The following is a 288358-nucleotide window of genomic DNA, read 5'->3' as shown; positions in this document are numbered from 1 at the left end:
GTGGACTGGATTAGTGGGCGGGCCTTGTAGGCATAGCTTGGGACCCACTGAGCGTAGTGGGAAAAGAACCCAGGCAGCGTTTGAGGGCCTTGGGGCAGTGGGGGAGGGGAAGTTCCCTGAGGGGGCGCATGCGGTCGAGTCGGCCCCGAGAAGTCCGTTTTGGACTATACAGCCGAGAATGGCTAACCGGGTCGTGCTGAACACACACTTCTCTTTGTTATAGGTCAGGTTGAGAAGAGTGGCAGTGCGGAGGAATTTATCGAGGTTGGCATCGTAGTCCTGCTGGTCATGGCCGCAGATGGTGACATTATCTAAGTACGGAAAGGTGGCCCGCAAACCGTACTGGTCGACCATTCGGTCCATCTCTCTTTGGAAGACTGAGACCCCATTTGTGACACCGAAAGGTACCCTAAGGAAGTGGTAGAGGCGACCGTCCGCCTCGAAGGCAGTGTATGGCCGGTCCGACTTCCGGATAGGGAGCTGGTGGTAGGCGGATTTCAGGTCAATTGTTGAGAAGACCCGGTACTGCGCAATCTGATTGACCATATCAGATATGCGTGGGAGGGGGTACGCGTCGAGCTGTGTGTACCGATTGGTGGTCTGGCTGTAGTCCACGACCATCCTGTGTTTCTCCCCAGTTTTAACCACTGCCACTTGGGCTCTCCAGGGGCTGTTGTTGGCCTCGATAATACCCTCCTTAAGCAGCCGCGGGACTTCGGACCTGATGAAGGTCTTGTCCTGGGTGCTGTACTGTCTGCTCCTAGTGGCAACGGGCTTGCAATCCGCAGTTAGATTGGCAAAAAGGGAGGGGGGATCAACCTTGAGGGTCGCGAGGCCGCAAACGGTAAGGGGGGGTAAGGGCCTGCCGAATTTGAGGGTGAGGCTCTGGAGGTTGCACTGGAAGTCCAGGCCCAACAGGAGTGCAGCGCAGAGATTAGGAAGGACATAGAGGCGGAAGTTACTAAATTCTACGCCCTGGACCGTGAGGGTGACTGTACAGAAGCCTCGGATCGGGACGGAGTGAGATCCGGATGCGAGGGAGATCCTTTGATTGGCAGGGTGGACCACGAGGGAGCAGCGCGTTACCGTATCTCGGTGAATGAAGCTTTCGGTGCTCCCGGAGTCCAGCAGGCACAAGGTCGCGTGGCCGTTGATTTTAACCGTCGTCGACGCGGTAGCCAGGTTGTGCGGGCGAGATTGGTCCAGCGTCATCGAAGCGAGCTGCGGGTAACCATCAGATGCTTCGGATGGCGAGCATGTGCGGTTCCGATGTCGGGATGTCCGGGGATCCTGTGGAGAACGAGATGGCGGCGCCCATGGTGCCCACATTGTGGGGTCGGGACAAGATGGCGGTGCCCATGGTGCGCACATTGCGGGGTCGGGACAAGATGGCGGCGCCCACGGGGCGCACGTGACCGAAGGGGGACAAGATGGTGGCGCCCATTGGTCGCACATGGACCTGGGAGGAGAAGATGACGGCTCCCATTGTGCGCCTGGTGTGGGGGAGGAGGCATTAGCGGGCGAGATCGTAGCGACTGTGTGGGCCTGGCACACAGCCGCGAAGTGGCCCTTTTTACTGCAGGCTTTACAAACTGCACTGCGGGCCGGGCAGTGTTGGCGGGGGTGCTTCTGCTGACCGCAGAAGTAGCAGCAGGGATCCCCGGGGTGCGCGGATTGGAGTGCGGCGCAGGCATATTGCGAAGGCAGGGCCCAGGCTGAGGAGGTCATTGGCGGGGTCCAGGAGGGGTAGGAAGGGGTAGAAGGGTGGGCAGCGCGGCGGGAGAGGTATGATTGTATGTTACGGGATGCGACCGTCATGGAGAGCGCCAAGGTTTTCGTCTCCGCTAGTTCGAGCGTGGCCCCTTCCAGAAATCGTTCTTGGATGCGGTCCGACGCAATCCCCGTCACGAAGGCATCACGCATGAGGAGATTCGCGTGTTCGGCGGCCGTGACGGCCTGACAGTCACAGTCCTGGACGAGTGGAATTAGGGCCCGCCAGACGTCTTCGATGGACTCACCAGGCAGTTGCGAGCGGGTGGCGAGTACATGCCTGGCGAAGAGCGTGTTTGCCTTCTGCGCGTAGCGTTCTTTGAGGAGTTCCATTGGTTTTGTGTAAGTCGTGGCGTCTTGGATCAACGGGAACACTCTGGAGCTCAGTCTGGAGTACAGGACGTTTATCTTCTGAGCCTCCGTTGGCGCGGGATCCGCAGCGTTGATGTAAGCCTCGAAACATGCTAGCCAGTGGCGTCGGGCGAGTGCGGATCCAACTGCAGGCGATCGGGCTTAATTCGGATATGCATTCTGTGGAAAATCTGACCATAATAAATTGATGCACGATCAATTGCACAAAGACTAAAGTTGGGTACAACTGTGCCTTTATTACAGTCAGATGTGTGGCCTCCTGCTGCAGCTGGCGAAATGGCAGGGCACTGGAGGTCATGCATATTTATACAGTTCTCCGTGGGTGGAGCCAGCCGGCAGGAGCTACCGGCGAACCTGTAGTGCAGGTCCTACCTTACACCTCCTATTACAGTGGTTCACCACACCTTCATTCCCGGAGAGATCAAAAGCCTGTCTATCCCAGCCTTATGAATATATTCAATGAAGGATCATCCGCAACCCTCTGGGGTAGCGAATTCCAAATATTCACAAATCTTAAGAACTGCTCCACATCTCAGTCCTAAATGATCGGCTTCTCATCCTGAGACTGTGGCTACATCACTCCATCACCCGACAGCCCCCCCCCCCCCCCCCCCCCCCCAGATAGATTCCCCAACCCCACCTCAGGCCCCAATCATTCTTAAAAGGAAAAATTAATAGAAAGAAATATCTTTTGTTTTTCAGGTGTATGGGACAGGAGAAGAAAAAAATCGATTATTCTGCTCTACCAGGTATTAGTTTGAAAAAAGAAACCCAGTTTTGGAATAAATACCATCTCCAATGGCCTGTTAGCCTGTGGCCATGCGGATGCAGCTGGAGTCTTTTGATGTGCTGCCTCGCTAATGGGGCCCGCATGTCATCTAATTGTTTCAGTGAGTCCACAGCTATGGCTTTTATTAGCCCAGCAGCTGGCGTGTGGTGAAGCCAAGAACTGGTGTGTGAAACCTCCCTGAGAGCGGCCTCGCTGTCCTGGTATGCTTCCAGCCTGGCCTCGCTCCGGGACTGGATCTGTCCCCTCCAAATGTTAACAGTCCCGCACGTACCGCCATGTCCAGCAGTCACCGGCACGATGGGCCGAATGCCCTCCTTCAGCACTGTAACCATTCTGTGATTCCGTGGTCTTCACTGGAGTTCAAACTTTTCACAATTTTTACAACAGTGCCAATCATTGACAACTAAGGTACAGGCTCCTCTGTCCCCAACACTTGGCAGAGTATCCTGACTGAACAGATGACAATATTCCATTTAAATTCTACTCAAGCGTGTAAAATAGGCCATGAGAATGTGTCACAGCAACGGTCGCTCTACAATATTGTGCCATGTTGTGCTGAGTTTTCCCTCACCCATTACAATGTAACCCACCATTAAAAATCCCAGGTTAAAACTGCAATTAATGGTGGTCAGGAAGTACCTCCACTCACATTGGTTAGCAGAAATCTGATATGCTTTTACCCCAAAAAGCTGCTCATGTCAATTAAAATTTTCAAAGTTGAAATTGATCGCTAGGTCAGGCTATTAAGGTACATTCAGCCATGATCTCGTTGAGTGGTGGAAGAGAGTCTGGGGGCTGAGTGACCTTTTCCTGTTCCAGCTTCACATGCAATAAATCTGTCAGCCAAAGTGTTCCTGTCAAGTGTGGGCCAATAAACCCAGAGCGCTGGCTGATGAAACATCACCACAGGATTCCTGTTTTGCCCTTTTGATTTTAAGCAGTAACTTTAACCATGAGATAGAGGCCTGAACACAGTCAGCATCTGGAATCTTTTAGCAACCACAATAACTTGCATTGGGAGAAGGCAGGTGTTGTCTGTATATGTGTATACATGAAGGGTTGGGGCAGCAGGATGGTGCAGTGAGTTAGCCCTGTTGCCTTATGGCGCCGAGGTCCCAGGTTCAATCCCGGCTCTGGGTCACTGTCCGTGTGGAGTTTGCACATTCTCCCCGTGTTTGCGTGGGTTTCACCCCCACAACCCAAAGATGAGCAGGCCAGGTGGATTGGCCACGCTAAATTGATTGGGTACTCTAAATTTATTTTTTAAAAATACATGAAGGGTTAAGATGTAGTCAGTACAGTCAGAAGATCACTAGAGGGCAATACTAACAGGAAGTATAAATACAAGCTCAATCTGTTTTCCCGCTCTCTTCGGGTGTTTTGTGGCGAAAGAACAGAAGTATAGTTAGCTCAGAGAGCAAAGTATAATACTCATAGTTCATTTAATTCTATCTTGTTTAATTTGACTACTAGTAAAAGTATTGAACAATCGAACTCACAAGTTAATTGATTAGTTACTCAATAAATTACTTGTTATCACTGGACGACTTTGAGTATTCAGCATCATCAAAGTTAAGTACAACTCGGCATAAACAAATAAGTAACATATATTACTCCAAGTAATATAAAAGCAGGCGAATGGGAATGAGAAACATATCAGCCATGATCGAATGGTGGAGCAGATCGATGGACCAAATGGCCTAATTCTGCTCCTATGTTTTATGGTCTTATTTATCTAGCATCTTGAAGATAGTAAAATATCCCAGGGTTCTTGACAAGAGCAAAAGCAGACAGAAAAAGCTGTCTCTGAGCCAGAGGAAAAGAACATTGGGATAAGTTAGGTTTCAAGGACTGTCTCAGTGGAGGAGAGAGAGGCGGAGAGATGAAAAGATTAGGGAGGGAATTCTGGAGCTTAGGGTCCAGACAGCTGAGGCATGTATGAAACAACCAAAGTCTAATTAATGCCACACCTCAAATCTAAATTTGCGACAGCAGAGAACATGCTGGGGAGAAATAAGGTCAATTATAATGCAGTGACACAGCTTTGCATGCACATAGCCTATATGCTGTATGTCTTCCAAGTTGAAAATGTTCTTTCAAAAACCCTCGCCCCCCAACACTGGGCCATCTGTCTCTTGTTCTTAATTTTGCTACATCTTGTTGCAATCTCTCACAGCCACAGTTTAATATCCAACACATTTTCCCTCTTTAGCTGTGATGAAGAGTCAAACGGACTCAAAACGTTAATTCTGTTTCTTTCTCCCTACAGATGCTGGCAGACCTGCTGAGATTTTCAAGCATCTTCTGCTTTTGAGTTGAAAGCGTTCGTGTTCACTTTGAGTATATGACCTGCCGAGGGTTGCCTATTCTGATTAAATGTAGTCCTGGAGGTTTCATCACTTGACTTGCCCGCCAGCCATTAGTTTTCCAACATATCCAACCTTGTGTTGCATGGTCTTCCTGCACTAATTAGAAAGCAAAAAGATTAATCGCCCAATTGGATGATGCCTTACTGACAGCCAAACTGCCTTTCTTTCCCCCAGTTACAATATTTTTAGGTCTGGTAAAGAGCTATGTTCATTGAAAATGGCAAAGAAAAAATGGGCGGGATTTTCTGTGCAACCCACCATGTGTTTCGTGGCAGTGGTTGGCCGCCATTGGCTGGAGGCGAGTCTTCTGGTCCCGCCTTTGTCAACGGGGTTTTCTGTTGAAGGTACCCCTTGCCACTGGGAAATCCCTAGCAGTAGTACGCCATCGGTACGACCAGGACATCCCGCCGGCGTGACCGGACGGAAGATTCTAGCCAATATTTTTTATGTTGTGCTGATTTTTCTCCAGGGTTACATACAGCAGTGTCCAGGAGTTGACCCTCAATTCCTGGAGATTCCAGGCCAGTTCTGGAGGATTGGCAATTACGAAGCTGACCCTCGCCTCTGTGTACTCAGATTGCAGAAGGCTGTAAAGAGGTTGGCTGAGTGGGCATGGCAGATGGAATACAATGTGGAAAAGTGTGAAGTTGGTAAAATTTAAATAAACAGGATTGTTTGAACAGCAAGGCGGCAAAAGGTTTGTGTTCAGAGGGACCCGGGTGTCCTTGCATACGAATCACAGAAAATTAACTTGCAAGTGCAGTAAGAATTGAAAAGGCAAATGGTATGTTAGCTTTAGTTTCGTTTTTTTATTCATAGAAACATAGAAATTAGGAGCAGGAGTAGGTCATTCGGCCCTTCGAGCTTGCGCCGCTGTTGAGTATGATCATGATTGTCTCATGAACCGTCTCAATGCCATATTCCCGCATTCTCCCCATATCCTTTGGAATAGGCCTTACTTGCAAAGCCAGCACTTATCACCCATTCCTAATTACCCTTGAACTGAGTGGCTTGCCAGGCTATATCAGAGGGCAGTTAAGAGTCAACCACCCTGCTGTGGGTCTGGAGTCACGTGTAGGCCAGACCAGGTAAGGACGGCAGAATTTCTTCCCAAAGGACATTTGTGAACCGGAAGGGTTTTTACAATAATCGATAATAGTCATAATTAGCCTTTTAATTTCAGATTTTTTTATTGAATTCAAATTTCACTGTAATGGGATTCGAGCCCAGGTCCCCAGAGCTTGTGTCTCTGGATTACTAGTCAGTAACAATACTCGGACACCAGCTCCTGTGTCGCAAAGGGGTTGGAGTATAACAGTAAAGTCTTACTAAGAGAGAGGCAAAAATAGACATTGGACCACTGGAAAATGTGGCTGGAGAAGTAATGATAAGAAACAAAGAAATGGCAGACGAACTGAATAGTTACTTTGCATCAGCCTTCACGGTGGAAGACACCAGTGGGATGCCAGAGCTAGAGGATGCCAGGGGGCAGAGGTGAGTGCAGTGACCATTACTAAGGAGAAGGTTCTGGGGAAACTGAAAGGTCTGAAGGTGGATAAGTCACCTGGACCAGATGGACTACACCCCAGGGTCCTAAAAGAGATAGCTGAGGAGATTGTGGAGGCATTGGTGATGATCTTTCAGGAATCACTGGAGACAGGAAGGGTCCCAGAGGACTGAAAAGTGGCTAATGTAATACCACTGTTTAAGAAGGGAGGGAGGCAGAAGACGCAAAATTAGAGGCCGGTTAGCCTGACTTCGATCATTGATAAGATTTTAGAGTCTGTTATTAAAGATGAGATCGCAAAGTACTTGGAAGCACATGGTAAAATAGGACTGAGTCAGCACGGCTTTGTCAAAGTGAGGTCGTGTCTGACGAATCTGTTAGAGTTCTTTGAGGAGGTAACAAGGAAGTTAGGCAAAGGAGAACCAGTGGACGTGATTTATTTAGATTTCCAGAAGGCCTTTGACAAGGTGCTGCATTGGAGACTGTTAAATAAGTTAAAAGCCCATGGTGTTAAGGGTAAGATCCTGGCACGGATAGAGGATTGGCTGACTGGCAGAAGGCAGAGAGTGGGGATAAAGTGATCTTTTTCAGGATGGCAGCCGGTGACTAGTGGTGTGCCTCAGGGGTCTGTGCTGGGACCACAACTTTTCACAATATACATTAATGATCTGGAAGTAGGTACTGAAGGCACTGTTGCTAAGTTTGCAGATGATACAAAGATCTGTAGAGGAACAGGTAGTATTGAGGAAGCAAGAGGGCTGCAGAAGGATTTGGACAAGCTAGGAGAGTGGGCAATGAAGTGGCAAATGAAATATAATGTGGAAAAATGTGAGGTTATGCACTTTGGAAGGAGGAGTTTAGGCATAGACTATTTTCTAAATGGGGAAATGCTTAAGAAATCAGAAGCACAAAAGGACTTTGGAGTCCTTGTTCACGATTCTCTTAAGGTTAATGTGCAGATTCAGTCAGCAGTTAAGAAGGCAGAAGCAATGTTAGCATTCATTTCAAGAGGGCTAGAATACAAGACCATGGATGTACTTGTGAGGCTGTATAAGGCTTTAGTCAGACCCCATTTGGAGTATTGTGAGCAGTTATGGGCCCCGTATCTAAGGAAGGATATGCTGGCCTTGGAAAGGGTCCAGAGGAGGTTCACAAGAATGATCCCTGGAATGGAGAACTTGTCGTATGAGGAACGGTTGAGGACTCTGGGTCTGTACTCGTTGATGTTTAGAAAGATGAGGGGGGATCTTATTGAAACTTACAGGATACTGCGAGGCCTGGATAGAGTGGACGTGGAGAGGATGTTTCCACTTGTAGGAAAAACTGGAACCAGAGGACACCATCTCAGACTAAAGGGACGATCCTTTAAAACTGAGATGAGGAGGAATTTCTTCAGCCTGAGGGTGGTGAATCTGTGGAACTCTTTACCGTAGAAGGCTGTGGAGGCCAAATCACTGAGTGTCTTTAAGACAGAGATAGATAGGTTCTTGATTAATAAGGGGGTCAGGGGTTGCAGGGAGAAAGCAGGAGAATGGGGATGAGAAAATATCAGCCATGATTGAATGGCGGAGCAGACTCGATGGGCCGAGTGGCCTAATTCTGCTCCTACGTCTTATGGTCTTATGTTCTTACCACAATTGTAAAGAGTACCTAATTGATTTTTTCCAATTAAGGGGGAATTTATCGTGGCCAATCCACCTACCCTGCACATCTTTTTGGGTTGTGGGGCCGAAACCCATGCAAACACGGGGAGAATGTGCAAACTTCATACTGACAGTCACCCAGAGCCGAGATCGAACCTGGGACCGCGGCCCGGTGAGGCAGCAGTGCTAACCACTGCGCCACTGCGCTGCCCGTAATATATGGCATTATTAAGGGGAAAGTCACAATCAATGCTGAGAAAATATTTGCCTGCCTATGGAGTCTAGAACACAAGGTCACAGTCCCAGGATAAGGTGTCAGCCATTTAGAACTCAGGTGAGAAACCATTTAATCATTGAGAGGGTTGGGTTTCTTTGGAATTTTCTACTCCCAGGAGTATGATCCAGAACTCTCCAGCCGCTGGGATTCTCTTTGCCTCTGGCAGCACACCACTGCCCATGGGTTTCCCAACAGTGTGAGGCGGATTCAATGGGAAATTGCATTGACAAGTGGTGGAACAAAGAATCCCGCCACCAGCGAATGGCGTGCCTCCAAGAAACACACGGTCGGGGGAACAGAGCATCCTGCCATGATGCCTAGTCATCTTTCCGGTGACAGGGATGTGCTGAGCAGTCGCACATCAGGTGTCTCTCCTCCGAGAGACAAGAAAATAGGCAAAATTAGCCCACAAAAACCAGACTAAAATATTCCCTCACTCTCAACAATCAAAAGAACAGCAAAGACGCCAGGAAGCAGCAATTCCAGAGGCCGCAGAGACACCAGAAGGCGGCAAGGGACAGGAGCAGCGAGCGAGCAGGTCAGCGGACCCACAAGAGAAGGGGTCACCAGCCATTCCCGAGAGAGGGAGACCAGCAACTCAAAAAACGAGCTCCACCCCCACCAGAGGATGGATGGAAGGCATTCTCACTTGGGGACTGAAAGATATTGGCTACAGGAATAGTGCCAGAGGATTGGAGGATAGCAAATGTGGTCCCTTTGTTCAAAAAGGGGAGCAGAGACAACCCCGGCAACTATAGACCGGTGAGCCTCACGTCTGTAGTGGGTAAAGTCTTGGAGGGGATTATAAGAGACAAGATTGACTTCCGGGTGCGGCGATGACCAGCTAAGCCGCACATTTCGGCAGCTCCCGGTGGAACGGACTTTTGGGCTCTTAATAAGAGCCCCAACGGCAATTTTAACGGCTAAAAGCACTGTGCGGTAAACCAGAAGGGAATCCCCCCTGGATACGGATGGAAAAAGGAGAGGAAAGTGGCCGGATTGCGGTGGATCCTTTAGAGCAGCGGCAAGGAAGGCAAGCAAAAACCAAGATGGCGTCGGAAGGTGGCAGTTTAACATGGGGCCCTGAACAACACGAGTTTTTGAAACGCTGCGTGGAAGAGCTTAAAAAGGAGATGAAGAAGGAGCTGTTAGCCCCGATATTACAGGCGATCGAAGGGCTAAAGGATGAGCAAAAGACCCAGGAGCGGGAGCTTCGGGTCGTGAAGGCAAAGGCTGCCGAGAATGAAGACGATATACAGGGCCTAGTGGTGAAGACGGAGATGCACGAGGCACACCATAAACGATGTGTGGAAAGATTGGAGGTGCTGGAGAATAACGCGAGGAGGAATAATTTAAGAATTCTTGGTCTTCCTGAAGGTGCGGAGGGAGCGGACGTCGGGGCATATGTGAGCACGATGCTGCACTCGTTAATGGGAGCGGAGGCCCCGGCGGGTCCGCTGGAGGTGGAGGGAGCATACCGAGTGATGGCGCGAGGACCGAGAGCAGGAGAAATTCCTAGAGCCATAGTGGTGAGATTTCTCCGTTTTAAGGACAAAGAGATGGTCCTTAGATGGGCAAAGAAAACTCGGAGCAGTAGGTGGGAGAACGCGGTGATCCGCGTATATCAAGACTGGAGTGCGGAGGTGGCGAGAAGGAGGGCGAGCTTTAATCGGGCCAAGGCGGTGCTTCACAAAAAGAAGATAAAATTTGGAATGCTGCAACCGGCAAGACTGTGGGTCACATACCAAGGGAGGCACCACTACTTTGAGACGGCGGATGAGGCGTGGACTTTTATTGTGGAAGAAAAACTGGAATAAGCGGGTTACTAAAAAAGAACGGTTGAAACAAAGTGGTGGGGCGAGTATGGGGGCGAAGAGGGGGGAAAAAGGGGGGGAAAGATGAGTTTTATGTTATTAATCCTGCGATGCGGTAGCTTTTCTCTCTTCCACAGGTGGTGGGGGAGGGAGGAAGGGAGGTGGAGGAGATGGGGCGTTGGCCATGGGGGGCGGGGCCAAAGGGGAAGCGCGGGCTTTGCTCCCACGCTATGATAATCATGGCGGGAATAGGGAAGCAGGAAGGAGGGGGCGTCGCACGGTGCGAGCCGAGGTCACGGGGGGAAGCCGAGGTCGGCCAGAGTTTGCTGACTTCTGGGAGCAACATGGGGGGTGTAACTACGCTAGTGGGGGATCTAGCGGGGGGGTGGGAGGGGGAGTTACTGGGTTGCTGCTGCTGGGGAGAGGGGGGAGCCGGAATGGGGTGGGGTGGGCGGGGGGGGCGCCACCTGGGGGGGACACAGCTGCGTGGGAACCGGATGAGGAGCTGGAAAAAGGGGATGGCTAATCGACAAGGGGGGGGGGGGTAAAAAGCCCCCCAACCCGGCTGATCACGTGGAACGTGAGAGGGCTGAACGGGCCGATAAAGAGGGCACGAGTACTCGCACACCTTAAGAAACTTAAGGCAGACGTGGTTATGTTACAAGAGACGCACTTGAAACTTATAGACCAGGTTAGACTACGCAAGGGATGGGTGGGGCAGGTGTTTCATTCGGGGCTGGATGCGAAAAACAGGGGGGTGGCTATACTAGTGGGGAAGCGGGTTATGTTTGAGGCAAAGACCGTAGTGGCGGATAGCGGGGGTAGATACGTGATGGTGAGTGGCAAATTACAGGGGGAGGCGGTGGTCTTGGTAAACGTATATGCCCCAAACTGGGATGATGCCAATTTTATGAGGCGCATGCTAGGACGCATCCCGGGCCTAGAGGTGGGAAAGTTGGTAATGGGGGGAGATTTTAATATGGTGCTGGAGCCAGGGCTGGACAGGTCGAGATCCAGGACTGGAAAGAGGCCGGCTGCAGCCAAGGTGCTTAAAGATTTTATGGAGCAGATGGGAGGAGTAGACCCGTGGAGATTTAGCAGACCTAGGAGTAAGGAGTTTTCACAGGGTGTACAGTATGAGTATGGGGAGAAGGCGAGCAGGTTGCTGGCCCATCAATTGAGGAAAAGGGGAGCAGCAAGGGAAATAGGGGGAGTGAGGGATGAGGAAGGAGAGATAGAGCGGGGAGCGGAGAGAGTGAATGGAGTGTTCAAGGCATTCTATAAAAGATTATACGAAGCTCGGCCCCCGGATGGGAAGGAGAGAATGATGTGCTTCCTGGACCGGCTGGAATTTCCTAAGGTGGAGGAGCAGGAGAGGGTGGGACTGGGAGCACAGATCGAGATAGAGGAAGTAGTGAAAGGAATTAGGAGTATGCAGGCGGGGAAGGCACCGGGACCGGATGGATTTCCAGTCGAATTTTATAGGAAATATGTGGACTTGCTTGCCCCGATACTGATGAGAACCTTTAATGAGGCGAAGGAAAGGGGACAGCTGCCCCCGACTATGTCGGAGGCAACGATATCGCTTCTCCTAAAGAAGGAAAAAGACCCGCTGCAATGCGGGTCCTATAGACCTATTTCCCTCCTAAATGTAGACGCTAAGATTCTGGCCAAGGTAATGGCAATGAGGATAGAGGATTGTGTCCCGGGGGTAGTCCATGAGGACCAAACTGGGTTTGTGAAGGGGAGACAGCTGAATACGAATATACGGAGGCTGCTAGGGGTAATGATGATGCCCCCACCAGAGGGGGAAGCGGAGATAGTGGTGGCGATGGATGCCGAGAAAGCATTTGATAGAGTGGAGTGGGATTATTTGTGGGAGGTGTTGAGGAGATTTGGCTTTGGAGATGAGAATATTAGATGGGTACAGCTGCTGTATAGGGCCCCGATGGCGAGCGTGGTCACGAATGGACGGAGGTCTGCGTATTTTCGGCTCCATAGAGGGACGAGGCAGGGATGTCCTCTGTCCCCGTTACTGTTTGCAATGGCGATTGAGCCCCTGGCAATAGCATTGAGGGGTTCCAGGAAGTGGAGGGGAGTACTCAGGGGAGGAGAGGAACACCGGGTATCTCTTTACGCGGACGATTTATTGGTGTATGTGGCGGACCCGGTGGAGGGGATGCCAGAGATAATGCGGATACTTGGGGAGTTTGGAGAATTTTCAGGATATAAGCTGAACATGGGAAACGTGAGCTGTTTGTGGTGCATCCAGGGGAGCAGAGCAGAGAAATAGAGGACTTACCGCTGAGGAAGGTAACAAGGGACTTTCGCTACTTGGGGATCCAGATAGCCAAGAATTGGGGTACATTGCATAGGTTAAACTTAACGCAGTTGGTGGAACAGATAGAGGAGGACTTCAAGAGATGGGACATGGTATCCCTGTCACTGGCAGGGAGGGTACAAGCGGTTAAAATGGTGGTCCTCCCGAGATTCCTCTTTGTGTTTCAGTGCCTCCCGGTGGTGATCACGAAGTCTTTTTTCAAAAGGATTGAGAAGAGTATCATGAGCAGGAGTAACACAATTGAGAGATCTGTTTGTAGATGGGACGTTTGCAAGTCTGGGAGCGCTGACCGAAAAATATGGGTTGCCCCAAGGGAATGCATTCCGGTATATGCAACTGAGGGCTTTTGCGAGGCAACAGGTGAGGGAATTCCCGCAGCTCCCGACGCAGGAGGTGCAGGACAGAGTGATCTCAAAGACATGGATGGGGGACGGTTAGGTATCAGACATATATAGGGAAATGAGGGACGAGGGGGAGATTATGGTAGATGAGCTGAAAGGGAAATGGGAAGAAGAGCTGGGGGAGGAGATTGAGGAGGGGCTGTGGACTGATGCCCTAAGTAGGGTAAACTCATCGTCCTCGTGTGCCAGGCTAAGCCTGATACAATTTAAGGTGTTACACAGGGCGCATATGACTGGAGCACGGCTCAGTAAATTTTTTGGAGTAGAGGATAGGTGTGCGAGATGCTCGAGAAGCCCAGCGAATCACACCCACATGTTCTGGTCATGTCCGGCACTACAGGGGTTTTGGGTGGGGGTGACAAAGGTGCTTTCGAAGGTGGTGGGGGTCCAGGTCGAACCAAGCTGGGGGTTGGCTATATTCGGGGTTGCAGAAGAGCCGGGAGTGCAGGAGGCGAAAGAGGCTGATGTTTTGGCCTTTGCGTCCCTAGTACCCCGGCGCAGGATACTGTTGATGTGGAAGGAAGCCAAGCCCCCGGGTGTGGAGACCTGGATAAATGACATGGCAGGGTTTATAAAGCTGGAACGGATTAAGTTCGTCCTAAGGGGATCGGCTCAAGGGTTCACCAGGCGGTGGCAACCGTTCGTTGAATACCTCACAGAAGGATAGAGGGAATGGAAAAGAAGAAGACAGTAGCAGCAACCCGGGGGGGGGGGGGGGGGGGGGGGAGGGGGGGGGAGGAACCAGAGGGATTCTCAGGGATGTTAATATATAAGTACATAACTATAATATGTATAGGTTGTTGTTATAGATAACTGTATATTGGACTGTTAAAACATATTTTTGGAGAATATTTATCTGGGACAAGGCAGTTGCCATTTAGTTTTTTTTTGTTTTTGTTTATATATTATTTATTTCTTGTTTATAAAACTGGCCATTGTTATTTATATTGTGATATTACTGTGTAAAGGATACACAATGTACTGTGATGGTTGGCCAAAAATTTTCAATAAAATATTTTTTTTTTAAAATAAGAGACAAGATTTATAATCATCTAGATAGGAATAATATGATCAGGGATAGTCAGCATGGCTTTGTAAAGGGTAGGTCATGCCTCACAAACCTTATCGAGTTCTTTGAGAAGGTGACTGAACAGGTAGACGAGGGTAGAGCAGTTGATGTGGTGTATATGGATTTCAGTAAAGCGTTTGATAAGGTTCCCCACGGTAGGCTATTGCAGAAAATACGGAGGCTGGGGATTGAGGATGATTTAGAGATGTGGATCAGAAATTGGCTAGCTGGCTTCCGGGTGCGGCGATGACCAGCTGAGTCGTAGTTTCGGCAGCTCCCGGTGAAACGGACTTTTGGGCTCTTGATAGGAGTGTTCAAGACATTTTATAAAAAATTATATGAAGCTCAACCCCCGGATGGGAGGGAGAGAATGATGGGCTTTTTGGATCGGCTGGAATTTCCCAAGGTGGAAGAGCAGGAAAGGGTGGGACTGGGAGCACAGATCGAGGTAGAAGAAGTGGTGAAAGGAATTAGGAGCATGCAGGCGGGAAAGGCCCCGGGACCGGATGGATTCCCAGTCGAATTCTATAGAAAATATGTGGACTTGCTCGCCCCGGTATTGACGAGGACCTTTAATGAGGCAAAGGAAAAGGGACAACTGCCCCCGACTATGTCTGAAGCAACGATATCGCTTCTCTTAAAGAAGGAAAAGGACCCGCTACAATGCGGGTCCTATAGACCTATTTCCCTCTAAATGTAGATGCCAAGATCCTGGCCAAGGTAATGGCAATGAGAATAGAGGGGGATCTAGCGGGAGGGGGGGGGGGGGGGGTGGGAGGGGGGAATTACTGGGTTGCTGCTGCTGGGGAGAGGGGGGAGCTGGCATGGGAGGGATGGGCGGGGGGGCACCGCCTGGGGGAGATACAGCTGCGTGGGAACCGGGTGAGGAGCTGGAAAAAGGGGATGGCTAATCGACAAGGGGGGGGGGGTAGGAAGCCCCCCAACCCGGCTGATCACGTGGAACGTGAGAGGGCTCAACGGGCCGATAAAGAGGGCACGGGTACTCGCACACCTTAAGAAACTTAAGGCAGATGTGGTTATGTTACAGGAAACGCACCTGAAACTGATAGACCAGGTTAGGCTACGCAAAGGATGGGTGGGGCAGGTGTTCCATTCGGGGCTAGATGCGAAAAACAGGGGGGTGGCTATATTAGTGGGGAAGCGGGCAATGTTCGAGGCAAAGACTATAGTGGCGGATAACGGGGGCAGATACGTGATGGTGAGTGGCAAACTACAGGGGGAGACGGTGGTTTTGGTAAACGTCTCTGCCCCGAACTGGGATGATGCCAATTTTATGAGGCGGATGCTAGGACGCATTCCGGACCTAGAGATGGGAAAGCTGATAATGGGGGGAGATTTTAATACGGTGTTGAATAGAGGAATGTGTCCCGGGGGTGTGTTAGATGGGTGCAGCTGTTGTATAGGGCCCCTATGGCGAGCGTGGTCACGAATGGACGGGGACTGGAGCCTTGGGGGGGTCCCCGATAAGAAACAACCATAGGTTTGCCCCGGGGGGGAATGGATGGGGGATATGGAATGTGGCAAAGAGCAGGAATAACGCAACTGAAAGATCTGTTTGTGGATGGGAAGTTCGCGAGTCTGGGAGCGCTGACCGAGAAATATGGGTTGCCCCAAGGGAATGCATTCAGGTATATGCAACTGAGGGCTTTTGCGAGGCAACAGGTGAGGGAATTCCCGCAGCTCCCGACACAAGAGGTGCAGGACAGAGTGATCTCAAAGACATGGGTGGGGGATGGTAAGGTGTCAGATATATATAGGGAAATGAGGGACGAAGGGGAGACTATGGTAGATGAACTAAAAGGGAAATGGGAAGAAGAGCTGGGGGAGGAGATCGAGGAGGGGCTGTGGGCAGATGCCCTAAGCAGGGTAAACTCGTCGTCCTCGTGTGCCAGGCTAAGCCTGATTCAGTTTAAGGTATTACACAGGGCGCATATGACTGGAGCACGGCTCAGTAAATTTTTTGGGGTGGAGGATAGGTGTGCGAGGTGCTCGAGAAGCCCAGCGAATCATACCCATATGTTTTGGTCATGCCCGGCACTACAGGGGTTTTGGATGGGGGTGACAAAGGTGCTTTCAAAAGTAGTGGGGGTCCGGGTCGAACCAAGCTGGGGGTTGGCTATATTTGGGGTTGCACAAGAGCCGGGAGTGCAGGAGGCGAGAGAGGCCGATGTTTTGGCCTTTGCGTCCCTAGTAGCCCGGCGCAGGATATTGCTAATGTGGAAAGAAGCCAAGCCCCCGGGGGTGGAGACCTGGATAAATGACATGGCAGGGTTTATAAAGCTAGAGCGGATTAAGTTCGTTCTAAGGGGGTCGGCTCAAGGGTTCACCAGGCGGTGGCAACCGTTCGCCGAATACCTCGCAGAGAGATAGACGGAATGGAAAAAAGAAGGCAGCAGCAGCCCAGGATGGGGGGGGGGGGGGGGGGTTCGGGGGGAGGGGGGGGAGGAGGAACCAGAAGGACTCTCAGGGTTGTTAATATATACTGTATAATATGTATAGGTCGTTGCTACAAATAATTATATATTGGACTGTTAAATTATATTTTTGGAGAGTGTTACTTGTGATAAGGCAGTTGCCAATTAGGGTTAGGTTTCATTTTTGTTATTTATTGTTTATTCATTTTCTGTTTATAAAATAGGTCATTGTTATTTGTGTTGTTATAATATTGTGTAAAGGATGCATAATGTACTGTGTTGGTTGACCAAAAATTTTCAATAAAATATTTTATTTTAAAAAAAGAAATTGGCTAGCTGAAAGAAGACAGAGGGTGGTGGTTGATGGGAAATGTTCAGAATGGAGTTCAGTTACAAGTGGCGTACCACAAGGATCTGTTCTGGGGCCGTTGCTGTTTTTATTTTTGTCATTTTTATCAATGTCCTAGAGGAACGCGCAGAAGGGTGGGTGAGTAAATTTGCAGACGACACTAAAGTCGGTGGTGTTGTCGACAGGTGGAAGGATGTAGCAGGTTACAGAGGGACATAGATAAGCTGCAGAGCTGGGCTGAGAGGTGACAAATGGAGTTTAATGTAGAGAAGTGTGAGGTGATTCACTTTGGAAGGAATAACAGGAATGCGGAATATTTGGCTAATGGTAAAGTTCTTGGAAGTGTGGATGAGCAGAGGGATCTAGGTGTCCATGTACATAGATCCCTGAAAGTTGCCACCCAGGTTGATAGGGTTGTGAAGAAGGCCTATGGAGTGTTGGCCTTTATTGTAGAGGGATTGAGCTCCGGAGTCAGGAGGTCATGTTGCAGCTGTACAGAATGTACCAGGGTGTTGCCTGGTATGGAGGGAAAATTTTATGAGGAAAGGCTGATGGACTTGAGGTTGTTTTCATTGGAGAGAAGAAGGTTAAGAGGAGACTTAATAGAGGCATACAAAATGATCAGGGGGTTAGATAGGGTGGACAGTGAGAGCCTTCTCCCGCGGATGGATATGGCTGGCACAAGGGGACATAACTTTAAACTGAGGGGTAATAGATATAGGACAGAGGTCATAGGTAGGTTCTTTACGCAAAGAGTGGTGAGGTCGTGGAATGCCCTACCTGCAACAGTAGTGAACTCGCCAACATTGAGGGCATTAAAAAGTTTATTGGATAAGCATATGGATGATAATGGCATAGTGTAGGTTAGATGGCTTTTGTTTCGGTGCAACATCATGGGTCGAAGGGCCTGTACTGCGCTGTATCGTTCTATGTTCTATGTTCTATATGAAGGAGGACATTGTGGCAGATATCAAGGCAGTGGTCAAATTGATCGTGACAGAGGTGCTGCCCACCATGCAGGTGGCCCTTGACAGTATGGGAAAGATTGAAGACCCAGGGGAATAAAGGAGCTGGAGAAAGCCGCGACGGAGCAGAGCAGCTGAATTGAGGCCCAAATAAAGAGGTTGATGGTGACTCAGGGGAACCTGAAAGGGAAGGTGGAGGACCAGGAAAACCAGTTGAGATCCCATAATATTAGGATAGTTGGCCAGCCAGAAGGAATCGAGGGCTGGGACCCAACCGACTACGTGACCCAGATGCTGGGTAACCTAGTGGGGAGAGTCAGCTTCCCCAAGCCGCCGGAGATCGACAGGGCCCATAAGTCGCTCAGGCTGAAACCCAAGGCTGGCGAGCAGCTGAGAGCAATCATTGCCAAGTTGCACAGATACCAGGACCGGGAAAGGATCCTTCACAGGGCCAGACAAACGAAGGCCTGCAGCTGGGAGGGACACAGGATCAGAGGTTATCGGGATATTGGGATAGACCTGGCAAAGCGCCGGGCGGAATTTAACAGAGCGAAGTCGCCTTGTACAAGAACAATGTCAAGTTCAGGATGCTGTACCCAGCCAGGCTCTGGGTAACATACCAGAATAGAGAACATTATCTCACTGCCCTGCAGATGCGGACGCGATCATCCAAAAGAACGGACTAGATAAGCAACAAGGGAGACAGCGATGGGGCGGACAAAGACGAGGCAGAAAAAAAACAATGAACAATTTGCGTGGGACTGTATCGCCTCATTATTAACCGGGGAAGGAGTTCACAGAAAGGAGGGGGCGAGTGCTGCAGAGTGCGTGAAGGGGCGAGGAGAAGACAGAGGGGATACCAACGTAGTGGGTGCAGGAGGGTGGTCAGAACGACCCCAGGAAAGGGGCAACCACACTAGCGGGAAAGCTTGTGCCAGGAGGTAAGAGTGAGTGGTGGCCATGGCACATCTCCCACCAGGGAGAGAGCACCTGGCGAGGGGGGGGTACACCACCAAGGTGAGGGGGGGGGGGGGAACCAGAGGTTCAGACAGGGCGAGAGGGGGAATAGAGAGGGGGGCAACAGTGGGCCGGGGTAACAGAGGGAGGGGGAAACAAATCCGCAGGGGGAATAAAATGGTGGTAGGCGGAGAAGGGTCTTGACCGGCTTCAACAGGCCTCTCATGGGAATGTGGAACAAGATACATAGAAGATAGGAGGAGGACGACTTTTGGCCCTTTGAGCCTGCCCCGCCATTTATCACGATCATGGCTGATCATCCAACTCAATAGCCTAATCCTGCTTTCTCCCCATAGCCTTTGATTCCATTCTCCCCAAGTGCTATACCTAGCCGCCTCTTGAATATATTCAAAGTTTTAGCATCAACTACTTCCTGTGGCAATGAATTCCACAGGCTCACCACTCTGGGTGAAGAAATGTCTCCTCATCTCCGTCTGAAATGGTTTATCCTGAATACAGTTTGTGACCCCTGGTTCTGGACACACCCACCATTGGTAACATCTTCCCTGAAACTACCCTGTCTAGTCCTGTTAGAATTTTATAAGTCTGTATGAAATCCTCCCTCATTCTTCTGAACTCCAGTGAGAACAATCCTAAACTAGTCAATCTCTCCTCATATGACAGTCCTGCCATCCTGGAATCAGTCTGGTAAACCTTTGCTTGAGAGCAAGAACATCCTTCCTCAGAAAAGGAGACCAAAACTGCACACGATATTCTAGGCGTGGCCTCACCAAGGCCCTGTATAATTGCAGCAACACAAGATGGCACCGCAAGCAGCCAGTTTGGAGGGCCGCTGAACAAAGGAAAACCCCCGAGTTGGCAGCCATGTTGGATGATCCCTGGACAAAGGGAAACCCCGTAGCACAGGGGCCTGGCCTCATGGTGAGTATAGTGGCCGTGGCCATTTTGGATGGCCCCCTAACAAAGGGAAACCCCGGATTGCAGGGGCACATCCACAAGGTAAGTATGGTTGCTCCCACGGAAGTGGGAGGGGAACACAAAAATCCCACCAGGATGGTCACCTGGAACGTCAGAGGACATAACAGCCCAGTGAAAAGATCCAGAGTCTTCGCCCACCTGAAAAGTATGTAAGCCAATATAGACTTCCTCCAAGAGACGCACCTGAGGGAGAAGGACTGACTGCGGGTAAGGAGGGGATGGGTGGGAGACACACCATTCATTTTACAGGGCGAGAGCTAGGGGGTAGCCATACTACTGAGCAAGAAGATGGCATTTAACGCGATGAAGACAGTTACGGACCCAGGGGGTCGGTACGTCACGGCCAGCCCTGTCCTAGACAGGGCACCAATGGTCCTGGTGAACGTTTATGAGCCCAACTGGGTCTACACGGAATTTGTAAAGAAGACCATGGCAGAAATCCCCGACATAGATACGCACTGACAGACCATGGGTGGGACTTTAAATGTGTACAGGACTCACTGATGGACAGATCGAACCATAAAACCAGGAAAATGGCAAACATGTCTCGAGAACTAGGGACATTTATGGAGCAGATGGGAGCTGTGTACCCATGGAGGTTCATGCACCCTGGTGACAAGCAGTTCTCATTTTTTTCACAAGAACACAAGTTCTATTCCTATATCGACTTCTTTGTAGTGGGGAAATACTCCGCGATCGTACTGTCCGACCACGCTCCACACTACATGGATGTGGGGTTGGAGATGGGCCATGCCCAATGCCCCCCATGGAGGCTGGACACCTCCCTCCTGGCCGACAAGGTCTTCTGCCACAAAATATCACAGGCCATAGACAAGTATATTATTAACAACTGGAATGGGGAAGTCTTGCCCTCCACGTTCTAGGAGGTACTGAAGGCTGTGATCAGAGGAGAGATTATCGTCTACAAGACATGCAGACACAGGGAAGAGAGGGCTGCCAGGCAGCAACTGATAGACTCCATTCTGGAGGTAGACAGAAAATACTCTGAGGCCCCGACTGTAGAGCTTCCAGAGGAGAGGAAGAAGCTACAAATGGATTTTAATCTGCTCTCCACCAGGAAAGCAGTGCACCAACTTCACCAGACAAGGGTGACCTTCTACAAACTCGAAGACAAGGCTAGCCGCCGACTGGTTCACCAGCTGAGAAAGCAGGCAGCCACGGGGGAGATAGTGCAGGTGAAGGATAGCAAAGGCGGACTGGTAGATTGGGCATAACTGTGGCACAGTGGTTAGCACTGCTGCCTAACAGCTCCAGGTACCCGGGTTCAATTCCGGCCTTGGTGACTGTCTGTGTGGAGTTTGCACTTTCTACCATGTCTGCGTGGTTTTCCTCCGGGTGCTCCGGTTTCCTCCCACAGTCCAAAGGTGTGCAGGTTAGGTGTATTGCCCATGATAAATTACCCCTTAGTTTCCAAAAGGTGAGGTAGGATAGGGTGGAGGCATGGGCTTAAGTGGGGGACTCTTTCCAAGAGTCGTTGCAGACTCGACGGGTTGAATGGCCTCCTTCTGCACTGTAGGAATTCTGTAGGGATTCTATGGTAGCCGACCCAGAAAAGGTCAGCGAAGTGTTTGAGGCCTTCTACCAGGGACTGTACATCTCGAAGACCCCGATGGGAACACGGGGATGAAACGGTTCCTCGATGGACTGGACATACCAGTCGTTGGGGATGTTAGGAGGAGGGCGTCATAATATACACCAGTATATCATGGTGCAGACACACATACACACACTGATGGACATGCAGTGGGACTAATCAGCATACACAACACCGCAGCCAATCACCAGTGAGAGCACACAAACTATAAAGACAGCGGACAGGAGAGTTCCCGCTCATTCTAGTAGCAGCCAGCTCGGAGCACAGAGCTCACAGCCTGCAACACAGACATTCACCATGTGCTGAGTGCATCACCTGGTTAGGACTAGGCAAGGGTCAACAGTCAAAGCTGGTATTGCATTTACCCACAGTTCAAGTATGTTAATATAGTTAACCTTTTAATAAAATAGAGTTGCACCACTTCCAGTGTTGGTGACCTGTTTGTCAGAGGGGGCTGGAAGCACCATTAGGACTGGGAGAGGTCATGGAGAGCATCAGCTCCATGCAGGCAGGGAAGGTGCCGGGACCTCTACAAAGACTTTGCAACAGCACTGACCCCACACATGCAGGGGATGTTCACAGACTCGCTAGCGAGGGGCACCTTGCTTCCAATGCTAACACAAGCCACTATATCGTTGATGCACAAGAAAAACAAAGACCTGATGGAATGCACATCCTACAGACCCATTTCGCTGTTCAATGTGGATGTGGAAATACTCACAAAACTCCTGGCTAAGCGACTGGAGAACTGCGTACCGGAGGTGGTCGCAGAGGACCAGACAGGTTTTGTTAAGGGTAGACAGCTAACAGCGCACATCAGTCGACTGTTAAACATGATAATGATCCCATCCGAGGAGAGAACACCAGAGGTGATCATTTCCTTGGATGTGGAAAAAGCCTTAGAGTTGAGTGGAAGCGGTTTGGGCTGGGGGCAGGGTTCACCTCATGGGTGAAACTCCTATACAACGCCCCCAAGGCGAGCATACACACCAACACCACCAGCTCTGAATACTTCCAGCAGAGCTGGCAGGACTACCATTCAAACCAGACAGAGCAAATTCCACTATCTGGTGATCCAGATTGCCCACGACTGTTCACAGATTCACAAGTGGAACCTGGCCAGTCTGGCAGAGGAAGGGTGCAGATGGGGGGGGGGGGGGGGTTGCAGAAGAACCCAAGGATATCCATTTGCCCCAGGACAAAATGGGGACCGGCCAAGGCCGAACCTCCCAGTACGGGGAGGGGCACCAAATCCCCCCACCCCACCCCCTGGGTGGAAAAGTCAATACCAACCGGCAGACCAACATAACCAGCTGTGGGACCGAGAGACTGGCCTGGGCCGGCACAAGCAAATAAAACAAAGTAGAATAAGACCCCAAAGGAAACCCTAACACATGGGGGGTGGAAGGACAGGGGGGCAATCAACAGGGGAAGCGGGGGAAAGAACTATACAAAGGAAATATATCACAATCACTGTTTGTAAACTATGGGTGCAATTTTCCGGAAAGATTTCTAAGTGTGGTAGCGAGTGGGAATTGCCACGAGCTACCCGGCGCTCGGCCCATCTAGGCCGCCAACGCAATCCAATGTTAATTGGTCCACTTAACAAGAACTTACGGTATTCTTGTCGCAAATGAAGGCTCGCCAGCTGATTCGGCGGGACCGCGCTCGCTAGTCCTCCCGTTAACCACTTCGAGCAGCACTTAAGCTGCATTTGCTCAGCTAACCCCAGCCAGGTCAGAACAATGCTGCCGACGAGACCAGCCCCAAGATTAGGGAATGCAGAACTGGGGAGGCTGCTAGATGCGGTGGAGGCCAGGAGGGATCTCCTGTTCCCCCGAAGGTCCCGGAGAGTGAGCCACAAGGCAGCCAGTGCTGCCTGGGATGAGGTGGCGGCAGCTGTCAGCTCGAGGAGCATGGCCAGGAGGACTGGTCAGCAGTGCAGGGAGAAGGTCAATGACTTACACCGTGTAGCACCAACAGCCCCCCCCCCCCACCCCGCAAAAGGAGCACCCAACCCCCAAAACCCCAGGCGGCCCCTGCCCTCCCAGCCACGCCCCCCCCACAACCCTCCCCCACCCTGCCTTAAGGGCAGCACGGTAGCACAGTGCTTAGCATAGTTGCTTCACAGCTCCAAGGTCCCAGGTTCGATTCCCGGCTTGGGTCACTACCTGTGCAGTGTCTGCAAGTTCTCCCCGTGTGTGCGTGGGTTTCCTCCGGGTGCTCTGGTTTCCTCCCACAGTCCAAAGATGGGCAGGTTAGGTGGATTGGCCATGCTAAATTGCCCTTCGTGTCCAAAAAGGTTAGGTGGAGTTACTGGGTTACGGGGATAGGGTGGAGGCGTGGGCTTGAGTAGGGTGCTCTTTCCAAGGGCCGAATGGCCTCCTTCTGCACTGTAAATTCCATGTTCATAACCCCTCTCCCACCACTGTGAACCATGCGTGTGCTTAACGATGCCCCCTCTGTTTCTCCTCAGGAAAAGCTCTCCCATAATCGTCAGGAGAGGGCCCAGACCGGCAGAGGGGTGCCAGACATAAGAATCCTCTCCTCCTTCGAGGGCGGGCCCTGGAGATGACCAGTGTGGCCGGGGATATATTGGTCACCAACGTGGAGGCTGGCAGACGCCGCAGAGGTGAGGAATCACCGGGCTCCACCCAAGGGAACCTGTCAAACGTGAGTAGTGATCGCCTTACTGACTGACCCATTCCTCCCACTGACCACATGTCCATTCTCCTGCAGGAGCTCCAGCTGACGTCGGCGGCCCATCACGGGCGGTACCCTTTCCTGACTCGGAGGAGCATACCTTGGAGGAGAGCTCCGAGGATGCAACTTTGGTCGCAGCACAGCTGTCAACCCCACCTCCCACCAGCACAGAAACACACGCCTCGGTGGGACATGTTAGTGGTCAGGCTTCTGAGGCACAATCTGGTGAGCACCACGCTGCTAACAATGCACATCAGGTGGAGGCAGGAACCCCCAGGTGAGACAGCATTTGGAGGACTGCTCGATCCCAGGACCCAGCTGGGTTGCAGCCTGATGCTGAGCCTCTGGAAGTGAGTTACCCGGAGCTGAGAGAGGCGATAGGGAGCGGCGGGGACATTCAGAGGGAGATGTCAGCAGATCCATAGCCACTTGGAGGAGTCCCAGAATCTAGAGGTGCAGGAGATGGCGCCAGCAAAACGTTGCATCGAGGCCAACACTGCTTGGTTGGCCACCGCAGTGAAGAGCCTGGTGCACAACGTCGGCACCATGAGTGAAGGTGTCCAAGGCGTCGCAGTCAGTGACAGCCATGGCTGAGGGACTTGGCAGATTGTCCGACTCACTGGGGGATGTCACCCAGCACCAGGTCGACCTTGATAAGGTCCTGCAGGACATGTCCCGCTCTCAGATGGGCATGGCCGAGGCACTGAGGGAGCTTGTCCCAGTCGCAGGTGGGCACGGCTGAGGCACTGTAGAGCATGCCCCAGTCACTGGGGGATGTGGCCCAGTCACCGAGGAGCATCACTGAGGGCGTCGACACAATGGTGCAAACCATGGGAAACCGCCAGGGCTGGCAGAGCCAGGTGACGCAGGGACAGCTGGGGCTCGAACCAACTGCCCTCCTTCCCAAGGTGAATCCCAGGGTCCTATGGGCACTGACCAGGAGGAAGGGGCGCTGGTTGCCAAGCCTGACCCGTCCCATGGAGTGGTGATGATGGACACCAGCGCCCCCGAGTTCCACACATCTGAATAGGTCGCAACCCTCAGTCAGCCATGGTACAGGGCAACAGGGCAGTGCATATGCCACGGACAAGTGAACCAGGGCCCTCCGGCCCCAAAGCCCCCAGAGGACGTCCACCAGGGGCATCGAAGGCCATGGGATGAGGTAAGCAGCTGGCTGCCTCCACCTCAGATGTGCATCTTGGGGAAACACCAAGATGTACTGGTGGAGCTAGCAGGACCAGCACGTTGAGGACCACTGAGGGCACTGAGAAAGGGGGGGGGGGGGGGTGGTGAAGCGGTGGAGGGGGTAGGGAGGGGGGTTGGGGGGATGGGGGCGGCACTATCGGGAGTGGGGTTTGCACAACACATTAAACATCTTTTCGCTGAACCATTATGATGTCTCGCCTCTGTTACTTCCTTCTGCAATGCGGGATGGCCCCCGGACCCTTTGCCCATCTCCCAGTGCACCCACCTCCCCATGACATCCGCCCCTACAGAGGGTCCCCCATCCCCCACCGAGCACTGGGGTGGCAAGCCTAGCACCCCCGGGCTGTCTGCCTGTGGGCAAGGATGGCTACTCACCTCCTCGGCTCCCCACAGAAGCCCTACCTCCAGCTTCACGTTTTTCAAAAGGAGGACTAATCGGCGCCAGAATGAGCATTTGCTGGGGAGGTGAATGATGGGGGGCTATTGGATATGGGGTGGCTCCCGTTGATTGTATGGAAATCGAGCTTAAGTGGTGATAATTGGCTTCTCGCCACACTACAGCGAGATCCCGCTTTCGCCTACAGGAGCCGGCCAGTTGCATCGCAAACTGTTTGGTGCCCGACGCAGATCTTGTTTTTGGCCTCTCACGCTATTCATTGGCCTCGTTACGCTTAAGTGAGAGCGTAACAAGGCCAGAGAATTGCGCCCTTTGTATTCCAATAAAAATATCTTCAAATAAAAAAAAGGGGAGGGTGCGGAGGGGAGGGGGGGCGGGCGCGGGGGCTGAGGAGTTATGGGGGATTACTTCCCAATGTTGAGCTTTTGTAAATTGTATCTGGTGCACATGGATTTGTTTATTGTGTAGACTATAAAATGAAAAACTTCAATAAAAGCATGCCTAGTCATTGAGTCTACTTAAGACCAAGGTCAATAGATTTTTGGTTACTATGGGAATATGGTGATAGTTTGCAAGGGAAAGTGGAATTGAGATAGAAGATCAGCCATGATCTTATCGTAATTGGCAGGTATGATGTGGTAGGCATTACAGAGACATGTTTGCAGGGGGTTCAGGACTGGCATTTAAACATCCAGGGATTCACAACCTATCGAAAAGACAGAGAGGTGGGCAGAGGGGGCGGGGTTGCCTTGTTAATTAGGAATGAAATTAAATCAATAGCACTAAACGACATGGGGTCGGATGATGTGGAGTCTGTGTGGGTAGAGTTGAGGAACCACAAAGGCAAAAAAACCATAATGGGAGTTATGTACAGGCCTCCTAACAGTGGTCAGGACCAGGGGCACAAGATGCACCACGAAATAGAAAGTGCATGTCAGAAAGGCAAGGTCACAGTGATCATGGGGGACTTTAATATGCAGGTGGACTGGGTAAATAATACTGCCAGTGGACCCAAGGAAAGGGAATTCATTGAATGTTTACAGGAGGGCTTTTTGGAACAGCTTGTGATGGAGCCCACGAGGGAACAGGCCATTCTGGACTTAGTGTTATGTAATGAGCCAGACTTGATTAAGGATCTTAAAGTAAGGGAGCACTTAGGAGGCAGTGATCATAATATGGTCGAATTCAATCTCCAATTTGAAAGAAAGAAGGTAGAATCAGATGTAAAGGTGTTACAGTTAAATAAAGGTAACTACAGGGGCATGAGGGAGGAACTGATGAAAATCGACTGGGAGCAGAGCTTAGTGGGAAAGACAGTAGAACAGCAATGGCAGGAGTTTCTGGGAGTAATTGAGGACACAGTACAGAGGTTCATCCCAAAGAAAAGAAAGGTTATCAGAGGGGGAATTAGGCAGCCATGGCTGACAAAGGAAGTTAGGGAATGCATCAAAGCAAAAGAGAAAGCCTATAATGTGGCAAAGAGTAGTGGGAAGTCAGAAGATTGGGAAGGCTACAAAAACAAACAGAGGATAACAAAGAGAGAGATAAGGAAAGAGAGGATCAAATTTGAAGGTAGGCTAGCCAGTAACATTAGGAATGATAGTAAAAGTTTCTTTAAATACATTAAAAACAAACGGGAGGCAAAAGTTGACATTGGGCCGCTCCAAAATGACGCTGGTAATTTTGTGATGGGAGACAAGGAAATAGCCGAGGAACTGAATAAGTACTTTGCGTCAGTCTTCACAGTAGAAGACATGAGTAATATCCCAACAATTCCAGAGAGTCAGAGGACAAAGTTGAATATGGTAGCCATCACAAAGGAGAAAGTGCTAGAGAAACTAAGAGGTCTAAAAATTGATAAATCTCCGGGCCCAGATGGGCTACATCCTAGAGTTCTAAAGGAGATAGGTGAAGAAATAGTGGAGGCGTTGGTGATGATGTTTAAACAGTCACTGGAGCCAGGGACAGTACCAGAGGATTGGAAAATCGCTGTTGTAACCCCCCTGTTCAAGAAGGGAACAAGGAAATAGATGGAAAATTATAGGCCAATTAGCCTAACCTCGGTTGTTGGCAAGATTCTAGAATCCATTGTTAAGGATGAGATTTCTAAATTCTTGGAAGTGCAGGGTCGGATTAGGACAAGTCAGCATGGATTTAGTAAGGGGAGGTCGTGCCTGACAAACCTGTTAGAGTTCTTTGAAGAGATAACAAATAGGTTAGACCAAGGAGAGCCAATGGATGTTATCTATCTTGACTTCCAAAAGGCCTTTGATAAGGTGCCTCACGGGAGACTGCTGAGTAAAATAAGGGCCCATGGTATTTGAGCAAGGTACTAACATGGATTGACAATTGGCTGTCAGGCAGAAGGCAGAGAGTTGGGATAAAAGGTTCTTTTTCGGAATGGCAACCGGTGACGAGTGGTGTCCCGCAGGGTTCAGTGTTGGGGCCACAGCTGTTCTCTTTATATATTAACGATCTAGATGACAGGACTGAGGGCATTCTGGCTAAGTTTACCGATGATATGAAGATAGGTGGAGGGGCAGGTAGTATGGAGGAGGTGGGGAGGCTGCAGAAAGATTTAGACAGTTTAGGAGAGTGGTCCAAGAAATGGCTGATGAAATTCAATGTGGGCAAGTGCGAGGTCTTGCCCTTTGGAAAAAAGAATAGAGGCGTGGACTATTTTCTAAACGGTGACAAAATTCATAATGCTGAAGTGCAAAGGGTCTTGGGAGTCCTAGTCCAGGATTCTCTAAAGGTAAACTTGCAGGTTGAGTCCGTAATTAAGAAAGCAAATGCAATGTTGTCATTCATCTCAAGAGGCTTGGAATATAAAAGCAGGGATGTACTTCTAAAGCTTTATAAAGCATTAGTTAGGCCCCATTTAGAATACTGTGAGCAATTTTGGGCCCCACACCTCAGGAAGGACATACTGGCACTGGAGCGGGTCCAGCGGAGATTCACACGGATGATCCCAGGAATGGTAGGCCTAACATACGATGAACGTCTGAGGATCCTGGGATTATATTCATTGGAGTTTAGGAGGTTGAGGGGAGATCTAATAGAAACTTACAAGATAATGAATGGCTTAGATAGGGTGGATGTAGGGAAGTTGTTTCCATTTACAGGGGAGACTAGGACCCGGGGGCACAGCCTTAGAATAAAAGAGAGTCACTTTAGAACAGAGATGAGGAGAAATTTCTTCAGCCAGAGAGTGGTGGGTCTGTGGAATTCATTGCCACAGAGGGCGGTGGAGGCCGGGACGTTGAGTGTCTTTAAGACAGAAGTTGATAAATTCTTGATTTCTCGAGGAATTAAGGGCTATGGAGAGAGAGCGGGTAAATGGAGTTGAAATCAGCCATGATTGAATGGTGGAGTGGACTCGATGGGCCGAATGGCCTTACTTCCACTCCTATGTCTTATGGTCTTATGGTCTTATTGAATGGTGGAGCATGCTCAGGGCCATATAATCTACTCCAATTCATATTTCTTATGATCTTATGCAATGTTTACACAACAAAATGAGATTGACGGGCAAGTCCCAGCAGCCTCTTATATCCTCTTCCTATGTCTTATGTCCTTATGCTCTTACAATGAATGGTCATTGTTCTGAAACACATTTTATCTCCACAGATGCTGCCAAAGCTGCTGAGTCTTTCTAGCATTTCCTGTTTCTTTTTTATATTTCCAGCATCTGGGGAACTTGAATTCTGGTGGGTGACAAGTTTAATTGCAGGTGTTAATGAGTCATGGATGGAAAATAACAGTTGTTGAAGAATACAGGCAGTGCAAATTTAGACCACAAACAAAACCATCAGCAATAATATACAACAAGAATAATATTTAAAAACTAGCAAACCAACACTCCTGAAGAACAATATCCGACAGCTGTTGTGATTTTTATCTTCAAGAGCACAATCAACAAAATGGCTGCCACTGTCTTTCATGCAATGCCTGACAGACTTCAGCACGTACAATTACATCATGACTGATCTGATTGTGGCCTCAACTTGGCTTTCCTGCCTGCCCTCCAAAACCCTTGACTCACTTGTCGATCGAAAATCTGTTTAACCCAGCTGAATATATTCAGTGGCCAAGCCTCTACAGATCTCTGGGATAGAGAATTCCAAAGATTTATGATCCTCTGAGAGAATGTAGAGGAGGCCACGCCATGAAGGGGGATATAATAAATTGAAAGAAGCACAAGTGAATTGTTGTTTAATCTGGAAAGAGTGTGGTCTGGACAGTGAGTTTGGCTCCCCAGTGATGAAAATAATTCCCAAATCTGGGCTAAACCAACGAGAAACTCCCCAGGGCCCAGAAAAGTGACTCAATGTTGTTAGATAGCACTGGGGAACTTGCTAACAGAGTCGACGGGAAACTCCCACAAAAACCTGCCACTTAGAAGCCTTTCCGTTAGTTTGCGACCTCTGTTTCTCTCTTCACAGAAGTTGCCGGATTTGAGCCTGAGCTTAGTATTTCCTGCAATTCTGTTTTTATTTCAGATTTCCAGCATCTGCCGTATTTTATTTTTATCATCTGAGCGAAAAGAACTTGCATTTATATTATATCTTAAAAGAAAGATTTGCAGTTCTAGAGCATCTTTTATGACCTTAAGAAGTTCCAGTAGCATGAGTGATGTAAGGGTCCTTTCTGTTTATTCCCGCCTTTCCTCTATCTTTTTTTTTGCCGTTATGATTTTTGATCCATGGATGATTAATAGGCATGTCTCTTTCAGGCAAGCAGTCTGTATCTTCGATTCAAGCAGAATAATCCAGAAGTTACAGGAGAGAGCACTTTGCTAACCTGCACTGGTTTGAACAGGAGACACAGACTCAATGGCACCAGTGAGAGAGATCGGTGAGACTCCATTTGATTGATTGGCTGGTGGCCAAACAGTTGGTCAAAAAGGCCATACTCTACCTGGCAACAGGTGGTGATTGGATTATATCCTAGTGGAATGCTTTTCAGAGTCCCAAGGAGTTTTAGTTTTGATTCTGGCAGCCCAGGGTAAGAAGCTGCAAACTCTCCCCAGAAAAAGTCTGTGAATGCTATCTCTCTCTCCAGATTGACAGACGCAGAACCAATTATATCTCTCTCCAGAAAGCCTGCTGGGAGGGATGTGTTTCTGAAACTGCAGAGGCCTGAATACAAACCACAAACTGAAAGCAATGTGTGAAGAGAAGTAAGGCGCCTCTCCAGAATAGCTTGAGTACTGCATTTCTACACTACAGAGAACTTGAATTAATGAATGATTCTACAGAGAATCATTAGCACAGGGCTAAATCGCTGGCTTTGAAAGCAGACCAAGGCCAGCCAGCAGCACGGTTCAATTCCCGTAACAGCCTCCCTGAACAGGCGCTGGAATGTGGCAACTAGGGGCTTTTCACAGTAACTTCATTTGAAGCCTACTTGTGACAATAAGCGATTTTCATTTCATTTCAGAAGACTGGTACAGACTGCAAACAGAGGTTTTTATCTGCGAACCTGCTGTGAAGGAAGGTGCGCGAAAAAAAACATCATTTGAAACAAAGGCGCTTTTTCCTTTTGATTATTATCTTTACCCCTTTCCATAGAATCATCGAGTCACCACAGTGCAGAAGGACGCAATTCAGCCCATCGAGTCTACACCAACACTTTGAAAGCGCCCCCTATCCAGGCCCACACTTCTACCCCATCCCCGTAAACCAATAACCCCACTCCTCTGTGTTTGTCTGTCTTGTGCTTGTGTGTGTGTTTGTGTGTGTAGAGGTAGGGGGCAACTTAAAGTGGGGAGTTAGGAATTAGTTATTAGTTAACCAGTTGTATTTGCGCTATAATTAATTATACTTCTTGTTATAAATAAACAGTAATTGTGTTTAAACGTGCAAACCTGGTGATTGTAATTATTGGGCAGCCAAGGGCCAAAAACTTCAGGTCATCTTATAAGAATTACTGGTTAATTCACTTGTGTTGTGACTCCAGGACCAGTGGTGCTAGAATTGACCGCTCACTTGCCTAGGCTGTCGTAACACTGATTAAATACTTTTGAAGTGTACTGACTGTCATAATTTAGAATCTGGAGCTACTAACTGATGCACAGCAAGGTCTCACAATCGACAACAGGTAATCTGTTTGAGTGATGTCATTTCAAAGATAAATGTTGAGTGGGACACTGAAGAGAAACTCTCTTGATTTAGCACCACAAGATTATCATTATCATAGAATTTACAGTGCAGAAGGAGGCCATTCAGCCCATCGAGTCTGCACCGGCTCTTGGCAAGAGCACCCTACCCAAGGTCAACATCTCCACCCTATCCGCATAACCCAATAACCCCACCAAACACTAAGGGCAATTTTAGACACTAAGGGCAATTTAGCATGGCCAATCCACCTAACCTGCACATCTTTGGACTGTGGGAGGAAACCGGAGCACCCAGAGGAAACCCACGCAGACACGGGGAGGATGTGCAGATTCCGCACAGACAGTGACCCAAGTCGGAATCAAACCTGGGACCCTGGAGATGTGAAGCAATTGTGCTATCCACAATGCTACCGTGCTGCCCAAAGATCTTTTACATTATCCTGGGAGGTATTATGATCCCGGACCAGACCCCAGACAGAAACCCCAATAGTTCATTGAATTTGTAAAACTGTGAGGATAGGATACTTCGCTCCAGGAGTAATTCCAAGCACAAATAGGGATATGGCATATTAAAACAAACTTTAATACTAATATAGGATTAAAATAACTTTAACATCATGCAAGAAAATGACTTACCATTACTGTAATGGGCCACGGTTTAGAAAACTCCAAAGTATATCATGGAGTTCACCTGTCCTACAGCTGGTTATTGATTTTGGTTACGATAGCCACAGGAGCCTGCCTTTCAGGTGTTATTCAACAGAGTTCTTAGACGCTTCCAATAAAAAAAAAGTTTTATTCTACGAATTTAGTTAACATTTGTATAAACACACACAGTTAGCATTTTTATCAACTACAAACATAAAGACCCCACAGAGCTACAGTAATATATGTATAACCCTTAATTAATTCCGCCTTTAACTGTTCCAATTCAATAACAAAATCCAAGTAAAACCAGAAATGCCTTTTCAAAGGTGTGGCCCAGCACATTGGTATAAGACTTGTCATTAATATTCCCTTTTCAAACAGCAGGCTTGAATTCCATCCAGAAAACAATTATCTCTTTGAGGTTATCAAGTAGTCTGGAAACAGCTTTTAAAATGAAAATAGAGAGATAATTTTTTCAACTTGTGCAGTTCAAAACCAGTCCAAAACTCAAAGTGAAAGTAAAAACCCAAAGAGCCACAAACCACCTCCAAACTCAAAGCGAAAGTAAAAACTCACAGAGCCACAGCCCAGCTCCAACCACACAATGACATCACTGAAGCCATGTGATAAGACAAAAACATTCTTTCAAGAGACACTCCCTTGGCAATTGCACAATGTTTAACAATGACACTGAAACACTAACTCCTAAATACTATCCTTTATTTCCACTCAAGCAAAACCCATCTCAGGTCAATATCCACTTTTAGCCAACCAAGGAATACTTACTGTAAAGAGATGTCTTGGACAAAATGCTTTGAGAAAGATCCTTCAAGAACCAACTTGCAGATTCTTGCCTGTGTCGAACTACTGTTTAACTTCCCAGCATTTGGCAAAAAGCTACTTGTCTGTTCACATCCCCAATCTAAACTGAACTGAAACTCAACACCTGACTGCTTCAGCTTCTGGCTCCTCCCATTAACTACATCATCCTACTAAAGCTAAACACAATGGGTGGGATTCTCCGTTGACTGACGCCGATATCGTAATCGGCGATCGGGCAGAGAATCCACTCCGATGCCCAAATCGGGGCCGGCGCCAGTTTGACGCTGGTAAGACATGCTCCGTCCCCTCTGAAATAGCATAGTCCCACCGCACGCCAATGGCATTGACGCGCCATCGGCAGGACATCCCATGATGCTCCACCCCCGATGGGCTACGTACCTAACCGTGCGGGACACGAGTGGTCTCAGTGGCTGGGAACCCGTCGTGGCAGATACTGACTGTGTCCAGCGCCACCACACTCGGTCGGGACACGTGGCGCTGGCTGGGGGTGGCTCCCGCGAGGGCTGGTGCGACTGGTAGTGGGTGGCCAGGGGTTAGCTAGGGGATGGCCTGTGGGGTTACGGATAGCGGGTTAGGTCTGCGCGTGGCCGGTGCCATGCTGTACAGCGCGACCGCTGCAGGCCTTGCCTTGCGCATGCGCGACCAGGAACCCGGCCATTCTCCGGCCGTTTTTGGCACGGGAGCCGGGGGTTTCACCGGCGCCGTTGCTAGCCCCTCACCAGTCTCAGAATCGGTGAGGCGTCCGCGCCGATTTTTGCATCATTAAACGCCCGCAAATTCTCCGTTCAAGCTGGCACTTAGCCACTGAAATGGAGAATCCAGCCCAATGTCTCTAATTATCTACTCCACGGGGAACCATAAACAAAATTCCATTCGCCCAAACTTTTAAGATGCTTTAAATATCCCTTTTGCAGCCTCAAAGCCTGGTTGGCTTTAAACCAGGATATTAAAAAAAACACCACTACACAAACTAACCCAGGATTTTAACCCTTACTGCACCAAATATCTGAAATTCCTGCATTCATCACAGAGGTCAGGCAGGGCCTTGGTTTAAGCTTTCATCCAAACTACACAAGCTTCCAACAGCGTAACAGCTCCTCAGTACTGGAGCGCTAACCTAGAACAAGACTGTATTCTCAAGTGTCTGGATTTCACAGAATCACAGAATTGTTACCGCGTAGAAGGATGCCATTTGGCCCATACCATAGAAAGCATTCTTTCTTGTTGCATCACAGCCTGGTATGGATCCTGCTCTGCCCAAGACTGCAGGAAACTACAAAAGGTCGTGAATGTAGCCCAATCCATCACACAAACCAGCCTCCCATCCACCGACTCTGTCCACAATTTCCGCTGCCTCGGAAAGGCAGGCACCATAATTAAGGACCTCACTCATCCCAGACATACTCTCTTCCACCTTCTTCCGTCAGGAAAAAGATACCAAAGTTTGAGGTCACGTACCAACCGACTCAAGAACAGCTTCTTCCCTACTGCCATCAGACTTTTGAATGGACCTACCTCGTATTAAGTTGATCCTTTCTCTACACCTTGCTATAACTGAAACATTATATTCTGTAGTCTCTCCTTCCTTCCCTATGTCCGGTATGCATTGTTTGTACAGTGTGCAAGAAACAATACTTTTCACTATATACTAATACATGTGACAATAATAAATCAAATCAAATAGTGTCTGCACCAGCTCGCCAAATGAGCATTATGCCTGTGCCACCAATTCATGGAAATGTTTCTCCTCAGTGTGTCCCACCCAATATTTATCCCTCAACCAACATCAGTAAAACATAATAATAATAATCTTTATTAGTGTCACAAGTAGGCTCACATTAACACTGCAATCAAGTTACTGTGAAAAGTCCCTAGCCTGTTTGGGTACACTGAGGGAGAATTCAGAATGTCCAATTCACCTAACAAGCACGTCTTTCGGGACTACCTGACTAAAGCACTATCACTGAGCCAGAGCATGATGGGCATCAGGTGGAGTTTGGAAATACTTATTTACCTATTAAATATTTTTAAAGATGTAATTCTTATTGTCAGGTGAGGAAAACCACAGGGGGTTAGATTGACCAGCCGTGCAAAATGGACTCACAATGAATCAGCAGCCTCTTTTACACCGGTGCTGAATTGGAAGTTGGGTCCAGTGTAAAAGTGGGAGTCATTCCCCACGAGCCTCATGTTTATTGATTTATAGACATCTTGAAGTTTTTGATGCCTTTTTGTTTGACTTCTCACCCGAGCAGATTCTGGCCTTGTTGCCAGTATCTGTGGATGAACACGGATATGTGCTGGCATAAAAGTAGTTGAACAGATAGCTGCGAACGCTGATTAGTGTCTCTCGACTTCCGGGATTGTATAATGGAGAGCCTGTATTTAGATGGACCCGCTGTAACCGGAGAGTGCACTGGTGCTGAGTGAGGTGGCTGTGTTTACAGATGGAAATAGCCTCAGGCTGCACGGTCTCTGTTCAATAAACTAATTCATACAAAAGGTGCAAACTATTTGTCTGTACATTGTACTAGGTCAACCTGAAAGGGTTGCTTTTATCTCCACCTCAGTAGATCCTTGTGTACTGTTCTATGAATAAACAAAAACATGAAGGAATTGGCAAAACTGTATTCATGTCACTGCCTGACACATCGGCAAGAACAGTATGAACTATCAACTGAGCCTTCAAAGCAACTGATTAATAAGTAACTTTTCAACTTATTTTTAGCTAGTAAAATCTCTCAGAGCCACTGAATCTCAAACAAAATGGGCAAATAATTACAGCAGCATTTCAGATTCTGGAAAGCAAAGACTGCAGTAATAAAAATTATTACAATTAAATGCACTGAATGCCTAGGGACATATAATCTATTGCGTTTCAGTTACTTCCTCAATGAACACATAAGAGATGGGGAAGAGAAGTTGAAGCAATTTGCCAGGCTCAGACTTTATTTAATTGTATTTCCACAGTCTCTGAAATGTAATTTATTCTATCCCTTGCTGCGCCCGATTGTGTGTTTGGAAACACGAAGTACATTAAAGGGCTTACACGTGTAACTGCCCTTGAGGGCCTCCCATGAGGGTGATGCATATAATAATAATAATCTTTATTGTCACAAGTAGGCTTACATTAACACTGCAATGAAGTTACTGTGAAAAGCCCCTAGTCGCCACATTCCGGCACCTGTTCGGGTACACAGAGGGAGAATTCAGAATGTCCAATTCACCTAATAGCTCGTCTTTCGGGACTTGTGGGAGGAAACCGGAGCACCCGGAGGAAACCCATGCAGACATGGGGAGAACGTGCAGACTCCGCACAGTCAGTGACCAAAGCCGGGAATTGAATCTGGGACCCTGGCGCCGTGAAGCAACAGTGCCAACCACTGTGCTACCCTGCCACCCATATAGTTACTGACACTTCTCCAAGGGGGCTTCCTGATGTCTCAGTTGCCAGTGTGGCACTGATCAGCAGCATCCAGGTTCACACCATAGTCTTTGACCCTTCTTCATGGCTAAGTCAAGATTGTGAAGTGTCGAGAGGATGTTTGACTGTGGCAGCATCGCAGTAGAAGTTTGCTTCCATTTTGAAATGTGCTCTCACTTTTCATTGTTGCCGGGTGGGGTTAGTGGTGGAAGAGGGGTTAAGAGATTGCAACTAGAATGCCCCCCACAGTCAACTAAATGTACTCTTGAATAACAGATACGTTTTGCGGATACTTGAAATCTGAAATAAAATCAGAATTGGCTGAATTAATTCAGCAGGTCTGGCAGCACCGAGGACCTGGGTTCGATCCTGGCCCTGGGTCACTGTCAGTTTCGAGTTTACACAATCTCCCCTTGTCTGAGTGGGTCTCACCCTCACAACCCCAAAAGATGTGCAGGGTAGGTGGATTGACCATGCTAAAATTGCCCTTAAATTGGAAAAAAAAATTGGGTACTCTAAATTTATATTAAAAGAAGATGGTGATAGAGTGGGAATATGACTGGATTAGCATACCCAATTTTCTGGAGGCACATCCCACAAACCCCACAAATCCCACAACTGCTGGTGGGATTAAAAATTGACTTTTAAAAATCTGGAATTATTTTTTTTAATAAACTTAGAATTCCCAATTATTTTTTTCCAATTAAGGGGCAATTTAATGTGGCCAATCCACCTATCCTGCATATCTTTTGGGTTGTGGGGACGAAACCCACGCAGACATGGGGAGAATGTGCAAACTCCACACGGACAATGACCAAGAGCCGGGACCAAACCTGGGACCTCGGCGCCATGAGGCAGCAGGGCTAACCCACTGCGCCACTGTGCTGCCCTAAAAATCTTGAATTATAAACTAGTCTCAGTAAAGGCAACTATTGTTATAGACAGGAGAGGGATATCAAACTGCACTGATTTCCTCTTATTGCAGTTCCATAAGCAGAAGGTATTATGAATTAGTTTTGAAAGAAGAGCAGCACGATGGCACCGTGGTTAGCGCTGCTGCCTCACAGCTCCAGGGACCCGGGTTCAGTTCTGGCCATTGGCGACTGTTTGGGTGGAGTTTGCACTTTCACCCCGTGTCTGCATGGGTTTCCTCCGGTTTCCTCCCACAGTACAAACGTTTAAGTGGATTGGCCATGCAAATTGTCCCTTAGTGTTCAAAAGGTTAAGTTGGGTTATGTTTCTATCTTTACTTGCTATAAATATGGCAGTCAATGAGGTTGCCCTTCTTTTATCTAGATATTGATATGATATTGCTTTCAGAGTCGCCAGGTATCCAATGATACCGCCACAAGGTTCCACCGGGTATCGATCAAAACGCCAAACAACCAGTTAGTTAGTTCAAGATCAATGATACTTTATTTACACACAAGATTAACTTGCACATGCAACATAAACACTACGAGCTAAACTACACCTAACAACTATGACAACCTGTACTTAACTTCAAGCACCCAGCTTAGGTCAGAGGAACAGTGGCCTTTGTTCGAATCTGGATCTGCTGGGTCTGGAGAAGTAACTGCTGCTCAGCTGGGCTCATCCGTCTGGTAGCGAGCGTTGAACTTGGACTTGCTTCTGGTCGTGGTGCTGCAGTTGGAGATGGACGTTGCCGGAGCGTCAGATCCAAAAGAGATCGAACACATGGCAGTGTCACTCTTTATCCTTGGGGGTTTTGCGCTCTTTTGGGCAGTCCTTAGGTTTGGACCCAATTAATTGGGCAGTTCTTGATCACTGCCTTCGATCTGAGCCAATAAAGGGGCGGGTGCCTTGATGGCTGGGCGTGTCCTAAGTGGTCATTGACCTTACTGTTTATGCTTCCTGAGTAAAGGGAGTGGCGCCGATGTGTCTGGAATTGTGTCGGTTACCTGAGTACCAGTCCTTTGTCTTACGGAGATGCTAATCGGTTGGGGGGTTTCGATGCTGTCTGGATTCTCTGCTCACGAATATACATGCAGGCTCTGTGCTGCCTGATTCTTACATTGTCCATATTTCCCTTTAGGCTTTGGGAATGTCCATGTTTCTTGTTGTAAGTGGCCATCCCAGAGGGCTACAGTCCATCCTCTTGATCCTAAACGCGAAGCGTAATGGATCATACTACTGAATCTTCTTCGCCATTTCTGAAGTCTAAGTGTCTGGACGACACTGCTACGTATTGCTATAATCAATAGGGCTTCTACCGTGTACGAAAGGGAATACCACTTTATGATATTGTCGCATCATGTGTGGGTATCAGTGGCTGTTTCTATGTGTGGTGTAGTGTCTGGGCTAGGGGTATCGTGTTGGGTGGTCATGTTTAGGGCCTGTGTGGTGAAGGATATAGGGGCTGATAACACGTGCAACAGTAGTGATCCAACGACGATCATAGTGCAGGTCATCAGGTCCGTCTTCATTTTGTCTTTGTCTTCCTCTGTCTCCAGGTATATTCGTATCTTCCTGGGGGTACAAGCATAATATCTGTTATTATCTTGTTGTTTAATATCTCATTTGTCTGTCTGTTTCTCCTTCACGTCAGTTTCCCATTTAGAATTGTCACCGTATGTGACTCCCTCATTTTCTTTTTAAACCAACCAGTTGGGAGACAAGACATCGAGAAAGAAATTGTGTCACAGTGCGAGCAATCTCACAGCCTATGTTCGCTGCGCTGAGTGGGCGGACAATTTCACCGTCCAGTATTGAGGTAGTTTTTCCTAGCAGCAAATTTGTTTCAACCAAGTGTTTGGACATGTAAATAGTAGTTTGGGGCTAGCGACCGAAGGGTCCCCGGAAAGCAAACAAAAACTGTGGCAAAGTGCATTCTTTAAACCACACTTTAAAAGAACAGTAAAAGAGTTTGGAAAATAACTTTCCGAATGGGGTGCGTATGAGCCGCGGCAGGGAAAGAATGGGTGGAATCCCCGGGTAGGGCGGTGATCAGTGCCATTGCTCCACTACCCGAGTTTGGCTGACCCAATACATAGGGGGTCTTCAGGCAGGGCGGGGATTAGTGCCGTTACTCCACTGCTGGGTGACCTTACAAGATCAGAAAGAATTTGAATATCTATGGACTTCCGATAAACTTGTTCCTTTAACTGCCATGTGGCGTCAAAAGGGTAGTTATGACTGCATCAAGAAATTTGGAATGAGACCGACACACAAAATCGTACAAGAGACAAACATTCAACATAAAAAACAAACTAAAGAAAGAAAGCGGGCAGGTTCCATCAGAGAATAGGACACCATAAATCTCAATTGGTTCCTTTCTTTCATCATCTGGACACCTCAGGGCTCCATTCCGAAAAGGATCGTAAAGGGGTTAGCATGGTGGGAATCAGACTCTGAGTCATCGCCATCTCCCGGTTGCCAAACTCGTGACTGGAGTTTCTGTGCCATGACGGCGTGGGCCGATGTGGGATCCATTTTGTTGTTTCTTATCAGTCAATAAGAGTTATCATGGTGCCATTGTTTCTTATCCTGTAGGGCTGTAGCGGCAAGGGGGGTATCGCTATCGTCGGGCAGTGGGTCAGGTTCTGGTAACGGCAAATAAATGGTCTCTGAGGGGCCGAGCATATTGTGGTCGGTGTCACTGGGGTTTTAGTGACTGGGGCCTGGTCTGTTTTGCCATTGGTCGGGGATTTCAAGTACATCCGTTGTGCTTTCGCTGTCGCTATCGCTCTCGCTAGCGGCTGAATCAAGTCCGAGGCGGAAACCCGTCTCTGGGGGCGGAGTCAAAGTCATGTCTGTGGACGTGCTGTCCTGGCTGGGGGAGGGTTGGATTAGGTTGCCAGTGGGCGGGTTGTCATTGTCTGCCATTGCCAGTGAAATGTGGTGTGAGTGGCTGCACTGAGTTCCATAAACCTTAAGCTGGTTTATGTGAAACCCATCCTGACTTTCCATTTGGATACAAAATCTTATAAACTGAGGGGCTTACTTTGTCAGAAATTTAGTAGGGTTCTGCAAATTTGGGGGAGAGGAATGAGCTTGGATTGTACAGGGAGACCATGACTTACTGTCCGACTGTATACTCTACCGGGTGTACTGTTTAATCAAAGCAGGCCTTACTCTGCTTTTTCCTAGCGCCTAGTCGAACAGCTGCAGCAAGCTGTGCTGCTTTAATATTTTCCATTGTTTGTTGGATCGCCTTTTTGTGGGTAAGGGCGGTGACTGTGGGGCTGGCCAAATCAAGTCCAAATAAATGCTCGGTACCCTTCATGAGTCGTCCGGTCATGAGGGTGTGGGAGGTGTAGCCTGTTGAACTCGACACCGTGTTCCTAATAAACATCAATGCGAATGGGAGCACTGTGTCCCATGTCATGTTGTGCTGTTGCACCACCTTCCTAAGTGTTGTCGTTAGGGTTCGGTTCATGCGTTCCAGAATGCCGCTGGATTGTGGGTGATAGGCAATGTGAAACTTCTGTTTAATTCCGAAAATAGCTAGGACGTTTTTCATTCTTCTTCTTGTGAAGTGCAAATCTTGAACCGACTCAATACTATGGGGGAGTCCCCACCTAGTAAATATTTGCTGGGTTAGAATTTTTGCTGTCGCTTTAGCCGTGTTTGTCCTGGAAGGAAATGCTTCCACCCATTTTGTGAAGGTGTCGATCACGACCAACACATATTTAAATCCATTTCTGCAGAGGGGGGGAGGGGACCAATGTAATCTAATTGTAAGTTCATCCATGGGCCATTAACAGGGTGGGTGTGTCTTAGCTGACCTTTCTTTGCGTATCTGTCTGGGTTGTTATAGGCGCAAATTGAACAATTTTCAATGTAGTGGGTTACATCAGTTTTTAAATCGGGCCACAGCAGAGAGGTCTGAGGTGGGCAAGGGTGGATTCTATCCCTTGGTGTCCGTCATGGAATTGACAAATAATCTGGTTCCTGTCCTGGGTGGGGACCACATAAATGCCATTCTTTAACATGATTCCGTCGTGTACCGTTAAAGTGTCTTTGAACCTATCATAGGGAGCTGTGAAGTCTCCTTTGAAAATTTCCTTAAGCATGTCATCTTCCTTTTGTGCCTGTGCAAAATCCTGAATATTGGGCTGTGAGACCTGGACCGCGTGCACTGGGGCACACTCGGGGGGTTGCCAAAAGTGATCATGTCGTGAGCCTGCTTTTGCTCGGGCGTCTGCTTTTACGTTACCGGGTGGGGAGCAACAATGATGGCTTCTAACCTTAATGATAACATATTTGCGATCATTAGCTTCTTTGAGAATGTGCTTTAGTAATGGCGCTGAGGGTAGGGGTTTACCGTCGGCGGATATAAATCCTCTAGATTCCCAAAGGGGCAGGAATTCCATCAGGCTGTTGCAAACATATAAACTGTCCGAATATATGTCTGCTGGGGTCTAGGTGCTGCACAATGTAAGCAATGACTGCTATCTCGGCTGCCTGCGAACCTAAATGTCCTGGCAATTTTAACGATATCTCCTCTAATGCGTGTCCCTGTCCGTCTTCTACATATATGCCACATCCTGTAATCCTTTTTCCATTTAGAATGGTGGAGGAGCCATCTGCATAAACCCCCCCGAACTTGTAAAAAAAAAAAATGAATAAAATAAATGAAAAAATAAAAATTAAATGAATAAAATAAATTAATAGAATGAATAATACCCCCCTCGAACTTGTAAAAAAATCTGCGACCGTTTAAAGAAATAGCGGCCGCACTGCTCATGCACGCCCGATCATCGTGCGCACTGCGGCCACATTTTGTTTACATGTTCGCGGCCATTTTAAAGGCCGCTTGCAGCCGCCGTGCGGGGATTTGCGCGATCGGGAGCGCAGCAAAGGACGGCTCCGCGACCCACCCGCGAGTCGCGCCCCCGAGTTTGAAGAACACTGTTTTAGTCTACCGTCTAACAGTAGCTGTGTTGGGGTGTGCTCGGTCAAAATGGTTACGGGGTTGAGTCCTGTTATGTACGCGAAGTACTGAACAGCCCAGAAAACTGCGAGCAAGTGCCTTTCGCAGGCTGAAAATCCTTGCCTAAATGATCGTGCCTTTCCTGGAGAAGTACGGCCGAAAGGGCTCAGTCAGTGGTCGCTACCTCTATTGCGTATGGAGTGTGTGGGTCTAGTGCCTGCAAAGTGGGAGCTGTGCTCAGGGCGTGTTTCAATGCATCTACGGCATCCGTGTGCTGTGGAAGCCATTTCCATGGGGCCTGATTCTGAAGGAGCTCGGAAAGTGGGCTGCTTTTGTGGGAAAACTGTCTATGTGGTTCCTGCAGTAACCAACCAGTCCTAAAAATGACCGGAGTGCTGTAACATTATGGGGTAAGGGCAATTTAACAATGGAATCAATACGTTATTGCTCTATCTCACCCTTACCATGCATTATAACTGTTCCTAAATAAGTGACCTTTTCTTGGGCTGTTTTGGGGTTGATTTTACATCCAATTTCTTTTAGGAGACCAAAGAGTTTGGAAAGAAGCGAAATGTGCTCTTCCTTGGTGTCAGTCTGTAGGAGCAAGTCGTCCACATACTGAATGAAGCATTCGGGTCGGAAAAATTTTGATAATCCAATTGTCAATGAATAATGCCAATTGTCTATGAAAAATGGAGGGGGAGTTGTGGAAACCTTGTGGAAGGCATGTCCACGTGTATTGCTGTCCCTGGAAGGTGAACGCAAATTTGTACTGGTAATTTTTATCCAATGGAATGGACCAAAAGCCATTGCTAATGTCCAGAATCGTGAAAGATTTTGACTGTAGTCCATGCTTTAACATGGTCTTGGGACTTGGGGGCTGCTAACGGAGTTACTTTGTCTAATTCTCTATAATCGATGGTCAGTCTCCATGAACCATCTGGTTTTCTTACTGGCCAAATCGGGGCATTGTTTGTTCAGGCTACGGGCCGAATTACACCTTGATCCAATAAACTTTGAATTACCTTAGCTATTTCTCCCTCGGCTTGCCGTAATGTTTCTGGGGCTTCGTATCATGACCTGTAATGGTGATCATTCCTGGAATTTTACCGCAATCGTGCTTGTGCTGGGCAAAAGATGCTTTGTGTTTCTTCAAGACTTCCCTAATTGTTTTGTCCATGGTAATGGTTTGTGGATCAAACCAGTAATCTCTCACTGAGCTAATCCTGTGTTCATAGTCTCCTACTGTGAGCGTGGCGGGGGCTCGTGCTGCTCTAACCATTTTCCACACACACTTATTCACGGGGTCAAAAGAACGGTTGTGTGAGCTCATGAAATCTATCCCCAAGATGTGCTCTGCTGTCTGGGGTAAATCTACCAAAACGACTGAGTGCTTGGTTCTAATGTTACCGATCTGAATATCCACAGGGGCCGTAATGTGTCCCTGCTGGAGGTGTCCTGTAAATCCACTAAGAGTGATAGTGTCTGTAGTGGGCCATATATCTCGCTGGTACATCGTGGAGGAGTTTAACTGGTTCGGGATCCTCCTGTGGCCCAAAGGAACACCCCGGACTGTGCCTGTGACTACCTGTCTTCCGGATTTGTCCCAAAGTGTTGCAGACCTAAGTTGGGGAGTCCGAACACCGTCAATCGGTGCCATTTATGGCCAAATTATCCGAATGGCCGCTAACGCTGTGGATAGGCCTGGCATTGTTCCTATGTGGGGCATTTGTGTGCTGATTCCGTTGCGGGTATGGGGGGCATTGCATTCTCGGGCGTAATGTCCCTCGTGTCCACAATTGTAGCATCTCTGCGTTTTTAGGGTGCTGCGTGTTATTTCTACCTTCATTTACCCATGGGGAGTCTTGATGTGTCCTTACTGGATTCATGTTTGCTTCTATGTTCTCCTGCTCTGCCTTTTTATGTAGGGATTGTTCCCAAGCTCTAGAGAGTCTCTTCAGAATCCATACTTCATTGTGTGCAGGGTCTGAGGGATCATAATTTGCACATGCTTTTTGTCCTGCATCTGTGGCGTGGGAAACTAAAATACGGGTCCATTTGGCCGTATTGTCTGCAGTTAAATGGGCGTGGGCTAAATCTCCAAATACCGCTGTGAAGTGTATCCAGAGGCGTCCAGCAAATGCTGTTGGATGTTCTCCTTTCTTCTGCCTACGTTGGTTGAGTCGTTCTACGGGATCTCCTCTATTATAGCCAATTGCATCTAGGATGGCTGTCTTCATATCCTGGGGGCTACCTCCTCCTACATTTTGTGGGTCGGGAAGGGCTGAACTAACGGATGGGTCAAGGCTCATTACTATGAGTTTCACTTCTTCCTGTTCGTCCAGACCGTACAAGACTGTCTGTTGTCTAACTCGCTCAAAGGAATGATGTGGGTCTGATGTGGGTTGAAAGGTTTCTATTTTATCACGGGCATCCCTTAACTGGGTGCTGGTTAGTGGGGTGGTGTACACAAAATTGGGTTGGTCTTCTATCCGTACTCTGCGCTGCGTGGTGACTGGATTCATAGGGTTGGGTGCTGCCTGTGCAGTCGGTGCTGCAGGTGCTTTCCTTTTCGGGACCTGGGGGCCTCTATTCTGAATCTCTGTTCTATGAACCGATGGGCCATTTCATTAAGTTCCTGCCAATCGGGGCCATCTTCCTGGTCTAGATTTGGTCCAAAGGTATCTCTGAAACCATTCTGAACTGAGAGCAATGATTGCAATTTTGCAATTTGCTGCTGCATTGGGCATGGTCTACCAAACTCTGCCTTTGTTCCATTGTGGAACTGTGGAGTGCTCGTAGGGCTGCCTTTAAGTCCTCACATTGCTTTTTCAGTTGTTCTACTTGGTGTTCTGTTTCTTCCCTTACCGAGACCGCGCGTTGTGTGTCTTGGTAGGCCTTATCATGCTGTGACTGAAAGCTGCTTAGGTGAGCGAGACAAGATTGGTGTGCCCGTTTGACATCAGCCATCTCCTTGTCCTTCGCTGCTAGCTGCTCTCGGAGTTGTTTATTTACTTTTTCGCATTCACTAACGTCTCCCTCACTACTCTTCTCTGTCTCTACAAGCTGTCTGCGGAGCGGCCTCACGACCTCCTCTGTGCCACGCAATTGTGGCAAACAAGACACAATTGCCATCGGCTTACGAACTCCACCTAAACTCATTTTTTGGACCACGGTCAGGTTATCCCACCAAGTTTGTCCTATACTACCAGGACCTGTCTCTTCATTAGCACAAAACTGAGACCATAGGAGCCATCCTTTCCCCTTTAGGTACTTCCTAATTTCCTCTTCCCATATGGGACACTGCTCTGTTCTATTGGTCTCTGCGACCTCGGGTTCCTGTGGGTACATAAGGCGTTCCATTGCCTTCATTGCCATTTCTACGGTTATGTCTCTGTATCTCTACCGTGAATTTGGGACAGGGGGGAATAAAGCGGTGATGCAAACAGTGGGTATGGCTTAAACTATTTTCCAGTTCACACAACTCCCAAAAGTTTTACGCAACAAAATCTAATGAGTTTACCGTATATCCGTGTTAGTACGCATGCAAATTACTACACACTTCCGAATCTTGGAGGTTTGATCGATACTGGTCTTACGCTTGTGGTTTATTTCACTTTTCCAATTGGGTTTCTAATTCAAACATTTTGTGGGTTCTCTCAGAGTGACAAAATCACTTCTGTGTCGAGTCACGGCGGAGTCGCCAATAAATGTTGCTATCTTTACTTGCTATAAATATGGCAGTCAATGAGGTTGCCCTTCTTTTATCTAGATATTGATATGATATGCTTTCAGAGTCGCCAGGTATCCAATGATACCACCACAAGGTTCAACCAGATATCAATCAAAGCGCCAAACAACCAGTTAGTTCGTTCATGATCAATGATACTTTATTTACACACAAGATTAACTTGCACATGCAACATAAACACTACGAGCTAAACTACACCTAACAACTATGACAACCTGTACTTAACTTCAAGCACCCGGCTTAGGTCAGAGGAACAGTGACTTTTGTTCGAATCTGGATCTGCTGGGTCTGGAGAAGTAACTGCGCTTCAGCTAGGCTCATCCGTCTGGTAGCGAGCGTTGAACTTGGACTTGCTTCTGGTCGTGGTGCTGCAGTTGGAGATGGACGTTGCTGGAGCGTCAGATCCAAAAGCGATCGAACTCATGGCAGTGTTGCTCTTTATCCTTGGGGGTTTTGCGCTATTTTGGGCAGTCCTTAGGTTTGGACCCAATTAATTAGGCAGTTCTCGATCACTGCCTTCGATCTGAGCCAATAAGGAGGTGGGTGCTTTGATGGCTGGGCGTGTCCTAAGCAGTCATTGACCTTACTGTTTATGCTTCCTGAGTAAAGGGAGTGGCGCCGATGTGTCTGGAATTGTATCGGTTACCTGAGTACCAGTTCTTTGTCTTCTGGAGATGGGCAATTAAAATGCTAATCGGTTGGGGGGTTTCGATGCTGTCTGGATTCTCTGCTCACGAATATACATGCAGGCTCTGTGCCTGCTTGAATCTTACATTGTCCATATTTCCCTTTAGGCTTTGCGAACGTCCATGTTTCTTGTTGTAAGTGGCCATCCCAGATGGCTACAGTTCCGGGGATAGAGTGGAGGTGTGGGCTTAAGAAAGGTGCTCTTTCCAAGGCTGGTGCAGACTTGATGGGCCGTAAGGCCTCCTTCTGCACTTTAGGAATTCTATGAATAGAAAATGGTGCATTTTTAAAAATCCTCCTTTTTCTGTGATCCAGTTTTATGGATAATCCACTGCAAACTCAAGTTAGGGTGAACTCAGAATATTACTTCGTTGTACATATTGAAAACCTGGAAAATAGTAAGTGTTCATCACTTTGCACTCCGCACAATAAAGCACGCACGGGGACGGGAATAGACATAAGACGTAGGAGCAGAAGTCAACCATTCGGACCATCGTGTCTGCTCCGACATTCAATGAAATCAAGGCTGGTCTGATAATCCTCAACTCCATTTTCCTGCCTTATCCTCATAACTCTTGATTCCCTTCCTGATTAAAAATCTCAGCCTTGAACATATCCGGTGACCCAGCCTCTACAGCTCTCTGCGGTAAAAAATTCCACAGATTCACGACCCCCTTGGAGGAGAAATTCTTCACCTTTGTTTTAAATGGGCGACCCCTTTCTCTATGCCTCTGGTCCTTACCCTCCCACAAGGGAAACACCCTCTCAGCATCTACCCTGTCAAGCCCCCTGAGAATCCTATATTGAGAATTTGTCTCAATAAGATCACCTCTCATTCTTCTAAACTCCAATGAACACAGGCCCAACCCACTCAACCTTTCCTCGTAAGGGGGCGGCACTGTGGCGCAGTAGGACCCGGGTTCGATCCCGGCCCCGGGTCACTGTCCGTGTGGAGTTTTCACATTCTCCCGTGTCAGTGTGTGTTTCACTCCCACAACTCAAAGATGTGCAGGTTAGGTCGATTCGCCACGTTAAATTACCCCTTAAAATTGGGTACTCTAAATTTTTTTTGAAAACATTCCTCATAAGAAAATCCCTCCAGACCTGGGGCAACCCAGTGAGCATTCTCTGGACTGCCTCCAATGCCAGTGTATCTTCCCTTACAGAAGGAGACCTAAATTGTTCACAGTATTCCAGCAGTGGTCTAACTCGTTAGTGCCTAGTACAGTTTTAGCAAGATTTCCCTATTTTTATATTCGTAGAATCATAGAATCCTTACAGTGCAGAAGGAGGCTCTTTGGCCCAAGTCTGCACCGACCCTTTGTAAGTCCAGTCTACATGGGCCCAGCCCCTGCCCTATTCCTGCAACCCCACCCTAAGGGGCAATTTAGCATGGCCAATTCACCTACGCTGCGCATCTTTGGACTATGGGATGAAACCGGAGCACCCGGAGGAAACAATGCAGACAGGGGGATAATGTGCCAACTCCACACAGTCACAAAAGGTCAGTATCGAACCCGGGTACCTGGCACTGTGAGGCAGCAGTGCTAACCACTGTGCTGCCATGCCGCCCCCCCATTCCCTTTGAAATAAAGGACAACATTCCATTTACCTTCCCTATTACCTAAACTGCAAGCTTTGTGATTTATGCGCAAGGACCCCCAATTCCCTCTGTGCTGCAGCTTTCTGCAGTCTTTCTCCTTTTAAATAATACTAAGCTCCTTTATTCTTCCTACCAAAGTGGATAACTTTATATTTTCCTCCATTATATTCCATCTGCCAGGTTTTCGCCCACTCATTTAACCTGTCTACACCCCTCTGTATACTCCTTGTGTAATCCTCACCATTTGTTTTCCCACCTATTTTTATGTCATCCGCAAACTTGGCAATCGTACATTCACTTTCCTCATCCAAGTCATTAATATGTATTGTGAATAATTGTGGCCCCAGCACCGATCCCTCTGGCACTTCACTAGTAACAGGTTGCCATCTTGAAAATGTCCCTCTTATCGCAATTCTCTGTCTTCTATTAGTTAGCCAATTCTCTATCTATGCTAATATATTGCCCCCAAAGCTCTGGGCTCTCATTTTATTAAGTAACCTTTTGTGCGGCACCTTATCAAACTCTTTTTGGAAATCCAAGTGCATTACATCTACTGGTTTCCCTTCATCCATCCTGCTCATTACCATCTCAAAGAATTCTAATAAATTAGTCAGGCATGATTTTCCCTTCATGAAGCCATAATCTGCTTGTTTATATTATGTATCTCTAAATGCTTTGTTATTTATAATAGACTCTCACATTTTCCCAATGATAGCCGTGAAGCTAACTGGCCTATAGTTACATGTTATTTGCCTCCTCCCTCCCCTTTTTGAATAAGGGTGTTACATTGGCAGCTTTCCAATTCTCTGGGACTTTTACACTATCTCTGTAGCTACTTCCTTTCATATCCTAAGATGCAGCCTTCACGTCCGTTGGACTTACCGGCCTTTTGCCCCATTAGTTTTCCTAGTACTTTTTCTCCAGTAATAATTATTGTATTTATTTCCTTCTCCCCCTTTGTCCCTTGATTACTTAGTATTTTTGAAATGTTTTCCATGTCTCCTCCTGTGAAGACCGACATAAAACTTAACTCCTCTGCCATTTCCTGGTTTTCCATTATTACTTTCGCAGTCTCATTCTCTAAGAGGCCATGTTCACTTCGGCCTCTCTCTTCCTTTTTATATGTTTAAAGACGTTCTTACTATCTATTTTATATTACTTGCTAATTACGCTCATAGTTTATCTTTTCCCTCTTTTTTTTGGTCACCTTTTGGTGTTTTTTAATACTTCCCTAATCCTCTGGTTCACCACTATTTTGCCACATCTGGGGCAGGATACTCCGACCCCCTGCCGGGTCGGAGAATCGCCGGAGGTCGGCGTGAATCCGGCCCCCGCCGTCCTCCGAATTCTCCGGCCCCCAAAAGATCGCCCCGGCATGAATCGCGCCGCCCGCCTCGGAGAATGGCGGGGACTGGCGCGACTCAATGGGCCCCTGGGCCACCCAAATTCTCCGGCCCACGATGGGCCGAAGTCACACCCGTTTTTTGCCAGTCCCGCCGGCGTAAATTGGAGTAGATCCTTACCGGCAGGATCTGGCGGCGCGTGCGGCCTCCGGGATTCTCGGGGGGGCGCGGGGGGATCTGGCCCCAGGAGGTGCCCCAACGGTGGCCTGGCCCGCGATAGGGGCCCACCGATCCGTGGGAAGGCCTGTGCCGTGGGGGCACTCCATTCCTCCGCATCGGCCGCTGTGGTCCTCCGCGATGGCCGATGCAGAGGTGAACCCTCCCGCGCATGCGTTGGGATGACGCCAGCACACGCTGGCACTCCTGCGCATGCGCCAACTCGCGCCGGCCAGGGGAGACCCTTCGGCGCCGGTTGACGTGACACCAAGCCCCTTCCCTGTTGGCCGGCGGGGAACAAACCACTCCGGGGCCGGCCTAGCCCCTGAAGGTGCAGAGGATTCCGCACTTTTGGGGGGCCCGATGCCGGAGTGGTTCACGCCACTCCTCGGCGCCGGGACCCCCTGCCCTGCCGGGTAGGGGAGAATCCCGCGCAGTATGTTTCGTCCTTCAATATAATGCTATCCTTTACTTGCTTGGTTAAGCATAGTGGATTTATCCCCTTCCCAGGAGCCTTCTTCTTCACTGAGGTATATTTATGTTGCAAGTTATGAAGTATTTTTATAAATAATGCCATTTTTGATCAACCATCTTTTCTGCTAAACTCCTTTCTCAGCCCACGCCAGCTAACTCTGCCCCCATTCCTTTGTAATTACCCTTATTTAGGTTTAATGCAGTTGTTTCTGACCCAGGTTTCTCACTCTCAACCTGAATGCTAAATTCTACCATTTTATGATCACTGTTTCCTAGGGGATCTTTTACTCTGAAATTGTTCATTAAACCTGCCTGATTACACATTCCCAGGTCCAAAATAGCCTGATCCCTGGTTGGATCCACAATATATTGTTCCAGGAAACTGTCCCAAATACACTCTATGAATTCTTCTTCATGACTACCTCTGCCAATTTGATTTTCCCAATCTACATGAAGAGTAAAGTCACCCATGTTTAATGTACTGCCTTTTTTACATGCTCTCATTATCTCCTGGTTTATTCTCTGTCCGACAGTAAAACTACTGTGAAGGGCCTGTAAATTATGGCCATTAGTGTTTTCTTATCTTTGTTATTTCGTACTGCCATCCAAATGGATTCTACATCTTCCGATCCAAGATCATTTCTTGCTGTCGTATTTATTCCATCTCATACCGACAAATCTACCCCATCACCCTTCCTTCCTGCCTGTCCCTACAAAAAGTCAGACACCCCTGAATATTTAGTTTCCAGATTTGATCTCCTTATAACCATGGGTGGGATTCTCCATTCTAGCAGCCCCATTTTCTCCCCACCGGCAGCGGGATCCTCCATTCCGGCAGCGGCCAATGGGGTTTCACATTGTGGCCATCCCACACCGTTGGGAAACCCGCAGTTGTGGGTGCATTGTCAGCGAAGTAGAGGATCCTGCCGACGGAGAATCCCGCAGCATGTCTCTGTAACTTGTGCTATTAATTCATTTATTTTGTGCAAATACTATATGGACTTAAGAGCCATTAATTTTTTTTTTAAACCATTTTTTCCCCTTTGATCCTATTTGCTGCTGTTTTTTTAAATGTTCGTACACCCTGTCCCTTCTTGTCACACTCTGGACATCATTACTAAAATAGCTGCCTTGTAATGCTGGCATATCATTTTGCTTTGTAAGCTTATGTATCCCTTCTCCAGAACTATCCCCATTGCAATTTAGGTTAAAGCTCTCTCTACTTCCCAAGTTATGCAGTTTGCAGGAACTCTGTTCCCAGCACAGTTCGGATATAGGCCATCTCCAGAGAAAATAGGTTTTACAGACCACAACAAAATGTAATATTAGTTTATGGGAGTTCCAGAGTTGAAAGACAGAGTCCAGAGAGCCTTTTCTTCATGGTAGGGTTCAATTCTTGTGTGTTTCTGGCTGGTTAAACGATACAAAAATCCCTGAAATTAATGATGCTGCTTCACGAGGGGGGGGATTGGGCATTTACTCCAAAATCCAGTCCGACGCCTCTCCCGCAAAAAACGCTTGGGAGTCTCTCGCGAACTATGCGACGTGGGTACGGGGCAATTGACAGAGGCCACCCCCCCCCCCCCCCCCCCCCCCCCCGCGATTCTCCGAGGAAAACTGGCCGAGTTCCCAACGGTGTGCTTCTAACCACCTATCGGCCATCGGGAATGGCCACCCTGGTGGGGGGGCGAGGGGGATGGATCACCGGGCCGGGGGGGGGGGGTCAATGGACGGCCAGGGGGGCGATTGGGCGTCAAGGACATGCAGGCGCGCGCGATTGCGGGGGGGGGGGGGGCCTATATTTCTGGTGCCGCCCTGCGGTCCGAGTGCACCATGCCCCACGGGGTGGTTGCTGCAGGCTGCCACCGTGCGCATACGCGGACCCCTGACTGGAAGTGGGGGGCCCCGTATCCGCAGCCAGAGCTGAGAGAAGCACTCCGGGGCCCTGCTAGCCCCCTGCAGATAGGAGAATCACTCAGGACTTTCTTAAGGAAAGTCCAGAGCGATTTGCCTGGCATTTGCGAAGCAATTGTTGTAGTAGGCCTACTACACATTGAGCAAGGTTGCCTTATCAAATGCAAATTACATTGTTTTCTTTGAAATTGATCTGAACGGTCCCTGCTGGGATATAATTCTGTTAGAGCTCTCTTAGCATAATAAGATTTGACATTCCAGGAACCGAGTAAACAATTCTTCTCCCCTTGAAACTCCTGGGGATAGCTTCCAGAGGGTCACACCTAAGATCAGATGAGTTGTGGCAGCCACGTTAACTGTCTTTGTTCAGCAGAAGAAGGCCAATGAAGATAAAGGGCGGGAGTCTCTGTCAGACGACTTCGGAATCGGGAAACATGATTGGGCGGAGAATCGCACATGAAGTGAAAATTGTGGCCTGCGCCAGGCGCCCGACAGAATGCCATGCTTGCTGCCTCGACAATGGCACCTACTCCGCAGGTACAGTAAACGCTACTGGCATATCATTAGTGGACCTGACCTGGTATTCTCCGGGGCCTCCGCGACGCTCCACCTCCCCAGGAGGAATTACTGACGGCGAGTCTCACTTGGGGTTTTAAAAATCGGGAAACGGGCGCCATTGCTGCTGAGGGAGAGAGAGGAGGTAGGACATGCAGGGGCATGACTGTGGGCTGCCGGTCCTGCCACTGCAGGGCTGGCTGGGGTGGGGGTGACCCTGGAGCTGCTTGAGGGGGACCCTGTAGCAGTGGAGCCTGCCCCAGAGGACCTGTCATGGATATCACACACCTTGATGCACAGGTGCATCCGTGCCGTAATGGAGGCCCTATATATCTGGTTGGCACAATATATCAAATTCAATGTGGACCAAGCCCACCAGGATGTCTTGGAATGGGGTTTGCATCATCGCCGGGATTCCCTAGGTCCAGGGGGTGAACAAGGGGATTCATGTTGCCCTACAAGCACTGGCCCATGACAGGCCGGTCTTCACAAACCAAAAGGGGTTCCACTCGATGAACGTGCAGCTGATGTGTGGCCATGAGTTGCATATCATGCATGTCTGTGCCTGATACCAGGGCAGAAGGGTATGAGGGTGGGTTGGGCTGGGCTGAGCTAGATTGGCTGCAGAGGGAGAGAGAGGAGGTAGGACATGCAGGGGCATGACTGTGGGCTGCCGGTCCTGCCACTGCAGGGCTGGCTGGGGTGGGGGTGACCCTGGAGCTGCTTGAGGGGGACCCTGTAGCAGTGGAGCCTGCCCCAGAGGACCTGTCATGGATATCACACACCTCGATGAACGTGCAGCTGATGTGTGGCCATGAGTTGCATATCATGCACGTCTGTGCCTGATACCAGGGCAGAAGGGTATGAGGGTGGGTTGGGCTGGGCTGAGCTAGATTGGCTGCAGAGGGAGTGCTGGGGAACCGTGGCGGGGAGATGGGCAAACGTTGGAGGTGGGCTTGGGACACTGCCCTGGTTTCCTGCCCCACCCCCAATGACCGGGGCCGGGATCGAATCCGGGTCCTCAGCGCAATCAGGCAGTGCTAACCACTGCGCCACTGTGCTGTCCTAGAATGCCAGCCGTTCCTCGCATGCGTGCCCCCCTGCGCAGTCCCAGACCCAGCGGGGCAGAACGCCTCCTCCTGAAGTCATTACGCTGACCCAGGAGCAGGTTTTCTTTTATCACTGAGCAGGTTTTCTTTTATCACTGGAGTCTTCCTGCCTGGAGCGGTAGCAGAGAGCAGCTCACGCACCCATACGCTGACGACACGTGTTCTGGGGGCGAGCGAGATTCCTCCATTTTGTAGCTGCCAGCAGTGCTGGTCTGGGTCCAGGGCCTCTGGTGATCAACTGTTGCCAAGTTAATGGAATTCTATCCCACGAGCGTCACCAATAATGTTGCACTTTAGAGTCGCCAGTATGATACTGAGGCTCTTTTTATGAAATTATGTTATGTCCCAACAACGTCATCAATACTATGGGTGTTTCTATTTCTCTTACTGAACCACAAGGCTTTCCCGTATATCAGTCAAATGACCACACAACCAGTTAGTCAGTTCAAGTTTAAAGATGGTTTATTTAAACACAAGGGTTACTTTAACTACACCTATCAACTACAATAACCTATACTTAACTTCAGACGACCGGCACTGTGCAAGTGGATAAGGCCTTTATCTTGATCTCATGTGGCTGGTTTGAAGAAGTGGCTCTGTCTCTGCTGTGTTCATCCATCAGGTGGCGATCGTTGGTCTTGAACTTGGCTGTCTGGTCGTGATGCTGCAGTTGGGCTGGCACAGGCCGGGTCCAAAAGAGACAGAACACATGGCTGTGTCCTCTTTTATCCCTCTGGGATTTTGCGCTCTTTGGGGCGGTCCTTAATCTTGGACCCAATAATTCGACAGGGCTTCGATCACTGCCTTCAATTTCGGCCAATAAAAGGGGCGGGTGCCTTGGTGTCTGAGCGGGTCCTGAGTGGCCATTGACCTTGGAAGTTGGGCTCTCTGAGTAAAGGGAGTGGCGAAGATCAGTCTGTGGCTGTATCGATTTCTTGAGTGCTGTCCTATTGTTCTGGGGAAATGAGCCATTAAAATGCAAACCAGTGGGGGTTTCGATCAGGCCTAGCTACCTGCGTTTCAAATACACAGAAGCTCTGTATCTGTCTGAGTCCTGGGTTGGCCATAATTCCCATGGTCCTTTGCAGGTGCCCATCTCAGATGGCTACACAACCCATGAAGATGAAGCTGAAAACGGGAACAAAGTAGCATAAAGATGATTACTTGAGGAATGGATTTATTAATTGTTTCACTGCAAATCATGATTCAAACTTCAATGTGTGTTATATGGAGTGAAGTGCTGGCAAATAAAAGTTTAAAAGCCTCAAAACTTCAAAGACATTTGAAGACTAAGCATGGCGAGTTCGAGAACAAACCTCCTTATTTTTTTCAACGGATGCAGTGAGATCTTAAACCATCAGCTGAAGTCATTATCAAAATTGTCACATTGAACAACAAAGCAAGTGAGATTGTGAGGAACAAGCAGGCTCACCTGTCACATTAAAGGTAAGTGAAAATGGTGGGCTGCGAAGGTTGGCCAGTGTGGGTCACGAAGGCCAGCAGGCGTAGGTCATAAAGGTCGGCCGGCGTGCGTCCTGAAGGATGGTCAGTTGGTAAAAATGAGTCCTGGGCAAAAAAGTTTGAAGAACACTGCCCTAATGCTCCTTCTAGTGGGTCACTCAGGTGGTACATGAGAATTGGAAACGACCTGCTGCGTATCTCGCCCTGTGACCTGGGTCCCTTTTGGCTGTCGTCCTCTTGAGCGACTGGGCTGATTGTGCCAGCAGTCTTCCGGGTGGCACGGATGGTGTGATGCCACCCTGTTTTGCCTGCTGCCTATCAGGTGAGCCAAGGACAGAGGTGCTGCAGTGTTCCGGCACCTCCCCGTCACTAGTCACCGGCTCAGATCCCATCACCGTCTCCTCCCTCGGGATGCCCAATCGCCCCTTGGGATGGGGGCAGGGCTGGAGCGAGCTCTGGGGACTCCGCTACAGATGTTTGGTTGACTCCGCCATCAATTGTCAATTCAAAAAGTATGGGTTGATGAATATTAGGCCCTTAAGCTCCTCCACCTTCCTCCGCCTCCGAAAGCTCCTGGTAAATATCCAATACCTTCCCCTCTCCCACCCAGGTACTGGAGACTACTCTATTCTGTATCCCCCATGGCGGCAGCAGCGGAAAGGCCGGCACCTGTTTTCTCAGGAAGTCTCGAACCTGCAAATACCTAAACCCATTCCCTGCTGGCAATTCAAATTTATCCTCCAAGGCTTTCAAGCTGGGAAAGCTCCCATCTATAAATAGATCCCCATCCTTCTAATTCCTGCCCTTTGCCATCTCCGGAACCCACCATCCAGCTGACGCTGTACAAACCGATGATTAATATAAATCGGGGTCCAAACCGATGCTCCCTCCACTCTCTTATATCTCCTCCATTACCCCCAGATTCTCAGAGCTGCCTCCACCACCGGACTTGTGGAGTATCGGGCCGGTGAGAACGGAAGAGGTGCCGTTATAAGTGCTCCCAACCTGGTGGCTTTGCATGACTCCGCCTCCATCCATCTCATGCCGACCCTCCCCCACTACCCACTTCCTAATCATGGCTATATCAGCCGCCCAGTAGTAATTGCAGAAGTCCGGCAGCGCCAACCCACCCTCCCCCGACTGCGCTCCAGCAACACATTGTCATGTGAGGGTACCTTTAAGAACTGGATGTTTAAGCAATGCACCTTTAAGAAAACAGTGATGTCAGAGAGAGGGTGGGGCTGGGCTTTAGGTCAGCCATTTTGCAGGTTTTTAGTTTCAGTTTAAAAAGCAGTTTGAAAAGCAGCTTGTTTTGCAGTGAGCTGGAGTTGTTGTGACCTCTGCCATAAAAGACCATCTCTGGATCATTTGGGTGATTTAAACTCATAATTGTAAAGCCTTTAATCTGATGTGATTTTGTTTAAAGGTGTTAAGTCTCTTGGAAGTTTGAAGTAACATTTTAAGGAATTATTTACTGTTGCAATATTTTCTGAGTTATCTTTGAAGTAAGGGGTGTTAAGAGATCCAATGTTTATTTAAGATGTTAAGTTGAGTTCATGGAATAAACAGTGTTTTGTGTTTAAAAACCCACGTGTCGATAATTGTAATATCTCACCTAGGGAAAAAGCCGTGTGCTAGGAAAAGCAACAAATCCATTAAAGGGAGAGGTTGGTTGAACTCCATGATACATTTTGGGGTCCTGAAAAAGCATCGCCCATAACAATTGGGGGCTCGAGGAGGATAAAAGTCTATCTATTGGATTGGCTTTTGTGAACTTAAAGAAAATAAGGGATTGTTGCTTTTCCGGTGTGATATTTTAGTTTAAGTGGGGAGAGTGTTGTGAACAATGGCTCTTTCAGAGGCTCAAAAGTTTTTAGGGGTGGAGAATGTCACACGTAGTACTTTACGGACAGAAACGAAAAGCAGACTGTTAGATTTGGCAAGAACATTGCAGTTAACATTACCTGACAAAATGAGAAAAGATGAGGTAATTATGGTGGTTGGTTAAGCATTTAAAGTTGCCTGAGACAGAGTTTGATTCATTGGAAATGGCAAAAATCCAGTTGCAAATGAAACAAATGGAACATGAGAAAGATTTAAAGCGGCTTGCATACGAGAGTGAGAGAGAGGAAAAAGAAAGAGAAAGAGAGTGAGAGGAAAAAGAAAGAGAAAGAGAGAGAGAGGAAAAAGAAAGAGAAAGAGAGAGAGAGGAAAAAGAAAAGGAGAGAGAAGAAAGGAGAAAAGAAAGAATAGCCCTAGCAGAATAAAAAGAAAAAGAAAAGGAGATACAGATCAGGGAAAAAATAAAGAGAGGGAGTTTGAACTTCAGAAAATGGCCATGAAACATGACAATCAGTTAAAATTGGCAGACGTAAAGGGAAACGTACAGTTGGATGATAGTGATGAGGATAGTGAGAAAGAGCGTCATAGTCGAAGGCTTGGTGGGAATCTATTTAAATATGTCCAAGCATTGCCAAGGTTTGACGAGAAGGCAGTGGAAGCCTTTTTCATTTCATTTGAGAAGGTAGCTAAACAAATGAAATGGCCACAGGACATGCGGGTGTTACTGATTCAAACAAAGCTGGTAGGTAGAGCTAGTGAAGTGTTTGCATCACTACCAGAGGAGGTATCTGGAACGTATGAGGAGGTGAAGAAATCCATCTTCAGTGCATATGAGCTAGTGCCTGAAGCTTGCAGACAAAGGTTTAGAAATTTAAGGAAAGAATTTGATCAAACATACATGGAGTTTGAAAGGCTCAAACAGAGTAATTTTGATAGGTGGATAAGGGCTTTGAAAATAGACCAAACGTATGAAGCTCTCAGAGAAATTATACTTTTGGAGGAGTTTAAAAATTCAATTCCTGATGTAGTGAGAACTCATGTGGAAGAACAGAGGGTTAAAACTGCAAGATTAGCAGCAGAAATGGCAGATGATTATGAATTAGTTCATAAATCAAAGATTGGTTTCCGACATCAGTTTCAGCCGGTGAGGGATAGAAACTGGGGACATGAGAAATACTCAAGTGGTAAAGGTAAAGGTGATCTGATGGGAGACAATAAAGTGAGTGTACCTCAGATTAAAAAAGAAATCCAGGAGGGTGGAAAAGAAATGAAAAGTTTCAAATGTTTTCACTGTAATAAACTAGGCCATGTAAAGTCACAGTGTTGGTGGTTGAAGAAAAGCACTGGGAAGGCTGATGTGGTAAAATAGGATAAGACAGTGGGGTTTGTTAGAGTGGTAAAGGATAGCCCAAGGGAAGCGAACGATTGTACAGCCTGTTCAAGAAGTAATTGTTAAGAAGGTGCCAGATGTCTTTAAAGAATTTACTTGTGTGGGTAAAGTTTACTCATGTGTATCAGGAGGAGCAGGTAAAGAAGTCACAATTTTAAGAGATACAGGGGCTAGTCAATCTTTAATGGTAAGAGATGAGGAATTATGTAGTTTGGGAAGAATGTGGCCAGAAAAGGTGGTGATATGTGGAATTCAGGGTGAGAGGAGTAGCGTTCCATTATATAAGGTAAGGTTGGAAAGTCCAGTGAAGAGTGGTGAAGTGGTAGTACGAGTGATAGATAAACTATCTTGTCCAAGAATACAGTTTATCTTGGGTAATGATATAGCTGGATCGCATGTGGGAGTGATGCCTACTGTGGTTGATAAGCCGTTGGAAAATCAGTCAACTGAAGTGTTGAAGGACGAATATCCTGGGATTTTTCCGGTTGGTGTAGTAACAAGGTCGCTAAGTCACAGGTTAAGACAAGAGGAGAAGTCAAAGAGTGAAGATGAAGTTGAAGTGCAATTATCAGAAACGATTTTTGATCAGATGGTTGAAAAAGAACAAGAACAGGTGGAGGATGAAGCGGATATTTTTAGTTCAGGAAAATTGGCGGAGTTACACCAGGAAGATGTAGAAATAAAAAGGATATATCAGAAAGCATACACGGAAGAGGAATCTGAGAGTATACCAGAGTGTTATTACCCTAAAAATGATGTCTTGATGGGAAAATGGAGACCTGTACATATACAGGCAGATGAAAAGTGGGCAGAAGTTCATCAAGTAGTATTGCCGGTAGGGTATAGAAAGGAGGTGTTGCGAGTTGCACATGATGTACCAGTGGGAGGTCATTTGGGAATAAGGAAAATTCAAGCTAAAATCCAGAAACAATTTTATTAGCCTGGGCTACATAAAGATGTAGTTAAATTTTGTCAATCATGTCACACATGTCAAGTGATAGGGAAACCTCAAGCAGTGATAAAACCAGTGCCCTTAATACCCATTCCAGCATTTTGAGGAACCTTTTACAAGGGTCCTAATCGATTGTGTAGGACCGCTTCCTAAAACAAAAAGTGGGAATCAATATCTTTTGACTGTAATGGATGTGTCTACTAGGTTTCCAGAGGTCATTCCAGTACGTAATATTACAGCTAAAAGGATTGTGGAGGAGTTACTTAAATTCTTTACTAGATATGGACTACCCACAGAAATTCAATCGGATCAAGGAATGAATTTTACTTCAAAGTTATTCAAAGAAGTTATGGATAGCTTAGGAATAAAACAATTTAAATCAACTGCGTACCATCCAAAATCGCAGGGAGCATTAAAAAGGTGGCATCAGCCATGAAAGACAATGTTGAGGGCGTATTGTCAAGATTATCCAGAGGTTTGGAATAAAGGAATCCCATTCGTATTGTTTGCAATTAGGGATGCACCTAATGAGTCTACCAAATTTTGTCCTTTTGAACTAATTTTTGGTCATGAGGTAAGAGGATTGATTAAGGAAAAATTGGTGGGTGAGAAATCGGAAATTACACTATTGGATTACATGTCAAATTTTAAGGAACGATTAAATAGAGCAGGTGAATTGGCTAGACAACATTTGAAAGTTGCACAAAATGTGATGAAACGGATAGCGGACAAGAAATCCAAAGTTCGTAGTTTTGTTATTGGGGATAAAGTTTTAGTGTTGTTCCCAGTGGTAGGGGAGCCTTGAAAAGCTAGGTTTTGTGGACCGTATCAGATTGAAAGGAAATTAAGTGGGGTGAATTATGTGGTAAAAACACCAGATAGAAGGAAGACTCACCGAGTGTGTCATGTGAATATGCTTGAAAGGTACTTTGAAAGGGAAGGAGAGAAAAAGGAGGTTTTAATGATTCTAACTCAAAGTGACAAACCAAATCCAGATGACTGTGAATTTGACATACCTCAAATTAAATTGGAAAATGAGGATGTTCTTAAAAATTGGGATGAATTGTTAAGTTACCTTCCAGAGGAAAAACAAACTGACCTGAAAGAGTTATTGATAGCACATGGACAAGTTTGTAGAGATAAATTGGGAAGTACTAAAATGGCTATACATGATGTAGATGTGGGAAATGCTGTTCCTATCAAACAACATCCAGATTGACTTAATCCTTTAAAATTAGCACAGGTTAACAGAGAGATTGAGAGTATGCTGAAGAATGGCATAATTGAAGTGGGTTGCAGCCAATGGAGCTCACCCATAGTGATGGTACCTTGACCAGACGGTACCCAACGGTTGTGTGTGGACTATAGAAAGGTGAATGCAGTTACAAGAACGGACTCGTAACCTGACCCACCATTGAAGGATTGCATGGAGAAAGTGGGACAATCTGCTTTTATTTCCAACTTCCAGACATGGAAAGAACATTTTAAACATCGTATGGAGTTCTTCGATCGACTTCAGATGGGGGGTTTGTTGATGAACCTAGCCGAAAGTGAATTTTGAGAAGCCCGAATCATTTTCCTTGCGGAGTTTCCGATACCCTCAAGACAAAGGGAAATAATGCGATCTCCTAGTATGAATGAGTTTGATCGAACAGTTGTGCAAAAGTTTTGTGGCGTGATTACTCCACTGATGGACTTGCTAAAGAAACCTAAAAAAATTCAATGGACAGCGGACTTTCAACAGGCATTTGACTGCCTGAAAGCTGTGATCACCAATGTTCCTGTATTGGAGAATTGCAAGGGACTCTGTGGTCAGATTGAACTAAAGTATCTGATTCTGAAGAGAAATGCCGAGGAGTAGAGGAATGGATGGATCGTGCAGAGACTTTGTTCAAAGAGACTGTCAATCGAGAAGGTTTTCGGTTGGAGAAAGAAGAACAAAGAAAAATGGATTATATTATTATACCTGTTTGCATGTGGGTTTTTTTTTTAATTAAAAGGTATATTTACTGTGTACATTTCTTAGTGGATGGTGCAAAAGTGAAAAATGAAACCATCTTGAAGTTGATGGTTTATTTTTTTTCTTGGGGGAGGTGTCATGTGAGGGTACCTTTAAGAACTGGATGTTTAAGCAATGTACCTTTAAGAAAACAGTGATGTCAGAGAGTGGGTGGGGCTGGGCTTTAGGTCAGCCATTTTGCAGGTTTTTAGTTTCAGTTTAAAAAGCAGTTTGAAAAGCAGCTTGTTTTGCAGTGAGCTGGAGTTGCTGTGACCTTTGCCATAAAAGACCATCTCTGGATCATTTGGGTGATTTAAATTCATAATTGTAAAGCCTTTAACCTGATGTGATTCTGTTTAAAGGTGTTAAGTCTCTTGGAAGTTTGAAGGAACATTTTAAGGAATTATTTACTGTTGCAATATTTTCTGAGTTATCTTTGAAGTAAGGGGTGTTAAGAGATCCAATGTTTATTTAAGATGTTAAGTTGAGTTCATGGAATAAACAGTGTTTTGTGTTTAAAAATACACGTGTCCATAATTGTAATATCTCACCTAGGGAAAAAGCCGTGTGCTAGGAAAAGCAACAAATCCATTAAAGGGAGACGTTGGTTGAACTCCATGATACATTTTGGGGTTCTAAAAAAGCCTCGCCCATAACAACTTTCTTCACTCGCGGGGTTTTACCCGCCCACACAAAGCCCAAAATAACCTTATTCACCCGCTTGAAAAAGGCCTTTGGGATGAAGATGGGGAGGCAGTGAAAGACAAACAGAAATCTGGGGAGGACTGTCATTTTCACGGTCTGTACCCTCCCCGCCAGTCGGGAGCATGTCCCATCTCTTAAAGTCCCTTTCCATTTGTTCTACCAACGAGGATAGGTTTAACTTGTGCAGTGCCCCCCATTCCGGGGCCACCTGGATTCCCAGATATCAAAAGCTCTTACCTACCATTCTAAGTGGCAGCTCTCCCAGTCTCTTCTCCTGTCCTCTTTCCTGGATCGCGAACATTACGCTTTTCCCCATGTTCAATTTATACCCCGAAAAATTGCCAAATTCCCCCAAGATTCGCATTGAAAGCGGTTGTTTTCAGTACACCATGCAACCAAGTGATTTATCTCCCTTCTGTAATCTGACTTGTCATTGTTTGAGATATGATCCACCAGTCGTATCATCTGCAAACATATAGATTGAATTGGAGTTGAATCTTGCCACACAGTCGTGTGTGTATAGGGGGTACAGTAGAGGACTGAGCACACATCCTTGCATGGCCTCAGTGTTGAGCACTATTGTGGAGGAGATGCTGTTACCTATTCTGACAGATTGTGGTCTGTTGGTGAGGAAGTCAAGGATCCACTGCACAGGGAAGAGTCAAGTCCAAGATTGCAGAGTTTGGTTATTAGTCTTATCGGGATAATAATGTTGAAGGCGGAGCTGTTGTCTATGAACAGCATTCAGACATAGGCATCCCTGTTGTTGAGGTGTTCGAGTGTTGATTGTAGGGCCAGGGCGATAGCACCTGCTGTGGACAGGTTGCGAAGCTAGGTGAACTGCAATGGATCAAGACCATCTGGGAGGCTGACGTTGATCCGTCTCATGATTAGCTGCTCAAAGCATTTTATGATAACAGACATTAGGGCCACCGGTCGGCAGTCTTTCTTTTTTCGTACTGGTATTATGGTGGACTTCTTGAAGGAGGTGGGAACTTCAAAGTGGAGAAGTGAGGTGTTGAAGATGTCTGTGAATGTACTCACCAGGAAAATTGTGTTTTAATAAATGTGAACAGAATATGCTTCAGGGTTATATGGATCCAAAATGTTTCTCTCTCCACAGGTGCTGCCACCCTGCTAGGTTTATACAGCACTTTCTATTTTTATTTCATATTTCCAGCTTCTGTAGTATTTTGCTTTTATATTGTGTTCGAGTGATTTGATCTCATTCTTTGAAGAAGAATTGGAAAGGGTTGATGAAGATAGTGCAGTTGCCATTGTGCAATTGGACTTTCAAAATCTATTTGCCAAATGAACACACTTTAGACTTGTTTGTAAAATTGAAGTCCATTGGATTAAACAGGCAGTCACAGCTTGGCTAATAACATTGACTGAGAGACGGGCAGAAAGAAGAGAGCATTTACATAGACATACAGTGCAGTAGGAGGCCGTTTGGTCCATCGAGTCTGCACCGACCCACTTAAGCCCTCACTTCCACCCTATCCCACTAACTCAGTAACCCCTCCTAACCTTTTTGGACACAAAGGGCAATTTAGCTTGGCCAAGCCACCTAACCTGCACGTCTTTGGACTGTGGGAGGAAGCGGGAGCACCCGGAGAAAACCCACGCAGACACGGGGAGAACGTGCAGACTCCGCACAGACAGTGGCCCAGCAGGGAATCGAACCTGGGAACGCTGTGAAGCCACAGTGCTAACCACTATGCTACTGTGCTGCCTAGTAATGGTGCATGAAAGCAAAATGTTTCAGGTTATGATGACCTCTCATCAGAACTGGTGAATTCACGATGAATGGGCATCAACAACCTGGAATGCAGATGCTTCTTTCCGATTGACCATTGCCAGCAGTTTCTGTTTTTATTTCCGATTTCCATCATCTGCAGCATTTTGTATTTGTAAAAATGGTACATAGTTGGTGTTCAGACTGCAGATACAATTGCATCCATCAGAAGTGGAGATGCCGGCGTTGGACTGGGTTGAGCACAGTAAGAAGTCTTATAACATCAGATCTGTAAAGATTTAATCATCTACTAATGCTCGTATTCCAAGCATTGTCTGGCATCTTTGAATCTGTCAATATATGTGTTTCTGGAACCTATCTCTTCACCTGAGGAAGGAGCAGCGCTCTGAAAGCTAGTGACATCGAAACAAACCTGTTGGACTTTAACCTGGTGTTGTAAGACTTCTTACTATCCTTCAGAAGGATAGTGCAGGAAGCACTGCTCTTTCTGATCTCACCAGGAGTTGGTTACAAAGGCCATAATTGCATTGCCCATCCCCAGCAACAGGAGACGCGGGGGACTCTGGGAGCTGAAGTGTTGGCGCGGGAGGCGAGAGAGGAGGACTACATTGCCCGACGGGCGCCGCGGCGACGCAGGCGCAGTGAGCGGCGGTGGCCGGCTTGGCGCGGGGCAAGCGCAGTGAGCGCCGGTGGCCGGTTGGGCGCAGGCGCAGTGAGCGGCGGTGACCGGCTGAATTGCGCCGGGGAGTTGGAGTGAGGCGGACACGCGGACCGACCGACTGGGCGGGTGGCAAGCGGTAGGTGCGGCCCGGGAGGCAGCGGCGGTTAGAGCGCGAGGCGGAGAAGGGGTAATTAAACCGGCCGGGATTTTTAAGATTAAGGCCGCAGCAGCAGCCCCGAGTGCGGTGAGAGTGCGTGGCCGAGGCCGAGCTCCGGGGAGGCGGCGGCTACCCCCCCACCCCCACCCTACAAACCAACCCAGGGCCACAAGGCCCGAATCCTGGGGCGACGTCAGAGCCTCCTGACTCTGAGCGCTCCTCCTGAAATCGAGATGGCGAAATCGCACAAAGGCCCGAGCGAGCAAGAGGGGCCTAGGAGAACGGGGGGAGGAGGGGGAGCCGGGAGAATGAGGAGGGGAGCGGGGGGGGGGGGGGGGGAGAGAGAGGAGGGGAGCGGGGGGGGGGGGGGGGGGGAGAGAGAGGAGGGGGAGCGGGGGGGGGGGGGGGGGGGAGAGAGAGGAGGGGAGCGGGGGGGGGGGGGGGGGGAGAGAGGAGGAGGGGAGCGGGGGGGGGGGGGGGGGAGAGAGAGGAGGGAGCGGGGGGGGGGGGGGGGGGGAGAGAGAGGAGGGGAGCGGGGGGGGGGGGGGGGGGGGAGAGAGAGGAGGGAGCGGGGGGGGGGGGGGGGGGGGGGAGAGAGGAGGGGAGCGGGGGGGGGGGGGGGGGGGGGATGAGAGAGGGAGGGGGAGCGGGGGGGGGGGGGGGGGGGAGAGAGAGGAGGGGAGGGGAGCGGGGGGGGGGGGGGGGAGAGAGAGGAGGGGAGCGGGGGGGGGGGGGGGGGAGAGAGAGGAGGGGAGCGGGGGGGGGGGGGGGGGGGGAGAGAGAGGAGGGGAGCGGGGGGGGGGGGGGGGAGAGAGAGGAGGGGAGCGGGGGGGGGGGGGGGGAGAGAGAGGAGGGGAGCGGGGGGGGGGGGGGGGAGAGAGAGGAGGGGAGCGGGGGGGGGGGGGGGGAGAGAGAGGAGGGGAGCGGGGGGGGGGGGGGGGGAGAGAGAGGAGGGGAGCGGGGGGGGGGGGGGGGGAGAGAGGAGGGGAGCGGGGGGGGGGGGGGGAGAGAGAGGAGGGGAGCGGGGGGGGGGGGGGAGAGAGAGGAGGGGAGCGGGGGGGGGGGGGGGGGAGAGAGAGGAGGGGAGCGGGGGGGGGGGGGGGGGAGAGAGAGGAGGGGAGCGGGGGGGGGGGGGGGGAGAGAGAGGAGGGGAGCGGGGGGGGGGGGGGGAGAGAGAGGAGGGGAGCGGGGGGGGGGGGGGGAGAGAGAGGAGGGGAGCGGGGGGGGGGGGGGAGAGGGGGAGGGGGGGGGGGGGGAGAGAGGAGGGGAGCGGGGGGGGGGGGAGAGAGGAGGGGAGGGGGGGGAGAGAGGAGGGGAGGGGGGGGGGGGGAGAGAGGAGGGGAGCGGGGGGGGGGGGAGGGGAGGGGGAGAGGGAGCGGGGGGGGGAGAGAGGAGGGGAGCGGGGGGGGGGAGAGAGGAGGGGAGCGGGGGGGGGAGAGAGAGGAGGGGAGCGGGGGGGGAGGGGAGCGGGGGTGGGAGAGAGAGGAGGGGAGCGGGGGTGGGAGAGAGAGGAGGGGGAGCGGGGGTGGGAGAGAGAGAGGAGGGGGAGCGGGGGGGGGAGAGAGAGAGAGGAGGGGAGCGGGGGGGGGAGAGAGAGGAGGGGAGCGGAGGGGAGCGGGGGTGGGAGAGAGAGGAGGGGAGCGGGGGGGGAGAGAGAGAGGAGGGGAGCGGGGGGGGGGGAGAGAGAGAGGAGGGAGCGGGGGGGAGAGAGGAGGGGAGCGGGGGGGGGAGAGAGAGGAGGGGAGCGGGGGGGGGGGGGAGAGAGAGGAGGGGAGCGGGGGGGGGGAGAGAGAGAGGAGGGGAGCGGGGGGGGAGAGAGAGAGGAGGGGAGCGGGGGGGGAGAGAGAGAGGAGGGGAGCGGGGGGGGAGAGAGAGAGGGGAGCGGAGAGAGGAGGGGGAGCGGGGGGGGGGGAGAGAGAGGAGGAGAGCGGGAGGGAGAGAGGAGGAGAGCGGGGGGGGGGAGAGAGAGGAGGGGAGCGGGGGGGGGGAGAGAGGAGGGGAGCGGGGGGGGAGAGAGAGGAGGGGAGAGAGGGGAGCGGGGGGGGAGAGAGGAGGGGAGCGGGGGGGGAGAGAGAGGAGGGGGAGAGGGAGGGGAGAGAGGAGGGGAGCGGGGGGGGGAGAGAGAGGAGGGGGAGCGGGGGTGAGAGAGAGGAGGGGAGCAGGGGGGGAGAGAGAGGAGGGGAGCAGGGGGGAGAGAGGAGGGAGCGGGGGGGAGAGAGAGGAGGGGAGCGAGGGGGGGGGAGAGAGGAGGGGAGCGGGGGGGGAGAGAGAGGAGGGGAGCGGGGGCGGAGAGAGGAGGGGAGCGGGGGGGGGAGAGAGAGGAGGGGGGGAGGGGAGAGAGGAGGGGAGCGGGGGGAGAGAGAGGCGGGGAGTGGGGGGGGGAGAGAGAGGAGGGGAGCGGGGGGGGGAGAGAGAGGAGGGGAGCGAGGAGGGGAGGGAGAGAGGAGGGGAGCGGGGGGGGGAGAGAGAGGAGGGGAGCGGGGGGGGAGAGAGGGGAGGGGAGAGAGGAGGGGAGCGGGGGGAGAGAGAGGAGGGGAGCGGGGGGGGAGAGGAGGGGAGCGAGGGGGAGAGAGGAGGGGAGCGGGGGCGGAGAGAGGGGAGCGGGGGGGGTAGAGAGAGGAGGGGGGGGGGGAGAGAGAGGACGGGGGGAGGGGAGAGAGGAGGGGAGCGGGGGGAGAGAGAGGCGGGGAGTGGGGGGGGAGAGAGAGAGGCGGGGGAGTGGGGGGGGGAGGAGAGAGAGGGAGGGGAGCGGGGGGGGGAGAGAGAGGAGGGGAGCGGGGGGGGGAGAGAGGAGGGGAGCGGGGGGGAGGGAGGGGAGCGGGGGGGGAGAGAGGAGGAGAGCGGGGGGGGAGAGAGAGGGAGGAGGGGAGGGGGAGAGCGAGGAGGGGGAGGGAGAGAGGAGGGGGAGCGGGGGGGGGGGGAGAGAGGAGGGGAGCGGGGGGGGGGAGAGCGGGGGGGGGGAGAGAGGAGGGGAGCGGGGGGGGGAGAGAGAGAGGAGGGGAGCGGGGGGGAGAGAGAGGCGGGGAGTGGGGGGGGAGAGAGAGAGGAGGGGGAGCGGGGGGGGGAGAGAGAGGAGGGGAGCGGGGGGGGAGAGAGAGGAGGGGAGCGGGGGGGGAGAGAGGAGGGGAGCGGGGGGGAGAGAGAGGAGGGGAGCGGGGGGGGGGAGAGAGGAGGAGAGCGGGGGGGGAGAGAGAGGGAGGAGGGGAGGGGGAGAGCGAGGAGGGGAGGGAGAGAGGAGGGGAGCGGGGGGGGAGAGAGAGGAGGGGAGCGGGGGGAGGGAGGGGAGAGGAGGGGAGCGGGGGGGGAGAGAGAGGAGGGGAGCGGGGGGGGGGGGGAGGGGAGAGGGAGGGGAGCGGGGGGGAGAGAGGAGGGGAGCGGGGGGGAGAGAGAGGAGGGGAGCGGGGGGGGAGAGAGAGGAGTGGAGCAGGGGGGAGAGAGGAGGGGAGCGGGGGGGGGGAGAGAGATGAGGGGAGCGAGGGGGGGGGGAGAGAGGAGGGGAGCGGGGGGGGAGAGAGATGAGGGGAGCGGGGGGGGGGAGAGAGGAGGGGAGCGGGGGGGGGAGAGAGATGGGGGGGAGAGAGGAGGGGAGCAGGGGGGGAGAGAGGAGGGGAGCGGGGGGGGAGAGAGATGAGGGGAGCGAGGGGGGGGAGAGAGGAGGGGAGCGGGGGGGGGGGAGAGAGATGAGGGGAGCGGGGGGGGGGAGAGAGGAGGGGGAGCGGGGGGGGAGAGAGATGGGGGGGAGAAGAGGAGGGGAGCGGGGGGGAGAGAGGAGGGGAGTGGGGGCGGAGAGAGGAGGGGGGTAGAGAGGAGGGGAGCGGGGGGGAAGAGAGGAGGGGAGCAGCGGGGGGGGGAGAGAGGAGGGGAGCGGCGGGGGGGGAGAGAGGAGGGGAGAGGAGGGGAGCGGGGGGGGAGAGAGGAGGGGAGAGGAGGGGAGCGGGGGGGCGGAGAGAGGGAGGAGGAGAGCGGGGGGGAGAGGGAGGAGGAGAGCGGGGGGGGAGAGGGAGGAGAGCGGGGGGTGGGAGAGAGAGGAAGGGAGGGGGGCTAGAAGGGGGATGAGGAGGAGGGGGCTAGGAGAATGAGGGAGGAGGAAGGGGGCCTGAGGAGACTGAGGGAGGGGGTCTAGGAGAATGAGGGAAGAGGAGGGGGTGAGGGGAGTGGGGGATTTCGAGAATGAGGGAGGAGAAGGGGGGACTTGGAGAATGAGGTGGGTGAAGGGAAGAGGAGGAGGGCTGGGAGGAGGAGGGGGGCTAGGAGAATGAAGGAGGGGAGTGAGGGATTTTGAGGGCTGGGAGGAGGAGGGGGGCTAGGAGAATGAGGGAGGGGAGTGAGGGATTTTGAGAATGAGGGAGGAGAAGGGGGACTTGAAGAATGAGGGGAAGAGGAGGAGGAGTGGGTGAGGAGTATGGGGGGGCGAGGAGAATGAGGGAGAAGGGTGGGTGAGGAGAATGAGGGAGGAGGGTGGGGCGAGGAGAATGAGGGAAGAGGGGGGCGTGGAGAATGGAGTAAGGGGGCTGGGAGGAGGAGGGGGTGATGAGAATGAGGGAGGAGGAGGGGCGAGGAGAATGAGGGAGGGGGCGAGGAGAATAGAGGAGGGGGGTGCTGGGAGAATGAGGGAGGGGGCTAGGAGAATGAGGGGAAGAGGAGGGGGGGCGAGGAGAGGGAGGAAGAGGGGGGCTAGGAGACTGAGGGAGGAGGAGGGGGGTGCTAGGAGAGCGGGGGAGAAGGAGGGGGTGTCTAGGAGAGTGAGGGGGTGAGGAGCATGCGGGAGGAGGAGGGTGGCGGGGGGAATGAGGGAGGGGGAGCTGGAAGAATGAGGGCGGAGGGGGGGGCTCTGAGAATGAGGGAGGAGGTGTGGTTACTAGGAGGAGGGGGAGACTTGGAGAATGAAGGAGGGGTGACTCGGAGACTGAGGGAGGAGGAGGTGGGGATGGCTGGGAGGATGAGGGAGTAGAGGAGGGGGGTGAGGAGGAGGAGAATGAGGTAGGAATAGGGGGTGAGGAGAATGAGGGAAGAGGAGGGGGGCAAGGAGAATGGGGTAGGTGAGGAAAATGAAGGAGGAGGAGGGGAGGCGAGGAGAATGAGGAAGGAAGGGGCGAGGAGAATGAGGGAGGAGGGAGCGAGGAGAATGAGGGAGGGGGGTTAGGGAGATTGGAGAATGAGGGGGGACTAGGAGACTGAGGGAAAGGAGGAGGGGAGGGCTAGGAGAATGAGGGGTCTAAGAGAATGAGTGCGGTGAGGGGAAGAGGAGGCGGGAGTGAGGAGAATGGGGGGGTGAGGAGACTGAGGGAGGAAGAAGGGGGTGAGGAGAATGAGGGAGGGGGAAGGGGCCCGGGGAGGAGGAGGGGGGGCTAGGAGAATGAGGGAGGAGGAGGGGGGCTAGGAGAATGAAGGAGGAGGAAGGGGGCCTGAGGAGAATGAGGGAGGGGGATGAGGAGGAGGGGGTCTAGGAGAATGAGGGAAGAGGAGGGGGTGAGGGGAGTGGGGGATTTCGAGAATGAGGGAGGAGAAGGGGGGACTTGGAGAATGAGGGGGGTGAAGGGAAGCGGAGGAGGAGGGGGGCTAGGAGAATGAGGGAGGAGAAGGGGAGACTGAGGGAAAGGAGGAGGGGGGTGCTAGGAGACTGAGGGAGGAGGAAGGAGTGAGGAGAATGAAGGCAGGAGAGGGGGGGCTAGGAGAATGTTGGAGGAGGAGGGGGCTTGGAGAATGAGGGAGGGGGTGCGAGGAGAGTGGGGGAGGAGGACCGGGGGTGAGGAGAATGAGGCAGGAGAGGGAGGGGTGCTAGGAGAATGAGGGAGGAGCGGGTGCTCGGAGAATGAGGCAGGAGGAAGGTTGCCGAGGAGGGGGGCTAAGAGAATGAGGGTGGTCAGGAGAATGAGGGGGGAGGAGGGGGCTAGGATAATGAGGGAGGAGGAGGGGGGCTTGGAGAATGAGGGTGGGGGCTAGGAGAATGGGGGATGAGGAAGGGGACCGAGGAGAATGACGGAGGAGAAGGGGGGGCTGGGAGGAGAAGGGGGGTAAGGAGAATGAAGGAGGAGCAGGGGGGTGAGGAGAATGAGGGAGGAGGAGGGGGCGAGGCGAATGAGGGAGGAGGAGAGGAGAATAAGGGAGGAGGAGGGGGGTGAGGAGAATGAAGGAGGAGCAGGGGGGTGAGGAGAATGAGGGAGGAGGGGGTGAGGAGAATGCGGGAGGAGGGGGCGAGCAGAATGAGGGAGGGAGTGGGGGATTTCAAGAATTAGGGTGGAGAAGGGCGGACTTGGAAAATGAGGGGGTGAGGAGAATGAGGGGGTGCGAGGAGAGTGAGGGTGGATGAGGGAGGACGAGGGGCTTAGAGAATGAGGGAGGTGAGGAGAATGAGGGAGGAGGAAGTGGGCCGGGGAGGAGGAGGAGGGGGGCTATGAGAATGAGGGAGGAGGAGGGGTATAGGAGAATGAGGGAGGATGAAGGGGGCTAGGAGAATGAGGGAGGAGGAGGGGGTGCTAGGAGAATGAGGGAGGAGGAGGGGGAACTTGGGGAATGAAAGAGGGGGGGCTAAGAGAATGAGGGAGGAGGAAGGGGACCGGGGAGGAGGAGGAGGGGGCTAGGAGAATGAGGGAGGAGGAGGGGGGCTAGGAGAATGAGGGAGGAGGAAGGGGACCGAGGAGAATGAGGGAGGAGGAGGGGGCGAGGAGAGTAAGGGAGGAGGAGGGGGTGAGGAGAATGAGGGAGGAGCAGGGGGGTGAGGAGAAAAAGGGAGGAGGGGGGGTGGGAGAATGAGGGAGGAGGGGGCGAGCAGAATGATGGGGGGAGTGGCGGTTTTCAAGAATGAGGGTGCAGAAGGGCGGACTTGGAGAATGAGGGAGGTGAGAGGAAGAGGGTGCGAGGTGAGGGAGGAGGAGGAAGGGGGTGAGGAGAATGAGGCAGGAGAAGGGGGGGGTTAGGAGAATGAGGGAGCAGGAGGGGGGGTGCTAGGACAATGATGGTGGAGGAAGGGGTGCTAGGAGAATGAGGGAGGTGAGGGGAAGAGGAGGAGAATGAAGGGGTGTGAGGGTGGAGGAAGGGGGATGAGGAGAATGAGGGATAACGAGGGACTGAGAGAATGAGGGAGGCGAGGACAATGAGGGAGGGGGGCTAGGAGAATGAGGAAGGGGGCCTGAGGAGAATGAGGGAGGAGGAGGGGGTCTAGGAGAATGAGGGAAGAGGAGGGGTTGAGGAGGAAGGTGAGGAGAATGAGGGGGTGGAGGGGGGCTGGGAGGAGGAGGGGGCCTTCGTGAATGAGGGAGGAGGAGGGTGTGAGGAGAATGGATGAGAATGAGGGAAGAGGAGGGGTTGAGGAGAATGAGGGGTTGGAGGGGGGCTGTGAGGAGGGGGCCTTTGTGAATGAGGGAGGAGAGGGGGGCGAGGAGGGAGTGAGGGATTTCGAGAATGAGGGAGGAGAAGGGGGACTTGGAGAATGAGGGAGGTGAGGGGAAGAGGAGGAGGGGGGTGAGGAGAATGGGGGGGCGAGGAGAGTGAGGGAGGAAGAAGCGGGTGAGGAGAATGTGGGATGAGGGGCGAGGAGAATGAGGGAAGAGGAGGGGTGAGAAGAATGAGGGAGGAGATGGGGAAGGAGGAGAATGAGGGCGAAGGGAGAGGAGAATGAGGGAGGTGAATGGGGGACTTGGAGAATGAGGGAGGTGAGGGGAAGAGGAGGAAGGGGGGTGAGGAGAATGAGGCAGGAGAAGGAGGAGGTGCTAGGAGAATGAGGGAGGAGGAGGGGGGTGCTAGGAGAATGAGGGAGGAGCAGGGGGGATTTGGAGAATGAGGGAGGAGAAGGGGAGACTAGGAGACTGAGGGAAAGGCGGAGGGGGGTGCTAGGAGACTGAGGGAGGAGGAAGGGGTGAGGAGAATGAAGGCAGGAGGGGGGGCTAGGAAAATAAGGGAGGAGGAGGGGGTGCTAGGAGAATGTTGGAGGAGGAGGGGGTGCTAGGAGAATGAGGGAGGGGACTAGTAGAATGAGGGAGGTGAGGGGAAGAGGAGGAGGGGTTGAGGAGAACGAGGGGGGTGCGAGGAGAGTGAGTGAGGAGGACGGGGGTGAGGAAAATGAGGCAGGAGAGGGGGGTGCTAGGAGAATGAGGGAGGAGGGGGTGCTAGGAGAATGAGGGAGGAGGAGGGGGGCTAAGAGAATGAGGGGGGAGGAGGGGGGCTAAGAGAATGAGGGGGGAGGAGGGGGAGGCTAGGTGAATGAGGGCGGGGGCTAGGAGAATGAGGGAGGAGGAAGGGGGCCGAGGAGAATGAGGGAGGAGAAGGGGGGCTGGGAGGAGGAGGGGGGTAAGGAGAATAAGGAAGGAGTATGGGGCGAGGAGAATGACGGAGGAGGAGAGGCGAGGAGAATAAGGGAGGAGGAGGGGGTGAGGAGAATGAAGGAGGAGCAGGGGGGTGAGGAGAATGAAGGAGGAGGAGGCGAGAATAATGAGGGAGGAGGAGGGGTGAGGAGAATGAGGGTGGAGGAGGGGAGAATGGGGGAGGAGGAGGGGGTGAGGAGAATGAGGGAGGAGGAGGCGAGCAGAATAAGGGAAGGGGAGTGGGGGATTTCAAGAATGAGGGTGGAGAAGGGCGGACTTGGACAATGAGGGAGGTGAGGGGAAGAGGAGGAGTGGGTGAGGAGAATGAGGGGGTGCGAGGAGAGTGAGGGTGGAGGAAGGGATGAGGGGAATGAGGGAGGACGAGGGGCTAAGAGAATGAGGGAGGTGAGGAGAATGAGGGAGGAGGAAGGGGGCCCGGGAGGAGGAGGGGGGCTAGGTGAATGAGGGAGGAGTCGGGGAGCTAGGAGAATGAGGGAGGATGAAAGGGGCTAGGAGAATGAGGGAGGAGGAGGGGGGAAGGAGAATGACGGAGGAGGGGGGGCTAGGAGAATGAGGAGAAGGGGGTGAAGAGAATGAGGGGGTGCGAGGAGAGTGAGGGAGGAGGACGGGGGATGCTCGGAGAATGAGGGAGGAGCAGGGGGATGCTAGGAGAATGAGGGAGGAGGAGGGGGAACTTGGAGAATGAATGAGGGGAGATGAGGAGGGGGGCTAAGAGAATGAGGGAGGAGGAGGAGGGGGCTAGAAGAATGAGGGAGGAGGAAGGGGGCCGGGGAGAATGAGGGAGGAGGAGGGTGGCTGTGAGGAGGAGGGGGCAAGGAGGAGGAGGGGTGAGGAGAAAGAGGGAGGAGGGGGCGAGGAGAATGGAGGAGGAGGGGGGGTGGGAGAATGAGGGAGGAGGGGGCGAGCAGAATGAGGGAGGGGGAGTGGGGATTTTCAAGAATGAGGGTGCAGAAGGGCGGAGTTGGAGAATGAGGGAGGTGAGGGGAAGAGGAGGAGAGGGAGGAGGAGGAAGAAGGGGGTGAGGAGAATGAGGCAGGAGAGGGGGGGCTAGGAGAATGAGGGAGCAGGAGGGGGGTGCTAGGACAATGATGGAGGAGGAAGGGGTGCTAGGAGAATGAGGGAGGTGAGGGGAAGAGGAGGAGAGGGTGAGGAGAATGTGGGTTGCGAGGAGTGAGGGTGGAGGAAGGGGAATGAGGAGAATGAGGGATAACGAGGGGCTAAGAGAATGAGAGAGGTGAGGACAATGAGGGAGGAGGAATGGGTCCGGGGAGGAGGAGGGGGGGCCTGATGAATGAGGGGGGCTAGGAGAATGAGGGAGGAGGAGGGTGTCTAGGAGAATGAGGGACGAGGAGGGGGTGAGGAGAATGGAGGAGGGGGTGAGGGCAGTGGGGGATTTCGAGAATTAGGGAGGAGAAGGGGGGACTTGGAGATTGAGGGGGGTGAAGGGAAGAGGAGGAGGGGGTGAGGAGAATGAGGGGGTGGAGGAGGGCTATGAGGAGGAGGGGGGCTAGGAGAATGAGGGAGGAGGAGGGGGTGAGGAGAATGGAGGGGAGTGAGGGATTTCGAAAATGAGAGAGAAGGGGGGACTTGGATAATGAGGGGAAGAGGAGGGGGGGTGAGGAGAGTGAGGGAGGAAGAAGGGTGAGGAGAATGCGGGAGGAGGGGGCGAGGAGAATGAGGGAAGAGGAGGGGGTGAGGAGAATGAGGGACGAGGAGGGGCCGAGAAGAATGAGGAAGGAGATGGGGAAGGAGGAGAATGAGGGCGGAGGGGGCGAGGAGAATGGGAGGAGGAGGGGGCGAGGAGAATGAGGGAAGAGTAGGGGGCAAGGAGGCGGTGAGAAGAATGAAGGAGGAGGAGGGGGTGAGGAGAATGAGGGAGGAGGGGAAGAGGAGAATGAGGGAGGAGGGGGAAGAGCAGAATGAGGGAGGGAGTGGGGGATTTCGAGAATGAGGGAGGAGAAGGGGGACTTGGAGAATGAGGGAGGGGGCAAGGAGAAGGAGGGACGAGGAGAAGGGGAGGCTAGGAGAATGAGGGAGGGGGCTAGGATAGTGAGGAGGAAGGGGGTGAGGAGAATGAGGGAGGTGAATGGGGGACTTGGAGAATGAGGGAGGTGAGGGGAAGAGGAGGAGGGGGTGAGGAGAATGAGGGGGTGCGAGGAGGAAGGGGGATGAGGAGAATAAGGCAGGAGAGGGGGGTGCTAGGAGAATGAGGGAGGAGGCGGAGGGGGTGCTAGGAGAATGAGGGATGAGGAGGGGAGATTTGGAGAATGAGGGAGGAGAAGGGGAGACTAGGAGAGTGAGGGAAAGGAGGAGGGGGGTGCTAGGAGACTGAGGGAGGAAGGAGTGAGGAGAATGAAGACAGGAGAGGGGGGCTAGGAGAATGAGGGAGGGGCTGCTAGGAGGATGTTGGAGGAGGAGGGGGTGCTAGGAGAATGAGGGAGGGGTCTAGGAGAATGAGGAGGGGGTGCGAGGAGAATGAGGGTGGAGGTAGGGAGACGAGGGGAATGAGGGAGGACGAGGGGCTAAGAGAATGAGGGAGGTGAGGAGGAGGAGGGGGTGAGGAGAATGGAGGGGAGTGAGGGATTTCGAGAATGAGAGAGAAGGGGGGACTTGGATAATGAGGGGAAGAGGAGGGGGGGTTAGGAGAGTGAGGGAGGAAGAAGGGTGAGGAGAATGAGGGAGGAGGGGGCGAGGAGAATGAGGGAAGAGGAGGGGGTGAGGAGAATGAGGGACGAGGAGGGGCCGAGAAGAATGAGGAAGGAGATGGGGAAGGAGGAGAATGAGGGCGGAGGGGGCGAGGAGAATGGGAGGAGGAGGGGGCGAGGAGAATGAGGGAAGAGTAGGGGGCAAGGAGGCGGTGAGAAGAATGAAGGAGGAGGAGGGGGTGAGGAGAATGAGGGAGGAGGGGAAGAGGAGAATGAGGGAGGAGGGGGAATAGCAGAATGAGGGAGGGAGTGGGGGATTTCGAGAATGAGGGAGGAGAAGGGGGACTTGGAGAATGAGGGAGGGGGCAAGGAGAAGGAGGGACGAGGAGAAGGGGAGGCTAGGAGAATGAGGGAGGGGGCTAGGATAGTGAGGAGGAAGGGGGTGAGGAGAATGAGGGAGGTGAATGGGGGACTTGGAGAATGAGGGAGGTGAGGGGAAGAGGAGGAGGGGGTGAGGAGAATGAGGGGGTGCGAGGAGGAAGGGGGATGAGGAGAATAAGGCAGGAGAGGGGGGTGCTAGGAGAATGAGGGAGGAGGCGGAGGGGGTGCTAGGAGAAAGGGATGAGGAGGGGAGATTTGGAGAATGAGGGAGGAGAAGGGGAGACTAGGTGAGTGAGGGAAAGGAGGAGGGTGCTAGGAGACTGAGGGAGGAAGGAGTGAGGAGAATGAAGACAGGAGAGGGGGGCTAGGAGAATGAGGGAGGGGCTGCTAGGAGGATGTTGGAGGAGGAGGGGGTGCTAGGAGAATGAGGGAGGGGACTAGTAGAATGAGGGAGGTGAGGGGAAGAGGAGGAGGGGTTGAGGAGAACGAGGGGGTGCGAGGAGAGTGAGTGAGGAGGACGGGGGTGAGGAAAATGAGGCAGGAGAGGGGGGTGCTAGGAGAATGAGGGAGGAGGGGGTGCTAGGAGAATGAGGGAGGAGGAGGGGGGCTAAGAGAATGAGGGGGGAGGAGGGGGGCTAAGAGAATGAGGGGGGAGGAGGGGGAGGCTAGGTGAATGAGGGCGGGGGCTAGGAGAATGAGGGAGGAGGAAGGGGGCCGAGGAGAATGAGGGAGGAGAAGGGGGGCTGGGAGGAGGAGGGGGGTAAGGAGAATAAGGAAGGAGTATGGGGCGAGGAGAATGACGGAGGAGGAGAGGCGAGGAGAATAAGGGAGGAGGAGGGGGTGAGGAGAATGAAGGAGGAGCAGGGGGGTGAGGAGAATGAAGGAGGAGGAGGCGAGAATAATGAGGGAGGAGGAGGGGTGAGGAGAATTAGGGTGGAGGAGGGGAGAATGGGGGAGGAGGAGGGGGTGAGGAGAATGAGGGAGGAGGAGGCGAGCAGAATAAGGGAAGGGGAGTGGGGGATTTCGAGAATGAGGGAGGAGAAGGGGGACTTGGAGAATGAGGGAGGGGGCAAGGAGAAGGAGGGACGAGGAGAAGGGGAGGCTAGGAGAATGAGGGAGGGGGCTAGGATAGTGAGGAGGAAGGGGGTGAGGAGAATGAGGGAGGTGAATGGGGGACTTGGAGAATGAGGGAAGTGAGGGGAAGAGGAGGAGGGGGTGAGGAGAATGAGGGGGTGCGAGGAGGAAGGGGGATGAGGAGAATAAGGCAGGAGAGGGGGGTGCTAGGAGAATGAGGGAGGAGGCGGAGGGGGTGCTAGGAGAAAGGGATGAGGAGGGGAGATTTGGAGAATGAGGGAGGAGAAGGGGAGACTAGGTGAGTGAGGGAAAGGAGGAGGGTGCTAGGAGACTGAGGGAGGAAGGAGTGAGGAGAATGAAGACAGGAGAGGGGGGCTAGGAGAATGAGGGAGGGGCTGCTAGGAGGATGTTGGAGGAGGAGGGGGTGCTAGGAGAATGAGGGAGGGGTCTAGGAGAATGAGGGAGGTGAGGGGAAGAGGAGGAGGGGGTGCGAGGAGAATGAGGGTGGAGGTAGGGAGACGAGGGGAATGAGGGAGGACGAGGGGCTAAGAGAATGAGGGAGGTGAGGAGAATGAGGGAGGAGGAAGGGGGCCGGGGAGGAGGAGGGGGGCTAGGAAAATGAGTGAGGTTGAGGGGAGCTAGGAGAATGAGGGAGGATGAAAGGGCCTAGGAGAATGAGGGAGGAGGAGGGTCGAAGGAGAATGACGGAGGAGGGGGGGCTAGGAGAATGAGGGGAAGAGGAGAAGGGGGTGAAGAGAATGAGGGGGTGCGAGGAGAGTGAGGGAGGAGGACGGGGGATGCTCGGAGAATGAGGGAGGAGGAGGGGGATGCTAGGAGAATGAGGGAGGAGGAGGGGGAACTTGGAGAATGAATGAGGGGAGATGAGGAGGGTGGCTAAGAGAATGAGGGAGGTCAGGAGAATGAGGGAGGAGGGGGCTAGAAGAATGAGGGAGGAGGAAGGGGGCCGGGGAGAATGAGGGAGGAGGAGGGGTGGCTGTAAGGAGGAGGGGGGCAAGGAGGAGGAGGGGGGAGCAGGGGGGTGAGGAGAAAGAGTGAGGAGGGGGCGAGGAGAATGGAGGAAGAGGGGGGTGGGAGAATGAGGGAGGGGGCAAGGAGAAGGAGGGGGGACGAGGAGAAGGGGAGGCTAGGAGAATGAGGGAGGGGGCTAGGATAGTGAGGAGGAAGGTGGTGAGGAGAATGAGGAGGTGCGAGGAGGAAGGGGGGTGAGGAGAATGAGGCAGGAGAGGGGGTGCTAGGAGAATGAGGGAGGAGGAGGGGGGGTGCTAGGAGAATGTGGGAGGAGGAGGGGAGATTTGGAGAATGAGGGAGGAGAAGGGGCGACTAGGAGAGTGAGGGAAAGGAGGAGGGAGGTGCTAGGAGACTGAGGGAGGAGGAAGGAGTGAGGAGAATGAAGACAGGAGGGGGGGGCTTGGAGGAGGAGGGGGTGCTAGGAGAATGAGGGAGGGGGCTAGGAGAATGAGGGAGGTGAGGGGAAGAGGAGGAGGGGTTGAGGAGAACGAGGGGGTGCGAGGAGAGTGAGGGAGGAGGACCGGGGGTGAGGAGAATGAGGCAGGAGAGGGGGGTGCTAGGAGAATTGAGGGAGGAGGGGGTGCTAGGAGAATGAGGGAGGAGGAAGGGTGCCGAGGAGAATGAGATGGGGGGGGGGTGAAGAGAATGACGGTGGTCATGAGAATGAGGGGCGGGGAGGAGGAGGGGGCTAGGTGAATGAGGGAGGAGGAGGAGGGGGGCTTGGAGAATGAGGGAGGGGGCTAGGAGATTGAGGGAGGAGGAAGGGATCCAAGGGGAATGAGGGAGGAGGAGGGGGGTAAGGAGAATAAGGGAGGAGGAGGGAGCGAGGAGGAGAGTCGAGGAGAATAAGGGAGGAGGAGGGGAGTGAGGAGAATGAAGGAGGAGCAGGGGGGCGAGGAGAATGAGGGAGGAGGAGGGGGCGAGGAGAATGAGGGAGGAGGAGGGGGCGAGGAGATTGAGGGAGGAGGAGGGGGCGAGGAGAATGAGGGAGGAGGAGGGGGTGAGGAGAATGAGGGAGGAGGGGGTGAGGAGAATGAGGGAGGAGAAGGGGGGCTGGAAGGAGGAGGGTGGTAAGGAGAATAAGGGAGGAGGAGGGGGTGAGGAGAATGAGGGAGGAGGAGAGGCGAGGAGAATAAGGGAGGAGGAGAGGCGAGGAGAATAAGGGAGGAGGAGGGGGGTGAGGCGAATGAAGGAGGAGCAGGGGGGTGAGGAGAATGAAGGAGGAGGGGAGAATGAGGGAGGAGGAGGGGTGAGGAGAATGGAGGAGGAGGAGGGGGTGAGGAGAATGAGGGAGGAGGGGGCGAGCAGAATGAGGGAGGGGGAGTGGGAGATTTCAAGAATGAGGGTGGAGAAGGCGGACTTGGAGAATGAGGGAGGTGAGGGGAAGAGGAGGAGTGGGTGAGGAGAATGAGGAGGTGCGAGGAGAGTGAGGGTGGAGGAAGGGTGATGAGGGAGGATGAGGGGCTAAGAGAATGAGGGCGGTGAGGAGAATGAGGGAGGAGGAAGGGGACCGGGGAGGAGGAGGGGGGCTAGGGGAATGAGGGAGGAGGAGGGGAGCTAGGAGAATGAGGGAGGATGAAAGGGGCTAGGAGAATGAGGGAGGAGGAGGGGGGCTAGGAGAATGACGGAGGAGGGGGGCTCGGAGAATGAGGGAGGTGAGGGGAAGAGGAGAAGGGGGGTGCGAGGAGAGTGAGGGAGGAGGAGGGGGGTGCTAGGAGAGTGAGGGAGGAGGAGGGGGGAACTTGGAGAATGAATGAGGGGAGATGAGGAGGGGGGCTAAGAGAATGAGGGAGGTCAGGAGAATGCGGGAGGAGGAAGGGGGCCGGGGAGGAGGAGGAGGGGGCTAGAAGAATGAGGGAGGAGGAAGGGGGCCGGGGAGAATGAGGGAGGAGGAGGGGGGCAAGGAGGAGGAGGGAGGAGCAGGGGGTGAGGAGAAAGAGGGAGGAGGGGGCGAGGAGAATGGAGGAGGAGGAGGGAGGGTGGGAGAATGAGGGAGGAGGGGGCGAGCAGAGTGAGGCAGTGGGAAGAATGAGGGTGCAGAAGGGCGGAGTTGGAGAATGAGGGAGGTGAGGGGAAGAGGAGGGTGCTAGGAGAATGAGGGAGCAGGAGGGGGTGCTAGGACAATGATGGAGGAGGAAGGGGTGCTAGGAGAATGAGGGAGGGGGCTAGGAGAATGAGGGAGGTGAGGGGAAGAGGAGGAGAGGGTGAGGAGAATGAGTGGGTGTGAGGGTGGAGGAAGGGTGATGAGGAGAATGAGGGATAACGAGGGGCTAAGAGAATGAGGGAGGTGAGGACAATGAGGGAGGAGGAGGGGGGGCTAGGTGAATGAGGGGGGCTAGGAGGAGGAGGAAGGGGGCCTGAGGAGAATGAGTGAGGAGGAGTGGGGCTAGGAGAATGAGGGAGGAGGAAGGGGGCCTGAGGAGAATGAGTGAGGAGGAGGGGGTCTAGGAGAATGAGGGAAGAGGAGGGGGTGAGGAGAATGGAGGAGGGGAGTGGGGGATTTCAAGAATGATGGAGGAGAAGGGGGACTTGGAGAATGAGGGGGGTGAAGGCAAGAGGAGGAGGGGGTGAGGAGAATGAGGGGGTTGAGAAGGGCTGGGAGGAGGAGGGGGGCTAGGAGAATGAGGGAAGAGGAGGGGGTGAGGAGAAAGGAGGAGGGGGTGAGGGATTTCGAGAATGAGGGAGGAGAAGGGGGGGCTTGGAGAATGAGGGGAAGAGGAGGAGGGGGGGTGAGGAGAGTGAGGGAGGAAGAAGGGGGTGAGGAGAATGAGGGAGGAGGGGGGGTGAGGATAATGGGAGGAGGGGGCGAGGAGAATGAGGGAAGAGGAGGGGGCGAGAAGAATGTGGAAGGAGATGGGGAAGGAGGAGAATGAGGAAGGAGGGGGTGAGGAGAATGAGGCAGGAGAGGGGGGCTAGGAGAATGAGGGAGGAGGAGGGATTTGGAGAATGAGGGAGGAGAAGGGGAGACTAGGAGACTGAGGGAAAGAAGGAGGGGGGTGCTAGGAGACTGAGGGAGGAGTGAGGAGAATGAAGGCAGGAGAGGGGGGCTAGGAGAATGGGAGGAGGAGGGGGTGCTAGGAGAATGTTGGAGGAGGAGGGGTTGCTAGGAGAATGAGGGAGGGGGCTAGGAGAATGAGGGAGGTGAGGGGAAGAGGAGGAGGGGTTGAGGAGAACGAGGGGGTGTGAGGAGAGTGAGGGAGGAGGACTGGGGGTGAGGAGAATGAGGCAGGAGAGGGGGGGTGCTAGGAGAATGAGGGAGGAGGGGGTGCTAGGAGAATGAGGGAGGAGGAAGGGTGCCGAGGAGAATGAGGAGGGGGAAGAAGAGAATGAGGGTGGTCAGGAGAATGAGGGAGGAGGAAGAGGGCCGGGGAGGAGGAGGGGGCTAGGTGAATGAGGGAGGAGGAGGGGGGCTTGGAGAATGGATGAAGAGGAGGGTGAGGAGAATGGAGGAAGAGTGGGGCTAGTAGAATAAGGGAGGAGGAGGGGCGAGGAGAATGAAGGAGGGGGTTGGGGGATTTGGAAAATGAGGGAAGAGAAGGGGAGACTAGGACACTGAGGGAAAGGAGGAGGTTAGGAGAATGAGGGGGGGCTAAGAGAATGAGGGAGGTGAGGGGAAGTGGAGGGGGTGAGGAGAGAGGGAGGAAGAAGGGGTGAGGAGAATGAGGGAGGAGGGTGGGTGAGGAGAATGAGGGAGGAGGGGGCGAGGAGAATGAGGGAAGAGGAGTGGGCGAGGTGAATGAGGGAAGAAGAGGGGCGAGGAGAATGAGTGAAGAGGAGGTGAGAATGAGGGAGGAGATGTGGAAGGAGGAGAATGAGGAAGGAGGAGGAGATGGGGAATGAGGCAGTTGGAGGGGACAAGTAGAATGAGGGAGGAGTTGGGGCCGAGGAGAATGAGGGAGGAGATGGGGAAGGAGGAGATGGGGAAGGAGGAGGAGGGGGCGAGGAGAATGAGGGAAGAGTAGGGGGCAAGGAGGCGGTGAGAAGAATGAAGGAGGAGGAGGGGAAGAGGAGAATGAGGGTGGAGGTGGAAGAGGAGAATGAGGGTGGAGGGGAAGAGGAGAATGAGGGTGGAGGGGGAAGAGGAGAATGAGGGTGGAGGGGGCGAGCAGAATGAGGGAGAGAGTGGGGGATTTGCAGAATGAGGGAGGAGAAGGGGGGACTTGGCGAATGAGGGAGGGGGCTAGGAGAAGGAGGGGGGACGAGGTGAAGGGGAGGCTAGGAGAATGAGGGAGGGGGCTACGATAGTGAGGAAGGGGATGAGAATGAGGGAGGAGGGGGCGTTGAGGAGAGGGGGGGCTAGGAGAATGAGGGAGGAGTGGGGGCCTTGGAGAATGAGGGAGGGGGCTAGGAGAAGGAGGGGGGGACTAGTAGAAAGAGGGAGGAGAAGGGGAGGCTAGGAGAATGAAGGACGGGGCTAGGAGACTGAGGGAGGAGGAGGGGAGGGCTAGGAGAATGAGGGTGACTAAGAGAATGAGGGTGGCTATGAGAAGGAGGGAGGTGGGGGGTGAGGAGAATGAGGGAGGAGGAGGGGGTGAGGAGCATGAGGGAGGATGTGGGGGCAAGGAGAATGAGTGAGGAGGAGGGCTTGGCGATTGAGGGAGGAGGCCTAGGAGAATGAGGAGGGCCAGGTGAATGAGGGCGGAGGAATGGGGCAAGGTGAATTATGGGGAGGATGAGGGGGCTAGGTGAATTATGGAGGAGGAGGAGGAGGCTAGGCAAATGAGCAGGGAGGAGGGGGCCTAGGAGACTGAGGGAGGAGGAAGGGGGCTAGGCGAATGAGGGAGGGGCTAGGAGACTGAGGGAGGAGGGGGGCTAAGACACGGAGTCGGGACAGGAAAATGAGGGAGGAGGGGAGGAGCCTGGGGGGAGTGGGGTAGGAGAATGGGGGAGGAACGGGGTCTTGGAGAGTGTGGGGGGATTGTCGAGTGAGGGAGGAGGGGGCTAGGGAGTGAGTGGGGAGGGGTTGTGGAGTTAGGTTCGAGGGGAGCTAGGATAGTGGGGTAGGAGGGAGCTGGGGAGGCGAGTGTGTGGACTGAGGGGGGGCTAGTGGGGGAGCTGGGAGAGTGAGTGGGGGCTAGGAGAAATAGGGAGCTAGTGTTCGGGGAATGAGGGAGGTGGAGGGGGCTGGGAGAATGAGGGAGAGAGTGGGGGGTGCAGGCTAGGGAGTGAGTGGGGGGGGGGAAGACTGGGGGTTTGGGGAGCCTGGGAGGAGGAGGGGGCCAGGGGAGGAAGGGAGCACCTGTTGTGAGATCTGGTGTGGGGAGGGGGAGTACTCTGGGGTGGTTAATAGTGAGGGGGTGAAGTGCCGGGGGCCTGGAGGAAGGGGGGTTTAAAGTGAGGGGGATCTGGGAGGTAGCAAAGGGACTGGGACCTGGGGCGGGGGGGTAAAGGGAGGAGGAGTGCTTGGGGGAGGGAATAATATGTGGGATTCGGGGTGGGGGGGGGTGGGGTAAAGTGAGGCGACTTGGGGAGGGCTGGTAAAGAGAGGGGGCCTAGAAGTGAGAAGAAAGAGATGTGGCATGGGAGACTGGGAGTGGGAATAAAGAGAAGGCCCCACCCCCCCCAACCGACCTCAAATACCCATCCTCCAAGCTGGTGTTTACAATCATATTCGCCCTGCTGCAGCTCCATATCTTTGTAGTGGGATTCATTCTAACTCTGGCCTCTGCTCCTCTTCTGATTAGCATAGAAACCCAACACACTGTAACCTGCTGGGAAAATGCTCAGCGGTGTTAACACTCTTGAATTGTGAGGAGCATGCTCAATAGAGGCAGCGCGCCGCGGTAGCACAGTTGCTTCACAGCTCCAGGGTCCCAGGTTCAATTCCAGGCTTGGGTCACTGTCTGTGTGGAGTCTGCATGTTCGCCCCATGACTGCGTGGGTTTCTGCCGTGTGCTTTGGTTTCCTCCCACAGTCCAAAGTTGTGCAGGTTTGATGGATTGGCTGTGCTAAAATTGTCCTTGGTGTCCAGAAAAGGTGAGGTGGGGTTATGGGGATAGGGTGGGGATGTGGGCTTAGGTAGGGTGCTCTTTCCAAGGGCCGGTGCAGACTCGATGGGCCGAATGGCTTCCTGCTGCACTTTAAATTCTATGAAATCCGTTCATGATTCAATTCAAATCCTCAGCACCGAGATCTACAGATTAATGTTGGGTGAGGTTGGTGGATGGAGCAAAGGTGGGTGTGAGGTTTTGTGGGTGCAGATTATCCACTGCCAAATTAAATGGTTGAACAAATTCCAGGGGCTGAATAACCTGTTCGCGCATGATGTATGGTGACTTACTTTGGAGGTTGGTAATGGTTTTTAGCAACTGCAGAATCAAAACTTTAAATTGGGATTTTGCTGCTGTCATTTGTGAGAGACTGAGGGCGGAGGCACTGGGATGGGGGGAAACGGGATTCAGGATTGAAGGCTTCTGTACCTCACTTGAGCAGCATGTATCAGTGGGTGGGCTCGTGTGACTGAATTTGCACCTGGCTTTCCTCTCTTGGTGCTCCAGCACTGCTGCAAATCAAGTTGCAACTTTGTCTATTGAATAACTAATTATTTATGTCTTTGGGATGCAAGCTGTATCATTTTGTGCACCTGCTTGAAGTCCTATTCTTCCCTGAGTCAGAGGGTGTTTGTCTTTAATTATTAACTCGGGTGCAGGATGGTTGGCTGTAATTTTTCATCTTTTCTCGACGATGCCTTTTGCATTTGAGGGCCCCAAAGTCTGTTTAATTTGTGTCCGCTGTTAAAGGAGCTGGAATTTATGGCAGATTTATGGTGGGGCAAGTTTAGATGGCTTTCTGAACTGTTACTGCTCCTGAAACTGGTCGACCTACATCAATACCTGACATCGGCGTTCTGTACTTTGGCCCCACCTGACCCTTGTTCTCTTGTTAATTTAGGAATTTGGCCTACTTCCTAAAGCATGACGTGTGGAATTGGACAGAATGCTCCAGCTGAGGCCTAATGAGTGCTTTACAGAAATTTAGAATTACTTGCTTTTTGAATTATATTCTTCTTAACTTTTATTTATAAAGTACCGTTAAAACACCCTACAGAGCTTCAAGGAAGTGTAATCAGGCAACAATTGACATGAACAAAGACAACAATGTGGAAATGTGACCAAAAGGTTGATCAAAGAGGTAGATTTTAAGATGGAGAGCAAAGGAGGGAATTCCAGAACTTCGGGCTTACATAATTGAAGGCACCAATACTAACAGTGGGGAAAAGGAAGCTGGACTGCTCCTGATTCCAGAATTGGTGGAACACTGATCTTGGAAGGTTGTATAAAACCAGGAATTCAGTTTGTCAACTTGTCTTGCAACTGTCAAAATATTTGTGTGTGAATCCTGGGTCTATCTGTTTGCCCGTACCATTTCATTTAAAATGCCCTCTTCCCATTAAAGCGTTTCATTGTTCAATTCCGTTTGTTAATCTCAGTTGGTGCTGTGCTCAGTGCATAGGGGGGGGGGAATGAGCCACGGTTTCTGCTTCTGTTGGCTATAAAGTGGTGCCTGGTAGAAGTTTGAGAAGGCACCAGTTGAGAGGACAGGATTGAGCATTGCAGTGATGCTGCAGCATCAATCATATCCTGCCAACATTCAAACAGCAATGTGAGTGAAGGCTATTTGGTTGAAAGGTTATCCCCTTGGAGAGGTGAGAGAATTAATGATAGCCCAGACCTTGCCAGAGCTGTGATTTGTGACATTCTGATATGTGACATTTCTATCATCTGTGACACTTGTCTCTGGCTTTTCTGCTGGAGATGAAGGGAATTTCAGCACCCATTAGAACATGTGATCGATTCTGAAATAACAATGTGCTGGTTGTGCTGTGTACACAGCTTCAAGTGGATTACAAAACCTAAAAGGAAAGCAAAACAGTAACTACTCCAGTTATTACTGCATTTCCCTCTTCCTCAAACTTGTTATCTGGGATCAAATAAAACATCTATTTCCTGACCAAACAGTAACTCCTTTTGCTGTTTATTCACTTCTCAGGAATGCAGGGTCAGCGCAACAGGAAAGAGTTATCTGTTACTGTTGTGATATTATTACTGTGTAATTTACTCCTTTCCTGTGCTCTTGTTTATTCCATGTAGCCTTTATATCCCAATTAAACGGACTGCTCCTCTTGCACTGGGTTCCAGGGAACTGACAGACTGGAAGCGATCCAGCATCATACAGTTGTAGGGCCCCATTGTCTCTGGCTATGGTCCTTGCCCAATTCCCAGCACCAGTGAACCAAATGCCTACAGTTTGCCCACCACCACAAACAAGCCTCCTGATGTCAGCTCATGGCATGGTTCTCTGTACTGCCAATGCTGGAAAAGCTGATTTAATCACGTCCCCTGTTCCTGGGGCAGTGGAGGTGCTGTAGGGAGGTCCTATGTGTTGGTGAGCTGTGTGCTGCCTTGGTGAATCAATTGCAGAGGTAGGCATTGCAGTGACATCTTCAGTAACCCACTAGGCATTGTAACACCCAATTAGGTTTATATGGCAATGGGCTACTATCACCCGCTGCAGGTAGCCACAACAACTGGCAATTGGCGCTATGGCTGTTGCTCTTGGCTTGTTGAGAGCATCATGTTAACTGGGGAAACCAAAATACTGGGAGTTTATACAACTTTAGTTCATTTTTTTGTAAAAACAACATCAAAATAGGCCTTTCTCCATTGTGTGCTTGCGTGATGCTGGATTTGGGAAGGGGGAAGAGATATTTAGCCCAAGTTCACATTCCTTTAAAAAAAAAAATTACTAGAGTACCCAATTCAGTTTTTCCAATTAAAGGGCAATTTAGTGTGGCCAATCTACCTAGCCTGCACATCTTTGGGTTGTGGGGGCGAAATCGACACAAACACGGGGAGAATGTGCAAACTCCACAAAGGCAGTGACCCAGAACCGGGATCGAACCTGCTACGCCACCGTGCTGCCCTCCCAAGTTCACATTCCTGACCACCATCTTTTATTCATTTTTGGGATGTCAGCATCGCTGGAAACACGGTATAAATTGCCCATTGCTCGGTGCCTTGAGATGTTTGGTGACTTTCATCTTGAACTGCTATAGTCTGTATGGTTTAGATACACCCATAATGCTGTTGGTCAAGTTCCGGGATTTTTATACTGTGACAAAGGAGCAGCAAACGATGTTGTGAGATGAAAGAGCATCCTGCAAGGATATCAGAAAATGATCCAGCATGGATATTAAGCAAGGTCATGATTTGGTTTGGCTGATACCCATATGGTTGAATAGTTTGCCAGTATTGGCAAAGGTCACAGTGCAAGTTTGGTAAAATGGCACGATGACTGTCAGACAGGACAGGATGTTACCGTACTGCACTATCCATGGGCAGATGGCGAGGAGAGGACCTGATGTGCAAGCCTGTTGCTTTAAAAGGGGTGCTGTTACAGGTTGAGATTGTGTTCCTCTCTATTGTTGCCATAATCTGCTCCTGCCATCGCACTTTCCAGGCAATGTGTGAATTATAGTATTGCATTGTGTTAGGGCGGCACAGTGGTTAGCACTGTTGCCTCACAGCACCAGAGACTCGGGTGACTGTCTGTGTGGAGTTCACACATTCTCCCTGTATCTGCGTGGGTTTCCTCCGGGTGCTCTGGTTTCCTCCCACAGTCCAAAGATGTGCAGGTTTGGTGGCTTGACTGTGTTCAATTGCCTCTTAGTGTCCAAAATATTAGGTGGGGTTACGGGAATAAGGAGGTATCGGTCAAGTTAGGATACCCTTTCCAAATGTCGGTGCAGACTCGATGGGCCAAGTGGCTTCCTGCACTATAGGGATTCTATGATTGTGTCAATTATTTTTTGGAAAGCACGGGGGTTGAAACATGAAATGCGGAACACAAACCTGGTTCCTCACCACAGTCTGCATTTCAAAGTCGTTGTATGGAAACCAGATATTTTCCTGGCTGTGTGAGGCAGGAGGAGGAATGGAATTGGCAGAGTGGTTCATGTGGCCTTGGTAGTGGAACTTAGCAACAGTGGAGGACAGTCACTATTCATTTTCACATCTACATGTTTTGCTCCCTCTGTGGCTGTGGGCCCCATTTGGCTGATCTGCCTCAGTTGCCCTGCCTTGTGTTGGCCCTTGCGTATTTCCCTGCGTATTGCTTCTCCCTCTGGTTCTCCATTTGCCCTTGGGCCTCCGACTATGAGCCTCGTGCCCTGTGGTTTTTAATATGGGCTATATCCTCTTTCCTTTACTATCTGGGCCTCGTCTCTACCCTCTTCTCTCTTCCCCCCTCATCCGATCGCTCTATTGGCTACAAACAGGTCCTGGAACACGTTGGTGAATGTCTCCCCCGCCTTTGTGGACGCTCTTCCAACCCCGTGTGGAGAATGTGATTTTTTCCAGTTTCTCCAGCCAGTCTGCAGCTTTGGGTGGTGCTGCTGCTTGCCAGCCGAACAGGATTCTTTGGCGGTCGATTAGAGGGGCATGGGCTAGGGCATCAAACCCCCTCCCCATGAAGAGTACTGGCTGGTCTGATACCCTGAAAACTGCCACTTTTGGGCTCGGTTCCACCCTCATCCCCACAACCTTGGATATTGCGTCGAAGGCTGTCCAGACTCCGACAAGTCTTTTTTTTTATGTGGGTGCAATTGACCGTTCACATTTGTCCTCTACCTCTGTGAAGAACCTGTTCATTTGGGTTCTGGTCAGGTACGCTCTGTGTATCACCTTTAGCTGCATTAGGATTTGAACCCGAGACATTGGAGCTGTGATGCAGCAGTGCTAGCCACCATGCCGCCCGTAGTAATGCAGGTTTGGGAGGGCTAGGCCTCCCATGCTGCTTTTTCTTTAGGACATTTTTGGGGATCCTTTGGATTCTCCCCCACTTCCCACACACACTAACGGCATGATAATTCTGTCTACTGTGTTCAAAAAGGACTTGGGGATGTGGCTTGTTCTGGATCTGAACAGGAAGAGGAACTTGGGCAGTACGTTCATCTTGATCTTCACCCTCCCGGCCAGGAAGCGTGGGAGTGTGTCTCACTTCTGCAGGTCCTTTCCTTTCTCCAGGCTTGTCAGGTTCCATTTGTGGATCTGTTGGCAATTTTGAATGGCAGTCCCTCCAGCTCTGTGAACATCTCCCGCAAGTAGGGGCCCATGCTGCTGCAGAATTTTTGTAGACGTCTGCCGGCGATCCATCTGGTCCCGTCGTCTGCATGGAGTTGATGCTCTTCATGATTTCTCCCAGTTATAATGGTGCTTCCATCCCCGGTTTCCTACCTTCCCCCACGACTGGCATGTCCCGTCTGTTGAGGAACTGCTTTGTCCTTTACTCTCCTTTTGCGGTGGGGGGGGGGGGGGGGGGTCGTAGGGGTACAGCCCCCGGTAGAAGGCCTTGAATGCTTCATTAACCTTTTCCGGCTCGCCTACCAGTCTGCCACTGTCCTAATTTGTGCTATTTCACTCGTGGCTACCTGCTTTCTCAGCTGGTGAGCCAGCAAGCGCTGGCTTTGTCTCTGTTCGTAAAATGTCTGGCGGAGTTGGTGCACTGCCTTTCTGGTGGAGAGCAGGTCGAAGTCCATTTGTAGCTTTATCCCCTCTGCCAGAAGCACTACTGTCGGGGGCTGGGAGTATCGCCGGTCCACCTCCATTGTTGCCTAGCCACCCTCATGTCTGTCTCTGTGTGCTTTTTAAGTGCCAATCTCGCCCCTGGCCAAAGCCTTCAGTGCCTCCCAGAATGTGGAGGGTGAGACCTCTCCATTTTGGTTATTGGTAATATACTCGTCTATGGCCTGTTATTTTCTTGCAAAAGTACTTGTTGGCAAGGAGGGCTGTGTCGAACTTCGCGTCCATGCCGTGTGGAGCGTGGTTGGAGATTACGATTGCGGAGTATGCCACTTTTATTCCTGGAAACCTCGCACTTTGCCTCCAACACTAGCCCAAAATCCTAAATCCCACTTTCCCCACAAAGAAGCCAGTGTGTGTTTATACCTTGAGTACCTAGTAGAAGGAGGAGACCTCCTCCCCTGGGTGTGTGAATCTCCACGGGCCCACTGCCCCCATCTGTTCCCTAAATGCGCTTAGTCCTTTCGCCATACTTGAGGTCTTCTCCGATTTGGGGTTTCATCTGTCCGTCCGTGGGTCCTGTACACAGTTAAAGTCCCTCCCCATGATTCGGTGCGTGTCAGGGATTTCCACTGTGGTCCTCTTTATGAACTCTGTCGTCCCAGATGGAAGCGTACATGTTAACAAGGACCCCTGGTGCCCCTTCCAGGACACTGCTGACCATGATGTACCATCCCCCAGGGTCCGTAACCGTCCTCATTGCGGTAAATGCTGTCTTTTTTTTAAGCAGTATGACTACCTCCCTGGCTCTCGTCCTGTAGCAAGAATGGTACTTCTGTCCCACAATCCTTTTTTTCCCCCCATGCAGTCCTTCTCCCTTAAAGGTGTGTCCCTTGGAGGAAGATATGCCAGTGGCTTTCATACTTTTCAGGTGGGTGAAATCTCTGGATCTTTACACTAGACTCGTAACTCCCCTGATGTTCCTGGTGACCATCCTGATGGGCTTTTATTCCCCCCCCCCCGAGGATCATACTTACCATGTGGATATGCCCCTGCTCTCCGGGGTTCCCCTTTGTTAGGGGTCGTCCAAAATGGCTGCGGTCACCATACTTACCATGAAGCCAGGCCCCTGCCCTACGGGGTTTCCCTTTGTCCAAGGGCCACCCAACATGGCCACCAACTATGTGTACGCCATGCAGGTGAGTCCCTGCACTCTGGGGTTTCCCTTTGTTTGGGAACCCTCCAAAGTGGTTGTCTGCGTTGCCATTTTGTTAGTTGTTGCCATGTATGGCCTATTGTAGCCAGCCTAGAGCCCCCTCTCTTGCCCTTTTGTTCCCCCCCATGATTCTGCTTCTCTCTTCCCCCCCCCCCCCCCCCCACCCCCTAACTCTGCCCCTGTCGGTAGTATATATATATCCCCCACCCCCCCTGCTGTTGCCAGGCCCCCTGAGGGAGATGCGCTGTGGGCACTGCCATCATACACACTTATTTCCTGGCGCTAGCTTCCCCACTAGTGTGGTGGTCTATCTCATGGGGTCGGTCTAAACCTACTCTTCGCTTGCTACTTTTCTCCCCCTATTCCTCCTCCTCGCCCTCTGCTGCCCTCACCTCTTCCTTTCTGTGTTTTAGCTCCCAGGTTCAGACCGAGACGGTACAGTCCCGTGCAAATTGTCTTTTAGTCTCTCTGGGTGATTTTTTCACCATTGCTTCTGTTGCTGCCTTCCCAGCCCGTTCTCTTGGATGAATTTGTCTGCATTGGCGGGGGCTGTAAAGTAATGCTCCCTACCCTGGAAAGTGACTTTTGAACAGGGCTGTTTTTGCTCTGTCAAACTTCGCCTGCCGTTGTCCAGATCTGCCCCAATTTACTGGTATATCTGAATCACGCGTTCCTCCGAGTTTCAGGTCTTTGTTTGCCTGCTCGAGCCCAGGATTCTTTCCTGGTCATGGTGCCGGTGCTGCTCCCCGGCCCTGGGCTTCAAAGGGAGTAATCTGTGAACTCTGTCTATCTCTGGCAAGTTGGGGTAGCTGTCCCTTCCCACCAGGTTTCCAGGATCTGGGCCACTACCCTTAGATTTTGGCGCCACAACCGGTTCTCCCGGTCTTCTTTCTTCTCCTTTAGGCTCTCCTGTGTCACCACCAACCTCACTGTCTCCGAGGGTGGCGATTCGGTCACTCTGCTCTGTTGAGGCCTTTTATAGCTCTTTAACGATGTTCTCCTGGGCCTCTAGTTGCCTCTCTGCCTTGTCCGGGGTCACCTGCATGGTGCCTAGAGCTTCCGCGGCTGCCACCATGACAGCCTCCTTTATGTCGGCCTTGATGTCCTCTTTGAACTCCCTGGCGAAGGGGAGCTTTGTGTGCGACTTGTTGGTCCCCCTCTTTCGGGATGTGGCCAAAGTTTCTTCGCCTTGTGGGTCTGCTGGCCCGTTTGCTTGCTTCTCGCTTCTGCTGCTTTTTGCCTCTGGAGCTGCTATTGTTTGGCATCGTTCTGTGTTTCGTTTGGAGTTGATGCTTTTTTTTTCCAGGTTCTGACAGGCTGTGTTGACTAAAAGCCTAATTTCAAGTTCTTGAGAGGAGAGCCACCTTTTGTGCATCTGCTCAGCACATCCCCATCACCGCACAGTGAAAGATGAGCTGGGCTCAGAATGGAACTGGTGCAGAGGTTTCGCACCTATATAGAGTCAAATGTGATGGCAGCTGGGAAACGAGATGTGGCCCAGATAGGGGCCAGTGTGTGGATTTAATTGTATTGAGCAGGAGGAATTTATGCCAGTTGGCAACAGTGACTTCATGTTTTTAGTTGTTTTCCTGTTTGAAGCAAAGTTTTATGTTTAGTTCCATTTGGTGAAGGCTGTTGATCAGGTTTGCCCTCACTGTTATTTCATTGGTACAGCATCAGGTACAAAGCATTGCACGTTCATCAGTAGCCCTATAAGTGTGCCTTCTAGACCCATATCCAAAGTGCTTTATAATCAATTACGTACTTTTAGAATCAATCCGCTTGTAGATGGGTAACAAACAATTTGCGCGCAGCAAACTCTCACAGAGCAGTGAGATAATGATCAGATAATCTGCTTTCGTGTTGATGGCTGAGGGATAAATACTGGCTTGCCCACCAGAGAAAACTGCCCTGTTTTTCTTCAAAATAGTCCAAAACCAAAACTCCAGGTGTGGCCTCACCAACGCACTATACAATTGCAGTAACATATCCCTATACGATTGCTATACTCAAATCCTCTCGCTGTGTAGCCCAACACACCATCTGTCGTCTTTACTGTCTGCTGTACCTGCGCGTTTTTCAGCGACTGATGCACAAGGATACTAAGGTCTCACTGAGTATCCACCTCTAAATTTACACCCATTCAAATAATTTTCCTTCCTATTTTTGCTACCAAAGCGGATAAGCTCACATTTATCCACATTATACTGCATCTGCCATGCATATGGTCACTCACACGGCCAAATCACACTAAAGCACCTGCATCCGCCTCGCAGTTCACCCTCCCACCCAAATTTGTACCAAATCTTTGCATAATGCATTTAGTTACTTTGTCCAAATCATTAATATATAATGTGAATAGTTGATTGGGGTCCTAGCACAGTTCCCTGCAGTACTCCACTAGTCACTGCCTGTCAATCAGAAAAAGACCCAGTTATTCCAACTCCTTGCTTCTTGTCTGCCACCCAACTTTCTATCCATCTCAAGATACTCACAGCAATCCCATTTGCTTTAACTTTACATAGTAATCTATGTGAGACCTTGTCAGAAGCCTTCTGAAAGTCTAAATAAACCACATTCACTGGTTCTCCCTGGGCAACTCTACTATTTACATCTTCAAAGAATTCCAGTAGATTTGTCCAGCATGATTTCCATTTTGTAAATCCAAGTTGACTTTGTCTGATTGTACCACTGTTTTCCAAATGCTGTGCTATGAAATCCTTGATAATGGACTCTAGCAACTTCCCTACTACCGACGTTGGGCTCATTGGTCTATAGATTCCTGTTTTCTTGCTCCCTCCCTTTTTGAATTTTGGAAAATGACCACCAATGGATCTACTATTTCTAGGGCAAGTTATGTATTCTGGGATGAAGATTATCAAGCCCTGGAGATTTATCTGCCTTCAATCCCATTAATTTCCCCAAAATCATTTCTCTACTAATATCCATTTCCTTCGGCTCCTCACTAAAACTTGTGTTTCTCCAAACTTACGGTAAATTATTTATGTCTTCCTTTGTGAAGACCGAAACAAAGTACAAATTTAGTCCCTCAACCATTTCTTTGTTCCTCGTTATGAATTCCCCAGTTTCTGACTAAGGGGCCAACATTTGTTTTTGTCGATCTTTTCCCCTTCGCATACTAAAGAAACTATCAGTCAATTTTTATGTTCCTCGCTAGCTTACTTTCGTATTGTATTTTCCCCTTAATCCCTTGGTCCACCTTTGCTGAACTTTAAACTTCTCAATCCTCAGGTCTGTTGCTTTTTCTTGCTAATTTGTGTGCTGCTTCTTTGAATCTAATACTATATTTAATTTCCCTTGTAAGCCATGGTTTGGCCACAGTTCCCATTCTACTCTTGTGCCGAATATGAATAAACAACTTTTGGAATTCACCTATTCATTCCTTGAATGCCCACCATTGCCTATTCACTGTCCTTTCAGTAATGTTTCCTAGTCCATCATAGCCAATTATTATTATTTAAATTTAAAAAAATCTTTTTATTGGCATTTCTCATATTTATAAACAGTTGTGTATCACATTTTTCTCACCTGTGCTAATTTCCTTTATTATACAGAGGTTTAGTTTGTCCTTCGTTTAACTGACCCTGCGTGCCTTTCATTGCCCTCTGGATTGGTCTATCGTTCCTCCCCCTTCCCCGTTAACCCCCCTTCCCCGGCTTCGGCTGTGCTTTTCTTTTATTTTCCGGACAGAGTGGAATCATCTCTCGTGGTTTCCCTGCCTTCCTTCCGCCATCATAGCCAATTATTGCCTCATGCTATCATCGTTATCTTTATTGTGGTTCAGGACCCTGGTCTCAGAATCAACTACCACACTATCCACCTTTTTTTGAAAAATTTAGAGTACCCAATTATTTTGTTTCAATTAAGGGGGAATTTAGTGTGGCCAATCCACCTAACCTGTACATCTTTGGGTTGTAAGTGTGAAACCCATGCAGGCACGGGGAGAATGTGCAAACCCCACACAGACAGTGGCCCGGGGCTGGGATTGAACCCGGGTCCTCAGCGGCGTAGGCTGCAGTGCTAACCACTGCACCACCGTGCTGCCCTCTCACTATCCACTGCAACAAAGAATTTTATCATATTATGGTCACTCATCCCCAAGGGCTCTTGCAATTAGACTGCCAGCTAATCCTTCCTCATTGTGCAATACCCAATCCAAGATGGCCTGTTTCTTGGTTCTTCAACGTGTTGGTCCAGAAAACTATTGCGTGCACACAAAACATAGTGCAGAAGGAGGCCATTCGGCCCATTGAGTCTGCACCGACCCACTTAAGCCCTCAGTTCCACCCTATCCCCGTAACCCAATAACCCCATCTAACCTTTTTGGTCACTAAGGGCAATTTATCATGGCCAATCCACCGAACCTGCACGTCTTTGGACTGTGGGAGGAAACCGGAGCACCCGGAGGAAACCCACGCAGACACGGGGGAATGTGCAGACTCCGCGCAGACAGTGACCCAGTGGGGAATCGAACCTGGGGCCCTGGCGCTGTGATGCCACAGTGCTAGCCACCTGTGCTACCCCACACTCCAGAAGTTCCTCCTCTATTGTACTGTGGCTAATTTGGCTCACTCAATCTCTATGCATATTAAAGTCACCGATTATCACATGCATCTCTGATTTCCTATCTAATGCTATTCCCAATATTACCATCACAGTTTGGTCTGTATACCACCCCTATGAATGTGTTTTGCCCTTGGTGTTTCTTAACTTGGCCCATACAGATTCCACATCATTTGTGTTAATATCGTTCCTCAATATTGTATCAATATACTCTTTTAATCAACAATGCAACTCCACAACCTTTGCCTTCCTAAAAACTGCATAGCCCTCAAAGTTTAGTTCCCACCTTCGTCATCTTGTAACCCCAACTATATCACACCCCTTTACATCTATCTGCACAACAAATTCATCCATTTTATTTCGAATGCTTCAAGTGTTCAGGTACAAAACCTTAAGGCTAGTCCTTTTAATCTTCCTTGTCCCATCCCAACTATTTTTTTTTACTGTGTCCTTATCTGATTCTGGCCCTTGATTTCTCTGTCTATAACTTGTCCTATTCTCCTTACTGTCTTTTTCCCTTGTTCTTGATTCCTCTTACTTTGAACCTTTACATACGTCCCCACCCTCCTGCCATATTAGTTTAAATCCTCCCCAACCGCTCTCGCAAGTTCTCTTCCCCACCCCCCGCACATGACACTGGTAGTGATCCTGAGATCACTAACTTTGGGGTCCTACTTTTCAACTTGCTTCCTAGCTCCCTATATTCTGTTTAGGACCTCATTGTCTTTCTTCTTCACCTATGTCGTACCATTGTGTACCACGACAACTGGCTGTTCACCCTCCCCCTCAGAATGTCCTGCAATCGCTCAGACATCCTTGACACTAGCTCCAGGGAGGCAACGTACCACCCTAGTGACTCATTTGCAGCCACAGACATGTCAATTTATTCCCCCCTCAATAGAATCCCTATACTATTGTACTGCTACACCTTTTGTTCCTCCCCTGTGCAGCAGCGCCAACCAGTGTAGATGGGCTTTAGAGTGGTTTCACAGGTCGGCGCAACATCGAGGGCCGAAGGGCCTGTACTGTACTGCGCTGTTATGTTCTATGGTGCTACGAATTTGGCTGCTGCTGTTATCCCCTCAGAGTCCATTCCCTATAACATTATCCAAAACTATATATCTGTTGTGCTGGGGAATGGCCACAAGAGATTCCTGCACAGCCTGCCTAGTCCTCTTGCTCTGCCTGGTGGTTGTCCATTCCCTTCCTGCCCGTGGAATCTGAGCCTGCAGTGTGACTACCTCTTTGTACTTGCTATCCACGAAGTGGATGCTCCACTGTCCCCAGATGCTGCTCCAGCTCAGAAACTCGGGCTTTCAGGAGCTGCGCTGGAGACACTTCCTGTGCACATGCTTATTCTGGGAACTGGAAGTGTTCCTGGTCTCCAACATGGAGCAAGAAGAGCAGACAATGGCTTGGAGCTCACCTGCCATGTTTTGCCCCTTTAAGTTAAATGAAGCCTTTTAAAATCAAACAGTATCAACTAGCCCCCCCCTTCTCTTCTGTTTATTATTATAAAAGATATTTCTTAAAATGAATCACCAAATGACATCTTAACAGTTATAACCAATAGTCGTAGTAAGTACTTACCCAGCTGTACTCACCCAAACAGCTGTTTAGATTTCTACGCTCTCCTGTCATTGCTTTAAATATTCAGTCATGTTCCACCTCGGTCTCCTGTGCTCCGAGGAAAACAACCCCAGCTATCCAATCTCTCTTCATAGCTAAAACTGTCCAGCCCAGGCAAACGGTCACTTGTTGCTCGTCTTTCTCCAATGAGTGCAGAATATTCTGACACGTATTGGAGAAAGCCTTGTTAATGGAACTCACCTGTGTGTCAATGAACCCCATGGATGGGGTTGTCTTTAGTGTTGAAAATATTTTGTCTTACCCCCCGCCCCCCAAAAATTAAAAGGCACACCAAGTCTTGGTCTCACTTTCCAGTAAGTGGTATTTTGTATGGGAAGCTGAGGTCTGCTGGTGTTTGTGGGTCTGTAACCCCCACTGAGAGTATGACGTTTGGAGAGTGGGAAGAAAACGCTGGAGATTTTGGGGGTGAAAGAGAAGAAGTTAAATTTTGAAAATGGCCTGTGCTGCAGGGAAGTTTTTTTGCATGTTTAAATGGTCGTCAGTACACTTCCTCAAGTTATTTTTTGTTGTTTCCAATGGGAACTTCAGTTCTTTTGGGCATAACAGGTTTGACCTGATCTGTGATTTGCCTATCATTTGGCTTCAGACCAAAGCAGAAACAATGCAACAGATTAAAGGCGCTTTTTACTGTATTAAAAGCAGAACATGTTGCCAAAACTTCATCAGATCAGGCTGCATCTGTGGAGAGGCAGGGTAAATGTATTAAGTTGATGACCGTTTGATGTTTGTGTTTCTGTAGCTGCTGTCTGTCAGAGTTTTCCAGCTGTTTTTTATTTCATATTTTCAACAATCTGTAGTATTTTTGCTTTTTAAATAACTTTTTCATATATTTGCTTATAGTCTGGATCAGTCCACCAGGGGAAAAGACCACTTGTTTCCTGCGCTTACACCTGGGGACTTTCATGACTTCTGCTGAGCCGATTGGGTGATGTACTGGAGAGGTATTAGTGAAAAGGCACCCATCATGAGTCGACATCTTCAAGAGGGAGGAGAGTTTTATCTGTGGAGGATGAATAGAAATATTAAATCTCTCAAGATTCTCATAACTTATGCTGTATGATCAGGAAAGCTTGAATGAAATCTGCATTGCATATCTGGGTTGGTTATTTCTCTCCTTTAATGGAGTGCGAAAGTCACCTTTCATTCGGGTGAACGGGGAGAGAAGGTGATCAAACAGTTTCTTAACCAGTGTCTGAGCGTCTCTCAACTTCATTCTACTGTCCCTGGGATCTCAATGAAATAGAATAGGTCTGAGAGATTGTAGTATCCTCATTTGGAATGTGAAACACCCAGCGCTACAACATAATTCTAAAGATAGTGTATGTCTGGAGGGAGCTTTTATGAGTTCTATTACATGCTTAAGTCCTGGTGGAGTTGGTCCATCATTGAGTGCTGACAGCAAGCTGAAGTGATTAATGAGTTGAGGATTGTGCATAATGTGTTTGGTTGTGATAATATTTGAATGTATGTTGGTATCAATGTGAGATACAAGTCCAGGGATAGCACCTGCACTGGATAACGTATGGATCCATTCTGCCTCCCATAAGACCACCTGAACTGTTTACAACTTCTGGCTGGATAAGAAAGTATTTGCATTATGTAGCTCCTTTCATACCCTGAGTTCCAAAGTAAGACGGAGCCAAAGCTTTACTTTGTGAAGTAGTCATTGTTCTTATGTAGGTAAATGTCGTAGCCAATTTTGCGCACAGCAAAGTCTCTCAAATGGTAATTAGTTAATTGACTGTAATCTGAATCTTGGTGTCCTTGACTTCCATTTCTCTGCTGCCCCCAGTCCTGTATCCTTGTCCAACACGTCTGCCTCAGGTACTGCCCTCCTGGTTCCACACCTGGCTGATGTGCCGCAAAAATTCAAGAAATAAGCAAATTACATTTATATAGCACCTTTCATGATGTCGGCATGCCCTAAAGTGGTTTACAGCCAATGAAATACTTCTGAAGTGTTATGTTGTAGTGAGTACAGGAGGCAAATAACACAAGTAAGGTTCCATTAGGGGCTATTGTACAATGGTCAGATAATCTGTTGGCCCATTTGTGGATATTGACCAGGGCCCTAGGAGAACTCCCCTGCACCTCTTTGGCCAGTACTTTGAAATCTTTTATATCCACTGGAACGTGCAGAAATGGGGGCTTGGTTTTACATTCCTTGCCAATGGAATTCCTTGTCAGTAGCCCAACTCCAGCATATTGTCGAGCCTGACACTACAACATTATGCTGAGGAAGTGTTACATTGCCGAAAGTGTCATTGAGATTTTCCTTCCCTGTGCTGCAGTTGTTTGTTGTGTGTTGCTGCTACCCCATCACACTAATTGAGAGTTTGTTATTTTGCAGGTTGCTGTGACGTACTAAGATTAAGCCCTGTCGTTGTAACTACTTGCTGGCAGGTAAGCAGCAGTCAATCATTAATAATAGCGTTGGTGATTGCCTGCAGGAATTAGGCGGAGGAATCATTATCAGAGTGCTGGAGACTTTTCTACCATTCAGAAACTGATTTCCACAAGGTATGCTGACTGCAGATACCCACCAGCTGTTTATACCATAAGACCATAAGATATAGGAGTGGAAGTAAGGCCATTTGGCCCATCGAGTCCACTCCAACTTTCAATCATGGCTGATTTCAACTCCATTTACCCGCTCTCGCTCCATAGCCCTTAATTCCTCAAGAAATCAAGAATTTATCAACTTCTGTCTTAAAGACACTCAAAGTCCCGGCCTCCACCACCCTCTGTGGCAATGAATTCCACAGACCCCCCACTCTCTGGCTGAAGAAATTTCTCCTCATCTCTGTTCTAAAGTGACTCCCTTTTATTCTAAGGCTGTGCCCCCGGGTCCTAGTCTCCCCTGCTAATGGAAACAACTTCCCTACATCCACCCTATCTAAGCCATTCATTTGTCGGGATCGATGGTGTAAAAGGATGCTGTTGCTGATGTAAGCTCAGTAACATGGTGGGGTTCTTCACTCTGGGAGCTCCAGCTGGCACTATCCAGCCCTGTTTCCCCCTCAGTCCGTACTTTTTGAAATATTCTCATAATTCGGCTCTTAACCCTTCCGTGTTACTGTTTATAATAGAGTTCCTTGTAATATTCCGCTAATTTACATGTGATCAAATTTCAGTTTTGATTGGTTGATGTGATTACTGTCGTCTTAGGAACTGCCATTATTCAGTTTGAGATAAACAATTGATGGCCAGGTGAGGAATGTGTTTTTACAGGCTGTAGTGTTGTTTCCTAGAGTTGGGAGTTCCAGATCAGCTCTTGTTGATCTATCTTATCACAGTGATGTGCTATTAGCTTTAAATGGTATTACCATCCCAGACCAGGCCCCAAAAGTAGCTAAGATACTGGACAACACCCCAATACTTTTAATTTTGTAAGACTGTAAGGAAGCACTATCTCGCTCCAGGTGTGATTTCACGCAAAATAGGGATATGGTATATTAAAACAAACTTTATTAAAACACAGTATTAAAATATCTTTAACCTCATACAAGAAAATAGCTTCCAATTACCCCTTAAACAATGCTAATCAATGCAGTGACACAATAACCCTTAACTGCTATCTTTCTTTCCACTCAAATACAAAACCATCTCCGGTCCAAATCTACTTTTCAATACAGTTATCACTCAGGAATACTTGCTGTGCCCAGATGTCTTTTGAGACTGTTTGAAAAGATAGACCTGAACCCTGTCAGAACAATGCAGAATCTCTGGCTGTATTTCTTCAGAAACTTCTCAGCTTGCGTTCCAGCCACAAACTAAAACTGAAACTCAACACCAGATTGCTTCAACCACCGGCTTCTCCCATTAACAACATAATCTTGCTAAACTGAACACATGTCTCCACAGAAAACCCACTCAATATAAACCAAAATCCATCAACCCAAACTTTTACGATGTTTTAATTGCACCACAAATTCCCCAAAAGCCTAGCTGTCTTACAAACCAGGATATTTAAAAACACTACTGCAGCAGTCATACACACACTAACCTAGACTTTTAACCCTTACTGCACCTAATACATCTACAATACATCTGAAATTCCTACATTCATCACAATGGGATGATTTCCACTTTTCCATCCAAACATCAGTATAAAACAACCCAAAGACAGATTCAACACGTAAAGCCCCATCTACACTATCCCATCAAACTCCCAGAGCAGCTACAGCATAGATTGGATCCACAGCAGAGCTAATTCTGCCACCAAGGTGCCTTTATCTTGCCGTAGAACCTTCTCTGTTAAGCATGGAACAGCAGCAGAGAGTAAATGGGGCATTTTTGTGTGGGCAGACTGTAGCTAGTTGGGTGCCACAATGAACAGTACATGGGCATTTGCTCTTTGCAATTTGTATTAATGACATTGAGGAGGGACTGAGTAGTGTATCCAAGTTTGCTGACGGTACAAAGTTAGGAGGAAAATAAGCAGTGTGGACGACTTAGGCTGCAGAGGGCTAGAGGCAGGCTGGGTGAGTGGGTAAGAATGTGACAGATGGAATGCAGTATGGTGAAGTATGAAGTATCCACTTTGGTAGGAAAAATAAATATATTTTGAATGGTGAGAGACTGGGAAAGTTGTGCATTCAGAGGTACCTGGGTGCCCTGTACATACATCTCAAAGTGAACATGCAGATGCAGCAATCAGTTAAGGCGAATGTCATTTTGTTTAAAAACAAATTGTAGTTCAAGAGTAAATTATTTCTCTACAATTATACAGGGAATTGAGACTCCACGTCTGGAGTACTGTGCAGTTTTGATCTCCTTATCTGAGGAAGGGCGTACTTCCCCTAGAGGAAGTGGACTCGACAGGTTTCTGGGATGAGGGAAGATTGACTAGACTAGTCTTGATTCCCTGCAGTTCAGAAGAGTGAGGTGATCTAATAGAAACAAAATTCTTAAGGGGCTTGGTAGGGTAGATGCTGAGAAAATGTTTTGCCGTGGGAATCTAGGAAGCAGACTTGGGATAAATGGATCTTTGTTAGGTTGGCCAGCTGTAACGTGGAGTGCCACACAGATCACTGCTTGGACCTCAACTATTTACAATCTATAGCAATGCCTTGGATGAAGAGAACAAATGTGTGGTTGCTAAATTTGTTGATGACACCCAGGTATGCAGGAAAGCAAGTTTTTGGAAGAGGTAAAGGGATAGACGCATGTTAAATAAGTGGGCAAAACATTGGCAGATGGAGTACAATGTTGGGAAATGTGAGCTTGTCCATTTTGACAGGAACAATAGAAAAACTATTATTTAAATTGAGGGAGATTGCAGAACTCTTGGAAGCAATCTTGGAGTTCTGGTACATGATTCACATAAAGAGTGATTAGGAAGGCAAATGAGTTTATTGAAAGGAGAATGGAGTATCAAATTTGGTAAGTTTGCTGCAGCTATACAGGGTCTCGGTGAGACAATAACTGTACACATTATTCCAGATTTCGTCTCCTTGTTTGAAAGAAGTTCTAATTGCATTAAAAGCAGTTCAGAGAAGATTCACTCAACTCGGTTCTGGGCTGAAGGGCATATCTTATGAAGAAGGGTTGCACAGGTTGTGCCTGGAGTTTAGAAAAAGGAGGGGTGATCTCATTGAAACATACAACAAATCTGAGGGGTTTTGATAGGGGTGGATGCCTGAAGAATGCTTTCCAGTGGGGGTGAATCTTAATAAGGGGCACAGTTAAAACAAAGGTCTCCAATTTAAGATGGGCATGGGAAAATGTTTTTCTCTGAAGGTTGTTAGTGGAATTATCTTCCCCAGAAAGCAATGGAGGCTGGGTCATAGAATGTATTCTAGACTGAGTTAGATCGATTTTTGATCAATAGAGGAGTCAAGGGATATGGGGGTGGGGGGAAGACAGGAATGTGGAATTGAGACCACAATCAGATCAGCCATGATCTAATCGAATGCTGGAGCAGACTCGAAGCTGAATGGCCAACTCCTCCTAAGTTCTATATTCCTAATATGTGGTTACAGTCTCAGAATAAGGGGTTGACCATTTAATTGAGATAAGGAAAAATGTTTTAATAGGAAAGTTTATGAATCTTTGAAATTCCCTATCCCAGAGGGTTGTGGATGATCAATTACTTCAGTATTTTTAGAACAGGTTGGTATATCTTTGAGTGCTAATGGAATTGACGGATATGGTGATAGTGTATGGAAGTGGAGTTGAAGTAGAAAGTGAACCATGATCTTACTGAATGGTGGAGCAGGCTCAGAGCCAATAATCTATTCCAGCTCCTATTATGATTTAAGCTGATGTTTCCACTATTGTGTATGACAGGTTATTATTAAACTTGGAAAGCCGTAGCAGGCTACGGGAATAGGTATTGCATACATTTCCTTGGGAGTGGATGTTTAGTTTGACCTTGAACAGCCACAGGGGTGTAGGTCTCCACTGGCTGTTCTCCCCCCACCCCTCTCCCCCGGGCCCAGGATTGCTGCCAGGACGGCGTTGGTCTAGGTTTAGTTCCACTTCTGCAGCTTCCTCTGAACAAGAAGATCATTTCCTGACCATTGTGTTTGGTGGGGAAACTGTTTGGACATTATTCACTTTGAAGTTTGTTCAGTTTCTGAATGAACAGTGAGAGATTGTCCAGTAGTCTTTGCAAACTGCAGGTTCTAGTAAATCATGTTTAGAGATGGCCAATTAAAGACAGCCAGTCTGTCTATTTGTTCAGTTTGTGGTGAGGATATCATGAGGAACTAGGTACTGCTGTCCAGTGTGACGTTTTCACCACAAAGGATCAGGATGCGCTTACATGTTCTGACAAAATGAAATGGAAACTCCCAAGGATTCTGAGAAGAGCTTTTGTAATAAATGTCTTTTTTTAAAAAAAAAAGTCTTGAACAAAGCATATTCATGTCAAGGTCTATTGTACCTGCCAATCAACAGATCCTCTAACATTTTTGGACCACAGGACGGTTTAAATGCATGACCTCTTTAAATTTTTTGGAGAGGCCATGTACACAATTTAAAGGGACAGCTTCGAGGAAACATTGCCTGCAATCCACACTCTTATCTGATCTTTTCTGAACCCAGCCAGACCCTTCAAATCAAGTTCAAAATTCAAGGAGGAAACCTGCCAATGAGTCTGCTATTTTTTTCCCTCTTTCTCTGCTCTCTCCTTCGGGCACTTGCTGGAGTATAATGGCAGCAACTACACTTCACCCACTGACCAATCTGGAAGGGTGAGCCCAGCGAGTAAGTAATTGACAGGGCTATCTTAATTGTCAACAACATCAGAACCAGTATCACTTCCTGTTATCAGGAACAGTCCTGGGCACTGAGGCCATTCTTACAATTCTAGCAATAGAGCTACTTTAGAGCAATCAATGAATTGCAGGCTCGAACTTGAACCTCTTGATCTTCTGGCCTCTGTGACCCAGTCCCACATTTGGGCAGTGCACTGACCAGCTGAACCACTTGGAAAGTTGGTCTTATTGCCCCTCCCCGCAGAGATTCTTGCCAGCTGGACCCTTGTATTGCTGAGTTAAATCTGTCCATGTTGAAACCATTGGGAATGTCCACAGCATTGCCAGACTCTTAAGAATTTTGTTGAAGTTGGTTGTAAAACAAGAGCTGTTTGCTGACAAGTGATGCTGGGCAATGTGTTAAATGTGCTTTCTCAGTAAGCAAAAAACAAATCAACGGCTTAGCTTTGGAATGACACATAGCTTACTGAATCAAGTGATATATGGTGAGCGATTTATTTTTTTAATTATTTTTTTAATTTTTTTTTATATACATTTTTTTTCTCTGCTCTTTCCTTTTTAAAAATATCCTTTTATTGGCATTTTCAAAATTCATAAACAGTTATGTACATTGTTGGCTGTGTTTATTAACTATTATACAGAGAGGTTTGTCTTGTCCTTCCCTTAATTTACCCTATTTACGTTCTGCTGCCCTTTCGGTTAGCGCGTGGTCCCCCCCATCCCGTTGTCGCCCCGGTTGGTTTTTCGGGGAGGATTGCACGTTCCTATGGTTCCCCTGTCTTTATTGTTCTTTTTCCTCTCCCTTTTCTTTCTATCTTTCCCTGAACCACCCCCTCCCCACTTCAGGGATTGTGAGGGAAGTGTGGCTAAAGGGTTTCCTGACCTTTCAGTCCTGTAGAAGGCTCATATGGGTTCAAAACTCTGTTTCCCTCCACAGATGCTGGCAGAACTGCTGAGTTTATCCAGCATTTTCTGTTTGATAATTTTAATGTAATAATGTCCTTGCTCCGTGTGTGGGGTTATGGAGAAGTTCTATTCCAGACGCTCAGGATTAAGCTCATTTGCTTGCCTTTGGAGGCCACGGGACCCCACCCCCACAACCACGATAACATCTTCAGTCCAGCAATCTATTGTTCCAAAACACCGGTTGCCTGGAATTTTATTGAGCAGACTCAGGCAACCCATGGCATCATTTTAGACCAGCACAGACAGTCTTTGGACTTGAATGCAAACCCACAAAAAACATGAAAACCGTGTTGGAAATAGAAATGCTATAAACCGGAGCTGGTTTTCCCATAGGAAAAATGTTATAAATGGGGCATTGGGCAGCACGATGGCGCAGTGGGTTAGCACTGTGGACTCATGGCGCTGAGGTCCCAGGTTCGATCCTGGCCCTGGTCACTGTCCATGTGGAGCTTGCACATTCTCCCCGTGTATGCGTGGGTTTCGCCCCCACAACCCAAAAATGTGCAAGCTAGGTGGATTGGCCACGCTAAATTGCCCCTTAATTGGAAAAAATTAATTGGGTACTTTAAATTTATTTTAAAAATAAATAAATGGAGCATTGGTTTTTGAACCGAGAGGTGATATCCCTATTTTCACTGAATATTGAAAACATTTTGGAATCTTGCTTCAGTATGATTGCCTTACAATAGTGTTTTTCCCATGATATGATAATACCTACACTTTCAAAAACACTTCTGAGAAGTAATTTGCCCTTCCTAAGGTTGTGAAAGGTAGAACATAAAGGAACATAACAATTGGTAAAGACCAACACTTCGCTGGCGAAGCATTGTAAAGTCAATTTCTCTTAATGTGAATGCTGTTTGTTGTAACTTGGATGTCGTAAAGTCAAAGACTGCCTGTATTTTGAAAGCGGAAACATGGAAGATAATTAAAACTATTACTGCTATATAATGTTGTATTGCTCTTCTATGCTTCTGGTAAATGTTTAGATTTACATTGTTTTTCAGTTGACATGCTTTGGTTGGGCATTTTAACATTTTTATTGAGAAAATTCCGAAATCCAAAAAATATGTGGTTGCAATCATTCTGGATTGGAGAACTTATGAATTTATAAAACTGTACTTAAGACTGCAGTTGTGGCCTTGATAGAAATCAGATTTTCCGGTTAGCTATAGATAAGATAGATAAAAGGTTTAATGAAGAAATCCTGGTTGGAAAAATCCTTAAGAGTAATTAACTAAATCAATATTAACCATGGGAGTGAGGGAAAGCTGACTAGCAATGAACTGATCAGATAAGGCACTCCATTCTCACATTTTGCAAGTTGCTTGAAACAGCGAGATAATTCAAGGCCAGTGAAATGAGACTCACATGCCTTCCCAGGCCTGGACAAGATCCGTTTCCATGGTAACAGTCAGTCAGGGTCATAGTGACTTTTCGAAAACTGTGTTAACTTAATTAATGTTAGAGACATAATTGGCAAGCCAGGTTATGGAAAAATACAAAATCACACTTTTATCTCTTAAATTGACAGACAGACAGTTTGGTCGAATTGAGTGAATTATAAATGAGTTAAAGCCAATCACAGCTGCAAAGAGGGCGACACTTTAAAGATAGTAATCTCCTTAAAATATCAGTTGTCGGGTTGAGAAAACACTTCTATTCCGGATCTCTGAAACCTATTCTCTTGCTTGGCAAATCGCCATTTTTCTCTTTTTGTTTAAATCACTGTCATTTTAATAGTGTGTATTATGATTTGAAGAATTACCGAGTTGCATTTTAGAACTCAACCACTGTATTTGCTAAAGACAATCAGTCTGACTAGCTTGTTGCCAGGTTAGTTGGAACTTCCTAAATTTTGTATTGAAAAATTGACTTTATCAAGGGGCTGGTTTAGCTCACTGGGCTAAATCGCTGGCTTTTAAAGCAGACCAAGGCAGGCCAGCAGCACGGTTCAATTCCCGTACCAGCCTCCCCGAACAGGCGCCGGAATGTGGCGACTAGGGGCTTTTCACAGTAACTTCATTGAAGCCTACTCGTGACAATAAGTGATTTTCATTTCAGTAGACACTAAAGCTGACAAATAAGTTTCAAATAACTTTACCAAGAAGCGCAGTCTGGAATCTCTGTTATTTGGGAACTAAGAAGGGATAACGCATATCCAGGGTTCCGAATAGACACCGAGATCCATCAGGTCTGTCTGTAATATTTTTCATTTGTATTCGGTGCCCCCAGGTGTAAAACTAATCTCCCCAGGAATAAAACTAATCTGTTTTGCTCTTTGTAGCTGCATAACTTCCTAATAAACCAAATTAGAAAATGCAGAATATCCTTGCTGTTGGGCTCAGTTTGTGATTTTCTATAACGAGTGCATGTGTTGTGGTCCTATTTAGAAACAAGTGGATCTAGCGAACAATGTACGAACATACGAAGTAGATCATTCGTCCCCATGAGCCTGCAAGTCATTCAGTGAGATCAAGGCTGATCTGATTGTGTTTCAAATCCTACATTCTCATCTACATCTGATAACCTTTGATTCCCTTGCTTAACAAGAATTTATCTGTCCATCTTAAAAATATTCAATTATCCCGTTTCCTCCAGCTTCTGAGGCAGAATTCGTTCCAAAGTCGCACAACCTGAGAGAAGTAATTTCTCATCTTTGTCCTGAAAGGACCACCCCTAAAACAGTGTTCCCCTAACTCTGGACTTCCTACAAGAAAAACATCTTTTCCACGTCCACCTTGTCAAGACCGTTCAGGATCTTGTATACTTAATCAAGTCACCCCACACCTCTTCCAAACTCCAGTGGAATTGGGTCCAACCTTTCCTTATGGGGGCATCACGGTGGCAGTCATTAGCACTGCTGCCTCACAGCGTCAGGGACCTGGATTTGATTCCGATCTTGGGTGACTGTGGAGGTTTGCACCTTCTCCCCGTGTCTGCATGTGTTTCCTCCGGGTGTTCCGGTTTCCTCCCACAATCTAAAGATGTGCATGTTAGGTGGATTGACCTGCTAAATTGCCCCTTAGTGGCCAACGGCTAGGTGGGGTTATGGGGATAGGGCGGGGGGTTGGGACTGAGATGGGCTGCTCTTTCAGAGGATCGTGCAGCCCCAATGGGCCAATTGGCCTCCTTCTGCACTGTAGTGATTATCTGATTCATAAGACAACCCGGTGATTCCCGATGTCAATCTCAAACCTCCTAAGAACCGCCTCCTTCGTTTATAGACCCTTCTTTAAATAAGGAGACGAAAACTGAACACAGTATTCAAAATATGGCAGCATCTTTTATGTTCAATTCCTTTCTTAATAAAGCTCAGCATTCCATTAGCCTTCATGATTACTTGTTGTACCTGCCTAATAACTTTTTGTGACTCAAATCACAAGAACACCTAGATTCCCCTTGCACCACAGAATTCTGCAGCCGTTCTCCGTCGAAGTAATACTAAGTAATTTTTTTATTCTTCCTGCCAAAGTGAACATCTTCACGTTTTATCCCCACATTGTACTCCATCTGCTAGATTTTACCCACCCACTCATCTAAGTCATTAAATATGAAGCATTGATATAAATTGTTGGAAGCTGAGACCCCTGCACAGACTCTTGTGGGACTCCACTCGTTATATTCTACCAATCAGAAAAATAACCCATTTATGCATACTCTCTTGTTTTCTGCCAGCCAGTCAATCTTTTATCCATGTTAATATCTTACCACCTATTCCACAAGCTTTTATTTTCTGCAATACTTTCTGATGTGGCACCTTATCAAATGCTTTCTGGAAATTCAAGGGCACTACATCAGGCTCCCCTTTATCCACAGTTCATGTTACTCCATGTAAGAACTCCAATAAATTGGTTAATCATTATATATTGGCCAACCCTACCTCAATCACAACCTGTATGTTTAAGAACTTCAGAAACTGCTTAATATATTAACAGTCTAATCTTGCCAAGCCTCATTGCCTTCCTAAATTTGCTCTATCCAGGTTAAACAGGGTGTGCTTCAAGAAGAGAGGGCTAGCCTTGTTCCGTTTAAAAGGAACTGCTATAAGGAGTGTTAATTTAGGGTGGTGCTTGGCATTTCTTTGTCTTTCAGTTTTTAACTAATTTGAGTAAAGGGATTCCAAAAACAAGTCTGTGGAGCGACGAAGGGTGGAGATCTCATGGGTAGGGTCAGATTTGAATATCCTCAAGTCTATTTCAGGCATCTAATTGTACTATGATTAGTACTGGATCAGACAAGTGGGGATCAGCTGTTTTTCATTCTGCGCGATCTCCATACAAATAGAAACATAACTGATTGTAGCCTGGAGCATGTGTGTGGTCTTATTACTACTGAATGATTACTAGTTCTTATGTCACAAGATCCTATATTTTCACGCGCACTGAATTCTAAGGATCTCCTGTATAAAACAACATCAAGAATTGTGTTCTATATAGAAGTTTCCAGGCAAACCCTCCTCCCACTTGCACTGTTCAAGACTCCCCTTATCTGGAGAGACTCTTTGAATATTGGACAGATTATTAGAAAAAGTAAATACTCTGATGGCAAGCCTACTTTTGGGCCTAATGGAAGCCATAGATTTATTTTACCTCGGGCAAGAGCATGTTTTTCTGGAATGTCACTTTAGATATACACTAACATATTTTAAGGATGGGCATCAGTCTGCAGAGTTTGCATCCTTCGCAGATTACTTGAGTCGTGGACTGGATCCTCAACAGCTTTTGAAGTAAAGCTAATCTAATTATTGGTGCCAGATGATGGACTGTTTATTTATAGATTGTCTTCAGAGAATGAGAATGGTTCAAAAACAAGCAAATCTTAAGATAAGGAGTAAACAGTTGTCTCAGGCTCTCTGTTTTAAATAATAGAAATAGTCAAAACCAGATAATTGAAAAAAAAATCCAGTTCTTCAAACGGGTTTATTTGAACATTAAAGAGTAGCATAGGAATGAGCAGCCCTGCTGTTTGTTTCCTGCTTTACACTGCCAATTCAACAACTAGTGGCCCCATTGAGTTGCTGACCCTGTAATATTCTAGTAGTGACTCCATTGAAGTTTATTGAAAAGAACCAACAAGACTACATTGACTGTGACCAGTGCATTTAGCTAATCAACACTCTTGAAGGAGCTTGGCCTTTTCTCCTGAATAAAGGGGGCTCTGCTACAGTTGAGGATAGGGATTGAAGAGTAGATGGCTACTTTTGCTGTCTAGCAGCCCTGTGTAATGACTTCACTCAGTTGATCTCGCACTCCCTCTTAACAGTATGCCTGACGCCAATTCTGGCACACCCACCTGCACTTTTCCATTCAACCACTGTTTGCCTGGCTTGATAGTGATGGAGGAGTGAGCATATTCCACTGTTCAATTTGGTCATGGCTGTCTGCATCTTAACACAACGTGCCATTTCTCTATATCCCTTAAAATCCTTGCCTAGCAAAACTCACCAATCTGTGTTTTGAACTTTCCCAGCTTTAGCAGCTTTTTGGTGCAGGGAGTTCCAGATTTACACTACCTTTGTTTGAAGAAGTACTTCCTCACTGACCTCTGAATGACCTTGTTCTAATCTTAAAATTATGTCCTTGACTCAAGATACACCATCACAGGAAATAATTTTCTCTCTTATCCTGCTAACTCATTTAATCATCATTAACTTTTCAATTGTATTTACTCACAATCCTTTCAAGGCAATACAAGCCTGGCTTATTCAACCTGTTCTGATAATCATTTTAGCCCAGTATCATTTTGGTAGATCTGTGCAGAACCTCCTCCAATGATGCTTAGAAATGAATGCAATAGTCTAAATGGGATTCAACTAGAGCTCTGTACAGTTTCATAACCTAATACCTACTCCTTTGTATTCTAGCCCTCTTGAGGTAAAGGTTAACATTCTGTAGCCTTCTAAATCTGGTTTTATTACCTGTCCACTAGCTTTGTGTTTTCTGCTTTATACGTGTCCCATTTAGAAAATAGTCTGATTTATCTATCTTGTGTCCAACATGGATGACCACACCGTTCCCCCACATAGAACTCCATTTGTCATTGTTTTGCCCAGTCACTTAATATATCGATGTTTCTTTGCAACTTTTTGCCTCCATCTACATTAACTCAGTTGTCAAATTTGGCTATACGGTTCCCTGTTCCTTCAACTAAGCCATTTAGAAATATAATGAAAGGCTCAGGCTGCAGTATCCACAAAAGCACTCTATCCAACAGACCACATTGGAGAGATCTAGGGAGCACTAAAGCATGGCTGTTTTTTTTTTTTTCCGCCTTAGTACTTCCTTCATTATGTAGCTTATATCACCCAGGCATTTCTGACTATACTGAGACTAAAGGCTCACAATTTAATAATTTTGTTCTCATGGAGATTTTATTACTTCCTGTCCAGTCTTTGTGGTCTGGTCAGTATACTTTTAACCATCAGCCTTGCTTCTATATTTTTAGCATTGCACATTGAAAGGAAATAGCTGAATGGGTGATGAGATACAGCTGGGTACTGTGAAGGGAACCTGTAAGTGGGTAAACTAGGTCACAGCACCAGTCTGCTTCAGGTGCCTGTCTCAAATAGCAGGGAGCCTGTCTTTGATTCCTGTTGATGGGATCCAGTTGCAGGTTGCTATCTTGCTACAGTCCAGTTAGTTTGGATGTGAAGTTCTGATGTAGGCTGTCTGTTATCGAGTAGGCATAGATCTATTATGGAACAGGGGTGTATGTCCAATAATCTGTACCAGAGGGGACTGGGAAGTGATGCAGGTTCGACATCACCTCTTGTACTTGTGCTCAAGTCCAGGCCATACCATTGAGATGAAATCTGCTTATCTGATAACTACCAATATGAAACCTGAACTCCCCCTTTAAGTGGAATGGCTCAACAACATAAGGCAACATTCTGGGAAATTGAAAAATGTCACACTGGAGCAGTACAGGATGCTGTTATGAGATTGAGGCACATGAGATGGGAAACTGGAGCACCTAGAGAAAACCCACACACAGATATGGAGAGAAAGAAAATTCTACACAGTCACCCAAGGCCAGAATTGAACCTGGATGCCTGGTTCACTCACTTCACCGTGAGTGAAGAGGCCTTGGGTTACTGGGAGTTTGTGCTTTCTCCCCGTGTCTGTGTGAGTATCCTCTGGATGCTTCCGTTTCCTCACACAGTCCAAAGATGTGCAGGTTAGGTGGATTGGCCAAGCTAAATTGCCCCTTAGTATCCAAAAGGTTAGGAGGGGTTATTGGTTTAGGGGGATAGAATGGAGGCATGGGCCTAGGTAGGGTGCTCTTTCAGAGAGTTGGTGTAGACTCGATGGGCCGAATGGCCTCCTGCACTAGTGATTCTATGGTTCCCAATAATGAACTCTGGAGGTCCTGACTCTCTGCATCCCCAGCACTCCCCGTCTTGACATTGTTCCACTGATTAGGTGGATCGACTTTGCCAAAATTGCCCGTTAGCATAAAGATGTGCAGGTTAGGTGGGGTTACAGGGATATGGCAGGGGAGTGAGCCTGGTTAGGGTGCTCTTTCAGAGAGCCAGTGCAGTCTATAATAATAATAAGACTACAGGCTGAATGGGCTCCTTCGGCATTGTAGGGATTCTATGGTTCTATAGAATTCAGTAACGTCTGAAGTGGACTTTTTTTATAGTTGAAGAATGGATGGCAAAGTATTGTTTTCCCGACTGGAGTCGCTAGCTCTGTCTTTTTGTCTTGGTGCAATGTTCAGTAGAAGATTAGAGGCTAGAATTTTGCTCCCAATGCAATCTGAGAGTGAGGTAGCTGATAAAAGTCAGTTCTTGTAGCACCACAGTCTCAGTTCTCTGTTTGGAATCACTATACTTTTCATCTCAACTTGAATGTGCTGCAGTAGATGTATGTTTTCTGTTATTTAACAACTTCTTCAGATGTTTTAATACTATGCTGGTAATTTGCTTGGATTTGGGCCAGAGCACCCAGTCCAGAAATGGTCATTTAATACTTGGACTTGTTTCTAGTTTGTACAACTTCATCAAGTTTGTTTAGTCTTGGCTGCTGGTATACATCAGTAGGGTTCTATTTAGTTAATTAAAAAAAAAAAAAAAATCCTTTTTCACAGCCTGCAATCTGCTGGAGCTGAAAATTATCCTGCACCTCGGGTGAGAAATTGAACATCAGTCATGTGACACCAATTTATTTGAGCACATGTCTTTCTTTATGCCTCTGTCCTTCAGAGATATCCATATATATAATATTTTTCACTGTTTGTACATTGGTCCCTCTTTTTCTCTTTATATATCTCTATTTTACTTGGCTCTTCCTTTCTCCTCTTTTGCCCTCCCATCTCCTCTCCCCCTCTCTCTCACCCTTGATTTCCCCCCCTCTCTTTTGGACCCCCCCCCCCCCCAATTGCTTTGCCCCCTCACTCTGTCTGTCACTTACTTGTGCTCTCGTTCTGCCTCCCTGTTTTGGTAACCTATTGTGTGCCATACTGTGTCTCTGGAGTGTTTGCCTGTATTTGTCACCTGTATATTGATTGAAATCGTCCTTGGCCCGCATTGTGCAGTCAAGGGAATTGATCCCAAATGCCGGATAGTGGATGACTTGTTTTGTGTGTGCTCTTTGCAGTGTGACTGATAGTTGGTCTTGTATCATCTGTGCCCTTTGTGTGTGTGTGTGTGTGTGTGTCAGATGGATCATGTGTATCTCTGCCTTTTGTTTTGGCATTGACAGATTTGTGGAGTAGGGTTTGATGTATTAGCCCTGCAATGTTATATAGATACTGAACATCAAACTAGCCAGTGCTCTGGTTCTATACCAAGATGAAATCTTTCTTTCAAAAATTCTTATTAATTGATCCCAAACTGGATGGGAAGCACCTGGCCTCTGTTTGTTCTGCCTCCTTAATGTTGCTGCCATCAAGTAATATGCTATGGCATAGTGCCAGCTACTCATGAGTTATGCCATAAGGGTGCTCATTCCCAAGGCTGATCTGCAGCTCCTTGACTTAGCAGTGAAGCAGAACTTCTTTCTAAGTATTCTTTAAAAAAATACTAATTTAATAGCTTATGAATGAATAGCCACAGAGTACCATTGGTGTGTGTGTGTGTGCGCGCTGTGGAGCACACCACACCATGTAAATGTGGTTTACGCACTTCCAGCATTAATTTATTGAGTTCTTTCCCAACTCTTTGTGTTGACATCTGGTTTGAGTATCAAGCTTGGCACAAAGATTTGCTTGAGCTTTGTAATGAGTTCTGTGAACAACTAATTTATTCTGAAGACAGCGATAACTCTTCTCCTGTGTGACCCTGCATCTACATCAGCTGTAACTGAGTGTCCTCCCCACTCTTATTAATTTTACCCACTGTTGTTCTAACCTGGAGAGAAGGTGAACATAACAGCCATTAGGCAGGGAAGTCTAAAACTTGGGAAAATTTCAGATCTGCACCTCTCTGATGCAGTATTGTCAATCTCTACAAGTAAGTGGCTGCATATCCCCTGTTGTCAAGAGTTACCATTGCTGTCCAGATCGATAGCATGACTCAATCATAGCAAGAAAACTGCCCCGCTTGCGAACTGGGCACTATAATCTGCTTTGTGTTTCCATGTGCATTTCATCAGAGGGCTAAGGAGTGCAATTGTAAAATTATCTTCATTATTAATCAAGAAGTTGATTTGCTTACTTGTGTGGGACTGGACAAAATACAGTTTTCCACAAAATTCTCTTGGCCGTCTTAACATAATAAAAATGACAGGTGACTTCATATTTGTCTTTTGTTTTAAGAATCACTCATGGGATGTTAGCATTGTTGGCAAGGAGTGAATTACTCATCACAGAATACTTAACCTCTGACCTGCTCTTGTAGCTGCAGTGTTTATACAGCTCCTCTAGTTCAGCTCCTGGTCAGTCATTGCTTTCGGCTCGCAGACTTTTGTGGATATACGTTGCTAATACCTTAATTGTCATGGGTGGTTAGATTGTCTTTTGTTGGTGATGGTCATTGCCTGGTACTTATGTGACGCAAATGTTGCTTGCCACTTATCAGTCCATGACTCAATATTGTTCTGGTCTTGCTGTATGTGGGCATGTAATAATCTCTATTGTCACAAGTAGACTTACATCAACACTGCAATGAAGTTACTGTGAAAAGCTCCTAGTCGCTACATTCTGGCACCTGTTCGGGTACACGAGGGAGAATTCGGAATGTCCAATTCACCTAAGCACACCGGGGCTTGAGGGGGGGGGGAACCGGAGCACCCGGAGAAAACCCACGCAGACACTGGGAGAATGTGCAGACTCCACACAGTGATCCAAGCTGGGAATCGAACCTGGAACCCTGCTGATGTGAAGCAACAGTGCTAACCACTGTGCTACCGCGTTACCTGTTGCATGGAGAATTGCAAATAGAACCGAACGCTGCAATCATAAGTAGACATCCCTATTTCTGACCTTGTAGTGAAGGGAAGGCCATTGACGTGGCTGAAGATAATTAGACCTAGGACACTACCCTGATGTCCTGGGACTGACTTCCAACAGCCTGAACATTGAACAGGCTATTGGTGCATGAGGGCTTCATGCCACTGAACATCATCTGAACATTTTATCACCTTGCTGGTTGATAATGCAGCAGTGGTTGGATTGGATTTGTCCTGCTTTTTGTGGATAAGGAATCCACAGTCAATTTTTTCACTTTGGATGATATCACCGTTGTAGCTGAACTGAATCAACTTGGATGGCGGCATGACTAGTTCTGGAACATAGGTCTTCTGCACTACAGCTGGGAATTTGGTAGGGTCCATAGTCTTTGCTAAATCAGCCATTTTTGAATATCATGTGGAGTCAGTCAAATTGGCTGAAAGCTGGCACTGATTGGTAAACTGGTGCTGGGTATTTGGACAATATCCATAAAAATATAAATGGGGATAGCTGGGACAATGGTGGCCTGTAGGAGTGTTGACTCTACCAAGTTAATAAACGCTCCAAAAAAAAAAAGACTTGCTGTCTTAGTTTTGGCTCCAATTAGCTTGGATCCCTGTTAGTCTGATGGGGGACAGGGAGGGAGCGGGGGAGTCCTCGGGAGCAGCCTGACTTGGATCACCTACTTGGCTTTCCTGACTGAGGATGCTCACAATCTAGGCTTTTGATCTTTTCACTTTCATACTGGGTTCTGCCACCATTGTGGTTGGAAATGTTTATGAATCACCACTTCCCATTAGTTGTTTAATTGTCCACTACCATTTGTTGCTGGATATAGCAGGGCTACAGAGCTTTGGATCTGATCAATTGGTTATATGCATGGTTCACTCTAAGCTGTGAGGACACTCCGCAACCTGGAATGTACGCACATGGAACAAACAGGTCTTACAAAGCAACACTCCATTTAAGATGCCGGAATTTCCAGCTGCAGATCAGCCCTGAAGGGACTGAGCTGGCTTTCCAAACAGAAGGAAGAGGGATCATTGGTTATAGGATTTAGCTCTTTCTATAGAATGCCGCATATTGTGTTGTAGCTTCACCAGGTTTGTAACTGATTTTTAAGTACTTCTGGTGGCACTTCAGGTGCACTCTCTCAATGGCCTTCATTCAACCAGGGTTAGTTCCCTGGCTCGATGAGAGGTATGCGGGGCTATGACGTAACAGATACTGGTGGAACATTACCGGTTGTTGCTCATGGTTTCAGAATGTCATGCATGTCCAGTTTTGAGCAGTGAGAACTGGTAACCTATACCATTGAACCGCACAATGGAGTTAGCCCTCTGTATAATGAACAAAGAAAAGTACAGCACAGGAACAGGCCCTTCGGCCCTCCAAGCCTGTGCCGACCATGCTGCCCGTCTCAACTAAAATCTTCTACATTTCCTGGGTCCGTATCCCTCTATTCCCATCCTATTCATGTATTTGTCAAGATGCCCCTTAAATGTCACTATCGTCCCTGCTTCCACCACCACCTCCTCAGCGAGTTCCAGGCACCCACTACACTGTGTATATAAAAAAAAAAAAAATATTTTTTTTAAAAAACCTGCCTCGTACATCTCCTCTAAATCTTGCCCCTCACACCTTAAACCTATGCCCCCTAGTAATTCACCTCTCTACCCTGGGAAAAAACTGGGGAATAAAGATGGGGCTTCCTACCCATAGGGACTGTATGATGATCATTCCCATTGCGTACCGTGGTGAGTTCCTGCAGTGCACCTTGAAGATGAAACACACTGCCACCAATGTCCGTCAGTGGTGGAGGGGTTGAATGTTTGTGGAAGGGGGAGCAATCAAGCGGAGCTATTTTGTTCTGGATGATGTTGAACCTCTTGAGTGTTGTTGGAGCTGCATTCAGTGGGGCGTGTTCCATTACACTCCTGACTTGCCTTGCAGATGGTGGATAAGCTTTGTGAATCTAGAGGTGAGTTACTCTGCAGGATTCCTAACCTTTGATCTGCTCTCAGCCATAGTATTGATATGGCTAGTCCAGTTCAGTTTCTGGTGAATGGTAACCCCCAGGGTAGTGTTATTGGGGGATTCAGCAATGGTAATGCCATTGAATGTCATGGGGTGATGGTTAGATCCTTTCCTATACGAGACGGTGATTGCCTGGCACTTGTGTGGTACGAATGTTACTCGTTAGCTGAAAGTGGTACTAAGCCATTGAAATTCTTGATCCAGTGTACATTCTGCGTCCTTGCCACCTTCAGTACCTTTTCCAAGCGGTGTTCAACAAGGAGGACTGATTCTTCTAGCTGTATGGTTCTAACCTGTTGTTGTTTCCACTTGTGTCTACTGTTAAGTAAACAGAAACCCTGAAAAATCAAAAATTTAAACTCAATTTACTCAAACCATACCTCAGGTCTTTTTGCCTGGCTTCCACACACCTCTGCTGGGCCTCTGGGCAAATAATTTTTCCCTTTGCATGAACATTATTTTGAAGTCATGTCATTGTGAATTAGACCCTTCCTCTTAGTCGCTCATACTACACTTTTTATATATTCTGTCTTTCTATCAGCATTTTAAAATTTGTTTCACCATGTTTTGTAGACATGAGTTTGATGCAGTTCCTTGAATTCATTGGAGCTAATTTAGTTCTAGCTCCAATGAATTCAAGGAACTCATGTCTTATAATTGCAATATAATTAAGCTACACTTTTTATGCCCTGCAATACTTATAGTAAATGCATTTTTGCTGTTTGCCTGCCCTCTTGCATAAGTGATCTGTAGCTGTGTTTGCTGTTTCCTATTTTCAGTATCCACATTTGATTGATGTGACGGTTGAAATATAGGGCTTTGTAACTCGAGTAGCTGCCTTGTGTATAAGCTGTTAAGAGTGGGTGTGCCGGTGTTGAAGACCAGTTTGAGATGAAGCTGGATCATCTGTGATCGGCTCCTTATCTGTAGCTCCGATGGCAGATCAGATGGCCACAGGTGTTGCAGATATAGTTTCACAATTCTGAGACTAGCTATAAATTTGTTGTTTATTGTGGCCTCTCAAAAGTTCTTCCTTCCTCTCCTCTCATAGAAAAGGTAGGTCTTGCAGAAAGTTCAAAACTTTAACAGTCCCTCTGCGTTTTTGTTAAATTTTTTCCCCCTTCTGAAGGCTTTGACTCCGTGTAATATTTCCTCATTTCATTCTTTCTTTGGGAACCATCTGTCAAATCAACCTGACCAAGTTCCCTGGTTGGGAATTGCACCTCTGGATCCACAAAACTTGGTACACCTTTGTTAAATTAGTTTTTGGTTTAGATTCATTCACATTTGTATGTACTTCCATTCCAACCATTAATTAGAAGAAAAATGCTTCAATGTTGTAACATTAGTTGCTTCCCAATTGCTTGTTGGCACGAGGCTTGTGTGTGAGGATTTGCTAAGTTTACGGATGATACAAAGATCTGTAGAGGGACAGGTAGTATTGAGGAAGCAGGCGGGCTGCAGGCTAGGAGAGTGGGCAAAGAAGTGGCAGATGGAATACAATGTGGAAAAGTGTGGGGTTATGCACTTTGGAAGGAGAAATTAAGGCATAGACTATTTTCTAAATGGGAGGATGCTTGGGAATCAGAAGCACAAAGGGACTTGGCAGTCCTTGTTCACAATTCTCTTGAGGTTAACGTGCAGGTTTAGTCGGCAGCTAGGAAGGCAAATGCAAGTTAGCAATATTGAGGAAGCAAGAGGGCTGCAGAAGGACTTGGACAAGCTAGGAGAGTGGGCAATGAAGGGTCAACTGAAATACAATGTGGAAAAGTGAGAGGTTATGCACTTTGGGAGGAGGAATTTAGACATAGACTATTTTCTAAATGGGGAAATGCTTAGGAAATCAGAAGCACAAAGGGACTTGGGAATCCCTGTTCACGATTCTCTTAAGGTTAATGTGCAGGTTCAGTCGGCAGGTAAGAAGGCAAATGCAAAGTGAGCATTCATGTCAAGAGGGCTAGAATACAAGACCAGGGATGTACTTCTGAGGCTGTATAAGGCTTTAGTCAGACCCCATTTGGAGTATTGTGAGCAGTTATGGGCCCTGTATCTAAGGAAGGATGTGCTGGCCTTGGAAAGGGTCCAGAGGAGGTTCACAAGAATGATTCCTGGAATGAAGAGCTTGTCGTATGAGGAATGGATGAGGACTCTAGGTCTGTACTCGTTGGAGTTTAGAAGGATGGGGGGGGGATCTTATTGAAACTTACAGGATACTGCGAGGCCTGGATAGAGTGGACGTGGAGAGGATGTTTCCACTTGTAGGAAAAACTAGAAGCAAGAGGACACAATCTCAGACTAAAGGGACGATCCTTTAAAGGGGGTGGTGAATCTGTGGAACTCTTTGCCACAGAAGGCAGTGGAGGTCAAATCTCTCAGTGTCTTTAAGACAGATAGATAGGTTTTTGATCAATAAGGGGATCAGGGGTTATGGGGGGGAAGGCAGGAGAATGGGGATGAGAAAAATATCAGCCGTGATTGAATGGCGGAACAGACTCGATGGGCTGAGTGGCCTAATTCTGCTCCTATGTCGTATGGTCTTATAGGATTGATTACTGTAACCGAGACACTGAACGTGACCCAATGCCTGTGAAGCGCTTCTTCGGTGTAAGCCGACACCTTCATTGGAGGAGGTGATTGCACAAGTGACTGGAAGCTGAGCAGCACATTTTTCCAAACTGACACATTCCACTGGTGAACTTGACAGAATTTTGACTTCAGCACTTGGAACTTGTCGTAGTGGAGTCCAGCCAGTCATGCTGATATCAATCAGGGTGCCTTTCGAATGGAGCAAAGAATGGGGCAGATAATACCATGCTTGCACACCTACAGGTTGAGGATGAACAGAGACCTCAGATGCACAATTCTCACTAGGTGAAAGAGGACACCAAATTCAGAATCGGACAATAATAAAGTGCAGAAGAATCCCTTTGGCCCATGGAGCCTGCTTCAACACATGAAAAACACCTGACCTGTGTTGCTAACTTTTTGTTGGTTCAGTTGGCTCTGTTTTATAGCCTTTGCTCTAGAGTCGCCAGGCATCTTTATGATACCGCCACGAGGTTCAAGTAATGATCAATAACTCAAAACACCAATTAGTAAGATTCAAATCAAAACACATTTATTATACACAGTCAATCGCTACTCATGCATAAATTCTACTTAATAAACTATCTCTATAACTAACAGGCCTATACTTAGCTTTGGACTGGCCCACCAGGTCAGTGGAACAAATGGCCTTTCGTTCAGGTCCTGAGTCTACAGGATTCAAAAGCTGGTATGGACTGGTAGCTAGGAGTGCCTATCTCGTAGCGAGCGTTGGCTTGAGACTTACTTGCTTGGAGGCAGCTTGGGCAGTTCACTCTCAAGGGTTGATTCGCTGCTGAGTGACCCTGCCAAAAAGGACGATTTGAACTTGGGGGCTTTACTTTATAGTCCCCAGGGGCTTCCCGCCCTTCGGGGCGGACCCCGTACCTGGTTCCAAGTGATTGGACTACTTTCTGATTACTTGGATCGATTTCTCCAATGCTGGAGCGGTTCCCTGATCGCTAGGTGGTCCCTAAATGATCGTTGGCTTTTCTTTGTCTTGGTTCCTGCTGGCGCCGAGGAGTCTGGCTTGGCTTTGTTTACCTTAACTGTTGCCATTGTGCCTGGGAATCGCACATTACAATGCAGATGCCTGCCGGTTTCAGTGCTGTCTGGTTCCTTACAGGTCTCAATACACATGATTTCTGTATTTCCTAGTCTTTGCCTATTTTGGCTGAATTTCCCTTCAGCCTTTGGGTTCTCCATTTTAAGTCGGGAAGTGGCCAGCTCAGGTGGCTACACACCCTCCTTGTGACCCTAACGTGAAGCGTGAAGGATCACATAACTGCGTTGTCTTCATTCCCTGACCCGGCGTGCACTCTTCTATGGCCTCTACACTGACCATAACTATGCAAGAAAAATTTTAACTAACAATTTCTAAGTGGCGCTATGTCAAAACAGGACATACATTACAAAATACAAAAAAACGGTACCTCTAACTCCTCAATAAACTACACTCACTAAACATTCAATCATACTAACTTCCTAAACAATACAAAATGAAAGCAGCATTTACATTTTTTCTGGCTTGGCAGTCAAGCTCAGGGTTGGACAATGTTTCCATTTCTTTATTTACAGAAGAACACAAACGAATGCCCTTTATTATAGATAGACGGGTTCGGCGGCCTGGTGAAAACCGAAAATAGGGGATCTCAATCTGTATACCGGGGTGCTAGTGTGGTAGGCTCTCCTTCTCCATTTCCTCATGCGGATAGTCTGCACGATGCTGCAGAGTATCGCCAACACTAATAGGGATTCGACTACGTAGGAAAGGGAGTACCATGTTGTGAGCTTATCACACCATGATGGTGTGGTGTTGCCTGTTACTGGGCTCTGGGTGCTGTGGGGAAGTGAATCATTGACGGCTGGGTGGGTTGGGGTCAGGGGGTTCGCGTTTGTGCGCAACCGGGTGCAAATTGCAATAACGAAAAACACGTATGCCGTCTTCATTGTTGTCTTCTTCTTTCTCTTCTCTTCTCTTCCTTTCCGTTTTGTCTCTTTTCCTGGAGCTTCTGGAGTTCTGTGGGATCAAGCATAGTGTCTGTTACTATCTTGGTTTAATATCTCATCTGTTAGTATGTCTGTCCCTTTGTGCCAATTCTCCCTTTATAATTTGTCACCGTGTGACTCCCTCATTTTTTTAAAAATCCGAATATTCCGGAAAAAAGACACTTAAAAATACTGAAACAGTGCGAGCCGTCTCGCAGGCTGTGCGATTTACCATCCAAATATTTGAGGATGTAAATAGCATAGGGATGGCAACCCAAGGGTCGACTGAAACGAACCAAAACTTTTTGAACCAAAAGTGCCGAAATGAGGTGCGTATGGACCGCGACGGGTAAGATTTGGATGGAATCCCTGGGTAGGACGGCAACCAATGCCGTGTGTGCTGTACCCGAGCGTAGCTGACCAGAGGGGGGTTCCCAGGCAGGGCGGGTTCCAATGCCGTTTCTCCACTGCCTGAGCAACCGACAAGAACGGGCAAAGATGTAGTCATCGTGGGGGGTTGCTGTAAAGGTTCTACCTTTAAACCTGAAGGGCAGTTATGAAATGTGTGTGTTTTTCTGTCGACAGACAAGTTCCTCTGAACTGGTGTCTGGGACATTAACAAGTCACTGTGGACAAACTAGTTCCTCTGAACTAGCGTCCGGAACAAACTAGTTTCTCTGACTGCCAGTGGGCGTCAGAAGGGTGGTGGCGTGGGGCCGTGAAAATGTTTTCGATCTTACAAACAACATTTAACAATACCACTACAAACAACATTAAACATGCTGCAGGTTCCATCAGAAAGGACACCGTTTTCTCCCAAGCGGTTCCTTTTTAAAACATCATCTGGACACCTCCAGTTATCAGTTGCGAACAGGGTCGCAAAGGGGTTCTCGCTTTGTGAGTCAGACTCAAAGTCGTCATCTTCTCCCAGATGCCATACTCTGGAATGTGTCAGGGCTGATGGGGCTGCATGGTGCGATTTTGGGGTCCATCTAGTCGTTCTGGACGAGCCTGTATGAGTTGTCGCGGTGCCAAAAGGTGGTGGATGAGCCTGTATGAGTTGTCGCGGTGCCAAAAGGTGGTATCTAGTTCTCTGGGGACGGAATTGGGATCGTAATCGTAGGGCGGTGGTCTTCGGTGGGGTTTATTAAGGAATGTGATGAGGAAGGGATCACTCGAATCGTGGTCAGATTCGCTGGGTGTGGGTCCTGTTGCATGGGGATAGTAGGGAGGCGTGCTGTGGCTGTTGTCTGAGTCACAGTCGCTGTCTCTGCTGCTGCTGTCTGGGTGTTCCGGGGCGGAATCTAGAGTTCGGGGGTGGAGTCGAGGGCGAGTCCGTGGATGTGGTAGGCGTGTTGGGGGGGGTGTAGGGATATGTTGGCTGTGGGCGGGGTGTGGTCTGCTGCGTCAAGCATGACGTGGTGTGCGTGGTTGGATTGTGGGCCATATTCCTTAAGCTGGTTGATATGGAACCACGCAGTCTTTCCGTTAGGGTACTTAATTTTGTACAAGGAGGGGCTTACTTTGTCCGCAATGGAGTACGGACCCGAATATTTAGGTGACAGGAATGTGCTGGGGTTGTATATGGAGAGCATGACTTGCTGTCCTACACTGAACTCAGTCGCATGTACTGACTTATCGAAACAGGCCTTGCTCTGTTTCTTTCGTGTGCCTAATCGTACCGCGGCTGCTAGCTGAGCCGTTTGAACATTCCCTACCAGTTGTTCTACTGCTTTCTTGTGTGTGAGGGCCGTCATTTCGGGGCTGGTCAAATCTAATCCCAATAAAAATTCTGTGCCTTTCATGGGGCGTCCGGTCATGAGGGTGTGTGGGGTGTAACCTGTAGATGTTGAAACCGTATTTCGCAAAAACATCGGCACAAAAGGGAGGACTGAATCCCAAGTGGTGTTGTTTTGCTGGACCATTTTTCTGAGGGTAGCTTTTAGGGTCCGATTCATGCGCTCCACGATACCACTTGACTGGGGGTGGCATGCGATGTGAAATTTTTGGGCAATGCCAAATATCGTGAGGACGTTCTTCATGACACCTTCCGTAAAATGGGAACCTTGGTCGGATTCAATGCTGCGGGGGAGACCCCATCTCGTAAAGATGTGGTGGGTTAAGATCTTTGTGGTGGTCTTTGTCGTGTTCGTTCTGGATGGGAATGCCTCTACCCATTTTGTAAACGTGTCTATCACTAAGAGTACATACTTATAACCATTCCTGCAAGGGGGCAATGGTCCTATAAAATCGATCTGGAGGTTAGTCCAGGGGCCGATAATGGGGCGGGTGTGACTAAGTTGAGCTTTCTTGGTGTATCTGTCCGGATTGTCCTGGGCACAAATAAGGCAATTCTCAACGTAGTGTGTTACGTCTTCTTTTAAACTTGGCCACTAACAGAGCTGGGTTGTAGTGGGATCAATTCCCTGATGCCCATGACTGTCATGGAACAAACAAATGAGCTGATTCCTGTCCTGTTCAGGAACCACATAAAGGATGTCTTTTAGCACTACACCGTCAAGTGTGGTCAGTGCATTTTTAAATCTATCATCGGGTGCTGGGAATCTTCCTTTCAAAATCTCCCTGAGATTGCTGTCCTGCTTCTGGGCCTGTACTAAATCATCGATATTAGTCTGCGAGACCTGAACTGCACTCCCTGGTGCGCTCTCGGGGGGTGTCCAAAAATATCCTTGCCTGGAACCTGCTTTTGCCAGTGCGTCGGCTTTTACATTTCCGGGGGGGGGGAGGAACGATGGTGACTACGAACTTTAACTATTCCAAAAGTCCTGCCCTGGGCTTTTCCTAAAATGTGACGAAGCAATGGGGCTGAGGGGAGGGGTTTTCCGTCTGCGGAAACAAATCCTCTTGCTTTCCACAGGGGTACGAATTCTGTAAGGCGATTGCAGACATAGAGGTTGTCCGAGTAAGTCTGCTGGGCTGGGGAAGGAATCTGGGTGTTCTACAATGTACGCCACGGCTGCTAGTTCTGCCACCTACGCACCTAAGTGGCCTGGTAGCTTCAAGGAGATCTCTTCTAAGGCGCGTCCCTGCGCGTCCTCGACATAAATGCCGCATCCTGTAATGTGCTTCCCTTCTAATATTGTGGAAGATCCATCCACATATATTCTTATGGGTTCGCACGTGTCTGTGTGCTTGGGGCTCTGGGTTGGACTACCTATCTTTCTGGGGGGTGTTTTCGTAATAAAGTGGCCTGTGTTGTGGTGTGGTGAGATGATTTCACATTCATGGGGGGTGCCTGGGTACTGTAGGTTATCTGCTAAGAAAGTGTGGATCTTGGTCCTTTTAACAGTGATGTCCCGTCCCTGCAAAAGAAGGGTCCATCTGGCTGCTCTTATTTGACTGACTGTACCGTCCTTAAGTCGTCTGTCCAGTAAAAGTTGGGTGGGGATCCGTCAGGATTGTGATGGGGTTCAGTCCGGTTATGTATGAAAAATATTGTACTGCCCAAAAAACTGCGAGCAGGTGTCTTTCACAGGCTGAAAATCCCTGCTCCACAGCATCTAAGGCTCTGGAGGCGTAGGCTCCTTCCTGGAGGAGCACGGCCGAAAGGGTGCGGTCTGTGCTTGCTACCTCTATCGCATAGGGGGAAAATGGGTCTGGAACTTGTAGTGCGGGGGCTGCTATGAGTGCTCTTTTCAAAGAGTCCACAGCATCCGTATGCTGCGGAAGCCATTCCCAAGGGGCTCCTTTCTTTAGGTGGTCTGAGAGGGGTGCTGCCTTGCTGGTGAAACTACTGGTTTCGGCAGTAGCCAACCAGTCCTAAAAACGTCCGGAGGGCTGAAATGTTCTGGGGAAGGGGCAATTTGGCAATCGAGTCAATCCTTTTGTGCTCGATCTCGCGTTTACCGTGCGTGATAATTGTACCCAAATATATCACCTTGTTTTCCAAAATCTGGGCCTTTTTGGGGTTTACTTTACAACCAATTTTCTGTAGGAGTTCTAGGAGTTCGGCCAGAAGCTCGATGTGCTCTGCCTTGGTGTCTGTCTGCAGTAATAGGTCGTCCACAGACTGGAGCAGACATTCGGGGCGAGAAAATTTTGACAAACCATTTGCCAACTGTCGGTGGAAAATGGAGGGGGAGTTATGGAATTCTTGTGGAAGGCATGTCCATGTGTACTGCTGATTTTTAACGGTGAAGGCAAATTTGTATTGGCACGCTTTTGCCAATGGAATGGACCAGAATCCATTACTGACGTCCAAAATCGTAAAGTATAGTGAGTTGAGTCCTGTTTGAGCATGGTCTCAGGGACTTGTGGCTACCGTGGGGGTTGCTGCGGGGGTGACTTTGTTGAGTTCCCAGTAATCGATGGTCAGTCGCCATGATCCATCGGGCTTTCTCACTGGCCAAATCGGGGCATTATTAGTAGAGGCTACTGATCTGAGTATGCCCTGCTCTAATAAGCTGTCAATAACTTTTGCGATTTATCCCTCTGCCTCTTGGGGAAATCCGTATTGCTTTTGGGGTCTAGGGTCAGGTCCTGTGATTTGAACGGAACCAGTCATCCGGCCACAGTCGTGTTTGTGGGTCGCGAATGCTGTCCTGTGCTTCTTCAGAACTGCCCTAACCTGCTTGTCTGTGCTAATCGTGGTCGGGTCAAACCAAAATTCGCTGACTGATCTAATGTTGTTTGCATATTCTCCTGTGGTGAGCGTTGCGGGGCTCTTGCGGATTTTGCCATTCTCCAAACACATTGGTTGACTGGATCAAAGGATAGGTGGTGGGAATTCATAAAATCGATGCCCAAAATGTGTTCTGCTGTGTGGGGCAGGTCGACTAAGACTGGGGTGCTCGTGTTTCTCCTCTGCACCATCCATTTTTCAACACCCCTTGACTTCGCTTTTCATTTTATCACTATTCTTGTTACATGGCACAGCACTGTTGCCTCACAGCACCAGGGGCCCAGGTTCAATTCTGGCTTGGGGTGACTGTTTGGAGTTTGCACATTCTCTGTGTCTGAATGGGTTTCTTCTAGGTGCTCTGGTTTCCTCCCACAATCCAAAGGTGTGCAGGTTAGGTGGGAGTTGGCCATGCTAAATTGCCCAAATGTTAGGTGAGGTTAAGGGGATATGAGTGTGGGTTTGGGCCTAGGTAGGGTGTTCTATCAAAGCAAGGGCCGGTGTAGACTTGGTGGACTGAATGGCCGTCTTCTGCACTGTAGGGATTCTATGGTTTCCAACAAAGATACAAATGAGATAAGACCCCCCCCCCCCAAACAACAAAAAAAGTACGAAAACACAACCAGCCCTAGTCTCTTTTGTATGACAATGTGTCAGGTACTGACTGTTTAGCTGTTGCTTGATCCAACCACTCACACAGGGTTTGGGATTAACGTATGGCAGGTGTAGGAACCATTACTGGTATAGCAAAATATTTAATTGTTTAAAAAGACACTTGTTGCCCAAATTGTTGCTTGATGCTTCTGCAAATAACAAAATTCTGGCTGGCCTGCAGGAATTTGTTGGCCACCAACATTTATGTTAATTACCAGAATTTTGACCATGGATCAAATCATTTTGGCTGGGAGTCACTGTTTGCAGTAGGGCTATGCACTTCCAGGAAAGAGCGCTCTTTTTTTCCTGCCAGTTTCCTCTCCTTGTCCCCTCCTGTAGGAGACACTAGATACGGTTCCATATATACCAGTCACCCTTTGGTGCCTCCAAGAGTGTGATTGCGTGCTAGCAGGCAATTCCAACACAATGCGATCCAGTCCACGCCTCACTGATTTCTAGTACTGTGCCATGGCCTCAGCATGGATAAGCTCTGCTGTCATGCTCAATCTTTCGAACTGTAGCAGGGATACTGTATATATTGGACCATTGATCACGCTAAGAGTGGCAAAATGGACCTATGACATTTGGACAGCCTTGACAGCTACATGGATCTTGATTGTTGAGGCTGATCCTTCTCACTGGTACACTGATCTTGGCTTGCCCAGATGGAGGGTGAATATAATCGAAATAACAATTTGGTGTGGTGGTGTGGTGGCATGTAATATAGTGCTTTTGTTGGGCTGCGGAGGGGAAGTGCTATATGAACCCACATTGGAAGCAGGAATGGACCACTTGGCCTCTCACGTCTGCTCCGCTTTCAATAAGATCGTGGCTGATCTGTTTTAAACTCAACTCTACATTCCTACCCCGATAACTTTTCACCCCTCCAAGCTGCAAAAGCTCCGATCTGAAAGAATGAGAGATGGAATATTTGGGTTCCTGCTGCCGGGTTGGTTTGATCTGGAAAGGTGTGACTCAAAACCAACACTGGGCACTTGCTGTGCTGAGGTTTGATTTTCTTGTCGCTGGATGAGAAATTCTGCCTTTTGGCAGAATTCTAACCTCTCAATTGGGAATTCCAACCAATGTTTTTCTGACCTCTGCCACCCCCTTTCCATAGTCCATAGGTTCACTTTGCAAGGTTTGTGGCTAGTACAGTATGACTGCAGATCATTAAAAGGTGCTCAATAATTTTCTGGCCCCTCATGTTGCTCTGTGTTATAATGTCTACATATGATGCCTTGTTACAAATATTCAGACCTTTTTGTTTTCATCCACACACATCCCTGTTGTTGCTTCTATCGTCTGCTGCCTATCTGGGTCTAATAAACCGGGAACCAGGCGCATTGTTACTATGCAAACACGTTATTCAGCCTCTTGAACCCGTTCCCCATTCTGTTCCAATGTGGTTAATCAGCACCTCAACTCCATATGTGCTCCTTTTATTCCATATCCTTTCATACCCTTGCCCAACAGAAATCTGGCAGCCTCAGTTCTGGACTTTTCAATTGATCCATTTTAGGAAAAATTTACACCACTTGATGAAGTTTTATGAATGGCCTGGCTCTAATTTCAAAATTAAGCACCTTGTTCCAGATTTTCCCATCAGAAGAAGTAGTTTTGCCATCTCCACCCTATCAAAATCCCTTTATTCTACATGGCACAGTTTGATCGAAAGTTGGATCACTCCGTGTCTTTTAAACTCAAAGCCAAGTTCATGTAATCTGTCTTCATAATTTTGGCTCTGATATCAGACTGGTGAATCTGTGCACATTTTCCAAGTTTAATACTCCTTCCTGAGGTGGAGTACTCAACTAAATACAGTTGGGGTATGACTAATGCTCTTTGCATAATTTCCTGTCCATTTGTATTTCAGCCTTTGAGATGAAAACCAATATTCCATTGAATGCTGAATGAAATTTAATAAGGACAATGAGGTGATACATTTCCATACAACTAATGAGATAACATCTAGTAAATGGTAACAGTTTTGAAAAGGAGATGCAGTCTTTACTAAAAGAGGTTTTGGGAAATGTTTTAATGCTGTGGATGCCAGGACACGGAATGCTGTACCAGAAGCCAAGTGGAAGGAAAATCCACAGTACTTTTTATTAAAAAGAAGTGGGGCAAAAAAGTTTGGAAGTGAAAACATTTAAAAGATGGTGGGGAAAGGGATTGGGATATTTAGATAAATATTTCAGAGGGTATTCACAGGCTTGACTAGCTGAATAACCATCTCTTTTGTCATAAGATTCTCTGAACACCCAGATCTCTGCCTGCTAATACGTAAAATAAATTCACTATGGGTGAGTTTGTTGGTTCTGTAGGAAAGTTCAGGCTTCAGGATCCAATCAATATTTGCCTGTGCTCTGAAGTTGTATTGTGTGGTGTATTTGGTAGTCACCCTACATTTTTATGAATGTAAAAGAACTACGGAGTTTGTAGGTATGACACCAATTTAATAGTTTGATAGTTTTTAAAAATAAATTTAGAGTACCCAATTCATTTTTTCAATTAAGGGGCAATTTAGTATGCCCAATCCACCTAGCCTGCACATCTTTGGGTTGTGGGGGCGAAATCCACGCAAACACGAGGAGAATGTGCAAACTCCACAGACAGTGACCCAGGGCCGGGATCGAACCTGGGACCTCGGCGCCGTGAGGCAGCAATGCTAACCACTGTGCCACCATGTTGCCCCATAGTTTGATAGCTTGGTAACTCTGTGAAGGTTATGTGGGTTCACTGAGTAATTTAGATGCATATTTAATGGAAGACGTTGGCCATAAACAGAATCCCCATCTACCCGTAGACTCAAAGTGCCTGTCCTTGTCAAGATGAGATGGTAAGAGTATGAACTGTGGATGGTGTCATTTTTTGGACAGCTTGTTAAACCAAGGCCCTGTTTTCACCCTCGGGTGAACGTGAAAGATCCCATGATATCTTGAAGATGCGCAGATGTCCTGGCCATCATTTATCCCATAACCTATGAGTACAGAGTAGATTATCTGGTCATTTATCTCATTGCTGTTTCTGGGAGCTTGCGATTTTCCAAATATGGTTGGTACATTGCAACAGTTGCAACATTTTTAAAAAAAAGTGCTTCATTGTTTGCAATTGACTTTGGGCTCCTGAAGTTGTAATAGACACTATATGGATACATATTCTTCTCAATTGCTGGGTGGCATTGCGCATTTCCCCATTTGGGTATCAAACAGTAATAATGGTGAATTTAAGAAAAAGTTGGCAGTGTAAACCTACGAATGGGTCTGCGGCTGGCTTTCCAGCTGTGGGCCTGTGTGTTGGCAGTAATGTAGTGAGTGAGCATGCCTCATTAATTGCAAGACATTGAGAATATCTTTTAACACAGTATTTTAAAAATGGCCTCAATTATTTGAGTGCACTAGTGAACAGGATTTAAAAAATATCCCCCTGCTCTTCGCACTGGCGATTGAACCCCTGGCTATGGCATTGAGGGAGTCAAGGAACTGGAGGGGGTTGGTGCGTGGTGGGGAGGAGCACAGGGTGTCACTTTATGCGGACGACCTGCTGCTGTATGTGGCGGACCCAGTGGGAGGAATGCCAGAGGTAATGAGGATTCTTCGGGAATTCGGGGACTTTTTGGGGTACAAGCTCACCATGAGGAAGAGTGAGCTGTTCGTAGTTCATCCAGGGGACAAGGAGAGGGGGATTGGCGAGGTCCCACTAAAAAAGGTGGAGAGGAGCATCAGGTATCTGGGAGTCCAGGTGGCCAGGAGCTGGGGGGCCCTGCATTGGCTTAATTTTACAAGGCTGGTGGAGCAAATGGAGGAGGAGTTCAAGAGGTGGGACGTGTTGCCGCTGTCCTTGGCGGGTAGGGTGCAGTCAATCAAAATAATGGTGCTCCCAAGGTTTTTGTTCCTGTTCCAGTGCCTCCCCGAGTTTATCCCGAAGGCTTTTTTCAGGCGGGTTAACAGGAGTAAAGTGGGGTTTGTGTTGGCGCGAGGGACTCCGAGGGTGAGAAGGGTGTTCCTGGAGCGGAGTAGAGATAGGGGGCGACTGGCGCTGCCCAAACTCTCTGGATACTACTGGGCCGCCAATGCGACGATGCAAGTGGGTGATGGAGGGGGAGGGGGCTGCATGGAAGAGGCTGGATACGGCGTCTTGTGTGGATACGAGTCTGGGGGCGCTGGCAACGCCGCAGCTCCCTCCAAGGAGGTACACCACGAGCCTGGTGGTGGTGGCTGCCCTCAAAATTTGGGGGCAGTGGAGGCGGCACGGGGGTGAAGTGGGGGCCTCGGCGGGGACCCCATTACGGGGAAACCACCGGTTCACCCCAGGAAGAACAGGTGGAGGTTTTGCGGGGTGGCACAGGGCAGGGATACGAAAGTTGGGGGACCTGTTTGTGGACGGGAAGTTCACAAGCCTGGGTGAGCTGGAGGAGAAGTACGGGCTCTCTCCCCCCACCCCCCCGGGGAACACCTTCAGGTACTTGCAGGTAAGGGCGTTTGCCAGACGGCAGGTGACGGAATTCCTGCGGCTATGGCCACACACAGTACAGGACAGGGTGCTCTGGGGGCGGGGGGAGATCTCGGAAACTTACCAGGTGATGCAGGAGGAAGCCTCGGTGGTGGAGGTCAAAGGTAAGTGGTAGGAGGGGTTGGGAGAGGAAATTGAGGAAGGGACATGGGCAGATGCCCTGGGGAGGGTGAACTCTTCCTCATCGTGAGCGAGGCTCAGCCTCATACAGTTGAAGGTGCTGCACAGGGCACACATGACCGGGACAAGGAGGAGCCGGTTTTTTGGGGGTGAGGACAGGTGTGTTAGGTGCTCAGGGAGCCCGGCAAATCATTCCCATATGTTCTGGGCATGCGCAGCGCTGGAGGAATTTTGGAAGGGCGTAGCGAGGACGGTGTTGAGGATGGTAGGATCCAGGGTCAAACCGGGCTGGGGGCTCGCAATATTTGGGGTGGCAGAGGAGCCGGGAGTGCAGGAGGTGAAAGAGGCCGGAATTCTGGCCTTTGTGTCCCTGGTAGCCCGGCGAAGGATTCTTCTTCAGTGGAAGAATGTGAGGCCCCCAAGCGCGGAATCCTGGATCAGCGATAATGCGGGGTTTATTAAGTTGGAGAGGGTGAAATTCGCCTTGAGAGGGTCGGTACAAGGGTTCTTTAGGCGGTGGCAACCGTTCTTAGACTTCCTGGCACAGTGGTAGACATTGGTCAATGGCAGCAGCAACTCGGGGGGGGGGGGGGGTCACTTTATTATTTTTTGTCTTTGCTATTCACACTGGAGGGTCTGAGGGGGTGTATATACTTGTTGTATTAAGTTGGGGTGTTAATGTTAATTATTTATGTACAGGGGGGGAGGGGGGTATGGAGGGTTGTTTTTCTGTACTGTGTTTTGTATTTAACCCTGTTGGGTTCCTTTTTTATTTTGTTATTGATATTTTATGAAAACCTTTAATAAAAATTATTATTAAAAAAATATATCAATTCCCATTTCTTCACTCCCTCACCCAGCTGCAAGAGGAGGAGCCTTTACCAGAGTCTATGGAGGTGAGAGCTCAAATAACAGCTGTCGGCTTAACAAGTGTGCCTGCCCCTCTTGGCATCTGCAAAACCCTCTTTAGCTCTCTGCCATTTTCCAGTCGACTTGAAGTTGCAGATCCGCAAGTAGAGCGGGAGGCAGTTCTATATTTCTGCCAGGAGTACTCTTAAGAGTCACATTAACTGGAAAATAATAACCTACTGTGTGTTTGTGTTAAATACTTTCAAACACTCGAGTTATTTTTGCAGGACTCCCCTGCTACCTTTCGGAGGCTGCAGGGAGGCTCTCCAATGCCAGTGAAATCTAATTCACAACAGTGCCTTGAGCAGGCTGTTCCATTTGGAAATTGTTTTGGATGCAGGAAGTAGTTTTTCCTGATTGGTTATCAAAATTCTCTGAAGTGTCCAAAAGATTCCAATTCCAGTTGGCATTCCTACTGGGCACAACCTGGATTGCAGTGGTTCAAGAAGTACTTCTCCCATCTGAAACAGAGTCATCCAAACGCGAAACATTAGCTCCCTTCTCTCTCCACAGATGCTGTCAGACCTGCTGAGACTGTCCAGTATTTTCTGTTTTTACTTCTGCCACCTCATCAGGTAAACTAGGGATGGAATAAATGCCTAATTCATGAACACTTTCCCTGTAGTGATAGGCAGAAGGATCCTTATCCAACTCAATCTTAATGTTCGGGTACACAATGTTCGGGTACACAATGACTGGCAGCATGTTATTCTGTCATGGGAAGCAACGCTATCAAACTTGATCACTAGTTAGTCACTTGTTTGGGAACTTGTTTACAATGTGTAGCTCGGTAGCACAGCAGTAGCCAACTGAGCAAATGTGCCTGGATGGATGGGGAGCATTTCTGTGTCGTGGCTTCAGTTGGTGAAGACTCAGGTTATTGTACTATGCTGTGTGAGTATTGTGCATACTATTCGGCTAAAAGAGTTATCTTTATTTATGTAAAATTAATCCTGATATTGTTTTACTGGTTGTGCTATATTCAAGCAGCTTGACATCTCTTAACTTGAAATTTTAATTAGTTTCTTTACAAGGGAGCATTTTTCGATTCCAGCTACCTGGTGCTGTAGAAAATTTTATTAATATTACAAAAATATTTCTAAGCGTGGAATAACCTGTAAAGTAGTATCACGTATTTGACGTGGAAAATTGTAGTTAGTGGTTTAATTCCAGGAATTGTTTCAATTGTATTTTTAAATCTGATCACAAAATGCAATTGGCTTTAAAGGAGAAGCCCTTTGCTGAACGAAAGCATTGAAGTGAACGTAATGAGACACATTAGCATCGCCCACCTAAAGGGAAATAAATGTCAGGAATGTAAGCCATAATCTGTTGGGCTCTGAGTTGAATTACAAGACCCCCATCTAGCTCATCACCAGCATTGTATGTTTGGACTTCTGAAATTAATGTCCATCACCTCTTAACTGCTTCCACCCACAATGCAATGACTATTTCTTGACTGAGGGGAGGTCTCCAACCCACCTACCCACTCCAATATGCTATCATGTTCCTCTATCACCTCTGTTCTCACTGACGTCCATTGATTTTCCATCCCTACAATACTTTGATATACAAACTCGCGCTATTCTCTACTTCTGCAGACTTCTCTCGCCTTATGAATCTTCTTGTATCATCTGATTCTGTCTGTTTCCTCTCTTCCTCTTTCCCCTTCAGATCCTCCAACTATGTCGCCCTCCGATTTAACCATTTTCTTCCATTCTAATCTGCTACCTTCATGTGGCCCCATAAAAATACATTTGCCACCACACCATCTGTCAGGTCCTGACTCTGGATCCACTGTCCACTTTGTGAAACATCTTGTGATATATCACCAGTTGGTATATTCTGTTTAAGGTTATTAATTCTCATTGATAATGATGACAACTTACCTAGCATTTGTTTGGGAGTGGGAGGGGTGGGGTGAAAAGAAAGTGTAAAAGCATCTTAGACAAAATAGATCTTCCATTGCTCAATCCTTGCTGAGAGCAGCTGGTCATTTAGTTTGACGTTTCATTGGTGGCAATCTAGCATTCGTCTCGTATCATACCCACCTCCCACACCTTCAAGGAAGCATTGTTTTTTTTTGCTGGTTGTGAGGATCCAGTGCAAATTAGTGATTAAAATTCTCATACCTTGTTCATAATTAGCTAACATAGCATAAAGCACCACACAGTTTGACACAGAATGTGTAAGGAAAGGTCTCCTTCTGAGAGCAGTTTACAAGGAGCTTTGCCCTGTGCTCAGCCAGTCTTCTACCTGCTGTTTAAAATGTAGACTCGGGACGCTGAGTAATTGGAACAACTGGCCTCTGGTTCTTGACTTGGTATATTACCTTTCCTGCTCAGCTCTTGGACCACTAACAGAATGTGCATATCAGTGTATCAATGACCAGCTCCCTGTCAACGCATTAATTTTTTTCGGTGGGGGGGGTGGGTATGGGATCTTGGAGAATGTTAGCTATTTAGTGACTGAAATTACTGATCCACTCTTTATATCCCGTTTAAAGTTCCAAGTGGTTGATGCACTATGGAAACTGTCGACTGTATCTGGTGGCAGAGTTTCAAGTCCATTGAGATGTAGGTATCATTCAGAATCTGGCAATAAAGAGCCATGCAGCATGTTCTAGACAGGAGCTGCGACAGTGAGATGAAACGGAGAGCTGGTTCTCTTGTATCAATGCTCCCTACCAATTTCCTGTTTATTGTGTTAAGCATGTCACCATGGGAAGATGTCTGACCTGTGGCATCAGGGTCAGCTTCAAGAACTAACTGACAATGCGTGTTTGTGTGTCTTGCTGCCGCTTAGTTTGTTAATGACAGTTGTGGAATTCTATGACATTGAAAATCTACAATAATTATCATAGTGCTAGAGCCTGCAGAGTTCGTAGTGCATCGTTCATAGAGCAGTGTCTCGTGCAATCATTGGGCTCCTTTTACCTCATTTTATGCTGACAAGTAACTCCACCTCCACTCCCTAACCCGCTTACCGAGCGTAATGCCTCTTTTCCCCTCTCCTATCCACTCATGTTTCCTCTTGGTTGCTTTCAATAAATTTTGTTTCAGCCAAATGCATGTTTTTCTGCCATTCATCTTAATTGACGTGGAAACTCTCCAAATCTCTCCTTCCTCCTTCCCTGTTCCAGATAATCAAAATGACTGGCCAATTAGCACCTGTAAGAGAAACGACTAGTTAATATTTTGTTTGAACCAAGGTTTTCTTCTGTGAATGTGTGTGCTGGACGTTAGGTAGAAAGTAGTCACTTGGTAGTACAAAACGTGAATATTGCTGAATCATAGAATTTACAGTGCAGAAAGAGGCCATTCGTCCCATAGAGCCTTCACAGGCCCTTAGAAAGAGCACCCTATCCAAGCCCACACCGCCAGCCTAACCCAGTAACCCCCCCCGCCCCCAACCATTTTGGACAGGACAATTTAGCATGGCCAATCCATAAGGCCGTAAGACATAGGAGCAGAATTAGGCCACTCAGCCCATCAAGTCTGCTCCGCCATTCAATCATGGCTGATATTTTCTCATCCCAACCCCTGATCCCCTTATAAATCAAGAACCTATCTATCTCTGTCTTAAAGACACTGCGATTTGGCCTCCACAGCCTTCTGCGGCAAAGAGTTCCACAGATTCACCACCTTCTGGCTGAAGAAATTCCTCCTCATCTCTGTTTTAAAGGATCGTCCTTTTAGTCTGAGATGGTGTCCTCTGGTTCTAGTTCCACCTAACCTGCACATCTTTGGACTGTGGGAGGAAACCGGAGCACCCAGAGGAAACCCACGCAGAAAAGGGGAGAACATGCTGACTCCGCAGACAGTGACCCAAGCCGGGAATCGAACCTGGGACCCTGTAGCTGTGAAGCAACTGTGCTAATCACTGTTACCGTGCTGCCCCCTCTGTGCTACCCTGCTGCCCCCTCTGTGCTACCCTGCTGCCCCCTCTGTGCTACCCTGCTGCCCCCTCTGTGCTACCCTGCTGCCCCCTCTGTGCTACCCTGCTGCCCCCTCTGTGCTACCCTGCTGCCCCCTCTGTGCTACCCTGCTGCCCCCTCTGTGCTACCCTGCTGCCCCCTCTGTGCTACCCTGCTGCCCCCTCTGTGCTACCCTGCTGCCCCCTCTGTGCTACCCTGCTGCCCCCTCTGTGCTACCCTGCTGCCCCCTCTGTGCTACCCTGCTGCCCCCTCTGTGCTGCTCCATGCTGAAGAAAGAGACAAGCTGTCAAAAGCTTTTCATAATCGCTTATTGTCACAAGTAGGCTTCAATGAAGTTACTGTGAAAAGCCCCTAGTCTCCATCTTGAACTCAGGACAGATTTGTAGGAATACCCAAGAATTGATATTCTTGCAGATTTATCCTGATAAGTTAAAAGCTCTTGACCGCATGTCTCTCTTTCTCAACAATACTTAAGATAAAAAAAGGAAACACTACTTCAGATTTTAAAAAGACCGTATATTTATTAGTCCTTTACACAACCTTAGGATGTCTCAGAACTTTACATCCATGGAGTAGTTTTGCAGTGTAGTCATTGTTGTAATGTCGGAAATGCAGTAAGCAGTTTGCACACACAGCTCCCTCAAACAGCAACGTGATAATGACATAGTAATCTGTTTTGTTTTTAGTGATGTTGATTGAAGGACAAATATTGGCCAGGGCACTGGGGAGAATTGCTCTGTTGCTCTTCAAAATTGTGCTATGGGATCATTGGTGTCTACCTGAGTGTGCAGATTGGGCCACTGCCTAACATCTCAGCTGAAAAGTGTATACAACAGGATCAGGGGCAACAGCATTAGACTGGAGAAAAGCCAATTTAGGACAAAGTATATATAAATGATTTGGAGGAAAATGTAACTGGTCTGATTAGTAAGTTTGCAGACGACACAAAGGTTGGTGGAATTGCGGATAGCGACGAGGACTGTCGGAGGATACAGCAGGATTTAGATTGTCTGGAGACTTGGGTGGAGAGATGGCAGATGGAGTTTAATCCGGACAAATGTGCATTTTGGAAGTTCTAATGCAGGTAGGGAATATACAGTGAATGGTAGAACCCTCAAGAGGATTGAAAGTCAGAGAGATCTAGGTGTACAGGTCCACAGGTCACTGAAAGGGGCAACACAGGTGGAGAAGGTAGTCCAGAAGGCTGGACGGGGCATTGAGTATAAGAATTGGCAAGTCATGTTGCAGTTGTATAGAACCTTAGTTAGGTCACACTTGGAGTATAGTGTTCAATTCTGGTCGCCACACTACCAGAAGGATGTGGAGGCTTTAGAGAGGGTTTAGAAGAGATTTACCAGTATGTTGCCTGGTATGGAGGGCATTAGCTATGAAGAGCGGTTGAATAAACTCGGTTTGTTCTTGTTCTCACTGGAACAACGGAGGTTGAGGGGTGACCTGATAGAGGTCTACAAAATTATGAGGGACATAGACAGAGTGGATAGTCAGAGGCTTTTTCCCAGGGTAGAGGGGTCAATTACTAGGGGGCATAGGTTTAAGGTGCGAGGGGCAAGATTTAGAGGAGATGTACGAGGCAGGTTTTTTTACACAGAGGGTAGTGGGTGCCTGGAGGAGGTGGTGGAAGCAGGGACGATAGTGACATTTAAGCGGCATCTTGACAAATACATGAATAGGATGGGAATAGAGGGATATGGACCCAGGAAGTGTAGAAGATTTTAGTTTAGACGGGCAGCATGGTCGGCGCAGGCTTGGAGGGCCGAAGAGCCTGTTCCTGTGCTGTACTTTTCTTTGTTCTTTGTTGTTTTTTTCATAGTGACGAATGTGTTGCTGTGGGGCAAAACCTTTTGGAACTATAGAATATAGGTTGGATTCTTTGCTGGGGGAGAATGTAGGTTCTGAGGGGATGAGTAAATTTTTCAAATTTTGTTTGCGACATTCTCTCAGGCGACCACTTTCACTGAATTATTCACATGCAACAGTGCAACACATCATCTTCCTACCCAGGGAGGAAGCTTCCTGCCTCCATTATATTTTTCACAAGGCTGGCGTTTATTATCCAGCCTCTGGTGCCTCTGTATTTTGTTAATCACTATTGTAAATACGTGGCACAGAACTAATGAAGGCTCCTTCTACACTGTGCCTTGCCATCCAGGTTAGAGATGGTCGGGTGGAGTAGATTTGTAGCATCTAATCTGGTGGTGAATACGACATAGTCCAAGAAGTGTTAACTCGGGTGGCGACTTGAGTCCAACTATAGCAGGTTCAAGCCAGGTCTTGAGCCCATAATCAAGGCTCAGCTTGCAGTGCCTGATTGAAAGTATGGGTTGTTGGGTGTTCTATCTCTCGGATGTTAAACCATCACCCTGTTCTGATCTAGTGGTTTTGTGTGTTTACATATAATATATTTTTAAAAATGCACTGGCATCAAAGAGGAGCCCTGATATTCTGATCAACATTTCTCCCTCAAACACCAGGAACAGATTGTCTGGTCATTTATCTCTTTCTTTTCTCGTTGTGACGTTATTGTGTGCAGCATAGCAGCTCTATATCTTTACATAACAAGCAGCCAAAGTTATGTTGCCGAAGTTAATCACTGGAGGTGAAGCAGATTTTTATACTCTGAGGACACGAAAGGGCCAATGCAAATTCTCTCACTGCTAGTTATTTGTTTTCAATGCTACTCCCCCTTGGTTCACAGATTGCATCAAGTAACATTTACCGAAAATGTCTCCCATGTGGTTCAGTCTAATAAGTCATACAGATGAGAATGGCCGTGGGTTCCATCCCTGCTCTACTGAGTCTGCATCTCTCACTTGGGGAAGGGAAAGAAATCGGCCAATGTTTGGCTTTAGAGCACTTTGGGATGTCCTGAGGTAATGGGTGCTATAGAAATGCGAATTATTTCTTCTACATATCTCTGACCAAATTTTTAGCCACCCTTCCTACTGTCTTTTGACAAGGCAATCGTTTTAATCTAATTATTCTGCCAAGCACTTTGGAATATTTTTCTATGATAAAAGTGCTATTTAAGGCATGTTGTTACTAACACATCTGGAATGGAAGTCTGACATAAAAAACAAAAGAAAATAATCAATTTAATTTGGTCATCATTGCGAGCTGTGCATACATTATATCATCTATTTCGAGAATGTCGTGATCTGCTTTAGTTCCTTCAATATTCCAAGTTGTTGGGGCTTGGTAGAAAAATCAGCCAATGTTGCCTCTCGTGGACACTAATCAGTCATTCAACATTGGCAACCAGCCATTAGGTGAGATTAGGGTGTGGTGCCTCCTCTTGTCGAACAGTGAATGACTATTTACTCTCCAGGCTCACATGTGAAGAACAACCCAAAGTGGTAGCTGTGGGGCCTCACCTGAGTGAGGGTGAGTACTTTCAGAAGGTGGAAGACATGACGGAGGTGAGTCAGTTGAACAGATCAGGGGGTGGGTGGGAATTGGCCATTCGTTTTGCATTCAAAGGAGTTAAAGTTTTAGTGCAAGAGTGTTCAATTAATCCCCAAGAAACGCTGGAATCTTCGGAAAAACTGAGTTAGAAAGTTGTCCCGTTGACAGCTGGGTATTGTGCCTTGTGTGCGCCATAATAATTGATTCACTGTGTCTGGAGTTGTGTGGGATTGCTGCAGGATGTACAGACAGTTCCCTGGAAGCTCAGGCAGTAACAGCTGGTTTGAATTGGGAATGCTGCAGTTTCTAATAGCGTATGAATATTGAGTCTCTTCAGGGCTTAAATCAAATCCTATTGAGTGAAAAATGTGTTGAACGAACAGCCTGCACCAGTTGGGGTCCCAAGTAAATTCTTGAGTTAGCCTCATCCCTCTCAAAGCAATGGTGGTGCAAAATGTATTGGGTGAACTTTATGTTCAAGTGCTTAGAATAGTGCTCTCATATGAACTTTGTCCTTTATCTTCTCGTGTGGGAAGCGTTTAACCTCTGATCTTCCTCTCTTATGCCAGACGTAACAAATAAGGACTATAAGTATGCGGATGGAATAGAAATTGCTGTCCTGTCTTTGTTTTAAGGCTGGATCACCACGTGATTAAACAAATTCCCGTGTATTGAAGGAATCCCTATAAGACTGATCTTCCAAGTGTTCAATGCCCTCATGGAACCCTGCCAGCCAGCTGTGTGGGGCATGGTAGCATAACGGTTATGTTACTGGATTAGTAATCTAGAGGCCTGCACTAATGATCCAGAGACACACATTCAATCCCATACAGCAGCTGGAGAATTTAAATTCTGTTAGTTAGATTCATCTGAAATACAAGACTAGTCCCCGTAATGGTGACCATGAAACGACTGCATTGTTGTAAAAACCCACCGATTAAGTAATGAGCTTTATGAATGGGAATATTCTGTTCTTATCTGGTCTGGCCTACAAATGACTACCAACCCACAGCGATATGGTTGACTCGTAACTGCCCCTTGCAATGTTCTAGTAAGCACCTCGGTTGCCCTTTCGCATCAACGTCCAAACCTGCTTCACCTCCAGTGATTAACTTTGGCAATACAGCTGCTTTGTATGTAAAGCAATAGAGCTGGCAAGCTACACAAGAGGTCACAACAAAAAAAGATATAGAAGAATGAGATCAATCAGGACAGCACAGTGGTTCGAGCAGTTGTCTCACAGTGCTAGGTACCCTGGTTCAATTCCGACCTCGGGTGACTGGAGTGTGCACATTTTCTCCATATCTGCGTGGCTTTCCTCCAGGTGCTCCAGTTTCCTCCACAGTCCAAAGATATGCAGGTTAGGTAGATTGGCCATGCTAAATTGACCCTTGCTGTCCAAAGGTTAGGTGCCGTTACGGGGTAATGGGAATAGGGCGGGGGATGGGCCTAGGTAGGGAACCGAATGGCCTCCTGCACTTTAGGGATTCTGGGATTCTACGATTCTAAATTAGCAGACAACCTATTCCTAGTGATTGAGGGATAAATCTTGATCAGAATGCCAGAGGATTTTGCTCCACTTTGATACCAGTGTATTTAAAAGAAATCCATGTGTAAACACACAACCACTAGCACTATCAGAACAAGGTAATGGTTTAACATCTGAGAGATCGCACCTCCAATAACCCATATTCTCAGTACGGCATGGAAAGCTGAACCTTGATTATGGACTCAAGTAGCAGGGGTATGGCGAATTAACATTTCTCGGACTGTGTTTTCACCACCAGATCAGATGCCACAAACCAACTTCACCCCCACCATCTCTAACCTGGATGGCAACATAGTGTAAGGGCTGAGTCATCCCCACATGTGTCATCCAAGTATCTGTAATAACACATAAGGAAACTTTTAAAATTAATTTCCCCCCCCCCACTCCGCCATGTATAAGCTTGCATGGGGGGCTGGACAAATTTCTTCCTTCAAGCTGAGCTTTAATTTGAAGATAAAATTCATTGCTGAATTCAAAGTCTTTTTTTTTTTGTTAAACCTCAGTACTGGATCTGGTCTATCGGCTTGGGGAAATTTATTAAAGATCTTTCAAACAGCCAACATACGTCTGCTTGTTTCTATATTGATGTACAGATTGTCAGTGTCCATTGTAGAAGTTGTGTCCAAGTGTGGAATTTTGGGGTACAACTTGTAAGTTATCGTCTATAAAGTGGTTTGCATCTTTAACTAGGGTGCTTCTCTGCTAAAGGGCTCTAATCTGTGTCTCATTAAAGCACGAATGATCACACAAGGAGGCGCATTAGGGGGAAACAAATCACTGAAAAATGAAGTATATGTGAATTAAATGATTTGTTTTTCTGATACTTAACTTGGTGCTGCAGTATTAATTCCCATTCTGTACTTTTGTACCTTTAGAAGTCAGAATCCTCATGTTTGTGAGCACTCACTTTTAACAGGACTATTGAGGGGGAAAGAAACTTAAAATGGGCAGAGTAAATCCAAAGAATGCTAGAGTGTTCATTATATGCAGTTAATTTTAAAAAGAGACTGCCGATATGAGACCTATTCATTTTGGAAACTGAGTATGGGCGATTTATTTAGAATAAATTAACAAAATCATCTTCATTCCAGGTTAAAATATATATTACAAGCACACTCACATACAGGGACAGAGTCTGATATTTTTTGCTATCTTGCCTATCAATACTGATCAATGGAAGAGATGAAAATAAACTGATAGAAATAAAAATGGGGTGAGGGTGGAGGAGAGTTCACAGTCTGAAGTTGTTGAACTCATTATTAAGTCCGGAAGGTTTCCCTCAAGATTGATGATGACTTGCTTCCAATCGGTTCAATGGGTTCTGAGATGGCTGCTAAGTCCAGTGTACAATCTGCATCCACCCATGCCAGATGGGTGGTGCTCGAAGGTTTGGATCGATGGGTTGTTTGGAGGTTTGTGTGCTCCCTCCAATATCCTGACTTCACCTCTGCATGTTCCTGACAAAGTCTCTCTATGTCTGGTGTCTCCCTCGATGCGTCTTTCCGTTTAGGAACAATACTTGAGCATTTCCATTGTCCTCCTGAGGATCCCTTATCATGATTGAATTCAGAGTAGAGCACTCATTTTGGGAGTCTGCTCTCGGGCATACGAACAATATGTCCTCAACAGAGTTGATTTTGAGTGATTAGCACCTCAATCCTGAGCACACTGACTCGGGTGAGGGTGCTGCGATTGGACTACCCTTTTTTTGATTTGGAGGATCTTGTGAAGGCATCCCTGTTGGTACTTGCCAAAATGCTTTGAGGTGTTTGCTGTAGGTTGTTCATACCACTGAAGCATACAGGAGTTTACTAAATAATCCTTTAAATAAAACACTACTAATAAAATTCCGAACCCATAAATGGGTAATTTAACATTCGTCACCTGTTTTACACCCTCTGTTGATTATTTAAACTGTTACATTTAAGAGTGATCAATAATTGAATTAGCATTTAGAACAAAACTTCTTGTCTTGACCAATTTGCAAATCAGAGAGGTTTTTTGGGTCTCGAAGACAGCTGGGGCACTGGTTTCTACTCTGCAGTGTGGTCTGCAACATCAAAATCACAGTTTATATACACATGAAAAAAGGGATGTAACACATCAGAGGTATTGTGGTTTATGTAATGCTAAAACCCTTGTCCAAGCCTTATCACCCTCAATTATTCCACTGCTCTCTTGGCCAGCCACCCAACCTACCATAACTCCACACCTCTTAAATTAAGTTCATTCAGAAATCTGGTGCTCAAGTGCTAAATCAGGTTTCACTCATCATTCAATCCTGTTAGCTGACCTACATTGACTCTGTCTCCCAAGGGCTCCAATTCTTAAAATTCTCATCCTTGTGTTTAAATCCTTTTTATTTCCTTATGTCTGTAACCTCCACCAGATTCAACCCTTTCAAACAAGCTTTTCACTACGCTTTCTAATCTGTTTGAACCACCTATTATCTTGTCTTTTGGCTCCGCATCAGATTATTTCTGAATATGCATCTGTGAGGCACCTTGGAATGTTTTTCTGCATTAAAGCACCATATAAATGCAAGATGTCATGGGTTATCTATAGGGTAGCGCAGCCTGTAGGTTATGTACAGTACAGCGCACTATCTGCAATGTATTGAGTGGGTGAGACATACTTTTCAACTATTTGAATGAAGCTTTCAAGAGATATCCATGGTTGAATTCCATTGTACGTTTTCCCATGCAATATATTAAACTGCAATTAACACTCGAGAGTACAGTGTCTTACATCGCATATTCTGCTGAAAGGAGTATTTATCGTGGGGGCTATGCTGTTGAGGTGCTACCTGCCGGATGCATGGAACCGTGACTTCTAGTTTGCGGTCTGAATCAGCATCAGTTGTGCATGCATAATAGTCCATCTCACTGGGTGTGAAGGGAGAGATGAGTGCACACAAGGTATCTTGCCTGCCTACACGCTGCGGCACACTCACTGCAACATAGAACATTACAGCGCAGTACAGGCCCTTCGGCCCTCTATGTTGCGCCAACCTGTGAAACCACTCTAAAGCCCATCTACACTATTCCCTTATCGTCCATATGTCTATCCAATGACCATTTGAATGCCCTTAGTGTTGGCGAGTCCACCACTGTTGCAGGCAGGGCATTCCACGCCCTTCTCTGAGTAAAGAACCTACCTCTGACATCTGTCTTATATCTATCTCTCCTCAATTTAAAGCTATGTCCCCTCGTGCTAGACATCACCATCCGAGGAAAAAGGCTCTCACTGTCCACCCTATCCAATCCTCTGATCACCTTGTATGCGTCAATTAAGTCACCTCTTAACCTTCTTCTCCCTAACGAAAACAGCCTCAAGTCCCTCAGCCTTTCCTCATAAGATCTTCCCTCCATACCAGGCAACATTCTGGTAAATCTCCTCTGCACCCTTTCCAATGCTTCCACATCCTTCCTATAATGCAGTGACCAGAATTGCATGCAATACTCCAAATGCGGCAGCACCAGAGTTTTGTACAGCTGCAACATGACTTATGGCTCCGAAACTCAATCCCTCTACCAATAAAAGCTAACACACCGTACGCCTTCTTAACAACCCTCTTAACCTGGGTGGCAACTTTCAGGGATCTATGTACAAGGACACCGAGATCTCTGCTCATCCACACTGCCAAGAATCTCACCATTAGCCCAGTACTTTGTCTTCCTGTTATTCCTTCCAAAATGAATCACCTCACACTTTTCTGCATTAAACTCCATTTGCCACCTCTCAGCCCAGCGCTGCAGCTTATCTATGTCCCTCTGTAATTTGTAACATCCTTCCGCACTGTCCACAACTCCACCGGCTTTAGTGTCATCTGCAAATTTACTCACCCATCCTTCTACGCCCTCCTCCAGGTCATTTATAAAAATGACAAACAGCAGTGGCCCCAAAACAGATCCTTGTGGTACACCACTAGTAACTGGACTCCAGTCTGAGCATCTCCCATCAACCAACACCTTTTGTCATCTTCCAGCTAGCCAATTTCTGATCCAAACTGCTAAATCACCTTGAATCCCATGCCTCCGTATTTTCTGTAGTAGCCCACTGTGGGGAACCTCATCAAACGCTTTACTGAAATCCATGTACACTACATAAACTGCTTTACCCTCATCCACCTGTTTGGTCACCTTCTCAAAGAACTCAATAAGGTTTGTGAGGCACGACTTACCCTTCACAAAACCGTGTTGACTATCTCTAATCAAATTATTCCTTTCTAGATGATTATACATCCTATCTCTTATAAACCTTTCCAAGATTTTGCCCACAACAGAAGTAAGGCTCACTGGTCTATAGTTACCTGGGTTTTCTCTACTCCCCTTCTTTAACAAGGGGATAACATTGAACAAGGGGATAACATTTGCTATCCTCCAGTCTTCTGGCACTATTCCTGTAGACAAAGATGACTTAATGATCAAAGCCAAAGGCTCAGCAAACTCCTCCCTAGCTTCCCAGAGAATCCTAGGATAAATCCCATCCGGCCCAGGGAACTTATCTATTTCACACTTTCCAGAATTGCTAATCGCTTTGGTGCAAAATGTGTAAGTGGATCTTGCCCCACCGATGTAGACATTTCTGACGATGACAGGATAGTCCATGGGCTGGATTCTCCGCTGGCGGGATGCTCCGTTTTGCCGGCAGCCCGGGGGTTCCCGACGGCGTGGGGCTGGCCCACAATGGGAAACTATTCACCTGCTGGCGTAATGGAGCATCCTGCCGGCGGGGTGAAACGGAAATGTGGCGGGGCGGAGAATCCAGTCCCATGTCCTTTCTAAAGCAAGTCCTTACTGGTATCCTCTCTGATCCATGGGATTGCAGTGAAGGAAAATTAAATGCGTTGTGTGTTAAGGGACAGAAACATAGCTAAGCATGACCCTGAGTAAGGATATTTCATACCCACCTGTGAAGTTTATATATCGTAATGTTTAAGGATGAACCAGTGTTTGAAAAATATGGGATCTCTAAACTGTTTGATCAAAATGTCTGTTGGCCATTGTATGACCTCCAGTAAAATCATTGCCTTCACGAGATCAGAGAATAGAAATTAAATTAAATTCTTGTCTGATGATTTAAGGCAGTCCAGAGGTGAGTTGATCAGTCCATTCTCCGAATAATACATGCTTTTCTTTCTCCGGTTATTCCAGTCAGCGTTCATAAAGCTTTTGAATGATTAGGTCATTGCAGAACTGAGATCGCACAATGGTTTGTAATTATCTTTTGCATATTGACAGAGCCCTGAAATGAACCACTATTTTACAGTCCGCAGACCCGTCAGTAAGATACTGAGAGCACTGTTCACAGACGGTCAGCATTTACAGCTTACCATAATTCTGTACGTCCTCATTCTTGCTTATAGAGATGTACTTTCCTGTGAACAGGAATTACTGGCTAAGATCTGAGCAGTTCAGGTGGTTTATGCATAGAATGACAGATACCTGGAAGTGTGTTACAGGCTGGGGTCTAAACGAGAGGTTTGGGTGGTTTATATTTAGAATAACAGCCAGAGTATGGAAATCATCTGAACCACTCAATTAGACTGAACTTCATGCTGCATTTAGCCCTCAACACCGGAAATAACATCTCCACAAGCAAACATGTTATGGGGTTATGGATGTCATGCCACAAAATTGGGGTTTGTTCAAAACAAGTGCCCTTGGCCCTTCACTGGTGCATCATTGGTGACATATTGAGGAAGAAGGAGGTTTTACGGCCATTCAGATAATAGTCTGCCTCCCCATTCTTGCTGCCAAAGTGGATAACTGCATTTATCCAAATTGTTCTGCTTTTGCCATTCATTTGCCGAATCACTCCACTTGTCCAAATCACACTGACTGATCTCAGCATTCTCCTCACAGCTTGCCCTTCCACCCAACTTTGTGTCATCTGCAAATTTTGGAGCTATTGCATTTTGTTCCCTCATCTAAATCATTAATATACATTATGCATAGCTGGGGTCCCAACGCCGATCCCTACTGTACACCACTCGTCACTGCCTGCCATTTGGAAAACAACCTGTTTAGTCCTACCCTTGTGTTTCCGACCATTTTCTATCCATCTCCATGCACTACCTTTAATCCTATGCTTTAATTTTACACACTAATCTCTTATCTGGGACTTTATCAAAGGCCTTCTGAAAGTCCAAATAAGCCACATCCATTGGCTACCCCATATCATCTCTACTAGTTACACCCTTGAACAATTCCAGGAGATTTGTCAAGAATAATTTCCCCATCATAAATCCGTGCTGACTCTGTCCGATCCTGACACTATTTTAAATTTTTTTTATATTTTTATAAATTTAGAGTACCCAATTATTTTTTTTTCCAATCAAGGGGCAATTTAGTGTGGCCAATCCACCTACCCTGCACATCTTTGGGTTGTGGAGGTGAAACCCACGCAGACACGGGGAGAAAGTGCAACCTCCACACAGACAGTGGCCCGTGGCTGGGATCGAATCTGGGTCCTCAGCGCCGTAGGCAGCAGTGCTAACCACTGGACCACCGTGCTGCCCCTGCCACTATTCTCTAAGTACTCTGCTATAAAATATCCGATGATGGATTCTAGAATTTCCCTCATTACCGACATCCGGCTTGCTGGTCTATAATTCCCTGTTTTCTCTCTTCCTCCCTTTTTTAAATAGTGTGTTTCATTAACTACCCTCCAATCTGCAGGAACTGTTTCAGAGACTACAGAATCTTGGAAGATGGCCACCAATGCATCCACTATTTCCAGAGCCACTTCCTTAAGTACTCTGGGATGTAGATTATCAGGCCCTGCGGATTTATCAGCCTTCAATCCCATCAACTTCCGCAAAAACATTTCTCTACTAATATTGATCTCCTTCAGTTCCCCCCCTCTCACTTAATCCCGCATTCCCCAAAATTTCTGGTATTTTATTTTTGGTTCTGACAAAGTATGTATTTAGTTGCTCAGCCATTTCTTTGTCCCCATTATTAATTCTTATAAATTCTCCCGTTCCTGGCTATAAGGGACTTACATTTGTCTTCACCAATCTTTTTCCCTTTTTCTTCATGTAGCTATAGAAACTTTTATGTTTCCTGCAAGTTTACTCCAGTACTCTATTTTCCCTTAATCGATCCCTTGGTCCTCCTTTGCTGAATTCTGCTCTCAATCCTCAGACCTTTTTTTCAAGAGGTGTTGATTGGTTAGCAAATCAGCTGTGATTGGCTGAGGCTTGCCAAGGAGAAAGCAATGAAGTTCACAGAAATCAGTTTCTTATCAACCAGAGTACCATAAACCTAGACATAACTCAGGTGATGGAGAACTTTAGAAACCAGATGTTCAGTATTCCCTTTTAACTACCAAGCATGCAACACTCACCAAGTTGCTGCTACAACTGTATCCGTTATCGTCTATAATTTATAACTTATTGTACACGGCCTGTTTTTTTCCATGCACGCTATTTTTAACGTGCTATTCTAAACTGAGTACCTTGAGCAGCCTTGCATGGTACCTTCCAGATTTCTGTGTGCATACACTTTAGAGGAGACATTGACTGTAAACAAAACTGAAATATCCTAAAGGAACTTGACGTGCAATGAGATTCTTTTTAGGCGGCGAGTTGCGATCTAAAATGCATTGCCCGAAAAGTTGGTGGAAGCGCATTTAGTAATTACTTTTACATATCCAATTCACATTTATGAAATTAGAAATGAAATGAAAGTCGCTTATTGTCACAAGTAGGCTTCAAATGAAGTTACTGTGAAAAGCCCCCTAGTCACCACATTCCGGTGCCTGTTCAGGGAGGCTGGTACGGGAATTGAACCCGCGCTGCTGGCCTGCATGGATCTGCTTTAAAAGCCAGCTATTTAGCCCTGTGCTAAACCAGCCCCTTATACAATTCCCCTTTGAAAGGAAAGAAATTGCAGAGCTGTTGTTTTTTAAAAAAAAGTGGCCATTGGACCTACTGGGCTGCTCTGTCAAAGAGAAGCCACAGGCACAGTGGGTCAAGTGGTCTCCTGTGCTGTTATCTATCCAAGATCTAAAGGGACTACAATCATAGCAGCAGCAATCATCACCTCTCAACATTATTTTGCAGTGAAGAGTATGCTCTATTTACATAATTGTTATGCTCAGTACAAGCATGAGGCCATTAGATGTTATGAACTATAAGATTATACTTTGAAAATGGCCACAAACCCTGTTAAGGTGGCTGCAACTTAATATGTGACTATTTACATTGGACAATATTTGATTCTGTGGCCAATATTTAGCTAAACGTGGACCTGAATAAGGGTACTTCGTAGCCAGCTGAGAGGTTTATATATTGCATTGTTTAGGGATGAACCAGTGTTTGAAAATGGGATCTCTAAACTGTTGATTTCAGAGTCGAAATAGTTAACATAGAAGAATATTTGAACTCAAAAGGAGGCAAAATTGAGAATAAATGAGCATAGTGAACTGCCATTGTATCGTGGTGGCCTGGACCTCAGAAGTGTTACCCTGCAGTTATGTGACTGAAACTTATTTGCAGGGACTGTAGTTTAAAATTCTTGACCAAGCAAATCAAGCAGATGAGAAACATGTGAACTGTCATAGCTTAAAGTCTTCTAATGCAGCTTCTAATGCAACTTGTAAGTCCATCTGAAAACCAATCTCTTGACCATTTGTCTACCAGAGGCACCTCATCTTCATGAGAATCCTTTGTTTCGGAAAGACTTTCCCTCCAACAAAAGTGTCAACTGAACTCCGAAGACATCAGGCCTGCATCGACATACAGACTGAGTAATAGATTCCATTTTGACAGTTATGACTGTCACTTCATCTATACCTAATCTTTGCGCATGTGATAATCTGGGTTCAAGGAGTGATCAAGATATTGCATTTTAAATGTCTGGGGCAAGTGTGTGATCATAAATAACCTACATTTTAAAAATCATCAACAAAATCTGCTGCTGAAATTTTAAAATTGGGAAAAATTGCTCTGGGGGTAAGGAAATATACACGCCTTCCACACACATCCTGATTACAGACTGGAAGGGAGATCTTGTCTGTAACAATCATTCCTCATGATTTGATCTCTGTCCTCTCATTATTTTTGGTGCCTTCAGTCCTTTCATTGGCTGCAATATCTTTTCTTGTACTGTGGCAACCAGAACTGTTACGTATTGTATAGTGTGATTGCACCAATCATTTATAAAGTGGCAGGATTATTTCGATCTGCTTAATGTTGATCTGTCAATATATCTTAACGTGATTTGAATTACTGACTGCCATCAAGCATTTCACGCATGTTGCCTATTGGTTTAACTTTGATTTTTCTCATTTCGGTTGAAACCAATATAGCAAATAAACCCATTGACTGTACTGTCATGGGTTTAACTGGTTTCTGCTCGTGTCGCCCAAGGCTTGATACACTCTGAAAGGGGTCAAACGTTTCATGACTGATTTGATTGGTTTGTTGTGTAACTGTGATGTGCTACCTGAATAATGTTCCCAGTGTTTCATGGCATGGTCTACCATACTGTAGAAATCTCAATCACGAGCGGCATGATGGCGCCGTGGTTAGAGACCAATCTCGTCACCAAAACATCACTGGAAGCATTTCTCAGTTCGTGTTGGGGGTCAAGCCATCTTCAGCTTCATCAGTGACCTTTCTTTGCTCCATCTTAAGGTCAGAGTGGGGATGTTTGCTGATGATTGCACTGTGTTCAGTTCCATTCACAACTCCGATAATGAAGCAGTCCATGTCCATAAGACATTCTAGATTGACCTGATATGTGGCAAGTAATATTTGCACCAAACAAATTCCAGGCATTGACCATCTCCATAGAAAGTTTTTAACCAACTTCCCTTGATGTTTATTGGATTACTATTACGGAGTCGTTCACTGTCCTGAGGAATGCTACTCGCAGAAACGTAGTTGACCAGCCAGTTAAACACTGTGGCTACAAGGACAGATCAGAGGCTGTGAATTCTACAGTGAGTAATGAATCTCCTGACTACTAAAACCATGCCCACCATCTACAAAACAAATATTAGAAGTGTGATGAGTGCAGTTCTAACAACACTCAAAGCTCAACGTCATCCAGAACAAAGCAACCCGCTTACAAAGTTAGGAGCAGGAGTAAGCCACTCGGCCCTTTGAGCCTGCTCCGTCATTCACCTTAGCTGACCTGATTATGACTTCAACCCACATTCCTGCGTACCTCTTACTTATTGAGAATCTATCTACCTCAGCCGTAAAACATTCAAAGTTGTGGTGGAAGCAGAGTTTGTAAGATTCTCAACCCTTGAGAAAAAAATTCCATCTTAAATGGGCGACCCCTTATTCTTAAACGGTGGCCCCGAGTACAAGATTCTCAACAAGAGGAAACATTTCCAAATCGACCCTGTGAAGAACCCTCAGGGCCGTGTATGTTTATAATCTCCAGCAGATGCAAACCTTAACTGTCCAACCGTTCCTATAAGACAACCTATCCAACCCAGGTATTCAGTTACTCTGAACTGCTCCCAATGCATTTACATCCAAGTGTGGAATCACCAATACCATGTATAACTGAAGCATCACCTCCCTATTTTTGTATTCAATTCGCCTTGCAGTGAATGATAACATGGCATTAGCTTCCTAATTACTGGCTCTACCTAGTTAATTCATAGATTCCTCTGCATCTCTGAGCTCTGCAATCTCTCCCCATTTAGAGAATATGCTGCTACTTTATCTTTCCTGCCATTATGGACCATTTCACACTTCATTGTACTTCATTTGCCAGATGTTTACCCACTCACTTAACCAATCAATACCCCATTGTAACATCTTTGTGTCCTCTTCACATCTTACTTTCATATAGAACATAGAACTGTACAGCGCAGTACAGGCCCTTTGGCCCACAATGTTGTGCCGAACTAAGATGGAACAAAAAGAAAAACATTAAGGCCGAGGTGAGCCTTGTTCGGAAGAGTATATCAGGAGACAGTGGTTCAAACAAATAAGAAAATTAAGCCCTTGAAAAATAATTAAGTTAGGACCAGGAAGAGGCCTCCTCCACCATTCAACCACATCATGGCTGATAGATCTCTCGACTCCAAACACCCACTTTTACTCCACATTTCCTTGGTTCCCTTCAATAGTTAAGCTTTAAAATAATTTTCCTGTCTATCTTTGTGTCATCAGCAAATTTATCTTCAGTCCCTCCATCCAATTTATTTATGCAGATTTAAAATGTTGAGGTCCCAGCACTGATCGTAGCACAACTCTTATCCTGTCAACCAGAAAAGCCAATATGTTATACCCTACACAATGAGCTTTTACTTCTCACAACCTTTGATGTGGCACCTTAGCAGATGCCTCCTGGAAATCTAAATGCAGTACATATACCAGTTTTCCCTTTGTCCACAGGATATATTACTTCAAAGAACTCCAGTAAATTGGTTGAATATGATTTTCCTTTCACAAAACCATGTTGACTCTGCCTAATGGTTGTGAATTTTTCCACATACCCTTCTATGACGCCTTTAGTAATATCTTCTAACATTTGCTGTGACAGATGTTAAGCTACCAGGCCTATAGTTTCCTGCTTTCTGTCTCCCTACCTTTTTGAATAAAGGAGTTGCTTTCATTATTTTTCAATCTAACAAATCTTCTCTGAATCTAGGGAATTTGGGGGAAATTAAAACCAACACATCTACTTTACTAACCACTTTTAAGACCATAGCTAATGTCCATCAGGACCCGGGAACTTGTCAGCCCGCAGCTCCCAACAGTTTTCTCAGTGCCACTTCCCTTGTGACTGATTCGTACCCCATCCATCACTATGAACATTGTTCCCTCCACCACTGGCACACAGTGGCGGCAGTGTGTGACATCTAGAAGGTACACTGCAGCAATTTGCCAAAACTCCTTTGACAGCACTTTCCAAACCCACAACCTCTCACCTAAAAGAGGGAGGACAGCAGATACTTGGTAACATGACCACTTGCAAATTCTCCTTCAGGTTACACACAATCCTGACTTAAAACTATATTGTCTTTCCTTCACTGTTGCTGTATTCTGGAACTCTCTTCCTGAAGGCATTGTGGGTGTACCTACACCATATGGACTTGTAGCAGTTCAAGAAAGTAGCTCATTATCACCTTCATGGGGGCAATTAATGATGGGCAATAAATATTGGCCATGCTTGCAACCCCTTCATCCCATTAATTAATTTTTTAAAAATGGATCGCCATTCATCCCTACACCAATGATGCCCATCTCTGATTCTCATTACTATTCTTGTCTTCTCCACCTACTCCATCCCTCTCCCTGGAACTGTCTTGAGCCTGAATCCAGACTGTTCGCAACCTTGGTTTGTTTTTGACCTTGAGACAAGTCTTAGGAAAACAAAGGTAGTTTTATGGGATTTGTATTGGTAAACATTAGTAATAAGAGATAGTTTTAAGTGTGTTTAATTTAATGTTTATGTACCTGGATTTGTGCTGGAAACATGGTGCTAAGGACCAGTGTTCGATCCTGGCCCTGAGTCACTGTCTGTGTGGAGTTTGCACGTTCTCCCTATGTCTGCATAGGTCTCACCCCCACAACTCAAAGATGTGCATGGTAGGTGGATTGGCCACGCTACGTTGCCACTTAATTGGGAAAAAATAATTGGGAACTTTAAATTTATATAAAAAATTGAATTTTGCTGGGGAAAAGGGCGTAATTCTCACATCGGGAGACTAAGTCCCGATGCCGGAGTGAAAACCGGAGTGTTTCACTCTGGCGTCGGAGGCCGTTCCCAGCCCCCTATTCTCCCGCTCCCGGGGGGCTAGGAGCGGCGCCGTGTCATTTACGTGCGCCGGGCCTTAGCGCTACGTAAAAGCGACGCCGCGTAAATGACGCGACTGGCGCCGCGTAATTGATGTCACCTGCACATGCGTGGATTGGCCGGCGCATGCGCGGTTGCTGGCCGCCCCGCAAGAAGATGGCGGATCGATCTTGCGGGGCAGCGGAGGAAAGGAGGTCCTCCTTCAGAGAAGCCGGTCCGCCGATCGGTGGGCACCGATCGCGGGCCATACCCCTTTTGAGTCGTCTCCTCCACCCCCCCCCCCCCCCCCCCGGGTGCAGGAACCCCCTTGCTCCCCCACAGGCCGCCCCCCCCCCCAGCGTTCCCGCGCTGTTCCCGCCGGCAGCGACCAGGTGTGGCTGGCGCCGGCGGGAAACTGTCGTGTTGGCCAGGCCGCTCGGCCCATCTGGGCCGGAGAATCGGTGCTCGCCCATTACCAACAGCAAGCGCCGATTCTCCCAGCGGCCAGCTGTGATCCGCGCCACACAGGTTGGGGGGGGGGGGGGGGGAGAAGAGAGAATCGCGTGCGGGCGTCGGGACGGTGTGGCGGGGCTCGCGCAGTGCCCGGGCGATTCTCCCACCCGGCGTTGGGGGGGGGGGGGGAGGGAGAATTCCACCCAATGTGTGGGGTTAGTTTTAATTCAATCTGTAATTCTATTGTGCTTGGAGAGGGCTATGGTGTGAAGAGTAAATAGTGGTTGTTAGCAACTGGAGCCTTGTAAAGTTGAGCAGCTTTTTAGTTTAGCTAAGTTGAGTGCAGTTGGAGATAGGTGGTGAGAGAGAAGGCAGCTCTCTCAGCTCTGTTAAAAGCAGTTGGTTTTAGAAGGCTAAAAAGGAAACATCTCTGTCAGCCTTGGTCGAGGAAAAGCCAGATTATGGAGTAATCATCAAGAAAACAGATGCAGGAAATCTGAAGTCCCAACTAGTAAAGGAAACTAGAGAAAGTGGGCGGGATTCTCCAACTCCCCACCAGGCCGGAGAATCGCCGGTGGGGACGGCGTGAATCCCGCCCTGAAGCCGGCTGCCGAATTCTCCGGCGCCGTTTTTTTGGCGGGGGTGGGAATCGCGCCAGTCAGGGGCCGTTGGTCCCCCGGCGATTCTCCGCTCCGCGATGGGCTGAGCGGCCGCCCGTTTTCGGCCAGTCCCGCCGGTGTATATTACACCAGGTTGTTACCAGCGGGACCTGGCTCTGCGGGCGGCCGGCGGAGTCCTTGGGAGGGGAGGGGGGGGGGGAGCGGGTCGATCTGGCCAGTCCTGCCGTCGTAAATTACACCAGGTTGTTACCAGCGGGGCCTGGCTCGGCTGGTGGAGTCCTGGGCGCGGCGCAAATCATTCCAGCGCTGGCCTAACCCCCGAAGGTGCGGAGGATGCGCCGGAGTGGTTCACGCCACGCTTTGGCATTGGTACGGCCCGCCCGTCGGATACCGGAGAATCCGCCCATTAAGTTTCCCAGAAGTCTGGAGTTAACGGAACAGAGGAAACTGGGTGCCAGAACAAATTACTGCTCAGTAAAGTCATAGGAGTTGAAAAGGCATTGGATCGTGGGACATCAAAAAGGTATCTGCAGTAGCGCTAAGGTTTGTGAGAAATTACAACAGTTTGGGAGACATTATTTGAAATAATTGTGGAAATTGGCGGCTGAAACTTGTGTAAAAGCCTTTAAGACAAAGGCAATCCTCAAGGTGGTGTAAATCCTGGACTGGAATTGCTGTTAAAAGTGGAGCGGAAGCTTATCATTTGGAAAACTTGGTTTGGATTTCAGAATGCAAACACGCTAAGGAAAAGTATTATTGAGAGAAGAGGGGTTTGGAAACACTCATGTGGCAATCAATGGGGGTGGGGTGGAATTCGGAGGAGAAATCCATGGACACTAACTTGTGTTCAAAACGGAGTGTTGGTATTTGACCACAGCCTATCTGTGTTTAAATGGGACTTTGTGTTAATGAGTCCATTGTTGCTTAAGATGTACTTTGTAATCTGTGTTAATCACATTTGTTTATTTGTTAAACTAGTAGGGGGGGGGGAGAAAGTAAAGGAGTGTTGCATAATCAGCATTCCATGTTCAATATTTTTTTCTTAAAACTAATCAGCGGTCCTGTGACTGTTCCAAAAATGTTATATCTTTTTTTAAATGCGAACGCTACTGTCTTTTGAACCAGGGTTCCATTCTGGGATCTTCCCATCCAGTAATAACATCGACTGGATTAGTAACACAAACTTCCAACCACATACCCGCATGATCACTGAGGAACACCTACCTCTGTAACATCACCCGATTCTGCACCTGCCTCAGCTCTTTGAGCTTGACCCACCATTCAACGAGAGCATCGTCAATTTGTATCCTAACTACATCTCCCTGCCTTGATATTCATCATTTTTTTTCAATCTGCTTTACAATATTCAATTGACTTAGCCTCAAATTTTTGAGAGAGATTCTTCCTGATTTCCAGTACCCTATTTTATGAAAAAACCTTTCTGACATTTTCTTTAAATAGCAGAGCTCTAATTTTAAGATTGAATTTTGGGGTGGGGAGGGAGGACAGAACAAAGGAAATAGTTTATCTCTATCAACTTCTTTTGTCGTCTTAAATACCATATTAAATCACCCCCTAATGTTCTCAAGGGAATACAAGTTTAGTCTATGCAATTAATCCTCACAATTAAACCCTTTTAGTCATGGGTATCCTTCTGGTGAACCTGTGCTGCACGGATTCGAGTCCAGTATATCTTTCCTGAGGTGCAATGCTGAGAACTGAATACAGGACTCCAGATATGTTTTAACCAGAGCTTTATATAAATGCAAACCAATTTCGACCCCTTTGGACTCCAACCCCCTTGTGATAAAGGACCAATGAGCCTTTTAAATTACTTTTGTCCCTGTTCATTAGCTTTAATATTTATGTACATGAGCTCCCAAATTTCTCTGCTTCTTTATAGTTCGTCAATTTTCACTGTTTCGAAGACTTGAGCCATCTTAAGTTCAAAGTGGACGATGCCACAGTTCTCCTCCACCCCCCCCCCCCCCCCCCAACCCCCAATTAAACTCTGCTGCAGTTTGCCCCCTCACTCATTATATTAATGTCCCGTTGCTACTTACTGTTCCATCCACTATTTACCATACCATCGTGGGACCTATCAGAGATGAAGAAGGGAACTTGTGAATAGATGCAGAGTCTGGGAAGGGGTTTAAATGAATATGTTGTCACTGTGTTTACACAGGAAATGGATGATGCAGATATATTAGTCCAGGAGGAACACTGATATATTGGATGGGATAATCAAAGAGGGAAAGTCGGCGAAGGGTTAAAATCCTTGAAAGTTGATAAGTCAGCAAGGCCAGATGGATTATTTCCAAGGCCACTGAAGAAGATCAGGGAGGAGTTAGCAGATGCTCCAGGAGTTAGCAGATGCTCCGAGGATGATTTCCAATCCTCAGATACAGTGGAGGTACCAGAGGACTGGAGGAATGCAGACTTGTTTAAAAAGGGATCGAAGGAAATGCCAAACATAGAACATTACAGCACAATTCAGGCCTTTCGGCCCACGATAGGCATCCATGTTGGTACTTGCCCAGATGCTTTGAGTTGTCTGCTGTAGGTTGTCCATACCTCTGAAGCATACAGGAGTTTACTAAATAACCTTTTAAATAAAAGACTAATAAAATTCCAAAGCCATAAATGGGTAATTTAACACTCGTCACCTGTTTTACTCTCTCTTGATTATTTAAACTGTTATATTTAAGAGTGATCAATAATTGAATTAGCATTTAGATCAAAACTTCTTGTCAAACAATTATAGGCCAGTTGGTCTTGCATTGGTGGTGGACAAATTAGCAGAATCAATCCTGAGAGATAGGATTAACTGTCACATAGAAAGGCATAGACTAGTCAGGGATAGTCAACATGGATTTGTTAAAGGAAGGTCTTGCCGCACAAATTTGATTGAATTCTTTAAGGAAGTGACAAGAAGGGTTGATGAAGATAGTGCAGTAGATGCGGTGTATATGAATTTTAGCAAGGTGTTTGGCAAAGTCCCACATGGCAGATTGGTCATAAAAGTAAAAGCCCAATGGATACGGGGCAATGTGGCAAACTGGATAAAAAATTGGTTTAATAATAGGAAACCAGGCTAATGGTCAATGGCTGCCCTTGCAATTGGAAAGCTGTTTCACGTGGTGTTCCACAGGGCTTGGGGCCCTCACTGTTTGCATTATATATTAATGATTTGGACGTAAATGTGGGGAGCACGATTGTGAAATTTGCAGTTGGCACAGATTGGCTGAGTGATGGATTATGTAGAGCAGTGTTTTTCAAAGTGGGGGTCACAACCAGCGGGTGGGTCGCAGGATGTTGTGAAATGGGCCGCCAAAAGGTCTGCAAAAATGATCCCCGAAGATCGCCTGATCTTGTTTCCCATTTTCTCCCTGGGTGAATTCTGGCTCAGTACAGTGTGTGGCCACATGAGGCTGATGTAGAGGCCGATGCTGTGGACTTTCTGCCTCCCTGCGTCACTCTTGTAGTCACTGACACAGCCTCCAGCAGCCACTCCTGTTTCTGCAACAGATGATCAACAGGTTAGTCAGCACCTGCACCTACAACCAAAGAATTTAAAAGAAAAAAATGAATTATCTTTAAATTTATTTCCTGCAGATACTCCTGCACAGAGTTAGTTTCCAGCAGTGCTTCGCGCTCTTCTTTTCCAGACCCGCATCTCCCACCCAAAACCAAGTGACTGCTGACTGGAATATGTTTCCACAAGTACCCCAGTCAGAAACTTGTAGTTGGAGTACTGCTATATGCAGGATTTCATAGATAATTTTTGTGTAGCCTGTGGGAATCTCCCCACCTTTCAATTGGTCCATTGTCACAACGCTGATTTATGTTTGTCCCATTCTGGGGCGACGGGTGTGGGTTTGGGAACACCATCCATCCCAGTTAGGGGGCAAATGCATCTGTTCAAGTGCAGCTCACACAAAGAGACCAACATCAGGGTTAATGTTCTGAATCAGATGCATGTTTAATGTCTACCACTGTTGCCATTGTCAATTAATCTTGAATATCTGTTACCATTAACGTTGTCAGTGCTGATTCAATTTCTGCGACAGTTAATCTTGTTGATGTCTGTTGCGTTTCAGTTACTCTTAACCTTGTCAGTCCGATCTATGTTTAAAGTCGTGTTGTGTGTGCATAAGGGGTTTGATGTATATTGAAAAAGGGCACCACTTTCTGCTCACTTCCTGAGATCAGTCGCTCTCTCGGTGAGACTGAATTCTTGATCAATGGTGAGTCTCCTTCCTTCCCCATCAGCCCAAAGTCTAGGCGTGTTTCCAAGAAATTCCTCATTTCCCCCTTCAAACAACTCAGGACTCTGCGATCAAAAGACTCGCACACTGATCTGTAGAGTTTTTTATTACAAGTTATTTACATCTCCAAATAACAACAAAAAATAGAAAATATATTTGTATTTACATTCTTTTACGTTTAATAATACAGAAGTGATAATATAAATACAATGAATGTGATGTTTGAAGAAGTAACTATGGAAAATCTATTGTGAACGTGGCGTGGGTCGCAAGAGGCGGCCATTGTGTAAAAATGGGTCGCTGGGAAAAAAGTTAGAAAAACACTGATGTAGAGGATAGCTATAATATCTAAAATGATATAGATGGGTTGGTGGGGTGGGCGATAAAGTGGCAGATGGAATTTAACACCGTATCTAATGTTGGGATTGTATAAGACACGCTGAGGCCACGACTGGAATATTGTGTGCAGTTCTGGTCACCACGTTACAGGAAGGACACACTGGAGAGAGTGCAGAGGAGGTTTACAAGAATGTTGCCAGGGCTAGAAAGGTGTACCTATGAGGAGAGATTGCTTAGGTTGGGGTTATTTTCCTTGGAACAAAGAAGACTAAGGGGTGACTAAATTGAGGTGTACAAAATTATGAAGGGAAGAGAGAGAGTGGACAGGATAAAATTGTTTCTTTGGTGGAGAATTCTAGAACCTGGGGACATAGATTCAAGATAAGTGGCAGAAGGTGTAGAGAGGACATGAGGAAGAACTTTTTTACGCAGAGGGTAGTGGGAGTCTGGATTTCTTTGCCGGGATTGGTGGTGGAGGCAGAGACCATAACCTCTTTTATTTAAAAAAAGAGGACCTAGATCTGCACCTTATGTGCTGTTAGCTACAGGGCTATGGACCGGGTGCCGGAAGGTAGGCTTAGAAAAGGTACCTGGGTGTCCTCTGGTTGACATGTACAAGATGGGCCGAATGGCCACCTGTGCTGCAAATTTTCTATGATTATATGATAACTTGGTATTATTAGCAAAATTAGATACCTGGCTCAGTCTTCCTTTGACTAAGTTACTTATAAATATAATGAAAAGTTGAGGCACCAATATAGATGTCTGGAACGCCTGCCTAATTGAGTCAGTAGGTTGTCTCCAATTCCAGATGCATCTGGAAGTCCATTTAAAAAAAAATGTACAGACAGCCATAACTACGACTTTAGTTACCGTCTCAAATAATTCAGTTATGTTTATTGCATGTGACTTGTGCTTTATAAATCCATGTGTTTTTTTCTTTGTTTAAATAAATTTAGAGTACCCAATTCATTTTTTCCAATTAAGAGGCAATTTAACGTGGCCAACCCACCTACCCTGCACACCTTTTGGGTTGTGGGGGAGAAACCCACGCAAACGCGGGGAGAATGTGCAAACTCCACATGGACAGTGTCCCAGAGCCGGGATCGAACCTGGGACCTCGGCGCCGTGAGGCAGCAGGGCTAACCCACCGCCACTGTGCTGCCCTCTATAAATCCATGTTGACATTCTGATAAGTTCATCATGGTCCAAATATTCAGTCGCTATCAAAAATAACAGAATTGTCGCAACTTCCCTAAATAGACATTAAACTAATAGGCCTGGAATTTTGCAATTTAACTCTCTTATTTATCTTAAAAACTGAAAGATCAATTTTCCAATCTAAGAGAATTCTTGAATTAAGGGAGTTTGGGAAGATCATGAGTTGAGTACCTACAATTTCCTCATTTGCTTGAAACTACGCCGTGGAGAATTATTTACTATGGGACCCATTCTCCTCTTCATATCCTTGGAAAAACCTTTAATGTTGTCCATTTTTTATTCTTTCATGGGATATGGGCTTTTCTGGCTTGGCAGTATTTAGTGCCCATCCCTTATTGCCCTTGTGGTGGTTAGCTGCCTTTTTGAATCACTGCAGCCCAAGTGGTGTAGGTATACATGCAATGCTACTAGGATAAACCTTGAAAATGTTATCTTGTATTCTCCTTCACATCTGTAGCCACTTACTTTGCACCTTTTTCTGGTCTTTATCACTCCCAATCTGGGGGATTTCCACTTTTTATTTGTATAAGCCTGTTCTTTAGTTGTATACTATCTCTCATTTCCTTAATCAATCATCGTTGTTTAATGCACAAGCAGAGCTCTTTCTTTGCAGAGGACTTGCATTGGAATAATTGTTTCTTCGAACACTTCCCATTGCTCATCTATTATTACTTGTTAGCAGCTTTGCTCAGTTCACATTGCTCAATTTTTGCCTAATCTCTTCAAAACCACTGTTAGATAAATCCTTGGTTCATTGTTAGCTAAACCTTTGTTCACAACCTGCCCACCTCCCACTCAAAACTAACAGTGAATTCAATCATCTTTTACTCAATGTTAGCTAGGTATTCCCATTCCATTAGATGGTTAACTAATTCTGGTTCATTACTCTTCACTGAATCTTGGACCTCACGGTGAAGGCGCTCATCTCCGTTTTCATACAATCCACTGGGATCATTGCTTCTCTAACCCTGTCACACTCAACTGATCTGATATAGCTTTGAAATATTGTCATGCCATTCCTCAAATTTAAAGTGTCATGTGCTGGAACCTTGGTGCCCACTTTTTTGGGTGGGATAGGGTATTGGCATTGAGAGGACAAGCAGATGGAGATGCAGCAAGAACGGGTTGTCCTCTTTGGGGAAGGATTGTTCACAGGAAAAGGAAAATTGTTCCTTAAGACTTAAATCTAAAGTGCCCATTCTGTGTTGCTGAATATCTGGGGCACTAACCAAACACTCCACCCACAGTATAGGGTAGGTGCTGCATTTACATGAAGCTGATGTCTTAATGAGCCTTGGACTCGATAGACATGCAAAGACTGCTCAGTGTTTCACCACCACATTTAGGTGTGTTGTGCATCTTGGATGTTAGGTAGGCCTCATTGGGGTTTCACATTACCATTGACTATACTAACTAGCGTGTCTCCTTTAAGAAGCCAAGAGGATGTTTGACTGTCTCAGCCTACCGATCAAATAATTAGATCCATTGTTTCTATTGGCACATGAGGGAGTTGATGACCTAAACAGGTGACCGTGCCCTCAGCTTGCAGTACAGCTGTCTGTTGGGGGTGCTGTGACTTTGAAATTGAGATCTTGATAATCCAGAAATTTAACCTGAGACATTTATAGCTGGAAATATTCAGAAGCGATTATACTGCCTTCTGTGTGCCGGCTGGTTGGGGAACAGCTGCAGGCAGTTTGAATTCTCAATCCTCCTGAGATGCTCGACTCTGTTGAGCTTCATCTCTGTGAAGCTGGGCTTTCACACCTCATCCCGGAATAGAAGATTTATGTCCATATAACCTGTTCTGAAATTCTTGTGTTAATATGCAGTTACTCATGGTTGGCAGCAAATGCCAAGGATGTATTTTAGTCCTGCCTGATCTTGGGACTTCTTTAAATGGCTAAACTGCAGTGCAAGCTCCTTCTGAACGTTACCTGGATGCTACGATGAAATTGCTGCCTGCTTACATGTTTCTATAAAAGATAAAAGGCTTCCATTTATATAATGCCTTTCATAACCTCAGGGTGCCTTAAAGCACTTTACAGCCAATAAATTGCTTTTGAAGTGTAGTCACTATTTCAATGTAGGAAATGTGGCAGCCAATTTGTGCACAACGACTGTCGCAGATGATAATGACCAGATTATCTGTTTTAGTGATGGTGATTGAGAATTGAATATTAGCTAGGACAGAACTCATGCTGTACTTTGAAATTGTGTCATTGGATCTTTTATGTCTGCTTGAGAGAGTATTTGGGGCCCCCTGTTTAATATCGTATTCAATAATTGGCACCTCTGACAGTACAGCACTCCCTCTGTACTGCACTGAAATGTTAACCTATGCTGTGTGATCAAATTGAGTGAACTTTGAACCCACAACTAACTGATGTAGGCAACAGTGATACCACTTAGGTTTGGGAAATCTACCATAAAACACCCAGACTGGTTGAGAATAAAGTGAGAATAAAGTGACTGGTCTGCTTCAATATCAAGCCAAATTGATGAAGGGTCCTTTCCTGATATAACCTAATATTCAACACCTAAACCTTCCTTAACCCCCAGCAGCTGAAGCTTGACAATCTTTTTCTTTTCCAGATAAATTAACTAATCATTTTGTTGATTTTCTTAACAACTTTAGCCAACAGTAGTATAGGCAGTATCTGCAGGGAATATATCAATCTAGGCAACACGTTCATTTTTAGAAGGGTGATCCTTCCCAGCCAAGTAACTGGCAGAGCTGACCAACCAGCTAAGACCCACCCAATAGATGCAATCAATCGAGGAAAATTGGCCTCATATAACTGCCTGAAAGAAGGGAAACTCCCAGATATTTAAATCCCAAAGGGGACCATCCAATGGGGAAATTAGCAAGAGGAGGAGGTTTACCTCTCACTTGCACACCGGAATAGCCTCAGACATGGTAAACATTGATCTTCTAACCGGAGAAGGTGCTACATCAATCCACCATGCCAATAATGGTGGGAACTGAGACACAAACTGCAGCACATCATCTTCATAAAGCGTGATCTTGTGCTGCCTCCTTCCACATTCTAGCCCCGATATTAGGGGATCTTTTCTAATGAACCCGGTCTGGTCCTCACGAGCATTCATTGGAAGGACATCTTCCAACCTTTTTGCTAGAACCTTAGACAACAATTTCAGGGCAACATTCAGGAGAAAAATTGGCCTGGAAGAGGCATATTCCCCCAGATCTTTACCTGCTTTCAAAATCAAGGGAATATTAGCCTCACAAAGTGTGGGCGGCAACAGCCTTTCCTTAAAAGAATGATGATATATACCCACCAATGGTTCCAACCGCAATTCTTTAAACTCTCTATAGAACTTGCGCGCAAAACCATCTGGTCCTGGGGTCTTGCCTGGCTGAAGCTCCTTAAATGGCCGCAGCCACCCCATCTTTAGAGATGGGTGCATTGAGAACCAGGCATCGACTCTCCGAAGCCCAAGGGAAGAGAAAAAAATGTTCCATTCTTGCCATCACCTCACCAGACTAATCTGACTTGTATAATTCCACATAAAAATCTTTAAAACCCCATTAATCTCCACTGTCTTCATAATACCCCCCCCCCCCCCCCCCCCCCGAATCTGCTGCCTTTTTAGTTAAGGCCAAGCATAGCATGGTAGCACAGTGATTAGCACTGTTGCTTCACAGCTCCAGGGACCTGGGTTCAATTCCCCGGCTTGGGCCATTGTCTGCGGAGTCTCCCTGTGTCTGCGTGGGTTTCCTCCAGGTGCTCCCACAAGTCCCGAAAAATGTGCTTGTTAGGTGAATTGGACACTCTGAATTCTCCCTCAGTGTTCCCGAACAGGTGCCGGAGTGTGGCGACTAGGGGATTTTCACAGTAACTTCATTGCAGTGTTAATATAAGCCTACTTGTGATATTAGTAAAGATTATTATTATTTAGCTTGTTCCTAAATTCATACAACTTCTGCCTTGCATACCTTCTGCTTCTCTCAATAAGGAATTGAGAGCCACCCCTGCTGCATTAACCTCCTCCAATAATTGCCTCTTCTACCTCTCCTCTGCTTCCCCCAAACAGACTTCCAGTTGGTGCTGGTTTTCCTGCATCTTGTGTCTTTTGGCAGTATAAGAGCTAATCAGCCTCGAGCATAGGCCTTGCACATCTCCCATAAAATGGAAGGAGAAATATCAGGAGTCGAGTTTCTTAAATAAGTAGTAAATGAAATATCTCTGCAGGGATCCCTGCAATGTTTGAGACCGTGGAGGTGAGCCATTGAGCAAAAATCCAGAAAGACTGGAGCAGGATCCGAGATTACAATATTATCTATAAGAACTGGAAGAAACCAGGTGTAGGATAGCTTTCGGCACAAAAAGTAATCAATTCTAGTGTGACACTGAGGGGCTGAGAAGAACATAAAGTCTCTATTCCTATGGCGTTGGGTCCTCTGAGCATCCACATAGCCTAACGCCTCACGTGCTGAAGCCAACACCTTCGCTTGCAATGTGGGGGGATTTTTAGTAATTGGGAACTTGTCTACCAAAGGGTTCAGGTGGCAGTTAAAAGTCACCGGCTACGAAGAAATTAGCCGAAGCCAACTCTGCAATGTCCCAAAAAGCATTATTGATAAACTCTGGAGATTAATTCTGAGGTCCATACACATTCATTATTGAGACAATGTCGCCATGCATCAAACCTCTAATGGTCACAAATCTATCACCCTTGTCCTTAGCACAAGTCTCTACCTTCAAAGGATGTTCTTGTTGACAGGACTGCCTCCACCCCCACCCCCCAAGCTACTCTGAAAAAGAAGCAAAGAAAACTGCTCCAACAATTCCCATTTCAATTTTAAATGCTGCTTATCATCCAAATGAGATCCTTGTAACAAGGCTATGTCTACTTACTCCTTAAGACAGGAGAGAATCTTTTTCCTTTTGATGGGATGATGAATACCCTGTACATTCCACGAGCAAATTTTAAGATTAACTGCTGCCATTGCATAGGCCACAGAAGAAGAATACGACCAGATTTTTGTGCTGCAATCGGGCCTGCGCCATGACACCCCTTTCCCAACTCATTTTACACCAGAGACACCAAAGTATCCTCAATACCTGTCAAAGACAATCTATCAATGCAGGATTATGCCATCAACACAAACCCCATTATAATAATAAAAATGCGAAAGAATCGCAACCACAATAGTTCTAAGAGGGAATTCCTCAATTAGACTTAAAGCCCGTAGGATTAACCCCACAAACATACTGTCATTGCTACCAGGATACAATCTCCACAACAAGGAGTGGAGAAAAAAAAGCCAACATAGGAATCAAATGCCCCACCATGAAGACTTGCCCGCCCACCCTCCGACAATGACGCCACTCGATTCTGACATGATTAAGACACCGATAATAAAAAACAATGGATAATAAGCGCACAACACACCTACCATGTCCCAGAAACACACAAAGACATTCTATACATAGCTCAATTATTAGTGTTGCCCCTTAAATAGGATAAGAGACAATAAATTCAGACAAACAATACCATAAATGGAGAAAGCGTCTGGATTAAAGCTTTCATTAAAGTGTGTCCGAGTTACAGACCATCTGTTCAAATCCTTGACCTTCATGGACTTAAAGGCCAAGGCAGCAGTCGGATTACCAAAGGACTTTCCGTAGAGTCCTTAGAGTGCAGAAGGAGGCCATTGAGCCTGCACTGACCCGGTGAAAAGGGCATTCTACCTAGGCCCGCTTCCCACCCAATCCCCATAACCCCATGCATTGATCATGGCCAATCCACCTAACCTGCACATCTTTGGACTGTGGGGGGAAACCGGAGCACCCGGAGGAAACCCACGCACACATGGGGAGAACGTGCAAACTCCACACACAGTCACCGAAGGCTAGAATCTAACCCTGTAAGATTCCTTTTGCGGAGTTGTCAGATATAACTTTCAGAGTCGCAGGATAAAGCTTAACATTCACTCCAGCCGCCTTGAGTTGCCTTCAAACTTCATTGAATCTTCAACGCTTTATCTCCGCTGCTGCCGAAAAGCCCTGGAAGAAAGAAATCCTCGCTCCCTCGTGAAGCAGGTTCCACTGGGCCTTGCCGTCTCCAGGATCTTCGGGCGATCTTTAAAATTGTGGAACCGAATGATTATAAGCCTGGGGCAAAGATTGCCCTTTGGCCTTAACAGGATGCAATGCACCCTTTCCAAATTGAAAAGCCCTGCCTTCGCATCCAGCTAAGAAAGTGTGGTATAAAAAAGTTCTCAAAAAACTTATTAGGAGCCTTATCCTCACTCCCTCAGGCAGACCTATGACTCTGATATTCTATCTCCACCTCGTTCTCCAAATCTTCCAGGATTTCTGACTAACAACATAGCTTGTTTTCCAAGTATTGAATTTGAGCTTCCGGCAAGGAAGCAATATGTTTGACGTCCAGGATTTTCTCCTCTGCATCATTGAGCCTTTTATTGATATTCTGCAACTCAACCGTACGAACATACAGGTTTTGTGTCAGCATGTCGAGCCTCTGATTAATAACACATCATGTCGGCAATCATTATTTTCAGCCTAGGAGAGTGGCAGGTGATCCTCTGGGATCAGGGCGTCATTGAAAGGGCAGCTCTACCCCATTGGATCTACCTGCCCCCCTTTATCGCTGGATATCTTGCAGCATAATCTTACCAATACTCATCCAGCAGTCTTCCAGGGACTTGATATCAATTACTAATTCAATGATTATGCAGACGAGCGTTGGGGAAATAAGGATAAGTGATTGCTTATAAGCAAAGATTTCTGCTCACTTCCTGTAACATTTTCACGTTGCTACTTGTGCCTATTCTTGAAAGAAATTCTGAAACTACTTCTTACCACCTCAACCTTCCCTTCATCCTGTGGACCAAACCGAGACCTGTCATCACATGAGGCTTCCTCTCTGGTAATCCAACTCTCAATACCCGGGCAACGTTGTCCGATTGGCATTTGTTCTCTTGTTTCGTTTCAAATTTCCTAAACCTGGAGATTTGGGAAGTGTTGATTTTAGCACTCTAGCACATTGGCGATTAAATCAGTCGATGTCAGGAGAATCATTTTGCTGTGACTAACCTACAATGGACTAAAAATGATTACAACCTTTAGTGTTCTGCATGCAAGTAATGGGAAGTATATATGTGCTTCCTGTGCATCCAAAAAAACTGCAACGCTTGAACCCCTCCTGATGGCCAGACTTCTGAAACTCAGTCTGCTAATTTATGACTATCTCCTGCTTCATTCCAATCTTTTTACCCTCCTCCTCCAGAGGCTTTATTTCCTTGTAAATAATTGTGTCAATTACACATAATACTGTCCAACATCAAACATGAGCAATTGCTTTTTCAGCAGTCAGTCGCATTCAGATACCCACAATGTGTTCCCCACGGGAAACAGTCTGCAGAGACTATCATAAATTGCTGCAGAAACTAGCAAGAATCAGGAGTAAGACCAGCTTCAATGTGTGAATGTGTTCCAGTGTTCTGCACAAGGTTCCCTGTGTGACTTGCTATCGTCATTGCTCGCTGGCTTCCCTTGCATCTGGTATAAGAGAGAGAGACACAGTTGCACAGTGGCTGTTTGTTAGACTGCAGGGGAGGGAAAGTTATTGCATTAGTCAAATCCCACATCCTGGGGTAAGCATTGGCCAGTCTGCCAATGGACCAATTGCTTAGGTCAGAAACTTGGAATACTGGGAATATTCAAGGGAACTGTGTGCCTCAGTCCAGCTAATCAATTCCAGACTCCACTTGGCAGGAACCCAAGGCCAGGAATGATCTGTAATAATGCAGTTAAATTATCAAAATACACAACCTGCCAAAATAGCAGTGTTTGGGGTGTGAATACTCATTTGTGGGGATTATAGGCTGGGCCAGGTTTCTATTCAGTGGGATGTGCATGCTATATCAGAATTTCAGATTTAGATTTCTTGGAATTTATAAAATGCATGGTCACACGTTTTAATCCCTCCGGCACCACCTCACCCTCCCCAAAGCTCCATTTAGAGACTTCTGAAATCTCTGTACCACGTAATCACTACACTTTGTTGAAGAAACACAAGAAGACCATTTAACCAAAGGCTATAGAGAAACATAGACATAACCATAGAAAATGGGAGCGGGAGTAGACCATTTGGCCCTTCAAGCCTGCTCCGCCATTGAACTGTATCATGGCTGATCCTATATCTCAAAGCCATACTCCAGCACTCCCCCCATACCCCTTGACCCCTATATTTAATTAGATCATTGCTGATTTTCACCTTAACTCCATTTACCTGCCACTTTCTCTGTCTTCCGTCCAATTGTACCAGTTTAAACTGCCATTTCAGCTTTTGGGGTGATCAGGGATGATTGATTAATAAATTTCTCTTAACCTTTGTATAAAGCTGCTTTATTTTTCTAATTGTTTCCCACTATTTATTAAGCAAAATTAATAGTTGTAAGGGTGGAGGAGGAGAGGAATTTCTGACATGTGAACAGGAGAACTTTCTTGATCAATATGTTTCCAGTTCACCAAGAAAGGATGCTGTATCGGATCTGGTACTGGGAAATGAAATCAGGCAAGTGGAGTATGTTGTAGTAGGTGATCATCTTGCTAACAGTGGCCACAAAATCCAGTTTAGGATAATTATGGAAAGAGAGACCTGAAATATTAACTGTAAAATTACTAACTGGCGAAGAGCTCATTTCACTTATTTTAAAAAGGGACCCAGCACAAGTAGATTGGAACAGGCAATTGCTGGGTAAAGGGGTTGCACAGCAATGGAAAATTTGGTTAGGCTTATTTGATAATCTTTATTGTCACAAGTAGGCTTATATTAACACTGCAGTGAAGTTACTGTGAAAAGTCCCTAGTCGCTACACCCTGGCGCCTGTTTGGGTACACTGAGGGTGAATTCAGAATGTCCAAATTAACTAACAGCACGTCTTTCGGGACTTGTGGGAGGAAACCGGAGCACCCGGAGGAAATCGTGCAGACTCCGCACAGACAGTGACACAAGCCGGGAATCGAACCTGTGACCCCGGAGCTGTGAAGCAACAGTGTGCTACCGAAGAGAAGGGGTCGAGCATCCAAAGAGGCAGAGTTCTTCTCCGCGCCGCCTCTGGCCGTGTGCGTTCTTCTCCGCACCACCTCTATTCGGCTGCGCTCTTCTCCGTGTCACCTCTGGTTGGGTGCGCTCTTCTCCCCGCCATCTCTGGCCGGTGTGCTCTTTGCCGCACCGCCTCTGGCCGAGTGCGCTCTTCTCCACGCCGCCATGCCTCTGGCCGGGTGCGCTCTTCTCCGCGCCGCCTCTGGCGGGTGCGCTCTTCTCCCCGCCACCTCTGGCCGGGTGCGCTCTTCTCCACCATGCCTCTGGCCGGGTGCGCTCTTCTCCGCGCCGCCTCTGGCGGGTGCGCTCTTCTCCCCGCCACCTCTGGCCGGGTGCGCTCTTCTCCCCGCCATGCGTCTGGCCGAGTGCGCTCTTCTCCGCTACGCCTCTGGCCGGGTGCGCACTTCTCCCCGCCACCTCTGGCCGGGTGCGCTCTTCTCCCCGCCATGCCTCTGGCCGGGTGCGCACTTCTCCCCGCCACCTCTGGCCGAGTGCACTTGAGGTTTCTGGCCTGTAGCTGAAACTTCTAACTTTTCCTGCCCTTTAAATTGTCTGGGTCCGTTCCTCTCTCCAGTGTTTCAGGTCAGTTGCTCTCCAGACTACTTCTGATTGGGTCCAAAGCTCTTTGCGCTGCTTATTACTAATAAGCTCCTGGGTTTAAAAACCCTCAAAAGATTCCTAGACAAAGATGGGTGTAAAGGACCAAAATATTGGGACCTAAGCAGGAGCCACCTTTATTGCGACCGCCCTCCTACATCGCACCAGAAGTTTCCATCGCTTCCAGCTTTCAGTGATGTTGCTCAAGCATCAGGTTTAGGTCCCGTACTCTTCAATATTTATAAACAACCTACAGTGATGTAGTGAGCATCATTATAAACTTTGCAACTGATATAAAATTTGCCAGTGTATTTTAGTGTTGAGGTTTGTTGTAAACTTCAGGGAAGTGTAGATATAACTCCACCTGCACGGCTTGTGTAGTTTGGTGTGGAAATGATAGAAGTTTTGCACATTTGAGAGGACTAATATGGAATGACCGTATAAATGGCAGGATTTTGAAAAATGCTGATGAGTAGAGGAGCCTTGCTGTACGTGTACTCATCCTTAAAGGTGGCAGGACAAATTAATAAGGTGGTTTTAAAGAAAGGATATGAATATTTAATTTATGAATTTATGCACAAAATATGAAAGAAAGCTCATGCTTGAACTATACAAATCACTGGCTAAGCATCAGATGCAGTATTGTGGACTATTCTGGGGCACTTTAGGAAAGCAATAAAGGCCAAGGAACATGTAGAAGGGGCGGTTTATCGGGATGTTATCAGCGCTGAAAAAAAGTTACGAGGAGAAGTTGGAAAATTTAGAACTGTTTCCTTAGAAACGGCAGATTAAGAGGTGATGTCTTAGAGGTTTTTGAGGTGGAGAGACTTTGAGAGAGCAGATAGAATACTCCTTCTGATGAGTAGATTATTGACATGTGGTTAGAGATTTCAAATCATCACTGAATACCTGGAGGGGAGTTGAGAATTTTGTTTTCACAGCTTTCGGGATCGGGAACAAACTATCTGAAAAGTTGGCGGAAGCCAATTCTGTGAATAATAAATTTCAAAGGGACTTGGCCAGGTAGGTGCTTCACGATGAAGAACTTTACAGGATTTCAAAAAGAAAGTGATGGTATAGGGCAAAGTGTGATATCTATTTCAGAATAGTCTCCTTTTAGGGCGCTAAACGTCTTTAATTTTGTGATTTTGATTGTGACTGTCCCAGAGCTATGATTTTAAAATTGTATCCCTTGTTTCTTGATTCATCCATCAGAGGAATTAGTTTCCCATATCGACCCAATCAAATCCCAACATTTTGGGTAACTTGATCGGATGATTTCTCTTATTTTCAGCTTTGACAAACCGTCATCGGACTCGAAACGTTAGCTCTTTTCTCACCCTACAGATGCTGCCAGATCTGCTGAGATTTTCCAGCATTTTCTCTTTTGTTTCAGATTCCAGCATCCGCAGTAATTTGCTTTTAACTTGATCGGATCGCCACTCGATCCTTTATACCCCAGGGAATACAGACCATTCTTTGCAACTTGTAATTTAGCCCTTTTAAGTTTTATCCCACCTTTTATTCAGTGCTTCTCGACCAAAACTCCCAAGTAAAATTTGTAATAATATTTCTCTTATTTTCTGCATAAGAGCGAAATTCAGAAGAAACGTTGTCACATCTCTGGACTGCATTCTCCCCATATACAGTTTAGGATTGCTGCTCAGCAGTTTTGTGTTCCTATGTAAAATCCACTTAATAGATGTAAGGATGTTCCATGATATCTCTGTTGCTTAAGTGAATTGGAGTTAAGAGCATATGGAACAGATGAGGAGAAGACAGCATCACGGTGTGTGGTAGGGCGAGCAATCTATTTTACAGTCACAGAGTTGAGGTGAAAAGAAGGGTCTGTAATGGGTATATTTTTTAATTATTCCGCCTTAAGATATAGAAGGGAATTTGGCCGCAAATGTCCTATGCTGTAGACTGTGGACATGGCCACAGTAAGATCTAAGATGACAATCTTATTGAGAGGGAATGTGGGAGACTTGGGACCCTGGATGCAAGAATGTAGTGGCAGGGACTTTGGGGAAATGTTTCTGAATCAGGCTCTCGGGTGGGGATTGGCTATTTGAGACGAAATGAGAACCATTTTAAATGAAGGCACTAGAAGTATTGAACATCTAATCCAAGCAGGTATTTCCATGTAGTACTGTGTTGCATGCTATTTTTGGATAATGCATGAAACTAGGGCACCATCTGCCTCTGTTCAGGTGGCTGTGTGGGATCCCACAGCAGTGTTCAACAAAGGGCATGGGGATTCTCCTTATATGGTGGCCAACATTCCTCGCCCAACCAACATGAGCAAAGATTATCTGGTCATTTGTCTCATTGTTTATGGAGCTTTGCTGTGCGCACATGGATTGCAGCATTTACCAGCAAAATAGCAACAACTTTTTCAGATGAAGGGGCTTGAGGGGTTGGTTTAGCACAGTGGGCTAAACAGCTGGCTTGTAATGCAGAACCAGGCCAGCAGCGCAGGTTCAATTCCCGTACTGGCCTCCCCAAACAGGTGCCAGAATGTGGCGACGAGGGGCTTTTCACAGTAACTTCATTGAAGCCTACTTGTGACAATGGTGGGATGGTGCAGGAGGGAGGGTTTCAGATACCTTGATAATTGGGGCTCATTCTGGGGTAGGTGGGACCTCTACAAATGGGATGGCCTGCACCTGGACCAGAGAGGTACCAATATCCTGGGGGGGGAATTTGCTAATGCTCTTTGGGAGGGTTTAAACTAGTTCGGCAGGAGGTTGGGAACCTGAATTGTAGCTCCAGTATACAGGAGGTTGAGAGTAGTGAGGTCATGAGTAAGGTTTCAAGGTTGCAGGAGTGTACCGGCAGGCAGGAAGGTGGTTTAAAGTGTGTCTACGTCAACGCCTGGAGCATCCAGAATAAGGTGGGTAAACTTGCAGCATGGGTTGGTACTTGGGACTTCGATGTTGTGGTCATTTCGGAGACATGGATAGAGCAGGGACAGGAATGGTTGTTGCAGGTTCCGGGGTTTAGATGTTTCAGTAAGCTCAGGGAAGGTGGTAAAAGAGGGGGAGGTGTGGCATTGTTAGTCAAGGACAGTATTACGGTGGCAGAAAGGACGTTTGATGAGGACTCATCTACTGAGGTAGTATGGGCTGAGGTTAGAAACCGGAAAGGAGAGGTCACCCTGTTGTGAGTTTTCTATAGGCCTCCGAAAAGTTCCAGAGATGTAGAGGAAAGGATTGCAAAGATGATTCTGGATAGGAGCAAAAGTAACAGGGTAGTTGTTATGGGGGACTTTAACTTTCCAAATATTGACTGGAAACGCTATAGTTCGAGTACTTTAGATGGGCCCGTTTTTGTCCAGTGTGTGCAGGAGGGTTTCCTGACACAGTATGTAGATAAGCCAACAAGAGACGAGGCCACATTGGATTTGGTACTGGGTAATGAACCAGGGCAGGTGTTAGATTTGGAGGTAGGTGAGCACTTTGGTGATAGTGACCACAATTGGGTTACGTTTACTATAGCGATGGAAAGGGATAGGTATATACCACAGTGCAAGAGTTATAGCTGGGGGAAAGGCAATTATGATGCGCTGAGGCAAGACTTAGGATGCACAGGATGGGGAAGGAAACTGCAGGGGATGGGCACAATGGAAATGTGGAGCTTGTTCAAGGAACAGCTACTGCGTGTCCTTGATAAATATGTACCTGTCAGGCAGGAAGGAAATGGTCGAGCGAGGGATCCGTGGTTTACTTAAGTAGTTGAATCACTTGTCAAGAGGAAGAAGGAGGCTTATGTAAAGATGAGACGTGAAGGTTCAGTTAGGGTGCTCGAGAGTTACAAGTTAGCTAGGAAGGACCTAAAGAGAGAGCTAAGAAGAGCCAGGAGGGGACAGGAGAAGTCTTTGGCAGGTAGGATCAAAGATAACCCTAAAGCTTTCTATAGGTATGTCAGGAATAAAAGAATGACTAGGGTAAGAGTAGGGCCAGTCAAGGACAGTAGTGGGAAGTTGTGCGTGGAGTCCGAGGAGATAGGAGAGGTGCTAAATGAATATTTTTCGCCAGTATTCACAGGAAAAAGACAATGTTGTCGAGGAGAATACTGAGACACAGGCTACTAGACTAGAAGGGCTTGAGGTTCATAAGGAGGAGGTGTTAGCAATTCTGGAAAGTGAAAATAGGTAAGTCCCCTGGGCCGGATGGGATTTATCCTAGGATTCTCTGGGAAGCTAGGGAGGAGATTGCTGAGCCTTTGGCTTTGATCTTTATGTCGTCGTTGTCTACAGGAATAGTGACAGAGGACTGGAGGATAGCAAATGTTGTCCCCTTGTTCAAGAAGGGGAGTAGCGACAACCCCGGTAACTATAGACCAGTGAACCTTACTTCTGTTGTGGGCAAATTCTTGGAAGGGTTTATAAGAGATGGGATTTATAATCATCTAGAAAGGAATAATTTGAATAGGGATAGTCAACACGGTTTTATGAAGGGTAGATCATGCCTCACAAACCTTATTGAGTTCTTTGAGAAGGTGACCAAACAGGTGGACGAGGGTAAAGCAGTTGATGTGGTGTATATGGATTTCAGTAAAGCGTTTGAGAAGGTTCCCCACGGTAGGCTACTACAGAAAATATGGAGGCATGGAATTCAGGGTGATTTAGCAGTTTGGATCAGACATTGGCTAGCTGTAAGAAGACAAGGTTGATGGGAAATGTTCAGCCTGGAGTTCAGTTACTAGTGGTGTACCACAAGGATCTGTTTTGGGGCCACTGCTATTTGTCATTTTTATAAATGACCTGGAGGAGGGTGTAGAAGAATGGGTGAGTAAATTTGCAGATTACACTAAAGTTGGTGGAGTTGTGGACAGTGCGGAAGGATGTTGCAGGTTACAGAGGGACATAGATAAGCTGCAGAGCTGGGCTGAGAGGTGGCAAATGGAGTTTAATGCAGAAAAGTGTGAGGTGATTCATTTTGGGAGGAGTAACAAGAATACAGAGTACTGGGCTAATGGTAAGATTCTTGGTAGTGTGGATGAGCAGAGAGATCTCTGTGTCCATGTACATCGATCCCTGAAGGTTGCCACCCAGGTTGATAGGGTTGTTAAGAAGGCGTACGGTGTGTTAGCTTTTATTGGTAGAGGGATTGAGTTTCGGAGCCATGAGGTCATGTTGCAGCTGTACAAAACTCTGGTGCGGCCGCATTTGGAGTATTGCGTGCAGTTCTGGTCGCCGCATTATAGGAAGGATGTGGAAGCATTGGAAAGGGTGCAGAGGAGATTTACCACGATGTTGCCTGGTATGGAGGGAAGATCTTATGAGGAAAAGCTGAGGGACTTGAGGCTGTTTTTGTTAGAGAGAAGAAGGTTAAGAGGTGACTTAATTGAGGCATGCAAGATGATCAGAGGAGTGGATAGGGTGGACAGTGAGAGCCTTTTTCCTTGGATGGTGATGGCTAGCACGAGGGGGCATAGCTTTAAATTGAGGGGAGATAGATATTGGACAGATGTCAGAGGTAGGTTCTTTACTCAGAGTCGTAAGGGCGTGGAATGCCCCGCCTGCAACAGTAGTGGACTTGCCAACATTGAGGGCATTTAAATGGTCATTGGATAAACATATGGATGATAAGGGAATAGTGTAGATGGGCTTTAGATTGGTTTCACAGGCCGGCTCAACATCGAGGGTCGAAGGGCCTGTACTGCGCTGTAATGTTCTATGTTCTAATCGATTATTATTGTTAAATGTTCTGAGAATATGACAGGTGCTATGTAAATGTAAGTTCTTTATTTTAAATGGTAGTTGCGAAGCGCTTGCGTGCGCCTTCTCTCTCTCTCTCTCTCTCTCTCTCTCTCTTCCCCCCCCCCCCCTTCCTCGTACGCTGTAGTGCCATTCTTGAGTTTGGCAGCACTGTCTATCTTTTTATTAATGATCAGCAAATGTGGGGATAATTCCAGCATCTGCCTGACATTTAGATTCTGTTGTGATGGATCATGCTGCTGGGACATGTCACCATGGCAAATAACGTTCCTAGTCAGTAAGCAGAACTACAGCTCATGATCCTCTGCAGTCTACATTCACTGGCAACTCCGGAAACTGTCTGCTTGTTGTGAATTCCTACTCACAAACAAAAACTGTCTTTTCATTTTAGGAAAATGTATAATTACTGAAAGCATTAAAAGAGTAACGTTTCATTTTTTGATTTGTGGAATAACCTTTTCCATTATGCTTGTGTTGATAAAGTAAAGTTGCCACAGTTTCAGAGGCCCAGAGGCTACTTTCCACTTGGAGGGGGAGAGCTGACTGGGGGTGATTTAACCTGAGGATCACCACACTTCAGGTGAGGGGCAAGGTTGAGAAGGCGGGGCTTCATGAATAACCTCAGCCGGTAAAGGGATTGAACCCACGCTGTTTGCTTCGTTATGCATCATGAACCGGCTGTCCAGCCAACTGAGCTTGTGCTGATACAGTTGGGGGAATAGGCTGGAAAGAATGACCAAGACACCAGTCAGCAAGAAACAGCTGAACTAACAGCAGAACTGATAGTCATCAGCATGATGGTGGGGACAGATTTATTGTCTAATTTTAACTGTGTACATTTCTGAGCATCAACTCTGCCCTGCTCAGTAAACCAATATCCCCCCCCCCCCCCCCCCAACCCAGCCCACCGCCTCTTTCATCAACAGTAACCCTCCCAGCTCACCGCCTCTTGATTCATCAACAGACACCCTCCCCCCCCAGCCCACTGCCTCTTGTTTCATCAACATTCACCATGAAAAATATAAAGAAACGATCGGAGGAGTGAAGCAAAGAGGTTGAAGTTTGTTTTTAAGTGGAAAATGTTTTGCAACTAAATGAATTGATGTATTTTATTTATAACGCACTGCTGTAGGGTTTCAACAAGCCACCTTTGGCTCTGGTAACACACTCAGCTGAGTCAGCAGGTTGTCGATTCAAGCTGCAGTTTAGGACCTGAGCGCACAATCTTGGCTGGCAGTCTACTGCAATACCCAAGGAGTGCCACCTTTCCTTTTGAGGTGCTCACCTATCACCCTTGTGCTCGCTGACGTACACTGACTCCTGGTTCAGGAGCATCTCGATTTTTAAATTCCTACTCCTGTGTTTAAATCCATTCATGACCTTGTCTCTGCCTATCTCTGTGATCTCCTTCAGCTCTACAACCTAGCACTCATACTAAGACTTGAGCATGAAAATCAAGGTTAATAGTCCAATGCAGGATTGAGGTGAATGGGGTGCTACACATTTGGAGGTGCCACCATCTGAAGAGAAATGGAGTTCCCCTAGTATCCAAGTCAACCTTTAGCTCCAAAAACACCACCAGAACAGATTAAATTCTCGAATGTCGTTTGGTGATTTTGGGACTTGCAGTGTGTAAATGTGCTGCTACATTCATCTGTAAAACCATGCTTTCTGTTTAAAAAGCAATCAGTAAGGCAGCACGGTGGTGCAGTAGGTTAGCCCTGCTGCCTCAAGGCACCGAGGTCCCAGGTTCGATCCCGGCTCTGTGAGTTTGCACATTCTCCTCGTGTTTGCATGGGTTTCGCCCCACAACCCAAAGATGTGCAGGGTAGGTGGATTGGCCACGCTAAATTGCCCCTTGGAAAAAATTAATTGGGTACTCTAAATTTATTTTTAAAAAACAATCAGTTGGTTATGAAGTGCTTTGAAGCACCTGAAGAAATTAGGTTCTATATAAATGCAAGTTCTGAAAAAACAGTTTAGTCCCTGTGGCTGTTAGAATGGTGTTGACTGACTTCCTTTATTGAAAGGGTCATCGGAACATGGAACCCTGATTTGAGTGACCACTGGTGTCGATCAGTTTCCTTCTCCGTGTACTTTTGTCTGCTCCTTTTGTTATTCACCAGTCATTCTACACAAAACTATCAGTCCTCCGTTTCAGTTCTCTCCATCTATTGTTCTCTCTGATAGCTCACAGGTGTTATCTCTTGATTTTCCAATCTCATTTACAAAGAATTACATCAGTTCCTGCTTCCTCTTTCTTCACTGACACACAATGCAAAACAAACCATAATTGTGCCATGGGTTGATGCAATGGAACTGAACAACCAGCTCACTATTTCCAGAACCCTTCACCTAGGCCATTCTCATCGCCATGCCTGAAGCAACCACAAGTCCATGTTTCCGCAATGCAATCACAACCTGTCAGCCTGCGGCCCAATCCTCCAGTTCTGACCCCCCCACCAACACCACATATAGTCATCTATGTTGTTTATATAAATGATGAATAACAGGGGACCCAGCACTGATTCCTGTGGTATACCACTGGACACTTTCTTCCACTCACTAAAACAGCCATTTGTCATCACCCTCTGACTCCTACAGCTAAGCCAGTTTTGAACCCAACTTATCAAGTTATCCTGTATCACATGTGGCCATGTGCATTTGCCGCCTTTATAAGTCTCCTATGTTGGACCTTGTCAAAGGCTTACTGAAATCCATGTAAACTACATCAACTGCACTCTGAAGGAGAGGATCTATCTTCACTTGGAGAGGTAAGGTTTGATCAGGAATAGTCTACTGCACTACCCTCATCTACACACTTGGTCACATGCTCAAAAAATTCAATCAAATTTGTTTGGCATGACCTCCCTCTAACAAAGCCACACTGACTATTCCTGATCAAACCGTGCCTCTCCAAGTGAAGATAGATCCTCTCCTTCAGAATTTTCTTCAATAGTTCCCTACCACTGGAGTGAGACTCACTGATCTGTAGTTCCCTAACTTATCTCTACAACCTTTCTTAAATAGTGGGATCACATTAGCTGTTCTCCAGTCCTTTGGTACCTCCCCCGTGACCAGAGAGGAATTAAACATTTGGGTCAGAGTCCCTGCAATCTCCTCCCTCACCTCTCACATTATCCTGTATCCTGGGACACAATTCATCTGGATTTGGAAATTTGTCCACTTTTAAGCGTGCCTTCACCTCCAAAACCTTGTCACTCCCCATGCCAATTTGCTCAAGAACCTCGCAGTCTCTCTCCCCAATTTCAATATCTACCTCCTCAGTCACTTTTTAAAAAATATAAATTTAGAGTACCCAATTAAGGGGCAATTTAGCGAGATCAATCCACCTACCCATCACATCTTTGGGTTGTGGGGGCAAAACCCACACAAACACGGAGAATGTACAAACGCCACATGGACAGTGACCCAGAGCCGGGATCGAACCTGCGAATTTGGCGCCGTGAGGCAGCAGTGCTACCACTGCCCCACTGTGCTGCCCTCATTCTAATCTCCAGTAGGGTGAAGACAGATGTGAAGTAGTTGTTCAACTACCTACCAATTTCCTCTGGTTCCACCCTCAGATTTCCTCCTTGGTCCCGAATGGGCCCTACTCTTTCCCTAGTAATCCTCTTCCAATTGATATTCTTATAGAATATCTTGGGATTTTTCCTACTTTTACCAGCCAGAGCTTTCTCATATCCCTCTTTGCTCTCCTAAATGCTTTCTTAAGCTCCATTCTGGAGTACTCTACTAATGCCTCCGTTGATTTGCTCTCCATGTACTTGCTTAAAAGCTTCTCTTTTTCTTCTCATCGATTCCTGAATATCTCTGGTCATCCATGGTTCTCTGGGCTTATTTCACCTTCCTATTACCAAGTGGTCCAGGAATGTAAAAGCCTCCTTCCTGCACCATCTCGTAAGCCACGCATTCATCTGCGCTATTCTCCTATTTCTGTACTTGCTGCACATGGCACTGGGAGTAATCCAGAGATCACAACCCGAGAGGTCCTTCTTTTTAGTCTACTGCCTAACTCTCTGAATGCAAGACCTCGTGTACCATGACTTCTGCCTTATCACCCTCCTCCTTCAGGAGGCCCTGAAGCCGTTCAGTGAAATCCCATACCCTGGCACTAGAAAGGCAATACACTATCCTGGAGGCACGTTGACGGCCACAGTAGCACCTATGTGTTCCCCTGACTATCGATTTCCCTATTACTATTGCTGTTCCTCTCTTTCCCCCCTCCTGTGCAGATAGGCTGTTTGTGGTGCCAGAGGTTTGGCTCTTCCGCACTCCCTGCACCAGTCTTGTCAGCCTCAAATAGAATACCGATTTGCGAGCGGGTTGCCAGGGGACTCCTGAATTACCTGCCTGTTTCTCTTGGACTGGCTGGTGGTCACCCATTCCCTTTTTCGTCCAAGTCCCTTGAGCTGCAGTGTGAACAACTCTCTAAATGTGCTACCCACGATACTCTCAGACTTGTGGATTTTCCACAGTGTCTCCAACTGCAGTTCCAGCTCTGAAACCTGAGCTTCCAGGATTTGCAGCTGGATACACCTGCACACATGATGATCCAGGGACTGGAAATATTCCCAGATTCCCACATGGAGCAAGAAGAGCAAACCACAGCTTTGAGCTCTCCTGCAATGACTAAATCCTTTAAATTTTAAACTTTAGAAGACTATTATATTAAAAACAAATCACCTAAGTCCCTACGCTTGCCAAAAGAATGATTTACAATTCGATCTAGGTTGAAAAATACCCACCAATTCTTATTCACCGGTCAGCTGCGTTATTTTTACATTCCCAGCTCCCCTCGTGCTCTTTGAGGACAGGTAGGAAATGAAAGGAGAACCTTACTCTACCCTCACCGAACTCCCACTTTAACACTCTTTTTATGAATAAATTGAGAGTACCCAATTCTATTTTTTTGCAATTTAGTGTGGCAATATTGTCTGCCGTGTCAGGATAGCAGCAATAGCATGGTGAGTGGGAGCGATGCTAAAACTTTTTATGGAAGAAATTACTCCTGTAAGTGGGTCAGTGAAATTTTTATATCACAGTTGGGGATGCCTCCGAAGCAGAATTGTTGAGAAGGCCCTGCACTGGATTGGTACCAGGGGTGAGGGGATTATCCCAAGAGGAGAGATTGAGTAGCCTATGCCTATCTTCCCTACTGGAGTTTAGAAGAACAAGATGTGACCTCAGTAAAACATACACGATTTGTAGGGGGCCTTACAGGCTAGATGCTGGAATGATGTTTCTTCTGGTGGGGGAGTCTAGAATTAGGGGTCAGTCATTTAGGAGTAAGGTGAGGAGAAAAATCAGAATTCTTTATTTCAGAGAGCTGTGGCTGCTCTGATGTTAAATATATTAAAACTGAGATTGACCGGTTTTTGAAAATAAGGGATTCTAAGGTTATGGGATAGTGCAGAAATGTGTAGTTAAAGAGTCATGGTGTTTTACTGCACAAAAAGAGGCACATCACGTCGGAGCTGTTTCTGCCATCCTTTCAGGCAGTGGGTTTCTCTGGGTGACATTTTTTCCCCTCTATAATCTCCTGCCCCTCACCTTAAATCTGTGCCCCTGGTTATCGACCCTTACTAAGGGGAAAAGTTCCTTCCTATCTACCCTATCTATGCCCCTCATACGTTTCCTATACTGTGGCAACCAGAAATGCAAACTGTATTCCAGCTGTGGCCCAACGAGTGTTTTATACAGCTCAATCATAATCTCTCTGCTCTTATATTCTATGCCTCAGCTAATAAAGGAAAGTATCCCATATACCTTCTTAACCACCTTATCTATCTGTCCTGCTGTTTTCAGGGACCCATGGCCATGCACCCCGAGGTCCCTCTGCTCCTCTACTTCCCATGATCGTACTATTTATTGTGCATTCCCTTGCTTTGTTAGTCCTCCCAAAATATGTCACCTCACTTCTTGGTTAAATTCCACTTTTATTACATTCCATCTAGAACAGGAAAGGAGGAAAGTAAGAGCTGGGGAGTCTCCTTGTTGATGCAGGTGAACGTCAGATCAGATCACTGATAATCTTGGTGGCTGGAAGGACTGAATGGCCTACTCCGGTTCCTATTTTGTATGTTTTTGTGTTCTTTCTTTCTCCAGCCCCCTTCTCCCCTCCCTCCTGCTCCTCTACTTTTTCTCCTCTCCTCTCTTTTACTATTTTTTCCTGGAATTTCTCTAAAGTGGTAAACATTTCAGTGCTTCCATTATCTGGAGTTTGTGCTTGTTGATGGGTAGACAAACCGTATCCATATGTAATGTTCCTTTGTTTGTTCCTTGAGCATCTGGTGTATTATTCCATGCTGTTCACTGCTCCCATAGACACATTGGAAACTTGGAGCGATAATAAATTTCCGCTATTCCTTGTGGTCCTATGTGAAATACCCCTGAATGAAACATGAGATTTTCCAGCTCCTTTATGATACTTTAAAAACAGATTCTCTGACTCTGATTAAGATACTCAGTATGCGTCTGGATTGTGTTTAAATGCCTCCAATAGAGTATGCAGTAGTATAAGATGTCCTATAACACACCATAAGGATTTAACTAGCTGAAGTCCTGAAAATAACATAGAACTTTAAAGTAAAGCCGGTCAATGGGAACATCAATGTGAAAATAATTTGCAGAGATCCTAGACTGATATTCTTTGCAGCCTGAGTGATAGCGGTCTGGAATGATCAGTCAGATGAGGACAGAATTGAGGGGCTTTAATTAACTGTAGACCTGTTTCTCATCTTAATCTTTTCTGATATTAAGTTGCCATAAATGCTCCCATCTCTTCTCCCCATAAAATTGGAGGGAAGGGAGGGGAGTGGCTAGAGGGGAAGTGTGACTCGATCATTTGTTTACAGCAGTGAAGGGATTCGTTTTTGAGCTTAGCGATTAGGTTACAGTTTATTTTTTTTAGCCACTGGTTGGGCAGTTCTTGAAATAAGGTCAAGGGGTTTCCATCCACTATATCAGAGCTAAATTAAAACATGGGTGCTATTATTCATTTGTCCTGTCTCTCCAGGGGGAGACTCTGTTTTGGCAGTGGATGCATCCCAGAGTAAGTTGGCTGTATGAAAATTACAAGGCTTACGATGTCACCACATCTCTTAGTCGTGCACTCCTTGTCCTGCACAGACTCTCATCCTGGAACAGATTGCTGGAGCAATGGTGGAACTGTCCCATGATGGTGGGCATCAAAAGACATTGGTGTGGAATGGTACAATGTACTGCGGTCTTAGAATCATTAGCTTGGTTCAACATCTGCAGACCCTTCTTGCATCGACAAGATCCTGGTTTAGGCAGTGCATTCAGAGCAAAGAGGCAATGTTTATCAAGTATTTGAAACACCAAAGCATACACGGCTAGGACCAAGTGCTGGAAAATGGGATTAGAAGATAGGGGCTCGATGGCTGGCGCAGACACGGTGGGTGAAGGGTGGCTTTCTGTGTTGTAAAACTCTCTGTAATCCCAGGATACAGGATTGCAGGCCTTCCGGACCTGCACGAGCTCAGTCCCAGGCCCAACTATTCTCCAAAAAACACTAAACAAGCAGCCTGAATCCCATCACCCATACCGCTCCTATTTAAAATGTAGCCACATTAAAAACCTGCTTTCGTCTCGCACCACCCTGGAATCAAAATCTGCTGTGACCTCTTTAAAATATAATTGTGAAAATATTTTCTGTAAATTCCAATTATATAACTCAAAGAAAACTGCGCCCCCCCAGTTGCAGAATCTTGTCTACTTGCCAGTGAGATCATAGAATCATAGAATTAACAGTGCAGAAGGAGGCATTCGGCCCATCGTGCCTACATCGGTCCTTGTAAGGGTACCAAGATTCATGAGGAAATTGAGTTTGGAGAGGCAAATATGTAAAACTGAATGTCATTTTGTGTTGTGTGATGCACCGTTTATTTCAGATGCTCCTGTTAATGATGCGTGTGAGTTTGCATGCTTCTCTCTCACTCACTCTCTGTCTCTCTCACTCTTTCTCTCTATCTGTCTGTATCTCTGTCTATCTCATTGTTTTCTCTGACATGCTGTTGTTAACAGTGTCTGCATCTCCTCTTTGACAGATACACAGAGAGGAATTCACTTTGCTGCCGCATCCACGTTGAGAGATGTCGAAAGCTGCAGGTTCAAAGTCCAGGTCTCAGTCATCTCATTCGAGATCACGCTCTCGATCCCGCTCCCGATCTTTTACAAGGTCACGCTCACGTTCTCGCTCCCGGTCTCACTCTCGGAAACGGAAGTACAGGTGAGAGAATTTCTTGAGATTGTTTAAGTCCTGATGTTGCATGGATAATTCTCTCTGTTAGATTTTTTAAAAATGTTTTTATTCTCTTCCTTTTTCACATTTTCATCCAAATTTACACCCACCAACGATCAACGGAAACAAATACAATGTCAATCACCTGGTCAACAATCCCTTCCTCCCACTAACCCTCAACATTTTAAATACAAACATCAAAGAAAAGGAATCCAGAATCCATCATAACCCCATACATAGTCACCAACAACGTACACAGTCCAACCCCCCTCCCTAATGTTCGAGGTCATCCAACTCTTGAAAGTGCATAATGAACAAAGCCCATGAATTGTAGAACCGTCCCATCCTTCCCCTCAACTCAAACTTCATTTTCTCAAGTGTTAAAAAACTCCCAACAGATCCCCCCGCCATGCCAGGGCACAGGGTGGAGAAGCTAACCTTCTGGCGATTAACGAGGCAAAGGCTAAAAAATGTGCCTCCACACCCGCTTCCAATACCCCGAATATGGCTTCCAGGGGACCTGGTTCAAGCTTCATATGTACCACCTTCGAGATTACTCTGAAGACCTCCCTCCAATACCCCTCCAGCTTTGGACAGGACCAAAACATATGAACGTGATTTGCGGGCCCCCCCCCCCAACCTCACAATGTTCACAAACATCCTCTACCCCCTCAAAGACTCGGCTGATCCTCGCCTTTGAGAGATGCGCCCTGTACACCACCTTCAGCTGTATCAACCCCAACCTCACACACAAAGTTGAAGCATTTACCCTCCGGAGCACTTCACACCATTTCCCCTCCTCCATGCTTTCTCCCAACTCTTCCTCCCATTTTGTCTTAATCCCCTCCAATGGTACCTTCTCTTCTCCCAGAATCGCCCCATAAATAGGCGACCCTCTCCACTCCCCGTGTCGTCAGCACCTCCAACAGTGTGGAGGCTGGCGCCACCGGAAAGCTCTGTATCTCCTTCTTAGCAAAATCTCAGACCTGCATATACCTAAACATTTCCCCTGCCCCAACCCATATTTTGCCCCCAGCTCAAGTCCCGCGAACCGACCCCCCCCCCCCCCCAAGCCCGGAAACAAAGCACATCCTTTAGTGCCCTGACTCCCTTCTCCTCCCGTCCCACTTCCCTGGCTCAAATCTGTGATTCCCCGAATCGACATTTCCCATGACCCCCCCCCCCTTCTAACCCAGCCCCTCACCTTCTCAGCATTCGCCGCTGAGTAGTAATACAGTAAATTTGGGAGACCCAATCCCCCTGATTGCCGTCCTCTCTGCACAGCACCTTGCTAATCCTGCCCCACCTCCCCCATCCCCCTCCACATATACACGAGGTAATCATCTTTTCAACCTCTTTGTAAAATGCCTTTTGCAGGAAGATCGGGAGGCACTGAAAACTAAACCAAAATCGTGGCAACAGGTTCATTTTAATTTCCTGTACCCGGCCTGCCAGCGACAGAGAAAGACCATCCCACCTTGTCAGATCCGCTTTCATCCTACCTGCCAAACTAGTAATATTATATCCACGGAGCCCTCCATCCCATGCCACCTGCACCCCCAGATATCTAAAGTGCGTCACCGCCCACGGAATGGTAGCCCCCCCCCCCAAACCCCTGGCCGAGACACCACAAAATATTCACTTTTATCCAAATTTAGCTTATACATGGACAGTGACCCAGGGCCGGGATTCGAACCAGTGTGCTCAGTACCGTAGGCAGCAGCGTTAACGTGCTGCCCTGGCCGACTTATACAATCTCTCGTAGAACTCTTCAAACACCCTATTAATCTGATCCGGAGCCACCACCAACTTCCCTGCCCTGTCAGCACCTGAACAATTTCCCTTGCCGCTGCCTCCCTCCAAAGCTGGCCTGCCAATGTGCCTTCTCTCCATATTCGTAAACTGCTCCCCTTGCCCGCCTCAGTTGGTGCACCACCTTCCTCGTGGATAGCCAGTCTAAGCTCGCCTGCAACTCCTTCCTCTTTTCCAACTTCACTGGATCCCTGTCTTCTACATAAGTCCTGCCTACCTTCAACATCTCATCTATTACCCTTTGACACTCCACCCTCTCCTCCTTATCCACCGTTGCCTGAAACGAGATTTCCCCCCCCCCCCCTCACCACCGCCTTTAGAGCTTCCCAAACCACTGCCTGCGAAACCTCCCTCGTACAATTAAACCCCACATATTCCTCAATTACTTTCCCAATCTTATCACAGAACCCTCTGTCCCCCAACAGCCCCACATCTAATCTCCACCCCAGCCTCTGCACTGGCCCCCTCTCCAACACCACATCCACCCAATGCGCCGCATGATCCGATATCGCAATTGCCGAATATTCCGACCCATTAACCCCCACCAACAGCACCTTGCCCACCACAAAAAAGTCAATCCGCGAATAAACCTTATGGACCAAGGAGAAAAAAGAATACTCAACACTCCCCCAGGTGCAGAAACGTCCAAGGGTCCACCCCTCCCATTTCTGCCATTAGTCCAGCCAACACCACGCGCGTCTGCCCCATCACTGACAGGTCAAGCGAATGCGGTCGTGACCTGTCCAATCTCTGCTCCTGCACCAAGTTCCAGTCTGTGCCCTCTTATAAATTTGTGTGAATCCAAGTCGGGAATGACCCCACACGCTTTCTTTACAAATCCTACATCATCCCAGTTGGGACCATACACGCTTACCAGCGCCACCAGCCTCCCCTCCAATTCCCCTATCACTATCACATACCTACCTCCCTTGTCCGCAACCACTTTCTCCATCTGGAACCGTACTCTTTTACTAACCAGGACCGCTACCCCCCGCGCCCTGCCGTAAAATCCCGAATGAAACACCTGCCTAACCCAGCCCTTCCTAAGCCTCACCTGATCCTTCACCCTCCAGTGAGTCACTTGCAGCGTCGACACATCGGCCTTCAAACCTTTCAGATGCGCCAGCACTCTTGATCTCTTGATTAACCCTCTCACGTTCCACGTAACTATCATAACCAGGGGTCTCTCACTCCCCCCCCCCCCCCCCCCCCCATTCTTATCCACCATCATCATAACCTGGGCCGTGCCCCATGAGCCTGACTCACCCCTATCCATTGTTAACATCGGGACACCCCCCCTGCAGGTCCACTCAAAAACCTAACCCAGTATTGATGATCTCCCCCCCCCCCCCCCCCCCCCACTTTCACACCTCTTAGGCCCATCGAAACCAATATGCACAGCCCCTCCCCCCACCGCACCTCCGTTCACTAATGACTTAAGTTAGCTAGCACGAGGGCCCCTACCCAAGTCTTACCCTCCTGCCACTCACGCTCAGCCCCAGTAAAACAATCAAACCCAAACATCTCAACAAAATAAAACCATTGCAATAAAGATTAACAATCAAAAAAACGTAATCTCCAACAGTGTGAAGTAAAAAAATAACAATATAGGTCAAAAACAAAACATTTATGCACTCTCCCAACTCCCCATTCACAGTCCACAACCCATCTTCAGTTCCATCCTTCACTTCTGTCTCAAGCCTTCCCGAACGCCTCCGCAACCTCCACCGTCTCGAAGTAGAAATCTCTGGAGTTGTAGGTCACCCTCAGCTGGATACCACTCCAAATCGCACCCCGCTGTTGTGTAATGTCGTCTTCACTTGACCGAAAGCCGCTCGCCTCTTTGCAAGCTCAACCGTCAAGTCCTGGTAATACGAACACCAGCACCAGCCCATCACCTCCCGCTTCTGCTTTTCCCAGTTCAAAACCTTCTCCTTCATGTGGTACCTGTGGAAGCAGATGATCACTGCCCTTGGCGGCCCATTTAACTTTGGCTTCCGGTGATCGATGGGCTCGGTACTGTTCATACCGAGGGGGTTCCTCTCCCTCTCCCATCAGTTCTGCCAACATCTTGGTAAAGTACTCCATTGGCCTCGAGCCCTCCACCCCCTCGGGCAAGCCCACAATCCTCAAAGTTTGCCGCCTCGAGCGGTTCTCCAAGTCCTCCAGCTTTGTTTGAAGCCCCTTATTGGCCTCGTCCACTCTCCGCAGCTCATGCCATCGAGGTGAGCTGATCGCTGTGCTGCAACATGGCCTCCTCCACTTCCTTCTTCATCTCGTCCTGCACCCTCACCTCGGCCGATGTCTTCGCCACAGCACTGCCTCCTCCACCAACGCCCTCAAAGCCACTGCCATTTCCTTCCTCAACACCTCCATATGCTTCCCAAACTGCTTCTCCAGCTCCAAAGGCATCACCTCAGTCATCATCTCTGCTGTGAGTAGTGTGGCCCCACCCAGCAGCCCAGCTTCTGCCATCTTGCTAGCTCCCTGGCTGGCCCTCTCACTCGATGGTGAACACTCGCTCCCTCCCTTCTTCACGGCTGTTTTCCTTAAACCTTTTGACATTCTTTGCCTCCCTTATATCTTCTTACATCCAATCATTCGCAAATTGCCCCCAGGACCAAACTTTAAAACTCCTAAAAACACGCCTCAAGCAGGAGCCACCCAACATGCGGCTTCCCCTCTACGTGCCACCACCGGAAGTCTTGACTGTTAGATAACTGTCATTTACTGGTCCCCTTTGCTCATAAAATGCTGACTAACACGTAACAATGTCCCTAAAGGTAAATAATAACCTGCACCAGTCTTGTTCTCTACACTTTGGGTTGTTACCCCATGAGGAAAGTGTGCATTCTTTATCTCTAAATGGGTTTCTCAGTATTTTATATTGACACGTTGTCATACATACAGTATCCACTGTGTCTCATAGATTCATAGAATCTACAGTGCAGAAGGAGGTCATTTGGCCCATCACGTCTGCACCGGCCCTTGGAAAGAGCACCCTACTTAAGCACACGCCTCCACCCTATTCCCGTAACCCAACCTAACCTTTTAGACATGAAGGGGCAATTTATCATGGCTAGTCCACCTAACCTGCACATCTTTGGACTATGGGAGGAAACTGGAGCACCCGGAGGAAACCCACGCAGACACTATGCCGCCACTCTCAGTAATGACGCTCTCAACTCTGAGCCAGGTTTGAGTTCCGTGTGTATCATCTACAAAGTGCACTGCAGGAACTCACCACAGTTCCTTAGGCAGCAGCTTCCAAAACCACAACCGCTGCCATCTAGGACAAGAGCAGCAGATATCTGCAAACCCCACCACCTGGAGGTTCTCCAAGTCACTCATCGTTTCTTCACTGTCGCTGGGTCAAAATTCTGGAACTTCCTCCCTAACAGGGCTGCAGCGATTTGAGAAGGCAACTCACTACCACCTTCTGAAGGGCAACTAGGGATGGGCAATAAATGCTGGCCTAAACAGAGACGCCCACATCCCATAAATGAACAAAAAAATTAAAATTATCCTACTGCTGAGAGCTTGCTCTGTACAAATTGGTTGGCATGCTTCCTATATATTTTAATTGGCTATATATACTTTTGAATGTCCTGAGCTTTTGAAAGGTACAATATTGTAGCAAATACTTCATTATACGAGCTAGAAAAAAAAGCATCATCTTTATTTATGGTGCAGGTGGGAGGGGAGTTGACTTTTAAGACCTGAGCCTGACTGGAGTTTGTTTAATCTTCAGTATTCTGTACAGAAGAAGTTCAATTTTACCAACTAAACTGAGAAGATATCTTAAACTGGGGGAGGCGCTGGCGTAATGATAATATCACTTTTTAAGTATTCTAGAGGCTCAGGCTAACACAGGACAAGGGTTCAGATCCCACCATGGCCACTGATGGAATTTTAATTCAATCAATAAATCTGGGATATAAAGTTAGTCTCCGTAATAGTAACTTCATAACTATCATCAAGGACCAGAGTGCAGTAAAGTAATACTGAAAATGACAGCGAATCGGAAAAACAAGCCCTAAAGAATAAACAGCATTTAAAAGAAACTATGTTAAGTGAGGCAACTTGACGTGAGGACTTGCAGCACACAAAGGCCCAAAACTTTGATCGATCTCAGGAAATCTGTTGATCTGGGTTGGCAGTCTGGGCAGGAATCATGAACAGGCTTTCCCTGTGGGCTACACATCTGTAGAGCTGGCAAGTTTCCAAACTTCAGTCAAATGCAGCCATTCTCGCCTCACCTCTTGAATTCAATTAATTTGTCTATGTTTGGACCCCAGAGCTCCACAGAAGGAGCTGTCGCCTATGGTTGTGCTCCCTGCAGAACAGCGGCTACACTTGGAAACTCTGAAAGATTATGGATGAAAACCCTCGCCATAGTATTCTGTGGTAGGGCCCGTTCAACATCATTGAGGCCCGTTCAACATCATTGACGTTATCAAGATCTGGTGACTTGCTGTGAGCCCAGAGACATATGCGAAGAGTAAAGCAGAATTGTGTTCTTTCTGTGTAATCATATATACCCAGGAATCACTTGGGTTAAAATCAAGAACTCAGCAAAATCACCTGAAGATAGTCTCAAGAACATTCTCTACTCCACCACAGTGACATTTTCTATTTCTCATACCAGTTACCCGCTGATTTTTTTGATTGAGTTTGCTGATTTAATGCAAGTTAGACACCATTACACACAACTTTTCCATCCATTTTGGGGATATGGGCATCACTGGCAAGGTTGGCATTCATGGTCCTTTCCTAGATTCCTTGAGCGATTCTGAACTACAAGCAGTTTTATACAACTGTAGCTTGCTAGACTATTTCAAAGGACAGTTAAAAGCCGACACAGACTACTGGAGTCACCTCTGGACCAGACCCTGGCAAGGGAATGAGGTTTCACTTCATAAAGGACATGAGTAACAATGAAACAGCTTCAGTGTCACTTCTACTAACATCAGTCTTTTATTTTTTGATTTTAAACTGAACTCAAAATCTTGAGTCCATGGCAGAATTTGATTATGAATGTAGTTGTCTCAATTACTAATCCAGTAATGAAGACATTAAACCACACCAAGTTTGTTGTGGTCATGTTCCCATGAGTATTGGCAAAACTCATTTCATATGAGTAGTAGAGGAGACTTCCTCCTCCACTCCATGCTGCCTCTGAAGACTGGTCTCACCAGTGAGGGGTCAAAATATACATCCCGTAACTTTCCTGAAGGTGGTTCTTGAAGCTGGGAACCAATTTCATGATCAGTGCTCTGGTACCTCACCCTACTGATCACACCTCAGATATGTAACTAGACCGAGCACCAGCAAAATGTTCATCTTGTGGGGTTGTTGCACCAAATTCCCATCTTTTTCTCGATAATGTCCCTACGTACAGACCGGACGGGTTGCATCCAGGTAGAGCTGGGACCAATGTCCTTGTGGGGGATTTCGCTAGTTCTGTGGGGCAAAGTATTTAAGCTAGTGTGGCAGAGGGATGAAATACCAGGAGTAGGATCAAATAGGTCAAATTCAGATCAGGAAAATGGAGGTAGAACATTAGCTGGTGATGTAGAAGATGTAGTGGATAGACTTGGAATTCCAGGAGAAGCAAAGTTTTAAAAAGTGTCCAGCAAGGGAAAATGGTGGGTTAATTTGTTAATACTTCAATGCAAGGAATATCACATTACAAACAAGATTGATGAGTTTAGGGCACAGGTCGACACATGGGAGCAAGATACCATTGCTATAAGGAAATCGAGCTAAAAGAGGGACAGAATTTGCAGCTCAATATCCCTGTTTATAGAGTCTTCAGATACAATAGAGTGGGAGATATAAAAGATGGGGAATAGCACTGATGGTTAAAGAATCAATTCCAGTTGTGAGAAGGGATTATATACTAAACGGGTCAACAAAGGAGGCTTTATGGGTTAAGCTTAGAAATAAAAATGGGACAGTCACACCATTGGGAGTATACTACAGACCCCCAAATAGTAAAAGAGAGATAGAACAAATATGTAGGCAAATTTCTGCCTGTAAGAACAAGAGGGCAATAATAGTAGATTTTAACTATCCCAATATCTACTGGAATTCAAACAATATCAGGGGAGTTGAGGGAGAAAAATTCATGGTGTGTCCAAGAAAGTTTTTTCAAATTATTAGTGACAAACCCAACAAGAGGCGATGCAATTCTAGACCTAGTCTTGGGGAACGAAGAAGGGCAATTGGGTAAAGTGACAGTTGGTAACCATATCGGGGATAGTGTTCACAATTCAGTTAGATTCAGTATTGCCATGGAAAAGGGCAGAGAAAAAGCAGGAGTAAAAATTTTGAACTGGGGAAAGGCATATCTTACAGAAATGAGAAGGGACTTTGCTGAGGTGGACTGGCTAGAGGATAAACCAGTGAGAAGCACAAAAAACAAGATCAGAAATGTACAGAGTAGACCAGTCCCCATCAAAAATATAAGTGGTACTGCCAAATCTAGACGACCCCCCCCCCCCGGTTGCCGAGAGGAATAGAGGGGAAGATCAAACTGACAAAGAAAGTGTACGATAGGCTCAAATTATCAAGCACTGCAGATAGCCTAGACGAGTACAGGAAGTGCCGGGACAAAGTCAATAAGGAAATCAAAGAGAGCCATAAAAAAGATTAGCAAGTAAAATTAAAGAAAACCCAAAAATGTTTTACCAATATATTAATGGTATAAAGTTAGTTAAGGAAAAAGTGGGACCTATCAGAGATGAAGAAGGGAACTCGTGTGTGGATGTAGAGGCTGTGGGAAGGGTTTTAAATTAATATTTTGTCTCCATGTTTATAAAGAAAATGGATGATGTGGATATATAGTCCAGGTGGACCACTGAGATATTGGATGGGATAATCATAGGGAGAGGTTGGGATACTTAAAAGTTGATAAATCGCCCAGGGCCAGAAGAATTGTTTCCAAGGCCACTGAAGGAGGTCGGGGAGGAGATAACAGATGCTCTGAGGATGATTTCCAATCTTCACTAGATACAGGGGAGGTGCCGGAGGACTAGAGGAATGCAAATGTGGTTCCATTGTTCTATAATTGTTTGGCATTTCTTTTGAAACCTTGCGTTGGTGGTGGACATATTAGTAGAATCAATCCTGAGAGATGGGGTTAACTGTCACATAGAAAGGCATGCACTAATCAGGAATAATCATCATGGATTTGTTAAAGGAAAGTCTTGCCTCACAAATTTGATCGAATTCTTTGAGGAAGTGACCAGAAGGGTTGATTGAGGGAATGCAGTGGATGTGTACATGGACTTTAGCAAGATGTTTGACAAGTCCAGCGTGGCAGATTGGTCAAAAAGGTAAAAGCCCATGGGATACAGGGCAATGTGAGAAACTGGATAAAAAGTTGGCTTACTAACAGGAAACAAAGGGTAACGGTCGATGGCTGCCCTTGCAATTGGAAAATTTCACAGGGCTCGATGTTGGGACCCTTACTGTTTGTGTTTAGATTAACGATTTGGATGCAAACATAGGGGTCACAATTGTGAGATTTGCAGTTGACACGACGATTGGCTGAGTGGTGTAAAGTGTAGAGGATAGCTATAATATCCACAATGATATAGATGGATTGGTGGAGTGGGCGATAAAGTGGCAGATGGAATTTAACACAGAAGTGGAAGGTCAAACAGTTAATAAATGGGAATATACCAAGAGGGGTAGATGAAGTGAGAGATCCTGATGTACAAGTACACTAGTTCCTAAAGGCAGCAGTTCAAGTAAATAAGATTGTAAAGAAAGCACATCCTTCATTGGCAGAGGGAAAATAGCAAAGTAAGGATATAATGTTGGAATTGTATATAACACTGGTGAGGGCACAACTAGAATGTTGTGTGCAGTTCTGTTCACCCCATTACAGGAAGGGCGTAATTGCCCTGGACAGAGTGCAGAAGAGGTTTGCAAGAATGTTGCCAGGGCTAGACAAGTATAGCTACAAGGAGAGATTGGATAGATTGGGGTTATTTTCCTTAGAACAAAGAACGCTGCGGGATGACTTAATTGAGGTGTGCAAAATTGAGGGGGAGAGAGAGTGTGGACAAAATAAAATTGTTTCCCTTGATGAAGAACTCTAGAACCAGAGGACATGGATTCAAAGTAAGTGGCAGAAGGTGTAGAGGGGAAATGAGGAAGAACATTTTTACACGGCGGGTAGTGGGAGCCTGGAATTTGCTGCCTGTGTTGGTGGTGGAGACAGACTTGAAACTATTTTTAAAAGTACCTGGATCTTCACCTTCAATGCTGTAAGCTGCAGGGCTATTGACCGCGTGCGGGAAGGTGGGATTTGAATGGGTACCTGGGTGTCCTCGGACTGGCATGGACAAGTTGGGCCGAATGGCCTCCTGTGCTGTAACTTTTTTATGGTTCCACGTGTACTTTCCAGTCGGGCTATTGAATAGCAATCATGCAAACAAACAGTAAAGTATAAGACTCACTGGGATATTGAGTCTGTGCTGTACTGTCATAGTGCAAGATCTGCACACTACAACCTCTAACTCCTACCCTTCCACCTCAGCAACTACACTGCCTCCCAGTGGAGGCTAAATAAAGCAACAATACTGTTCCAGTGTGGTGGGGAAAGCTTATGGAATTTCCCTTTGAGCGCAGAAGTTGATTAAACAAATTCTGTTGGGAGATCACTATAAACTTGGATGGTAATTTGGTGCTTCACTAATAGCGCCCGGGCTAAAATCAGTCAACTTCGCTCAGACTGCGGATTAACACTGAAACCTGTCTAGTTTGCCTGGACCAGTGCAAGTCAGACAGCGGCATTAACTGATCTTTGAATAGTGTTTTTTTCATACATAACCTATGTATGGACCTTAATTGTTATTGGTTCTATGCTTGTGGCTGGAAGATATTGGGGAACTGTTCCTAACTCTTGGGACCTGACAGAAGCAAGCAATCCAAGTGCAGAAAGCACCAAAGTGGCAAGTAGTTTGAGACTAATCCACTCACCCGCTACTAAACACTGGATGGACCATCTAGGGATTGGTGCACAGAGAGCTAAATGAAACCAGTTCTTTGCTCAGTAAATGAAAGCTGTTGGCTGATCTACTCTGTGACTGCTGTTGGCAGAAATGGTGCCAGAAATAAAAACTTGAAAAAAATTCAATCTCTAGCTGGCTTGTGTCCCAAACAGCCGGCCTCTTCCTGTGAGAGTTAAAGCTGAGGTGAGCTGTTCACTTGATACTGTTAAAATGGATTTAGCAGGCAGGCTGTAGCAGTGTCATTCCTCGCAATGTGGCTGATCACTGGGGCATACATTCCTCTCAATGAAAAGCTACGCCGGGTAAGCACTGCAAGTCGAAGTTCTCAATCTGGTTTTGTTTGTTCTTAAAACATAATTTATTTAGCTGAAGGGTTTTTCCCCGTTACTCTGGGGACAGGCTTGCCGAGCGGCTAGTTCAGCTGCTTGCACAGTTCCTGTGGCAGCTTTTAAAATAACATTTTTGAAAAGTGTTTAAAATGCTGGTAACCTTGATGCAGCGTAGCACTGGAAGACTGTTTGTGAAATAAAACCGGCTATTCATTAGCTTCTCTTTTTTTGTGAGTAACTTCAAAACTCTGAATGCTAAATCGAGGTTTTGTTGCTTTAAAAGGACATTAATGTTTTGAGCTTTGGAAGATCTCAAACTCGGTGCACCTTTTGTTCCTCGCTGATTGTTTTCATATTTAAGGGGCCGCAGCTGGGGGTGAGGAGAGAGAGAAACGCTCCCTGTTAACTGTTTGTATGTTGAATGCTGGTGTGTGTGGCGGGGAGAGAAGAGTGAGGGAAACCAAGTGGTTGTTGCTATGAGACACCACTGATGGTGTCGGAATTATGTTGAAGGAGGTCCAGAATCGCCCACTCCTCTGCCCACTCTCTCTAAATACTTTGCCTTCAAGCTACCATCAATGCAACCCTGAGCCAGTCTTTGAGGATTGTAAGTGTACTTTTTGTCGACTCTGCTTCCTGCTCATGAGGTGCACAGCTTCCACTATTCACAGGAGCCCGAGTTAAATCGACAACACAGTGGAAACACACGAGAACTCTGGGAATCGACACAGTACTTCGTGAAATTGGAGGAGGGGGGGGGGGGGGGGTGGGAGAGAGAGACAGAGAGACAGAGAGATCTATTTGGCAACAGTCTCAAAGCCCCAGTGATGTACATTAGCAGCTGCATAACTTTAGTCTGGTAAACAAGAAGCTTTTTAAATGGATTATAACCACTGCCAGTTTGAAAGGTTCCCATCTTTATTTTTTCTCTCGTAGTTTACTTCTCTGTCGTTCTCCTTATTTATTTTTGGGAGTGTTATCTGTTACTGTGGGATTATCCCTTGAGCATCAGTCATGCTAATATTTCTCGCTTGGCTTGACTTCCATGGTGGATCAATTACAGGGGCTCAGCGCTAAGCCTGGTCTTCTCAAGTGGGTGAGATGGGAGGGTTGCTTCTCCTGGATATCAGGAGCCTAAAACCTTGCTGACTTTCCTCCCTCACCGGGGTGCTTAAAAGTCTATTGATCTGGCTGAGAACTAACTGAGCACAGGCCAAGGAACTTAACTGGAAATACTTCTGATTTGTGTGGCTTAGCTAGTCACTCAGACTCTCGGATGCGTTGCATAGGTGCTCTATATTGTTGATCATGCGATGCAGTTACTCTCGCTCATTTCAGTTAGAAATTTGGAGCAATTTGAGGCCCAGAGCAGGCCAGTCCCTCAGTCAACAGCACTTACTAATCTGGCCAACAAACTGACAGTTCTCACAGCTCTTAATTGGTGCCTGTGCTGTTGAAATCAGCTGACTAAACGTGAGGACTTCAGGGTGTGGATGGGGAATTAGTCCTGTTTTACTCTGCATGACAAAGTGTAGAGCCATTCATAGGAACATAGTACCAGGAATAGGCTATTCAATCCCTTGAATCTACTCCTTATAGAATTGGATCATGGATGACCTGTACTTCAACCCCATTTTTCTGCCTTTGCTCCATATCCCCTGATATCCTTGCCTAACCAAAATCTATTGACCTCCGTCTTGAAAGCTCAAATTAACTCCCAGTATCTGCAGTCTTTTTGAGAGAAGAGTTCCATTTCCAGTACCCTTGTGTGAAAAGGTTCACCCTGATTTCACTCATTTGAAAATTGTGCTGTCTTGTCCTGGATTCCCCACCAGGGGAAATAGTTTATCTGTATCTACCCAGTCGACTCCAGTGTAAAATGTTCAATCAGACCATCCCTCAGTTTTCTAAACTGAAGGTAGTGTGATGCACGTTTATGCAACCTCATATATAATACTTCAAGCTTGAGTATCATTTGCACTGTCTGTGTGCTTTCAATTAGTCGCAGTAATATTCCCCACTGGGGTAATATCAGATTTTTTCAGAAGGGGCAGATTGTGTGTTATAGAAATTGTAATATTGCATGAAGTACTCTATTGGGTCCTTACCCTTTCTCTGAATGAAGTGTACAGTTTGGGGGACACAATTCTGGAGACCAGTGGTGCCTGTGTTCTGCTGTGCTTTGAGGCCTTGTTTAATTTAAAGCATTTTTTTTTAGGCTGTTGTTTCTTTTTGAACACCCAGTGCCGAATTCAGCTCAACACTGGGCCCTGCTGGTGATGAAGTGCCTCACTGACAAAATGTCAAATCAAGTTTCCAGCTGAATCTTGTCTACTGCCTTGTTGGATGCTCTGTATTTTAACACTTGGCAGAATCTTCAGAGAAATCTGCAGGAACTACAAGTATCTGATGATTTTATTAACTGAATCTGTTGTAGCTCAGAATGTGGATGCACTTCAATGCCAACTATTCTGCTCACTTGCCACCTCGCTGATCCTCTCACAAAACGGGTAAAGAAGGAAACTTGTATTTAAACTAGAACAACTGAAAATGTTGAAGCACAAGGCAGGTAATCTGAAATTTTGATGAAATGCACGCAGAACGTCAAAATGTCCTCTTCGTTCAGAGCTGACTGGCAGTCTGTATTTTTAACACTTTCCCTCTTTTATTTCAGAGTTTGTAGTTTTTTTAAAAACATACATCAAACTGCAGCATCTTGAATAGGTCACGTTGTTAACCCAAAACTAATTATACTTGCATCCAGTGCATTCCAGATCCTGACTCTCTGCGTTTAAAGGAATAATCTGAGCACTCCCAGGATTTTTTGGCAATTATCTTGTATTTGTGTGTCCCTCTGTTTGCTGACCTGCCAGTGGGTAGCAGTTTCTTCATATCGACACTATCGATACCCCTCAATTTCTGAGCATCTCTATTAAATCCCATTCTGGTCCCCCACTTGGCAAAATTCCCAGGTTACTGCTGTTAGTTGATGGTAGTTATTTCAGAGGGCTTGGAACTTGACTGCCAGTCTCACGATTGGTGATCACTTAGGGAGGGTTGGCATCATTAATCTGTATAGACATTACCCTTACCAGCAGAGGCTCCATATGTGGATGTTCCCTGAAGTTGTAAGGAAAGTAGGGAATTCCCAGGAGAAGTCAGCAAGAAAGATATTTCATTGATATAACATCTTTCACAACCTCAAGACATCCCAAAGCACTGTTCATCCAATGACATGTTTTTTGAAGTGCAGTCAGTGTTGAAGGAAACAAGGCAGCCATTTTGCACAAGCAAGCTCCCACGAACAGCAATGTAATAGTGACTAGTTAATTGAGGGATAAATATCAGCCAAGCCACCAGAGAGAATTTCTCACCTCCCTTTGAAATCAAGCCATTAGATCCATATGTCCATCTAAGGGGACAGGTTGCGCCTTACCTTGTTTCATCAAAAGACAGCACCTCTGGCAGAACAGCATTTCTGATTAACCTGGTGTAGCAGCCTTGATTATCTGCACAAATCTCTGGTGTGGAATGGGGCTTGAATCCAGAACTTCTGACACTAAGGTGAGAGGGCTACCACTGAGCCAGACCTAGAAAGTAAAAGGAATAACCCTGCCCTTTTGACCTCTTGTCCTATTGAGTGCAAATGCATCAGAAAAGGCGGATGCAGATACATTGTTGGTTTACTGGAGAGCACAGTGTAGTAAGGCTCCATGCTGCTGTGCATTATTGCCCAGTAACGTTAAAGCACTGTCAGGTGCACTGCATCAATAAGCCAGTTAGTTGCGAGGCTCTTATCTTCAGCACTGAGGTGTTGAAGTAACTCCCCAGTGACCCTTTCTGCATGAACACACACAGCCACAAACCATGCTGATGGGAGCACCAGGTCGTGGGGTGTATAGTTTTGTTTTTGGAATGATGTGAGAAGTCGAGTGAAATCCAATGAGAACCAGCCCATTCGTCGTATAATAATTATTAAATACTATTTATTAAATTAAAGAAAAGATAAATATACACTAACAGAACTACAATACTCTAGGACTATTAAGTACATGAATCCCTAAACACACACAGTTTAGATGGACTGTACCCCTTGTTCCAAACTGTATCTACGATCCCTGAACTCCTTAAGACTCCCTTTCTCAAACAACATCCAAATTAAAGAAAAAAAAATACCTGGTCGTGTGCAGCAGTACTGAACGTTGCCTCCTGCAACCCTACAAGATCTCTGCATTCCGCCGAGTTTGGCCAATGCATCTCTACTTTTTCCTCATTGGTGGCAGTGTTTTTGGTGGTGCAGGCCCTAAACTTGAATTCCACCTCTAAACATGTTCCCAACTCCCCATGCTCCTCCACCAACCTTTCCTAATCACTCCATAAAAGCTGTTCCTTTGACCAACCAGTTAATCATCTGACTAACTGAATCCTCAGGATTCAATGAGAAATTTTGCTTCCTGGCGCTCTTTTGGATATTTGGCTTTGAGGTGCTTTACTACATGTGCTATGAAATGCAAGGTGTTGCTACACGACACCTGTAATGTGATAAATGAAGGGCTGTGATAGAAAGTGCATCCAACAATTAAAAAAAAACTTTGATTAACATATTTTTAACCTATCATGACGTGATTTTAAATTTTGTTTCTGTTCTTGCTTTTCAGCCCCAGGTCTCGTTCCAGGTCCTATTCTCCGACGCATAACCGGGAACGGAACTATCCACGGGAGTACCAGCCCAGAGAGTTTCGCGGACATCGGGGCTACAGGCGGCCCTTTATCCAGCGCCGAGGGCGAGGCTATTACCCGAGGGGTAACTGGAATAATCGTGGGGGTTATGGCAACTACGGCAATTACAACCATTACGGCAATTATCGGCCGAACTGGCACAACTACCGTTCGACTTACAGCCCACGGCGTGGCCGCTCACGCTCACGCTCACCGAAGAGGCGGTCAGCATCGCCACGGTCCAGGAGCCGCTCCAGATACACTGACAAGTCATCATCCAGCAGGTCAGGAAGGTCATCATCTTCCAGGTCTCGTTCCTCGCCTCATCGCAGCCGCTCGGTCTCCCCTAAGCGACGAAGCAAGAAGACCAAATCATCCCAGAAAGAGGCAGCTGCCTCTAAGCCCCCCACCCAGGAGACAGAAGACCAGCAGAAACGGGCACCCGAGGATGAGCAGGCTGGCAACGGTGGTGAGGCCCTTGCCGGCCTGGCCCCCAAACGCAGTGATTCGTGGAAAGGCCTGACTGCCTACGACACCAGCCCCAAGCATCCCAGCCCGGCTCCACGTTCTACCGTGGTGCTGAAGACCAGTCCGGCATTGCATTCCAGCCCAAGTCAGCAGAGCCCCTCGCTGTCGGGCACCGCCCGTCACACTTCACCTCATGGGAGCCCTGCGCAGATGAGCCCCCAGAGCCGCAGCCCAACCAGACCGAATGCCTCTCACCAGAGCCCCCCATCGCTCAGCTCTACAATTCGCAGCGTGCCGCGTCAAGCCCCAGCCAACCACAGCCCACCGTTGGTGGGTCTGGCACAGGGCAATGCACAGAAAGAGGAAACGCGGCCAGGAATGTCGAGCTTGTTTGCAGAGCAGCCAGTCCCAACTATCTCTTCGTATCTAAAGAGGTATGTTCCAAGAAGGTCAGTATTGAATTCTTGATCTCTCTCTCGTTCTTTGTTTACTCGGAAGTAAAGACCTGTGTGAACGGCTTTGTTTCAAAAGTTGTCAGGAATTCCAGACTGCCAATGGAACCAAGTGGTGGATATACTGGATATTCCAAAGGTGAGACTTTCAGACTGTCACGGGCATCATTTACAGTTAACGCATGTGATATATCCTCCCACGCACCAACGCAGTCCAACCAACTAGTTCTTAGTTTTTATATGGATTAATGCCCTAAAAGTTCTTCATTAAAGCTTGAAAACTTAACTCTGGGTCAGATTTGGGTGATTTGAATTTGAACAGATGTTGATCAGCCATGTGTTTTTTGGAACATCCTGAATTACAGTTTAATTTGGGACCTTTTTTTTTCTTCTCAGTTCTTTACTCTGCCCGCTTGACGTGGGCTTTTCAAACACAGACTGTTTCTTTTATCTCTTTCTCTTCCGTGCAGTGCAGCTTAAATTTGAACTTTCTGTGCGTATAACAGGGATGAGTGGGTGGTAGGTAGAGGAACGCTCCAGAATCATACTAATTTATTGACCTTAAATAAAATTTAAAAATATGGCTGCACGCTCTTATTGCATGTCACCCTCCACAACATGAGCTTAAGTCAAACTGCCCGTCTGAGCGAGACCGAGTGAGGAAGCCAAACATAGAGGCTCCACTTTTTTCCCCCTAACAGGGGCAACTATTAGAGTTGCCACCTTCAGCGCCTTGGTTGTGTGCTTGTCCTTTATGCGCCAAACATCAGGTGGATAAAGAATACGGCATGAAAATATTTTTGTACACACTATTGCATGTGGAGCTCCTTACCCACTTGCCTTTCTCCTTGGACTCTTAATCCCAGCTTTGTCATTATGGAGAGGCACCAAGGGCTCCATGGATGTTCTGACTGATGATTTTAAGTCTCGCGAAGACCTTTTTAAAAAAATATATATATATAAATGTGTTTGTATGCAGACCAGCATGTTTGATGAGACTTATCTGGAATGCTCATCGGTGACCGTTCCTTTTAGCATGTTTGATTAGAATTTCCTCCAAGTTGGGAACTGTCTCAAAAGTTTTTGCTCCACTGCAAAATATGCAATGTTTAATGGAGGATTTTGGGGCTCCATGTTACTCCCCTATTTCCTTCTGCGGAAACTTGTTTTTTTTTTTAAAAAGGAGCTTTGCAGCTGTGTTAAATGAGTGGGAATGGTATATGGAGAGATCCTTGTGACATTCCAATAAGTGCACAACATCAGTGGTGCTAATCTGTTACTTTGTAAGTCCTCTTTTGTTGCCCAACGAGTAGCATTTATGGTGGCACATGCTTCACTGTGGCACCTCTTAGAACCCAATGTTGGATTTCTTAGTGTTGAACGTGGGCAATCTGACTTAAAGTAAGCCTCATTGCACAGTTTTCCAGTTTAGCTCAAGACTTCAAAACTGTGGAACTCTTTACTTCATTCACTCTTTCCTCTTTCCTATTATTCCTTCATCCCTTTTCAAACCGAAGTTTTCTTTGTCCTAATCACCTCATTATTTTCCTTGCTTTCCAAATTTCGAACCTCGAGGTCTTGCAATTTGGGCTTCTGGCCTTCATAAGTTTCTTGATCGCACCTGAGAGTGGACTTCCCATTTGAGTCCTAGCTTCAGCCTTGGGTAGAAACAAGACCTTTGAGATGGACCCTTCTGTAAGATCTTGTTTGTTTAAGCACGGACCCCTGATTGTGTAATGCGTTGCATTTCTTTTCTTTTTTGTGTGTGTTTCTGTTTTTTTGTTGAATCACAGGTTTGCAGAGGAGCAGAAAGCTAAAGTGTTAATGCAGGATAGGGTGAATGGAAGAGAAAAGGAGCAGAAAGGAACAGATTTAGAAAAAGAACAAGGGAGAGAACAGGCCAGTGCTTACGATAGGCTTTCTTCTTGCAGTGTGGTGAAAACGGAGTTCCACGTGAAAAACGTCCCAGAGAAAGGCAGTCGTAGCAGCCAATCCCCGAAACGATTCAAGGGCGGAGTTGCCGAGGAGTTTGAAAAAATCTCAAAAGCAGAGATGCGCCACAAATTTGGCTACGATGACGAAGAGGTGGAGGAGCATGACAAGGACTACGCAGCCAAGAACCAAAAGGAATATGGATATGAGGATGAGCTCAAGTACAGGAGCAAATTAATCGCAAGTAAAACTCAGGAGAGGTATGATGAGGAGGATGAGGAGGAGGAAGATGACGATGCCAATGTTAGGCCACGCAAAAGGGAAGAGATCAATTTCTTTAAGCACATCACCATCTCCAAGGAGAAGTTTAGAGAGGTGGAGGAGGAGGAATTAATGCCCGAGAGATTTAAAAAAGAGGAGCGATTTCAATCAAAGAAAGCAGACGGTAGCAGATACCGAGAGGTGTCACCCGTGAAAGCATCAAAGTATAAGGCAGGCCGAGCAGAAAGCCCTCCTCCCCCGAGAAAAAGCTCTGATGGCAAAGAGCAGGAAGGTGTAACTGCTCAAGATGAAAACGCCCCTGTGCTCAAGCCAGCTCATCGTCCAACAGAGGTTACGTTGAAAATGGATTCCTTGCAGTTCGGCGATGACACGCTTGGGTAAGAATTGGATTGAGTGCTTTGTGTTCGTTTTATCAAGGGTTAGGCTGCCCAGTCGTCCCATGGCTGATTCTATAGCAAAATCAGATAAATTTCACACCTTTCTCCCCTGCCAAAACAGCTAAGGGAATTAAGACAATCAGAGGCACTGTGTTTAGGTAGGGCTGAGGCTGTATGTTGTCAACTGTTGGTTAATTCAGCAAGATGTCACTATGGCTTTTTAAGAGCATGTGGCCCTGTCACCTCCTGGGCCCTTGTCAAAACTTTCCAAGTGCTTTTACTGTCGCAAAGAGGTAAGGCCAGCCTGGTTTTAATGTGCCCTTCAGCTGACAAGAGGCACATAGCAGTAACCCTGTTATTTCTCTCTGCTGCAGGGCAGCTAAGATAAGTAACTTAAACCATAGAATCCCTGCAGTGCAGAAGGAGGCTATTCGGCCCATCGAGTCTGCACTGACCCTCTGGAAGAGCACCCTGCTTAGGCCCACACTCCTGCCCTATCCCCTTAACCCTACCTAACCTGCACATCTTTGGACACTAAGGGGCAATTTTAGCATGGCCAATCCACCTCGCCTGCACATCTTTGGAAGGAAACTGGAGCACCCGGAGGAAACCCACGCAGACACGGGGAGAAAATGCAAACTCCACACAGACAGTAACCCAAGGCTGGAATTGTACCCGGGACCTTGGAACTGTGAGGCAGCAGTGCTAACCACTGTGGCACTGTGCTGCTTGATAAAGGATGGAAGCTGTGGTGTTGTCTCTGCGATGTAGCCCATTAGTGCACTGATGCACTGTCCTTATTAGGACTTCATTCAGAAAGGGCACTGTGTTGGCACTCCAGCCTAATGTCTATTCTTGCCCTAACCCCTTTATACTATTTGAAGGCACTCTTTTCACCCCCCCCCTCCCAACCACTTCTCTAACCTGCACTGCACTGCCTCCGTCAGAGACTTATCCAATTAAGCTGCCAAACTCTTGTCTCAACGGTGTCCAACCAGTCAGCCTAGTGATGCAGTAATCTGCCCGCTCATTTTATTGGACACTACTCCGTGTGATCAGTTATAAAGTCTTGGTGTCTTTGCAGAGATGACAAACTCCCCTTGTGGGAAACGATCATTGTGATGCATCCTGGTACAAAATGACTCAACCTCAACAATGTGGCATCATCCCCAAGAAGTTGTTTCCTTCATGTAGAGATGACATCAAATACTGATATTTTGTGGGAATAGAGACTATGATCTTGAAACCACTCTAATCTCAGCCCTTTGTAATTTGCAGTTGATATTTGTGTAATTTAAACCTTTAAATGTAAGATGTTGGCCATACCAGATGCCAATCTATCACTTTGAAATTTTTTTCGAAACATTTTCCTGCTTGAGTTTGGCGACGAATTATGTGCCTTACAGTTCTTATCTAATTGCTGCACTTCATGTGGCATTCCTAGCGGCAAGAATTTCTTTTTGGATTTGGAAGCACCTCATCAAAACATGTTCACTCACACATGCACTCTTCAGCAAAGGTCACTGGGCACTTTTTTAATTTGTTTCTTGCCTCTGCAGAATTAGCTGAAAACTAGAAATGCAAATTGTCAAGTATATCAATATCGGCACTCGCGTAAATGTGACAAAACCAGCTGGCCTGTCTTTGCGTCACTGATGCTGTACAGTGGTGAGCAGATTACCACAAAGAACTAGGATGGATGTGATGAGTGAGGGACTAGCAATATTGATGTCTGTAATGGACTGAGCGGTAAAAAAACATTGCTTCCTGTTGCCTTAGAGTGGCCATCTTTCATGAGGAGCTCTTTGTGTTGTCTTTCTAGCTCTACCAACGTCCTGACACATGAGCGACGCCTCTGTCGTGACCTTGTTCACAAACCCAAAAAAGATCAGGAGTTCCGTTCCATCTTCCAGCATATTCAGATGGCCCAGTCTCGTCGCAGTCCTTCAGAGCTATTTGCTCAGCACATTGTGACTCTGGTTCACCATGTGAAAGGTAAGATAATAACAATTACTGCTTGATTTTTATTGTTAGAAAGCTGTTCCACCTTGCGGTGAGTTATGTGTTGAACTTATTTTTAATCTATCCTTTTGGCTTGGGTATCCTTGTACCATTAGTAACGCTATACCCAATTGCGAACAGAGCACCTTATGTTGGTGCATTCCTGTATCTTGAAGGCTGGTAAAGTAAATCTGTTCATCATATTTCTTGGCCTCTCATTGCAATGTCAGTTTTGTATTGGTCTCGCAATAGAATTTGGATGTTCAGTCACCTAGGACATGGTCATAAGTGATGTTCTTTTAACCTTGCTGGTCGTGGAAACCACTTGTACAACCTCCCAGCACCTTGATTTGCAACTAGCTTCCATGAATGTAATGCCTGAAGCAGGTATCGTTATTTGTTTGTTTATTTATCTCATGGTATAGAATAACCCAAGGGCACTGATTGTAGTATAAATTGGAAATAAAGACGAATGCATCTGATTTACATATTACGCGAACTTTACATCACAAAGATGAGTTCAGTCCAACTAGTCGACGCCGGTGTTTATGCCCCACATGTGTCACCACCTGCCCTATTTTGTCCATCCCTCTTTGTATAACTTCCTATTCGTTCCTCCTTTATCTAGCTTCCCCTTCTATGATATTTGACTCAAACACTCATTTTGTGGTAGTGATTTATTATGCAGAATCTAATGAATTAAACCCTTCAAATTCAGTGTCTTCGAAACCATCTCTTCTGTTGATTCCTATTTATTAGCATCCCTGTGCACTCTTCCCATTACGTAAAATTTTTGATTTAGCTGTAATGTGTTCAGCATTCTCTAGTTTTTTTTATTGTTCAGCAACTGAACACGCAGCCAGTGTGCTGCCAAATGCTAACAATGGTGTAAACATTCAGCAAGTCGGGCAGCATGTATAAAGAAATTTTGAAGTTTCAAACGCAGTCGTCCATCCGAATAGTTCTGTGTCTGAAATGGGCAGCTTTGTTTCTTTACAGAAGCTGCCTGACTTACTGGATGTTCCTAGCAGTCTGCGTTCATTTCACATTTCTAACATCTGCATTTTGTTTGGGGGGTTGCCCCAAAGGATATTGGCAGGGTAAAGAAATGTTGATTGCTACAGTTAAAATGCCTCTTAATGTTTTTCCTGCTGTTTGTATACAGATGTCACTGAATGGTGATGTGTGATATCAGCTTAAACCAACTAGTGATTTTTTTTTTCTGGAACTTAATTCACTTTGGAGCTTTGCAGGACATTCCCTGAGGACTGGTTTGGGTTTACATGGAATCTAAGATAAAATGATGCAGGTAACTTCACAGTGATGATTCTCTGCTGGCCGAAGGCTCCAACCAGTACAGCTAAGTTGTTACTGATAACTACCAAAGAGTTACATTTTTAAAGGAACTTCACATCCTAAAACGCCTGGGTGAGGTTGATGGACATTCTCACTATTGATGGACCCCAAATTAATAGCATAATGTTTTGTAGGTTCACTAATGCTAAATATCGACCGTCCAGGATATCCGATGTATGGCTCACTTGGTTCTGAATGGACAATTTCACCCTTCATGCCACAGCCAATTAGTAGAAGTTGCTCTTTGTGGGAATTTTTAATGGCACCGTCACGCTCTATTCTGGTATGTGATAGACCGGCACTTCTACATCTGGTCAGACTTTGTCCAGACCGTTAGAAGCAAAAGTAACTGAAGACTGATGGGAGCTTGGGCCCATCAAAGTAGTTGAAAGAGTAACCTTGGGGGAAAAAGAAACGGCAAGAGATTGAATGAATAAATGATTCCTTTTCAAATAAAATTGGAACTGGAGGAAACTGAAAACGAGGGTGGTGGAAATTTTGAGAAAAGATAGAGCAGGAAAGAGGTGATATGAACTATTCCTTTTAATGGTAGCCTTGTGTGTACAGAGAGGGCCAAATAGCTAATAATTGCACCAGTGGATGTGACCATCTAATCAGTATTGTTTTAATTTTTTTTCTTGTAAACATGTGACTGTAAAGTGATTCGTTTTTAAGGCGTTAGGCTGTCCTGTCCCACTGGGGGAATGAATGTAGTAATTGCTCAAGAAAACTGGTTCCCTTTTGCACTCCAGCTGTAATACAAAGGTGATGTGTAGGAGCAGCTTAGAAATGAAGGATTTCTCTACTCCACCACCCCGAGCTTGGGTAAATCGTCACAATGGTGAGGCTGAGGCAGGGTTTAATCTGTGTATCTCATGCTATTTGAACACCCCTCAAACAACATATTTGAGCGTTTATGGAAATTGTCAGAGTTTATGTTCAATTGGATGTTGGTATGTACTGTGTAGGACATGCATTCAGCAACTAGTTTTGTTTCTCCCAAGTGTGTACTTTTTAATTACCATAGAATCTAATTTCTGTGAAAGATGGTGATCCTTCTCTGTAACAATTTTCTAAGTGGGCTGTATTTTTCTCTGACACCAACAGAGCATTACTTCAAGTCAGCCGGAATAACATTAAATGAACGCTTTACAATGTACCAAAGGAGAACAGCTGAGCAGGAGGTGCCCAGGCAGAAGAGCCCAGAGATTCATAGGTACCAGACTTTCCTTTTTGTTTTTGCCAGAGGGGGGTTAGTCAGTTTCAGTAGCAGTAAGTCCAGACTACCGATCGAGAGATTTGCCAGTTCAAATCCTGATGTTCAATTCTTGACAATTACTGACCTCTGTACTATCCTGCACTGAACAGCGGTGCCGTGAAACTTCAGCCTGTTGTGTGGCTGTTTGATTTTGACCTTCATTTTTAAAAAAAAATTTTTTTTTTAATTCTGCGGCAAGGTTTGTTTTCTTGGTTTCTCTCAGCACTGTTTTGTAGTTAGTCGCGGAAAGGCATTTGTGAGTAGAGTCTACATAAATTCTCTTCTGTGCCCATGTGCCACCGCTCTGGTCAGCTGCTGTATCTTCCATCTTTGTACTGAATTCTGATCTTGTGTTGGAATTGCCTGCTGCCACGGCGGTGCCAGCCTTGGCTCAGTGGGTAGCACGCTCACCTCCGTGTTGAAAGTTTTGGGTTCAGTCCCACTCCAGAGACTCGAGCACAAAATCTAGGCTGTCATTCCTATGCGGTACTGAGCGAGTGCTGCACAGTCTGAGCGCTTGCCTTCCAGATGGGGTGTTACTCTGAGACCCCCCATCTGCCCTATTGACTGGTTGCAGATGATCCCACAGCACTTTTTAAAAGCAAGGGAGGTCTCCTGTGTCAATGTTGATCCCTCCAACAGCATCACCAAATATGATGGGGTGATTTATCTTATTTGTTTGTGGAAGTTTGCTTTGCATGAATTGGCCAGTGTGATCAATTACATTACAACCATTTCAAAAGTACTGTTGGCTGTGATATGCTTTAAATGCACAAGGTCGTCAAGTGCAGTGTCCACCATTTTCCAGGCAAGTTCCCAGACTCAGCCTGGTTTTCTCGTGGATGGCACCAAGAGGAATTGAGGGGGGCATGTGTGGTTAGGTATAAAAATGCATTCGCAGTAGCCTAAGAACAAGATTTTGCCTGCTCTGCTCTCTGAAGGTATGGCATTGGAAAGTGTAAACTAAAAAGGAGAGATTAAGGGAAAAGTTCTATTTATTACATATAAAGCATAGTTTCTGCATTTACTGTTTTGCCTGAACAAGTGTAATTTGCTTTCGCTAAGTAAAAAGAGATGGGAATGTGAGTGACACACCAGTTTGTCCTTTCACTCCTGGGATTGAATTTGAATCTGCAACACAGAATGATGAGATTAAAGTTTCTCTTTGTTGATTTCCAAGGGCTGAGTATCAAATGGGTTTTGGACAGTCAGTATCCACTTCCAAATGAACCTCCAGCACAACGATGTCCCCAACTCTGTATTAATTGGGATAAATTGATGACCTTGCTCAAATGCTGAGAGAACGGTGCGTGCGGAATATGAAAAGGCCACGCTGATGATAGCGAGAGCTCGTCAGAGATTGAGACTTAGGCACGTTGTTTAAAGCGCGCTTTATTCTGCACCTGGCTGTGCTGCACGTGATATGGGAGACCCCTCTGCATGCATCGAATACTTAAAGTGGCAAAATGTTTACATCTTCGCAAGCACCTCTTGTTGAGCACAAAATGTAATCCAGTCCCTCTCAAACCTTAATGACTACATCTTTAAAGACTCTGCTCTCTAATATTCTCCGTTCTGATGGTGGTTTCCATTTTTAAGGCGGATTGATATTTCGCCCAGTGCTCTAAAGAAACGTATGCATTCGCGTGATGAAATAAAGGGCCAGAAGGAGAGCAGCTACAAGGTAACTTGATGTTTAATTGTGGATTTACTAATGCTGTGTTTGTGCTTTTAATGCATGAATATTGGGTAATGTCTGTACAATGACAAATGACTTATTTTTGTTTGGAGTTTCTCCTATCATAAGTTTGTGTTTTTCTTTTAAGGCCCCCAAAACAATTGTTCTAAAAAAACTGAGCTGCAAAGTGTTTTATTTATTAAATTAATCCTCACCTCTGTGACGTGCTTAAAAGTATGGCAGATGCTGCCAGAGCCTGTTGAGGTGAGCTTGAGACACTGGGAGACATTTTTGGAAAAAAACTTTAGGAAAATGCAAAAATATAAAAAAAATGCGAGTGGCTGATGCAGGAAAACTTCTTTTCTGACTGAGCTGTAAGTATTTTGGATTTTTTTCTGAGGAAAATTTTTAATGTAGTTGACGTTTTTAAGAATTCTGTCTTGTCATCTCTTCTGTAGTGTCAGGTTGTTTTGTGTCTGTTCCTGGTTGGGGACTTTATTAATATTAGGAGGGTGAAATGATGAGCTTAGGCTTCTTGGATGTTTGGTGTCTACAATGGTAACAGCTAACAGCACCCTGGTTATACATTTTCTTAAGTAACTTTACAGGGGTTTAGGCACAATATATTTTTATTTTATTTATTTGTAAGTGTTGATAGTGATTTTGAGAGGTATGTAGTGTCACTTCCAGGACCTGCATTTGGAGCTAGGACTCCATTCCAACTCCCAGACCCAAATCTCCAGACAATCAATGGTAGATTGAGTCAGAGCAAGAGAGTTGGTGCAGTTATTAGGAACTGCCCTGTTCCCCCCTCAATGTTTATGATGAGGAAGGTCTTCTTGGCGTGCTTTGTATAAAATGTTTGGGAATTCATTCTGTATAGAGCATAAAAGAAATCATCTCTCTTCCCTGATCTGTGGTCAGTAAATGATGTACTGATGACGAGTAATGGACTAGCCCATGTTTTAAGTCACAAGCTAACCAAATAATATAGCTTGGGTCTTTGATGCAGCATGTCATTGGGTAGATCTATCTATTAGACACTATATCTGCTGTTTGTGGAGATTGGGCTGTAGTGCAAGTTGAATGAAAAATAAAGTATATCTGTAAAGTATGCCTGGATCCAATTGAGTGTAATGTTTGATTTAAATTTTATTTCACAGATGTGGTAGGGTAACTCGACCATTAATAAAATGGTATTGAACTGTTGGGTGCACCTGCCCTCTGTTTCATGCCTGGCAATTATGATGTTGAGAGTTATTGCCCCAGGCTGCTTCTGTGCCCAGAAATGGTTGTAACTTATATACATATATATACTTATATATGCCTTGAATTTTAAAGTATTCTCAGTGGAATGACAATGCGCAGAAGAAATTCCATTTATTCCCGTTCTTTCCTGTTTGCTGCTGGCTACCTCCTCACTTCCACCCTTCATAAAATGGTGCTCACCCAATTCCTGCCCATGTCTTAACTTGTTCCAAGGCCTGATCATCCATCACTGATAAAGCCTCAATTTCACAATCCTCGCGCTAGTTTACAAATTCCTCTGAGACCGCTGGGCTCCTCCAATTCTGGCCTCGAGCATTCCCAATTTTAATCGCCTGCCATGCTTTCAGCATTCTTGGCCCTAGAAAAACTTCAGCCTTGCTGCCTCTCATTCCTCCTTTAAGATGCTCCTTAAATATGCTTGATTGAGCAAATATTTGGTCACCTGTCCCAATACCTCCTTATATGGCCCAGTGTCGAAAATGTTTTTATTGATACTGCTCTTATGTTTTGCTATGTTAAAGATACCCTATCAGTATAAGTTGTTGGTCCTTCCCGCTTGCTAGTTGCTGCTGCTCTTGCCCTGTTCCAAGTGTTTCAATTCTAGAACATTCCATTGTAATTTGAAATGTTCCCTCTAATTGCATTCCCATTTCGAAGCTAAGTCTGTAGTGCCTGCTAATGTTCTCCATCCTGGCATGCACAACAATGCCCATTTGGTGAGGTTACAGAGAGCTGCTGGCACCTGTGGAAATACCACAATACCTTGGGGAGAAGAGCAGGGAAATACTGGCTACACAATGCATTAAACCCATATTTTGAACAGATTGACTACATACAGCCTGAATACAGAGATGGGTGGAACCTGCAAGCTGTCAAGTTGTTTGTCCCAGAATTCATTTTCCAGATGTCCTATATTTTCCAGATGTGTTCCTTTGGTTTGAAAACTCCTCTGATAGATGCAATGAATTGTGTTAGTTAATTGTGTCCGAACATTGCCTGTGAGTGTGTATGTACAAAACCTGTAATGCTCTTTCACAATGGGGGTCTTTGTGAGAAGGCCAAACCCTTGTGTTTTAAACATTTGGCCTCTCTCAGCTGCCTTTAACACTTTACCAGAAGCTGGCTGTTATCCAGCTGCAGTGTTGTGCTGGTCAATGTGTAATTTTCCAATTGCGCGGAACTGCATTTGCAGTTTTAAAGAGAGATGGTTTATTGGCCTGTTCTCAACAAAAGGGATTGACCATGTTTGATCCAATGGGCTGAGGATAAATAAAAAGACGTTTGAACCCTAACCACTCTGCTGCACTGTAATGGAATATCCCGCCCTCTGGAGAATGGGATGTGATCAGCATGCGGAGTGGCCATGTTCCCTCTGTCCAAGATCGGCAAGGTCCTGTGCTGTTTGCTGTGGCAATGAGGGAAGCTTCACCCAATGGTATAAGAGCATAATTAGGAACAGGAATCAACCAGTACAAACCATCGACTCTGCTGCACCATTCAATAAGAACATGGCTTAATGTTGACATCGACTCTACTTCCTCACTTTCACTAAGTGTCCCAAAATCTATCGGTCTAAGTCTTAATAAACTCAACAACTGAGCATCCATAGCTTTCTGAGGTGGAGAATTCACAACCCTCTGAATGAAGAAATTTATCCTCCTGTCAGTCCTAAATAACAGATCCCATAACCCGAAGCTATCTCGTTCTAGACTCTGCAGCCAAGGGAAACAGCACCTACCTTGTCATACCCTCCAAAATCGTTTACATGTTCCAATGAGGTCAACACTCATACTCCTAAACTCCAGGGAATATAGGCGCATTAACTCAATCTCTCCTCACAGGACAATCTCCCCATCCCACAAATCACTCCAGTGAACCTTTATTGCACCCCTCCAATGCACATATGGAGACAACTGTACACAGCACTCCAGGTGTGGTATCACTGAAGCTTATATAATTTCAGCAAGGCTTCCTTAGTCTTAAATCAACCCCCTTGCAATAAAGACTACCGTACCATTTGTCTTTCTGATTGCTTGCTCTACCTGCATGTTAACTTTGTGATTGATATCACTGACTTCACACAAGGCAAACATCAACTCCCATTCTACTTGCTCCATTCCAGGAGTCAGAATCCATCCTGTACAATACTATAATGACTGCAATGTAGCTTTTCCTGGGGACCAGGTATCATGTTTTGGAGCAAGGAAACTAATCCAACTGCAATTTAAATGCTTGAATCCATTTGTTTGGACCATGCAGTGGTCTGAACCAACAGTCAATGACTGAAGAAATGTTGTCCTGATTCTTAATCTCTAATTGTTTCCTTCCCTCTCCCTCCCAAATTCTGTTTACTAGCCTTGTATGTCATCATAGAATTTTCAGTGCAGAAGGAGGCTGTTCAGCCCATCGAGTCTGCACCGGCTCTTGGAAAGAGCACCCTACCCAAGCCCTATCCCCATAACCCAGTAACCCCAACCCAACACTGAGGGCAATTTTGGACACTAAGGGCAATTTAGCATGGCCAATCCACCTAACCTGCACATTTTTGGACTGGGAGGAAACCGGAGCACCCGGAGGAAACCCACGCAGACACGGGGAGAGCGTGCAGACTCCGCACAGTGACCCAAGCCAGGAATCGAACCTGGGACCCTGGAGCTGTGAAGCAATTGTGCTAACCACTATGCTACCGTGCTGCCCTCCTGTCATAAGATGTTTCTCAGATTCATGACCTTATTTTTTAAATAAATTTAGAGTCCCCTATTATTTTTATTTTTTTCCAATTAAGGGGCAATTTAGCGTGGCCAATCCACCGAACCAGCACATATTTGGATTGTGGGGGTGAAACCCACGCAGACACTGGGAGAATGTGCAAACTCCACACAGACAGTGACCCAGGGCTGGGATTCGAACCCGGGTCCTCAGCGGTGTAGTCCCAGTGCTAACCACTGCGCCACCATGCCTTGACCTTATTTTTAAATTGTGAATTAAGCTTTGTTTTAGTCTTTCATCACTGGCATTAGATGGATTTGTGGGTAACGAGCATATTGGAGAGCATCTGCAGTGGTTTAAAATTTTAAACTGTTCCAACTGGTCACCTGAACCCAAGTGGGCGAGGGAGACAAAGGCATTTCATGTGGAACAGGAGTGAATCGGGATCTGGGAATGAACTGAGGGAAAAAAAGCCAGGCACAAATTAAAGAGCGTCCCCTTCACGCCACCTCATAAGGGAACAGCTGACTTTGTTAGGGCAAAAAGACATGGGTTTATTCCCAAATTAGTGAGGCATGAATGGTGTGGGGCCAACCACAGGGAAGGGTGCATGTGGTTTGTCCTGGTTGTGTTCGCGGAGCTCAGTCATTGGCTGAGTACCTTGTTCTCATGAATTATTTCCTTCACATTGGTGGATGTTCGAATCTTCTTTGCATCAGTGACCACAGTTTATTTCTCCTCCTCAAATTGTCCTGATGTGCACAGGTCAGCGGAAGAGGGAAAGTGTGATTATGGTGTTTAAATAGTGATTTTGATTTCAGCCACTTATGCCTTATATGTGTGATGGATTGCTCATGTGTAATTCATGTAATTCCACAGGGCGACTGACCAGTGTTAAATCAACCTGTACTTTTGGTCGGATTAAGAAGTTAAAGAAATCACTCTGGTGAAGTAGAGGCCATGTTCTTTTGTAGTACTCCAAGCCTTGTTTCATTTACAATGGTCATGTGTGCACATGCTTTCCAGGTGCACACCACACTGGCAGAGACTTGGAAGCTGATTTGTACAAATGCTGTAATTTAAACAAAGGCATGAAATACAAAACCACATCGCCTCCTTCTGAGACCCTTTAGCTTCTTAATCTGCCTCTTATCAGCCACAGTTCTTGTTAAACATATTTCTTCTTTCTTATATCAAATGATTGCTGGCAGGGAGAAGGAAAATTAAAAGATGAGCCGGATGACCTTCGCCTAGATATTGAGCATCGTAGGAAATATAAAAGCAAGGAAGGAGAACATAAAAAAGATAGTTCCAAAGATTCAAGAGATTCGAGCCATTCACGTGAACGGTCAAAGGAAAAATCTGGAAAAATTCCCAAAGCGTACAAGGAGTCAAAAAAGCAAAGGTAATGTTCTGTTTGCTTCGTCATACTGGATTATGTACCTCTGCTGGCTGCCTCTATTCCTCCCCAATCCCGTCCTGTCACACAATGGGCAAAATGCCGCCTTATACTGTCACCATTTTATTTTCCTCCCTTCTGGTAATTTCTGTTCCACAGATAAATTCTCAATTGGTATTTTTCATTCTCCTTGTAAAACTCCATACACACAACAATGTCATTATCCCAAAGCAGTGAAATTACTGCCTTTCCACAGCCTGACTGATGGTAGCAGTGGTACCCAATGGCATTGCGGATGATAATTGAATTATGGTTTAATTAGAATTCCCAAAACTTGTGGAATATAGTTCTAATGGAGGTAAATCAGAGGCAACATTCAGCTTGTGAGTTCTAATTATAGTCCTAATATCGGGACTGGTTGCACATCTCCCCAAATGGTTTACTCCTTTCCCAGTTTAAAAAAAATTGTTGTTGGGATGTGAGCTTCACTGGCTTGACCAGCCCTTCTTGACCTTGAGAAGGAAGTAGTTAACTGCCTTGAACCTCTGCAGTCTATAGGTGCCCCCTTAGTGCTTTAGAGAGGGAGTTCTGGATTTTTACCCAGTGACAATGAAGGAACAGTGATATGTTTCCAAGTTGGGATAGTGTGTGGTATGGTAAGCTTGCATGTGGTGGTGGTCCCACGCATCCGCTGTCCTTGTCCTAAGTGGTGAAGGTTGTGGCTTTGGACGGTGCTGCTGAAGGAACTTTGGAGAGTTGCTGCAATGGTATACACTATTGGAACTCTGCATCGGTGGTGGAAGGAGTGAATTTGATGGATGAGGTGCAGTTCAAGCAGGCTGCTTCTTCCTAATGATGTTGAGTTGCCTGCATATTGAATCTGCACTCATCCAGGTGAATGGGAGGTGTTGCATGACACTCCTGACTTGTATCTTGTTGGTGGTGGACAGGTTTTGGAGAGTTAGGAGGTGAATTGGTTGCTGCAAAATTCCCAGCCTTTGACCTATTCTTGCAACCATAGTATTTATGTGTCTACCTCAGTTAAGTTTCTGATGAAGGAGTAAGCCCCGGTATGTTACTGGTGGGGAATTTGACAGTAGTATTGCTGTTGCTATTTGTGTTCTTGTGAATGGCATAGGGCAATGGTTAGATTCTTTACCTGTTGAAGATGGTTATTGCCTGGCATTTGTATGGTGCAAATGGCACTGAGCACTACAGTCATCAGCACACATGGTTGGTAGGAGGATCAATGATGAATGAATGGGCTTGAGCCCACAGCCTAAACACTGTTCAGTTCTCAGCCAGAGAAAGGTGTGTTTAAGGCAGTATGGGAGATATAAACTCCTGGCTGTCATGTAGTGTTGCTCTTCACAAAATGACAGCTTGGATTTCAAATGAACAAATAGCTAGCTGATTTTGCCAAATAACCATGGTGATGATGGAAGGTTTCTAAATCACTGCTACACTGGGCTGCACAGATGCATTCTTTAGCTCTTAATTAAATTGTTGCACTGCATCCCCCTTCTTGCCTACCCAAACTTGCCATCTGATGTTGTGTTCACTTGGCGATACTGGCAGTGGGGTAGTATGATTGGTCGGCAAAAATGGTAGTTGTTTGCCCGTTGGAAAGGTGTGTGTAGGAGGGAGAAAATAACCTGTCAGCTTTGCAACACATCAGCTGGTACTTGGTCATTTGATTTGGGTGAGTTTGAATGTGGTTCAGGCTGATGCCAGCCTCTCTAACCAATGTGCTGCTTCTGAGGGACCAGTGATGCGCAAAAAGTGGTGTTCAAAAATAACATCTTTAGTTTTGTGCAATTTGCTTTGAACAGGAAGCGTAAGAAAGTCAGAGCAAGGACCAGCTCATCGTCATCCTCATCTTCCTCTTCCTCTCCATCACACGAGGGTAAAGATGAACCAGAAGAGGGAGTGGGTCGTGAGGAGACCACAACCGGCTTTAACAAAGCTCGCCTTGGAACGAGAGAGTTCACAGGCCCACCAACACGAGGCAGGGCACGTGGAATTTTTGTAAGCAGAAACGGAAAACTCTGATGCTTTATGCGCCTCAATTTTTTTTTGTGTTCCCTGGATTCCAGTCAGTGGTTTATTGGGGGATCGGGATGGGGCGAGTTGTTTGTACGTCCAGGCATCAGTGAGTTGATCTGTCCAGATTATTGGTGATTTTACTTTGATGAGTTACAGAACCTTTCACTTGAAGTACTTTAGAAGTTACTGACTGTATCCGTGTCTATAATATGTTTGTTTTCCAGAGACGGAGTTATGGTGTCTTCTGTTCTAGAGTGCAGCAGGGTAGAGTTCGAGTCAACAGACATTTATGAATAGAAACACCTGATTCTTGAAAAGAGACCATTCCTTTTGGGCCTTGCCCCAGGTCCTTGGCTACAGAGTCCTGAGCTACAGGGTTTTGTTTTTGATTTCCTGAGAACGGTGGCCTACATATCAAGATTATGGTGCTTCCATCCAGAATTTGCTGTTGACCACCGCCTCACCCCACTGCTTTAAACTTCCGACCTTCGACTTGTATAACTTTTGCTCCTGATTTGTACAATATTCTCAATTTGAAATACACAGGTGTCCAGGGTTTGGGGGTGACACTGAGCAACTTTAAGGAAAGGGATGTTTAATTCTGAACTTGCCGAATTGAGTCTTTGATTCTCTCTCTCTCTCTCTCTCCTGGTGGAAGGTCAAGCCTGGCTTTAAAGCTTGGTGCTCCCATCTGTTCAGCAGTAAAAAGTTCACATTGAGATTTTAGTGTGTGGAAATACCTTGCTGGCAGAAAAAGGGCAGTTTGTGGGGTGGGAGGTTTTGACTAGAGGTGCCTTGCCAAGTTAGCATGGAAAAAGCCTCCTGTGCCGTGTTACCTTGGCGTGCTGAGTAAGTGAACATTCCATTCTCCATCACTTGTACTTTGCATCAAGGTCTGAAAATGTAACTCATTGAAGTTGAATACCTGTCCCAATTACACCTTCCTTTTTATGCTAATGCAGCAGTTCAGAATAAGAGGAAGAGGATATGGCAGGGGAGCGTTTCCTGGTCCCAGCAATAGCAGTAACCCCGGTAACCCAACTTTCCAAAAGAGGCCCCGCGAAGAGGACTGGGACCCCGAGTACACACCAAAAAGCAAAAAGTACTACCTGGTACGTGTCCACAAGCATCCCGGCTCAGGGCTGGGGCAGTGCCTTGTTTAATCTGTGCTGAGGGGAGAAACGTCATTGAGCTTCTGAGAGCCGTTTGTAACCAAGCCAGGTCTAGGCTGAGCTCCCTAATGGCTCAGCAAGTTGATCCAGCAAATAATCAAGCTGCATGGAGCTGGCAGCTTCCCGGTCTTTTTGTGAAGGAGTGTTTCTTGACATTGCTTCTAAACGGCCTGACTAATTGTAAGATTATGCCTCAAGAACAAAGAGAGCACACTTTAAAATTAGAATTTAGTTATTAAAGGGTGATGTCAGAAGCACTTCCAAACACAAAGGATGATGGAAATCTGAAAATCTCCCAAGAGGTTGTTGAGGCTGTGGGTTAGGTACCAGTTTCAAACCAGAGATCAGTAGGCAAGGTATTTTAATGGATATGGTACCAATGTGGAAAAGTGACGATATAGAGATCAGCAAGGATTTAATTGAATGCTGGCACAGGTTAGAGAAGCAAAATAGTCATCTCCTGTTCCTGTGTATTTGTCGCTGCAGTGCCACACTGGACCATGGGGGCAGGGTGCACAGCAATTTGAGCTTAACTTGTTCCTTGGACCTTCACAGCAACATCGAAAAACAGCCACTTTCTCCCCTGCCCAAAGACTTAACTGAGCCTTGATAAATGGAATATTTTGTAGTATTGACACTGAAACTGGTTAAAGGGATCTCGGCCACTAGTGCTTTGGTTCTGTTCTACGGAGGGAGGGAAATGTCCTGAATTGGTTAATTTTTCCAGCTAGCTTGGAGAGGGGGTGGGAGAGAGAGAGAGATAGAAATGGATTACCCTGCGGCTGAGTATAAAGTATCTATATTTCACGTCTATTGCTTCTCCATCGTTCTTTGAGGTTTCACAGAGGTGTACCCTGCCTTTTGATCTGCAAATGGAGTTGCAATTTTTTTTGGAAGGTCATGGAAGAGGACGGCAAGCAAATAAAAAGTGCTCCCTCTTGGGAACAGCTGCATTCCAGCAATTTTCATTCATTACTTTGAGTGCAAATACAGATTTCAATTAGAGTAATAATCCACCCACCTCTGTTATGACCTCTCTTATTACCTGCCAGTTGTTGGCAGCAGAGTCCCTCTGTTTCCTTATGGTACGTATTTTGTTGGAATTAAGAAGTTGTATTTATATAGTGTGTCTCATGGCCTCGGAAGCCCAACACACTTTACAGCCAATGAAGTACATATGAAGTATGCTTACTGTTTATAGTGTGGGAAATGCAGCAGCCAATTTGTGTACATAAAGATCAAACTGCCAGTATTGCTACAAATATCTTTTTTTAAGGTGTTGAAGGATAAATATTGGCCAGGTCAGTGGGGAGAACTCTCCTGATTTTTAAGTGCCGCACCTTCCCAGAAGGCCTAAGAGGGGACACGGTAGCACCGTGGTAACACTGCCGCTTCACAGCTCCAGGGCCCCAGGTTCGATTCCCGGCTTGGGTCACTGTTTGTGCGGAGTCTGCATGGGTTTCCTCCTGGTGCTCCGGGTTCCTTCCACGGTCCAAAAATGTGCAGATTAGGTAGATTGGCCATGCTAAATTGCCCTTAGTGTCCAAAGGGATTGGGATGCTGGGTTATTGGTCTGGGGCAAAGGTGTGGACTTAAATGGGGTGCTCTTGATGGGCCGAATGGCCTCCTTCTGCACTGTAAATTCTATGTCATGTCTAGGGCAGACAGGGCCTCAGTTTAATGTCTCATCGAAAAGATGTCTCCGCCCTCAGTACCCGAGTGTCAGCCCAGATTTTTGTGCTCCAGTCTCGAGTGGGGCTGGAACCCGCCACCTTCTAACTCTAGGTAGGAGCTCTACTGAGTTAGCCACGGCTGACCCTTAATTCCCCTTATGCAAGGCTTGGCCCCAGATTCTGTTTAAGTGGGGAGGGCTTCAATTTATGAAACTTGCCAGTGGGTGAGCCTGGAGAGGAGGTTGCACAGGCCCAAGACTGCATCCACACACCAGTGCTGTTGCACTTTAAAAGGTGGTATACCTTTTATATATTAACCCTCTGAGCAGATCAAAGGAGATGCCTGATTGTGCATTTAATACAAAGTCTCTTTCCTTTCCTTCTGTTCCTCTGCAGCACGATGACCGCGAGGGTGACGGGGACAACTACTGGGCAAATAAAAGGGGTCGTGGTACCTTCCAGCGAGGGAGGGGTCGCTTCCTGTACAAAAAGTCCAACACCAGCCCCAAGTGGACACATGACAAATACCAAGGCAGCGGACAGGAAGGGGTAGAGGAGGAGGAGGAGGAAGAGGAGGAGGACGGGCAAGTTGGCAGCATCACGACCCAGGAAGAGAAAAAGCTGGGCACTATGGAACAGTAATGCCGAAAGGAACTGGGTCTGCCTCTGGCACAATTGCATCGATTCAAGCATAGAAGCTGGTCACTAGGATCAGACCGCGAGAGATTTCTTCGTCCGGATCTTTTTAGGGTTTACAATGTAGTAGGTTATTCTTTGTGGTGGGGATGAGGGTAAATGTCCTTTTGGGATTGAAAGGACCAAAAACATCTGTCTTTAATGCGACTTTAAATATATATATATATATATATATATATATATAAATGGCCTTCAGGTATTGTACCTGTGTTGTAAGATACCCCCCTAGTTGACATCAAAGAGCTACAGGTCGCCCCGGGAGTGTAATTCCCCCCGCCCATGTATTCTGAGAACTAAAAAGTATAAATATGCATTTTGTGCAGATTGTGTACCCCTGATATTACAGCACTACCTGATTCAGTTTGTAATGGGGTGCTGCTGCAGAAATGTGGGAAACAAATGTACCGGTAGATGTCTCAACAGGAATTATACCCTGCAGTCTTGAAAGATCTTCTCCCCCAAATTGGCGCTTTCCTGAGCCCCAGATATTGCCGCATGCTTATTTTAAAACATGGGTTTTAAAATGCTTTCACTTTTGAAGCCAGCTTTAGAACAGAACATGTTTCAAGGATCCTTAATCATTTCTTTCCCCAGTTCCTTTTGGGATCTGCTCATCTCTATATTTGGTTGCGACGCTTGGCTTGTGCTTTCTCACAGATGTGATTGACAGCAGCAGTGGTTTCTGTATTTTTTTTTAAATAACTGGCGACTCAGCTCGATATTTGTGTTTATTTGTAGAGTGGAGGGAAAAGTGTGACCGCCCATGAATCTGTCTTAATTCTTCAAGCAGAGAGCTGTCCAAATTAACGATCTTGCCCAGCCTCAAGAATTACTTTACGTCTCTCTTTCTCTTCCCCCACCCTCCCCCACCACCACCACCCCACACACACACACACACACACGCATATCCCTTTCCAACCTCTCCACCGAGAGCTATGGACTAGATTAAAGCTATTAATCAGATTTCAAAAGTTGGAGGTCAGTGATGGCTCTGAATTCATCCAATCAGGCAATTTCTGGTCAATGGTGAGTCAGCTGGTCTCACCATGGCCTACAATTGGTGTTTTGGGCTAACGAGAGAGAATCAGTCAGCATTCCCGGTCTTGTAAGCTGGGCTGGAATGGTGTGTTTGACTGCTGGGGAGACCACGAATAAGGGAAGAAAATGGAGAGAGAATACCAATTGATAAAAGAACGCAAGGCAGTCAGTTTTAATGTGGCTGTGCAGAGTATTTTTACCAAATTTTTAAAACTGCATCGAGCTCCACTTTTCTCCCCTCCCTCCCTCTCTCTGTCTCTGTCTGTCTCGCGCTCTCTCTCTACCTCGCGCTCTCTCTCTCTCTCTCTCTCCTCCCTCCCATCACTCCCTCTCTCTCTTCCTCCCCCATCTCTCCCTCTCTCTCTTCCCCCCCCTCTCTCTCTCTACCCCCGTCTCTCTACCCCCTTCCCCCTCTCTCTCCCCTCCCATCTCTCCCTCTCTCTCTTCCCCTCCCATCTCTCCCTCTCTCTCTTCTCTCCCCCCCCACCCCCTCTCTCTCTCTCTCTCTCTCTCTCTCTTCCCCCCCCCCACCCGCCCACCACAGGCCACTGTTGCAAAGACGATTGAAATGGGATGAGCGAGGTTAGACTAGGAATAGGAAATAAGGTTCAAATTAATGGGGAGTTCAACTGTCCTCAAATTGTCCTTAAAAGTCTCAAAGAGACAAAATGTAAAATAATTGTACGAAGCAAAAGCTGATCTTAAGTATACAAGTATCAGTTATCCTTGTTTGCTCTTTTATGTGGTAAAAATCAAAGAAACATAATTGTGCACTCTTGAATGAAAGGATGTGCCTGCAACAGGAACTACTTTTGCATAATGACCTCGTGAGACAAAATGGAGGGTTTTCTTACTTGTGTGGGTAGCAGCAATCCTGTTATATGCGATGACTGTCTGTAGCAGTAACTGTCCTTTTAGTTCAGTTGCCCATCTACTTTTGGCAGATGCCCCTACTTTACATATTGTGTCACCTGGCCCTCAAATGGTCCCATTAAAACTCAGCCCTACAGAGCACCAGAGCCCAAATCTACACCATAAAGTTGCATTGCTTTTTCACTGACCTCACTATCCCACCATGTGAACTGCTGTACTGCATGATGTCCCCATTTAAAGATACTGCAATGACCAGATTAATGGAATAGTCCATTGCAAACAGGGATAGCGTAAACAGCACAAATATCAAAACAGGATTGTAAATTCCTTTTGTTTTTTTTTATTGTGGGTTTCTTTACATAGTCTGAATTCAAATGTTAAGTTACTTGTTGCATTAGATCTTGAAATTAATGTTAAATGAACAGATATTGGATAAACATTTAGATACATTTTATATTGACAATCAAATATCTCACCTCTACTCCGTACCTGGCCTCCCCAATTCCTCTAATGCATCTTGCTTGATCTCTTTATTTTGTATCTTTTTATGTATGTATTAAAAAAATTGTAAAAAAAAAGTGACACGTGCTCTCGATTGCAATAACTATATTGAATTTTTTTATACATATAGAAGTAAATAATTTTGAGGGGAGGGGAACATGATATGGGGAGGAGTACGACGGTTGCACTATTTTTGTAAAATTTTGCTGAACTGCCTTATCACTTAATTGTTAAAATTCACTCGTTGTCCAGAATTTAACCAAATTTGTGTAACTCCAATTATCTGTGTTCAGTTTTGTTACCATGGTTTCCTCTCTGATCTAAAATGGCATTCTCTTATCAACTCAGTTCTCCTCCCCCTCCCTCAAACTGTAGTCTTGCTGAGGTTCGAAGCATTGTGTTGAATTTTAATTAAATTTCTGTGCCAGCGTCGCTAGTTGTGTATGGCCATTATTGGACCTGCTTGGTCTTTGCAATCCTTATTCATATAGAGGCAAGAAAGGAGGATGGAGAGAATGCTGAACTCTGAATATGGACCAGTTGGAGAAGCTGATGAGTCACTGTCTATGCGGAAGGTTTTGTAGGTGGTGCTTGAGGTGGTACGTTGAGGTGGTTTAGCAAGCGTGGCTTCAAGGATGTGGCTCAGTTTAACACACTGAATAATGGCTTTCTGCTGGGGTTGGAGGGAGCTTATGACAAGATCATAGACATTGGCTGACGTCTTTCTCCAGAAAAAGCATGTTGATAAGCCCGAAACTGAATTAAGACCGTGGGACGCACTGGCAGAGTAGGTGTGATGTGTGACAGGATCACAAAATTACAATGAATGCTTGATTCAACATTGACTAAGCCCAAGCCAGGACACGACCACAAACATTTCTGGTGCCTTTCAACTAGAGGATGGTCTAAATGTGCTTCAAGGGTGAAGAAAGTGAACACTTGGGAGGTTTAAAAAGTAAACTTTGTTGAGCAAACAGTTCATATTTCAAACATTTCATAATAGCCCATTCATAAACCTTTGGGCACTTGAAGCAACTTAGTAAAACCATCTCACACTAAAAGTACAATATGTCCACCAGGCAAATGCCAATATGCTTTCCTTACTCTTAAGGATAGTGTTTAATTTTATTCAAATGTCTATCAAATTGATAAATGAATTGTTTCTATATTGTGTAGTCATTTTTTGTGTATATTGTGTAGACATCTTCACTCTGTCCATTGAGACACCACCGATTGAATCCATTGATGTATGACCTAAAATAAATTTGAAAGAACTCTTCCTATCCAAAAGTTACAATGGCAGCTATCCAATTAAAATTCATAAATGATTGCTAACGCAGCACTGTATGCATAAATCCAATTGAAGTCCGTAAATAGATTGCTAAAACATGAATGTAACTAAAGAATGTCAAAAGCAAGATGTGCGCACATGACGTCCATCTGTTTTCTTAAAAAAGGATATTTCGGAGATATGAACATGAAATAAAATGCTGCTAATCTGTTCTGACAGCATCTTTGGTGGCAGCTGAGGATTTGATCTTTCAACTGTGGACCTTTTGTGTCTGGAAGATACCATAAAACTGAATTTTTAAGAAGTCAATGCAAGCAGGAATAAAATTCAGGTGTACTGAAGGAAGGAGGGCCTGCATAGTGTGAGGGGAACAGGAGATGTAGAAATTTCATTCGCACAAGTCAATATCGAACGCAAACAGACCATGGTCCACCTTGTTCCTTTTCTTCCATTGTGGTAATCGTAGACTATGATAATGGTGTAGTTGACTAATCACAGCAAGGATTGTCTGCTTCAACAGAGCAGTAGCAAAACATCTTGCGGGGGAGAGCTTTGGGAACCCAAGTCCAAAATCACCATTTTCCTGCTAAACATGTGACACCAAGAAGCACCTATCCTAACACTGCTGGGCAATCTCGGGTCTGACAGCATCTGTAGAGAGAAAACAGAGCTAACGCTTAAGTCTGGATGACTGTCATGTGAAACCACATACGTCTACTAACACTTGTTTTCTCAAAGAATATATAATGCAATACATTGAGTTATGGAGAATGTGGCAATAGATACAGGGTCATGTTACTGAACAAATGATCCACAGACCTGAGCTAATTATTCTGAGACATGAATCTAAATTCCTCCACAACTAGAGAATTTAAATGCAGTTAAATAAATCTGGAATAAAAAGCTAATATCAGTAATGGTGAAGATGGAACTTAAAAAAAAAAAGTGGGCATTTGTTGTCCAAACCAAATTGCCCTTGCGAAGCTGATGAGCTGCCACCTTGAACCACTGCATCCACCTGGTGCAGGTGCACTCAGTAACGCTGGGAAGGGAGTTCCAGGATTTTGATCCTGTGACTGAAGAAACGCTAATATAGTTCCAAGTCGATAGGGTGTGACTTGGAGGAGAATTTGCTGGTGGTGGTAGAGTTCCCTTGTGCAAGTTGTTGGAGATCCTAGCTTTGAAAGATATTGAAAGACCCTTGATGATCACAGTGTATCTTGTAGATGGTACACGGTGAATGTTCGGGTTGGTGGACGGGGTGCCAATCAACCTGGCTGCTTTGTCCTGTATGGTGTCACATCTCTTGTGTGTTGGAGCTGCATTCATCCAAGTGGAGTCCATTCCATCACACTCATGATTTATGCATTGTAAATGGTGGACAGGCTTTGGAGAATCAAAAGCTGAACTTGACTCGGAACCTCCAGCCTCTGACCTGTTCATGTAGCTACAGTATTTATATAGCTGGTTCAGTATTAGATTCTGGTCAATAGTAACCCCCTCCCGTCTTGTTGGCACATGTGTGGCACAGTTGTTTCTTGCTTTTTATCAGCCCAAGCCTGGATGATGTCCAGGGCTTACTGTAAATTGGCATCGAGCTGCTTTAGCGTCTTGAGTTGTGAATAATACTGAATGCTGTGCGAACATCCCTACCTCTGACCTTATGATCAAGTGATGGTCATTTGATGAAACAACTGAACATGGTTAAGCCTAAGATACTATCCTAAGGAATCCTTCAAGTCCTGGGAATGAGATGTCTGGCCTCCAACAACCGCAACCATTTTCATTTATGCCAGGTATGACTCCATCCATTGGAGTGTTCCCCCATTTCCCAGCAACTTCAGTTTTGCCAGTGCTCCTTGATGCCACATTCAGTCAAATTGACCTTGGTGTCAAGGGCAGCCACTCTCTCCTTCCCTCTTAGGTTCAGCTCTTGTCCATGTTTGGACCAATGCTAAAATGAGGTCAGGAGCTGAGTGGCCCTGGTGGAACCCAAACTGAGCATCAGTGAGTAGTTAGTGCTGTGTAAAAACCCATCTGATTTGCTAATTACCTTTAGGGAAGGAAATCTGCTTTACTTGTCTGGTCTGAACTTTATGGGACTCCAGATTCTGAGCAATGTTGCTGACTGCAAAAATTGTTTGAAATGGCCAAACAAGCTCATCAGTTGTACAAAGTTCAATGAAAAAGAATAATATTGAGTTGCAATCACTTACCATCATTTTGCTTCAACATTGTTAATGAAGTAGTGACAATATGTCCCATTAAAGTTGCAATTTTCACTTTAACATCGTTTGCCACAGACTGTTCTGTGGCCTGCATGAGCACGTGGCCGATTCCCCAGTGCTTCTGCTCCCACCCTCTCCTGAAACTCTTCTCCCTAGCTCTCGTTCCCACCTCTCATTCTTACCTTTAAAGTCCCTGGTCTTTATCTCCTCTTTCTCACTTCCAAACTTGCTCATGTCCCGCCCCCTCGGCCTCAATCCTGAACTTCCTCTTGCACCTGCTCTCATTTCTGACCTCTTACCTTTACGAGTCTTTACCTTTACGCTGTCTTTCCACCACCGAGGACAACTTCATTTGATCCTTTTTGTTCTGGGCAATACAAAACCAGCTGAGCGTCATTTTTAAATAGTTATTTACAGCATATTGTATTCCTTTTAGTTTTTAAACGTGTTTTAAAAGTTATTTATTAATGTAGGCATTTAGGAATGTACAACTTTTCTGTTGGGAGATTTGAAACTTGCTTGTGACTCTTTAAGAACTGCTCAGGTGCAGACTGAATGACAGATTTATTAAGCAACACAAGTTACTGTGTGATACTTTTTAACATTGTGCCGCAGTATACAACGGTGGCATCCATGACTCCAGTCCTTATCTCCCAGATAGCTGCGGCAATGTCGCTCCAAGTATTCTGTTGCGTAATCATCTTTGATCCTTCTATCGCTGTGCCCCAATGTTTCGCAGTGTCTCAGTTTAATTCTGAGGTACTGGTGGCTTGTCATTCCAGGTCATGGTTTGTTCGGGCTGACATGAATAGATTTGGGTTACATCATGGTTCCCCATGACTATCTGATGTCTCGAAAGCTAACAACATTGAATCAGAGTTGCATTATTGTTTGTAACTTTGTGCACTCGTACTTGTTTCTGTTGACCTTCCTGATCGCTGCTGTTGTACTTGCACAGCTATCAGTGCCGAAAAACATCGTTTTCCCACATTTAATCAGCCAAAAATCAGGATTTTCTCTCGACCAGCATTTGCCGAAGCACATCTGAATAATATATCAATCAAATGATACGTTTTACCTATTACTTGATTTAGTGAAGTTTCATCATTATGCCTTGCGATTAAATGTCTAATATCAAAGCAGCATTTTATACAGTGAAAGAAGCACAGATCATCTAAATGAGAGGATTTCTGCCCACATTGATTTAATGGAAAAAGTGTCCTCTTATGCAGTTTAAAGACTGTCCCTAAATATACACAGCGCAGCACAAACAACTTGAATTGACACCTTAGTCATATTTTGCTACTTAGCCTTGGCATAAACGGACAATTAACATCACAAACAATCATGACAAACCCAAGCTCTACATTTCAATTTCTCATTTTTGTCTACTGAAATGTTCTAAAGTGTGTAAGTATACAGCATTCTTCATATTTAACAGGTATGCAGTACAGCACATGTACAGTACAGTATTTCGGTCTGCATTCCGTTTTTCTGGGCGCGAAATATCCCAAGAAACTTAACAAGTTTGAGCATAAATTCTTACCTGTGATTCACTTAAACTTGCAATTTTTAGGAATGCATGTGTAACTTTAAACGGGAGCTTAGCATACATTAAAGGGAAGGTACATGCTGTACGGAAGTGTCATCACTAACATGCAAGCATACAAACGTGTGAATTAGGAACAGGAGTAAGCCAGTTGGCACTGTGACCCTGCTCTGCCATTCGATAAGATCATGGCTGATCTAATTTCCTATGTATTGCTTATGACTTTTTACTTCCTTCTGTAAGATTTGATGGTTTGGAGATATAAAACCCTCCTAATTAAAAACTTCAAATTCTTAATTTCTAACACTGGGTGCTCAGTTGTGTTTGGCCTACATGGTATGAATAACTAGTACCTATGAATCAAGTAGAATATATTGAGCAAGATTTTACATATGCTTAACAAAAAGCAGAGAAGACCACATAGAGGGTTTTCATCTCAAGATGCGAGGAGTTCTTGATGTTACCAGCATAGGGGATGTCATCTTTGTCTTCGAAATGACGTTGAACTGTGTCCAGAAGAGTCATACCCCAGAAGCCACAATATCACAATGCCAACAAAGACCACTATTTCCCAACTTTCATCCCCCAGTCTCATTATTCCTTCCTTATTTAGGAATAGTCCAAATTGACCTCTTCCATTGGCTCAGGGTGTAAGTTACCTTGTGTCACCCCACCGTTGCAATCCCTGCTTAGATTAACACCTCTCTTACCTTAGAATTGGATTGGATTTTGTTTATTGTCACATGTACCAAGGTACAGTGAAAAGTATTTTTCTGCGAGCAACTCAACAGATCATTAAGTATATGAAAAGAAAAGGAAATAAAATAAAATACATAATAGGGCAACACAAGCTACACAATGTAACTACATAAACATCGGGTGAAGCATACAGGTGTGTAGTGTTAAAGAGGTCAGTCATTGGGGTCGTTTAGAGTCTGGTAACAGCGGGGAAGAAGCTGTTTTTGAGTCTGTTGGTGCGTGATCTCAGACTTGTATCCCCTGCCCGATGGAAGAAGTTGGAAGAGTGAATAAGCCCGGTGGGAGGGGTCTTTGATGATGCTGCCTGCTTTCCCCAGGCAGCGGGAGGTGTAGATGGAGTCAACGGATGGGAGGCAGGTTTGTGTGATGGACTGGGCGGTGTTCACGACTGAAGTTTCTTGCGGTCTTGGGTCGAGCAGTTGCCAAACCAGGCTGTGACGCAGCCCGATAGGATGCTTTCTATGGCGCATCTGTAAAAGTTGGTAAGAGTTGATGTGGACATGCCGAATTACTTTAGTTTCCTGAGGAAGTATAGGCGCTGTTGTGCTTTCTTGGTGGTAGTGTCGATGTGAGTGGACCAGGACAGATTTTTGGAAATGTGTACCCCTAGGAATTTGAAACTGCTAACCATCTCTATCTTGGCCCCATTGATGCTGACAGGGGCATGTACAGTACTCTGCTTTCTGAAGTCACTGACCAGCTCTTTAGTTTTGCTGGCATTGAGGGATAGATTGTTGTTGCTGCACCATTCCACTAGGTTCTCTATCTCCCTCCTGTATTCTGGCTCGTCGTTATTCGAGATCTGGCCCACTATGGTTGTATCATCAGCAAACTTGGAGATGGAATTGGAACCAAATTTTGCCATGCAGTCGTCTGTACAGGGAATATAGTAGGGGGCCAAGTACGCAGCCTTGCGGGGCCCCGGTATTGAGGACTACTGTGGAGGAGGTGTTGTTTATTCTTGCTGATTGTGGTCTGTGGGTTAGAAAGTTGAGGATCCAGTTGCAGAGTGAGGAGCCAAGTCCTAGGTTTTAGAGCTTTGATATGAGCTTGGCTGGGATTATGGTGTTGAAGGCGGAGCTGTAGTCAATAAATAGGAGTCCTTGTTGTTGAGATGCTCTAGGGATGAGTGTAGGGCCAGGGAGATGGCGTCTGCTGTGTACCGGTTGCAGCGGTATGCAAATTGTAGTGGATCAAGGCGTTCTGGGAGTATGGAGTTGATGCGCTCCATGATCAACCTCTCAAAACACTTCATTACGACTGAAGTCCGGGCCACCGCATGGTAGTCATTGAGGCACGTTGCCTGGTTCTTCTTTGGCACCGGTATGATGGTGGTCTTCTTGATGCAGGTGGGGACCTCAGAGCAGAGTAGGAACAGTTTAATAGATGTCCGCGAACACATTGGCCAGCTGGTCCGCGATCCCGTCCGGACCCGTCGCCTTCCGAGGGTTCACTTTCAGGAAGGCCGATCTGACTTCGGAAGCTGTGATGGTGGGTATGGGTGTGTTATTGGCTGCTGGGGCACTCAACAGCGGATTGTTGGTTTCCTGCTCGAACTGAGCATAGAATGCATTGAGTTCATCAGGGAGAGGTGTGCTGCTGCTGGAGGTACTGCTCGACTTTGCTTTGAACCCCGTTATGTTGTTTAGGCCTTGCCACAACCGCCGAGAGTCTGTAACGCTCGTCTGTGACTCTAGCTTTGTCTGATATTCCCTTTTGGCATCTCGGATGGCTTTGTGGAGGTCGTACCTGGATTTCTTGTATAGGTTAGGGTCGCATAACTTGAATGCCTCAGACTTGTCCTTCAGTAGGGAGTCAATCTCGCAATTGAGCCATGGTTTCCGGTTGGGGAACGTGCGTACTGCTTTCTTTGGCACGCAGTCGTCCACACATTTGCTGATGAAGTCTGTGACGGTGTTTACATTCCATTGCAATCAAATTATGCATTTCCTTAATTACAGAAGTCACTTCGTACTGTAATATAAAATAAACCTGATACAAGTGTGCTGCCCTGCAACTATAGATAATGCATGAGTTTTGCCTAAAGATAAAGTGTCATTCTGAGTTCAAATTGCCTTTCACCATTCCTTTCAAATTGATTTTTCTTTTTTAAAACTCCTAATTGTATTGTGGGCAATCAAGATAGCATATGCTCCAGCTCAGAAATATAAACTTGTAAAACAACAAAACAGTTCTATTTCTCACAATCAACCGTGTTCCTGTAAAAGTTTTAACAGGTAGAAATTCAAACTGAAGTTTGAAATGCGGTTAAGGAATAAAATTCATGGATGCTGCATACCCCCAAAATTTGGAGAATTATCAAAAGCTTAAACGTGCCTGTCAAGAATGTATCTCAGCGTTAAAAATATTCAGTGACCAAGCCTCGACTGCTCCCTTGGGAAGAGAATTCTGCAGGTGAACAACTCTTAGAATCATAGAATTTACAGTGCAGAGAACGAGTTCTCATTGTCGTCTTGGAAACCTTGGGCGGGATTCTCCCTTCTGGGGACTAAGTCCCCATGCCGGCAGGAAAACCAGCACCAACCAGCTCCAGGGTCCCGGATTCGATTCTGACCTCGGGTGACTGTGTGGAATTTGCACTTTCTCCCCGTGTCTGCGTGGGTTTCCTCCGGGTGCTCCGGTTTCCTCCCACAGTCCAAAGATGCGCAAGTTAGGTGGATTGGCATTCAACTCTGCTGTTGCTAACTTTCCGGTTGGTTCAATTGCTCTGTTTTATTACCGTTGCTCTCGAGTCGCCAGGTATCTTTATGATACCGCCACGAGGTTCAAGTCCAAGTAATGATCAATGACCCAATACACCGATTAGTAAGATTCAAATCAAGGCACATTTATTATACACAGTAATCGCTACTCATGCACAAATTCTACGTCTAAGCTACTTCTACAACTAACAGGCCTATACTTAACTTCGGACTGACCCACCAGGTCAGGGGAACAAATGGCCTTTCGTTCGGGTTCTGAGTCTGCGGGATTCGAAGTTGGTACGGATTGGTAGCTAGGAGTGCCTATCTTGTAGCGAGCGTTGACTTGAGATTTACTTCTTTCGGCGGTCACTGCACCGGTCACAGTCAAGGTTGGTTCGAAGTTGCTGGGTGACCCAGGCAGGAAGAAGAGAGCGAGTTGAACTTGGGGGCTTAACGTTATAGTCCCCAGGGGCTTCCTGCCTTTCGGGGCAGACCCTGTACCTGGTTCTAGGTGATTGGACTTTGTTCCGATCGCTTGGTTCGATTTCTCCAATACTGGAGCGGTTCCTTGATAGATGGGCGGTCTTGAGGTGTTCGTTAACCTCTTTTGTGTTGGCTCCTGCTGGCGCCAGGGAGTCTGGCTTAAGTTTTGTGTGTCCCAAATGTTGCTATTGTTCCCGGGGATTGCTCATTAGTATGTAGATGGCTGCTACATTATTATGCTGATGGTCGCTGGTATCGATGTTGTCTGGGCTTTGCAGAGTTAAATACACAGTAAACCTGCACCTGCTGGTTTCTGCCTGTGTTGGCTGAATTTCCCTTCAGCCTTTGCCGTTCGCCATTTTAAATCGGGAGTTGGCCAATTTTGGTGGCTACACTGCTGACTGTGGTGAATGTATAGCACTAGTAATTCACCAGTGTATTAGTATCATGTTCTGCCATTGTGTTACAGCTACATTATGTTGTTGACTTTGTGGGCTCCACCTATGGGCCATTGTGTGGCATCACCCACAGGGGGATATGTTGGGGCATGTACGGGCTCCGCCCATGGCTCCTCCCCTTGAAAGGAAGTATAAAGAGCAGTTGACCTGTAGGCGGTTCACAGTATTGTACCAGTCGCAAGCAGGCACTGTTCTAAGCTGATTAAAACCACGGTTTACTACTTCTCGTGTCTTTGAGTGAATTCATGGTCGCATCACTGACTGATTCAGAGAATACTTTTGTTCCCTCAACTCCTCCTGCTTCTTGGAGTGTTTACTACTTGGAATAATTACTACTTGTAATTATTAACTTGGTTTAGTGGCTTTGCGTCATTGTGACCTCTGAGTCAGAGAGTGAAGGTGTTCAAACCCCGCTCCATCAAATTGAGCACATAATCTGGACTGACATTTCAACACAGCACTGAGGGAGTGCTGCACAGCCACTGGTATCGTCTCTTGAATTAAATGTTAAACCGAGGATTTGTCTGCTCTTGGGGAAGAGTGTAAAAGATCCCACAGCGTTATTTCGAAGAAGACCAGGATATGTTCCCCTAACTGGTGTTCTGGACAATATCTCCCTCAATCACAAAAACAAATTGTCATAGCATCCCTACAGTGCAGAAGGAGACCATTCGGCCGATCGAGTCTGTATCGACCCTCTGAGAGAGCAACCAACCTATGCCCACTCTCCCGCCCTATCCCTGTAACCCCACCTAACCTGCATAATAATAGCCTTTTATTATCACAAGTATGAAGTTACTGTGAAAAGCCCCTCATCGCCACATTCCGGCGCATATTCTGGTAATCAGGTACGGGGATTGAAACCCTGCTGCTGGCCTTGTTCTGCATCACAAACCAGCTGTCTAGCCAACTGAGCTAAGTCAGCCCCTCATACTAGCTAAGGGGCAATTTAGCATGGCCAATCCACCTAACCCACCCATCTTTAGACTGTGGGAGGAAACCCACGCAGACACGGGAAAACGTGCATACTCCACGCAGTCACCCAAGGCCGGAATTGAACCCTAGCCCCTGATGGTTTGAGGCAGCAGTGCTAACCACTGTGCTGTCGTGTTGCCGCATCATTTATCTCATTGCTTTTGTGGGAGAAAACCAGCTGCCTCAGTTCACTATATTGTAACATTGGCTACACCGCATTAACCAAGAAATGCATAGGGGTGACCTGAAGTCATGAAAGGCGTTGTATAATATCAGAATGTCCATCATAGAAGGAAGCCATTTGACCCAAGATAACTATGCTGGCTCCTCGGTAGATTTAACCAATTTGTCCCATTTCCCTGCCCTTCCTCCAGCTCTGTAATGATTTATCCTTTCTAGTACTTAGCCCATTCTGTTTGAAAGTTACTATTTCATCTGTATCCACCAACCTCAAATCACAACTTGCTGCTGAAACAACATTCTCTTGTCATTTGCACTGAGTGCTGAATTTGGTGCATTTGAGTGAGAGTTTGGTGACCGAGGGAGTTAGGTGAGGAGGGAGTAAGGTGCTCCTTTCATTTTGTTTCCAACATTTCCGCAAAGAGTGAGAAGAGAGCCAGGAGTTTACAGAAAGTGTAGCTGACTGGGAGCAGGGCCGGAGGGCGGAGATCTAGTTAGTCCACAGGGCAGCTATATTCTGTCAGGTAAGAGGGGATGGAGGCTAGGCCAGTTACATGCTCCTCCTGTAGGATGTGGGTGGTGAGGGATACCACCGGTGTCCCCACTGACTATACCTGCGGGAAGTGCACCCAACTTCAGCTCCTCAAAGACCGTGTTAGGGAACTGGAGCTGAAGCTGGATGAACTTCGGATCATCCGGGAGGCAGAGGGGGTGATTGAGAAGAGTTACAAGGAGGTAACCACACCCAAGGTACAGGACAAGAATAGCTGGGTTACAGTCAGGGGGAAAAAAACAAACAGGCAGAAAGTGCAGGGATCCCTCGTGGCCGTTCCCCTTCAAAACAAGTATACCGTTTTGGATGCTGTTGGGGGGGATGACCTACCGGGGGAAGGCCCGAGCGGCCAGGTCTCTGGCACTGAGTCTGGCTCTGGGGCTCAGAAGGGAAGGGGGGAGAATAGAAAAGCAATAGTTGTAGGAGATTCAATGGTTAGGGGAATAGATAGGAGATTCTGTGGTCGCGAGCGAGACTCCCGGAAGGTATGTTGCCTCCCGGGTGCCAGGGCCAGGGATGTCTCGGATCGTGTCTTCAGGATCCTTAAGGGGGAGGGTGAGCAGCCAGAAGTCGTGGTGCACATTGGTACCAACGACATTGGTAGGAAAAGGGGTGTGGAGGTAATAAACAAGTTGAGGGAGTTAGGCTGGAAGTTAAAAGCCAGGACAGACAGAGTTGTCATCTCTGGTTTGTTGCCGGTGCCACGTGATAGCGAGGCTAGGAATAGGGAGAGAGTGCAGTTAAACACGTGGCTGCAGGAATGGTGTAGGAGGGAGGGCTTCAGGTATTTGGATAATTGGAGCGCATTCTGGGGAAGGTGGGACCTGTACAAGCACGACGGGTTGCATCTGAACCAGAGGGGCACCGATATCCTGGGAGGGAGGTTTTCTAGTACTCTTCGGGAGGGTTTAAACTAATTTGGCAGGGGAATGGGAACCGGATTTGTAGTCCAGCAACTAAGGTAGCCGATATTCAGAACGCCAAAGCGTGTAATGAGGCAGTGGGGAAGGGAACACTGACAAAGGAGAGTACTTGCAGGCACGGAGATTGGTTGAAGTGTGTATACTTCAACGCAAGAAGCATCAGGAATAAGGTGGGTGAACTTAAGGCATGGATCGGTACTTGGGACTACGATGTGGTGGCCATCACGGAAACTTGGATAGAAGAGGGGCAGAAATGGTTGTTGGAGGTCCCTGGTTATAGATGTTTCAATAAGATTAGGGAGGGTGGTAAAAGAGGTGGGGGGGTGGCATTATTAATTAGAGATAGTATAACAGCTGCAGAAAGGCAGTTCGAGGAGTATCAGCCTACTGAGGTAGTATGGGTTGAAGTCAGAAATAGGAAAGGAGCAGTCACCTTGTTAGGAGTTTTCTATAGGCCCTCCAATAGTAGCAGAGATGTGGAGGAACAGATTGGGAAACAGATTTTGGAAAGGTGCAGAAGTCATAGGGTAGTAGTCATGGGCGACTTTAACTTCCCAAATATTGAGTGGAAACTCTTTAGATCAAATAGTTTGGATGGGGTGGTGTTTGTGCAGTGTGTCCAGGAAGCTTTTCTAACACAGTATGTAGATTGTCCGACCAGAGGAGGGGCAATATTGGATTTAGTACTGGGTAATGAGCCAGGGCAAGTGATAGATTTGTTAGTGGGGGAGCATTTTGGAGATAGTGACCACAATTCTGTGACTTTCACTTTAGTAATGGAGAGGGATAGGTACGTGCAACAGGGCAAGGTTTACAATTGGGGGAAGGGTAAATACGATGTTGTCAGACAAGAATTGAAGTGCATAAGTTGGGAACATAGGCTGGCAGGGAAGGACACAAGTGAAATGTGGAACTTGTTCAAGGAACAGGTGCTACGTGTCCTTGATATGTATGTCCCTGTCAGGCAGGGAAGAGATGGTCGAGTGAGGGAACCATGGTTGACAAGAGAGGTTGAATGTCTTGTTAAGAGGAAAAAGGTGACTTATGTAAGGCTGAGGAAACAAGGTTCAGACAGGGCATTGGAGGGATACAAGATAGCCAGGAGGGAACTGAAGAAAGGGATTAGGAGAGCTAAGAGAGGGCATGAACAATCTTTGGCGGGTAGGATCAAGGAAAACCCCAAGGCCTTTTACACATATGTGAGAAATATGAGAATGAGTAGAGCGAGGGTAGGTCCGATCAAGGACAGTAGCGGGAGATTGTGTATTGAGTCTGAAGAGATAGGAGAGGTCTTGAACGAGTACTTTTCTTCTGTATTTACAAATGAGAGGGGCGATATTGTTGGAGAGGACAGTGTGAAACAGATTGGTAAGCTCGAGGAAATACTTGTTAGGAAGGAAGATGTGTTGGGCATTTTGAAAAACTTGAGGATAGACAAGTCCCCCGGGCCTGACGGGATATATCCAAGGATTCTATGGGAAGCAAGAGATGAAATTGCAGAGCCGTTGGCAATGATCTTTTCGTCCTCACTGTCAACAGGGGTGGTACCAGGGGATTGGAGAGTGGCGAATGTCGTGCCCCTGTTCAAAAAAGGGACGAGGGATAACCCTGGGAATTACAGGCCAGTTAGTCTTACTTCGGTGGTAGGCAAAGTAATGGAAAGGGTACTGAAGGATAGGATTTCTGAGCATCTGGAAAGACACCGCTTGATTCGGGATAGTCAGCACGGATTTGTGAGGGGTAGGTCTTGCCTTACAAATCTTATTGAATTCTTTGAGGAGGTGACCAAGCATGTGGATGAAGGTAAAGCAGTGGATGTAGTGTACATGGATTTTAGTAAGGCATTTGATAAAGTTCCCCATGGTAGGCTTATGCAGAAAGTAAGGAGGCATGGGGTAGTGGGAAATTTGGCCAGTTGGATAACGAACTGGCTAACCGATAGAAGTCAGAGAGTGGTGGTGGATGGCAAATATTCAGCCTGGAGCCCAGTTACCAGTGGCGTACCGCAGGGATCAATTCTGGGTCCTCTGCTGTTTGTGATTTTCATTAATGACTTGGATGAGGGAGTTGAAGGGTGGGTCAGTAAATTTGCAGACGATACGAAGATTGGTGGAGTTGTGGATAGTAAGGAGGGCTGTTGTCGGCTGCAAAGAGACATAGATAGGATGCAGAGCTGGGCTGAGAAGTGGCAGATGGAGTTTAACCCTGAAAAGTGTGAGGTTGTCCATTTTGGAAGGACAAATATGAATGCGGAATACAGGGTTAACGGTAGAGTTCTTGGCAATGTGGAGGAGCAGAGAGATCTTGGGGTCTATGTTCATACATCTTTGAAAGTTGCCACTCAAGTGGATAGAGCTGTGAAGAAGGCCTATGGTGTGCTCGCGTTCATTAACAGAGGGATTGAATTTAAGAGCCGTGAGGTGATGATGCAGCTGTACAAAACTTTGGTAAGGCCACATTTGGAGTATTGTGTACAGTTTTGGTCGCCTCATTTTAGGAAGGATGTGGAAGCTTTGGAAAAGGTGCAAAGAATATTTACCAGGATGTTGCCTGGAATGGAGAGTAGGTCTTACGAGGAAAGGTTGAAGGTGCTAGGCCTTTTCTCATTCGAAAGGAGAAGGATGAGGGGCGACTTGATAGAGGTTTATAAGATGATCAGGGGAATAGATAGAGTAGACAGAGACTTTTTCCCCGGGTGGAACAAACCATTACAAGGGGACATAAATTTAAGGTGAAAGGTGGAAGATATAGGAGGGATATCAGAGGTAGCTTCTTTACCCAGAGAGTAGTGGGGGCATGGAATGCACTGCCTGTGGAAGTAGTTGAGTCGGAAACATTAGGGACCTTCAAGCAGCTATTGGACAGGTACATGGATTAAGGTAAAATGATATAGTGTAGATTTATTTGTTCTCAAGGGCAGCACGGTAGCATTGTGGATAGCACAATTGCTTCACAGCTCCAGGGTCCCAGGTTCGATTCCGGCTTGGGTCACTGTCTGTGCGGAGTCTGCACGTCCTCCCCGTGTCTGCGTGGGTTTCCTCCGGGTGCTCCGGTTTCCTCCCACAGTCCAAAGATGTGCGGGTTAGGTGAATTGGCCAATGATAAATTGCCCTTAATGTCCAAATTGCCCTTGGTGTTGGGTGGAGGTGTTGAGTTTGGGTGGGGTGCTCTTTCCAGGAGCCGGTGCAGACTCGGGGGGCCGAGTGGCCTCCTTCTGCACTGAAAATTCAATGATAATCTATGATTAATCTAGGACAAAGGTTCGGCACAACATCGTGGGCCGAAGGGCCTGTTCTGTGCTGTATTTTCTATATGTTCTTCTTATAACACCTCTGGTTCCTCTACTTATTTTAAATCTGTATCCTCTGATTGCTGACCTTACTGCAGATAACACACTAATACTCACACACACACCCCTCACACACACCCCTCACACACACCCCTCACACACACCCCTCACACACACCCCTCACACACACCCCTCACACACACCCCTCACACACACTCATCCTCACACACACACCCCTCACACACTCATCCTCACACACACCTCTCACACACTCATCCTCACACTCACACCCCTCACTCACACCCCTCACACACACACCTCACACACACCCCTCACACACACCCCTCCCACACACCCCTCACACACACTCATCCTCACACACACACCCCTCACACACTCATCCTCACACACACCTCTCACACACTCATCCTCACACTCACACCCCTCACACACACACACCTCACACACACACTCCTCACACACACACCCCTCACACACTCATCCTCACACACACACCCCTCACACACACACTCCTCACACACACCCCTCACACACACTCATCCTCACACACTCATCCTCACACACTCATCCTCACACACACACTCCTCACACACACACTCCTCACACACACACTCCTCACACACACTCATCCTCACACACACCTCACACACTCATCCTCACACACACTCATCCTCACACACACCTCACACACACCCCCCTCACACACACACTCCTCACACACACACTCCTCACACACACACTCTTCACACACACACCCCTCACACACACACTCCTCACACACACTCATCCTCACACACACCTCACACACTCATCCTCACACACACACACCTCTCACACACTCCTCCTCACACATACACCCCTCACACACACTCATCCACACACACTCATCCTCACACACACACACTTCTCACACTCATCCTCACACACACTCCTCACACACTCATCCTCACACACACACACACACACCTCTCACACACACACACCTTCACACACACACACCTCTCACACACACACCTCTCACACACACACTTCTCACACACACACCTCTCACACACTCCTCACACACACTCATCCTCACACACACACTCCACACACACACATCCTCACACACACACCTTTCACACACTCATCCTCACACACACACCTCTCACACACACTCCTCACACACACACTCCTCACACACTCATCCTCACACACACTCCTCACACACACATCCCTCACACACACTCATCCACACACACACCTCACACACACTCCTCACACACACACACCTCTCACACACTCCTCACACACACTCATCCTCTCACACACTCATCCTCTCACACACACTCCACACACACACATCCTCACACACACACCTTTCACACACTCATCCTCACACACACACCTCTCACACACACTCCTCACACACTCATCCTCACACACACTCCTCACACACACACCCCTCACACACACTCATCCACACACACACACCTCACACACACTCCTCACACACACACCCCTCACACACACACATCCTCTCACACGCTCATCGTCACACACACTCATCCTCACACACACACTCCTCACACACAAACACTCCTCACACACAAACACTCCTCACACACACACCCCTCACACACACTCATCCTCACACACACTCATCCTCACACACACTCATCCTCACACACACACACCTCTCACACTCATCCTCACACACACACTCATCCCCACACACACACTCCTCACACACACCTTTCACACACACTCATCCTCTCACACACTCATCCTCACACACACCCCCTCACACACACTCATCCTCAAACACACACCTCTCATACACTCCTCACACACACTCATCCTCACACACCCCTCAGACACACACATCCTCACACACACACTCCTCACACACACTCACACACTAATCATCACACACACACCTCTCACACACACACCTCTCACACACACACCTCTCACACACACTCCTCACACACACACCCCTCACACACACACATCCTCACACACACACCCCTCACACACACTCATCCTCACACACACTCATCCTCACATACACTCATCCTCACACACACACACCTCTCACACACTCCTCACACACACACCCCTCACACACACACCCCTCTCACACACTCATCCTCACACACACACACTCCTCACACACACTCATCCTCACACACACACTCCTCACACACACACCTCTCACACACTCCTCACACACACACCCCTCACACACACACCCCTCTCACACACTCATCCTCACACACACACACTCCTCACACACACTCATCCTCACACACACACCTCTCACACACTCCTCACACACACACTCCTCACACACACCCCTCACACACACCCCTCACACACACCCCTCTCACACACCCCTCTCACACACACACTCCTCACACACACACCTCTCACACACTCATCCTCACACACTCATCCTCACACACACACCCCTCACACACACTCATCCTCTCACACACACTCCTCACACACACACTCCTCACACACACACACACCTCTCACGCACACTCCTCACACGCACACCCCTCACACACACTCATCCTCTCACACACTCATCCTCACACACACACCCCTCACACACTCATCCTCACACACACACACCTCTCGCACACTCATCCTCACACACACACTCCTCACACACACTCATCCTCACACACACACTCCTCACACACACTCATCCTCACACACACACTCCTCACACACTCCTCACACACACACTCATCCTCACCCACACACTCCTCACACACACACTCATCCTCACACTCTCACTCCTCACACACCCCTCACACACACATCCTCACACACACACACCTCTCGCAGACTCATCCTCACACACACACTCCTCACACACACTCATCCTCACACACACACTCCTCACACTCATCCTCACACACACACTCCTCACACACTCCTCACACACACTCATCCTCACACACACTCATCCTCACACACACACTCCTTGCACACACTCATCCTCACACACACACTCCTCACACACTCCTCACACACACACTCATCCTCACCCACACACTCCTCACACACACACTCATCCTCACACACACACCCCTCACACACTCATCCTCACACACACACCCCTCACACACACACTCCTCACACACACTCATCCTCACACACACACCCCTCACACACACACTCCTCACACTCATCCTCACACATACTCATCCTCACACACACACACCTCTCATACTCACACCTCTCACACACACACACACACCTCTCACACACACACACCTCTCACACACACACTCCTCACACACTCATCCTCTCACAATCATCCTCACACACACACAACTCACACACTCATCCTCACACACTCATCCTCACACACACACACACACACACTCATCCTCACACGCACTCATCCTCACACACACACACACCTCCTCACACACACACAACTCACACACTCATCCTCACACACTCAACCTCACACACACACTCCTCACACACACTCCTCTCACACACTCATCCTCTCACACACACACACACACACACACACACACACTCATCCTCACACACACTCATCCTCACACACACACACATCCTCACACACTCATCCTCACACACTCATCCTCACACACGCACCTCTCACACACTCATCCTCACACACACTCATCCTCACACACACACTCCTCACACACACTCATCCTCACACGCTCATCCTCACACACTCATCCTCTCACACACACTCTTCACACACACACCTCTCACACACTCATCCTCACACACACACTCCTCACACACACACCTCTCACCCACTCATCCTCTCACACTCATCCTCTCACACACACTCCTCACACACACACCTCTCACACACTCATCCTCACACACACACTCCTCACACACACACTCCTCACACACACACACACACACACACACACTCATCCTCACACACACACTCCTCACACACTCATCCTCACACACACACCTCACACACACTCCTCACACACACTCATCCTCACACACACACACCTCACACACACTCATCCTCACACACACTCATCCTCACACACACACTCCTCACACACACTCATCCTCACACACACACACTCCTCACACACACTCCTCACACACACACTCCTCACACACACACTCCTCACACTCACACCCCTCACACACACTCATCCTCTCACACACTCATCCTCACACACACACCCTCACACACACTCATCCTCACACACACACCTCTCACACACTCATAGAACATAGAACATACATAGAAAATACAGCACAGAACAGGCCCTTCGGCACACGATGTTGTGCCGAACCTTTGTCCTAGATTAATCAAAGATTATCATTGAATTTACAGTGCAGAAGGAGGCCATTCGGCCCTTTGAGTCTGCACCGGCTCTTGGAAAGAGCACCCTACCCAAACTCAACACCTCCACCCAACACCAAGGGCAATTTGGACATTAAGGGCAATTTATCATTGGCCAATTCACCTAACCCGCACATCTTTGGACTGTGGGAGGAAACCGGAGCACCCGGAGGAAACCCACGCAGACACGGGGAGGACGTGCAGACTCCGCACAGACAATGACCCAATCCGGAATCGAACCTGGGACCATGGAGCTGTGAAGCAACTGTGCTATGCACAATGCTACCGTGCTGCCCTTAAGAACAAATAAATCTACACTATATCATTTTACCGTAATCCATGTACCTATCCAATAGCTGCTTGAAGGTCCCTAATGTTTCCGACTCAACTACTTCCACAGGCAGTGCATTCCATGCCCCCACTACTCTCTGGGTAAAGAACCTACCTCTGATATCCCTCCCATATCTTCCACCTTTCATCTTAAATTTATGTCCCCTTGTAATGGTGTGTTCCACCCGGGGGAAAAGTCTCTGACTGTCTATCTATTCCCCTGATCATCTTATAAACCTCTATCAAGTCGCCCCTCATCCTTCTCCGCTCTAATGAGAAAAGGCCTAGCACCCTCAACCTTTCCTCGTAAGACCTACTCTCCATTCCAGGCAACATCCTGGTAAATCTTCTTTGCACCTTTTCCAAAGCTTCCACATCCTTCCTAAAATGAGGCGACCAGAACTGTACACAGTACTCCAAATGTGGCCTTACCAAAGTTTTGTACAGCTGCATCATCACCTCACGGCTCTTAAATTCAATCCCTCTGTTAATGAACGCGAGCACACCATAGGCCTTCTTCACAGCTCTATCCACTTGAGTGGCAACTTTCAAAGATGTATGAACATAGACCCCAAGATCTCTCTGCTCCTCCACATTGCCAAGAACTCTACCGTTAACCCTGTATTCCGCATTCATATTTGTCCATCCAAAATGGACAACCTCACACTTTTCAGGGTTAAACTCCATCTGCCACTTCTCAGCCCAGCTCTGCATCCTATCGATGTCTCTTTGCAGCCGACAACAGCCCTCCTTACTATCCACAACTCCACCAATCTTTGTATCATCTGCAAATTTACTGACCCACCCTTCAACTCCCTCATCCAAGTCATTAATGAAAATCACAAACAGCAGAGGACCCAGAACTGATCCCTGCGGTACGCCACTGGTAACTGGGATCCAGGCTGAATATTTGCCATCCACCACCACTCTCTGACTTCTATCGGTTAGCCAGTTTGTTATCCAACTGGCCAAATTTCCCACTATCCCATGCCTCCTTACTTTCTGCATAAGCCTACCATGGGGAACTTTATCAAATGCCTTACTAAAATCCATGTACACTACATCCACTGCTTTACCTTCATCCACATGCTTGGTCACCTCCTCAAAGAATTCAATAAGATTTGTTAGGCAAGACCTACCCCTCACAAATCCGTGCTGACTATCCCTAATCAAGCAGTGTCTTTCCAGATGCTCAGAAATCCTATCCTTCAGTACCCTTTCCATTACTTTGCCTACCACCGAAGTAAGACTAACTGGCCTGTAATTCCCAGGGTTATCCCTAGTTCCTTTTTTGAACAGGGGCACGACATTCGCCACTCTCCAATCCCCTGGTACCACCCCTGTTGACAGTGAGGACGAAAAGATCATTGCCAACGGCTCTGCAATTTCATCTCTTGCTTCCCATAGAATCCTTGGATATATCCCGTCAGGCCCGGGGGACTTGTCTATCCTCAAGTTTTTCAAAATGCCCAACACATCTTCCTTCCTAACAAGTATTTCCTCGAGCTTACCAATCTGTTTCACACTGTCCTCTCCAACAATATCGCCCCTCTCATTTGTAAATACAGAAGAAAAGTACTCATTCAAGACCTCTCCTATCTCTTCAGACTCAATACACAATCTCCCGCTACTGTCCTTGATTGGACCTACCCTCGCTCTAGTCATTCTCATATTTCTCACATATGTGTAAAAGGCCTTGGGGTTTTCCTTGATCCTACCCGCCAAAGATTGTTCATGCCCTCTCTTAGCTCTCCTAATCCCTTTCTTCAGTTCCCTCCTGGCTATCTTGTATCCCTCCAATGCCCTGTCTGAACCTTGTTTCCTCAGCCTTACATAAGTCACCTTTTTCCTCTTAACAAGACATTCAACCTCTCTTGTCAACCATGGTTCCCTCACTCGACCATCTCTTCCCTGCCTGACAGGGACATACATATCAAGGACACGTAGCACCTGTTCCTTGAACAAGTTCCACATTTCACTTGTGTCCTTCCCTGCCAGCCTATGTTCCCAACTTATGCACTTCAATTCTTGTCTGACAACGTCGTATTTACCCTTCCCCCAATTGTAAACCTTGCCCTGTTGCACGTACCTATCCCTCTCCATTACTAAATCTCATCCTCACACACTCATCCTCACACACTCATCCTCACACACACACACACACACCTCTCACACACTCATCCTCACACACACACTTCTCACACACACACATCCTCACACACGCACCCCTCACACACACTCATCCTCACACACACACCTCTCACACACTCATCCTCACACACGCACCCCTCACACACTCATCCTCACACACACACACACCTCTCACACACTCATCCTCACACACACACATCCTCACACACTCATCCTCACACACACACCTCTCACACACTCATCCTCACACACTCATCCTCACACACTCATCCTCACACACTCATCCTCACACACACACCTCTCACACACTCATCCTCACACACACTCATCCTCACACACTCATCCTCACACACACACCTCTCACACACTCATCCTCACACACACTCATCCTCACACACTCATCCTCACACACACACCTCTCACACACTCATCCTCACACACTCATCCTCACACACTCATCCTCACACACACCTCTCACACTCATCCTCACACACACACACACCTCTCACACACTCATCCTCACACACACACTCCTCACACACACTCATCCTCACACACACACCTCTCACACACACTCATCCTCACACACTCATCCTCACACACTCATCCTCACACACTCATCCTCACACACACACCTCTCACACACACTCATCCTCACACACACTCATCCTCACACACACTCATCCTCTCACACACTCATCCTCACACACCCACCTCTCACACACATCCTCACACACACTCATCCTCACACACACTCATCCTCACACACACTCATCCTCACACACTCATCCTCACACACACATCCTCACACACACTCATCCTCACACACACTCATCCTCACACACACTCCTCTCACACACACACTCCTCACACACACACCTCTCACACACACACCTCTCACACACACACTTCTCACACACTCCTCACACACACACCACTCACACACACTCATCCACACACACACCTCACACACACTCCTCACACACTGATCCTCACACACACACTCCACACACACTCATCCTCACACACACACCTCCCACACACACTCATCCTCACACACACCTCTCACACACACTCCTCACACACACACTCCTCACACACTCATCCTCACACACTCATCCTCACACACACACCTCTCACACACTCATCCTCACACACACTCATCCTCACACACTCATCCTCACACACACACCTCTCACACACTCATCCTCACACACACTCATCCTCACACACTCATCCTCACACACACACCTCTCACACACTCATCCTCACACACTCATCCTCACACACTCATCCTCACACACACACCTCTCACACACTCATCCTCACACACACACTCCTCACACACACTCATCCTCACACACACACCTCTCACACACTCATCCTCACACACTCATCCTCACACAGTCATCCTCACACACTCATCCTCACACACACACCTCTCACACACACTCATCCTCACACACACTCATCCTCACACACACTCATCCTCTCACACACTCATCCTCACACACACACCTCTCACACACATCCTCACACACTCATCCTCACACACACTCATCCTCACACACACTCATCCTCACACACTCATCCTCACACACACATCCTCACACACACTCATCCTCACACACACTCATCCTCACACACACTCCTCTCACACACACACTCCTCACACACACACCTCTCACACACACACTTCTCACACACTCCTCACACACACACCACTCACACACACTCATCCACACACACACCTCACACACACTCCTCACACACTGATCCTCACACACACACTCCACACACACTCATCCTCACACACACACCTCCCCCACACACTCATCCTCACACACACACCTCTCACACACACTCCTCACACACACACTCCTCACACACTCATCCTCACACACACTCCTCACACACACACCTCACACACACTCATCCACACACACACATCCTCACACACACTCATCCTCACACACACATCCTCACACACACTCCTCTCACACACACACTCCTCACACACACACCTCTCACACACACACTTCTCACACACTCCTCACACACACACCTCCCACACACACTCATCCTCACACACACACCTCTCACACACACTCCTCACACACACACTCCTCACACACTCATCCTCACACACACTCCTCACACACACACCTCACACACACTCATCCACACACACACACCTCACACACACACTCCTCACAAACACACACCCCTCACACACACACATCCTCTCACACACTCATCGTCACACTCACACACTCCTCACACACAAACACTCCTCACACACACTCATCCTCACACACACTCATCCTCACACACACTCATCCTCACACACACCTTTCACACACACTCATCCTCTCACACACTCATCCTCACACACACACTCCTCACACACACTCATCCACACACACACTCATCCTCACACACACACACATCCTCAAACACACATACCTCTCACACACTCCTCACACACACTCATCCTCACACACACACACAGACCTCTCACACACTCATCCTCAAACACACTCCTCACACACACACACCTCTCACACACACACACCTCTCACACACACACACCTCTCACACACACACACCTCTCACACACACACACCTCTCACACACGCATCCTCACACACACTCCTCACACATACTCCTCACACACACACTCCCCACACACACACTCCTCACACACTCATCCTCACACATACACACAGCCTCATTCATAACACACACAAACCCTCACACACACACACACCCCTCACACACCCCCCCTCACATACACACCCCTCACACCCACAAACCCTCACACACACACACATCCTCATACACACACACACCCTTCACACACACACACACACACTCATCCTCATATGTACACACCCCTCACACACACACATCCTCATACATAACACACACAAACCCTCACACACACCCCTCACACACACACACCCTTCACACACACACACTCATCCTCATACACACACACACCCTTCACACACACACTTATCCTCATACACACACATCCTCATACACACACACCATTCTCACACATTCACACACACTCATCCTCATATATACACACCCCTCACACACACACTTATCCTCATACATAACACACATAAACCCTCACACACACACCCCTCACACACACACTCATCCTCATACATACACACACACCAACCCTCACACACACACATTCACACACACACCCCTCACACACACTCATCCTCATATACACACACTCCTCACACTCACTCACTCCATACACACAAACACTCCTCACACACACAGACATCTCACACACACCCCTCACACACACCCCTCACACACACCCCTCACACACACCCCTCACACACACCCCTCACACACACCCCTCACACACTCCCCTCACACACATCCCTCACACACACCCCTCACACACACCCCTCACACACACCCCTCACACACACCCCTCACACACACCCCTCACACACACCCCTCACACACACCCCTCACACACACCCCTCACACACACACCCCTCACACACACACCCCTCACACACACACACCCCTCACACACACACACCCCTCACACACACACCCCTCACACACACACCCCTCACACACGCACACCTCACACACACGCACACCTCACACACGAACACCTCACACACGAACACCTTACACGCACACACACCCCTCACACACATGCCCTTCACACACACACCCCTCATACACACCCCCCTCACCCACCTAACCCTCACACACACACCCCTCACACACACACCCCTCACACACACACCCCTCACACACACACCCCTCACACACACACCCCTCACCCACCTACCCCTCACACACACACTCCTCACACACACACGCTCCTTACATACAAATTCACCCTCATACACACACACCCCTCAGACACACACACCCCTCTCCCACACAAACCCCTCACACACACACACACACATCCTTCACACACACACACCCCTCACACGCACACACACACTCCCCTCACGCACACTCACTCTCATACACACACACCCTCATACACACACACACACCCCTCACACACACACACCCCTCACACACACACACCCCTCACACACAACCCCCCTCACACACACCCCTCACACCCACACATACTCATCCTCTTACACACAAAGCCCTCAGACACCCACCCCCCACACACACACCCCTCACACACATGCCCCTCACACACACACACACTCATACACACACACTCTTCACACACCCCCCTCAAACACACGAATCCTCATACACACGCACTTCGCTCACAGACACACCCCCCTCACACACACACTCCCCTCACACACCCACACACACCCCTCAAACACACACATCCTCACACACACACACACCCCTCCCACACACTAATCCTCATAAACACACACCCCTCACGCACCCTCATCCTGATACAAACACACACCCCTCATACACACTCATCCTCACGCACGCACACATTCCCTCACACACACACACATCCTCATACACACACCCCCCTCACACATACATACCCCTCAAACACACACATCCTCACACACACCCCTCCCACACACTAATCCTCAAACACACACACCCCTCATACACACACCACTCACACCCCCCTCACACACACACACTCCCCTCACACACCCCTCACACATACATACCCCTCACACACACAATTATCACGCACACCCCTCAAACACACACATCTTCACGCACACCCCTCTCACACACACCCCTCCCACACACTAATCCTCAAACAAACACACACCCCTCAAACACACACTCATCCTCATACAAACACATCTGTTCACACACACACTCACACACACACCCCTCACGCACCCTCATCCTGATACAAACACACACCCCTCATACACACTCATCCTCATACACACACACCCCTCATACACACACCACTCACCCCCCCCCTCAGACACACACCCCTCACACATACACCCCTCAGACACACACCCCCTCTCCCACACACGCCCCTTGCACACACAGACACACTCCTTACACACACTCACCCTCATACAAACGCACAGACCTCTCATACAGTCCCTCATATACACACACACATGCCCCTCACATACACACGCCCCTCTCACACACACACCCCTCACACACACACCCCTCACACACACACCCCTCTCACACACACCCCTCTCACACACACACTTCTCACACACTCCTCACACACACACCACTCACACACACTCATCCACACACACACCTCACACACACACTCATCCTCACACACACACACATCCTCAAACACACATACCTCTCACACACTCCTCACACACACTCATCCTCACACACACACACAGACCTCTCACACACTCATCCTCAAACACACTCCTCACACACACACACCTCTCACACACACACACCTCTCACACACACACACCTCTCACACACACACACCTCTCACACACACACACCTCTCACACACGCATCCTCACACACACTCCTCACACATACTCCTCACACACACACTCCCCACACACACACTCCTCACACACTCATCCTCACACATACACACAGCCTCATTCATAACACACACAAACCCTCACACACACACACACCCCTCACACACCCCCCCTCACATACACACCCCTCACACCCACAAACCCTCACACACACACACATCCTCATACACACACACACCCTTCACACACACACACACACACTCATCCTCATATGTACACACCCCTCACACACACACATCCTCATACATAACACACACAAACCCTCACACACACCCCTCACACACACACACCCTTCACACACACACACTCATCCTCATACACACACACACCCTTCACACACACACTCATCCTCATACACACACACACCCTTCACACACACACTTATCCTCATACACACACATCCTCATACACACACACCATTCTCACACATTCACACACACTCATCCTCATATATACACACCCCTCACACACACACTTATCCTCATACATAACACACATAAACCCTCACACACACACCCCTCACACACACACTCATCCTCATACATACACACACACCAACCCTCACACACACACCTTCACACACACACCCCTCACACACACTCATCCTCATATACACACACTCCTCACACTCACTCACTCCATACACACAAACACTCCTCACACACACAGACATCTCACACACACCCCTCACACACACCCCTCACACACACCCCTCACACACACCCCTCACACACACCCCTCACACACACCCCTCACACACACCCCTCACACACACCCCTCACACACATCCCTCACACACACCCCTCACACACACCCCTCACACACACCCCTCACACACACCCCTCACACACACCCCTCACACACACCCCTCACACACACCCCTCACACACACCCCTCACACACACCCCTCACACACACCCCTCACACACACACACCCCTCACACACACACCCCTCACACACACACCCCTCACACACGCACACCTCACACACACGCACACCTCACACACGAACACCTCACACACGAACACCTTACACGCACACACACCCCTCACACACATGCCCTTCACACACACACCCCTCATACACACCCCCCTCACCCACCTAACCCTCACACACACACCCCTCACACACACACCCCTCACACACACACCCCTCACACACACACCCCTCACACACACCCCCCTCACCCACCTACCCCTCACACACACACTCCTCACACACACACGCTCCTTACATACAAATTCACCCTCATACACACACACCCCTCAGACACACACACCCCTCTCCCACACAAACCCCTCACACACACACACACACATCCTTCACACACACACACCCCTCACACACACACACACACTCCCCTCACGCACACTCACTCTCATACACCCTCATACACACACACCCTCATACACACACACACACCCCTCACACACACACACCCCTCACACACACACACCCCTCACACACAACCCCCCTCACACACACCCCTCACACCCACACATACTCATCCTCTTACACACAAAGCCCTCAGACACCCACCCCCCACACACACACCCCTCACACACATGCCCCTCACACACACACACACTCATACACACACACTCTTCACACACCCCCCTCAAACACACGAATCCTCATACACACGCACTTCGCTCACAGACACACCCCCCTCACACACACACTCCCCTCACACACCCACACACACCCCTCAAACACACACATCCTCACACACACACACACCCCTCCCACACACTAATCCTCATAAACACACACCCCTCACGCACCCTCATCCTGATACAAACACACACCCCTCATACACACTCATCCTCACGCACGCACACATTCCCTCACACACACACACATCCTCATACACACACCCCCCTCACACATACATACCCCTCAAACACACACATCCTCACACACACCCCTCCCACACACTAATCCTCAAACACACACACCCCTCATACACACACCACTCACACCCCCCTCACACACACACACTCCCCTCACACACCCCTCACACATACATACCCCTCACACACACAATTATCACGCACACCCCTCAAACACACACATCTTCACGCACACCCCTCTCACACACACCCCTCCCACACACTAATCCTCAAACAAACACACACCCCTCAAACACACACTCATCCTCATACAAACACATCTGTTCACACACACACTCACACACACACCCCTCACGCACCCTCATCCTGATACAAACACACACCCCTCATACACACTCATCCTCATACACACACACCCCTCATACACACACCACTCACCCCCCCCCTCAGACACACACCCCTCACACATACACCCCTCAGACACACACCCCCTCTCCCACACACGCCCCTTGCACACACAGACACACTCCTTACACACACTCACCCTCATACAAACGCACAGACCTCTCATACAGTCCCTCATATACACACACACATGCCCCTCACATACACACGCCCCTCTCACACACACACCCCTCACACACACACCCCTCACACACACACCCCTCTCACACACACCCCTCTCACACACACCCCTCTCACACACACCCCTCACACACACACCCCTCACTCACACCTCTCACACCCACACACACACACTCCTCACACACACCCCGACACATATACTCATCCTCATACACACACAGCCCTCAGACACCCACCCCCCACACACACCCCTCACACACATGCCCCTCACACACACACCCTCATACACATACACCCTTCACAGCCACACACCCCTCACACACACAGCCTCATACACACACACCCCTCACACACACCCCTCAAACACACTAATCCTCATACACACACACACATCCCTCACAGACACCCCCCCCCCCACACACTCCCCTCACACACGCACATACTCCTCAAACACACACATCCTCATACACACACCCCTCACACACACACACTCCCCTCACACACACACACACTCCCCTCACACACACACTCCCCTCACACCCTCCCTCACACATACATACCTACCCCTCACACACAATCTTCACGCACACCCCTCAAACACACACATCCTCACACACGTACCCTCACACACACCCCTCCCACACACTAATCCTCAAACACACACTCCCCTCAAACACACACTCCCCTCAAACACACACTCCTCCTCCTACAAACACATCCCTTTTCACACATACTCATACACACACCCCTCACGTATCCTCATCCTGATACAAACGCACACCCCTCAAACACACTCATCCTCATACACACACATCCCTCACAGACACACACACCCCACACACACTCCCCTCACACACACACATACTCCTCAAACACACACATCCTCATACACACACACACACACACACACACACTGCCCACACACACACACACACACACACACACACCTCACACACACACACTCCCCTCACACACACACACACACACTCCCCTCACACCCTCCCTCACACATACATACCTACCCCTCACACACACAATCTTCACGCACACCCCTCAAACACACACATCCTCACACACGTACCCTCACACACACCCCTCCCACACACTAATCCTCAAACACACACTCCCCTCAAACACACACTCCTCCTCCTACAAACACATTCCTTCAAACACATACTCATACACACACCCCTCACGTATCCTCATCCTGATACAAACACACACCCCTCACGCACGCCACTCACCCCCCCCCCCCCCTCAGACACACACACCTCTCACACCCCTCACACACACCCCTCACATACACAGTCATCCTCATACAAACGCACCCACCCTTCTCACACACACTTATCCCCACACACACACAGAAACCCACTCTCACACACTCATTTCCACACACCTACTCATCCTGGCCTGGCAGACTGCATGAATCTTTCCATCCCAGCCCCACACCTCAACCCTGCCCGAAACACGCGCACTGCGGCCACTTCCACTGTCCGCTCACTTCCATGTGGTTCAGGGTGCGGAGCGTGCAAACCGCCGGCGGGTTGGGTTCTGTCCCCCTTCGGGTGGGGGCGGTTACGGGTGTGTGGGACGGGGGGGGGGGGGGGGGGGTTGGTGCCGGGGGCACGGTGCAGTCTACTCACCTTGGCCGCCCTGAGGAGGTTGTGCAGCATCTTCCTGCTCTGCTCTCCGGTTCTGGTTGTGGGGCTGCGGCGCTCACAGCCTCTGCCACCTGTGCCCAGGCCCAGCGTATGGTGGCGGGTGGCAGCCTCCTTCCCACCCCGGGGGAAGAGGGTGGCCCACCTCTCCTCCATGGGGTCCAGCAAGGCCTCCAGCTCCGCATCCGCAAATCGGGGTGCCGCTCTCCGTGCTGCCATCTTGTGGGCCGGGAGTGGACTGCTTATATACGGCTGCAACCTGTCACCCTCTCGAGTGTCAATCCTGACCCTGCTTGATCGGAGACCGGTTCTCATTGGAATCGCTCATGTTCCGCATGGCACCGGTGCTAGCCCATTAACGGATCATGAATTGCTCTGAGGCCGGCAACAATTTAGTTGTCGTAGCAGTCCACCGATTCAGTCCCGACATCAACACTTAGATTTTGAAACGGAGAATCCCACCCCCTATTTGACACTTCTAAAGGATCACTCAGGGTTCCCGTCTATGAACTGACATTGGATTCAAGTTGTGCTCCTGATGATTGTTATAATAACAAAGGGAAACCAGATAAGAAAAGCGGCCAAACAAAATGTTCCTTGAGCAACTTTCACCGTGATATTGACAAGTGAAATTTCATTCTTGATAAACTCGATACTCTATTGGAGTTCCGGTGGTGCCCGTGGAGTGTGCAGCCCCAGCTCGAAGGCGGAGTGCTGAGCTCTTTTGACCTGAAAATAGGAAAACTGGCCAAGGAGCTGGAAGAGACCTGTGGCGCAGCAGCTACTGGAAAGCTGGCGGAGGGGAAAGGTCGGTACAGTTTGGAAAATCCCAGATGGAGCAGTTGATGGCATTCATCAGAGAGGAGTTTCGTCAACAAAGAAAGGAGATACAGGAGGACCAATCGAAGGACATCGAGCTATAGTTGCATTCCTGAATTCCTCGATGGAAAGGGTCGAGAAGCATTTTAGACACAGGGCAGATCTGGGAGATGGAGAGGGTGATGTCAGACCACAATGATCAGGTGGTGGCATTGGAGGCAGAGGTGGGTGATTTGTTTTGTTCTAGGTGTAACATAAGCGGCTTCCTTGTGGTGCACTTGACAAAGGAAGGTTCAGATAACTTCAACACGTTTATTAAACTATTTACACTTCTATTACTCGTGTTCGACACTACTGCTAATCCTACTATAGCTACCCAGACTGACTAACCAGTTGCTGCAATCCACGTGGTGGGTGTAATATTGAATCAACCCTGTGTCTCTACTCACTGACTGTCTCCACTGGAAAGAGGCAGATCATGTGTGTGGTGTCCTTTATATTTGGGTTGGTGTAATGCCCCCCTGTGGTGGTGTCACCTCCTTGTGTATCGTGAATGTCCATTGGTCGTGTCCTATCTAACCGATCTATTGGTTGAGTGTGTGTGATGTTTCTGGTGCTCCCTCTAGTGTCTAGCTAGCCTACATGTATTTACATTGATGCACATCACCACATCCCCCCCTTTTTTTATATGTTACATATTTTCTGCACACTTTGAGAAAATTGAACATAAAACAGGTAGAGAAGTTAAGGTATATGCAAGTCATGGGAACAGTGATTAAACAATAAGTCCAAATCATTCGTGTGAGTCCAAAAACCATCAATCATCATGGTCAAATGTCTCTCTTGGTTATGAACGCCATCAACGTCCCTGTGCCACAGGAACCAAGAAGTGGTCAAATCACTTCGCTGTCTGATTTGGAGTCCCTTTCTTTTTCGATGTTTGTGATGGTGCTGTCGGATGGCACCTTGTAGCTGATAAGGTGTTGACGTTGAAGAGGTACCATCAACAGCATCATTCGAGGTCATGGATGTGCCATATGTTGAAGTTGGATAAGCCTGGACATACTGGTTCTGGCCACATGCTGTGCAGGAAGGGTGATCCTGCTGAGAACCGTTGCAGCTTGTCGAATTGGAAACAGAATTGCTGCTCGCATAAATACCTGGTGATGGTGTGAAACTAGAACCTTGCATCTGATAGGAATATGCCTTCTGGCCAGGCTGGGGTGCAGTAAATCCTGGGCTGTAACTAAGGCATCCAGTCTGTTTTGCAGATTGCGCTTGCGGTAGTGCTCCTTCGGTCTTGATTCCATTAGTGGGCAATCCGCAGTGCTGGCCTGTTTGAGAATATGCTGCATAGACTGCTGGCTGCTGCATGCCTGAATACTGGGTTTGTCCAGCATGAGCTGTCATTGGCTGCACTGCTGGTGTGGAAAAAATGTGTGGATATAGCTGTGGTGAATATTGGTGTATTCCTCTTGGACTGTAGCCGCTGCTTGTTATTACGGACCCAGTGTAATTGTTAAGTGATCCATCTCCTGTCGTTGTGGCATCTGCTGTCACCCTGAGCGTGCCATCACTGAGGTTGCGGCACTCCCTGTCTGGAGTAAAGTCCGGCTTACGTGAATCAGAGTCGGCGTTTGGTTGCTCCCCATCTGGAGTCTGGTCTGTTTTAACTGAGTCAGTTTTGGTTTGGTGATGCTCCCCGTCCGGAGTCTTAGCAGGTTCACTGGAGTCAGCTGAGATTTCTTGAAGCTGCACGTCTGGAGTCGGAACATGCAGAAAAGCATTGACTTGTGGAGAGGTTCGAGCGAATGAGGGTGGAAGTATCATGGTGTCACCGGAGTCACCAGTGGTCTCACAGTGATCGTCGAGTGCCTCTGTACACACTAGCTGAGGTCTGTCACTTTGTACATCTTGCATGGGAAGTGGGATGCTGTCGTCACTCGTCTCACATACCGTGGGTAGAGCCTCAGTAGCTGCTTGTTGTTCACTTGGGTTGGGTAAATTGTCAGAGTCTTCATCTGGTGGTGCAAACAATGTGGGTGGACTGTCATTGTCTTGCTGTTGTCCTTCATTTGGGCTTGGACTGTCATCATCGCTTTGTTCTTCACTGTAGCATGATAGACCATCATGGTCGTCCTGCTGTGCATTGGAGTATGTCAGACTGTCATAGTCTTCTTGCTGTTTACTTGAGCATGGCAGAATTGCATCGTCTGCCGCTAGTTGGTCAGAGGAGGTTGCTAGACCCTCATGGTCTTGTTCCTGCAAGGACTGCGCGTCGGAGTCTCGCGTTGCTTCTATTGTGGAGGCTGTCCATGAGCTCGCTGCAGAGGCTTGTGACACTGGAGTCATGTCTTGTGTGTGCAAGGACTGCGCTCTGGAGTCTTGCGTTTCTGCAATTGTGTTGCACTACTTCAAATGTTGGTGACCTGTATGTAATCCAGAACACCCAACACATCATGATACCAGGAGTGGTTGCATACTAGCACTTCTTAGACCTACCTGCAAGTGATCTGCCTTCCGCCAGCGTTCCGTTATCCTGTAACATGGACAACCTCAGCCTGCCGCCGGCGTTCCGCATCGCCGGCAACCTCGGGGCCAACTGGAAGATTTTCAAACAGCGCTTCCAACTCTTCCTCGAAGCCATGGACAGGGAGGGCGCCTCGGACACCAGAAAGATTGCTCTTATCCTCTCCACGGCCGGGGACCATGCCATCCACATTTTCAACTCTCTCACCTTTGCAGATGATGAAGACAAGACGAAGTTCAAGACGATTCTCTGCGGAGGCTTGTGACACTGGAGTCATGTCTTGTGTGTGCAAGGACTGCGCTCTGGAGTCTTGCGTTTCTGCAATTGTGGAGTCTGTCCACGAGCTCGCTATGGAGAGGTCTCGGATCTTTGCGGACTTGAGGAGTCTGAAGGCGGTGTGGTCTTTCTGCAGGAGATGTACCTCCACTGAGAGACCAGGTCAGGTTGAGAAAGGGATGGGTGGGCCAGGTATTTAATTCGGGGTTTGACACAAAGTCGCAGGGGGTGGCCATTTTGCTGAGCAAAAAGGTGGGGCTTATGAGTGCGAAGGAAGTAAAGGACCTGGGTGGGAGAGTCGTGATGCTGAGCGGGGTATTGGAGGGCATGCCAGTGGTGATAGTGAATGTATATGCATTGAATTGCGACGCTGTGGGGTTTGTGAGGGGGTTGTTGGGAACGATTTTGGACTTGGCCACACATCAGTTTATTATGGGAGGAAACTTTAATTGTGTGCTGGAACCGAGGGTGGACATGTCGAGTCCCAGGTCAAAGGGAAGTCTACGGATGGCTAAGGAGCTGGTAGGGTTTATGGAAAGGATGGGTAAGGTGGGCCCGTGGAGATTTAAGAACCTGGGAGAGTTGGAGTACTCCTCCTTCTTACAAGTGTATAAGATATACTCCAGAATTAATTATTTTTATGGTGAGCCGTGAGGTGCTGGTGGGGGCAGTACGCAGGGGTAGTAATCCCGGACCATGCACCGCACTGGCTGGAGGTTCGACTTAACTCGGGATGGGAGCAGAGGTCAGGATGGAGGTTGAATTCAGGGCTGTTAGCAGACAGTGGGTTTTGTGATAAGGTGCAGTAGGTGATTAAGGACTATGTGGAGTTGAACCAAAATGAGGAGGTATCGGCAGCCACACTCTCGGAGGCATTGAAGGCGATGTAATGTTCTTGTCGATAGGCCTGATTTAAATTACAAGAACACTTGTAACCAAAGCTATAAACAATTTATTAACATTAACGATCGGTCATTATAATGTGTATATATACATACAATATTTATATACAATATATATATATATATATATATATATATACACAAGAACTGCAAGCATGGTATGTACAAATAGTCCAAATCTACAAATTGAGTCCATCAGTTTTTCCTCTGACTCTGTTAAACTTTTCAAAGTTTGACCTTGCTGTTCAAAACTTATAGATTCAATGTTCTCCATGACATTCTCATGCTCAGGATCTGACACTGCAGCTGACCTTGATTCTGACGTAGATTCATCATCCATCACGTTGTTGTGAAAGTTTTCTCTGGTTTTCAAGACTGCGCAATTATTTCTTTTTAAAATCAACCCGTCTTCTGTCTACATTGTAGGACATCGTTCCTCCAATGTCTACTATGTACGTTCCCATGAACACAGAAAAACACAGTCTTGTGCGACTGTCCTCTAGTACGACTTACTACCAATTCATGGATATCTCGAGTCACATAGTAGATCTCTCATCGAAGTCTCATCGAAAACTACATATCTTGATGGGCAACTATATACAAAACTGGACAGGCATATCACCACATCAATACTCAGAGGTGGTAATGTTCTAGACACACTATCACAGAACTGCTTTTGTTTTGCTTTAATGTTGTGCATTTCCTGCAGAAGCACTGCAGTCTCCTCCTTCCTTTCCAAGTATGGAAGTGTGGTCCACAACCTCCTATTCATGAGTAACGCTGCTGACAATCTACCATGTGATAACGGTAACCCTTTGTAATGTGATTTCGCGGGACATGGGTCAGATTGGCTGTCCATTGCTTTCTGTAATGAGTGTTTTACAATGAGTACATTTTTTTCATTAAAATCTTTGGGATCCATGCCTATACAAGTGTTGTGGGAAAAATCAACCACTTCAAGAGTCAGACTTGCTGTGATCAGATAAATGCAGTTTTATTGTTACATGAAGCTTTGGGAGAAAGCGTACGTACCCCGCGGTACAGTAGCCAGCCTTTCTCCCGGTCTGAATGACAGTCATTCATTTTAAACTTGGGGTTCACAATGAGCCCAGATACAAAACAATTATCACCTTGTTATCTTTAAACATTTTATAGATTGTATATCGCTATTTGTAAGCGTTTTGCCATTTACACATGGCCACAGTCAAAGAGGTCCAACAGGCCACAGGCAGCAGGAAGGTAGTATCGATTGTCCCTTTGTTTTAGGAAATGGCCCAAGACATTCGTATTAGCGTATCATTGTGTACACCTTGGCTGAAGTCAGCTTTATTCAAGTGGTGTCCCGCATTTATGTATTTCTTAATCTTCCTTTGTCCTGGATCTGTTCCTATCTGTCCTACTGGCACCCCGTTGGACTCCAGGCATCAGTTATGTCTGCTTTATTCTCTGTGTCTGCATCTTGTGTGTCAGGCAGCCATCGTCTGTGCCAAGTGCCCTTTTGAACCATTTCCCACTTTAATGAGCATCACCATTTTTTTGTTTCCCATATACCATGGAATTTACCCCATTGATAGGTTCTTCTATCTTCTTGATAACTTGTGGTTTTGTATCTGATATGGATGGTAGGGTAGAAATGAGATTGACATGCAGATCTACATCTTCAACAATTTCACTCCTAATAGTTTGTATGGGTGCTTTCTTTAAATTGTACCTTGTTGATGAATGGTAGTGCATTAAAATCAGTGAACACATTGCTGAATTTGCAGATGATGTTCTCAGAATCGTTGGAGTGTTGGTACAATCTATCAGAGATATTTTGTGATTTCTTCTAATCAGCTGAATTTTAAGATTTTTTAAATCAGTCATGCTGATTAAATTGGCTTTGGCACCAGTGTCTAACTTTAATTGGACCACTGTAATGTTCACTTCAACTGGTAGAAGCCTCATCAACCGCATTTATTTTAAATGGGGCATCAGTTTGTTTTTTGTTAAGTACTGGAGAATTTTTTGATGTCTCCAAAAAAGTATTCTTCTCTGTTATTACTCCAACAAACAATGATGTTTTGTCACTGGAGACTGTCTTCCACTGTGCTGACTGGTCTGTGGTTGAGCTTAGAGTAACAATTCTGAGCAAAGTGATTTTTTACCTGGGGAGTAGCTAATTAGAGACACTGGGCATGATTAAATGGAAATGAAATAGAGTCCCGTGTTGGGCGCAATTAGCCGGATGTTTCCCAGAGCTCGTAGCTCTGAGAATGACCCCGTTATTAAATGGGACTCTGTTTCATTTCTGGACCTCAGTGAAGAATGCCCTGCTGAGGCTGCATTTAGTCCCGTTTCCTGCACTAATGAGCTCCGCTTGCCAGCGCAGGAAGAGATCAAAATGGCGCTCCGATCTCTGACCACAACCCCCCCCCCGACCACCCAGGAGCCCTGATCGCTTGGGAGACCCACCCATGTGCCGGTACGCCTGGTCCACATTGGTGGAGACCTGTGCTAAAGGGTGCTCACTCGGGGTCTCTGAGGCGTGGCCTTGGGTAACTTCGACGTGAACATATTCAAGTGAGCCTGACTGCACACTTGAACATGGAAATCTGGAACTCGCCCATTGTGGACGGGATCCAGATTGCAACGCCCACGAAATCTCATGAGATCTCACAAATACCGGCATAATGGTTAGCACTGCAGCCTCACAGCTCTAGGGTCCTGGGTTCAATTCTGGCCCCTCGGATTACTCTCTGTGTGGAGTTTGCACTTTTTCCCTGTGTCTGCGTGGGTTTCTTCTGGGTGCCCCGGTTTCCTCCCACAGTCCCAAGATGTGCAGGTTAGGTGGATTGGCCATGCTAAAATTGCCCCTTAGTATCCAAAAGGTTAGGTCAGGTTTCTGGGTTATGGGGATAGGGTGGAGGTGTGGGCTAAAGTAGGGTGCTATTTCCAAGGGCTGGTACGGACTTGATGGGCCGAATGGCTTCCTTCTGCACTGTAAATTCTATGACTCTATAAAGTGTAACAAGGCCATTAAATTGCGAGAGAGGTCTCGTTACATCCCGAGTCAGGCGCGACAAGACCAGTAGAATGCAGCCATTGTGCTCAGCTTTGTGAGATGATGTAGTCAATGGGAGGTGCCGGAGTTGAAGCAGTCAGGTGTAGGGTTAGTTTTTGGCTGGAAAGTGAGCTGAGAAGGTTTCTGAAGAAATATAGCCAGAGGTTCTGCATTATTCTGACAGGGGGTCAGGTCTCTTTCTTTAAAGAAGTCTCAAAAGGTCTCTCTTTCTCAAAGTGGAGTGTTGAAGACATCTCTGTACAGCAAGTATTCCTGAGTGTTAACTGTATTTAAAAGTGGATTGGGATATGAAATGGTTTTGGTTGAGTGGAAAAAAAGATTGCAGTTAAGGGTGATTGTGTCACTGTATTGATGAACATCATTTCAGGGGTAATTGTAAGTTATTTTATTGTGTGGCGTTAAAGGATGTTTTAATACTGTGTTTTAATAAAGTTTATTTCAATATACCATATCCCTATTTTTCGTGAAATTACTACTAGAGTGAGGTATCCTTTCCTCATAGTCTTTCAAAATTAAAATAAAATATTGGGGTTTCTGCTCCGTATCCTAGCCACTGTTGGGGTCCAGTGCAGGATCACAATATCTCTTACACCAAACTTATCCTTTCACTCAAGTACATCCTTTATTTGAAGAGCTCATTCTCTCTCCTAAGTCCATCTTCTCACATCCTAATCTACTTGTTCACTGTTGAATTTTTCTTTCCTTAGTTTATTTTTACATTTTATTGTATCAGCCCCTGCCAAAACTCTCATTTTTAAATCTATCATCTTGATTTCATATCTCAATTTTGTGTTAGGAAAACAAAGGTAGTTTTAAGAGATTTGTATTTGTATTAGTAAACATTAGAAATACGGTACAATTTTTGTTGGGTTTAATTTAATGTTTCAGTGCCTGGAAGGATAAAATCTAGTTAGATTCATGCTGGACAAAGGTGTTTGTATGTGTGGGGGTTGGTTAAGTTCCACCTGTGTTTCTATTGTGCTTAGAGAGGGCTACGGCATGAAGAATAAATAAAAGGCACAAGCATGTGGATGTTGCTTAGCATGTAAGGCAGCACGGAGCTTTTAAGTTTTAGTGTTTAGCTGAATTTGTGGACACTTGGGCATAGGTAGTGAGAGAGAAGGCAGCTCTCACAGCTCTGCTAGAAGCAGTTGGTTTAGAAGGCTCGAGAGGGAACATCTCTCTCAGCTTTGCTGGAGGAAAGGCCATACCATGGAGTAATTAGGAAGAAAACAAGTTAAGAAATCTGAAGACCAGCTAGTTAAGGAAACTATAGAAATGAAGAGAAGTTTCCAATAAGTCGAAGGTTGAAGATACTAGAACAGATCACTGTTCAGTAAAGACAGAGATGAGAAGAAGGCTAAAATGCCACAAAGTTATCTGAAGTGATTTTCAGATTTATGAGATTTTACTCCAGCCTGTGGAACATGAGTTGAAATAATGATGGAATTCAATGGCGGGATCTCGGAGTTTGTGTAAAATCAGTTCAAGGAAACCTAAAAGGGGCTGTGTAAAATCCTGGGCTGGATTCACTGTTGAAAGTGGAGAGGAAGCTTGGGTTAAAGAGTAATTTGAAAAACCTGGTCTGGATTTTGGATTGCAAATTGTTAAGGGAAGATTTATTGTGAGAGAAGATTTAAAGTGCATTTTTGGGAGTGGAGTTGGCAAACTCTCGTATGATCATCATCTGGGGGGATTTTGAGGAGAAAGCCACAGACACTAATTTGGATTCAGAGGTGGAGTGGATGTATTTGACCACAGTGTCTAAAAGGGACTTTTTGTGTTAATGAGACCATTGTAGCTCAAGATGTACTTTATAATCCAGGTTAATTCTAAAACCTGTGTGCGTTTGTTAAACTAAGTGAGGAGTAAACAAGTATTATATTATAATCCAATGTTTCCATGTTTATAAATATTTTTCTTGTTAGAAATAATTTGTGGTCTCTGACTCTGTTCCTCCACATTTTATTTAAAAAAGAGTAACCGCCATGGGCCGGGATTCTCCGCTCCAGCTGCGGATTCCTGGGCAGCGCGCCCTCGCCGGCAGTGGGATATTCCGTTCCTGCCACCTGCCAATGGGACTTCCCATTGTGGGCTCTCTACGCCGCCAGGAAACCAGGGCATGAGTGCGTTGCCGGCACAACAGAGAATCCTGCTGGCGGAGAACCCCGCCCTTGGTCCTTTGAACCAGTGTTCCATTCTGGGATCTACCTGTCCAGTTATTTTTTAATTTTTTAAAAATTTAGAGTGCCCAATTCATTTTTTTCCAATTAAGGGGCAATTTAGCGTGGCCAATTCAACTAGCCTGCACATCTTTTGGGCTGTGGGGGCAAAACTCACGCAAACACGGGGAGAATGTGCAAACTCCACACAGACAGTGACCCAGAGCTGGGATCGAACCTGGAACCTCGGCGGCGTGAGGCAGCAGGGCTAACCCACTGCGCCACCGTGCTGCCCCTTACCCATCCAGTTATAACATCAACTGGGATCGAAAATTTGTTTATTTTATGGGATGTGGTGAACGATCAGGTCAGAATTTATTACCCAACCCTAATTACCCTGGAACTGAACTGCTCGCAGTTAAGAATACTGTGGATCTGGAGTCACAGGTAGGCCACACCTAGTAAGGGCGGCCAATTTATTACAACAATGAAGGATAATTGCCATGGTCACCATTTCTGAGACTAAATTTCGGATATATGAATTGAGTTTAAATTTAACAGCTGTTGTGGTAGTATTTGAACCCAGGTCCTAAGAGCATTAACCCGAGTGTTTGGATTACCAGTCCAGTAATAACCCCACCATCCTCCCAATTCTAAACCTATCTTATTCTTGATTTCTTGTCTCCCCAACACTGCCTGTGCTCCCAATCCTGACCCCCATCTCTTACCTCTGATTGCATCAAGTTGACTCTTTAGGGATTGCCCAGGGCTGCTTGCCACCGGTGGGAATCGCTATGGCCCGCTGAATCGGACGGGGGACTAAAAACGGGATTCCTGCCAGGCATCAAACAGGGCAGCACGGTAGCACAACGGGTAGCACTGCTGCTTCACCGTGCCAGGGTCCCAGGTTCGATTCCCGGCTTGGGTCACTATCTGTGCGGAGTTTGCACGTTCTCCCCGTGTCTGCGCCGGTTTCCTCCGGGTGCTCCGGTTTCCTCCCACACGTTCTGAAAGATGTGCTGTTAGGTGAATTGGACATTCTGAATTCTCCCTCCGTGTACCTGAACAGGCACCGGAGTGTGGCGACTAGGGGATTTTCACAGTAACTTCTTTGCAGTGTTAATGTAAGCCTACTTGTGACACTAATAAAGATTATTATTATAACACATCACAGGTCTACTGACCCACCAGGCCCTATCAGTCTCAATGAGGCTCTCACCCAGAGTGGGCGAGAACAGCAAACTCCTAATTTATCTTCATTTCAATATCACTATCAGGCAGGGCACTTGGTTCACCGGCATCTTAGTATTTCCCAACCTTCCCAGCTGGGAGTCACGTCAGTGTTAATTGGTGCAGGTCCTGACAAACAGGGGACCTGGCACCTTTGTAGCCATGTAAAATGGCTAACTCCCAATTAGAATGGCCAAACCCCGATTTAAAATGGCGAACGGAAGAGGCTGATGGGAAAATCAGCCAACAGGACTCAAACAGACAGCTGCAGGTAAAACAGTGTATTCGCCTCTGGGGAAGCCAGACCGAATTGATACCTGCAGCCATCAACACAACAACACCCCAGCCACCTGCATTTGAATCAGCCATCCCCGGGAACAATTGATACAAAATTGACACACAAAGCCAACCCAGACCTTTCGGCGCCAGCAGGAGCTGACACAAAGAGAGGTAAACGACCACCCCTCGATCAAGGAATCGCTCCAGCATTGGAGAATATCGAACCAAGTGATTGGGACCAAGTCCAATCACTTGGAACCAGGTACGAGGTCCGCCCCGAGAGGCGGGAAGCCCCTGGGGACTATAAGAATAGGGGCCAAGTTCAAATCGACTTTTCTTCTCCTCTCGGCACCCTTCGAGACCATTCTGCAGAGAACGTAAGTTTTACTCCTACGATCGCTACGAGATAGGCACTCCTGACTATCGACCTATACCAGCTTTTGAATCCCGCAGGCTCAGAGCCCATTCGAAAGGCCATTTGTTTCCCTGACCTGGTGGGCCATTTCCAAAGTTAAGTATTGGCCTGTTAGTTGTAGGAAGTAGCTTAGAAGTAGAATTAATGTATCAGTATTAATTGCTGTATATAATAAATGAGCATTGATTTAACTCTTACTAAGCGGTGTGTTGGATTATTAATCATTACTTGGACTTGAACCACGAGGCGGTATCAGAAAGATACCTGGCGACTCGAGCAAAGGTGACAGAATTAGAGCAAATAAACAAAGGCTAAAATGAGCAACATTTTGGCGACATCCTGATGGGACCCGATCTAGAAGTGGAAAACCACTCCGGGAGAACCCAAGAAATTTGAATTAGATACCCAATTGGAAACAGAAAACCACAAGTGTTCAAGCAGTTCTGATTAATAGTCACAATTCGGAAGTGTGTGTATGCATGCGTAACTAACAGGGCTATAAGGTAAAACTGATAGATTTTTGTTGCGTCAAAACTGTCGGAAGTCTGTATTTTCGGAAATTAGCGAAAGCCGTACCCGCATCTACAACACCGCCTTAGCCCCCTGTTCCAAATTTAAACGAAGCAGTCGGATAGGAAAGATGGTCATGCAGGCAATGCAATGCCTCATGAACCCTGAGGAATTTGCGGTCGCAGCGACCAGCAGCAGTAGAGTGGGACAGTGTCCCATTTGGGAGGAGGAAATCCGGAAATATCTCAAGGGCAAAGGATGGCCCCTGTGGAATGATTTCTGCGATAACGATGAATCAGGTCCCGGAAGTATAGGGCATACTTGGTGAAAGAACTTGAGCGAGATACACAAAAAGAGCTTGGGAAAAGCTTGCAAGCCGATGGCAATCGTGTCCTGTTTGGCACAATTGCGAGGCACAGAGGAGGTCGTCAAGACGCTCCGCAAAGAAGTTGAGGGCATACATCAGATGAGTAAAGTCGATGTGAGCGAAGTTGAGAAAGAGAATTTAGAATTAAGAGGAAATTGGCAGCAAAGGATGAAAAGGTGGCTGATGCCAAACGGGGTCACCAGACTTGTCTGGCGCATTTAAGCAGTTTCCAGTCACAGTATGAAAAGGCCTATCAGGACACGCAACGTGCAGTCCTGGTAAGAAAAGAGACAGAAAAACAGGTAGAGACGCTACAGAAACAATGTAGTGATCTCAAGGCAGCCTTGAGAGCGCTCCACGCTGCAACCACAGAACAAAGACAGAGCACCATAGACCATGCAAAGTACCGGAAGCAGATTGCAGAGCTGCAGTCACTGTTTTCAGTTTAGAAAGGATTTCAGGAAACCTTTGGGGAAAAGTTAGACCAGGAAGACGGCCCTGATTGGGAAGGGTTACAAGAAACAGCGCAGAGATATGTTCAGGGAACATGTACGCAGGGAAAGACCCAAAAGAAAAAGCACCCCAACCCCCCACACAGCAGGTAGTTCACGCTCCAATGAACCCTGTAACCACCCACCGCACAGCCACATCGGACGATGTGGAATTTCTATATTCCACCCCCTTAACAGTGACCCAATTACGGGACGCGTGCGAGAAGATCACACCGTTCCTCCCCGCCTCAGACCCCCACCATTTCTTTGCCACAGTTAGACATCAGGCGAACATGTACGGCCTGGATGAGCGAGAGCATGTGAAGCACATGGTTTTAAGTTTAGATCCGTCGGTAGCAGCAGCCCTTCCCGACCCACAGAACGTAGGAGGAGGCACCCTTGCAGAAATGCATAATGCGATCCTGGATGCGATCGGGTATAACCGGGGTGACCCCGTAGATGGCCTCAACAAATGTAGGCAGAATAGATCTGAGCACCCCACAGCGTTTGCTGGGTGCCTGTGGATTCACTTTGCAGCAGTCTTCGGAGACGTCGACCGTGCCTATTTGTCCCCGGACAAAATGGCCAAATGGACCCGGACCCTTATCTCCCATGCCACAGAAACAGGACAGAAAGCCTGTACGAGTTATGATCCCTCAGAGGAGGCCCATAACGAGAAGTGGGTAGTTAAAAGATTGTCCCGTGTTTGGGAGCAATCTGTTCAGAGCAAACCCACGGTTAAAAATAGCGAGGAAAAGCAGGCCGGCGCAGATATGCAGGCAGTAAAAACAACACACCAGAACCCCGCATGGGTGAATGAGGGAAAGAACAGCCCCCCATTCCAGTCACTAGAGTGTTACAACTGCAGACAGTTGGGACACTTCGCCAAAGAGTGCAATGGCCCTAAAAAGCCACAGAGAGCCCAACAGACAGGCACTCTAATTAAGAAAAAGGCAGAGCCCATCCATAGCGTTAGCGCCCGTTCGGATCAGACGGACTTGACCGGAACGGGACTGACGGTGTTCGGGCTCCCCCAGTTGGGTCTGCGACACCCTTTGGGATAGGTCAGGACGACCCTTAGTCGCAGCGAAAATTCGGGGACAGCCAATCGAATTTCTTTGGGACACAGGAGGGTCCCGCACCACCATAAATTCCTCTACCATGTTTCAAAAAGACACGTGGCCCACTACAGCCACTATCACCCTCAGCGGCTTTACAGGCCACTCACAGCAGGGACACATCACAGCCCCTGTACCCATTCAAATCGGAACCATCACCACCAAACACCCCGTGGTTTTAGTAGACCTGCTCCACACAGCAGAACACATTCTGGGAATTGACTTCATGAATTCCCACCACCTTTCATTCGATCCAGTCAACCAGTGTGTCTGGAAGATGGCAAAATCTGCTAGAGCCCCCGCAACGCTCAACATCGGCGAATATATGAACAAAATTAGCGCCGTAGGCAAATTTTGGTTCAACCCGACCACGCTTAGTACGGACAAGCAGGTTAGGGCAGTCCTGCAAAAGAACAGGGCAGCATTCGCGACCCACAAGCACGACTGTGGACGGATGACTGGCTCCGTACAAGTAACAGGACCTGACCCTAGACCCCAAAAACAGTACGGGTTTCCCCAAGATGCAGAGGGAGAAATCTTAAAAGTAATAGAGAGCTTATTAGAGCAGGGCGTACTTAGATCAGTAGCCTCCACTAATAATGCCCCGATTTGGCCTGTGAGAAAGCCCGATGGATCATGGCGACTCACCATTGATTATCGGGAACTCAACAAAGTCACCCCGCAGCAGCCCCCACAGCAGCAACAAGTCCCGAGGCCATGCTCAAGCAGAGACTCAATTCCCGCTACTTCACGGCTTTGGACATCAGTAATGGATTCTGGTCCATTCCATTGGCAAAGGCGTGCCAGTATAAATTTGCCTTCAACTTTAAAGCACAGCAGTACACGGGACATGCCTTCCACAAGGATTCCACAACTCCCCCTCCATTTTCCATCGACAGCTGGCAAATGGATTAGCAAAATTCTCTCGCCCCGAATGTCTGGTACAGTACGTAGACGACCTACTACTGCAGACAGACACCAAGGAAGAGCACATTGAGCTTCTGTCCGAACTCCTGGAACTATTACATTCAATTGGTTGTAAAGTCAACCCCAAAAAGGCCCAGATTTTGGAAGAAAAAGTGGTATATTTGGGAACAATTATCACGCACGGTAAACGCGAGATCGAGCATAAAAGGATTGACTCGATCGCTAAATTGCCCCTTCCCCAGAACGTTTCAGCCCTCCGGTCGTTTTTAGGACTGGTTGGCCACTGCCGAAACCACATTGGTGGTTTTGCCAGCAAGGCAGCGCCTCTCTCAGACCTCCTAAAGAAAGGATCCCCCTGGGAATGGCTTCCGCAGCATACGGATGCTGTGGACTCTTTAAAACAGGCACTCATAGCAGCCCCGCACTACAAGTTCCAGACCCGCTTTCCCCTTACGCCATAGAGGTAGCAACAACAGACCGCACCCTTTCAGCCGTGCTCCTCCAGGAATGGCACGACCAGTTAAGACCCGTGGCTTATGCCTCCCGACTTTTAGATGCTGTGGAGCAGGGATTTTCAGCCTGTGAGAGGCACCTGCTCGCAGTTTTCTGGGCAGTCCAGTACTTTTCATATATTACCGGACTGAACCCCATTTCAATTCTGACCGAACACACCCCCACCCAACTTTTACTGGACGGACGACTCAAGGACGGTACATTAAGCCAAATAAGAGCAGCCAGATGGACCCTTCTCTTGCAGGGACATCACAGTAAAAAGGACAAAGACACACACCTACTTAGCAGACAATTTACAGTACCCCGGAACCCCCCATGAATGTGAGATTATCTCTCTACACCACAATACAGGCCCCTTTATCGCTAAAACATCCCCCAGAAAGATAGGAAATTCATCTCAGAGCCCCCCGCACCCGGACACGTGTGAGCCCATTAAGATTTATGTGGATGAATCTTCCACAGTCTTAGATGGGCAGCGGATAACAGGTTGCGGGATCTTTGTCGAGGACGCGCAGGGACGTGCCCTCGAGGAAATATCGTTGAAACTACCCGGACACTTAGGCGCGCAGGCAGCAGAGCTTGCGGCCATTGCATATATAGTTGAGCACCCAGATTCCTTCCCCAGCCCAGCAGACATATACTCGGACAGCCTCTATTTCTGTAACAGCCTTACGGAATTTCTGCCCCTGTGGGAAGCAAGAGGATTTGTTTCCGCAGGTGGGAAACCCCTCCCCTCAGCCCCATTACTCCGCCAGATTTTAGAAAAAGCCCAGAACAGGACTTTTGGGATCATAAAAGTCCGCAGCCACCATTGTTCCTCCCCCCCCTGGAAATGTAAAAGCCGACGCACTGGCTAAGGCAGGTTCCAGACATGGGTATTTTTGGAAACCCCCGAAAGTGCGCCAGTGAGTGCAGTTCAGGTCACACAGACTAGAATCGAGGATCTAGTAGAGGCCCAAAAGCAGGACAGCAATCTCTTGGAGATTGTAAAAGGAAAGTATCCTGCCTCATTTGAGAGGTTTACAAACACACTGACCACACATGACGGTGTGATGTGAAAGGACACCCTTTATGTGGTTCCTGAACAGGACAGGAACCAATTGATTTGTTTGTTCCATGACGGTCATGGACACCAGGGAATCGATCCCACTACAGCCCATCTCAAACAGCTTTGTTGGTGGCCAAATTTAAAGGAAGATGTAAGCCATTACATAGAAAATTGTCTTATCTGCGTGCAGAACAACCCCGATAGATACGCCAAAAAGGCCCAACTCAGCCACGCCCGACCCGTTCATGGCCCCTGGACTAACCTCCAGATCGATTTTATAGGTCCATTGCCCCCTTGCAGGAATGGCTATAAATATGTACTTGTGGTCATAGACACATTTACAAAATGGGTGGAAGCATTTCCAACCCGCACAAACACTGCAAAAACCACAGCCAAGATTCTAACCCACCACATTTACAAGATGGGGACTCCCCCGCAGCATTGAATTGGACCAAGGTTCTCATTTTACGGGACGTGTCATGCAGAACGTCCTCACGATATTTGGCATCACCCAAAAATTCCACATTGCATACCAACCATAGTCAAGTGGTATCGTGGAGCGCATGAATCGGACCCTAAAAACCACCCTCAGAAAAATGGTCCAGCAGAACAACACCACTTGGGACTCAGTCCTCCCTTTTGTGCTGATGTTTTTGCGTAACACTATTTCTACATCCACAGGTTACACCCCACACACTCTCATGACCGGACGCCCCATGAAAGGCACAGAATACTTGTTAGGTTTAGACCTGACCAGCCCCGAAGTAACGGCCCTCACCCACGAGAAAGCCGTGGAGCAATTAGTTGCAAATGTTAAAACGGCTCAGTTAGCAGCCGCAGTAAAATAGGGCACGAAAGAGAAACAGAGCAAGGCTTGTTTCGACAAGACCATGCATGCAACGGAGTACGATATCGGACAGCAAGTGATGCTGTCTGTATGTAACCCCAGCACATTCCTGTCACCTAAATACTCGGGTCCGTATTCCATTACGGATAAAGTAAGCCCATCCGTTTACAAAATCAAGTACCCCAATGGTAAGACTGCGTGGTTTCATATTAACTAGTTGAAGGTTTATGGAGCACAGTCGAACCACGCCCACCACGTCATGCTTGACGCAGCAGACCACACCCCGCCCACAGCCAACGTAACCTGACCAACCCCCACCACGTCCAGCCCAGCCACGGACTCGACCTCAACTCCACCCCCGAAATATTCACTCCGCCCCGGAACACCCACAGACTGCAGCAGCAGAGACAGCGACTGTGACTTGGGCAATAGCCACAGCACACCTCCCTACTATCCCCATGCAACCGGACCCACACCCAGCGACTCCGACTACGATCCAAGTGATCCCTTCCTGATCACTTTCCTGAACAAACCCCACCACCGACCACCGGACCACACTGACGACCCCGATTTTATCCCCACACAATTAGGCACCAATTATTGGCACCGCGACAACTCATACCGACTCGTCCGCAACGACGAGAGCGACCCCAACTCACACCATGCAGCCCTTTCAGCCCTAATCCACTCCAGAGTTTGGCACCCGGGAGAAGAGGACGACCTTGGGTCTGACTCCCAAACCGCCAACCCCTTTGTGATCCTGTTCGCAACCGAGAACTGAGGTGTCCACATGATGTTTTAAAGGAACCGCTTGGGAAACGCGTTGTCCTTTCTGATGGAACCTGCAGAATGTTTTATGATGTTAGTAAGTTTGTTACATGTTGTTTGTCCGACAGGAGAATTTTTCTCACTGCCACACGCCCATTCAGCAGAAACGTCTGAGGACTTGCCCTCAGAGACCCACCGTTGCCAGACGCTTGTTCAGCGGAACTAGCTTGTCTGCAGATACTGGTCAACAAACCACACGCTTGTTCAGAGGAACTAGCTTTTCAGCTGATACTTGTTCGGGTATCAGACGCCCGATCGTAACTGCCCTTCTGGTTCGAAGGATAGAACCACTATGGCAATCTCACCATGATGACTACATTTTTGCCCGTTCTTGTCGGTTGCTCAGGCAGTGAAGAAACAGTGTGAGACCCGCCCTGCCTGAGGACCTCCCCGTTGGTCAACTACGCTCGGATAGGGGAGATACGGCATTGGTAGCCGTCCTACCCGGGGACTCCATCCAAATCTTACCCGTCGCGGCCCATACGCACCTCATTTGGCATTTTTCATTTCAAAAAGTTTTGTTTGTTTAGGGAACCTTTAGGTTGCCCACCATCTGCTATTTACATCCTGGAACATTGGGATTGTAACTCAGCACTGGTTCATGATTGGGAAGTGTGCCGTGTCCTAAAATTTGTATTTTGAAAAAAAAAAAATGAGGGAGTCACACATAGTGACCAATTATAAAGGGAATAGTTGGCACCAAGGGACAGACACACTAGAATTCGAGATATTAAACAAAGATAGTTACAGATACTATGCTTGTTTCTACAGAACTCCAGAAGCTCCAGGACCGGAGAAAATACAGAGAAGAGAAGAAAGAGAAGGAAAGGGAACAGCCATGAGGACTTCCTTCAAGTGGATCATCCTTGTGCTTATGGATATTTGGTTGCGCGTGACCGCGAACCCCATGACTTCAAACCCCCCAGCCATTAATGTTTCACTGCCCCACAGTACCCAGAGCCCAGTAACCAGCGACACTGCATCTTCTTGGTGTGCCAGGTTCATAACCTGGTACTCCCTGTCTTATGTGATCGAAGCACTGTTAGCGTTGGCGATACCCTGCTGTGTAGTGCAGACTATGCGCCTACGTAAATGGAGAAGGAGAGCCTACCGCGCTCGAACCCCGGTATATCGGACCAGATCCCCTATATTCGGTTACGACCAGACCCCCGACCCCCTCGATCTATAATAAAATAATAAAGTGCATTCACCTGCGTTTATTGTTGTTGTTGTAAATAAAGAGATGTAAAAAACTTTTTCATGAGAAAAAAAATTGTATGATCCTGAGATTGACTGCCAAGCCAGGAAAGACTGTATGAGATGCTGTGATTTTTGTTGTATGATTGAGGAAGGTAGGATAATGGAATGTTTAGCGAGTGTAGTATATTAAGGATAAATTAGAGGTTCCAAGTTTGTTGTTTTGTAATGCATGTCCCTGTCTGACATAGTGCCCTTAGAATTGTTAGTTAAAAAATTTTGTGCACAGCTAAGGCCAGTGCAGAGGCCATGTAGGAGGTGTCCCCCCCCCCGGTCAGGGAATGGAAAGTAACAAAAAATGATGTGATCCTTGACGCTTCACGTTAGGATCACAAGGAGGGTATGTAGCCATGTAAAATGGCTAACTCCCGATTACAATGGCCAAACCCCGATTTAACAGGGTGAACGGAAGAGGCTGATGGGAAAATCAGCCAACTGGACTCAAACAGACAGCTGCAGGTAAAACAGTGTATTCGCCTTTGGGGAAGCCAGACCGAATCGATACCTGCAGCCATCAACATAACAACACCCCAGCCATCTGCATATTAATCAGCAATCCCCGGGAACAATTGATACAAAATAGACACACCAAGCCAACCCAGACCTTTCGGCGCCAGCAGGAGCTGATACAAAGAGAGGTAAACGACCACCCCTCGATCAAGGAATCGCTCCAGCATTGGAGAATATCGAACCAAATGATTGGGACCAAGTCCAATCACTTGGAACCAGGTACAAGATCCGCCCCGAGAGGCGGGAAGCCCCTGGGGACTATAAGAACAGGGGCCAAGTTCAAATCGACCCTTCTTATCCTCTCCGCACCCTTCGAGACCCTTCTGCAGAGAATGTAGGTTTTACTCCAATGATCGCTACGAGATAGGCACTCCTTTTTTTTTATTAAATATTTTATTGAAAATTTTTGGTCAACCAACACAGTACATTGTGCATCCTTTACACAATATTATAACAACACAAATAACAATGACCTATTTTATAAACAAAAAATGAATAAATAATAAATAACAAAAATGAAAACTAGCCCTAATTGGCAACTGCCTTGTCACAAGTAACACTCTCCAAAAATATAATTTAACAGTCCAATATATAATTATCTGTAGCAACGACCTATACATACTATACAGTATATATTAACAACCCTGAGAGTCCTTCTGGTTCCCCCCCCCCCCCCACCTCCCCACCCGCCCCCCCCCCCCGCCCCCCCCCCCGATCCTGGGCTGCTGCTGCTGCCTTCTTTTTCCCATTCCGTCTATCTTTCTGCGAGGTATTCGACGAACGGTTGCCACCGCCTGGTGAACCCTTGAGCCGACCCCCTTAGGACGAACTTAATCCGCTCTAGCTTTATAAACCCCGCCATGTCATTTATCCAGGTCTCCACCCCCGGGGGCTTGGCTTCTTTCCACATTAGCAATATCCTGCGCCGGGCTACTAGGGACGCAAAGGCCAAAACATCGGCCTCTCTCGCCTCCTGCACTCCCGGCTCTTGTGCAACCCCAAATATAGCCAACCCCCAGCTTGGTTCGACCCGGACTCCTACTACTTTTGAAAGCACCTTTGTCACCCCCATCCAAAACCCCTGTAGTGCCGGGCATGACCAAAACATATGGGTATGATTCGCTGGGCTTCTCGAGCACCTCGCACACCTATCCTCCACCCCAAAAAATTTACTGAGCCGTGCTCCAGTCATATGTGCCCTGTGTAATACCTTAAACTGAATCAGGCTTAGCCTGGCACACGAGGACGACGAGTTTACCCTGCTTAGGGCATCTGCCCACAGCCCCTCCTCGATCTCCTCCCCCAGCTCTTCTTCCCATTTCCCTTTTAGTTCATCTACCATAGTCTCCCCTTCGTCCCTCATTTCCCTATATATATCTGACACCTTACCATCCCCCACCCATGTCTTTGAGATCACTCTGTCCTGCACCTCTTGTGTCGGGAGCTGCGGGAATTCCCTCACCTGTTGCCTCGCAAAAGCCCTCCGTTGCATATACCTGAATGCATTCCCTTGGGGCAACCCATATTTCTCGGTCAGCGCTCCCAGACTCGCGAACTTCCCATCCACAAACAGATCTTTCAGTTGCGTTATTCCTGCTCTTTGCCACATTCCATATCCCCCATCCATTCCCCCCGGGGCAAACCTATGGTTGTTTCTTATCGGGGACCCCCCCAAGGCTCCAGTCTTTCCCCTATGCCGTCTCCACTGTCCCCAAATCATCAGTGTAGCCACCACCACCGGGCTTGTGGTGTAGTTCCTCGGTGAGAACGGCAATGGGGCTGTCACCATAGCCTGTAGGCTAGTCCCCCTACAGGACGTCCTCTCTAATCTCTTCCACGCCGCTCCCTCCTCCTCTCCCATCCACTTACTCACCATTGAAATATTAGCGGCCCAATAATACTCACTTAGGCTCGGTAGTGCCAGCTCCCCCCTATCCCTGCTACGCTGTAAGAATCCCTTCCTCACTCTCGGGGTCTTCCCGGCCCACACAAAACCCATGATGCTCTTTTCAATCCTTTTTAAAAAAGCCTTCGTGATCACCACCGGGAGGCACTGAAACACAAAGAGGAATCTCGGGAGGACCACCATCTTAACCGCCTGCACCCTCCCTGCCATTGACAGGGATACCATATCCCATCTCTTGAAATCCTCCTCCATCTGTTCCACCAACCACGTTAAATTTAACCTATGCAATGTGCCCCAATTCTGAGCTATCTGGATCCCCAGGTAACGAAAGTCCCTTGTTACCTTCCTCAAGGGTAGGTCCTCTATTTCTCTACTCTGCTCCCCTGGATGCACCACAAACAACTCACTTTTCCCCATGTTCAATTTATACCCTGAAAAATCCCCAAACTCCCCAAGTATCCGCATTATTTCTGGCATCCCCTCCGCCGGGTCCGCCACGTATAGTAGCAAATCGTCCGCATACAAAGATACCCGGTGCTCTTCTCCTCCCCTAAGTACTCCCCTCCACTTCTTGGAACCCCTCAACGCTATCGCCAGGGGCTCAATCGCCAGTGCAAACAATAATGGGGACAGAGGGCATCCCTGCCTTGTCCCTCTATGGAGCCGAAAATATGCAGATCCCCGTCCATTCGTGACCACGCTCGCCACTGGGGCCCTATACAACAGCTGCACCCATCTAACACACCCCTCTCCAAAACCAAATCTCCTCAACACCTCCCACAAATAATCCCACTCCACTCTATCAAATGCTTTCTCGGCATCCATCGCCACTACTATCTCCGTTTCTCCCTCTGGTGGGGCCATCATCATTACCCCTAACAACCTCCGTATATTCGTGTTCAGCTGTCTCCCCTTCACAAACCCAGTTTGGTCCTCGTGGACCACCCCCGGGACACATTCCTCTATTCTCATTGCCATTACCTTGGCCAGGACCTTGGCATCTACATTTAGGAGGGAAATAGGTCTATAGGACCCTCATTGTAGCGGGTCCTTTTCCTTCTTTAAGAGAAGCGATATCGTTGCTTCAGACATAGTCGGGGGCAGTTGTCCCCTTTCCTTTGCCTCATTAAAGGTCCTCGTCAGTACCGGGGCGAGCAAGTCCACATATTTTCTATAGAATTCGACTGGGAATCCATCCGGTCCCGGGGCCTTTCCCGCCTGCATGCTCCTAATTCCTTTCACCACTTCTTCTACCTCGATCTGTGCTCCCAGTCCCACCCTTTCCTGCTCTTCCACCTTGGGAAATTCCAGCCGATCCAAGAAGCCCATCATTCTCTCCCTCCCATCCGGGGGTTGAGCTTCGTATAATTTTTTATAAAATGTCTTGAACACTCCATTCACTCTCTCCGCTCCCCGCTCCATCTCTCCTTCCTCATCCCTCACTCCCCCTATTTCCCTCGCTGCTCCCCTTTTCCTCAATTGGTGTGCCAGCAACCTGCTCGCCTTCTCCCCATATTCGTACTGTACACCCTGTGCCTTCCTCCATTGTGCCTCTGCAGTGCCTGTAGTCAGCAAGTCAAATTCTACATGTAGCCTTTGCCTTTCCCTGTACAGTCCCTCCTCCGGTGCTTCCGCATATTGTCTGTCCACCCTCAAAAGTTCTTGCAGCAACCGCTCCCGTTCCTTACTCTCCTGCTTCCCTTTATGTGCCCTTATTGATATCAGCTCCCCTCTAACCACCGCCTTCAACGCCTCCCAGACCACTCCCACCTGGACCTCCCCATTATCATTGAGTTCCAAGTACTTTTCAATGCACCCCCTCACCCTTAGACACACCCCCTCATCTGCCATTAGTCCCATGTCCATTCTCCAGGGTGGGCGCCCTCCTGTTTCCTCCCTTATCTCCAAGTCCACCCAGTGTGGAGCGTGATCCGAAATGGCTATAGCCGTATACTCAGTTCCCCTCACCTTCGGGATCAATGCCCTACCCAGCACAAAAAAGTCTATTCGCGAGTAGACTTTATGGACATAGGAGAAAAACGAGAACTCCTTACTCCTAGGTCTGCTAAATCTCCACGGATCTACACCTCCCATCTGCTCCATAAAATCTTTAAGTACCTTGGCTGCTGCCGGCCTCCTTCCAGTCCTGGACTTCGACCTATCCAGCCCTGGTTCCAACACCGTATTAAAATCTCCCCCCATTATCAGCTTTCCCATCTCTAGGTCCGGAATGCGTCCTAGCATCCGCCTCATAAAATTGGCATCATCCCAGTTCGGGGCATATACGTTTACCAAAACCACCGTCTCCCCCTGTAGTTTGCCACTCACCATCACGTATCTGCCCCCGTTATCCGCCACTATAGTCTTTGCCTCGAACATTACCCGCTTCCCCACTAATATAGCCACCCCCCTGTGTTTCGCATCTAGCCCCGAATGGAACACCTGCCCCACCCATCCTTTGCGTAGCCTAACCTGGTCTATCAGTTTCAGGTGCGTTTCCTGTAACATAACCACATCTGCCTTAAGTTTCTTAAGGTGTGCGAGTACCCGTGCCCTCTTTATCGGCCCGTTCAGCCCTCTCACGTTCCACGTGATCAGCCGAGTTGGGGGGCTTCCTACCCCCCCCCTTGTCGATTAGCCATCACCTTTTTCCAGCTCCTCACCCGGTTCCCACGCAGCTGTATCTCCCCCAGGCGGTCCCCCCCCGCCCATCCTCTCCCATTCCAGCTCCCCCCTCTCCCCAGCAGCAGCAACCCAGTAATTCCCCCCTCCCACCCCCCCGCTAGATCCCCCGCTAGCGTAATTACTCCCCCCATGTTGCTCCCAGAAGTCAGCAAACTCTGGCTGACCTCGGCTTCCCCCCGTGACCTCGGCTCGCACCGTGCGACGCCCCCTCCTTCCTGCTTCTCTATTCCCGCCATGATTATCATAGCGCGGGAACCCAGCCCGCGCTTCTCCCTTGGCCCCGCCCCCAATGGCCAACGCCCCATCTCCTCCACCTCCCCTCCTCCCCCCATCACCACCTGTGGGAGAGAGAAAAGTTACCACATCGCAGGATTAGTACATAAAACCCCTCTTTGCCCCCCACATTCGCCCCACCACTTTGTTCGAACGTTCTTTTTAATAACCCGCTCATTCCAGTTTTTCTTCCACAATAAAAGTCCACGCTTCATCCGCCGTCTCAAAGTAGTGGTGACTCCCTCGATATGTGACCCACAGTCTTGCTGGTTGCAGCATTCCAAATTTTATCTTCTTTTTATGAAGCACCGCCTTGGCCCGATTAAAGCTCGCCACCTCCGCACTCCAGTCTTGATAAACGCGGATCACCGCGTTCTCCCATTTACTGCTCCGAGTTTTCTTCGCCCATCTAAGGACCATTTCTCTATCCTTAAAACGGAGGAATCTCACCACTATGGCTCTGGGAATTTCTCCTGCTCTCGGTCCTCGCGCCATCACTCGGTATGCTCCCTCCACCTCCAACGGACCCGCCGGGGCCTCCGCTCCCATTAACGAGTGCAGCATCGTGCTCACATATGCCCCGACGTCCGCTCCCTCCACACCTTCAGGAAGACCAAGAATCCTCAGGTTGTTCCTCCTTGCGTTGTTTTCCAGTGCCTCCAACCTTTCCACACATCGTTTCTGATGTGCCTCCTGCGTCTCCGTCTTCACCACCAGGCCCTGTATATCGTCCTCATTCTCGGCTGCCTTTGCCTTCACGACCCGAAGCTCCCGCTCCTGGGTCTTTTGTTCCTCCTTTAGCCCTTTGATCGCCTGTAGTATCGGGGCCAACAGCTCTTTCTTCATTTCCTTTTTGATCTCTTCCACACAGCATTTCAAGAACTCTTGTTGTTCAGGGCCCCATGTTAAACTGCCACCTTCCGACGCCATCTTGGTTTTTGCTTGCCTTCCTTGCCGCTGTTCTAAAGGATCCACTGCAATCTGGCCACTCTCTCCTCCTTTTTCCATCCGTATCCAGGGGGAATTCCCTTCTGGTTTACCGCACAGTGTTTTTAGCCGTCAAAATTGCCGTTGGGGCTCCTATCAAGAGCCCAAAAGTCCGTTTCACAGGGAGCTGCCGAAACGTGCGACTCAGCTGGTCATCGCCGCACCCGGAAGTCTACGAGATAGGCACTCCTGACTATCGACCTGTACCAGCTTTTGAATCCCGCAGGCTCAGAACCCATTCGAAAGGCCATTTGTTTCCCTGACCTGGTGGGCCATTTCCAAAGTTAAGTATTGGCCTGTTAGTTGTAGGAAGTAGCTTAGAAGTAGAATTAATGTATAAGTATTAATTGCTGTATATAATAAATGAGCGTTAATTTAACTCTTACTAAGCGGTGTGTTGGATTATTAATCATTACTCGGACTTGAGCCACGTGGCGGTATCAAAAAGATACCTGGCGACTCAAGAGCAAAGGTGACAGAATTAGAGCAAATAAACTAAGGCTAAAACGAGCAACACCTTGATTTGGAGCAGAGCCTGAGGGGGGATTGGGGGAGGGCCCGAAGGGGAGATATTTGATGATATCACTTGGCGTGGGGCCAGCGATTCAATGGGTGGGACTTTGCCAGCCCATGGGGGGGCTGCAAGGTTATTCTGAGATCGGGGTGCCTTTTAAAAAGTTTAATTGAGTTTAGGCGCCGCCCCTCTCAGAAAAATGTTTCTAGGTGCCATTCAGCACTCCCAGCACGGAATCAAAATGAGAGAATTGCCCCCTTTATCTTCTCACTCCCAAGCCTGTGTTCCCACTCTTCCTTATGTAGCTTATCTCGGCCAATCCTGCCCACAGCAGAAAGAACTGTCTCCTCTTTATAGACCAACCAAAGCTCTCTAAAAGCTGCTGATTACTAGTTATCCTATCGGTAACTCGCCAGCATTTGAGCCTCAGTGATTACACGTTTTGCATGTACATTGCATCGATGCTAAGAGCCTAAACCCAACCAATCAAGTCCAGATTTTTCCCTGTGAAGGTGCACTAACTAACAGTCTTTCTTGACCATGCCTGAGACGTCAGACAAAGGCATGGTCCTGAGGAAACAGCCCAAGCATGTGGCGAGAAGGAGAGGAGGTGTTCTGGACAAGAGGAAGGGCAAGGAGAGCTACAGCTTCTACATCCACCTGAGGCAGGTCCACCCCGAGAGGAACCTCTCCTGCCAGGCTATATCCGTCCTGGACTCCTTTGTCAATGACATCTTCGAGTGCCTGGCCTGCGAGGCTTCCCATCTGCAGCAAGCGGCAGGCCCTGTCCTCACAGAAGATCCAGACTGTCGTCTGCCTCCAACCGTAGGGGGAGCTGGGACACATTATCCGAGGCCCCCAAGACCACCACCAAGTACACCAGCTGCGAATGAGAACAGAACGAGGGCAGCTTGCGTCACTGTCTGTGCGGAGTCTGCACGTTCTCCCCATGTGTGCGTGGGTTTGCTCCGGTTTCCTCCCACAGTCCAAAGATGTGCAGGTTAAGTGGATTGGCCATAGTGTCCAAAATTGCCTTTAGTGTTGGGTGGGGTTACTGGGTTATGGGGATAGGGTGTAGGTGTGGACCTTGGGTGGGGTGCTCTTTCCAAGAGCCGGTGCAGACTCGATGGGCCGAACAGCCTCCTTCTGCACTGTTAATTCTATGATAGATCACTCCAGTCCATCATGAGACAGGGGGGGATGCAGGACACATTCAACTAAAAAAGAAAATATCAAGGGCCCGCTCACCCATCCATGCGCCCAGACTTGGGAAATCAGCACTCAGGAGCCTTGTACTGAGAACGTGTTCCATTCTGCAATATATCCCTCATTTAAGAGTGTAAAACTTACCAAAGTACTAAAAAAGGGGAAAAAAACAAGGTCCAACCATTAGGAACAGATATTGTGAATCTCCTTACTTGCTATACACCAATCATACAGCATATAAGAAAGAGGCCCCTTGGCCCATCGAGTCTGCATTGACCCTCTGAAAGAGCACCCTACCTAGGCCAATCCCCTGCCCTAGCCCTGTGACCCCACCTAACCTGTGCATCTTTGGACACTAAGGGGCAATTTAGCATGGCCAATCCACCTAACCTGTGCATCTTTGGACACTAAGGGGCAATTTAGCATGGCCAATCCACCTAACCTGCACATCTTTGGACTGGAGGAGGAAATCGGAGCACTCGGAGGAAACCCACATAGAATCAAGGAGAATGTGCAAACTCCACACAGACAGTCACCCAGGCCCAAATTGAACTGTGAGGAAACAGTGCTAACCACTGTATCACCGTACCAGAGTCATCTATGGCTCCATTTGTAGCAGCCTTAACCTCTAACTCATAAGGTCAAGAGATCAGTTCCTCCTCGAGAGACCTGAGCACAGATTCCAGGTTGACACTCCAGTGTGGTACAGCGAGAGTGCTACACTTTCAGGGGTGCAGTTGTTTGGATGAAATGTTTATAAAGGTATTGGGTTCCCATAACCGGCAACCAGGGACTCACAATAGTAGAAATTTATTCACCTTAACTGAGCCGCCCTTAGATGATGTGTGTCTGCCTGCACTCTGGGAGAATCCCCGTCATCCCGACATGTGACCTCTTTTGTACTCGCGTCAACCCAGTGTCCACGTGACCACCCGGGTCCAAACAATTGAGATCCTGTCTGGATTTTAATAGATGTAAAGCATCCCAAAAGAGAATTTTGAAGTAGAGCTGGGGAGTTCTCTCCAATGTTCTGCTCAATAGTTGTCCCTCAACAAGAATCACCAAACTATATCAGAAAAAAGCTTTAACAAAGAGTCATGCAGACTCAAACCGTTAGCTCCCTTCTCTCTCCACAGATGCTGTCAGATGTGATGCGATTGCCCTGTATGGGACTTCAGGTGGTGGCCATGGAGTGAACGGTCGCATATTCAGCAGCTCTGCTGCTTGTGATTTTTAACGGCTTTTAAGCTGGATTTTAGCGGGAATTTCTCAATATAAGTTGATAAAAGTGAGAGGAGAAGGAGGCGACCCACAATTTATGGAACCGTGCCCAAAAAATAGTCAGAAAAGAAGAAATCAAAAGATGGATGGAAACAAAACTCAGAAAGCAGCAGGTTGAATGACAACGAGGCAAAGTTTGGCCACGTCTGCCCAATGGACAATGGACCAGTTGGTCGAATACTTGGATGGGAAGTTTGCCCAGCATCGCAAGGAGTGTGCTGAGGACCTGATCCAGGTGGTGGCCTCGATTAAGGGGGTGGTTGACTGGGTGGAGGAGAAAGTGAGGACTTAGGGGCAGGAGATTCAAAAGCTGCAGGGGCAGGCGACGGAACGAGAGGAGGACTCCAAAGTGATGGCAATGAAATTGGCATTCTATAGGAACGGCAGAAGCGGCTGTTGGAGAAGGTGGAATACCTGGAGAATCTTTCTCGCAGGCAGAATATCAGGCTTGTTGGTCTGCCAGAGGGAAAGGACGGGTCAGATGTCGGTTCGTATGTGGGGAAGATGCTGGAGAAGCTGATGGGGGAAGGTTCGTTCCCCAAGTCGTTGGAGGTGGACCAGGCCCATAGGGCTCATATGTGTAAGCCCCAGGGTTGTCAGCCCACGAGGGCGATTGTGGTGCAGCTGCATAGGTTCCTGGATAAGGAACGTATTATGAAGTGGGCTCGGCAGACGAAACGGTGCACCTGGGAAGAGTCAGAGATCCGGGTGTATCAGGATTGGGGAGCAGAGCTTGCAAAGAGGAGGGCAAGTTTTAATAAAGTCCAGGCGGCCCTGAATGCGAAAGACATAAAATTTGGACTGCTCTACCCGGCCCGTCTCTGGGTAACTTACGAGAACCGGGAGCTATACTTTGCCTCGCCGGAAGAAGTGGAGGTCTTTATGAAAGGCAAGGACTTGGTGGATGCATAAGGACTTTAAAACCTAAACTGTGGTGGACTGAGTTTTTTATAAGAAATCCGGGGGGGGGGGGGGACGGACGGACGGACGGGGGGGCGGGGGGAGTTTTGTGCGGTTCTTTCTTTCTCTGTCTGGAAAAATCTCAACCTCTCAATTCTATAATTTAAGCTGCAACATTTGGGAGGAGAAGGGCTTTTTTCTGCTTGATTTGATTTTGATTTGCTGTTGTATGTGCCGAATTGCAGCGAAAAGGGTTTTGAGTTGCGATGTTTTTTCTCTTCTGTTGGAAAAAAGTTGGTTGAGTTTCTGCATGCATAATGTTTTTTCCCTACCCCGTTTGATGTCTCTCCTATTGTTTTGGTTCCGTTTGAAGGTGATGGGATAGATAAGATTCTGTGAAGGGAGGGAGGGAGGGTAGGCCTCTGTGCCTGGGCCTGGGGGGATTGTTTGTTTGCTTTCTGTGTTTGATGTTATTGTGTTGAGAACTTATGTTAAGGGAGGGGGGGGGGAGAGGAGATCCAGCAAGTGGTAGGATGCTAGGCGCCGGGGTGAGAGCTGCTAGGCTAGCTGGATAGCTAGTTAACGGGAGCAAAGTGGGGGGGAGAGCTGAGGAGAGATGGAGTGAGGAGGAGGGGGTGGGAGCGGGGGATAGCTGACGAGTAAGGGACTTTCGGGGGATTGGAGACGGAAAGCAGTGGGCGGTAGCTGCCGGAGGCGGACCAAGGGAGGTGCAGGACATAGGCTGAGGGCTAGCCTAGGAAAGGTCATGGCTGATCGACAAGGGAGGGGGGCGCGAGAGCCCCCCCCCCCCGCCCCCAACAAGACTGGTCACGTGGAATGTTCGTGGACTGAATGGGCCGGTCAAAAGGGCCCGTGTATTCGCACACCTGAGACTGTTAAAAGCGGATGTGGCCATGCTACAGGAGACACACTTGAAGCTGAGAGACCAATTCAGATTGAAGAAGGGATGGGTCGGACAGGTGTTTCATTCAGGACTGGACTTTAAAACAAGGGGGGTGGCCATCCTGATTAGCAAGAGGGTGGCATTTGAGGTGGGGAGGATAGAGGCAGACCCGGGTGGTAGATTTATTATGGTCAGTGGGAAACTGGAGGGAGTGGCAGTGATAACGGTGTATATATACGCCCCAAACTGGGATGATGTTGCGTTTGTTAGGAAGGTGCTGGGAATAGATCCCTGACCTGGACTCGCACCGGTTGGTTATGGGGGGTGACTTCAACACGGTCCTGAATCCGAGACTGGACCGACGACTTCTAGGTCAGGGAAAGTATCAGCAATGGCAAAGGAATTGTGGGGGTTCATGGAGCGCATGGGAGGGGTGGACCCATGGAAATTTGGGAGGCCAAGGAGCAAAGAATATT

The 288358-nt window shown here is 47.4% G+C and overlaps 1 protein-coding gene across 6 annotated transcripts; it reads left to right on the top strand.

The window, feature by feature from the left end:
• The first annotated feature begins 65348 nt into the window (after positions 1-65348).
• Positions 65349-225712, top strand: LOC140418511 (thyroid hormone receptor-associated protein 3-like). Of its 6 annotated transcripts, none has more exons than XM_072502008.1 (12): positions 65349-65468; positions 100259-100311; positions 186021-186202; positions 202040-203002; positions 204952-205611; positions 207434-207606; positions 210076-210184; positions 211826-211910; positions 217094-217287; positions 219114-219309; positions 220290-220439; positions 222569-225712. In XM_072502008.1, exons 3-12 carry the CDS (start codon positions 186066-186068, stop codon positions 222812-222814), a joined length of 2913 nt encoding a protein of 970 aa, XP_072358109.1. In that variant the 5' UTR covers positions 65349-65468; positions 100259-100311; positions 186021-186065; the 3' UTR covers positions 222815-225712. The 6 variants fall into 6 exon arrangements, with proteins under 6 accessions (XP_072358109.1, XP_072358094.1, XP_072358128.1 ...); XM_072501993.1 differs by having other exon boundaries at positions 202040-203017; XM_072501995.1 differs by lacking the exon at positions 65349-65468 and adding an exon at positions 65501-65519 and having other exon boundaries at positions 202040-203017.
• The last annotated feature ends 62646 nt before the right edge of the window (positions 225713-288358 follow it).

This window comes from Scyliorhinus torazame, chromosome 1, assembly GCF_047496885.1.
Source record: "Scyliorhinus torazame isolate Kashiwa2021f chromosome 1, sScyTor2.1, whole genome shotgun sequence".
Classification (NCBI taxonomy): domain Eukaryota; kingdom Metazoa; phylum Chordata; class Chondrichthyes; order Carcharhiniformes; family Scyliorhinidae; genus Scyliorhinus; species Scyliorhinus torazame.
Note: the sequence above shows the minus strand (reverse complement) of the source record. Positions and strands in the feature narration are given on the sequence as shown.

Bases quoted from the DNA above. Each gene is read 5' to 3' on its own strand.
- LOC140418511 (XM_072501993.1), top strand. From the start codon at position 186,066: ATGTCGAAAGCTGCAGGTTCAAAGTCCAGGTCTCAGTCATCTCATTCG. The intron at 203,018-204,951 runs GTCAGTATTGAA...TTCTTCTTGCAG, and splicing joins AAGAGGTATGTTCCAAGAAG to TGTGGTGAAAACGGAGTTCC. The intron at 207,607-210,075 runs GTAAGATAATAA...TGACACCAACAG, and splicing joins TCTGGTTCACCATGTGAAAG to AGCATTACTTCAAGTCAGCC.